The sequence below is a fragment of the Chiloscyllium plagiosum genome, unplaced genomic scaffold (genome assembly GCF_037043375.1).
Source record: "Chiloscyllium plagiosum isolate Xiang-an unplaced genomic scaffold, Cpla_swu_hap1 HiC_scaffold_11, whole genome shotgun sequence".
Taxonomy (NCBI): domain Eukaryota; kingdom Metazoa; phylum Chordata; class Chondrichthyes; order Orectolobiformes; family Hemiscylliidae; genus Chiloscyllium; species Chiloscyllium plagiosum.
Genome location: NW_028270149.1, coordinates 82,896,519 through 83,146,047, shown reverse-complemented (window position 1 = coordinate 83,146,047; position 249,529 = coordinate 82,896,519). Strand labels below are relative to the sequence as shown.

The following is a 249,529-nucleotide window of genomic DNA, read 5'->3' as shown; positions in this document are numbered from 1 at the left end:
GGGGGTGGCTAGGTAGCTAGGAATGCGATAGACAGATGAAGAGCTAGAGGGCAGAGGAGATGACCTGGGGGTGCAGTGTGAGAAGGACTCACTGCAATCCTTGTCGAGGGAGGAGGAGAAGAACATCTTCAAGGTAAGCATCCTTGGGAGGGGCTGAGGGATAAATGGGAAAGGGGTGAGGCCCTTAGGCCACAAACCTCATTCCTGATGAAGGGCTTACGCCTGAAACGTCGATCCTCCTGCTCCTCGGATGCTGCCTGATCGGTTGTGCTTTTCCAACACCACACTCTTCGACTCCGATCTCCAACATCTGCACTCCTCACTTCTTCCTAGTCTTTAGAAAGGCGAGCATTGGGACATTGTGTTACGGCTGTGCAAGACACTGGTGAGACCCCATTTGGAGTATTGCGTAGATTTCTGATTACCCTGTTATAGGAAGGATTTTATTAAACTGGAAAGGATACAAAAATGATTTGCAAGGACACTACCGAGGCTGGAGGGCTTTAGTTGTAAGGAGAGGCTGGAAAGGCTGGGACTTTGTTCGTTGCAGCTTAGAAGGCTGAGGGGTGATCTTTTAGAGATTTATAAAATTGAGAAGGTGACTAGCCAAGGTTTTTTCTGGGGTATAGGGGAGTCCAAAACTAGAGGGCATGGGGTTACGTTGAGAGGGGAAAGATTTAAAAGAGACATGAGGGGTAACTATTTTACACAGAGACTGTGTGCATGGAACAAGCTGCCAGAGGAAGTGATAGAAGCAAGTACAATTACAACATTTAAAAGATATTTAGATGGATGTAGCGATTGTAACGAGGTCAGCCAGGTGGACCTCATAGAATATGAGTTCCCTAATTGGGGCTGTTAGTCTGGTCCAATCAGGGGGCCCTGACTGGGAAATAAAAACAGGAATGTCAGACGTCCTGTTCATTCTGAGACCGGGCTCTGAGGGAGCTGGATCAGTGTCAAGGACTCTCCACCTGTAAATAAAGGGGGATTTGGTGACGGGATATTGGAGTTATTTCAGAAAGTGTTAGAGGGAGATGGGCCAAACTCAGGCAAATGGGACCAGTTCAGTTTAGGAAAGCTGGTGGACATGGATGAGTTGAGCCAAAGAGCCTCATTCTGTGCAGTATAATTCTATGATATTATCTATCTCCAAATAACAGATTAATATCATATCAGTTGAAATATAACTGCTGGCTTTATATTTGTATGCCTCATGAACTTTGATAAATATTTTTGTGAAAAGCTGAGTGGAAGGCAAACGTTCAAGTTCTGATTAGTATGAGGATTGGCCTAAGTTTCATGAATACTTCTACTGCGTTGCTTATCACTGACAATATTAATGAAGTACTGAAAAATGCAGACTGTAGCTGGCAGAATATCATAAATAAGAAATAAAACCAAGACTTAAAATGACTTTTTTTTTGCCCCTCATGGGCACTTAAGATTTTCTAGAGAGGTAATGTTGACCTTTGGTTTCCAGCCTCCTGTGCTCATTATACCATATTGTTTACCAATAATATCAATAATAATAGCATAAATATCAGGACTTTGTACCAAGTAACTAAGATAAAATGAGTCTTGCACTTTCAGCCTCTTTTAAAGTATGATTACAAGCAATTTGCACACTCCATGTTTCTTAGATTTGGAGATGCCGGTGTTGGACTGGGGTGTACGAAGTTAAAAATCACACAACACCAGGTTATAGTCCAACAGGTTTAATTGGAAGCGCTGCTCCTTCATCAGGTGGTTGTGGAGTACACAATTGTAAGACTCAGAATTTATAACAAAAGTTAACAATGTGATATAAAAAGTGGGACAAGCAGACTAGTAACCTCAGGATTACTATCGGTGCCACATGTTGGTGAGGTGAGGAACAGGGAGCAAGTGCATCTGAACACATGGCTACAGGGCTGGTGCAGGAAGGAGGGCTTCAGACATGTAAGTCATTGGGGTACCTTCTGGGGAGGGTGGGACTTGAACATGAAGGACGGGTTGCACTTAAACTAGATCGGCACCAATGTCTTGGGTGGGAGATTTGCGAGAGCACTTCAGGACAATTGAAACCCGTTTGGCAAGGGGATGTGAACCAGAGCTACAGAGCTACAGGAGAGGGTAGTTTTTGAAAGGGCAGAAAGAGAATGCAGAGAGTCTGTCAGGAAGGATACACAGTTGATAGGGCAAAGGGATAGATTAAAGTGTGTAGGTTTCAATGCAAGGAGTGTCAGAAATAAGAGTGATGAACCTAGAGCATGGATCAGTACTTGGAACTATGATGTTGTGGCCAAAGTGGAGGCATGGATTTCACAGGAATTTTACAGGAATTTTTACAGGATATTCTAGGATTTAGATCTTTTAAAAAGAACAGGGAGGGGTGTAAAAGAGGAGGTGGAGTAGCATTGTTAATTAGAGAGTGGATCACAGCTACAGAAAAGGAGGTTGATGAGGAGGGTTTGTCTACTGAGTCAGTCTGGGTGGAAGTCAGTAACAGGAAAGGAGCAGTCACTTTATTGGGTGTTTTTTATAGAGCCCCCAATAGCAGCAGAGCAATGGAAGAACAGATTAGACAGCAGAGCTTAGAAAGGTGCGGATGTAACAGAGTTGTTGTTATGGGTGACTTCAACATCCCCAATATTAATTGGAACCTCCCTCGTACAGATAGTCTGGATGAAGCCGATTTTGTCAGGTATGTCCAGCAGGGATTCCTGACTCAATATGTAGATAAGCCGACTAGGTGGGTGGCCATGTTGGATTTCGTGCTAGGCAATGAGCCAGGCCAGATGTCAGATTTCTCAGTGGGTGAGCATTTCAGTGACAGTGACCACAACTGCCTCACCTTTACCATAGCCATGGAGATGGATAGGAACAGACAGTATGGGAAGGTATTTAATTGGAGAAGGGGAAATTATACTGCTATTAGACAGGAGCTGTGGAGTATAACTTGGAAACAGTTATTCTACGGAAAAGGCACAATAAAAATGTGGAGGTTGTTTAAGGGGGACTTGTTGCGAGTGCTGAATAACTTTGTTCCACAGAGACAGGCAAGGAATGGTAAGGTGAAGGAGCCTTGGTGACAAGAGCAGAGGAGCTTCTCATCAAGAGGAAGAAGGAAGCTTACTTGAGGTTGAGAAAGCAAGGATCTGGCACAGTTTCAGAGGATTACTGGGTAGCTAAGAAATAACTCAAAAATGGACTGAGGAGAGCTAGCAGGAGGCGGGAAGGATTAAGGAAAACCCAAAAACCTTCTACATGTACGTGAGGAATAAGAGACTGATCAGAGAGAGGGTAGAACCAATCAGAGATAGTGGAGGGAACTTGTGCCTGGAGTCTGAAGAGGTAAGGGAGCCCCTCAATGAGTTTTTTGCTTCAGTATTCACTGGAGAGAGGGACCTTGCTGATAGTGAGAACACCGTGGACCAGGTTAATAGGCTTGAACAAATCAACATTAAGAACATGGATATGCTGGACTTTCTGGGAAGCATCAAGATAGAAAAGTCCCCCACGGCCGGACCAGATATATCCAAGGTTATTCCGGGAAGGGAGGAATGAGATTGCTGCACCTCTGGCAATGATCTTTGCATCCTCACTCTCCATGGGAGTAGTACTGGATGATTGTTCCTCCGTTCAAGAAAGGGAATAGGAAAATCCATGTGAATTACAGACTAGTCAGTTTTACGTCTGTGGGAAGCAAGGTGCTGGAAAGGATTCTGAGAGATAGGATTTATGACTATTTGGAAAAACATAGCTTGGTTAAAGTTAGTCAGCATGGTCATGCCTCACAAGCCTTATTGAGTTATTTGAGGATGTGACGAGACAAGTTGACGAAGGGCGAGCAGTGGATGTGGTGTATATGGATTTCAGTAAGGTATTTGATAAGGTTCCCCATGGTAGGCTGATTCTGAAGGTTAGGAGAGATGGAATACAGGGAAATTTGGCTGTCTGGATATGGAATTGGCTGGCCAAAAGAAGACAGCGAGTGGTCGTGGGTGGAAAGTATTCCGCCTGGAGGTCAGTGACCAGTGGTGTCTCGCAGGAATCTGTTCTTGGGCCTCTGCTCTTTGTAGTTTTTATAAATGACTTGGATGAAGAAGTGGAGAGGTGGGTTAGTAAGTTTGCTGATGACACAAAGGTGGGTGGTGTTGTAGATATTGTCGAGGGCTGTTTCAGGCTACAACAAGACATTGACAGGATGCAGAGCTGGGCTGAGAAGTGGCAAATGGAGTTCAACCTGGATAACTCCAAAGTGATTTATTTTGGAAGGTCAAATTTGAATGGTGAATACAGAATTAAAGATAGGATTCTTGGCAGTCAGGAAGAACATCGGGACTTGGGTTCCATGTACACAGATCCCTTAAAATGACCAACCAATTTGATAGGGTTGTTAAGAAGGGGTTCTGGCTTTCATTAACAGGGGAATTGAGTTTAACAGCTGGGAGGTTTTGCTACAGCTCTATCAAACCCTGTTTAGACCACACTTGGAATATTGTGTCCAGTTCTGGTCACCTCATTATAGGAAGGATGTAGATACTTTAGAGACTGTGCAAAGGAGATTTACCAGGATGCTGCCTGGATTGGAGGGCTTGTCTTACGAAGAAAGGTTGAGTGAGCTAGGGCTTTTCACACTGGAGAGAAGAAGGAAGAGAGGTGATTTGATAGTGGTGTACAAGGGAATGAGAGGCACAGTTGGAGTAGATAGACAGAGACCTTTCCCCAGGACTGAAATGGCTGTCATGAGAGGTCATAATGTTAAGGTGATTGGAGGAAGGTATAGCAAGATGACAGAGCTAGATTCTTTACACAGAGACTGGTGGGTGTGTGAAATGCACTGCCAGCAGTTGTAGTAGAGTCAGAGTCATTAGGGACATTTAAGCAATTGCTGGACAAGCACATGGACATCAGTAAACTGAGGGATGTGTAGGTTAGGTTGATCTTAGATTAAGATAAATGCTTGGCACAACATCGTGGGGTGAAGGGCCTGTACAGTGCTGTACTGTTCTCTGTCCTATGTTGTGTTCCAGATGCAATTCAACTGGCCACACTACACAACATTAAGCAAAACACATTCATTTTGAACATGATAGAAAAATACAATGACAGAAAGAGGAACTTGGAGTAACTAAACTCTGTTGGAAAACTTAACAGAATAATAGATACAGTTACTATTTCTAAATAACTGTTTCAACATAGCAATATCCCATGAACACACGCTTGGCTGAATGGTAAATTCAGAAACCAGATTGTGTCACATGCAATTCTATCAGTAAGAAAGAGATACTTGCAGCAACTCCCCAGAGAGACAGAGTGTAGCAGATAGGAGAGATTCACTGCCTTCCGACCCTGTAGAGACCCCAACAACAACCACCGAAAGCTAACTAAAATCCCTGGTTCTGTGGGTGAGAGTTTGACCACACCCACTCAGACTGCTTCTGTTCTAACTTTTAAATAAAAGGCAAAACTTGACAAGTTGTTTATCTTTGCATAGACTGCTCGTTGCCTGCCCCCTAATCTCTCTCGAAAAGAAACCAGGATAGAGTACAACTCTTAAAGCCACAGCATCATCACACCAACAGAAAGAGACCATGTCCAATGCTTTATCAACGTCCACATAAACAACATCCATTGCCTGATCCTCATCAATCATCTTCGTCACTTCCTCAAGAAATTCAAATTTGTGAGTCAAGACTTCTCCTCCATGAAGTACTGCTGACTATGCCGAATATGGCCGTTCTTCTCGAAAGGCAAGTAAATCATGCCTGTAAGAATCTCCTCCAATAATTTCCCTCCTACTGATATCAGGCTCACCAGCCAAAAATTCCTAGATGATGACTCTTTTAAACAATATAACAATATTATTGTTCCAGTCTTCTGGAACTTCACCTGAGGCTAAGGAGGATGCAAAGATCTCTGTCAAGGCCCCAGAGATCTCCTCCCATGTCTCCTTCAGGATCCTGGGATAGATCCCATCAGACCCTGGCGACTTACCTACCTTGATGTTTTTCAAGACACTTAACACTTCTTCCTTCTTAGTATCATCTTTTCTTAGAATATCAACATACTTTCCCTAATTTTGCCATCATCCATATCCTTCTTGGTGATTTGCAATGCCGAATACTCATTAAAGACCTCACGCACTTGCTGCAGCTCCTTGCAGAACTTGCTTCCTTTGTCCTTGAGTGGATCTGCTCTTTCCCTTGTTATCCTTTTGCTTCTAAATATGTATAAAATGCCTTGGGTTTGTTCTTAATACTTTGTGCCAAGCATATTTCATGGCTCCCGCACGATTATTTGGTAATATGAAGTTGAAGGAAATGTATCACTTCAAGAAGAGAGCATGAGAATTAAGGAATTAATGGGAACTGTGAGATTCATTACATCTATTCTCTGGCTGAGTTGCCAATTTTGATGTAATTTGGGGATGTCACAGTCAATTATCCTATTAAGCCCCAGTGACTCAAGATGATATTCTTACTGACGACTGTGGTTATATTCAGCTGCTACAAGCAATGTTTGACAAATGCAGATGAATGAGCAGTATTAAAAGGTAATGCCTTTTAAATGTTGCAATTGTACCAGCCTGCACCACTTCATCTGGCAGCTCATTCCATACACCTACTACCCTCTGCACGGAAACGTTGCCCCTAAGGTCCCTTTTATATCTTTCCCCTCTCATCCTAAACCTATGCCCTCTAGTTCTGGATACCCCCACCTCTGGAAAAGACTTTGTCTATTTATCCTATCCATGCCCCTCATGATTTTGTAAACCTCTATAAGGTCACCCCTCAGCCTCCGACGCTCCAGGGAAAACAACCTCAGCCTGTTCAGCCTCTCCCTGTAGCTCAAATCCTCCAACCCTGGCAACATCCTTGTAAATCTTTTCTGAACCCTTTCAAGTTTCACGATATCTTTCTGATAGGAAGGAGACCAGAATTGCATGCAATATTCCAACAGTGGCCTAACCAATGTCCTATACAGCCACAACATGACCTCCCAACACCTGTACTCAATACTCTGACCAATAAAAGAAAGCATATCAAACACCTTCTTCACTATTCTATCTACCTGCGACTCCACTTTCAAGGAGCTATGAATCTGCACTCCAAGGTCTCTTTGTTCAGCAACATTCCCTAGGACCTTACCATTAAGTGTATAAGTCCTGCTAAGATTTGCTTTCCCAAAATGCAGCACCTCGCATTTATCTGAATTAAACTCCGTCTGCCACTTCTCAGCCCATTGGCCCATCTGATCAAGATCCTGTTGTAATCTGAGGTAACCTTCTTCACTGTCCACTACACCTCCAATTTTGGTGTCATCTGTAAACTTACTAACTGCCCCTCTTATGCTCGCATCCAAATTATTTATGTAAATGACAAAAAGTAGAGGACCCAGCACCAATCCTTGTGGCACTCCACTGGTCACAGGCCTCCAGTCTGAAAAACAGCCCTCCACCACCACCCTCGGTCTTCTACCTTTGAGCCAGTTCTATAACCGAATTCTCCCTGTATTCTGTGATTATCTAACCTTGCTAACCAGTCTCCCATGAGGAACCTGGTCGAATACCTTACTTAAGGTCCATATAGATCACATCTACTATTCTGCCCTCATCAATCCTCTTTGTTACTTCTTCAAAAAACTCAATCAAGTTTGTTAGACATGATTTCCCATGCACAAAGCCATGTTGACTATCTGTAACACATAAAACTCTGGTGTGTTGACAAACCCTTCCTTCTGTGAGGATTTCTCTACAATATGGCCCTCAAACCTCTGAATCAATGTCTCTGCATGCTAAGAGCTTAGAAACCTCTTTCTTAAACTTTAGCTACAGAAAAAAGCATTTGGAGACCAATTTAACATTGTCACTGCCTTTCCAGGATTTCAGCTGTGCAATTACAAGAGATATCAAACGCTGAAAAGCTTCCGTGGGCCATATAGAGTCTCACGATCACTGTTAACATTTGTTCTCCCATACGGAGTTCTTTCGATTCACGAACATTCCGATATGAAGTCTGATGAAACATGGAAATTAGGATGATCCTATTATCCAGCAATTTTATCCAGGAATGATGGCACGACTCTGCCCACTATCTAGATTTCTGACATTTTCGCACCCAATTTTACATTCTGCTTGAATTTTCCCTCCAGTCTCTCCCCCAAGGCTATTTGCGGTCAATAAGGGCCCAAACTATAGGTTCCCATCATTGTCAACTCTTGGATATTTCTAACCAGCCATTATCAATTGTGTGAGTGTGTGTGCGTGTGTGCGCGCGCGTGTGCGTGTGTTTCTGTGTCTGTATGTGTTTGTGTGCAATTCTGTGTGACTGTGTGTGTGTGTGTGTGTGTCTATATATGTGTCTGGGTGTATGCCTCTGTGTCTTTGTCTCTGTGTGTGCCTGCGTTTATTTATGTGTGGGTGTATGCCTGTGTCTGTGTATCTGAGTATGTATGTGTCTATGTGCGAGTGTATGTCTGCTTCTATGTGGATGGGTGTCTCTGTGTGTTTCTGTGTGTCTGTGAGTGTGCTTGTGTTGGATTTATTTAGATGGAAATTTATATTTCATACTCCAAACTAAATGTGGTAAGCAGTTTGCAAGGTCATTGAAGCATTTAGTTTCTAATAAATCAATAGTTTGTATTTATTAAAGCAAACTGGTTGACGGATATTTTCACTCAAAATCAAATATAGAGTAAGAAAATGTACGGCCTTCTTGGGAATTGTGTAAAACAGTTGGGTGAGGGAACAGCAGCACACACTTCCTGCATCAGTCATGACAAGTTTACTTCATTCACCTGTGGGATGATGGCAATGTTGGCTGGGCCAACATTTATTGCCCATCCCTAGTTACCCATGACTAGGTGGTGGTGAGCTGCCTTCTTGAACTGCTGCAGTCCATGACCTGTACATTGACCCACAATGCCTTTAGGGAAAAAAAAAGTTCCAGGATTTTGACCCAGCGACACTCAAGGAAACTGTGATATATTTGCAAGTCAGGATGGCGAGTGGATTGGAGGGCAACTTGCAGGAGGTGGTGTTCCCATGTATCTGCTGCTCTTGTCCTTCCTGATGGAAGTGGTTGTGGATCTGAAAGGTGCTATCTAAGAAGCCTTGGTGAATTTCTGCAGTGAATCTTCTAGATCGTACACACTGCGCATCAGTTGTGGAGTGAATGAATGTTGTGCCAATCAATTGGGCTGCTTTGTCATGAATAGCATCAAGTTTCATGAGTGTTATTGGAGCTGCACTCATGCAGGTAAATGGGGAGTATTCCATCACATCTGACTTGTGCCTTGTAAATGGTTGACAGGTTCTGGGGAAATCAGGAGGTGAGCTACTAATTGCAACGATTGCTAGCCTCTAACTTGGTTTTACACAAACTATATTTATATGGCAAGTCCAGTTGAGTTTCTGCTCAATGGTAACCCCCAGGATGTTGATAATGGGAAAATTCAGTGATGGTAGTGGCATAGAATGACAAAGTATGATGGTTAGATTGTCTCTTATTGGAGATAGTCATTGCCTAACATTTGTGCAGGGCGAATATTACTTTTTAATGGAAGAATTTTGAAAATAGCACCCTGAAAGGTGACATGATAAGTCAGTGGTTAGCACTACTGCCTAACAGTGCTGTTTGATTCCACTCTTGGACAACTGTCTGTGTGGAGTTTGCAGATTCTCCCTGAGTCTGTGTGGGCAACCTCCCACAGACCAAAGATGCCCAGGCTAGGTGGATTAGCCATGGGAAATGCAGGGTTACACTGATAGGTTAGGGCTGTGGGTCTGGGTCGATGCTCTTTGGAGGGTCACATTGTATTGAGACTGCCATATCATAAATAGCTGACTTTGCTCAACTGGAGCAGGCAATGGTGGATAGAATAGACCCGGAGAAGCTGGGAGAACAGAAGTAGTTTACCGAGGATAAAAATGAGGACGAGCAGGAGGAACATCACCTTCTGGATCCAGCACAACAAGCCAGATGGGACCTAACTGACGTCTAACACAAGCACAGAGAATGATAATGTGCAGCACTGATAGCATCTCTGAAGAGAGAGGAAAACAGAGTCAATGTTTCAACTCCAGAAAGGGAAGAAGACTCATACTGGACTCTTTCTGTCGTTCACCACTCAATGTTTCTCTCATGGGTTTGACTCTCTGCCTCTGTTCCTGGAGATAATTGCAAGTGGAGTATGGTTGGACAAGTGAAATGGTTGGCAAAAAGTCATTGGAGGATTCAACCTGGTGTTATGGAATTATCCTGGATGGCTGGGAACAACTTTGGGACTGCTCTTAATCTTATTTGTGCTTTTGTAATATTTGTAATTTCAGTTTAATGTGAAACTGGCACAGTGGCTCGGTGGTTAACAATGCAGCCTCACAGCACCAGGGACATGAGTTTAATTCCAGTCTCACACGGTTTTGTGTGTGGAGTTTGCACATTCTCCCAGGGTTTGCTCTGGTTTCCACCCACAGTCTAAAGATGTGCAGCTTTAGCGGAATGGCCATGCTAAATTGCCTCATAGGGCTAGGTGGATTAGCCATGAGAAATGCAGGGTTAGGGTAGGGAAGTGGAACTGGGTGGGGTGCTCTTTGGTGTGGACTCAGTGGGCCAAATGGTATGTTTCCACACTGTGGGGATTCTATGAAATTTGTTGAATTTAATCGAAGAATTGTTTGCCAGTGGATTTGTGAGGTATGCTGACATTTTTGTACTATATTTTCAACAAAGTTACATTAAATGAAATCTTGCCCATCAGATCCTTTCTATAGGATTCATTTGAAAATTATTTTCTTCAAAAGGATTACCTGCGTGACCAAACAGAGTGATGATGATGTCCCCAGCAACTCTTTGAATCAGTTTTTAATGCATTTTGTAAAAATATTCATGTGTGATGTGCATACCCTCATCACTTATCAATCAACGTGTGGTCAATGCCTTAAAGCTGATAAAAGTGTCATACCTTTAAAAAGATTTGCCAATGTACAGTAAACCTTTGTGATTTATTTATATGTTATTTCACATAACATGTGCACAGAAAATTGGGTTCTCTTTGACAAAAAATGTCTTGAAATTTATTTCCCACATTAAATACTTACAGAGCTACCATATCATAGACTTACACGTATAGACTGAGTTGTGTGGCTGCAGATGTACTGCACATTACATTGACAAAATTGATTGCCAGCAATGACCTCAGCACCCTAGAGGAACGTCTGACGGTGAGGTCAGTAACTTTTTATTGAGAACCTCACACGTTGTGATGTCAGGTGATTATCTAAACGTACAAGCCTTTACTGCTGATATCTTTATCATAATGCAACAAAACACTTGAGACTGATCTATGATGTTTCAAACGCCAATGAAGATCTAGCAACCCAAAACATTTTAACAACATTCGAGCAGACTCTCATTATTGTGAAAAATACTGTAAATCTGTATTAATGTATCAGAAATGTGACTTTGCACAGGATAATCTTGACTTTAAAAATGATTATTCAGATTGAAAAATATTTAAAGTCAATTTGCCTTCAAAAGTTTCACCCCAAAAAGAATGTTTATTTACAAATCAATCACAAACTAAGGAGTAATATCTTCCCTAGAGCTTTGATATTATATCACGAATATTTGGAAGTTTCACATTGCGAAATTGTTGTTCAGGGTTAATCTGATTTTTGTATCTTTCCCCTCGGTGCTCCTCCAAGCTTGGACCCCAGTCTGGTGTCGATGTGCAAGCTGTAGTAATTCTCTGTGAAAAGAAAGACAAGAGATTAAAAAGCTAATGTTTGTCATTTTTGGACTATAAACAGAATGTATGCTGGCAGTTTTACATTCTATGCTTCTTAAGGCTTGAATACAATATTGCTTGTTACATTGAACAGAAATTTTTTGGTATTGTTCCAGTGATCCAATTTACTGGATTTCTAATAGAATAAGTTCTGGTCATTCTGGATTCCCCACTGCTCGCAAAATACTAGCCCTCAAAATGTAGGAATTAATGGTAGATACCTCAGTGGTTAAAAAATTGGTCTAGAAATTGAATTCCCTTGTGTTCATTTTACAGGCATAATTGAGGTGTCAAAGCTTTCAATAATATAGATGACTTACATTGTATGCTTTACATCCTGTAGGGTATCTTTACCTGTTAAGGCAATGCTATGTTATTGCCTTTAGCATAAGAACTAGGTGTGGGGAACATACTAATAAGCAAAAAGAAAATTAGAAGGAACACTGACACTATGATATTGAAAGATCCAACAGCTGTTTATTTCAGCTCATTTACATATCACATTCATAGGCACATTAGGGCTTAGGCTAATATTAAACCATTTGGCTACAAAGAGTAGAATCTTTTCATCAGTGCGTAATGCTTCAGGTAACTCAATTTAACACAAAGTTAAAATCTTTATACTTTCAGGTCACAGATTATAGTGCTGAGATGATTTCATGATAAATGTATCTGGGAATTAGACTGGCATACTGATGGCGAGACATAATGTAACTTGTCTTTTCTTATTGTTTGTTGTACATTTAGAAGCCCAAAATGCATGTGCCTTCTCAGGAGGCATTGAAGATGAACACTTGAAACTTCTGCATTATTCATTGCAAATACAATCCCCCAAGTTCAAACGTGTCAAAAGTCTGTTTGTAAAAGTAGTTAGCCATTAACTGCAGCACGCACCTTATAACCTCACAAAGCTGAGAACTAATTTCCCGTGGTCATATCATTAACTTCATTAAAGGTGCGCAGATTACACTGCTTTATAGTGATATGTGATTGGGTAGGAAAGTAGAGTTGAGGTCAGAACAGCTACCATCACATTTAATATAAGAGCAATAGGCCTTATTCCTGCTCCTATTTCTTATGTTCTTCTTTTGTTCAATGCAAGAGATCAAAATCAATTTCAAGGTCATCATTCTTTAACCTCAGGAATCTGAATCAAATCCCAATAAGACATGTGGAATAATAACATTATTTGTTTCCCAAATGAGCACCCACATGTCCTGAATAAACATCATAGTGGTTTCAATGGATACAAAATTGGCAGCTTCAGGCAGCAATAAAACAAGAATGAGTGGTATAAAACAAATAAAACAATTTATTGTTGGATGCTCTTCAAACATGAGATCAAAATTGTTAGATTGAAAACACAGCTCAGGACAAATGCTCTCCAGCTCTCTTTTATATATCTGCGTTCCACATGTCTCCATCACTTTTGCTTTAAAAAAATAGGAAAGTACTCTGTACTTCTGTCCTGACATCCCAAACCTTATGTGAAACAAAACTAAACAATGGCAAATTGTGACCTTACCTTCCATAAGGTGGTGCCCTCAGCTTGGACAACTTTCACCACGGCCACAACGGGGATCCACATAATACAGAAGATGATCATACACCAGCCCAGTGCTATTGCCCAGACAGGGTATTCAACAGATCCGTATGTTGGTGGGGTGAATGTTGTTAAGGACCAGATTATGATAACCTGAATGAAATGAGAGATCACAAAAAAGAAATCAGATTTAGAGCGTCTATCTGTGATTCGATTGTTTTAAGTCGAAATCAGTAAAAAGATATCTCCTTACTGCCAGCAAACATGGAGAAATGAAAAACCAGCACACTCTCCACCACAGCCAGAAGAGCCAAGTCCTTTGCCCAATCATCATCTCAATGTCCTTAATGAATCTGTTTGCCCCTGTGAACAAAAAGGAAGCAAAGAGTCACATTTTCCTCTGTTTTCAGAAGGTGATAAGGAAGGCAAGTGGAATGTTGGCCTTTATTTAAAGGAAATGTTGTATAAAAGTGTGAAATCTTGCCAAACTTCCGCAAAGCACTAGTTGGAACACAGATAAAATACTGCAACCGGTTTGAAGGACAGATATACCGGCCTTGGAGGCAACAATTAGAAGTTTCACATGGCTGATTCCTAGCATGCAGAGATTTTCTTTTGAGGAGAATCACAGAGCCATACAACTTGGAAACAGACCTTTCAGTCCAACCAGTCCACACCTATCATAATCCCAAATTAAACTAGTCCTACTTGCCTGCACTTGGCCCATGTTCCTCCAAACATTTCCTATTCATGTACTTATCTAAATTTCTTTCAAACATTATAACTGTACCCGCATCCACCACTTTGCCTGCAAAGTCATTCCACACTCTCTGTGTGAAAAAAGAATTGCCACGCATGTCGATTTTTAAATCTTTCTCCTCTCATCTTAAAACAGTCCCCCTAGTCTTGAAATCCCCCACGCTTGGGAAAAGACACTTGCCATTCACCTTATCAGTGCCCCTCATGATTTTACAAACCTCTATAAGGTCTCCCCTAAACCCCCTTCGCTCCAGTGAAAAGTGTTCCAGTCTAACCAGACTCTCCTTTTAATTAAACCCTTCATTCCTGGCAACATCCTGGTAACTCTCTTCTGAAGTCTCTCCAGCTTAATAATATCTTTTTTACAACATGGTGACCAGAGCTGGACACAGTAGATTGAGCAGGAATTCTTCAATGGGCAGTGGGCAGTCAAGGCTGGATTATTAAATACATTCAAGAGTGAAATGGGCAACATTTCATCACTAAGGGAATCAAGGGCTGTGGGGGAAAAGGCTGGAAGGTGGAGTTGAGGATTATCGGATCAGCCATTACCTCATTGAATGGCAAAGCAGACTCAATGGGCTGAATGGCCTATAACTGCTCCTATGTTTAATGATTTGAAAGTCTTATAGGATTTTCCAACAGGATGATCATTTTTCTTTTGTACGCGTCTATGACTTAACCTATTGGACAAGTAAAGGAAGCTTCTTTTTAACAGCCATCTTTTAAGTGGAGGGCACCAGAAATTTCTCACTAGGTTGATTGCTCCTGTTGAAGATACACTGAGACCAATGCTTCTTTCATTTATGGATGTCTTTATGTTTGTGTTGTGCTTACCATAGATCCAGCTAATCCCAATAAACTCCAGACCACCGATTATCAGGAGAGCCCAGCCAGCACAGAAATGATCAATTAAATTCACCCAGTAAATCCCAGCCTGAGGAGACAATGGAATTCTTTAAAATACTGTACATTACCATAAAACCAAAACTAAACAGTTTTTTTCCTTCAATACAAATTATCCAATATGAATTATGTTTCAGTAAAGTTTGGCTTGATGGTTAGGACCTCAGCAATCGAACTTCTTTAGACTGAACACTGAGATCAACAATTACTGACCTCATTTTGTTCCATTTCTCTTTGCAGGTTTTGACTGAGAACTTCTTTTTTTGCTTTCAGTTGGTAACCATTCAGGATCTGACCATTCACACCTTCTCCAGCCACATCTTGTATTACTTAGATACTATTTGCATTAGTCTTGCATTATCAACTCTTTGATCATTTAATCTTTCCTGTCTTCCACCCTACCTTAGATCTTCCTATTCATTCTAATTCCACATTCCCACTCATCATTTGTTGAAAACTGTTTCTGACTTCTCTGATGAAACATCATCAACCTGAAACATAAACACTGCTTCTCTGCTTTCAGATCTGCTGAGCACTTCCAACAGCTTTTGCTGAGAGTTTTGATTTCCAACATCCCTAGCCTTTAGTTTTTGCAATAATGACTGCTCTTTCATAACCTCTGGCCTTCTCTCACAACCTCTAGTGTCATCACAGGATGGAATTCCCAAAGGCAGTTGGTTGGGATCTGGTGGTGGGAGTTGGTTGGGGAGATATAAGATGATGAGTCCATCACCGTGCCCCGATTAAATCTGGGATGGCAGTAGGTTATGTGCAGCCTTCCTAACCCAGGCCTTTTGGGACACTTCAATAGCCTCTTCAGGGCCACATCACATCGCTATTAGGATTCTACAACCAGCAGCAGAGTTTGTCAAATGGGCAGACTTGAGCAAGCTGCCTAAAGATTTGGAGGAATCCCCCTTTGTTTGGTCATCAATGACTGCTCCCATGCAGGTAGATGCTTGCCACATTTAGATGGGAAGCTTTGATGTGTAATTTAGTGTGGCATGGTGCAAATGGCTGTGGCGGTGCTAACTACAAGATGTGCAGCAGCAGTTTATTAAGGCTGTGCCGACTGTATGCATAATCTCTACCAGCCAGAAGGATAACAGGAAGTGCACGGGTACAATGCTACATCCAAGTTCCCCTCCCAATCACACACCGTCATTGGGTTAAATTCTGGAACTCGCTATGATCCCAGCTAATGGTATTACCCCACGAGTCAGATCACAGGCAAGAACCCAACTTGATCGATCATAACTTTATTTGTTTTGGCTTTAGCAAAGTGGTGTCTCACTGAACCTCAAGTAAGCAATGCTGTAGCATTCCTTTAACAATAAAACAGAAGTTTAGTACAAACACAATGATTCAAAGTATCGACTTACAATTCAAATCCAAAGATTTTACACAGATGATAAAAATTATAGTTTCATTAATCCCAAACTACTGCTTGTTAAATTGAAAAGAAATAAACTAGTTTTGAATAGCATCCAAAACCTCACTCCTAGTTTAGTATCCAAAGCACCATTCATATATGCTCATAACAGTATTCCTGTACGGCGCACTTTAGTCAGTTTAAGTTATTTTGGCACTACAATTTTTAACCTGGTACTGCAATAGTATTTTCCTGAAGCTATCAAAATCTTGAGTTTCACTGCACTCCACTTCAATAACCACTTCTGTTTTTCTTTTAATCAGGTCAGGAACCAACACTAACTGTTCACTTTCAGTACCTGACTCACGATATCATTTGGAACGGTTGGGATTTATCTCCTGGCTGGGTGGGATTTATCCCAGGATTCTCTGGGAAGCCAGGGAGGATTTGGTACTGGGTAATGAACCCGGCCAGATGTTAGATTTGGAGGTAGGTGAGTACTTTGGTGATAGTGACCACAATTCAGTTATGTTTACTTTAGGGATGGAAAGGGATAGGTATATACCACAGGGCAAGAGTTATAGCTGGGGGGTAAGGAAATTATGATGTGATTAGTAAGATTTAGGATGCATAGGATGGGGAAGGAAACTGCAAGGGATGGGCACAACTATAATGTGGAGCTTAGTCAAGGAACAGCTACTGTGTGTCTTTGATAAGTGTGTACCTGTCAGACAGGGAGGAAGTGGTTGAGTGGGGGAGCCGTGATTTACTAAAGAAGTTGAATCTCTTGTCAAGAGGAAGAAGAAGGTTTATGTTAGAATCAGACGTGAAGGTGCAGTTAGGGTGCTTGAGAGTTGAAAGTTAGCCAGGAAAGACCGAAAGAGAGAGTTAAGAGCCAGGAGGGGACATGAGAAATTATTGGCAGTTAGGATCAAGGAAAATCCTAAAGCTTTCTATAGGTATATCAGGAACAAAAGAATGACTAGGGAAAGATTAGGACAAATCAAGGACAGTAATGGGAGGTTGTGCATAGAATCCAAGGAGATCGAGGAAACGCTAAATGAATATTTTCATCAGTATTCACACTGGAAAAAGACAATGCTGTCGAGGACAATACTGAGATGCAGGCCACTAGACTAGACGGGATTGAGGTTCATAAGGAGAAGGTATTAGCAATTCTGGAAAGTGTGAATATAGATAAATCGCCTGGGCTGGATGGGATTTATCCTGGGATTCTCTGGGATGCCAGGGAGGAGATTGTAGAGCCTTTGGCTTTGATCTTAATGTCGTCACTGTTGACAGGAATGCTGCTAGAAGACTGGAGGAGAGCAAATGTTGTCCCCTTGTTCAAGAAGGGGAGTAGAGACAACCCTGGTAATTATAGAGCTGTGAGACTTACTTCGATTCTAGGTAAAGTGATGGAAAAGGTTATAAGAGATAGGATTTATAGTCATCGAGAGAAGAATACGTTGATTAGGGATAGTCAACATGGTTTTGTGAAGGGTAGGCCATGCCTCACAAACCTTATTAAATTATTTGAGAGGGTGACCAAACAGGTGGATGAGGGTAAAGCGGTTTATGGTGTATATGGATTTCAGTAAGGCATTTGATGAGGTGCCCCACGGCAGGCTATTGCAGAAAACACGGAGGCATTGAATTTAGGGTGATTCAGCACTTTGGATTAGAAATTGGCTAGCTGAAAGAAGACAGAGGGTGGTGGTTGATGGGAAATGTTCATCCTGGAGTTCAGTTATTAGTGGTGTACCACAAGGATCTGTTTTTGGGGCCACTGCTGTTTGTCATCTTTGTAAATGACCTGGATGAGTGCGTAGAAGGATGGGTTAGTAAATTTGCGGATGACACTAAGGTCGGCGGAGTTATGGATAGCGCCGAAGGATGTTGCAGGTTACACAGGGACATAGATAAGCTGCAGAGCTGGGCTGAGAGGTGGCAAATGGAGTTTAATGCAGAAAAGTGTGAGGTGATTCACTTTGGAAGGAGCAACAGGAATAAAGAGTACTGGGCTAATGGTAAGATTCTTGGTAGTGTAGATGAGCAGAGAGATCTCGGTGCCCATGTGAACAATCCCTGAAAGTTGCCACCCAGGTTGATAGGGTTGTTGAGAAGGTATACGATGTGTTAAGTTTTATTGGTAGAGGGATTAAGTTTCTGTGCCATGAGATCATGTTTCAGCTGTGCAAAACTCTTGTCTGGTCGCTCTTGGAGTAGTGCATACAGTTCTGGTCACTGAATTATAGGAAGGATGTGAAAGATTTGGAAAGGGTTCAGAGGAGATTTACTAGGTTGTTCCCTGGTATGGAGAGAAGTCTTATGAGGAAAGGCTGAGGGACTTGATGCTGTTTTCATTAGTGAGAAGAAAGTTGACAGACTTAATTGAGACATACAAGATAATCAGAGGGTTAGGTATGGTGGACAGTGAGAGCCTTTTTCCTTGGATGGTGATGGCGAATATGAGGGGACATAGCTTTAAATTGAGGGGTGATAGATATAGGACAAACGACTGCCTGCAATGGTAGTAGACTCGCCAACTTTAAGGGCACTTAAATGGTCATTGGATAATCATATGGATGAAAATGGAATAGTGTAGGTTAGATTGGCTTCTGATTGGTTCCAGAGGTCAGCGCAACATCGAGGGCCAAAGGGCCTATACTGCGCTGCAGTGTTCTATGTTCTCTTCTTAGGAGCACTTCTCTGTACAGTCATCCTGTTCCAAGGTCTTCCCAGGACTAAAACACTACTCAAGTTAGAAGTGAAAATGAAAGTTTCTCTGACTCAGCCAAGGCTGCCTCCCCCAAGTTTAAACAAAACAGATTCCAGAACTCGCTCAGAAATCTTAGGTGTACATAGAGTCATACAGCATGGAAACAGCCCCAACTCATCCATGCTGACCAGATTTCCTCAAATGAACTAGTCCCATCTGCCTGCATTTGGCCCATATCCCTCTAAACCCTTCCTTTTCATGGACACTCTCAGATGCATTTTAAGTGTTGTAATTGTACCAACCTCCATGATTTCCTCTGGCAGCTTGTTATATATTCGCAACACCCTCTGTGTGGAAAAGTTGATCCTCAGGTCCCTTTTAAATCTCTCCCCTCTCACCTTAAACCTATGCCCTCTAGTTTTGGATTTCCCTACCCTGGGAAAAGAAGACCTTTGCTATTCCTCTTATTTATGCCCCTCATGTTTTAATTAACCTCTATAAGGTCACCCCTTCGCCAATCACATTCAGGGAATTAATTTTAAAAATTAACTGCCCCGTGCTTTATAAATACCCATACTCTATGAAAATGTAATATCTCACATAATTAGATATTGGACTACTAATTAACAATTTATGTTTTAACTTCTCTTCTGAATCAAATCACATATCATAACAACTAGTTCATACATGCATAAGTCTAGCCGTCTGTTAAGGGACTTTCCTACCTGTGTTACACAAACGAGGCCGCAAAGAAACAATAGTAAACAAGTCACAATTGACAGATAATGTCGTTTTGATTGCAGAAGTGCAGGGAACTGGTCATGCAAGCTTGTCATAATTATTTCTGGCATAAACATAAAATATATTGAAACTTGAACAGTCTCTACTAAATCAATGTCTTAATTAAGGCTGAGTTGCTATAACTGGAAGCATGCACACCACAGAATGTATGAAAGTAGATCTTTTTTAAAAATTGTCTTGCATTTTGCCTGAACTCAAGATGGTCCAAAGAGTTTCAGTGACGTGTAGGGATTGTTGTAAGTTCACTATTGGATATGTGCGCAATAAGTTGCCCACAAATAGCAATGATATGGTGACCTGATAATTTGTGATACTGGTTGAGTGATAACTATTGACCAGGAAACTGGGAAGAGCCCACCCTTTATGCTATGGTATGCATTGTTTCCACACAAGATGAATCCTCATTTTAGGGTTACTTTGATTATCTAAAAGACAGCAGTTCCAACAATACTGGACAGCTCAGCTAGGTCTGGGATCCTATCCTCCGCAGCAGTCTCTGGAGTGAGACTGAAGACCATCGGCTGCTGACGTAGAAATAACCATGGCAGACAGTCATGGTGAAATGTGACCAGCTTATTAGCAGTCCTTCATAACCAGAACATCAATTAAACAGCAATGTGTATTTAAATTAGATTCTAATGTATGTTCAGTAGCATTTCAACATCATGCTTCAGGCAAAGGTTAGGCCGTGTTGAAACTTTCTTTACTAGTTGTGGAGCTTTTTTCCTATTTTCTCCTGAAATAGTTCACTTCATTCTGCCTTAAAATACAGGAATCCTGTGAGAAAATATGACCTTCAAATATTGGGGCAGAAATTAGGCCATTTGGCCTTACAAGTTGGCTCAGCCATTCAATCATGACGGTCAAATCCCTCGAACTCAGCACCGCCTTCCTAACCTGCAATCTTCTTCCTGGCCTCTCCGCCCCCACCCCACTCCGGCCTGTCACCCTCACCTTGACCTCCCTCCACCTATCGCATTTCCAACGCCCCTCCCCGAAGTCGCTCCTCCCTACCTTTTATTTAGCCTACTGGACACACTTTCCTCATTCCTGAAGAAGGGTTTATGCCCGAAACGTCGATTCTCCTGCTCCTTGGATGCTGCCTGACCTGCTGCGCTTTTCCAGCAACACATTTTCAGCTCTGATCTCCAGCATCTGCAGTACTCACTTTCTCCTCCAATATGTTTCTCAACCCCATTTTCCTGCCTTCTTCCCATAACCCTTGATCCCCTTACTAATCAAGGACCTGTCTATCCCTGTCTTAAATACACTCAATGACTTAGCCTCCACAACCTTCTTCGCCACTGAGTTCCATGGGTTCACCGCCTTTTGGCCAAAGACATCTTTCCCTCTCTCAGTTCTGAAGGGTCGTCCCTTCATTCTAAGGCTGTGCCCTTTCATCCTAGACTCCCCTAGTAGTGGAAACATTTTCTCCATGTCCAATCTATCCCAGGCCTGTCAGTATTCTGTAAGTTTCAATCAGATGCCCACCTCATCCTTCTGAACTACATCAAGTACGCAGAGTCCCCAACCTCTCCTCATAAAACAAAACTTTAATTCCAGGGATCATTCTTGCAAACATCCTCTGCACTGCCGGAGAAGCCAGCAGTTCCTATCTTATTGTTATTAGTTTGAATTTGTATCATAGAATCCCTACAGTGTGGAAACAAGCCGTTCGGCCCAACAAATCCACACCGACCATCCGAAGAGTAACCCACCCAGGACCATTCCCCAATGCTACATTTACCCCAGACTAATGCACCTAACCTGCACCTCCCTGGACACTATGGGCAATTTAGCATGGCCAATCCACCTAATCTGCCCATCTTTGGATTGTGGGAGGAAAACGGAGCAAACCCACGCAGACAAGGGGAGAATGTTGTTTTCCTGCAGTTTAATTTAAAGAAACAAATGAAAATTAAAATTGGATGGATCCTATAAATGGTGGTTATTCTTGGTCATATTTCTTCTAATCCCTTGGCTTTCCCCAGAAGCTGGACTGGAGCAATGTGCCTGAAATCCATTAACCTCTCCACATCGTCAGATCCTGTTCTGAGCTGTTAGCGTCTTCACTTCTGAATCTGGTAGTTTCTTAAGGATAGGGAATTGAGCGTGATCTGACTGAGTCAGTTAAAATGTTAAAAAAATTTGAGAGGTGACAAACAGTTTGTCTGGTGAGGGAATCAAGGACATGGAGTCGCAATTTTAAAATAGGAGTTGGATTACTCAGGAAGGAAATCTGGAATTGTGTTTTATCACAAAAGTACTATAAATCTGGAACTCCATGCACGCAAACTTGTGATTGCTGAAATAATTGAAGTTGTCTCGGATGAAATAGTCATGCCTTAGCATGGAAGGATAGCATCCAGGCATGTGAATTGAGGGGCGTGATTTATTTAGAGTCATAGAGTCATGGAGATGTACAGCATGGAAACAGACCCTTTGGTCCATCCCGTCCATGCTGACCAGATATCCCAACCCAATCTAGTCTTATTTGCCAGAACTTGGCCCATATCCTCCTAAACCATTCCAATTCATATACCCATCCATATACCTTTTAATGCTGTAATTGTACCAGCCTCCACCACTTCCTCTGGCAGCTCATTCCATACACATTCCATACAAGACATTTTATATCTTTCTTCTCACACTCTAAACCTATGCCCTCTACTTCTGGACTTCCCTACCCCAGGGAAAAGGCTTTGTCTATTTATCCTAACCATGCCCCTCATGATTTCATAAACCTCGATAAGGTCAGCCCTCAGCCTCCGACGCTCCACGGAAACCAGCCCCAGCCTATTCAACCTCTCCCTATAGCTCAAATCCTCCAACCCTGGCAACATCCTTGTAAATCTTTTCTGGACTCTTTTAAGTCTCACAACATCCTTCCAATAGGAAGGAGACCAAAAAAAGTCATTAGTAAACAGGATTAAGGAGAATCCTAAGGCTTTTAATACATATATAAAAAGCAAGAGGGTAGCCAGGGAAAAGGTTGGCCCTCTCAAGGACAAAGGAGGGAATCAATGTGCGGAGCCAGAAGAGACACATGCTATATGTCGTTATCTGCCTAGGAGAAGGAATTGGTGGAGGATGATCTCAGGGAAAACAGCTCCAGCCTATTCAACCTCTCTCTATAGCTCAAATCCTCCAACCCTGGCAACATCCTTGTCCCTGAGATCATGCTCCACCAATTCCTTTCTTTTTCTGAACCCTTTTCTGAACCCTTTCAAGTTTCACAACATCTTTCTCATTGGAAGGAGACCAGAATTGCATGCAATATTCCAAATGTGGCCTGACCAAAGTCCTGTACAGCCAATTTGATTTGCTCTGGGAGCTAAGTTCTTGCTATTAGATTAGATTACATTAGATTACATTACATTACAGTGTGGAAACAGGCCCTTCGGCCCAACAAGTCCACACTGACCCGCCGAAGCGCAACCCACCCATGCCCCTACATTTACCCCTTACCTAACACTACGGGCAATTTAGCATGGCTAATTCACCTGACCTGCTCATCTTTGGACTGTGGGAGGAAACCGGAGCACCCGGAGAGGGCTCACGCAGACACGGGGAGAACGTGCAAACTCCACACAGTCAGTCGCCTGAGGTGGGAATTGAACCCGGGTCTCTGGCGCTGTGAGGCAGCAGTGCTAACCACTGTGCCACCGTGCCGCCCACTAATTCATGTGTTCATAATCAAACAATAGCACAAAACACAAGTGACATAATCCTCTTTACATAGAAGTGGTGAAGTGAATGATGAAATTTGTCACTCTTACCTACAGTTGCAAATTGACTGTCGAGTCCCAGAGTGAACAGCATGATGAAAAATAAAATGGACCATAAAGGTGAAAATGGCAACTGTGTAAGGCCCTCTGGGTAGACAATGAAAGCCAAACCGAAACCTGAACAGTGGATAGAATTGAAATGGAGAAATGAATGCAAATTAAAAGTGATAAACTGTATACTGAGGGGCATTTATTTAATTGGAAAATAAAAATCTTGTATTATGGCATTGATCATTCCATAAGACTTTTTCAAAATGTGAAACTAAATGCAAAATTTAAAATCCAATAATAGTAATCAAAAAAAAGTAGGCCTGTATCTTTCCAAATTCACAGTGAGTTCGAGCATATGTGTGCAGAGACCTGGAGCTGGTTTTCCATTGTATTTTCTTATCTGGAATTGGAATGTGGCATAAAAGCCAAGGTGAACTGTAGGCCACTTAATGGGGTTTTTCTGTATTGACACATTAACAAAAGTGTGGGCAGATCCATCCTCACCGCGCTCTGCCCTTCCTTTGCTTTGAGGTTAACACCAGTAATTGGAGAAAATGAGCTGACATACCCCAAGTTTCGAAGATGCCCCGTTGGCTGGGCCCCCAGCATAAGTTGTCAAGACTTTCACTTATTCAGAGCTTAACAGTGGACACAATGTGACCAATGTGGCTGACTGCTTTACCAGGTGTTCAGCCTGGCTTCAGTCAGCAGGAAAATGCTGGAAACTATTATTAAGGAAATCTTAATGCATTTGGGAAAGTATAGTCTGATGAGAACAAAGTCACCGTGTTTTTGCAAGTGATGTGACTAATCAGGGAGATAAAGAGTCCTGTGTATGTTAGCCACCTCCATAGATAGCCCAGTAATTACTGCAGCTATGTACGAAATACTTCATTTGTTAAACCTCTATAGCACAGGAAGGATGGTGGATTGATGAGCCCTGTATTAATTAATTCCTAGAGTCTTGTCAAAGCATTTTGAAGAGAAAGTGAGGTCTGCAGATGCTGGAGATCAGAGCTGAAAATGTGTTGCTAGAATAGCGCAGCAGGTCAGGCAGCATTCAGGGAACAGGAGAATTGAAGTTTCGGGCATAAGCCCTTCTTCAGGAAGGGCTTATGCCCGAAACGTCGATTCTCCTGTTCCCTGGATGCTGCCTGACCTGCTGCGCTGTTCCAGCAACACATTTTCAGCTCAAAGCATTTTGAGGTTTGTGTAAAGTTCTACCATACTATAATGCTTTTTATTATGTCTTGTGTTTCTGTTTGTAATCAGTTGTGATGTGGATCAGCATCTGAAGGTCAGTGAAGCACTAGGTAGAGAGTTCAGAAGGGAGGTGAATTCTGACCAAAAGCATTATGACTGGGGCTCATGTTAAACTTCTTTCTAAAAGGACTGAGGCAGTTTTAATGAATCGGGGACACACATATACACATTGGGACAGATCAGAGCATATCAATCGAATGGTCACCACCACCACCACCAGATTCCCTCTTAACTCAACTTTGTGGACAATGATCTGCAGACATGTGTCAGTGGCTTTTTTCCTGCCTTACTAAGTTACAAGTGTCACATCCATTGCTGGCGCTCAGTGACCTACCACTAAGATCAGAAAATGGCCATGTGCATGTGGGCTTGCTTCGCTAGGGTGGTGTTGCTAATCCCACAATTCGATCTGATCGAAGGCATTACCTTATATTGCTAAGGCACCAGGGTCGGAAAGGAAAATATCACAGTTGTCAAGGACACAGCCAGGAAAGCATGACTTGACATGGGAAGTCATATAGTGAATTAACCATCTCATTAATCGACTGGTGTTGTGAATATGGGTTATTGCTTAAAGTTTTAATAACAGATTACCACATGAAGTGAAGACTGTATCCAAAGTTAGGTCCTTGTCACTAATATCTAAAGTATGGAGTCATGGTATAAAAAGGGCTGCATGGAAATGCCTGGGAATGAGAGACCAGTGAGCCTAATATCTGTAGTGGGTAAGTTGTTGAAGTGATTCTGAGAGATAGGATCTACATGCATTTTGAGAGACAAGGACTAATTAGGGATGGTTTTGAGTGTGGGATGTTGTGTCTCACAAATTTGATTGAGTCTTTTGAAGGGGTGACCAATTGATGAGGGAAGAGTGGTAGATGTTATCTACAGGGACTTTAGCAAGGCCTTTGACAAGGTAACACATGGTGTTTGTTGGGTAAGGTTAAATTTCACGGGATACATGGAGAGCTGGCCAACTGGATACAAAATTAGCTTGAAGGTAGCAGTCAGAGGGTGGTGGTGGAGGGTTGCCTTTCAAACTGGAGGCTTGTGACCAGCAGTGTGCCTCAAGGATCAGTGTTTGGTACACTGTTATTTGTCATTTATATAAATGATTTGGATAAGACTTCAGGAGGTATGGTTAGTAAGTTTGTGGATGACATCAAGATGAGTGGTACAGTGGAGAGTGCAGAGGTTATCTGAAAATGCAGTGAGATCTTTATCATCTGGGCCAGTGGGCTGAGGAACGGCAGATTGAATTTAATTCAGATAAATGTGAGGTGTTGCATTTTGATAGATCAAACCAGAGCAGGACTTACACAGTCAATAGTAGGGCCCTACGGAGTGTTTTGGACAAAAAGATCTAGCAAAAAAGGTTCATAGCTTCTTGAAAGTGAAGTCACAGGTACACAGAGTGGTGAAGAACAATTTCAGCATACTTGCTTTCATCCGTCAGAGCACTGAGTATACAAGATGGAATGTCTTGTTACAGCTATACAATGTGAGGCCACATTTGGAGTACTGCATACAGTTCTGGTCGCCCTACTATAAAAAAGGATATAATTAAACTAGCAAGAATGTAGAAAAGATTTACTAGGATGCTACCTGGACTGGAAGGTTTGAGTTACAAGGAGAGGTTGGATCGGTTGGAACAGTTTTCCCTTGAGTGTAGGACTCTGAAGGGTGACCTTCAGAGATCAATAAAATCATGAGAGGCATAGAAAAGGTGGACAGCAGACAGCCTATCCCCATGGTAGATGTGTCTAAAACCAGAGGCCGTAGGTTTAAGGTGAGAGGGGAGACACAAAAGGGTCCAGAGGGGTAACTGTTTTCACACAGAGGGCAGTGAGTGTTTGGAATGGGCTACCAGAGATAGTGGTGGCGATGAGTACAATTTTATCATTTAAGAAATATTTGGACAGATACATGAATGGGAAATGGACCAAAGACAGACAAATGGGATTAGTTTGAATTGTGAAAATTGAGCGGCGTGGGCAAGTTGAGCTGAAGAGCTGTGCTGTCAACTTCTATCAGTCTATTACTTTAAAACAGCATGACTTCCTTTTTAGTAATCTTATAGTCTTGAGATAATGGTGAATGAACATCAACAACAGTTTAATTGCCTGGAATTCAGAGATCTTTACTGATGTTTCAGAGATTGCACTTCGCTTACCCTGCTCACCACACACTCGCAAACATTGAGTAGAGCAATCTCATCTCTTCATTTGAGAAATACTGGCGCACAATACAGTAATTTGGAGTGCAGATACCTGACTGTGCAATCTCTGAGACAGGCTTGTCTTGTATATGAGCCATGTGTCCAAGGACGGAGAAGATGGTGAATCCAGCATACACACTCGTAGCACAATTAACAACACAGACAATGATGGTATCTGCGTAGCAGTTGTTGTGGAATTTGTTGTAGGATGACAGTGTTGTTAAGCCTCCAAAAGCTACTGCGATTGAATAAAAGATTTGTGTTGCAGCATCTTTCCAGACCTGGGAAATAGAATGTAGAATAAGTCAACAGTGGGAGATTTGAGTTCAGTGCATTCCGTTGGTCAAACTATAGTAGCTATGAGGAACAGGGGATGATGTGAACATGGGTGAAGGCCGCAAATGCTGGAGATCAGAGTCTAGATTAGTGTAGTGCTGGAAAAGCATAGCAGTTCAGGCAGCATCAGAGGAGCAGAAAAATCGATGTTTTGCCCGAAACATTGATTTTCCTGCTCCTCGGATGCTGCCTGACCTGCTGTGCTTTTTCAGCACCACTCTAATCTAGACCAGGAACATGGGATGTGCTGACTGGTTGAAGTTCACTCTGGATCATTGATAGCTCCACTGTAATAGGATAATTTTTCTGTCTCCCCTGTCTGGTAACTGGGCAGCACAGTGACTCAGTGGTTAGCAAAGTTTCCTATAAGCACTAGGAACCTGGGTTTGATTTCAGTCTTGGGTGGCTGTCTGTGTGGAGTTTGCACATTCTCCTTATGTCTGTATGGGTTTGCTGTGGTTTCTCTCCCACAGTCCAAAGAATGTGCAGGTTAGGGAGATTTGCCATGGGGAAATGCAGGTTTACAAGGGTGGGTTGGATTTGAGTGAGATGTTCTTTGGACGGTCAGTGTGGACTTGATGGACCAAATGGCCTGCTTCCATATTGTAGGTATCCTATGATTCTCCTGTCTGTTGCTAAACTACCTCCAAAGCCTTTGGTGCTTTCCATTGTAAGAGGAGAAAGTGAGGTCTGCAGACGCTGGAGATCAAAGCTGAAACTTTATTGCTGGAACAGCACAGCAGGTCAGGCAGCATCTAGGGAACAGAAGATTCGACGTTTCGGGCACATGCCCTTCTTCATGTGCCCGAAACGTCGAATCTTCTGTTCCCTAGATGCTGCCTGATCTGCAGTGCTGTTCCAGCAATAAAGTTTCAGCTTTCCATTGTAAGACATGCTTTCCAGACACTGTGTCAGTTATTTATTTACAGAGTGCACACTGGCACCTAGTGACCATTACACTTTTATTAAAAGAAAAAGAAAATTATGCTTTGAAAGAATATTGGGAATGTAGAAACAATATGAAACGAGGAATTAAGAGGGCTAAAAGGGATCATGAAATATCTTTAGCAAACAGGTATAAGGAAAATCCTAAAGCGTTTTATTCATATATAAGGAGCAAGAGAGGAACTAGAGAAAGGGTTGGCCCACTCAAGGACAAAGGAGGAAAGTTATGCATGGAGTCAGAGAAAATGAGTGAGATTTTTAATGTGTACTTTGCATTGGTAATCACCGAGGAGAGGGACATGACGGATGGTCAAATCAGCATAAAGAGGGAGGAAGTGTTGGGTATTCTAAAAGGCATTAAGGTAGACACATCCCCAGGTCCGGATGGGATCTATTCCAGGTTACTGAGGGATGTAAGAGAGGAAAATAGGTGGGGCCTTAACAGATACCTTTGCAGCATCCTTGAACATGGGTGAGGTCCTGGAGGAATGGGGAATTGCTAATATTGTCCCCTTAAGAATGGTAGCAAGGATAATCCAGGTAATTATAGACCAGTGAGCCTGATGTCAGTGGTAGGGAAGCTGCTGGAGAAGATACTGAGAGATATGATCTATTCCCATTTGGAAGAAAATGGGCTTATCAGTGATAGGCAACATGATTTTGTGCAGGAAAGGTCATGTCTTACCAACTTAATAGAATTCCACGAGGAAGTGACAAAGTTTATTATTGAGGGAAGGGCTGTAGATGTTATATGCATGGATTTCAGTAAGGTGTTTGATAAGGTTCCCCATGGTAGGCTGATGGAGGAAGTGTTGCATGGGGTCCAGGTGTACTAGCTAGATTGATAGAGTACTGGTTGGGTTGAGAGTGGGAGTGGAAGGGAGTTTCTCAAAATGGAGAACTATGACCAGTTGTGTTCCACAGTGATCTGTGCTGGGACCACTGTTGTTTGTGATATACATAAATAATCTGGAGGAAATTATAGATGGTCTGATTAGCAAGTTCGCAGATGAGACAAAAACTGTGGAGTAGCAGATCATGAAGGTGACTGTCATAGAATGCAGCAGAACATATTAAGTTGATGTTTTAAAAATAAGTGGGTGGCACAGTGGCTCAGTAGTTAGCACTGCTGCCTCACAGCACCAGGGACCTGGGTTCGATTCCAGCCTCAGACGACTGTCTGTGTGGAGTTTGCACATTCTCTCTGTGCCTGCGTGGGTTTCCTCCGGGTGCTCCTGTTTCCTCCCACAGTCCAAATATGTGCAGGTCAGGTGAACTGGCCATGCGAAATTGCCCATAGAGTTAGGTGCATTTGTTAGGCATAAACATGGGGAATGGGTGGGTTACTCATTGGAGGGTTAGTGTGGACCAGTTGGGCCGAAAGGCCTGTTTCCACTCTGTAGGAAATCTAATCAAATCTATAGACAGATTGGAGAGTTGGGCGGAGAAATGGCAGATGGAGTTCAATCCGGGCAAATGCGAAGTGATGCATTTTGGAAGATCCAATTGAAGAGAGAACTATACAGCAAATGGAAAAGTCCTGGGGAAAATTGCTGTACAGAGAGATCTGGCTGTTCAGGTCCATTGTACCCTGAAGGTGGCAGCACGGGTCAATAGAGTGGTCAAGAAGGCATATGGCATGCATTCCTTCATTGGACAGGTTATTGAGTACAAGAGTTGGCAGGTAATGTTACAGTTGGTTCAGCCATATTTGGAATACTAGGTACAGTTCTGGTCGCCACATTACCAAAAGGATGTGGATGCTTTGGAGACAGTGCAGAGGGTGTTCACCAGGATATCCTGGTATGGAGGACACTAGCTATGAAGACAGGCTGATTAGATTAGAATTATTTTCATTAGAAAGATGGAGTTTGAGGGGGGACCTGATTGAGGTCTGCAAAATCATGAGAGGTATAGACAAGGTGCTGTTTCCCAGAGTGGGGGACTCAATTAGAGGTCAAGAGTTCAAGGTGAGAGGGAAAGGTTTAGGGGAGATCTGCGTGGAGTGTTATTTACGCAGAGGATGGTGGGTTCCTGGAACATGTTGCCAGTAAGGTGGTAGAGGCGGGCACAATAGTGTCAATGAAGATGTATCTAGACTGGTACATGAATGGGCAGGGAGCAGAGGGATACAGATCCTTAGATAATAGGTGACAAGTTTAGATAGAGGATCTGGACTGGCACAGGGTTGAAGGGCCGAAAGGCCTGTTCGTGTGCTGTAATTTTCTTTGTTCTTTGTATTCCTTTTTTAGATTATTACCTGTTCAGCACCACTGGTATGGGTTGTATAGTGGGTTTAACATTTATCAATTTAACCAACAACATCAAATAGTTCATACAAGTCATGGGCAGTTCACTCTTGCACAGTCAGAGCAGGGGATACAAAATCTCGTCAATGCCTTGATGTAAGACAACGGCCCATAACAAAAATGTGATAGAAGGCAACTAAACAGTCAGATCTCACACCCACAGTTACCTTTTCACATTCTGCTGCCATCATTTCAAAATGAGTCACATATATATCAAAGTTAAAACAGTTTGACTGTGAAAGAGAGATGAAATTGATAATTCAGTGATATTTACCTCAGCATTGGTCAGTTTGGAGATGTCTGACTGGCTTCCAATATAGTATTCGATTCCTTGATAGGCTCCCTCCAGGGTAAGCCCTCGGATCAGGAGTATGGTTAGAACCAAATAAGGGAATACAGCAGTGAAATAAACCACCTGAACATGGAGAGATACTTGTTAGATTTTCCTGCATTTCTTACTCAACATTTACATGATGGGATCCAATTGACTGGAAAACTAATAGACTTGCAATCCAAGCAACAACCACAGAGAAATGTGGAATAAACATTGAGTGTATTTGCATCATGCTGTAACTGCATCTAAATACTTATTTACAACTCATACTAAGATAAAATCAAAATGTTTAGGGCTGAAGAAGATCATGTGACCAGTGACAAGGGTCACAATTTGAGACGTAGATGAGGTAGAAATTCTTTTTCACAGATGTTTGTGAACCTTGAAACAGCTTTCCTCAAAAGGTGGTAGAAGCAAAGCCTTTGAATAGTTTTGAGGTAAAGATTGATAGCTTCTTGATAAGTAAAAGATGAAAATGATTGGGTGTAGATGATCAACCACAATCAAATTGAATGGTGCACTAGCCCTGAGAGACCACGTCAAGGTGAAAGTGAGGACTGCAGATGCTGGAGATCAGAGCTGAAAATGTGTTGCTGGAAAAGCACAGCAGGTCAGGCAGCATCCAAGGAACAGGAGAATCGATGTTTCGGGCATAAGCCCTTCTTCAGGCTTATGCCCGAAATGTCGATTCTCCTGCTCCTTGGATGCTGCCTGACCTGCTGCGCTTTTCCAGCAACACATTTTCAGCTGAGAGACCACGTCACCTACTTTTCTTCCGAATTCAAATGTGCATGGGACTGTTCCTAGTTTGGTACTGTCCCACTTCTCCTGAGATATCCTTTGGGATTGAGGAAGACTTGCTTCCACTCCAGCTCAGTGGGTTCTGAGTTAATGGACAACAGGCAGAGGAATTGAGGCTTATCCGAGATGGGTGAGAACGCAGGATCCTAAATACAAAGAGATCAGTCATGACCTTATTGAATGGTGGAACAGGCTTAAGTGCTGATGATGTTTTCCTATTTTGCATCGGGGAGGCAAAGGCCTACTGGCATAATTGCTCGGCTATTAACCCAGGAAGTGTGCTTCTGTTCACAAGACCTGGGTTTGAATAATCCCCCCCCCCCCCATAGCCAGATGATGGAATTTGAACAAAAATATTAAGACCTTCCTCCTTATAAAACCATTGATAATTGTCAGGGAACCTGTCTGGCTCAATAATATCTTTCAAAGAAGGAAATCTGCAATCTCCACATCCTCTGGCCTACATACGGCTCCAGATCCACAGCAGTATAGTTGTCAATTAGTGATGGGCAATGTGAATTTTGTTTTAAAATGGGGGTTCTTGCAAATGCTGCCACATGTGAGGAAGGTGGTGCTCAAATGGGTTGGATGATTCACCTATCTGGAGGCTTGCACACTCCCTTTGACACTTCACACCTGCGCATTCCCAATGATAATCTGAATGATTTAAAAACGATTGCAGTTTGTTCATATTTTACAGCAAAAAACTGGACATTGTTACCAAGTGATTCATCACTGATCATTTTACCTTTCCTGAAGATTTGATTCCTTTAAATAGCGCCGCCCCAACTGTGACCCAGGCTAGAAGCAGACAGAGGGCTAAATACCAGACTACCTTCCCAGTCTCATCCATTGAACTGCCACGGTCCAAAACCACTTTGCTAAATAATTAACAAGACATATTTTATGTAAGATAATATTTGCAAGTATTGATACTGATACATGAAATACGTGTCGCCAGTAGGTGCTGGAAATGTGTTATTCCAAAACTCCAGGCATCAAGGAACAAGCTTGTAGATCTGCTGGCTATTTTCTCTATTTATCTGTATTATTTTATCTTTCATGTTCAATGCACATTTAAAAGACATCACAGCATCATAGTATATAATCTTAATGTATAAAGGTATAAAGTTCTAAAGGGAGAATCTATGGTTAACAAAAGAGGTCAGGGAAAACATCAGACTTAAGGAAAAAACATATGACTGTGCAGAGAAGACTGGTAGGTCAGATACTTGGCCAGAATCTTAAAAATATCCGGAGATTTCTACAGATTTCTAATTTCTATAGATATTTTTAAAAATAGGTAAAGCAAGTGTTGGCCCTTTAGTGAGTGAGATAGGGAGTTAACGGTATTAATCAGAAAATGGCAATGCTTTGGCATATGTGTCAAAACAAATATTTTGGTTCTGGCTAAATTTCTAGAGGATATAATATTCTTTCCTATCTACCTTGGTGTCATCTGCAAATTTATACACCATTTCTTCACTCCCCTCATCTAAGGCACTGATATTACATTGTAAAAAGGAGGTTATTTCTGCATTATTACAAAAACATGAGGTCATCAGGAAGGGTTAGTATGATTTTGTTAGAGGAAAATATTATGTAACTCATTTAGTGACATTCTTTGGATGAGTAATAAGCTCTGGAGTTAAAGGAAAGCCTGTAGATGTACTATTCATGGATCTCCGGGTTCTATTGTTAAGGTGTCACATCCAAGGTATTTGCAGGAAATAAAAGCTGGGGGGTGGGGGGCACGGTGCATGGTAGCATGTTAGTATGGATAGAAATTTCTGAAGATGGATCACTGGACTCAACCAATTAACTCTGATTTCTCTCCACAGATACTGTGCGATCTGCTGTGTTTTTCCAGCAATTTCTGTTTTTGTTTCTTATTTCCAGCACCTGCAATGCTTTGTTTTGTTCAGTATGCAGGTACAGTAGGTTATTAAGGATATTGCGATGCTGTCATTTATTAAGAGAACAATTTAAAATAAAAAATAAAAATGTCATGCTTCAGTTTTACAGGGAACTTTTAAGACTGAATCTTGGTTACTGTGTCCAGTTTGGTTTCCTTATTATTTACTAGAGACATTGGAGACAGTTAGATTAGATTAGATTACTTTAGATTAGATTAGATTTTAGATTAGATTACTTTACAGTGCGGAAACAGGCCCTTCGGCCCAACAAGTCCACACCGCCCCACCGAAGTGCAAACCACCCATATCCCTACATTTACCCCTTACCTAACACTACGGGCAATTTAGCATGGCCAATTCACCTGACCTGCACATCTTTGTGATGTAGGAGGAAACCGGAGCACCCAGAGGAAACCCACGCAGACACGGGGAGAATGTGCAAACTCCACACAGTCAGTCGCCTGAGGCAGGAATTGAACCCGGGTCTCTGGCGCTGCGAGGCAGCACTGCTAACCACTAATTAGCACTAACCAGTGCTAATCAGAGGAGAGTTTCCACTTGTATGACTGGGTTTAATGTGTTGTCTTATAGGGAAAGGTTATACAGCTAGCTTTATTTCTATTGAATGTTTGAAGAGTTAACAGTGACTTGATGGGACTGTGTAAGATTCTTATTGATCTTGACAAGCTGGATGTGGAAAAGATGTTTCTGCTCCTGTGTCAGTCCAGAATTCAAGGACATTGTTTTAATATTAGAGGTTACTATTTTAGGACAGAGATGTGATTTTTTTCTCTCTCTCTGAGAAGGCTGTGCAACTTGGAACATGGTAAAGGCAGGGTTTTGAGTATTTTACGATGGAGGTCAATAGAATTTTATTATGCAGGAGAATCAAGGGACCTTGGGGGGTGGATGAGAAAGAGGCATTCAAAACACAACCAAATCAACCATTCCATCAGACTTGGAAGGTCAAATGACCCACATCTACTTAATTTGTAAGTTCATAAGCCTCATACCTCACCTTGCCTCGGTTTACTTGGAGCATAACTCTCAACTTGAAGCATGTTTTTCTGTTGTAACCTAATACATTAATGCTGGCCCAGACACTTATGTGCCTAGGAATGTAATGTTTGTATGTCACAGTTAGTTGGAATAAACATTTATGGATCATTTAATACATTATCTAAATACAGTTTATTTTCTTTTTAATGCAACATATTATAATCATTGCCAGATCAGGTAGATTCCTCTGAAGTGTTTTAGTCTAAAACACTCACACCAGTGTATTCATACATAGTAGTTACTAATTTAGCAGTCAAGACTTCAGCTCTAAAGGTTTTGACACAGGCTAGCAGAATCTTAAAAAGAAGGAAACCATTTAGTAGGCTTTGTTTCTAAAGGACTGAAAAGTAGAAACTTTTTGCTAAATCTCTGTCAACACTTGGTTCCATTCTTGAATAATACATGTAATTTTGGTCAGCATATTACAAAAGAAAAGAAACTGGGAGGGACTGGAGATGGAGCAAAGAAGATTTACAAGCATGGGATCAGAAAGATGGGAGTGCTTATATCAGTAAAGAATTGACAGGTTGTTTTTTTTCTCTCTCTTGAATTAAAGAAATGCAGAAAACCCTCAGGGTAGTATCTTAGGCTGATTTAACATTGACTTTCCCACCATTATGATGTGAGATATTTGTTAATGATTGCAAGCTCTGTGATCTATATCTTAACTCATGGCCAGTTCAGTTCATCACATCCTCAACACCTTATGTGGCTGAGAGTCAATTTCTGTTTGATAATGTTTCTGTGAAGCTTGGTACATTTATTTGCATTGAAAATACTTATAAAGTCAATTCTAGCCTATTGTTTAGCTCTATTTGCATTTCCTTAACCTATTGGTTTATTTTACTGCCACTCACAAAGGATCTGAACGTACACACTAGCTTGGATGCTAAGTAATATATAACATCTGTGTCACACACACTGATAGCAATGAGTTTTTCAAATGTGAAAGTCCCTTCTGAAAGTATGTTGTTTGGCATTGTCATAATTGAGTAACCCTCACTGACTAGAAACTAAACTTGGCCAATCAAAAATGCCAAAGCAAATACAATGCCAATTATTTTGCAGAAAATGACTCAACTCTTAACACTCTAAAGATTCTCTACCACTGAAAAGTCACAAGCCTTCAGTTATGTACTGGAAGATTCTTCAGTTGCTCGAAAGCATACAGAAGGAATCACATTTAAAAAGCTCCAAATTATCTGGGATAAATCAATTCAGTTGATGTGCATTCCATCCATCAGATTGTATTAATGAAAGGGCTCCAATTGTAATGTTCTTTTGTAATAAGTCTATGATGTAAATTATACCTTTAATGAAAACAGCTTCTCTTATTAAACAGGACATTCACGAACTACCCTTCCCAAGAGGACTTACTGGCCCAGCTGTGCAGGTTATAGATGCAGCTCTCTGCAACAATGTACTTACTCCCAGTATTGCTCACTCGGACCCTGGTGAGGAACAGGGATTTCTGATCCACTTGGACAAGTTTTATTGTTCGCCTGCAGCCACGTTGCATTAACAATTTCAAAGTATCCACCATTCTGAGTGAGATTGCAGAGTGGATCTGGAAAATGGGGAATGTATTTGAGAATTATTGATTGGAAATCTGATCACAATGCACCTCAAAGGATGACATGAATAACACTATCCCACCTTCAATTTCTCTCCAAAGTCCTTGGAAGATATTGTTCCTTCCACATCCTTGGTGATCCTTCCCAGAACTCCATGTTTGAACCCCTCTGATCAGATTCCTCCCCGTCACAGTATCGAACATTTTCTTACAAAAATATCTAATCTGATGGTGTGCAACCTTTGACTTCCTTGCATCACAAAAATCTTTTAATACTTCTACACTACTATCCAGCAACATCAAAGACACAGTGTTGTATTACACATGTATACCACTGCCACCCAACTCTATTTCACCACTATCTCTACCAAATCCTTCTTTTATTAAACTGAATGCTCAGCCTGCTCCCCTGAAATCCAGTACTGCAACGAGAGAAACATCCGCCAACTGAACCTGGGGAAAGTGTAACCACTTTTCCTTAGCTCCACTACATTAACTGGACATGGACTTGATCCCTCTCCCTGGTAACCATTTGAGGTTAAAGAACTTTAACAAAAACTGAAATTGCTGGAGAAACTCAGCAGGACTGGCAGTATCTGTGCAAAGAAAGCAGAGTTAATGTTTTGAGTTTGGTGACTCTTCATGAGACGTTTGTAACTTTGGTGTCATCTTTGACCCTGAGATAAGCTCTAGCCTCTATCTGCGCCATTTCTAATCTCACGTTTTGCTACCTTTGTAATATCCATTAACTTTCATTCTGACTCAGCATAGCTACTGCTGGAACCCGCCTTCATGCCTTTGTTATGTCTGCTTATGATAGTTTCAATGCACTTCTGGCTAATATTAGAATCTTAGAAACTTGGAAGCACTCTGCGATGGGAGGAGGTTAGCAGGAAGCAATGTTTCCAAACTGTTTCTCTCTGTGACCCCACTTTGAGACTTGAGAAGAGTGTTGGTTCCCCCAGTGAGAACTCAGACAGCAGGAGGACAGATGCACAGTTGTTATAACTTGGTCAGTGATCCACATTGGCCATTGGTGTACTCCAGCTCATGACCCAAGAATTCAGTTTGTCACCTCACTTGGGGTCATGAACCCAACTTTGAGAAGCCTTGGTGTGGAAACTCAAAAGTACAAGTTAAATATAACGTGGAATGGTAGAATGGGTGAACACATGATGTCCAATGCAGAGAAATGTGAAGTCAGTCAATATATTAGGGAAAGCATGGAAAGACAATGCAAAATAAAGAACCCAACTCTGAAGCTGGTGAAGGAGCAGAGGAAGCAAGATGTATGCATCCATAAGTCAGTAAAGGTGACATTGCAAGCATGATCAGTAAAGGGTTATATCAGGGAATGGTTCTCTTCAGGTTAATTTGGAGTCTCCAATAAACCCCACCAAATCTGATGAGGTCTCAGATTGGGAAATGCTGAACAGTTCTGGATCTCAACGTGGACTGATCTATCATCTAGGTATCCAAACTGTCTTGGTAACAATGGTGGAATAGACTCAGACAGAAAATGACACTTAGTGGTTTCTGGTGCAATTCAGCCAAACGTCTCTTACGAAAGTAATGTGTGCCTGATTACAATCAGACACTAATCTACATATTGTTTAAGACAAGGGCATTTTTTTTGGACTAACTAATGATTTTCTTTGACTACTTTAGACCAACTAGGGCCTACAGACCCGATGAGAACAAGAGGATGGTGGCAGCTCACTACCCAACTTTAGGTTGGCAAGAGGTGTCATCGCATGTTTATGTGATAAACTATACAGGTAGAGGATCCTGTAACCGAAATGCTTAGGACCAGCTGTTTTTCGGAATTCGGAATATTTCAGTTTTCAGAATAGTAACAGTTTAATGGTGAAATTTTAAAAAATCTTACTGGAGGTGCAGACTTCCAAGTAGAAACGTGTTTGGCCATGCCTCCCCCCACCCCTCCCTCCCCCCACATCGAGTGGGTATCGACTTGGGTGAACTGTTTGCTCACCAGGCAACCTTGTTCAAAAAAAAACTTCACAATAATCTTTCGGAGCTTTTCAGTTTTTGGATGTTCGGATAAAGGATTTTCTACCTATATCGTATCCTCGGTTTTATTAATAAGGGGCATGGAGGGCAAAGTACGTTGCACTTAAGCAAACCAGCTTGGCCTCACCTGGAGTATTGTGTCCACTTCAGGCTGCCATACTTCAGGCAGAAGGTGAAGGCGTTGGAATCATAGAACTTTACAGTACAAAAGGAGGCCGTTTGATCTATTATGTCAGCACTGGCTTCCGAAAGAGACTGCAGAAAAGGTTCACAAGAGTATTTCCCATGATGAGGAATTTCACTTATGGCGTCAGATTGGAGAAGGTAGGACTGCTTTCCTTGAAGAGAAAAAGTGAGGTCTGCAGATGCTGGAGATCAGAGTCGAAAAGTGTAGCATTGGAAAGCACAGCAGGTCAGGCAGCATCCGAGGAGCTGGAGAGTCAACACTTCAGTCACAAACCCTTCATCACGAATGTGGAGGGACTGAGGGGAAGGAGGCTGAGAGATAAATAGAAGGGTGGAGTTGGGGTGGGGGGGGGGGGGGGGGGAAGTGGCTGGGCAGGCAATATTTAGGTGCAGGTGATGGGTGTTGGTTATAGGTCGGAGGGGAGGGTGGAGAGATAGTGGGAAGGAAGATGGACAGGTAGGACAGTTTCTGTGGTTACAGGCTGGAGATGCAGGAAGTGGAGGGCATTGTTGATCACTTGGGAAGGGAAACTGTGGTCCCTGAAATAGGAGGCCATCTGGGATGTTCTGGAGTGGAACTGCTTCTCCTGGGAACAGATACAGCAGAGATGGAGGAATTGGGAGTAAGGGATAGGGCTTTTACAGGAGGTGGGGTTGGGAGGAGGTGTACTCCAGAGAGCTGTGGGAGTTGGTGGGTTTGAAGTAGGTGTCTGTGTTGAGTCGATCGGCAGAGATGGAGATGGAGAGGTCCAGGAAGAGGAGGGAGGTGTCTGAGATTATCCAGGTGAATTTAAGGTCAGAGTGGAAGGTGTTTCGTGAAGTTACTGAACTGTTCAATCTCGTGGGAACGCAAGATGGCGCTGATACAGTTATCAATAAAGTGGAGGAAAAGGTGTGACACGGTGCCAGTGTAGTTGTGGAAAATGGACTATTCTATTGTTTTCCTTGAAGACAAGGAATCTAAGGTGAGGTATTCAAAATTATAAGGGTTCTGGACAGAGTAGGGAGGAAGAAAAGTAGTGTACAACCTATCTACCTGGATGCAAGGATGTGTTCAATTCTGACCAGTAAATCTTGCATTTGTGTGTTACTAGTTGGAGTAATTTCTGAAAACTGCTGGAATGCAGCTCCTGACTTCTTCCAACACGACTTTTATTGGAACTCTTGGATTTATAGATTCCAATATTCACACCACCCGTATCTCACAGACAACTGAGTTTGAAGTCATTTTTCAAGCAGCCGGCGCTGCAGGGTTTATTTCGGTGTGTAATACTTGGCTCTCCTTCTGCGTGACAAAAGGGGGTGTTTGTGCATGAAACGAAATATCCCCCCTGTGTGAAGGTACAGCTGACAGCTTATTTTATTTTAGCTCGCCTGTAGGCCACAATCTCTTTTGTTGCCTCCTGTGTTAAACCTGAGCTGTACAGATCAGGCATGGTTTTGATCAGTGACAGCTTCTTCAAAGTGTTGACATAACTGAGCACGTTACCATCCAGAGGGATCACACCTCTGCATGTTTGGGGCAGGGTGCCGCAGGTGCTTTGAAACTAATAAAACGCTCTCACTGTTGTGATTAACAAAAAAATGTGTTGTGACCTGCTCCAATCCTCACTTTTATCCCGACTCTGCACTTCTTGGCTTTTATTACATAATTTTAACTCTCACTGACGTTAAGCCTTCTTTCAAAAAGCCAACATCTGTCTCGTTTGGTTAAGTAGAAACACAAAATTTATTACACAGAAGGAGGTCTGTCAGCCCATTGCATCAATCGTGTTTAATCGAGGAGCGATAGAGTCCAGACCCACGTTCCAGAGCTTGGCCTGTAGCCTTGTAGCACCTCAGTTGCATATCTAAGTAGTGTCTAACTGTTGAAGAAACTAAAAACACTCTTCATTCCCCACTGTCACCTGGAAGAGTTTCTTCTTAACTAACATCACATCCCCCTGCCAGTTATTTTATGTCGAGGAGAAAGTGAGGACTGCAGATGCTGGAGATCAGAGCTGAAAATGTGTTGCTGGAAAAGCGCAGAAGGTCAGGCAGCATCCAAGGAGCAGGAGAATCGACGTTTCGGGCACACAGCTACACTGGCACCGTGTCCCACCTTTTCCTGAAGAGGGGCTCATGCCCAAAACGTTGATTCTCCTGCTCCTTGGATGCTGCCTGACCTGCTGTGCTTTTCCAGCCACACATTTTCAGTTATTTTATGTCCCATGGTAATCGACTCAGCTGCTAAGGGAAGTAGGTGCTTTCTATTCACTCCAGTTAAACACCACTTTTATACCTCACATATACATTTACATATCCCAGCTGCCTTCTTTGTTAAATTGATTAAAACCCCAGCCTATCCAATTTTTATTCATTGCCTAAATTTTGCATTCCTGCCATTACCCCTGTCTGAGATTCCATGCAGAGACTGCACGAAACACTGTGGAGGATAAACAGGTAGACAACAAGCCATCTGCGTTCATGAACATCAACTAGCCAATAAACGCCTTGACCAGCTGTAATACAGATGACAAGGACCACAAATTCAACTGGGACACCACAACAATAATAGATAAGCCAAACAGAAGACAGCCAGAGAATCCCTAGAAGCATGGCACTTGTCCACGGACTCCATCAACAGACACATAGACCTCGACCCAATATACCGACTACTGCAATGAACAACTGGAACCGACAACTGGAAGCAGCAGGAACAAAATCAAATAAATTCCAGCCGACGCAGGACAGCGGCATTTCACAGGAGGCTCCACACCACTGAGGGTATCGCCCAGACAGTGGACGAAACATCTGCAAACCAACCTCCCAGCTCGGCGAACAAACCCACTGCAACTGCACCCAGCACCCAAGCTCCAAATCTTTACACACACCTTGAACATGTGTACATCTCCTCAATACCTTCTCTTGTGCAAGTACACCCTTCCCATAACACCAACATTGTACACCACACTCATGCTTTCTTCCATATCCTGTCCTAGATTGTCTCCTCTTGCTCTTCCTTCTGCCTACACTTTCCCCTCGCTGCAATTATATTCCCACTCTCTCTCTTTTATCATGTCGACACAAGAAGATCTGGAGAGCAATAATACAAACACATTTCTCCCCCTTAATCTTCAACTACATTTATTATTTTGCATAACTGCTAAACCCAACTGAACTACAATCACTATCAATAGGATTCCCCAACCTCTGCTGTTCCCCAGCATCCTAATGGAATCAGTTAAAATCAAATCCAGACATACCCTTTCCCCTGCTGGGCTTGTTACACCTTTGGCAAAAAGGTGTTTGCCAAATGCAACGAAAAATCTGACAAAGGGTCACTGGGCTCAAAAATTTAGCTCTGCTTTCTTGACAGACCTGCGGAGTTTCTCCAGCATTTTCTGTCAATGCTTCAGGTCTCCAGCATATGTAGTTGTTTTATTTAGTGTTTAATTCATTGCCACATCGCATCCATTTCAAAGACGTTCAGTTCCTCTTCATCAGGATTTCCATGTAAATTTTTCTTTTTGTTCACCATCGTTACTTCCATTTTCTCTCCCTGTGTTTGATCAAGTATTTGCCAAAACTCACCTCCACAGCCATATCTCACTCCCCAATGACTGCCTCTGTCTCAGACATGGACTCCAATTGAAACTTCATCCCTTGTGTTTTGAATCCACCTGGGATCACAGGTATCTCCGTGATGTACTATGCTCCTCAGACATCTGTCCTTATTGCATCATATGTACACTCTCCACCTCTCTGTCTCCTTCAGCACTACCTTACACGATCTCAGAGTTGCCCTGTCCCTCTTCAGCCTGTTCAACATTAGAACAAGAAATATTTCCTCTTCCTTTCAAGCTTTAAGGCACTCAAACCTCATCATCTCAGAGGTCCCCGAGCCACTCTGGAATGTTGCTCCCATCCCCTTCCCTTTGACTCCATCCCTTCCCCTAACCTCACCTCTTGTTGAGTATTTACTATCCCTCCTGACCTTCCACTCTGATGCTGAATGTTCTGTACTCAGCAAAGGTCACAGTTTTATCCTTTTGAATTTTGGGTTGGACTCCTCTTCCATCACCTTTGTGTCTGTGCCCATTTCTTTGGACAAGAGTCCTCTCCCTGCTCCACAGACCCCTTTACCTGCCTCCAATACAGCCCCTCCACCTATACTCCTTTTAACTGTGCTCGACCTGCTTGCTGAGATATGTCAAGATGACACAGGTCAGCTTACTGTCACTGCTCCCTTCACCCAGTCAAACAGATCTCCCTCTGAACTCCAAACTCTCAGATCCAACGCTGACCTTTGTCAGCAAGCCAATTGGGAAGGGTAGTGCTGTTGTTGTCTGGCAGACTAATCTTTAAATTGCATAGCTGACTGACAGCCCTCAGACACCCCGTCCTATCTCCCTCTGAACTACGACCCCACCGTGGCACATCAGGTCAATGACGGCCACCAACCGCATACCATCTTGGTTTCTCAGTCTCCCAGCTCTACGTTCCCCCAAGCCTGCACAGCCCGCTTCTACCATCTCCCCAAAATTCTCAAGCAGGACTCTCAGGCAGCAGACCCATTGTTTCTGCCTGTTCCTTTCCACATGGAACTCACTTCATCCTACCTTGATTTCTCTCCCCATAACCAGTCCCTTTCCACTCACATGTGTGATTCTTCTGGTGATTTACATCAGTTTCAAAATGTTCAGTTTGCTAGCACCAGCTGCCTCCTCTTCACTATGGAAGTGAAATCCTCAATTTGAACAATCTCTCAGTTCTAATAAAGGACTCTGGACATGCTTCCCTTTCCACAGATGCTGCCTGACCTGCTGAGTTTCTCCAGCACTTTTTGTCTTTAGTATGAGAAGTCTGCACCTTTGTATACCTTTTTAGACTGGCTTATATCAGTTATTATCAGTTAATGTAGTTGAAATCCCCTCCTGTTGTTGCCGTGCTAATATCTAGCACCCAATTAATTCAGAGAGGTGGCAAGAGGCTCACAGTAAACTCAGCAAATTCTACGCACAGTTTGCGAGATCCATTTCCTTTTAAAAGAGATTGCTTGCCGTCTGAGCTCAAGAAATTCAGCAAGCTCATTTTGGCACAGACTGTGTTAGATCAGGTTGTTTGGACTGGTAACAGTAGCAAGGATGTCACACAACATTACACTTCAGCGATTCAAATGAAGCTGGCTGGTAAAATTATTAGATTAGATTAGATTAGATTAGATTACTTACAGTGTGGAAACAGGCCCTTCGGCCCAACAAGTCCACACCGACCCGCCGAAGCGCAACCCACCCAGACCCATTCCCCTACATTTACCCCTACACCTAACACTACGGACAATTTAGCATGGCCAATTCACCTGACCTGCACATTTTTGGACTGTGGGAGGAAACCGGAGCACACGGAGAAAACCCACGCAGACACTGGGAGAATGTGCAAACTCCACACAGTCAGTCGCCTGAGGCGGGAATTGAACCCGGGTCTCTGGCGCTGTGAGGCTAACCACTGTGCCACCGTGCCGCCCACTAACTTGTTGCCAATCTCCCAATTGTTCAGAGGAAGATTAAGGAACCCCCAACTCACTAGTTGTAACAGAGGCATAGAATCTCCATTTTCTCAATCGTGCTCCGAATAGCTAAAGCCACCCATCCCTGGTGTGATTCAAGTGAAACCTCCTGTGCACCCTCTCTAAGGTCTTGGCATCCTTTCAAAACCATTGAGCCCAGAATTGGCTACAAAACTACAACTAGGGCCCTAAACAGTGTTTCAGAAAAGTTGAGATTAAGTTTGCCCAGAATTTAGTGCCACCCTGTAAAGGTAGGATGGCAGATGGGTGAGGTGTGAAGTTGGATGGACAGTGAGGCTACTGCCTACCCATCTCTGATGGAACTAAATTGGGAGGAGGGTAAATGTTGGCCTGCCCATACACCATCTGTCTTACGGATGCCTCAAGAGGCCAATCAACAGAACTGTGTTTCCAAACATTGTCATTTGCAGGCTCTTTCCTGGACAGTCCTGTCTTGCAAATAACCAGAATTTACAGAATGGAAGGCACATTACCTTTTCCAGTCCTGCTGCATGTTTCATCTGCTCCCCACCAACTGAAGCAGTCTGCCCACGGCAGGGGTGATTGGAAGGAAGCAAATAGGTAGTACAGACTGTAGGCGAGGATGCAATTGTAGTAAATAGCCACCAATGTTGACACAAGGACCATGGTGATGCCCACACCTATAAATAGGGAGAAAAAGAGAATCTCAGTCGATAATTTGTATTATGCATGTTCCAGTGTATTATGAACTTTCAGTCAATATTTTAAATATTGTGAGTTGTGAAAGGGGCATAAGGATTCAAGATATAGATTGATTAAGTGAGTGGGCAAAGATCTGGCATATGAAGTATAATGTGGGAGAATGGAAAATTGCCTTATTTCAGCTAAAGAAACAAGAAGTGTGCTATCTTTCTTTATTCATTTACTGGATGAGGGTGTCGTTGGCTCGGTAGCATTTATTGCCCATCCCTAATTATCCAGAGGGTAGTTAAGAGTTAACCACGTTGCTGTGGGTCTGGAGTCACATGTAGGCCAGATCAGGTAAGGATGGCAGTTTTCTTCCTTAAAGGATGTTAACGAACCAATTGGTTTTTCCATCAATGGTTTCACAGTCACCTTTAGACACTTCATTTCAGATTTTTTTAAAAAGTTGAATTAAAGTTTCACCATGGTGGAATTTGAACCTGGGTCCACAGAACATAATCTGGGTTTCTAGATTAGCAGTCCAGCGATAATATCACTAGGCCTAAGCCCCCCCGATGGTGGGAGGTTGTTGTAGAGCTCTAAAATATAGCGTGAGATATGGGTATCCTAATGCATAATGTATAGAAGGTTTGTACTTGCAGGTAAAGCAAGTACTCAGGAAAGCTAATAGAATGCTGTGGATTACTGAAAGGGGAATTGAATTCTATAGTATGGAGGTTTTGCTTCAGTTATAGTGTGTATTGCTAAGATCACATCTGGAGTACTGTGTGCAATACTGTACTTACAGAATATGTTAATGTGTTGGAAGCAGTTCAGAAAATGTTTACTAGATTACTACTTTGAATGAGTGGATTGCCTTCTGAGGAAAGGCTAGACAGGCTAGGCCTGTATCCTCTGCAGTTCAGAAAAGCCAGGGGTGACTTATTTTAAACATTTAAGATTCTGAGAGGAATTGGGCTTGGCTGTCGAAAAGATGTATCTTCTCATGCGAGAATTCAGAACTATCGGCCAAAGTTTAAAAATAAGGGGGTGTCTAGTGAAGACAGGCATGAGGAAAATATGTTTTCCTCAGAGAGTGGTGAGTCTCTGGAATATCCTTCCACAAGAGGCAGTGGGTACAGAATCTTCAAATATTTTGAAGGCAGAGGCAGACAGTTTCTTGATTACCAAGGAGATGAAAGATTATCGGGGATGTGCAAACAGGATATGAGCAGGCCACTTGATCCCTCAAGCCTGCTCCACCATTCATTTCGATCATACTAGACCATTGAGCTCAATGCCCTAACCCTGCCCTCTCCCTGTTTCTCTTAATCTCTTTAGCCATAAGAGCTACATCTAGCTCCTTGAAATCTCATAATGCTTTGGCCTCAAGCATCTGCCGTGATAATGAATTCCACGGGCTCACTGTTCTCTGGATGAGGAAATCTTTCCTTATCTCAATACTAAAAAAGGTTTAGCTCTTATATTTAAACTATAGTCCCTGATTCTGGACTCCCCCAACACTGGGAACATTTTTCCTGCTTCTAACCAGTCTAGATCCTCCCCACTCTGCCCCTACACCTCATTCTTCCAAACTCCAGGGAATAAAATGCTAACCATTTCTCGTCATACATCAATTCTGCCACACAAAGGATTGATTTGATAAATCTTCACTTTACTCCGTCTATATCAACAACATCTTCAGATGAGGAGACCCAAACTGCACACAATATTTCAAATGTGGCCTTACCAATGCCCTGCTTAATTGCAGCCAGACCACTTTGTTTCTGTACTTGAACCCTCTTGCTTTGAAGACCAACATGCAGTTTTCCTTCTTTAATGCTTGGTGTGCCCGATCCTATCATTGTATAAAGGACTCTGCTTTAAAATCCTTGATAGATTTTTCTAGCATTTTTCCCAGAATCAAACTCTCAATTTCCTACTTTCCCTCTCCCTCCCTTTTTAAATGGTGGGATTACATTAGTTACCTTCTAATCTGCAGGCACCACTCCAGAGTCTAAACAAATCTTGGGAGATGACCACCAATGCATCCATTATTTCAAGGGGCAATTCTTTAAGAATGTAGAGACAAGGTTAAAATCACAGAATGGTGGAGAAAGGCCAAGGAACCTATTCTTTGTCTCTTGTTTGCATGAATTGCTGGCAAGCGTGTGTTTGCTGAATAAACATTAACCTTGTAGGATTGGCACAGCTTTCCACACTCCAATAGGCCCAAGACTGGCAAACTGCCCGAATGAGCATTCCAGGAAAAACAGGGGTATCCCAGCAAATACCAACATGATGATGTAGGGAATAATGAAGGCACCTGGAAAACAGAGCAGAGGAAGTCAAGACAGAATGTTTGCATTTTAGACTGAAAGGGTTTGTTTGGATAAATTTGGTGTCGGAAGTCCACTCCAAAACAAATATTGTGTTTGAATCCCATGGCACAGTGGTCTTTCTATTTTCCTTCCTCAACCCAACAACATCCACCCATCAATCACTCATATATCCCTCCCTAACCCTGTCACTACGCAACACTGACAGTGCCTCAAATAATTTGTTTCTTGATTTTGAAATGGAATGCTGTAGAGGTTTGGGATCTAGTTCTGTTGTACTGTCTCACTCCCGTACTGACAGGGCTGAAGCCCACAAAGCAGTTACTGTGACCAAGTGATTTTAAAGAGATTAGTCATGGAGGTGACTGGAATGTGAACAGACTGAGTGCTTTACAGTGGGAGCTTTTTGTATGGTTTCAACACTGGGCATAGCACTAAGGTAATGCCCACAGCATTTCTTCACTTTAAAGGATATGTTTTAGCATCAAAAAGGCACCAACCAAGACTAGCTAAAAACAAAAAAATTCCAAATATAGAGAATCCTGAAAAGAAAACAAGAAAATTTAAACAAATAGCAACACAGATTCCAAAATTTGTGGGCGGCACGGTGGCACAGTGGTTAGCATGCTGCCTCACAGCGCCAGAGACCCGGGTTCAATTCCCGCCTCAGGCGACTGGCTGTGTGGAGTTTGCACGTTCTCCCCGTGTCTGCGTGGGTTTCCTCCGAATGCTCCGGTTTCCTCCCACAGTCCAAAGATGTGCAGGTCAGGTGAATTGGCCATGCTAAATTGCCCGTAGTGTTAGGTTAGGGGTATGGGTGGGTTACGCTTCGGCGGGTCGGTGTGGACTTGTTGGGCCGAAGGGACTGTTTCCACACTGTAATCTAATCTAATCAAAACATTCACAGAAATTTTAAAAACGTTCCTGGATCTTATTGACTTGAAATTAAGATTAATTTACGACAGATCTCTCTCTCATACTTATCTTCACAAAGCCTTTATTATATTTGGAATTTCTCCAGTGAGACACTAACCAGTGCCCATAGGGAACAAAATGACCAAAAGAGACTATTCATTATAATCCTAACGAAATGGCCAGGCAGCCAATGGGATCTTTTGTACCCCAATTTTCAATTACTTTTTCTTAGCCTCCCCACCGAGAGAATTAGGTTAGATTAGATTACTTACAGTGTGGAAACAGGCCCTTCGGCCCAACAAGTCCACACCGACCCGCCGAAGCGCACCCACCCAGACCCATTCCCCTACATTTACCCCTGCACCTAACACTACAGGCAATTTAGCGTGGCCAATTCACCTAACCTGCACATTTTTGGAGTGTGGGAGGAAACCGGAGCACCCGGAGGAAACCCACGCAGACACGGGGAGAATGTGCAAACTCCACACAGTCAGTCGCCTGAGGCGGGAATTGAACCCGGGTCTCTGGCGCTGTGAGGCAGCAGTGCTAACCACTGCTTCTTTACTTCGATGTCATTCGACTGCTGAATGAACCTCTCAAATATCAAATCTCATATTGACCTTGCTTTTGTACACCTGCGGTGCAGCTGTAACATGGTATACCGCACTCTGATCAATCACCCAATAATCTTTGGATATTATGATCTGCCCGTACTGCTCGCAAATGAGAACCTCTCAATGTAGTTAGGTAAATGTGACAAAAATAAATCAAATCAAATCAAATCAAATCAAATCATTATGATTCATTATAAGCTCCTCATTTTATCTTTCATTAGAGATCGAAGTTTACCATGATGATCATTTACTTAAAGATATTTTTAATAAGTAGAACATGAAGTGGAGAGAAATGATCCAGGAACCAGTTTTAGCATTGTTTCGAGAATTGCTTTGTACTGCTTCTGATTTGGTTTTGGTCCAAACAGCTCGGGTTATGTATCGCCTACTCTCTCTGTTCTGTCAACCGCCTGTTGAAATCTGCTAGTGGCCCTATAACATAGCCTGGATCAAATTTGACAACAAAGTTCAATTCTTATTCATTAAGGGCTTGAAAAGCCTGCAAAGTCTGGCCTTGTTATGCCATGTTCAGGCCTTCTAGATAATGAACTCACAAATCTCATTCCATACCTGCAGGGGTACATTGAAAGGGAATGCTCTGATTAGCACAACACTGACAGAAAGTGAGCAATGCAGAGAAGTGCACTATGGGTGTAGATATAACAGATAATACAATGGAGTAAGGGTGGCATAGATAACAGAGGAAGCACAGATCATAGTCTATGTTACTGCAAGAGTCAGACATCTCGCCATGTTGGATAGACATCAAATGAAAAATCTTAAGCCCACAAAAAGGTCTACGACTGAGACATATTCCTGAAACCCTTTCTGAAGACAACAAAATGGATTGCATTGTGGACAGCATGGAAAATCAATATTACCAATGTTAATGCCAACTACTCATTGCAAATTCAAGCTTCCCATCACTATCTTGGCAGGTTCAGTAGTGTTATATCATTCCTGTTTCTAGTATCTCTGAGACGCTGTTTAATACCTAGATTGCCTTTGAATCTTTCCCTTTTTGTAATATAAAAGAAGCCTCTTCCTTTCTACCTTACTCAATGCAAAGGCTTTTCCAGCAGATGTGTGCATTCTTACACTATCTTGAAAAAAGATGCCTTTGCTATTATTAGATTAGATTAGATTACATTACAGTGTGGAAACAGTCCCTTCGGCCCAACAAGTCCACACCGACCCGCCGAAGCGCAACCCACCCAGACCCCTACATTTACCCCTTACCTAACACTACGGGCAATTTAGCATGGCCAATTCACCTGACCTGCACATCTTTGGACAGTGGGAGGAAACCGGAGCACCCGGAGGAAACCCACGCAGACACAGGGAGAACGTGCAAACTCCACACAGTCAGTCGCCTGAGGCGGGAATTGAACCCGGGTCTCCGGCGCTGTGAGGCAGCAGTGCTAACCACTGTGCCACCGTGTAACAATCTTTAGAAAAACAACTTATTGAAAAATGCAATTCATTTATAAAACCCAGTTCTAAAGGTAAACTTATTTTCTAATTTATCTCTGCTGAAAATAATGCAAGTGAATCCTAGAATATTGTAGGATTTAATTTGATTTATTATTGTTGCATTACCTAAGTACAGTGAGAAGTTTTCTTTTGTGTGCAGTATGAGCAGATCATACTAGACAAAGACCCTGATTGAACACAGCGAGGAATACAAAGTTACGGCTGCAAGAAGGTGCACAAAAAAGCAAGATCAACATTCGATTTGAAATTTGAGAGGTTCATTCAAAAGTCTAATAACAGTGGGGAAGAGGCTATTCTTGAACCCGTTGGTATGTGTGTTGAAGCTTTTGTGTCTTTTGACCGACGGAAGAGATGGAAGATGTACAACTGGGGTGGAGGGATCTTTGATTATGTTCATTGCCTTTCTGAGGGAGCGATAAGTATAGATGGAGTTAGTGGATGGAAGGTTGGCTTGCCTGATGGACTGGCCTGTGAACACAACTCTCTGTAGTTTCCAACAGTTCTGGGCAGAGCAATCGCCGTACCAAGCCATGATGCATTCAGATAGAATTCTTTCTGTGGCGCATCTGTAAAAATTCTCGAAAGTCCTAATGGACATGGCAAATTTCCTTAGCCTCCTAGAGGCATTGTTGCACCTTCTAGACCGCTGCATCAACATTGGTGGTCCAGGGCAGATTGCTGGTGATTTTCAGTCCTCGGAACTTCACATTCTCAGCTTCATTGATGTAGGTAGGGGTTGGCTTTCCTCCTTTCTTCCTGAAGTCAATGATAAGCTCTATAATTTTGCTGATATTGAGGGAGAGATTATCTTTACTCCATGTCACCTAGCACTCTATCTCCTTCCTGTACTCTGTCTTGTCATTGATGATATCTGGCCTACAACAGTGGTGGCATCAACTAACTTGTAGATGGCATTCAGACTGAATTTGGCCACACAGGGCTGGAGTATACAGGGTGTACAGTATGGGGCTGAGTACATATCCTTGTGGGGTGTCAGTGTTGAGGATTGTCATAGAGGAGATGTTGTAGCCTAACTTCACTGATTGCAGTCTGTGGGTCAGAAAGTCTAGGAACCAGTTACACAGGGCAGAGCAGACAGCTAGGCCTCAGAGTCTGGAGATTGTTCATGTTGGGATTGTAGTGTTGAAGGTGGAGCTGTAGTCAATAAGTAGAAGCCTGAGGTAGGTATCCTTAATTTCCAGATTTTCCAGGGATGAGTGTAGGGCTTGGGAGTTGGCATCTGCTATGGATCTGTTGTGCCCATAGAGAAGTTGCAGAGGATCGAGGCAGGCTGGGAGGCTAGAGTTGATATGAGCGATGACTAATCTCATTATGGAGGAACTTTATAGGTAATCACCTACAGAGGATTCTCAGGATTTCACCAACTTGCTTGATGATCTGACAACTGATATTGTACCTTCTGCACTGTTGTAGAATATGCAAGCTGCAATCTATACTAAATGTAATTTTCTGATTGTCATTAATAAAACATGTTCCCAACAATTACACACTTCAAAGCTAAGCAATTTCACAAGTTAATTTGTCTTCAGTTGCAATGATTAATCATTTTTGATGAAGTATGCTATTGCTTCAAGTTAAAAGGGTGCAGGTACATAGTTCCTTGAATACGGCAGTGAGGAAGGCTTTTGGCACACTTTCCTTTATTGGTCAGCAGATTGAGTATGGGAGTTAGGATGTCATATTACAGCTGTAGAAGACATTGGCTATGCAACTTACATTTCTGTTTGCCCTTTTATAGGAAAGGTGCTGTTGAAGTTCAAAGGGTGCAGAACAGGTTTGCAAAGATGTTAACAGGACGAGAGAGTATGACTTATAAGGAGAAGCTGAACAGGCTGGGGCTTTTTTGCCTGGAGCACCAGAAGCTGAGGGGTGACCTTATTGAGGTTTATAAAATCATGAGGGACATGGATAGGGTGAATAGCCAAGGCTCGGGGAGTCCAAAACTCGAGGGCATAGGTTTAAGGTGAGGGAGGAAAGATTTAATAGAACCTGACAGGTAACTTTTTCACACAGAGGGTGGTATGTGTATGGAATGAGCTGCCAGAGGAAGTGGTGGAGGCTGGTACAATTCCAACATTTGAAAGGCATCTGAATGGGTATATCAATAGAAAGGTTTACGGGGATATGGGCTAACTGCTGGCAAAGGGGACTAGATCAGAATGGGATGCCTGGAGGGTCCAGATAAATTGGACCTGAAGAGTCTGTTTCTATTCTAAATATAAAATAAAATATTGACAATAATTGACAAAGATACATAATCTGCTTGGACACATCAGTGACATGCTATAGACAGGTCTACATTGCTGGGTGTGTTGTCTTTTAGATAGGATGTTAAACTGGAACCCAGTCTGGCCTCTCAGGGAGACATCAAAGACTCCATGGCATTCTTTGAAAAAAACAATATTAGATTCCTTTTGACTATTCATCTTTCAAAAGAACCATCAACAATTTGTGCCTATCTTTTCAACTGTTGCTTTGCTGAGCACAACTTGGCTTCTGTTTTTACTTCAGCTGTAAGTGTTTTGTGATGTCCAGAGGTAATGACAGGAACCACATAAATTCAATCATTTCTTCAAGTTTGGATACCTTTCAGTGAGAAAACAAAATATGACTTTTGCAACAACAACTTACAGCACAATATAGTTTCACTCGACATTGGAATTAGTTTTAATCCTTCAAAGTTATTGTCAATATGAAGCATTTCTGTAACTCTATGTTACTGTAACTCTGTCTTGTCTACAATCACAAATTTGTAAAGTTTGATCAAGACTGAATACTCCCATCTTGTGAAATACACTAATTGATCTTGAATGTGATATTCCACTTCAGTTCAATACACTGTTCCAAAGATTCAAAGAGAGGGAAAAGTGATAAATTAGTAAGTATTATCTTAATTTGAAGAGAGTGGCACTGATTTCTTTAAATGAACCAATTTCCTTTTGGTTAAATGAACTGGCTGGCCTTGCCCACAGTTATACTGCTGAAGTCAACCATGGGATCTGTCAGCATTGAGCACTTTAGTTCCACAGAGTTAATTGCCCCAGATGTTAACATGTTTCAACACTGTGCGTTTACCCATAAATTTCTTTACATTCTTGTGTTTATTATTCCAGTGTTAACTGCACTTTTCATTTCTCTCTGCAGTATTCTGGATCTCATGACAGTACCTCCTCCGTTTCTGTAAGCCAGGTAAGGGAACCTCCAGACATTGCCCAGACCCACAGCGTATCCGATCATCGAGAGCAAGTAATCAGTCTTCGAGGACCAGTTACCCCGCTCCACATTCTCATCTCTTATATGGAAACTTTGAGTGAAAGCCTTGAGGAAGGAGAGGAAATTGCAAATCAAATTTAACTTTCTCAATCTAGAATCCATGCAATGATAACAGTTTTCTCCCATAACAAAAAAAAAATACTGCTCTCCATTTAGCCGCATTCAATTGATGGTTTGATAGAGACCCACATGGGGACTCTGCAATTCACAACAAAATGGCCATATCATCATCACTGCTCAGGATATTGCTATTTTCACCATAATGACTTGACAAAATACTCACTCTGGAGGATGGATTTGCTGGTCATTCTGTGAGAACACCAAAGCTAATGTTTTTTCATTTTTAAATAATGATGAACAATTCTTCTATCTTTTGTCCTGAAGTCTTCAGACTTTGTATTGCTGCAGACTGCAGCACCACACTGTATCTGTAGTCATAATGACATCTAATCTCGACTGTTAATAGCTTGATCTTTAATATGAAAGTTGCAACTGCAGACTGTGTGAATTATTTTCACTTGCTAATTCTACTGTAATCACAATGTACAGTTACAAGTTTGACAACGGTGACAGATTATAGTGTTATATTAGCAAGGTTCTGAACCTGGCTACTTGGAAGGAACAATAAGTTTTTTCTAACAATTGCAAAGTTAAGGCAGTTAATTAATGTAACTGAGAATTTGCTTAAATTTAATCAATCTCCCAAACAACTTAATCAATGGTCCTTTGTCTGTAGTTACTGTTAGATTGAACATTTTGCTTCTCCAAGTCCTCATATTTCGTACTAAATATCAACTGGCCAGCACAGGTACACCAATATAGCACAGTTGTGCTAACTAACATTGAGTTACACCATTGGATGTACTATGGATGTTAATATCAGTACACATATTTAACACACACTATCAAATTCCTTTCTTTCTTCACAATGAGAAACAAAGCGTCAAACCAGGTAAAATAAATAGTCTTCTTTAAATAAGGTTAGAGAGGAACTTGAATGAGAATGAGCTCTTTAAATGACTGAAGGATTCATTTGGGTACATGAAGAAAAGTTATATCCTCCCATAATGGAGCATGGAATTAGAGTCTTAGAGTCATAGAGTCCTACAGCATGGAGATAGGCCCTTTGGCTCAAACTGGTCCACGGCGACCAAAATGTCCTTCCACACTAACCCCATTTCTCTGCACTTGGCCCATATCCATCTAATCCTTTCCTGTCCACGTGTTTGTCCAAATGCCTTTTAAATGTTGTTAATGTACCGTCTCAACCAATTCCACTGGCAGCTCATTCCATATGTGTACAACCCTCTGTGTAAAAAAGCTGCCCCTCTGGTTCCCTTTTATTCTTCCCCCAGTAACCTTAAACTGATGCCTCTAGTCCTCGATTTCCCCAATCCTGGGAAAAAGACTGAGTGCATTCACTCTATCTATACCTCCAATGATCTCCATGATGAGGAGGTGTCAGTGTTGGTCTGGGGTGGACAAAGTTAAAAATCACACAACGCCAGGTTATAGTCCAACAGGTTTATTTGGAAGCACTAGCTTTTAGAGCACTGCTCCTTCATCAAACTATCTGATGAAGGAGCAGCACTCCAAAAGCTTGTGCTTCCAAATAATCTCACAATCTTATACACCTCTATAAGGTCCTTCCTCAGTCTCCTATGCACTCCTAGCTTGTCCAACCTCTCCCTATAACTCAAACCATTGAATCCAGGCAACATCCTTGTAAATTTCTACTGCACTCTTTCCAGTTTAATAACATTCTTCTATAGCAAGGTGACCAAAACGGAACACAATATTCCAAGTGTGGCCTCACCAACATCCTGGACAACTGCAACATAACTTCCCAACTTCAATACTCAATGCCATGACTGATGAAGGCCAGTGTGCCAAAAGCCTTCTTCATTGCCCTGTCTCCCTGTGAATCCACTTGCAGAGAATCGTTCACCTGATGGATGTAGTTACTGTAATGAGCGACATGATTAAGTTGGATAGGCAGGCACAGTTTTCATTAGGAAAGGGACCCATAACCAGAGGCATAGCTTTAAGGTAAGACATAGATGGCTGGAGGCGGGTTGAGGAGAAGTGCTTTCACTCAGAGTCTGGAATGCACAGCCTGAACAGGTTAATGAATCAGAATCGCTCATAACATCAAGTGTCTAGCTCTTCAATCATGTTACCATAGTCTCCAGCAGTATGGCCAGAAGCTGGAAAATGGGAATATTGTCGTTAGATCTTGATTGACTAGCATGGACGTGATGGACTGAATAGTCCTCTTTTGTGATGTAATCATCCAAGAGCCTGTGCTCTACAGGATTGGTATGTAACATGTCTATTGGCATGAATTAATGATCATGATGTGGAGGTGCCAGTTTTGGACTGGGGTGGGCAAGGTCAGAAGTCCCATGACTCCAGGTTATAGTTCAACAGGTTTATTTGAAATCACAAGCTTTTGAAGCACTGCCCTTTTGTCAGGTGATGTCATCGGATGAGGGGGCAGCGCTCCGAAAGCTCGTAATCTCAGATAAAGCTGTTGGAACATAACCTGGTGTCATGTGCCTTCTGAATTAGTGGTGACGTGCACCCTCTGAGCACTTTTTTTCCATTTGACTTCTCAGTTCTAATCATGTCATTTTCTATTTGCATTTTCACCATTCAATTTTTATCTCCTGTACCCTTTTGAATGCTGATTTTCTCATTTTAAACAGGCTTTGCTTTAGACTTCAGTCTTCTTGCTTGCTAACTCCACCTTGTGCTTGAAATATTCCTGTTGGAATAATCAAAGAAAAGTATCTAACATTCTTGGGTGTTGTGACATATTTTACCGGCATTATTTACTTGGCAAATGCTCGTGAATACAGACTTTAAGTTATTGCTGACAAAGCTTTCCTTTGCAGGGCAATATTATTCCGGAATTCTTTGGAACTAAACGCGGACAACTCTCAGTTTGATTTTCAATGTTTTCTCAATTTCTTGATCAGAAGTTTTCCATGAATAGTTTGTGTAGAATGTACGAGATTGTAGTGAATGGGTTGATTAAGAAGGAAAGGTTGGACTTAGTTTCAAATGCAAGTTAGAAGACTGAGAATTGACTTAATTGAATTCTTGAACACTTTTGACAATATTGACATAGAAGAGGTGTTTTCTCATGTTAATGAATCTAGAGCTCGGGGGCATTATTTTCAAATGGAATGGCCGAGCCACTGGAGGGTCCAAATTTGCATATTTGTGTGTTCATAGATTGCACAAGACGCATTTGCAAGACATGACATTAGTTAATTGTGATGGAGCTGTTATTTTATGATTAGCTGCACAGCATACAAGTGTCACCACATTTGATTTGATTTATTATTGTCATGTATACCTGAGTACAGTGAAAAGTGTTATTTTGCAAGCAGTACAGGCAGATCATGACATACAAGGACATACAGATCACAGGGTGGTTAGACAGAGCATGACATAGAAGGACATACAGATCACAGGGTGGTTAGACAGAGCATGACATAGAAGGACATACAGATCACAGGGTGGTTAGACAGAGCATGACATACAAGGACATACAGATCACAGGGTGGTTAGACAGAGCATGACATAGAAGGCTATGGCTGCAAAGGAGGTGCACAACATCAAAGCCAACAATAGATTTGAAATTAGAAAGGTCCAATCAGCAGTTTAAAACAACAGGGAAGAAGCTGTTCTTGAGGTGTGTTTAAGCTTCTGTATCTTCTGCTTGATGGAAGAGTTTGAAAGAGCGTATAACCAGGGTAGGAAGGGTGCTTGATGATGTTATAACTTTTCCAGGGCGATGAGGAGCGTAGATGAGTTCTTAGATGGAAGGTTGGCTTACGTGATGGTCTGGGCTGTGCACACAACTTCCTGCACTTTCTTCCGGTGCTGGGCAAAGCAGTTGCCATGGAGAAAGTGAGGACTGCAGGTGCTGGAAAAGCACAGGCCGGTCAGGCAGCACCCAAGGAGCAGGAGAATCGACGTTTGAGGCACAAGCCATACCAAGCTGTTCTGCATCCAGATAGACTGCTCTCTGTGGTGCATCTGTAAAAATTGGTGAGGGTCCTTGGGCATGTCGAGTTTCCTCAGCTTTCCGAGGAAGAAGAGGCATTCCAGGGACCGCCTCAGGCGACTGACTGTGTGGAGTTTGCACATTCTCCCCGTGTCTGCGTGGGTTTCCTCCGGGTGCTCCGGTTTCCTCCCACAATCCAAAGATGCGCAGGTTAGGTGAATTGGCCATGCTAAATTGCCCGTAGTGTTAGGTAATGGGTAAATGTAGGGGTATAGGTGGGTTACGCTTCGGCGGGTCGGTGTGGACTTGTTGGGCCGAAGGGCCTGTTTCCACACTGTAATGTAATCTAATCTAAAAAAAAATCTAATCTAATCGTGTATTTTTTTGACTGTTGCATCTATGTGGGGAGGTCCACGTCGGATTTTTGCTTACTGTCACTCCTAGGAACTTGACGCTCTCGACCCTCTACACCTCAGCCTCATTAATGTAGACAGGGATGTCATCCTCCTTTCTTCCTGAAGTCAGTTGCACACATATCATCAAAAAGCACAGGTATGCTATGGTCAACTCATTGACACAACGGGCCTGGTGAACAATCTCTCTTCAAGGGGAATGTGGTTTGGAGTAATTGTTACAGAGTGTTGTGACTCTGAGATAGCTATCCGAAGTAAGAGTGACTCTGCCAGGTATAATCCTTGTTAATGAGATAGAATGCTCCCATCCTAAGATGTAATGAATATGGAAGGAATCTGGAAGTCTCTCCAATGCTTCCTCATAATCACTAAAAAACGAAAAAGTGTGAAAAATACATGGAACAAAACTCCAGCTTGTGGCCTCCAGGGACTGCTGGATAAATCAAGTTTTCTTATCTCTCCCTTTGATCCTCCCAAGTTGTCCCTCAGCCCACCTCTTGTACTGTGTTTATGGCTAAGCCTCATATCCAATGCCCCAAAATGATCAAATGAGCATTTCTTTGACGCAACTTCCAGTTGCTATGGTGCAGAATCAATTAATCATTTCAAATGTTTTGTCTTATAGAGTCATAGAGTCGTAGAGATGTACAGCATGGAAACAGACCCTTCGGTCCAACTTGTCCATGCTGACCAGATATCCCAACCCAATCTAGTCCACCTGCCAGCACCCGGCCCATATCCCTCCAAACCCTTCCTATTCAAATACCCATCCAAATGGCTCTTAAATATTGCAATTGTACCAGCCTCCACCTCTTCCTCTGGCAGCTCATTCCATACACATACCACCCTCTGAGTGAAAAGGTTGCCCCTGAGGTCTCTTTTATATCTTTCCCCTCTCACCCTAAACCTATGCCCTTTAGTTCTGGACTCCCCGACCCCAGGGAAAATACTTTGTCTATTTACCCTATCCATGCCCCTCATAATTTTGTAAACTCTATAAGGTCACCCCTCAGCCTCCGACGCTCCAGGGAAAACAGCCCCAGCCTGTTCAGCCTCTCCCTATCGCTCAGATCCTCCAACCCTGGCAACATCCTTGTAAATCTTTTCTGAACCCTTTCAAGTTTCACAACATCTTTCTGATAGGAAGGAGACCACAATTGCACGCAATATTCCAACAGTGGCCTAACCAATGTACAGCCGCTACAATGCAGTAGTTCCATTCTCGTACAACCCTGCATTATAAGAAAATTGCGTAATAGCAGCACCATAGAGGTTCTATGATTCTATGAACATAATGTCCCAACTTGTACACTCAAAGGTCTGAGCAATGATGGCAAGCATGCTTAACACCTTCTTAACCACCCTGTATATTTCAAAGAATTATGTGCCTGAATCCCAAGGTCCCTCTATACTATAACACTACCCAGGGCCCTACCATTAACTGTACCTGTCCTGGTTTTGTTTGTTTTATCAAAATACAATACCTTGCACTTATCCAAACTAAACTTACTCCTCAGCCCATTAAGCAAATTGATTAAGATTTCTTTGGAATCTTAGATAACCTTCTTCATTGTCCATTATATCATCAATTTGGGTGTCATGTGCAAATTTTCCACCCATTTAAACTAAAGGGGCTGGAAGTGTATTATAAACAATCCACGCTTTAAACATTTGCTTAGCAACAGTGTCCCCAATTTGTCAATTGTGTTACAGCAATTTGCATTAATGAAACATGTATTATAGCAGAATGAGCTGTAATTGAACCAATGACAACCTTGAGTAATGTAGAGTTGAGTGGAAATGTATCACTGAAGCAGGGTCTGAAAGAGGAACAGTCAGTAAGCAGAATGGATTGCTATTGTTCTCATCTTTTTCACATCCTGCATTAGAGGAAACCATGATGGTGAGGTCGGCAGAATTTTATTATGGTATGAGTGACATGGGCTAAAACACGCTGAGTGGCAGGACCACACGAGGGGTTAAGGGAGACCTATTTCAATGTGGAGAGCAACTGGCTTCATTTCTTGTACATGTACCAAGTGGTGAGGTGAGATTCTTGCTGAGCAGCAGAGAGTAGTCGCCATCTTGTGGTGAGTGCCTGCTCGATGTAGTGAACCGTTGGACGTGGGATCCTGAGCCAGCGGCCCAGTCACCTGGACAGAGCTGGACAGCAGTGACAAACCGCCACCTGCTCACAATGTCCCGCGTTACCACCTTTCCCATCCCAGGGCCTGAGGCCTGCCTGCTTGAAGTGGATTCAGGGGGAACTCAATGATTTGGCTTGTGGTCCTGCAGCACAGTGTTCCACAGGTCCACTTGGAGGTGACATGGTCCATTGGCAAGCCACAATCATGGACCTAATGACAGTTCATATCAGGAATGGAGTCTTTTTCTTGACAATTCACTTGCCAACAGACTAGCCTTTCAAACCACCCAAGGTTGCATTTACTACAAGAAGTTATCATATTGAGGTTATACCAGACATTAGTGAGGCCTAATCTGGAGTATTGTGTCCAGTTCTGGTCACACTGTTATAGGAAAGATATTATTAAGCTGGAGAGAGTTCAAAAGAAATTTACAAGGATGTGCATTCCATGCACCCACCACTCTCTGTGTAAAGAACCGACCTCTGACATCTCGCCTAAACCTTCGTCAAATCACCTTAAAAGTATACCCCCTTGTGATAGCCATTTCTGCCTGGGGTAAGGTCTCTGGCTATCCAGTCCATCTATGCATCTCAATACCTCATACACCTCTATCAAGTCACCTCTCAGCGTTCTTCACTCTAATGAGAAAAAAACCCTAGTTCCCTCAACCTTTCTACATAAGACATGCCCTCCAATCCAGGCAGCATCCTGGTAAATCTCCTCTGCACCCTCTCTAAAGCTTTCACATCATTCCTTTGATGAGGCGACCAGAACTGAACACAATATTCCATGTATAACCAGGGCTTTATAAAGCTGCAGCATAACCTCACAGCTCTTAAACTCAATCCCCCTGCCAATAAAGTCAAATGCCTTCTTAACAACCCTTTCAACTTGGGTGCAACTTTGAGGGATCTATGAACATGGACACCAAGATCCCTCTATTCCTCCACACTGTCAAGAATCCTGCATTTAACCCTGTAACCTGAATTCAAATTCGACCTTCCAAAATGAATTACTTCACACTTTTCCAGTTTGAACTCCATCTGCCATTTCTCAGTCCAGCCTGTCAACGTCCCAAAGCAACCTACAACAACCCTCCACATTATCCACCACTCCACCAATTTTCATATCATCAGCAAACTTACTTAAAACTTGTATTCAACAAAATAGCCACATTGGAAACTGGGCAGGGGTTCGTCTTCAGTGCTGTCTGTTGTGAAGCTGCAGAGATGTATTGTACCTTAAGAAAGTTGAAATGCTAGCGAGGACTCAGAGAATCATACAGAGTACTGGAAAGTTTAAAAGGTAACATTTGGTCGAACAGCTAGCAGTACCTGTGTTGCTATGAGACAAAAACTAATTCAAATTTAGCCAATCAGTTTAACTTATGCCTCAAGACACCAAACTCCAATCAAGTTTGAATTTGGTATTTTGACAATATTAAAACCAATGAAATGATCCAATGTTTTGGGGTATAAATATCCAACATTTTAACAGTTACCCAAAGCGGCCAAGAGCAGCTAGCACCAACAACTAGATAGAGACTGCTTAAAGAAAGATCTGCTTTCTTAAAGGTACCTTTATATATCAATGACCTGGGAAGCCAAATCCCTCAGAAGAGGAAAAGAAGACAGAAGAAAATCTACAGAGGATGCTTGGCAAAGCTGACTGGTTTTGAAAAGTGATTTTGTTTTCTTGTAAATTGTAATTGGGATTTTTTTTATCAGACCAGTATTACAGTGAGGAAGGTAAAAGATAGGTTAAGAGAAAGGAGTTATAAATAGTTGTTAGTTAATATTCTCTGTTATACTTTAAAAAGATAAAGTTGTTAATTTTTACTTTAAATAATAACTTTTGGGATAGTTCTTTGCCTCTCGAATTTTCACAGATGACAGCACAGGATGAATCTTTTCTGTGTTGCTGGTTTAAGTTAGGGGGGTTTACCCCGTGTCGTAACAAGTCAAGGTCAGGTTTGTTATTAGTCAAGGGGTCCGAGTAAACTCAGTCATGTGCACGCTCTGTAAACAGTTCTGAGGTTTGGCTACAATCAGTCATCGCCTTAGACTGGTCAAGATGGTCATTCAGTCACAGTATGGGAGAAAGAGCTTTCAGACCAGCACCTTGCAATCAGGGGAGTTACCTGTTGTCAGTGGGGTAAGCCAGCAGTCAGGAGGTTTGTCAGTCATGTCTTGGGGCTGCTAGTTAACGTCTGTCAGAGACTGGGAGCGAAAGAAATCCTGGGAGTCATAGGTCAGTAGGGAGGGAAAGCAAAGGCATTTGTAAAGGTGGGAATGCGAATGGTTGGGGAGAGTGAGTGGATTCTCAAGGTGTGGGAGTTTGTGTGGAACAGATCAGAGGGCAAATACATGGAAGCAGTGTTTGCAAACTGGTCATGCATGTAAAGTCAAAGCATCTCATCATCCATGTACACCGCATTCAGAGTGAACATTTTCAGGCTTAGAATCCTTATGAAAGATGCACTACCTCACAGTCACTGCAAATTGACCATTGCAACCTCACTGATGGTGAAGTTAGCAGCAATGATGTTAAAAGGAGGTGGATGCTGATCAAAGGTGACGCAGTATTTGTGAGATTTCCGAAGGTGCTGTGTGAGGCAGAGAACATCGCTTCCTCATCTGTGGAGTGAGTTTGACGATGCTTTGAGCAGAATACAATTGACTCAGTGACTGATTTGTGTTAGTCTGAGATGCTCGCAGTCACCCCACTTGAACCACTAGCAGACATCTCCCGTAAATGTCAGGAGCCAGCCAGCCAGCACACTGTAGCCATTGAGATAAAACTGTGTAGCTGTGTTTATTAAAGGAGCAATGATGATGAGGTGACCGACAAATATAAATAGCTCATTCCTTTATTCCTACAAACCAGGTACAACAGTGACAGAGTTCAACTTGTGCCCCAAAACCAGGCACAAAGCTGATAGAATTGTGGTTCTATCTGAACCGGTTTTGGCATTTGGGCTTCCTCTGAAGAGTTCCAATGAACTGTGAGTGCTAGATGGGTAGCCATGCTGCACTGCACAAGTTATGACGTGCCAGACTAATCAGCTGGCACTGATAGGGTGGGAGGACTGCAATCAATTTTATGGAGTAGGGAGAACACTCCTGACCCTTTCAGTCCTAAATGATCCTGCCCTTCCCAAAAAAAACTCCAGATCCTTTCCTGAAGTTTCCAGTCATAGTTAGACCATTCATTTCAAGAAAAAGAATGTCCATAGGTCAAGCTCTGCCCATTCATACATGAAAATCAGGACAGTTCTCCCCTCCTATCCTTAAAGCCTTCTTATTACATTTTGCTCACCACAGTCAAAAAAGAAATCTTGGACTTTTGAAATCTCTGAATAGATTCCTGTTGGTTTTTGTATCGCTCCCCTCTGTGTTGTTCCATGAATGGACCCCAGTCAGGAGCGGGTTTGAGGACTGCAATGGCTTTCTGTGGAAACAAAACTGAAATAGTTCACTTTCTTTTTGCAGCAAGAGTCAATCATCTGATTGCATCGCAGTACCATTTACCTGCTGTTCTGTTACCACATCCCAAAGTCTTTCATACCGTTTTCAAATCATTGCTTATTTTTCCCAAAATACAATATTGGCTTACATTAAATCAGGTGCTGTGTCTCTTTTTCTCACACGGTGGTATCCTTACTAATCTCAACACAGTCATATTCTACCACATCCAAACATTGCAGCATCCTTACCTCTCCCAGGTCTAGCATTCAAGTGCATCCAGACACTCTATTCTACGAACTGTATAAAACATGAGTTAGGCCAAAGTTAGAGTGCTGTGTACAATTCCATTGACCATGCCAGAAGAAGGATGCAATCAAGAATACCGAATTTTACTGATGAAGAGAGACTGGATGAGCTGAGAACGTTCTCTTTGAAAGGAAGAAGCTAATGGAGCATTTAATAGAGTTAGATAAATTGAAATGAGCTGGGTATAATATCCATTTCCCTTCATAACTGTGCCAATAACCAGAAAACATAAAGTAATTACATGGATTTGAGAAGAATTAGGAAGAAATTCATCATGTGGTCTGTGGTGGAACCTTTGCTTGAAACTTTCTGAAAAGGACACAAAAGGCAGAAATGCTTGTTGCAGTTAACAAAGGGTGCTGTAATTTACAAGGCTATAGGCCCAGTGCTGAGACATTCTATTGTACTGGTGAGGATTCATGAGGGGTCAAAATGGATAAAATGGGACAATTATGCTTCTGTGACCCATCATCTCCAATCCAGCACTGAAGCATCAATCTCCATCTCAACAGTGCACTCGCTCGTACAGCTGCAGCCTTCTTCCAAACACTGAAGCATTCTGTTACAACTAAGTAATGCAGCACCCTGTCACAGCTCAGCACAGCAATGCAGCACCCTCCTCCAGCTCAGCACAGCAATGCAGCATCCTCTTCCAGCTCAGCACAGCAATGCAGCACCCTGCTCCAGGTCAGCAATGCAGCACCCTCCTCCAGCTCAGCACAACAATGCAGCACCCTCCTCCAGCTCAGCACAGCAATGTAGCACCCTGGTCCAGCTCAGCAATGCAGCACCCTCTTCCAGCTCAGCACAGCAATGCAGCACCCTGCTCCAGGTCAGAAATGCAGCACCCTGCTCCAACTCAGCACAGCAACACAGCACCTTCCTCCAGCTCAGCACAGCAATGCAGCATCCTGCTCCAACTCAGCACAGCAACGCAGCACCCTCCTCCCGCTCAGCACAGCAATGCAGTAACCTGCTCCAGTTTCAATAATGCAGCACCCCCTTCCAGCTCAGCACAGCAATGCAGCACCCTGCTCCAGCTCAGCACAGCAATGTCACACCCTGCTCCAGGTCAGCAATGCAGCACCCTCCTCCAGCTCAGCACAGCAATGCAGCACCTTGCTCCAGCTCAGCACAGCAATGTCACACCCTGCTCCAGCTCAGCAATGCAGCACCCTCTTCCAGCTCAGCAGAGCAATGCAGCACCCTGCTCCAGGTCAGCAATGCAGCACCCTGCTCCAGGTCAGCAATGCAGCACCCTCCTCCAGCTCAGCACAACAATGCAGCACCCTGCTCCAGGTCAGCAATGCAGCACCCTGCTCCAGGTCAGCAATGCAGCACCCTCCTCCAGCTCAGCACAACAATGCAGCACCCTCCTCCAGCTCAGCACAGCAATGTAGCACCCTGCTCCAGCTCAGCAATGCAGCACCCTCTTCCAGCTCAGCACAGCAATGCAGCAACCTGATCCAGCTCAGCAATGCAGCACCCTGCTCCAGGTCAACAATGCAGCACCCTCTTCCAGCTCAGCACAGCAATGCAGCACCCTGCTCCAACTCAGCACAGCAACGCAGCACCCTCCTCCCGCTCAGCACAGCAATGCAGTAACCTGCTCCAGTTTCAATAATGCAGCACCCCCTTGCAGCTCAGCACAGCAATGCAGCACCCTGCTCCAGCTCAGCACAGCAATGCAGCACCCTGCTCCAGCTCAGCAATGCAGCACCCTCCTGCAGTTCAGCACAACAATGCAGCACCCTCCTCCAGCTCAGCACAGCAATGTAGCACCCTCTTCCAGCTCAGCACAGCAATGTAGCACCTTCCTCCAGCTCAGCACAGCAATGCAGCACCCTGCTCCAACTCAGCACAGCAATGCAGCACCCTCCTCCAGCTCAGCACAGCAATGCAGCACCCTGCTCCAACCCAGCACAGCAATGTAGCACCCTCTTCCAGCTCAGCACAGCAATGTCGCACCCTGCTCCAGCTCAGCAATGCAGTACCCTGCTCCAGGTCAACAATGCAGCACCCTCTTCCAGCTCAGCACAGCAATGCAGCACCCTGCTCCAGGTCAGCAATGCATCACCCTGCTCCAACTCAGCACAGCAACACAGCACCTTCCTCCAGCTCAGCACAGCAATGCAGCACCCTGCTCCAACTCAGCACAGCAATGCAGCACCCTCCTCCCGCTCAGCACAGCATTGCAGTAACCTGCTCCACTTTCAATAATGCAGCACCCCCTTGCAGCTCAGCACAGCAATGCAGCACCCTGCTCCAGCTCAGCACAGCAGTGCAGCACCCTGCTCCAGCTCAACAATGCAGCACCCTCCTCCAGCTCAGCACAGCAATGCAGCACCCTGCTCCAGCTCAGCACAGCAATGCAGCACCCTGCTCCAGGTCAGCAATGCATCACCCTGCTCCAACTCAGCACAGCAACACAGCACCCTCCTCCCACTCAACACAGCAATGCAATAACCTGCTCCAGTTCAATAATGCAGCATCCTGCTCCATCTTTGACATGCAGCCGCCATCACTAATAAAACAATGAAGCTTCCTTCACCAGTTTCTCTATCCATCCCCGACATTACTTCAGCTTTCTCCATCATAAATTTGCAACAACGTCCTCCACCCAAACACAGCAACATCATTCTCGCTTCAGAATGTATTAATGTTTATCATTCTGACTCTGGAGCATCTCCCCCCAGTTCAAGGGCAGTCCAGCAGTGCTCCAGCTCCTTCTTGCTCTGATATTGGTGTCAGTTTATCATGAAATGGAACGGAACAGCTTATTCTGACAGCAATTATCCCCATCCCAACAGAAACAAATACTCCTTTACTCATATACAATGATAGCCTTAAGGTGCCTCACCTCTTATTATGATGAAGGTACTGTTTATTTTATAGAATAGAATTTAATAGAATCCCCACAGCGTGGAAGCAAGCCATTCGACTCAACAAGTATGCACTGACCCTCTGAAACGTCCACCCAGACCCATCCCATTACCCTAACCCTGTAAGCCTGTATTTCCCATCCGTAAACCTACACACTCCTGAACACCATGGGCAATTTAGCATGGCCAATCCACCCAACTTGCATACCTCTGGACTGTGGGAGGAAACCGGACCACCTGGCGAAAGCCCATACAGATATGGATAGAATGTGCAAGTTCCACACAGACAGTTGCCCGAGGCTGGAATTGAACTTGGCGTGGGTGAAGCAGCAGTGCTAACCACGGAGTCATTGTGCTGCCCCATTTAAATGCAAGTTGTCATTGTAACATCTCACAGCATGATCATGTGACTCGGTAGTATATTCCTCACGTTCCTTAACTTATCCTTTTCCTGAATTTTCATCAGTCCTATGTGAATTACTTGGCATGCTTTTATACACTAATTTCTGAATTTCAAGTTATTACATTCTCTTTGTAATTTTCTGTAGTCTGAGCTTTAATTTCAACCGTACTATTCTTATCTTCCACTGTATAATGGTTACTATTGCTTCCATCTGAACTCTGTACAGCCTTTTTTAGTTAAAAGCATTTTCTCCAGTTCTATGCAACCTTTCCAGTTGGATATTGACCCCTCTATGTTACAGATAAACCTCAAAAGGTCTTGAGGATATTTCTATCAGGCATTAACACCTCCTTGGCCTTCAGAAAGTGCTTATTAAAATGCATAATAGGTTTGTTGGCAGCATTGAAACTGATGCGATAAAAGGGGCAAAGCCAGAAACGATAAAAGGTGGGCTAAGGGTTAGAAAACAAAGCACGTTATGGTGACTGGCTGTTTTTAAGATTTGGAGATGCTGGTGTTGGACTGGGGTGGACAAAGTTAAAAATCACACAACACCAGGTTATAGTCCAACAGGTTTAATTGGAAGCACACTAGCTTTCGGAGCGACGCTCCTTCATCAGGTACAATCACCTGATGAAGGAGCGGGCAAGACATAAACTTCAAAAGGAAGTGGATGGGTTGATGGAATACGCAGACACATGGCAGATAAAATATATGACAGGAAGAAGAACATGGAGAGCCATTATAAGCAAGGGAAAGCAGAGATGGAGATAATGGAAGAGCTCACCCTAATCTTCTCAATATGTGAACAAAGAGCCAGTGGATGTGGCACCCTGATTTTAAAAAAGGGATGTAGGGGGCTTTGATGGCACAGTAGTGGCGTCCATCCCTCTGAGCTGGGAGGTCTAGGTTCAAGTCCTAGCTGCTGCAGAGGTGTGCAATAACGTCTCTGAACAGGTTGATTAGAAGTTATCAAAATGAAGGCTATAAGGATATTTTACGAACAAGTCTACTTAACATCAGTGCTGATAAAATCCTAGAAACAATAGTCAAGGGGATAAAAAAAACTGACACTTAAGGTTGTCAGACTTAAGAACCGAAAACAACCAGTTCTGGGGAACTGGTAATTTCTCAGCCCGAGGGATTGGAGATTGTGGTGTATCCAAAGGTCAGTGCAATGCCTGTTGCTTGTTCCGATAATATAAACAACTTCAATAATGGAATTCAGAGTAAAACTTTCAAAACTTGCTGACATTACCGAACTTGGAGTTATGATAAATAGTGAGGATTTTACCAGACAACTACAACACGACATAAATAATCTAGAAGAAGTTGTGCTAAAACTATCTAAAAGACCATTTGGGTTCAGGCGAGGCATTGCGCACAACCCTGGGCATGGAAAAGCTTCAAAAGGTGAGGGATTACAGTTGCAGGGATCAACAGGGAATTGTTCTCCTTCCAGGAGAAAAGGTTGAGGGAAGGTTTATAAGAGGTGTTTAAAATTGAGGAAGGATTAAATAGAACAAATGAAGGGAACCACTTTCAGTTAGCAGCATATAATTTAAGATGAAGGGAAAAGGCAACCTGAGGAAAGAAACATTCTTTTTTGGTGACTGGTTAGAATTTTGCGCCATGCTCAGGAAGTGCTCCCAAGATTACTGCCCCTGGGTCTTGCTTTTTAATTAGGTTCAAAGTCCCTGCTCTTTCCAATGTCATTTGGCCTTTTCAGATGCCATGACAATTGCTTGCTTCTCTGTCTTTCCTATTCAGATTCCATTAAAGATTCTTCAAGACATCCAATGGCGATATAGGAACAACAAAATTAGGAACAGCAATTGACCATTCAGCCTATAGGTATGCTGCATCATTTGATGAGATCATGGCTGATCCGGTGTTCATTTCTTGAATGCACCTCCCTCACCTCAGCCCATAACCTGTGACTCCCTCATTGTCAAAATATATAATTCATTCTTCAATTAAATCAATTGTACATACCCAACTCCCTCCCTCCCTCCTTCATTCATTCTTTCTTTCAATTGATGCTTTGGGAATTTCCAGCAGAACTGGGTAAGGCAGCTCTTTATCCGCTTCCCTTTAACATCTAATGCAACTTGTCTAATTTCCTATGCCAACCCCAACTGTTATGTCATTCGGCCCAATTGAACTGCATCCAGTTCTATACAAACGTGGTTAGTTATCCTCATGCTTTCCCCCTCTCTCTACAGATGGCAACAATATTGTACCTCTTGGAAAGACCAGACTAAGTACCTCTTCCTGCCTCAACTGCATTTCTTTGTCGCACTGTCTTCCTTTTGAACCTGTAAACATCTTCTGGATGTGACTCAACTCGGAGTAAATCATCCAGAAATCCCTCCATTATCACACGAGGTAGTGTCACTATGTCAAGGTCTAGGTCAATGAAATGACTCAAAGCAATGCCAAGGTCAACATCTGGAAGAATCTCATTGTTCTCGTGGTCCCCATATATTTGCATAAAACATATTGTCATACAAACATGAATACTTTTTAATGTAACATAAATAACTGTTTTCTCTTTTTCTCTGCTGTTAACTGAATCAGTTTTAATAGCATATTAATATATTGATCATTTAGCAAATTTATTTAATAATATTTATGTAATTAAAATGATAGCACGATTGTTTGATTTTAACACTTTCCTCTATGTATAATGTTTTAGTTACGTGGAGCTTTGAGTATCTACACAGATAAATTAGAGCATGTGTAATAAATTAAAGAATTAGCTTAAATTCCTCAGGATCCATTGGTGCTCAGTCTTCTACGATTTCTTCAAATTTTTATCTCCTTTCATTTACCTCTGTTACTAATTGGGTTTCAATTATATCAGTTCTGGCTATTGCCACAGATCTGTGCTGTAGTGTTGTATAAATTCTAGTTCCCCTCCCCTCGCTATCTGTCCCCATCCAAACACCGCAACATCTTTTCCTATTCAAATGCAACTGCATCCTTCCCCATCCAGGGAGACTGTCCAGAGGAGCTGTACTATATATATTTGAGATGGCAAATGGCAACAGAGAAAAGATGACAATCAAATATATGTCCCATTGATAGGTGTAGTCTTCAATTGTAGAAGGGAGGTGGGAGAAGAGAAATGCACACAAATTATGAAATTGATTTTGAAAAAAAGAATCATCATTGTTTTGGAGGGGGTTTTATGCACCCACCACCTCCAGTAATGGACACCATAGGACCACCATCAGTGTGCCAATGCCTGGTTGGGTCAGATCGATCAGTGTGATTGAACCAGTTTGATCCATTGGAAGATACTCAAGACCCTCCTAAAAGGGCACAAAGGCTTTGGAGTATAAGAATTGCCACAAACCCACACTTAGCGCAGTAACTCGAGTGGTAACTCGAGAATAATCACCAAAAGAGAAGACACATCTGAAATCATCAGAAGAAGACCAGACAACATCACCATGTCCTAGTGTGGTGGTATTTGATCATCCAAAATTAAGTTAAAGCATCAGATAGATTTGTAGTGTTTATTGGTAGTTCACAGTTTGTTTGTGGTTCTAATACTAATTGAGTCAAATAAATGAATATTATAGTTTTACTACTATTAAGAATCAAATCACAGTTCTTTTGCAAGATATAATAATTCAAATACACTGTGTGGCAGAAGTAACACCTCCATGTGATTTCAGACCCACAGAAATGTGTTTGACTCTTAATTGTTCCTAGGCAATAAACAATGGCCTTGGAGCAATGCCTACATCACACAAATTAATCTTTTTTAAAAATGGTTAAAAAGTCTAGTGCCAGAGGTCTGAGATAGCCATTGTAATTCCTACATTGAAGAAGATGACTATCACACACACAGAATTAGAAACCACTGCTTGGTTTATACTTACACATTACTTTTCGGAGACAAGAAGTTGAAGCATTTTGTCCAGTCCTCATCCGGACTAGGAAGCAAGAAACCAGATGCCCTTTTTTCATGCTGTATAAATTATTCAGTTTTGTCCCCTTGCAACCTAGTCCTAATGAGTGTATGAAAAAAGCATAAACTTTGCGTCTCCTTTTAATCATGTTTAAATTATGAACCAATCAACTTAACATTGAGAGTGGGAAGTGTAGTGGAATCTCTCCTGACGAAGGTGGGAGAACCTCTAAAACTGTGAAACATAACAATGAATAAACTGAATGGATTTCAGACGAGAAAACATTGCTTGATCAACTATGTTAAATGTTTGAGGAGTTAACAGAGAGTTGACAGTGGTATTGCAGTAGATGTAATTTTTAAAGGATCTTTGATAATGCGCTGCATAATAGTTTAAAAAAATAGAGTCAGACAATAGACAGTCAGGAAGTGAAAAGAAAAATGGACTGCTCACCAGTTTCAAGATGGCAAGCACAAAGCATAAGGAAAAGGTAAGTGATTCAGTGCAACAAGAAAATGGAGGTGGTATTCAAGGGCCACAGAATCATAGGACAACACCACCTGCAAGTTCCCCTCCAAGCCACTCACCATCCATCCCACTTGGAAATACATCGTCATTCCTTTACTGTTGCTCGGTCAAAATCCTGGAACTCCCTCCCTAACAAGCATGTGGGTTTGTCTCGGGCACAGGGACTACAGCAGTTCAAGAAGGCGGCTCACTATCACCTTCTAAAGGGCAACTAGGGATGGGAAATAAATGCTGGTCCAGCTAACAACACCCATGTCTCATAAAGAGATGCAGAATTAAATAAAGAAAATTGGTGTGAAACAAACCCCACTATGCTACATGACTGATTCCCAAACTATCAGTTTTACAATGGGGTACCCATTATTAAGCAGCTCCAACTGCTTTGTGAATGAACGTATTCATAGGTTAGATTAGGTTACTTACACTTTTTTTTAAGATTAGATTACTTACAGTGTGGAAACAGGCCCTTCGGCCCAACTAGTCCACACCAACCCACCGAAGCGCAACCCACCCAGACCCATTCCCCTACACCTAACACTATGGGCAATTTAGCATGGCCAATTCACCTGACCTGCTCATCTTTGGATTGTGGGAGGAAACCCATGCAGACACTGGGAGAATGTGCAAACTTCACACAGAGAGTCACCTGAGGCAGCAGTGCCGTTCTTAGGTAGAAGTGATTAACTGCTTAAAAACAATGAAACATTGACAAAACTTGAGACAAATGTTTATTTACATAAGGCACTGAGCACTAAAGCAAAATGTTTGTTTTCATAAGGGATTAGTTGAAGCAATTTCAATGTTTTGAATGGGTCTTTTATAGCAATGAAAGTTTCTTCTTCCAAAGTGACCAATAATTGTATTTTCTGTCAGTTATGTTCATGGTGGTTAATTGGTGAGTTGACATGGCAAGGGGAGAGGAAAGGATGGTGAGTGGAGGGCGGATGAGTTAGCACTGAACAAGCCTAGTGACTGTGAAAGAAAGTAGGCATGACACGGTATGAAGGGCCATGGGAGATGTACATACACAGACAGTGATGAAGCATGCAGAGTGTGAGGGGAACGAGAGCAGGAGAGATTTTTACGTTATGATCTTAATTTTTCAACTTTGAACACAGTTCCCGCCTCTGTGCATGTGACCGAGCAGTGACAATACAGCCTTTGCTTTTATTCCAGCACTGCAATGTCACACTACACTACACCTTGCAGTAGAAAACCATAGCATCACCTTGGAGTTCAATGCGGTAACCTCCTTCCTGATGACCTTGAAGCACCCACCATCCCCTTTCATTTATACAGACAGTTATACTTTTATATATCAGCATCATTCGGACCGCAGCAATGCAGCAGCACTCCCTATCACACCGTTGCAATATTTTTCTGTGTTCACGCTGCAAGAATCTCCTCCATGTGGATGTGGCTGGCTAATTCTCACTGTGGGAATCTTTAGCTGGTGAATGAATGCACTGTGGCCAATTCTCATGGGTTCAGTGTATGGCAATGCTGCAATAGTGAGACAGCGACGGGCACTGCAGTATTTATAAACGACAGGCAAGATGTTCGTTAGCAGGGTGTAACCAACAGACTGTCTCCCTATTCACCTGCCCCAGACTGTCCTCCTGTCTCCCTGTCCCCCTGTCCCAGATTGTCTACCTGTCTCCCTGCCCCCGTCCCCCTGCCCCAGAATGTCTCCCTGTCCCTCTGCCCCCATGCCCCAGACTGTCCCACTGTCTCCCTGTCCCCCTACTCCAGACTGTCCCCCTGTCTCCCTGTCCCCGTGCCGCAGACTGTCTCCCTGTGCCCCCTGCCCCAGAATGACCCCCTGTCCCCCTGCCCCAGACTGTCTCCCTGTCACCCCCTGCCCCAGACTGGCCACCTGCCCCACACTGTCCCCCTGTCCTCCTGTTTCCCTGTCCCCCTGCCCCAGACTGTCTCCCTGTCTCCATGCCCCAGACTGTCCCACTGTTTTCCTGTCCCCCTACTCGAGACTGTCCCCCTGTCTCCCTGTCCCCCTGTCTCCCTGCCCCAGACTGTCCACCTGTCCCCCTGCACCAGACTGTCTGCCTTTTCCCTTGCACCAGACTGTCTTCCTGTCCCCATGTCTCCCTGTCCCCCTGCCCCAGACTGTCTCCCTGTCCCCCCGTCCCACTGCCTCCCTGTCCCCCTGCCCCTGACTGTCTCCCTGTCCCCCTGCCCCAGACTGTCTCCATGTCTCCTGTCCCCATTGCCCCAGACTGTCTCCCTGTCCCCCTGCCCCAGACTGTCTCCCTGTCACCCTGCCCCAGACTGTCTCCCCATCCCCCTGTCTCCCTGTCCCCCTGTCCCTGACTGTCTGCCTGTCCCCTGTCCCCCTGCCCCAGACTGCCCCCCTGTCCCCTTGCCACAGACTGTCCCCCTGTGCCCCTGTCTCCCTGTCCCCCTGTCTCCCTGTCCCAGACTGTCTCCCTATCTCCCTGTCCCCCTGCACTAGACTGACCCCCTGTCCGCCTGCCCCAGACTGTCTCCCTGTCCCCATGCCCCAGACTGTCTCCCTGTCCCCCCTGTCCCACTGTCTCCCTGTCCCAGACTGTCTCCCTGTCCCCCTGCCCCTGACTGTATCCCTGTCCCCCTGCCCCAGACTGTCTCCCTGTCCCCCTGTCGCCATTGCCCCAGACTGTCTCCCTGTCCCCCTGCCCCAGACTGTCCCCATGTCCTCCTGCCCCTGACTGTCCCCTTGTCCCGCTGCCCCAGACTGTCCCTGTCTCCCCGTCCCAGACTGTCCACCTTTCCCCCCGTCCCAGACTGTCCACCTTTCCCCCCGCCCCAGACTGTTTCCCTGTCTCCCGCTGCCCCAGACTGTCCCCCGTCTCCCCCTGCCCCAGACTGTCCCCCGTCTCCCCCTGCCCCAGACTGTCTCCCTGTCCTCAGTTTCCCTGTCTCCCTGTCCCTCTGCTCCAGACTGTCTCCCTGTCCCTCTGCTCCAGACTGTCTCCCTGTCCCCCTGCCCCAGACTGTCTCCCTGTCCCCCGCTGCCCCAGACTGTCTCCCTGTCCCCCGCTGCCCCAGACTGTCTCCCTGTCTCCCCCTACTCCAGACTGTCTCCCTGTCCCCCTGTTTCCCTGTGCCTCTGGCCCACACTGTCTCCATGTCCCCCCGCCCAGACCTTCCCCTGTCCCCCTACTCCAGACTGTCTCCCTGTCTCCCCCTGCCCCAGACTGTCTCACCCTGCCCCAGAATTTCCCCTGTCCCCCTGCCCCAGACTGTTTCACTGTCCCCCTGCCTCAGATTGTCCCCCTGTCCACCTGCCCCAGACTGATCCCCTGCCACTTGCCCCAGACTGACCCCTGTCTCCCTGTCACCCTGTCCCCCTGCCCCAGACTATCCCTTGTCTCCCTACCCCAGACTGTCCCCTTGCCCCAGACTGTCTCCCTGTGTCCTCCTGCCCCAGATTGTCTCCCTGTCCACCTGTCCCAGACTGTCTCCCTGTCCTCCTGTCTCCCTGCTCCAGACTGTCTCCCTGTCCCCCTGTCTCCCACTGCCCCAGACTGTCCCCTTGTCCCAAAATGTCTCCCTCCCCCTGCCCCAGACTGTCCCCCTGCCCCAGACTGTGTCCCTGTCGCCCCCTGCCCCAGGCTGTCTCCCTGTCCCCCTCCCCAGACTGTCCCCCTGTCTCCCTGTCTCTCTGTTTCCCTGTCCCCCTGCTCGAAACTGTCCCCCTGTCCACCTGCCGCAGACTGTCTCCCTGTCTCCCGCTGCCCCAGACTAGCCCTGTCCCCCTGACCCAGACTGTCTCCCTGTCCCCCCGCCCCAGACTTGCCCCTGTCCCCCTGCCCCAGACTGTCTCCCTGTCTCTCCCTGCCCCAGACTGTCTCCCTGTCTCCCCCTACTCCAGACTGTCTCCCTGTCCCACTGTTTCCCTGTCCCTCTGGCCCACACTGTCTCCCTGTCCCCCTACTCCAGACTGTCCCCCTGTCTCCCTGTCCCCCTGTCTCCCTGCCCCAGACTGTCCACCTGTCCCCCTGCCCCAGACTGTCTGCCTTTTCCCTTGCCCCAGACTGTCTTCCTGTCCCCATGTCTCCCCGTCCCCCTGCCCCAGACTGTCTCCCTGTCCCCCTGCCCCTGACTGTCTCCCTGTCCCCCTGCCCCAGACTGTCTCCCTGTCCCCCTGCCCCAGACTGTCTCCCTGTCACCCTGCCCCAGACTGTCGCCCCATCCCCCTGTCTCCCTGTCCCCCTGCCCCTGACTGTCTGCCTGTCCCAAGTCCCCCTGCCCCAGGCTGCACCCCTGTCCCCTTGCCACAGACTGTCCCCCTGTGCCCCTGTCTCCCTGTCCCCACTGTCCCAGACTGTGTCCCTATCTCCCTGTCCCCCTGCCCTAGACTGACCCCCTGTCCCCCCGCCCCAGACTTGCCCCTGTCCCCCTGCCCTAGACTGTCTCCCTGTCTCTCCCTGCCCCAGACTGTCTCCCTGTCTCCCCCTACTCCAGACTGTCTCCCTGTCCCACTGTTTCCCTGTCCCTCTGGCCCACACTGTCTCCCTGTCCCCCTACTCCAGACTGTCCCCCTGTCTCCCTGTCCCCCTGTCTCCCTGCCCCAGACTGTCCACCTGTCCCCCTGCCCCAGACTGTCTGCCTTTTCCCTTGCCCCAGACTGCCTTCCTGTCCCCATGTCTCCCCGTCCCCCTGCCCCAGACTGTCTCCCTGTCCCCCTGCCCCAGACTGTCTCCCTGTCCCCCTGCCCCAGACTGTCTCCCTGTCACCCTGCCCCAGACTGTCGCCCCATCCCCCTGTCTCCCTGTCCCCCTGCCCCTGACTGTCTGCCTGTCCCCAGTCCCCCTGCCCCAGACTGCCCCCCTGTCCCCTTGCCACAGACTGTCCCCCTGTGCTCCTGTCTCCCTGTCCCCCTGTCTCCCTGTCCCCACTGTCCCAGACTGTCTCCCTATCTCCCTGTCCCCCTGCCCTAGACTGACCCCCTGTCCCCCTGCCCCAGACTGTCCCACTGTCTCCCTGTCCCCCTACTCCAGACTGTTCCCCTGTCTCCCTGTCCCCCTGCCCCAGACTGTCCACCTGTCCCCCTGCCCCAGACTGTCTGCCTTTTCCCTTGCCCCAGACTGTCTTCCTGTCCCGATGTCTCCCTGTCCCTCTGCCCCAGACTGTCTCCCTGTCCCCCCTGTCCCACTGTCTCCCTGTCCCAGACTGTCTCCCTGTCCCCCTGCCCCTGACTGTCTCCCTGTCCCCCTGCCCCAGACTGTCTCCCTGTCCCCCTGTCGCCATTGCCCCAGAATGTCTCTCTGTCCCCCTGCCGCAGACTGTCTACCGGCCCCAGACAGGCCGCCTGTCTCCCTGCCCCAGAGTGTCTCCCTGTCCCCCTGCCCTAGACTGTCTCCCTGTCATCCTGCCCCAGACTGTCTCCCCATCCCCCTGTCTCCCTGTACCCCTACCCCTGACTGTCTGTCTGTTCCCTGTCCCCCGCCTCAGACTGTCCCCCTGTCCACCTGCCCCAGACTGTCCCCCTGTCACCCTGCCCCAGACTGTCCCCCTGTTCCCATGTCCCCCTGCCCCAGACTGTCTCCCTGTCTCCCTGCCCCAGACTGTCCCCCTGCCCCAGGCTGTCTCCCCGTTCCCCTGCCCCAGACTGTCCCCCTGCCCCAGACTGTTTCACTGTCCCCCTGCCTCAGATTGTCCCCCTGTCCACCTGCCCCAGACTGACCCCCTGTCCACTTGCCCCAGACTGACCCCTGTCTCCCTGTCACCCTGTCCCCCTGCCCAGACAATCCCTTGTCCCCCTACCCCAGACTGTCCCCTTGCTCTGCTGCCCCAGACTGTCTTCCTGTCCCCATGTCTCCCCGTCCCCCTGCCCCAGACTGTCTCCCTGTCCCCCTGCCCCTGACTGTCTCCCTGTCCCCCTGCCCCAGACTGTCTCCCTGTCCCCCTGCCCCAGACTGTCTCCCTGTCACCCTGCCCCAGACTGTCGCCCCATCCCCCTGTCTCCCTGTCCCCCTGCCCCTGACTGTCTGCCTGTCCCAAGTCCCCCTGCCCCAGGCTGCACCCCTGTCCCCTTGCCACAGACTGTCCCCCTGTGCCCCTGTCTCCCTGTCCCCACTGTCCCAGACTGTGTCCCTATCTCCCTGTCCCCCTGCCCTAGACTGACCCCCTGTCCCCCCGCCCCAGACTTGCCCCTGTCCCCCTGCCCTAGACTGTCTCCCTGTCTCTCCCTGCCCCAGACTGTCTCCCTGTCTCCCCCTACTCCAGACTGTCTCCCAGTCCCACTGTTTCCCTGTCCCTCTGGCCCACACTGTCTCCCTGTCCCCCTACTCCAGACTGTCCCCCTGTCTCCCTGTCCCCCTGTCTCCCTGCCCCAGACTGTCCACCTGTCCCCCTGCCCCAGACTGTCTGCCTTTTCCCTTGCCCCAGACTGCCTTCCTGTCCCCATGTCTCCCCGTCCCCCTGCTCCAGACTGTCTCCCTGTCCCCCTGCCCCTGACTGTCTCCCTGTCCCCCTGCCCCAGACTGTCTCCCTGTCCCCCTGCCCCAGACTGTCTCCCTGTCACCCTGCCCCAGACTGTCGCCCCATCCCCCTGTCTCCCTGTCCCCCTGCCCCTGACTGTCTGCCTGTCCCCAGTCCCCCTGCCCCAGACTGCCCCCATGTCCCCTTGCCACAGACTGTCCCCCTGTGCCCCTGTCTCCCTGTCCCCCTGTCTCCCTGTCCCCACTGTCCCAGACTGTCTCCCTATCTCCCTGTCCCCCTGCCCTAGACTGACCCCCTGTCCCCCTGCCCCAGACTGTCCCACTGTCTCCCTGTCCCCCTACTCCAGACTGTTCCCCTGTCTCCCTGTCCCCCTGCCCCAGACTGTCCACCTGTCCCCCTGCCCCAGACTGTCTGCCTTTTCCCTTGCCCCAGACTGTCTTCCTGTCCCGATGTCTCCCTGTCCCTCTGCCCCAGACTGTCTCCCTGTCCCCCCTGTCCCACTGTCTCCCTGTCCCAGACTGTCTCCCTGTCCCCCTGCCCCTGACTGTCTCCCTGTCCCCCTGCCCCAGACTGTCTCCCTGTCCCCCTGTCGCCATTGCCCCAGAATGTCTCTCTGTCCCCCTGCCGCAGACTGTCTACCGGCCCCAGACAGGCCGCCTGTCTCCCTGCCCCAGAGTGTCTCCCTGTCCCCCTGCCCTAGACTGTCTCCCTGTCATCCTGCCCCAGACTGTCTCCCCATCCCCCTGTCTCCCTGTACCCCTACCCCTGACTGTCTGCCTGTTCCCTGTCCCCCGCCTCAGACTGTCCCCCTGTCCACCTGCCCCAGACTGTCCCCCTGTCTCCCTGCCCCAGACTGTCCCCCTGTTCCCATGTCCCCCTGCCCCAGACTGTCTCCCTGTCTCCCTGCCCCAGACTGTCCCCCTGCCCCAGGCTGTCTCCCCGTTCCCCTGCCCCAGACTGTCCCCCTGCCCCAGACTGTTTCACTGTCCCCCTGCCTCAGATTGTCCCCCTGTCCACCTGCCCCAGACTGACCCCCTGTCCACTTGCCCCAGACTGACCCCTGTCTCCCTGTCACCCTGTCCCCCTGCCCAGACTATCCCTTGTCCCCCTACCCCAGACTGTCCCCTTGCCCTGCTGCCCCAGACTGTCTCCCTGTCCCCCTGCCCCAGATTGTCTCCCTGTCCACCTGTCTCAGACTGTCTCCCTGTCCCCCTGCCCCAAACTGTCGCCCTGCCCCAGACTGTCCCCATGTCCTCCTGCCCCAGACTGCGCCCTTGTCCCACTGCCCCAGACTGTCTCCCTGTCCGCCTGCCCCAGACTGCCCCCTTGTCCCCCTGCCCCAGACTGTCTTCCTGTCCCCCTGCCCCAGACTGTCTCCTGTCTCCCCCTGCCCCAGACTGTCCACCTGCCTCACACTGTCCCCCTGTTCTCCTGTTTCTCTGTCCACCTGCCCCAGACTGTTCCTCTGCCCCAGACTGTTTCACTGTCCCGCTGCCTCAGATTGTCCCCCTGTCCACCTGCCCAAGACTGACCCCCTGTCCACTTGCCCCAGACTGACCCCTGTCTCCCTATCACCCTGTCCCCCTGCCCCAGACTATCCCTTGTCCCCCTACCCCAGACTGTCCCCTTGCCCCGCTGCCCCAGACTGTCTCCCTGTCCCCCTGCCCCAGATTGTCTCCCTGTCCACCTGTCCCAGACTGTCTCCCTGTCCACCTGTCTCCCTGCTCCAGACTGTCTCCCTGTCCCCCTGTCTCCCGCTGCCCCAGACTGTCCCCTTGTCCCAAAATGTCTCCCTCCCCCTGCCCCAGACTGTCACCCTGCCCCAGACTGTGTCCCTGTCGCCCCCTGCCCCAGACTGTCTCCCTGTCCCCCTGCACCAGACTGTCCCCCTGTCCGCCTGCCCCAGACTGTCCCCATGTCCTCCTGCCCCAGACTGCCCCCTTGTCCCACTGCCCCAGACTGTCTCCCTGTCCCCCTGACCCAGACTGCCCCCTTGTCCCGCTGCCCCAGACTGTCTCCCTGTCCGCCTGCCCCAGACTGCCCCCTTGTCCCCCTGCCCCAGCCTGTCTTCCTGTCCCCCTGCCCCAGACTGCCCCCTTGTCCCCCTGCCCCAGACTGTCTCCCTGTCCCCTGCCCCAGACTGTCCCCATGTCCTCCTGCCCCTGACTGTCCCCTTGTCCCGCTGCCCCAGACTGTCCCTGTCTCCCCGTCCCAGACTGTCCACCTTTCCCCCCGTCCCAGACTGTCCACCTTTCCCCCCCCCAGACTGTTTCCCTGTCTCCCGCTGCCCCAGACTGTCCCCCGTCTCCCCCTGCCCCAGACTGTCTCCCTCTCCCCCTGCCCCTGACTGTCTCCCTGTCCCCCTGCCCCAGACTGTCTCCCTGTCCCCCTGCCCCAGACTGTCTCCCTGTCCCCCTGCCCCACTATCTCCCTGTCCCCCTGTCCCAGACTGTCTCCCTGTCCCCCTGCCCCAGACTGTCTCCCTGTCACCCTGTCCCAGACTGTCGCCCCATCCCCCTGTCTCCCTGTCCCCCTGCCCCTGACTGTCTGCCTGTCCCCAGTCCCCCTGCCACAGACTGCCCCCTGTCCCCTTGCCACAGACTGTCCCCCTGTGCCCCTGTCTCCCTGTCCCCCTGTCTCCCTGTCCCCACTGTCCCAGACTGTGTCCCTATCTCCCTGTCCCCCTGCCCTAGACTGACCTCCTGTCCCCCTGCCCCAGACTGTCCCACTGTCTCCCTGTCCCCCTACTCCAGACTGTTCCCCTGTCTCCCTGTCCCCCTGTCTCCCTGCCCCAGACTGTCCACCTGTCCCCCTGCCCCAGACTGTCTGCCTTTTCCCTTGCCCCAGACTGTCTTCCTGTCCCGATGTCTCCCTGTCCCTCTGCCCCAGACTGTCTCCCTGTCCCCCCTGTCCCACTGTCTCCCTGTCCCAGACTGTCTCCCTGTCCCCCTGCCCCTGACTGTCTCCCTGTCCCCCTGCCCCAGACTGTCTCCCTGTCCCCCTGTCGCCATTGCCCCACACTGTCTCTCTGTCCCCCTGCCGCAGACTGTCTACCGGCCCCAGACAGGCCGCCTGTCTCCCTGCCCCAGAGTGTCTCCCTGTCCCCCTGCCCTAGACTGTCTCCCTGTCATCCTGCCCCAGACTGTCTCCCCATCCCCCTGTCTCCCTGTACCCCTACCCCTGACTGTCTGCCTGTTCCCTGTCCCCCGCCTCAGACTGTCCCCCTGTCCACCTGCCCCAGACTGTCCCCCTGTCTCCCTGCCCCAGACTGTCCCCCTGTTCCCATGTCCCCCTGCCCCAGACTGTCTCCCTGTCTCCCTGCCCCAGACTGTCCCCCTGCCCCAGACTGTCTCCCCGTTCCCCTGCCCCAGACTGTCCCCCTGCCCCAGACTGTCTCCTGTCTCCCCCTGCCCCCTGTCCCCCTGTTCTCCTGTTTCTCTGTCCACCTGCCCCAGACTATCCCCCTGCCCCAGACTGTTTCACTGTCCCCCTGCCTCAGATTGTCCCCCTGTCCACCTGCCCCAGACTGACCCCCTGTCCACTTGCCCCAGACTGACCCCTGTCTCCCTGTCACCCTGTCCCCCTGCCCCAGACTATCCCTTGTCCCCCTACCCCAGACTGTCCCCTTGCCCCGCTGCCCCAGACTGTCTCCCTGTCCCCCTGCCCCAGATTGTCTCCCTGTCCACCTGTCTCAGACTGTCTCCCTGTCCCCCTGTCTCCCGCTGCCCCAGACTGTCCCCTTGTCCCAAAATGTCTCCCGCCCCCTGCCCCAGACTGTCCCCCTGCCCCAGACTGTGTCCCTGTCGCCCCCTGCCCCAGACTGTCTCCCTGTCCCCCTGCCCCAAACTGTCACCCTGCCCCAGACTGTCCCCATGTCCTCCTGCCCCAGACTGCCCCCTTGTCCCACTGCCCCAGACTGTCTCCCTGTCCGCCTGCCCCAGACTGCCCCCCTGTCCCCCTGCCCCAGACTGTCTTCCTGTCCCCCTGCCCCAGACTGCCCCCTTGTCCCCCTGCCCCAGACTGTCTCCCTGTCCCCCTGACCCAGACTGCCCCCTTGTCCCGCTGCCCCGGACTGTCTCCCTGTCCCCCTGCCCCAGACTGTCTCCATGTCCTCCTGCCCCTGACTGTCCCCTTGTCCCGCTGCCCCAGACTGTCTTCCTGTCCCCCTGCCCCAGACTGCCCCCTTGTCCCCCTGCCCCAGACTGTCTCCCTGTCCCCCTGACCCAGACTGTCTCCATGTCCTCCTGCCCCTGACTGTCCCCTTGTCCCGCTGCCCCAGACTGTCCCTGTCTCCCCGTCCCAGACTGTCCCTGTCTCCCCGTCCCAGACTGTCCACCTTTCCCCCCGCCCCAGACTGTCTCCCTGTCTCCCGCTGCCCCAGACTGTCTCCCTGTCTCCCGCTGCCCCAGACTGTCCCCCGTCTCCCCCTGCCCCAGACTGTCTCCCTGTCCTCAGTTTCCCTGTCTCCCTGTCCCTCTGCTCCAGACTGTCTCCCTGTCCCCTTGCCCCAGACTGTCTCCCTGTCCCCTGCTGCCCCAGACTGTCTCCCTGTCCCCCTGCCCCAGACTGTCTCCCTGTCTCCCGCTGCCCCAGACTGTCTCCCTGTCCACCTACCCCAGACTGTCTCCCTGTCTCCCGCTGCCCCAGACTGTCTCCCTGTCCCGCTGCCCTAGACTGAACCTGTCCCCCTGCCCCAGACTGTCTCCCTGTCTTCCTGCCCCAGACTGCCCCCCTGTCTCCCTGTCCACGTGCCCCAGACTGTCCCCCTGCCACAGACTGTGTCCCTGTCGCCCCCTGCCCCAGACTGTCCCCCTGTCCACCTGCCGCAGACTGTCTCCCTGTCCCCCTGCCCCAGACTGTCTCCCTGTCTCCCGCTGCCCCAGACTGGCCCTGTCCCCCTGCCCCAGATTGTCTCCCTGTCTCTCCCAGCCCCAGACTGTCTCCCTGTCGCCCCCTACTCCAGACTGTCTCCCTGTCCCCCTGTTTCCCTGTCCCTCTGGCCCACACTGTCTCCATGTCCCCCCGCCCAGACTTTCCTGCTCTCCCCCTACTCCAGACTGTCTCCCTGTCTCCCCCTGCCCCAGAATTTCCCCTGTCCCCCTGCTCGAAACTGATCCCCTGTCCACCTGCCGCAGACTGTCTCCCTGTCTCCCGCTGCCCCAGACTGGCCCTGTCCCCCTGCCCCAGACTGACCCCTGTCCCCCTGCCCCAGACTGTCCCCCTGACCCAGACTGTCTCCCTGTCCCCCCGCCCCAGACTTTCCCCTGTCCCCCTGCCCCATACTGTCTCCCTGTCTCTCCCTGCCCCAGACTGTCTCCCTGTCTCCCCCTACTCCAGACTGTCTCCCTGTCCCACTGTTTCCCTGTCCCTCTGGCCCACAATGACTCCCTGTCCCCCTACTCCAGACTGTCTCCCTGTCTCCCTGTCCCCCTGTCTCCCTGCCCCAGACTGTCCACCTGTCCCCCTGCCCCAGACTGTCTGCCTTTTCCCTTGCCCCAGACTGTCTTCCTGTCCCCATGTCTCCCTGTCCCCCTGCCCCAGACTGTCTCCCTGTCCCCCTGCCCCACTGTCTCCCTGTCCCCCTGCCCCTGACTGTCTCCCTGTCCCCCTGCCCCAGACTGTCTCCTGTCTCCCCCTGCCCCACTGTCTCCCTGTCCCCCTGTCCCAGACTGTCTCCCTGTCCCCCTGCCCCTGACTGTCTCCCTGTCCCCCTGCCCCAGACTGTCTCCCTGTCACCCTGCCCCAGACTGTCGCCCCATCCCCCTGTCTCCCTGTCCCCCTGCCCCTGACTGTCTGCCTGTCCCCAGTCCCCCTGCCCCAGACTGCACCCCTGTCCCCTTGCCACAGATTGTCCCCTTGTGCCCCTGTCTCCCTGTACCCCTGTCTCCCTGTCCCCACTGTCCCAGACTGTGTCCCTATCTCCCTGTCCCCCTGCCCTAGACTGACCACCTGTCCCCCTGCCCCAGACTGTCCCACTGTCTCCCTGTCCCCCTACTCCAGACTGTTCCCCTGTCTCCCTGTCCCCCTGTCTCCCTGCCCCAGACTGTCCACCTGTCCCCCTGCCCCAGACTGTCTGCATTTTCCCTTGCCCCAGACTGTCTTCCTGTCCCGATGTCTCCCTGTCCCTCTGCCCCAGACTGTCTCCCTGTCCCCCCTGTCCCACTGTCTCCCTGTCCCAGACTGCCTCCCTGTCCCCCTGCCCCTGACTGTCTCCCTGTCCCCCTGCCCCAGACTGTCTCCCTGTCCCCTGTCGCCATTGCCCCAGACTGTCTCTCTGTCCCCCTGCCCCTGACTGTCTCCCTGTCCCTCTGCTCCAGACTGTCTCCCTGTCCCTCTGCTCCAGACTGTCTCCCTGTCCCCCTGCCCCAGACTGTCTCCCTGTCCCCCGCTGCCCCAGACTGTCTCCCTGTCCCCCGCTGCCCCAGACTGTCTCCCTGTCTCCCCCTACTCCAGACTGTCTCCCTGTCCCCCTGTTTCCCTGTGCCTCTGGCCCACACTGTCTCCATGTCCCCCCGCCCAGACCTTCCCCTGTCCCCCTACTCCAGACTGTCTCCCTGTCTCCCCCTGCCCCAGACTGTCTCACCCTGCCCCAGAATTTCCCCTGTCCCCCTGCCCCAGACTGTTTCACTGTCCCCCTGCCTCAGATTGTCCCCCTGCCCCAGACTATCCCTTGTCCCCCTACCCCAGACTGTCCCCTTGCCCCAGACTGTCTCCCTGTCCTCCTGCCCCAGATTGTCTCCCTGTCCACCTGTCCCAGACTGTCTCCCTGTCCTCCTGTCTCCCTGCTCCAGACTGTCTCCCTGTCCCCCTGTCTCCCACTGCCCCAGACTGTCCCCTTGTCCCAAAATGTCTCCCTCCCCCTGCCCCAGACTGTCCCCCTGCCCCAGACTGTGTCCCTGTCGCCCCCTGCCCCAGGCTGTCTCCCTGTCCCCCTCCCCAGACTGTCCCCCTGTCTCCCTGTCTCTCTGTTTCCCTGTCCCCCTGCTCGAAACTGTCCCCCTGTCCACCTGCCGCAGACTGTCTCCCTGTCTCCCGCTGCCCCAGACTGGCCCTGTCCCCCTTCCCCAGACTGACCCCTGTCCCCCTGCCCCAGACTGTCCCCCTGACCCAGACTGTCTCCCTGTCCCCCCGCCCCAGACTTGCCCCTGTCCCCCTGCCCCAGACTGTCTCCCTGTCTCTCCCTGCCCCAGACTGTCTCCCTGTCTCCCCCTACTCCAGACTGTCTCCCTGTCCCACTGTTTCCCTGTCCCTCTGGCCCACACTGTCTCCCTGTCCCCCTGCCCCAGACTGTCCCACTGTCTCCCTGTCCCCCTACTCCAGACTGTCCCCCTGTCTCCCTGTCCCCCTGTCTCCCTGCCCCAGACTGTCCACCTGTCCCCCTGCCCCAGACTGTCTGCCTTTTCCCTTGCCCCAGACTGTCTTCCTGTCCCCATGTCTCCCCGTCCCCCTGCCCCAGACTGTCTCCCTGTCCCCCTGCCCCTGACTGTCTCCCTGTCCCCCTGCCCCAGACTGTCTCCCTGTCCCCCTGCCCCAGACTGTCTCCCTGTCACCCTGCCCCAGACTGTCGCCCCATCCCCCTGTCTCCCTGTCCCCCTGCCCCTGACTGTCTGCCTGTCCCCAGTCCCCCTGCCCCAGACTGCCCCCATGTCCCCTTGCCACAGACTGTCCCCCTGTGCCCCTGTCTCCCTGTCCCCCTGTCTCCCTGTCCCCACTGTCCCAGACTGTCTCCCTATCTCCCTGTCCCCCTGCCCTAGACTGACCCCCTGTCCCCATGCCCCAGACTGTCCCACTGTCTCCCTGTCCCCCTACTCCAGACTGTTCCCCTGTCTCCCTGTCCCCCTGCCCCAGACTGTCCACCTGTCCCCCTGCCCCAGACTGTCTGCCTTTTCCCTTGCCCCAGACTGTCTTCCTGTCCCGATGTCTCCCTGTCCCTCTGCCCCAGACTGTCTCCCTGTCCCCCCTGTCCCACTGTCTCCCTGTCCCAGACTGTCTCCTTGTCCCCCTGCCCCTGACTGTCTCCCTGTCCCCCTGCCCCAGACTGTCTCCCTGTCCCCCTGTCGCCATTGCCCCAGAATGTCTCTCTGTCCCCCTGCCGCAGACTGTCTACCGGCCCCAGACAGGCCGCCTGTCTCCCTGCCCCAGAGTGTCTCCCTGTCCCCCTGCCCTAGACTGTCTCCCTGTCATCCTGCCCCAGACTGTCTCCCCATCCCCCTGTCTCCCTGTACCCCTACCCCTGACTGTCTGCCTGTTCCCTGTCCCCCGCCTCAGACTGTCCCCCTGTCCACCTGCCCCAGACTGTCCCCCTGTCTCCCTGCCCCAGACTGTCCCCCTGTTCCCATGTCCCCCTGCCCCAGACTGTCTCCCTGTCTCCCTGCCCCAGACTGTCCCCCTGACCCAGACTGTCTCCCCGTTCCCCTGCCCCAGACTGTCCCCCTGCCCCAGACTGTCTCCTGTCTCCCCCTGCCCCAGACTATCCACCTGCCTCACACGGTCCCCCTGTTCTCCTGTTTCTCTGTCCACCTGCCCCAGACTATCCCCCTGCCCCAGACTGTTTCACTGTCCCCCTGCCTCAGATTGTCCCCCTGTCCACCTGCCCCAGACTGACCCCCTGTCCACTTGCCCCAGACTGACCCCTGTCTCCCTGTAACCCTGTCCCCCTGCCCCAGACTATCCCTTGTCCCCCTACCCCAGACTGTCCCCTTGCCCCGCTGCCCCAGACTGTCTCCCTGGGCCCCTGCCCCAGATTGTCTCCCTGTCCACCTGTCTCAGACTGTCTCCCTGTCCCCCTGTCTCCCGCTGCCCCAGACTGTCCCCTTGTCCCAAAATGTCTCCCGCCCCCTGCCCCAGACTGTCCCCCTGCCCCAGACTGTGTCCCTGTCGCCCCCTGCCCCAGACTGTCTCCCTGTACCCCTGCCCCAAACTGTCACCCTGCCCCAGACTGTCCCCATGTCCTCCTGCCCCAGACTGCCCCCTTGTCCCACTGCCCCAGACTGTCTCCCTGTCCGCCTGCCCCAGACTGCCCCCCTGTCCCCCTGCCCCAGACTGTCTTCCTGTCCCCCTGCCCCAGACTGCCCCCTTGTCCCCCTGCCCCAGACTGTCTCCCTGTCCCCCTGACCCAGACTGCCCCCTTGTCCCCCTGCACCAGACTGTCTTCCTGTCCCCCTGCCCCAGACTGTCTCCATGTCCTCCTGCCCCTGACTGTCCCCTTGTCCCGCTGCCCCAGACTGTCTTCCTGTCCCCCTGCCCCAGACTGCCCCCTTGTCCCCCTGACCCAGACTGTCTCCATGTCCTCCTGCCCCTGACTGTCCCCTTGTCCCGCTGCCCCAGACTGTCCCTGTCTCCCCGTCCCAGACTGTCCCTGTCTCCCCGTCCCAGACTGTCCACCTTTCCCCCCGTCCCAGACTGTCCACCTTTCCCCCCGCCCCAGACTGTCTCCCTGTCTCCCGCTGCCCCAGACTGTCTCCCTGTCTCCCGCTGCCCCAGACTGTCCCCCGTCTCCCCCTGCCCCAGACTGTCTCCCTGTCCTCAGTTTCCCTGTCTCCCTGTCCCTCTGCTCCAGACTGTCTCCCTGTCCCCTTGCCCCAGACTGTCTCCCTGTCCCCTGCTGCCCCAGACTGTCTCCCTGTCCCCCTGCCCCAGACTGTCTCCCTGTCTCCCGCTGCCCCAGACTGTCTCCCTGTCCACCTACCCCAGACTGTCTCCCTGTCTCCCGCTGCCCCAGACTGTCTCCCTGTCCCGCTGCCCTAGACTGAACCTGTCCCCCTGCCCCAGACTGTCTCCCTGTCTTCCTGCCCCAGACTGTCCCCCTGTCTCCCTGTCCACGTGCCCCAGACTGTCCCCCTGCCACAGACTGTGTCCCTGTCGCCCCCTGCCCCAGACTGTCCCCCTGTCCACCTGCCGCAGACTGTCTCCCTGTCCCCCTGCCCCAGACTGTCTCCCTGTCTCCCGCTGCCCCAGACTGGCCCTGTCCCCCTGCCCCAGATTGTCTCCCTGTCTCTCCCAGCCCCAGACTGTCTCCCTGTCGCCCCCTACTCCAGACTGTCTCCCTGTCCCCCTGTTTCCCTGTCCCTCTGGCCCACACTGTCTCCATGTCCCCCCGCCCAGACTTTCCTGCTCTCCCCCTACTCCAGACTGTCTCCCTGTCTCCCCCTGCCCCAGATTGTCTCACCCTGCCCCAGAATTTCCCCTGTCCCCCTGCTCGAAACTGTCCCCCTGTCCACCTGCCGCAGACTGTCTCCCTGTCTCCCGCTGCCCCAGACTGGCCCTGTCCCCCTGCCCCAGACTGTCCCCCTGACCCAGACTGTCTCCCTGTCCCCCCGCCCCAGACTTTCCCCTGTCCCCCTGCCCCAGACTGTCTCCCTGTCTCTCCCTGCCCCAGACTGTCTCCCTGTCTCCCCCTACTCCAGACTGTCTCCCTGTCCCACTGTTTCCCTGTCCCTCTGGCCCACAATGACTCCCTGTCCCCCTACTCCAGACTGTCTCCCTGTCTCCCTGTCCCCCTGTCTCCCTGCCCCAGACTGTCCACCTGTCCCCCTGCCCCAGACTGTCTGCCTTTTCCCTTGCCCCAGACTGTCTTCCTGTCCCCATGTCTCCCTGTCCCCCTGCCCCAGACTGTCTCCCTGTCCCCCTGCCCCACTGTCTCCCTGTCCCCCTGCCCCTGACTGTCTCCCTGTCCCCCTGCCCCAGACTGTCTCCCTGTCCCCCTGCCCCACTGTCTCCCTGTCCCCCTGTCCCAGACTGTCTCCCTGTCCCCCTGCCCCTGACTGTCTCCCTGTCCCCCTGCCCCAGACTGTCTCCCTGTCACCCTGCCCCAGACTGTCGCCCCATCCCCCTGTCTCCCTGTCCCCCTGCCCCTGACTGTCTGCCTGTCCCCAGTCCCCCTGCCCCAGACTGCACCCCTGTCCCCTTGCCACAGACTGTCCCCCTGTGCCCCTGTCTCCCTGTCCCCCTGTCTCCCTGTCCCCACTGTCCCAGACTGTCTCCCTATCTCCCTGTCCCCCTGCCCTAGACTGACCACCTGTCCCCCTGCCCCAGACTGTCCCACTGTCTCCCTGTCCCCCTACTCCAGACTGTTCCCCTGTCTCCCTGTCCCCCTGTCTCCCTGCCCCAGACTGTCCACCTGTCCCCCTGCCCCAGACTGTCTGCCTTTTCCCTTGCCCCAGACTGTCTTCCTGTCCCGATGTCTCCCTGTCCCTCTGCCCCAGACTGTCTCCCTGTCCCCCCTGTCCCACTGTCTCCCTGTCCCAGACTGTCTCCCTGTCCCCCTGCCCCTGACTGTGTCCCTGTCGCCCCCTGCCCCAGACTGTCTCCCTGTCCCCCTGCACCAGACTGTCCCCCTGTCCGCCTGCCCCAGACTGTCCCCATGTCCTCCTGCCCCAGACTGCCCCCTTGTCCCACTGCCCCAGACTGTCTCCCTGTCCGCCTGACGCAGACTGCCCCCTTGTCCCGCTGCCCCAGACTGTCTCCCTGTCCGCCTGCCCCAGACTGCCCCCTTGTCCCCCTGCCCCAGCCTGTCTTCCTGTCCCCCTGCCCCAGACTGCCCCCTTGTCCCCCTGCCCCAGACTGTCTCCCTGTCCCCCTGACCCAGACTGCCCCCTTGTCCCGCTGCCCCAGACTGTCTCCCTGTCCCCCTACTCCAGACTGTTCCCCTGTCTCCCTGTCCCCCTGTCTCCCTGCCCCAGACTGTCCACCTGTCCCCCTGCCCCAGACTGTCTGCCTTTTCCCTTGCCCCAGACTGTCTTCCTGTCCCGATGTCTCCCTGTCCCTCTGCCCCAGACTGTCTCCCTGTCCCCCCTGTCCCACTGTCTCCCTGTCCCAGACTGTCTCCCTGTCCCCCTGCCCCTGACTGTGTCCCTGTCGCCCCCTGCCCCAGACTGCCCCCTTGTCCCCCTGCCCCAGACTGTCTCCCTGTCCCCCTGACCCAGACTGCCCCCTTGTCCCCCTGCCCCGGACTGTCTCCCTGTCCCCCTGCCCCAGACTGTCCCCATGTCCTCCTGCCCCTGACTGTCCCCTTGTCCCGCTGCCCCAGACTGTCCCTGTCTCCCCGTCCCAGACTGTCCACCTTTCCCCCCGTCCCAGACTGTCCACCTTTCCCCCCGCCCCAGACTGTTTCCCTGTCTCCCGCTGCCCCAGACTGTTCCCCGTCTCCCCCTGCCCCAGACTGTCCCCCGAATCCCCCTGCCCCAGACTGTCTCCCTGTCCTCAGTTTCCCTGTCTCCCTGTCCCTCTGCTCCAGACTGTCTCCCTGTCCCTCTGCTCCAGACTGTCTCCCTGTCCCCCTGCCCCAGACTGTCTCCCTGTCCCCCGCTGCCCCAGACTGTCTCCCTGTCTCCCCCTACTCCAGACTGTCTCCCTGTCCCCCTGTTTCCCTGTCCCTCTGGCCCACATTGTCTCCATGTCCCCCCGCCCAGACTTTCCCCTGTCCCCCTACTCCAGACTGTCTCCCTGTCTCCCCCTGCCCCAGACTGTCTCACCCTGCCCCAGAATTTCCCCTGTCCCCCTGCCCCAGACTGTTTCACTGTCCCCCTGCCTCAGATTGTCCCCCTGTCCACCTGCCCCAGACTGACCCCCTGCCACTTGCCCCAGACTGACCCCTGTCTCCCTGTCACCCTGTCCCCCTGCCCCCGACTATCCCTTGTCCCCCTACCCCAGACTGTCCCCTTGCCCCGCTGCCCCAGACTGTCTCCCTGTCCCCCTGCCCCAGACTGTCTCCCTGTCCACCTGCCCCAGACTGTCTCCCTGTCCACCTGTCCCAGACTGTCTCCCTGTCCCCCTGTCTCCCACTGCCCCAGACTGTCCCCTTGTCCCAAAATGTCTCCCTCCCCCTGCCCCAGACTGTCCCCCTGCCCCGGACTGTGTCCCTGTCGCCCCCTGCCCCAGGCTGTCTCCCTGTCCCCCTCCCCAGACTGTCCCCCTGTCTCTCTGTTTCCCTGTCCCCCTGCTCGAAACTGTCCCCCTGTCCACCTGCTGCAGACTGTCTCCCTGTCTCCCGCTGCCCCAGACTGGCCCTGTCCCCCTGCCCCAGACTGACCCCTGTCCCCCTGCCCCAGACTGTCCCCCTGAACCAGACTGTCTCCCTGTCCCCCCGCCCCAGACTTTCCCCTGTCCCCCTGCCCCAGACTATCTCCCTGTCTCTCCCTGCCCCAGACTGTCTCCCTGTCTCCCCCTACTCCAGACTGTCTCCCTGTCCCACTGTTTCCCTGTCCCTCTGGCCCACAATGTCTCCCTGTCCCCCTACTCCAGACTGTCCCCCTGTCTCCCTGCCCCAGACTGTCCACCTGTCCCCCTGCCCCAGACTGTCTGCCTTTTCCCTTGCCCCAGACTGTCTTCCTGTCCCCATGTCTCCCTGTCCCCCTGCCCCAGACTGTCTCCCTGTCCCCCTGCCCCACTGTCTCCCTGTCCCCCTGCCCCTGACTGTCTCCCTGTCCCCCTGCCCCAGACTGTCTCCCTGTCCCCCTGCCCCAGACTGTCTCCCTGTCCCCCTGCCCCACTGTCTCCCTGTCCCCCTGTCCCAGACTGTCTCCCTGTCCCCCTGCCCCTGACTGTCTCCCTGTCCCCCTGCCCCAGACTGTCTCCCTGTCACCCTGCCCCAGACTGTCGCCCCATCCCCCTGTCTCCCTGTCCCCCTGCCCCTGACTGTCTGCCAGTCCCCAGTCCCCCTGCCCCAGACTGCACCCCTGTCCCCTTGCCACAGATTGTCCCCCTGTGCCCCTGTCTCCCTGTACCCCTGTCTCCCTGTCCCCACTGTCCCAGACTGTGTCCCTATCTCCCTGTCCCCCTGCCCCAGACTGACCCACTGTCTCTCTGTCCCCCTACTCCAGACTGTTCCCCTGTCTCCCTGTCCCCCTGTCTCCCTGCCCCAGACTGTCCACCTGTCCCCCTGCCCCAGACTGTCTGCATTTTCCCTTGCCCCAGACTGTCTTCCTGTCCCGATGTCTCCCTGTCCCTCTGCCCCAGACTGTCTCCCTGTCCCCCCTGTCCCACTGTCTCCCTGTCCCAGACTGCCTCCCTGTCCCCCTGCCCCTGACTGTCTCCCTGTCCCCCTGCCCCAGACTGTCTCCCTGTCCCCCTGTCGCCATTGCCCCAGACTGTCTCTCTGTCCCCCTGCCGCAGACTGTCTACCGGCCCCAGACAGGCCGCCTGTCTCCCTGCCCCAGAGTGTCTCCCTGTCCCCCTGTCTCCCACTGCCCCAGACTGTCCCCTTGTCCCAAAATGTCTCCCTCCCCCTGCCCCAGACTGTCCCCCTGCCCCAGACTGTGTCCCTGTCGCCCCCTGCCCCAGGCTGTCTCCCTGTCCCCCTCCCCAGACTGTCCCCCTGTCTCCCTGTCTCTCTGTTTCCCTGTCCCCCTGCTCCTGACTGTCTCCCTGTCCCCATGCCCCAGACTGTCTCCCTGTCCCCCTGCCCCAGACTGTCTCCCTGTCCCCCTGCCCCACTGTCTCCCTGTCCCCCTGTCCCAGACTGTCTCCCTGTCCCCCTGCCCCTGACTGTCTCCCTGTCCCCCTGCCCCAGACTGTCTCCCTGTCACCCTGCCCCAGACTGTCGCCCCATCCCCCTGTCTCCCTGTCCCCCTGCCCCTGACTGTCTGCCTGTCCCCAGTCCCCCTGCCCCTGACTGCACCCCTGTCCCCTTGCCACAGACTGTCCCCCTGTGCCCCTGTCTCCCTGTCCCCCTGTCTCCCTGTCCCCACTGTCCCAGACTGTCTCCCTATCTCCCTGTCCCCCTGCCCTAGACTGACCACCTGTCCCCCTGCCCCAGACTGTCCCACTGTCTCCCTGTCCCCCTACTCCAGACTGTTCCCCTGTCTCCCTGTCCCCCTGTCTCCCTGCCCCAGACTGTCCACCTGTCCCCCTGCCCCAGACTGTCTGCCTTTTCCCTTGCCCCAGACTGTCTTCCTGTCCCGATGTCTCCCTGTCCCTCTGCCCCAGACTGTCTCCCTGTCCCCCCTGTCCCACTGTCTCCCTGTCCCAGACTGTCTCCCTGTCCCCCTGCCCCTGACTGTCTCCCTGTCCCCCTGCCCCAGACTGTCTCCCTGTCCCCCTGTCGCCATTGCCCCACACTGTCTCTCTGTCCCCCTGCCGCAGACTGTCTACCGGCCCCAGACATGCCGCCTGTCTCCCTGCCCCAGAGTGTCTCCCTGTCCCCCTGCCCTAGACTGTCTCCCTGTCATCCTGCCCCAGACTGTCTCCCCATCCCCCTGTCTCCCTGTACCCCTACCCCTGACTGTCTGCCTGTTCCCTGTCCCCCGCCTCAGACTGTCTCCCTGTCCACCTGCCCCAGACTGTCCCCCTGTCTCCCTGTGCCCCAGACTGTCCCCCTGTCTCCCTGCCCCAGACTGTCCCCCTGTTCCCATGTCCCCCTGCCCCAGACTGTCTCCCTGTCTCCCTGCCCCAGACTGTCCCCCTGCCCCAGACTGTCTCCCCGTTCCCCTGCCCCAGACTGTCCCCCTGCCCCAGACTGTCTCCTGTCTCCCCCTGCCCCAGACTATCCACCTGCCTCACACGGTCCCCCTGTTCTCCTGTTTCACTGTCCCCCTGCCTCAGATTGTCCCCCTGTCCACCTGCCCCAGACTGACCCCCTGTCCACTTGCCCCAGACTGACCCCTGTCTCCCTGTCACCCAAGTCCCCCTGCCCCAGACTATCCCTTGTCCCCCTACCCCAGACTGTCCCCTTGCCCCGCTGCCCCAGACTGTCTCCCTGTCCCCCTGCCCCAGATTGTCTCCCTGTCCACCTGTCTCAGACTGTCTCCCTGTCCCTCTGTCTCCCGCTGCCCCAGACTGTCCCCTTGTCCCAAAATGTCTCCCGCCCCCTGCCCCAGACTGTCCCCCTGCCCCAGACTGTGTCCCTGTCGCCCCCTGCCACAGACTGTCTCCCTGTCCCCTTGCCCCAAACTGTCACCCTGCCCCAGACTGTCCCCATGTCCTCCTGCCCCAGACTGCCCCCTTGTCCCAATGCCCCAGACTGTCTCCCTGTCTCCCGCTGCCCCAGACTGTCTCCCGGTCCCCTTGCCCCAAACTGTCACCCTGCCCCAGACTGCCCCCTTGTCCCCCTGCCCCAGACTGTCTTCCTGTCCCCCTGCCCCAGACTGCCCCCTTGTCCCCCTGCCCCAGACTGTCTCCCTGTCCCCCTGACCCAGACTGCCCCCTTGTCCCGCTGCCCCGGACTGTCTCCATGTCCTCCTGCCCCTGACTGTCCCCTTGTCCCGCTGCCCCTGACTGTCCCTGTCTCCCCGTCCCAGACTGTCCCTGTCTCCCCGTCCCAGACTGTCCACCTTTCCCCCCGTCCCAGACTGTCCACCTTTCCCCCCGCCCCAGACTGTCTCCCTGTCTCCCGCTGCCCCAGACTGTCTCCCTGTCTCCCGCTGCCCCAGACTGTCCCCCGTCTCCCCCTGCCCCAGATTGTCTCCCTGTCCTCAGTTTCCCTGTCTCCCTGTCCCTCTGCTCCAGACTGTCTCCCTGTCCCCTTGCCCCAGACTGTCTCCCTGTCCCCTGCTGCGCCAGACTGTCTCCCTTTCCCCCTGCCCCAGACTGTCTCCCTGTCTCCCCCTGCCCCAGACTGTCTCCCTGTCCACCTACCCCAGACTGTCTCCCTGTCTCCCGCTGCCCCAGACTGTCTCCCTGTCCCGCTGCCCTAGACTGAACCTGTCCCCCTGCCCCAGACTGTCTCCCTGTCTTCCTGCCCCAGACTGCACCCCTGTCTCCCTGTCCACGTGCCCCAGACTGTCCCCCTGCCACAGACTGTGTCCCTGTCGCCCCCTGCCCCAGACTGTCCCCCTGTCCACCTGCCGTAGACTGTCTCCCTGTCCCCCTGCCCCAGACTGTCTCCCTGTCTCCCGCTGCCCCAGACTGGCCCTGTCCCCCTGCCCCAGATTGTCTCCCTGTCTCTCCCAGCCCCAGACTGTCTCCCTGTCGCCCCCTACTCCAGACTGTCTCCCTGTCCCCCTGTTTCCCTGTCCCTCTGGCCCACACTGTCTCCATGTCCCCCCGCCCAGACTTTCCTGCTCTCCCCCTACTCCAGACTGTCTCCCTGTCTCCCCCTGCCCCAGACTGTCTCACCCTGCCCCAGAATTTCCCCTGTCCCCCTGCTCGAAACTGTCCCCCTGTCCACCTGCCGCAGACTGTCTCCCTGTCTCCCGCTGCCCCAGACTGGCCCTGTCCCCCTGCCCCAGACTGACCCCTGTCCCCCTGCCCCAGACTGTCCCCCTGACCCAGACTGTCTCCCTGTCCCCCCGCCCCAGACTTTCCCCTGTCCCCCTGCCCCAGACTGTCTCCCTGTCTCTCCCTGCCCCAGACTGTCTCCCTGTCTCCCCCTACTCCAGACTGTCTCCCTGTCCCACTGTTTCCCTGTCCCTCTGGCCCACAATGTCTCCCTGTCCCCCTACTCCAGACTGTCCCCCTGTCTCCCTGTCCCCCTGTCTCCCTGCCCCAGACTGTCCACCTGTCCCCCTGCCCCAGACTGTCTGCCTTTTCCCTTGCCCCAGACTGTCTTCCTGTCCCCATGTCTCCCTGTCCCCCTGCCCCAGACTGTCTCCCTGTCCCCCTGCCCCACTGTCTCCCTGTCCCCCTGCCCCTGACTGTCTCCCTGTCCCCCTGCCCCAGACTGTCTCCCTGTCCCCCTGCCCCAGACTGTCTCCCTGTCCCCCTGCCCCACTGTCTCCCTGTCCCCCTGTCCCAGACTGTCTCCCTGTCCCCCTGCCCCTGACTGTCTCCCTGTCACCCTGCCCCAGACTGTCGCCCCATCCCCATGTCTCCCTGTCCCCCTGCCCCTGACTGTCTGCCTGTCCCCAGTCCCCCTGCCCCAGACTGCACCCCTGTCCCCTTGCCACAGACTGTCCCCCTGTGCCCCTGTCTCCCTGTCCCCCTGTCTCACTGTCCCCACTGTCCCAGACTGTCTCCCTATCTCCCTGTCCCCCTGCCCTAGACTGACCACCTGTCCCCCTGCCCCAGACTGTCCCACTGTCTCCCTGTCCCCCTACTCCAGACTGTTCCCCTGTCTCCCTGTCCCCCTGTCTCCCTGCCCCAGACTGTCCACCTGTCCCCCTGCCCCAGACTGTCTGCCTTTTCCCTTGCCCCAGACTGTCTTCCTGTCCCGATGTCTCCCTGTCCCTCTGCCCCAGACTGTCTCCCTGTCCCCCCTGTCCCACTGTCTCCCTGTCCCAGACTGTCTCCCTGTCCCCCTGCCCCTGACTGTCTCCCTGTCCCCCTGCCCCAGACTGTCTCCCTGTCCCCCTGTCGCCATTGCCCCACACTTTCTCTCTGTCCCCCTGCCGCAGACTGTCTACCGGCCCCAGACAGGCCGCCTGTCTCCCTGCCCCAGAGTGTCTCCCTGTCCCCCTGCCCTAGACTGTCTCCCTGTCATCCTGCCCCAGACTGTCTCCCCATCCCCCTGTCTCCCTGTACCCCTACCCCTGACTGTCTGCCTGTTCCCTGTCCCCCGCCTCAGACTGTCCCCCTGTCCACCTGCCCCAGACTGTCCCCCTGTCTCCCTGCCCCAGACTGTCCCCCTGTTCCCATGTCCCCCTGCCCCAGACTGTCTCCCTGTCTCCCTGCCCCAGACTGTCCCCCTGCCCCAGACTGTCTCCCCGTTCCCCTGCCCCAGACTGTCCCCCTGCCCCAGACTGTCTCCTGTCTCCCCCTGCCCCAGACTATCCACCTGCCTCACACGGTCCCCCTGTTCTCCTGTTTCTCTGTCCACCTGCCCCAGACTATCCCCCTGCCCCAGACTGTTTCACTGTCCCCCTGCCTCAGATTGTCCCCCTGTCCACCTGCCCCAGACTGACCCCCTGTCCACTTGCCCCAGACTGACCCCTGTCTCCCTGTCACCCTGTCCCCCTGCCCCAGACTATCCCTTGTCCCCCTACCCCAGACTGTCCCCTTGCCCCGCTGCCCCAGACTGTCTCCCTGTCCCCCTGCCCCAGATTGTCTCCCTGTCCACCTGTCTCAGACTGTCTCCCTGTCCCCCTGTCTCCCGCTGCCCCAGACTGTCCCCTTGTCCCAAAATGTCTCCCGCCCCCTGCCCCAGACTGTCCCCCTGCCCCAGACTGTGTCCCTGTCGCCACCTGCCCCAGACTGTCTCCCTGTCCCCCTGCCCCAAAGTGTCACCCTGCCCAAGACTGTCCCCATGTCCTCCTGCCCCAGACTGCCCCCTTGTCCCACTGCCCCAGACTGTCTCCCTGTCTGCCTGCCCCAGACTGCCCCCTTGTCCCCCTGCACCAGACTGTCTTCCTGTCCCCCTGCCCCAGACTGCCCCCTTGTCCCCCTGCCCCAGACTGTCTCCCTGTTCCGCTGACCCAGACTGCCCCCTTGTCCCGCTGCCCCGGACTGTCTCCCTGTCCCCCTACCCCAGACTGTCTCCATGTCCTCCTGCCCCTGACTGTCCCCTTGTCCTGCTGCCCCAGACTGTCCCTGTCTCCCCGTCCCAGACTGTCCCTGTCTCCCCGTCCCAGACTGTCCACCTTTCCCCCCGTCCCAGACTGTCCACCTTTCCCCCCGCCCCAGACTGTCTCCCTGTCTCCCGCTGCCCCAGACTGTCTCCCTGTCTCCCGCTGCCCCAGACTGTCCCCCGTCTCCCCCTGCCAGACTGTCTCCCTGTCCTCAGTTTCCCTGTCTCCCTGTCCCTCTGCTCCAGACTGTCTCCCTGTCCCCCTGCCCCAGACTGTCTCCCTGTCTCCCGCTGCCCCAGACTGTCTCCCTGTCCACCTACCACAGACTGTCTCCTTGTCTCCCGCTGCCCCAGACTGTCTCCCTGTCCCGCTGCCCTAGACTGAACCTGTCCCCCTGCCCCAGACTGTCTCCCTGTCTTCCTGCCCCAGACTGCCCCCATGTCTCCCTGTCCACGTGCCCCAGACTGTCCCCCTGCCACAGACTGTGTCCCTGTCGCCCCCTGCCCCAGACTGTCCCCCTGTCCACCTGCCGCAGACTGTCTCCCTGTCACCCTGCCCCAGACTGTCTCCCTGTCTCCCGCTGCCCCAGACTGGCCCTGTCCCCCTGCCCCAGATTGTCTCCCTGTCTCTCCCTGCCCCAGACTGTCTCCCTGTCGCCCCCTACTCCAGACTGTCTCCCTGTCCCCCTGTTTCCCTGTCCCTCTGGCCCACACTGTCTCCATGTCCCCCCGCCCAGACTTTCCTGCTCTCCCCCTACTCCAGACTGTCTCCCTGTCTCCCCCTGCCCCAGACTGTCTCACCCTGCCCCAGAATTTCCCCTGTCCCCCTGCCCCAGACTGTCTCCCCATCCCCCTGTCTCCCTGTACCCCTACCCCTGACTGTCTGCCTGTTCCCTGTCCCCCGCCTCAGACTGTCCCCCTGTCCACCTGCCCCAGACTGTCCCCCTGTCTCCCTGCCCCAGACTGTCCCCCTGTTCCCATGTCCCCCTGCCCCAGACTGTCTCCCTGTCTCCCTGCCCCAGACTGTCCCCCTGCCCCAGACTGTCTCCTGTCTCCCCCTGCCCCAGACTATCCACCTGCCTCACACGGTCCCCCTGTTCTCCTGTTTCTCTGTCCACCTACCCCAGACTGTCCCCCTGCCCCAGACTGTTTCACTGTCCCCCTGCCTCAGATTGTCCCCCTGTCCACCTGCCCAAGACTGACCCCCTGTCCACTTGCCCCAGACTGACCCCTGTCTCCCTGTCACCCTGTCCCCCTGCCCCAGACTATCCTTTGTCCCCCTACCCCAGACTGTCCCCTTGCCCCGCTGCCCCAGAGTGTCTCCCTGTCCCCCTGCCCCAGATGGTCTCCCTGTTCACCTGTCTCAGACTGTCTCCCTGTCCCGCTGCCCCAGATTGTCTCCCTGTCCACCTGTCTCAGACTGTCTCCCTGTCCCCCGGTCTCCCGCTGCCCCAGACTGTCCCCTTGTCCCAAAATGTCTCCCTCCGCCTGCCCCAGACTGTCCCCCTGCCCCAGACTGTGTCCCTGTCGCCCCCTGCCCCAGACTGTCTCCCTGTCCCCCTGCCCCAAACTGTTGCCCTGCCCCAGACTGTCCCCATGTCCTCCTGCCCCAGACTGCCCCCTTGTCCCACTGCCCCAGACTGTCTCCCTGTCTGCCTGCCCCAGACTGCCCCCTTGTCCCCCTGCCCCAGACTGTCTTCCTGTCCCGCTGCCCCAGACTGCCCCCTTGTCCCCCTGCCCCAGACTGTCTCCCTAACCCCCTGACCCAGACTGTCCCTGTCTCCCCATCCCAGACTGTCCCTGTCTCCCCGTCCCAGACTGTCCACCTTTCCCCCCGTCCCAGACTGTCCATCTTTCCCCCCACCCCAGACTGTCTCCCAGTCTCCCGCTGCCCCAGACTGTCTCCCTGTCTCCCGCTGCCCCAGACTGTCCTTCGTCTCCCCCTGCCCCAGACTGTCTCCCTGTCCTCAGTTTCCCTGTCTCCCTGTCCCTCTGCTCCAGACTGTCTCCCTGTCGCTCTGCTCCAGACTGTCTCCCTGTCCCCTTGCCCCAGACTGTCTCCCTGTCCCCTGCTGCCCCAGACTGTCTCCCTGTCCCCCTGCCCCAGACTGTCTCCCTGTCTCCCGCTGGCCCAGACTGTCTCCATGTCCACCTACCCCAGACTGTCTCCCTGTCTTCCGCTGCCCCAGACTGTCTCCCTGTCCCGCTGCCCAAGACTGAACCTGTCCCCCTGCCCCTGACTGTCTCCCTGTCTTCCTGCCCCAGACTGCCCCCCTGTCTCCCTGTCCCCGTGCCCCAGACTGTCCCCCTGCCACAGACTGTGTCCCTGTCGCCCCCTGCCCCAGACTGTCCCCCTGTCTACCTGCCGCAGACTGTCTCCCTGTCCCCCTGCCCCAGACTGTCTCCCTGTCTCCCGCTGCCCCAGACTGGCCCTGTCCCCCTGCCCCAGATTGTCTCCCTGTCTCTCCCTGCCCCAGACTGTCTCCCTGTCTCCCCCTACTCCAGACTGTCTCCCTGTCCCCCTGTTTCCCTGTCCCTCTGGCCCACACTGTCTCCATGTCCCCCCGCCCAGACTTTCCCTGTCCCCCTACTCCAGACTGTCTCCCTGTCTCCCCCTGCCCCAGACTGTCTCACCCTGCCCCAGAATTTCCCCTGTCATCCTGCCCCAGACTGTCTCCCCATCCCCCTGTCTCCCTGTACCCCTACCCCTGACTGTCTGCCTGTTCCCTGTCCCCCGCCTCAGACTGTCCCCCTGTCCACCTGCCCCAGACTGTCCCCCTGTCTCCCTGCCCCAGACTGCCCCCCTGTTCCCATGTCCCCCTGCCCCAGACTGTCTCCCTGTCTCCCTGCCCCAGACTATCCACCTGCCTCACACGGTCCCCCTGTTCTCCTGTTTCTCTGTCCACCTGCCCCAGACTGTCCCCCTGCCCCAGACTGTTTCACTGTCCCCCTGCCTCAGATTGTCCCCCTGTCCACCTGCCCCAGACTGACCCCCTGTCCACTTGCCCCAGACTGACCCCTGTCTCCCTGTCACCCTGTCCCCCTGCCCCAGACTATCCCTTGTCCCCCTACCCCAGACTGTCCCCTTGCCCCGCTGCCCCAGAGTGTCTCCCTGTCCCCCTGCCCCAGATGGTCTCCCTGTCCACCTGTCTCAGACTGTCTCCCTGTCCCCTGTCTCCCGCTGCCCCAGACTGTCCCCTTGTCCCAAAATGTCTCCCTCCCCCTGCCCCAGACTGTCCCCCTGCCCCAAACTGTGTCCCTGTCGCCCCCTGCCGCAGACTGTCTCCCTGTCCCCCTGCCCCAGACTGTCTCCCTGTCTCCCGCTGCCCCAGACTGGCCCTGTCCCCCTGCCCCAGATTGTCTCCCTGTCTCTCCCTGCCCCAGACTGTCTCCCTGTCTCCCCCTACTCCAGACTGTCTCCCTGTCCCCCTGTTTCCCTGTCCCTCTGGCCCTCATTGTCTCCATGTCCCCCCGCCCAGACTTTCCCCTGTCCCCCTACTCCAGACTGTCTCCCTGTCTCCCCCTGCCCCAGACTGTCTCACCCTGCCCCAGAATTTCCCCTGTCCCCCTGCCCCAGACTGTTTCGCTGTCCCCCTGCCTCAGATTGTCCCCCTGTCCACCTGCCCCAGACTGACCCCCTGCCACTTGCCCCAGACTGACCCCTGTCTCCCTCTCACCCTGTCCCCCTGCCCCAGACTATCCCTTGTCCCCCTACCCCAGTCTGTCCCCTTACCCCGCTGCCCCAGACTGTCTCCCTGTCCTCCTGCCTCAGTCTGTCCCCCTGTCCACCAGCCCCAGACTGTCCACTTGTCCCGCTGCTCCAGACTGTCTCCCTGTCCCCCTGCCCCAGATTGTCTCCCTGTCCCCCTGCCCCAGTCTGTCCCTCTGTCCCCCTGCCCCAGACAGTCTCCCTGTCCCTCTGCTCCAGACTGTCTCCCTGTCCCCCTGCCCCAGACTGTCTCCCTGTCTCCCACTGACCCAGACTGTCCCTGTCCCCCTGCCCCAGACTGTCTCCCTGTCCCCCTGCCCCAGACTGTCTCCCTGTCTCCCGCTGCCCCAGACTGTCTCCCTGTCCACCTGCCCCAGACTGTCTCCCTGTCTCCCGCTGCCCCAGACTGGCCCTGTCCCCCTGTCCCAGACTGTCTCCATGTCCCCCCGCGCAGACTTTCCCCTGTCCCCCTACTCCAGACTGTCTCCCTGTCTCCCGCTGCCCCAGACTGTCTCCCTGTCCCGCTGCCCTAGACTGAACCTGTCCCCCTGCCCCAGACTGTCTCCCTGTCTTCCTGCCCCAGATTGTCTCCCTGTGCCCCTGTCTCCCTGTCCCCGTGCCCCAGACTGTCCCCCTGCCACAGACTGTGTCCCTGTCGCCCCCTGCCCCAGACTGTCCCCCTGTCCACCTGCCGCAGACTGTCTCCCTGTCCCCCTGCCCCAGACTGTCTCCCTGTCGCCCCCTGCCCCAGACTGTCTCCCTGTCCCCCTGTCCCAGACTGTCTCCCTGTCCCCCTGGCCCAGACTTTCCCCTGTCCCCCTGCCCCAGATTGTCTCCCTGTCTCTCCCTGCCCCAGACTGTCTCCCTGTCTCCCCCTACTCCAGACTGTCTCCCTGTCCTCCTGTTTCCCTGTCCCTCTGGCCCACACTGTCTCCATGTCCCCCCGCCCAGACTTTCCCCTGTCCCCCTACTCCAGACTGTCTCCCTGTCTCCCCATGCCCCAGACTGTCTCACCCTGCCCCAGACTGTTTCCCTGTCCCTCTCGCCCACACTGTCTCCATGTCCCCCCGCCCCAGACTTTCCCCTGTCCCCCTGCTCCAGACTGTCTCCGTCTCCCCCTGCCCCAGACTGTCTCCCCCTGCCCCAGAATTTCCCCTGTCCCCCTGCCCAAGACTGTCTCCCTGTCCCCCTATTCCAGACTTTGCCCAGTCCCCCTGCCCCAGACTTTGCCCTGTCCCCCTGCCCCAGACTGTCTCCCAGTCCTCCTGCCCCTGACTGTCCCTTTGCCCCGGTGCCCCAGACTGTCCCTGTCGCCCCGTCCCAGACTGTCCACCTTTCCCCCCGTCCCAGACTGTCCACCTTTCCCCCCGTCCCAGACTGTCTCCCTGTCTCCCGCTGCCCCAGACTGTCCCCCTGTCTCCCCCTGCCCCAGACTGTCTCCCTGTCCTCAGTTTCCCTGTCCCCCTGTCCCAGTCTGTCCTTCTATCCCCCTGCCCCAGACAGTCTCCCTGGCCCTCTGCCTCAGTCTGTCCCCCTGTCCACCTGCCCCAGACTGTCCACTTGTCCCCCTGCCCCAGATTGTCTCCCTGTCCCCCTGCCCTAGTCTGTCCCTCTGTCCCCCTGCCCCAGACAGTCTCCCTGTCCCTCTGCTCCAGACTGTCTCCCTGTCCCCCTACCCCAGACTGTCTCTCTGTCTCCCGCTGCCCCAGACTGTCTCCCTGTCCCCCTGCCCCAGATTTTCCCCCTTCCCCGTGCCACAGACTGTCTCCCTGTCCCCCTGCCCCAGACTGTCTCCCTGTCCCCCTGCCCAAGACTGTCTCCCTGTCCCGCTGCCCTAGACTGTCCCTGTCCCCCTGCCCCAGACTGTCTCCCTGTCTTCCTGCCACAGACTGCCCCCCTGTGCATCTGTTTCCCTGTCCCCCTGCCCCAGATTGTCCCCCTGTCCCCCTGCCACAGACTGTCTCCCTGTCTCCCACTGCCCCAGACTGTCCACCTGCCTCACACTGTCCCCCCGTTCTCCTGTTTCTCTGTCCACCTGCCCCAGTTGTCCCCCTGCCCCAGACTGTTTCACTGTCCCCCTGCCTCAGATTGTCCCCCTGTCCACCTGCCCCAGACTGACCCCCTGTCCACCTGCCCCAGACTGACCCCTGTCTCCCTGTCTCCCTGTCCCCCTGCCCCCCTGTCCCCTTGCCCCAGACTATCCCTTGTCCCCCTATCCCAGACTGTCCCCTTGTCCCGCTGCCGCAGACTGTCTCCCTGTCCCCCTGTCTCCCGCTGCCCCAGACTGTCCCCCTGTCCCAGACTGTCTCCCTCCCCCTGCCCCAGACTGTCCCCTGCCCCAGACTGTCTCCCTGTCTCCCCCTGCCCCAGACTGTCTCCCTGTCTCCCGCTGCCCCAGACTGTCTCCCTGTCCGCCTGCCCCAGACTGTCTCCCTGTCTCCCGGTGCCCCAGACTGTCCCTGTCCCCCTGCCCCAGAATGTCTCCATGTCCCCCTGCCCCAGACTGTCTCCCTGTCCCCCTGCCCCAGACTGTCTCCCTGTCTCCCTGCCCCAGACTATCCACCTGCCTCACACGGTCCCCCTGTTCTCCTGTTTCTCTGTCCACCTGCCCCAGAATGTCCCCCTGCCCCAGACTGTTTCACTGTCCCCCTGCCTCAGATTGTCCCCCTGTCCACCTGCCCCAGACTGACCCCCTGTCCACTTGCCCCAGACTGACCCCTGTCTCCCTGTCACCCTGTCCCCCTGCCCCAGACTATCCCTTGTCCCCCTACCCCAGACTGTCCCCTTGCCCCGCTGCCCCAGAGTGTCTCCCTGTCCCCCTGTCCCAGATGGTCTCCCTGTCCACCTGTCTCAGACTGTCTCCCTGTCCCCCTGCCCCAGATTGTCTCCCTGTCCACCTGTCTCAGACTGTCTCCCTGTCCCCCTGTCTCCCGCTGCCCCAGACTGTCCCCTTGTCCCAAAATGTCTCCCTCCCCCTGCCCCAGACTGTCCCCCTGCCCCAGACTGTGTCCCTGTCGCCCCCTGCCGCAGACTGTCTCCCTGTCCCCCTGCCCCAGACAGTCTCCCTGTCTCCCGCTGCCCCAGACTGGCCCTGTCCCCCTGCCCCAGATTGTCTCCCTGTCTCTCCCTGCCCCAGACTGTCTCCCTGTCTCCCCCTACTCCAGACTGTCTCCCTGTCCCCCTGTTTCCCTGTCCCTCTGGCCCACATTGTCTCCATGTCCCCCCGCCCAGACTTTCCCCTGTCCTCCTACTCCAGACTGTCTCCCTGTCTCCCCCTGCCCCAGACTGTCTCACCCTGCCCCAGAATTTCCCCTGTCCCCCTGCCCCAGACTGTTTCGCTGTCCCCCTGCCTCAGATTGTCCCCCTGTCCACCTGCCCCAGACTGACCCCCTGCCACTTGCCCCAGACTGACCCCTGTCTCCCTCTCACCCTGTCCCCCTACCCCAGACTGTCCCCTTACCCCGCTGCCCCAGACTGTCTCCCTGTCCTCCTGCCTCAGTCTGTCCCCCTGTCCACCAGCCCCAGACTGTCCACTTGTCCCGCTGCTCCAGACTATCTCCCTGTCCCCCTGCCCCAGATTGTCTCCCTGTCCCCCTGCCCCAGTCTGTCCCTCTGTCCCCCTGCCCCAGACAGTCTCCCTGTCCCTCTGCTCCAGACTGTCTCCCTGTCCCCCTGCCCCAGACTGTCTCCCTGTCTCCCACTGACCCAGACTGTCCCTGTCCCCCTGCCCCAGACTGTCTCCCTGTCCCCCTGCCCCAGACTGTCTCTCTGTCTCCCGCTGCCCCAGACTGTCTCCCTGTCCACCTGCCCCAGACTGTCTCCCTGTCTCCCGCTGCCCCAGACTGGCCCTGTCCCCCTGTCCCAGACTGTCTCCATGTCCCCCCGCCCAGACTTTCCCCTGTCCCCCTACTCCAGACTGTCTCCCTGTCTCCCGCTGCCCCAGACTGTCTCCCTGTCCCGCTGCCCTAGACTGAACCTGTCCCCCTGCCCCAGACTGTCTCCCTGTCTTCCTGCCCCAGATGTCTCCCTGTGCCCCTGTCTCCCTGTCCCCGTGCCCCAGACTGTCCCCCTGCCACAGACTGTGTCCCTGTCGCCCCCTGCCCCAGACTGTCCCCCTGTCCCCCTGTCCCAGACTGTCTCCCTGTCGCCCCCTGCCCCAGACTGTCTCCCTGTCCCCCTGTCCCAGACTGTCTCCCTGTCCCCCTGGCCCATACTTTCCCCTGTCCCCCTGCCCCAGATTGTCTCCCTGTCTCTCCCTGCCCCAGACTGTCTCCCTGTCTCCCCCTACTCCAGACTGTCTCCCTGTCCTCCTGTTTCCCTGTCCCTCTGGCCCACACTGTCTCCATGTCCCCCCGCCCAGACTTTCCCCTGTCCCCCTACTCCAGACTGTCTCCCTGTCTCCCCATGCCCCAGACTGTCTCACCCTGCCCCAGAATGTCTCCCTGCCCCAGACTGTTTCCCTGTCCCCCTGCTCCAGACTGTCTCCGTCTCCCCCTGCCCCAGACTGTCTCCCCCTGCCCCAGAATTTCCCCTGTCCCCCTGCCCAAGACTGTCTCCCTGTCCCCCTATTCCAGACTTTGCCCAGTCCCCCTGCCCCAGACTTTGCCCTGTCCCCCTGCCCCAGACTGTCTCCCTGTCCCCTTGCCCCAGACTGTCTCCCAGTCCTCCTGCCCCTGACTGTCCCCTTGCCCCGCTGCCCCAGACTGTCCCTGTCGCCCCGTCCCAGACTGTCCACCTTTCCCACCGTCCCAGACTGTCCACCTTTCCCCCCGTCCCAGACTGTCTCCCTGTCTCCCGCTGCCCCAGACTGTCCCCCTGTCTCCCCCTGCCCCAGACTGTCTCCCTGTCCTCAGTTTCCCTGTCCCCCTGTCCCAGTCTGTCCTTCTATCCCCCTGCCCCAGACTGTCTCCCTGTCCCTCTGCCTCAGTCTGGCCCCCTGTCCACCTGCCCCAGACTGTCCACTTGTCCCCCTGCCCCAGATTGTCTCCCTGTCCCCCTGCCCTAGTCTGTCCCTCTGTCCCCCTGCCCCAGACAGTCTCCCTGTCCCTCTGCTCCAGACTGTCTCCCTGTCCCCCTGCCCCAGACTGTCTCCCTGTCTCCCGCTGCCCCAGACTGTCTCCCTGTCCCCCTGCCCCAGATTTTCCCCCTTCCCCGTGCCCCAGACTGTCTCCCTGTCCCCCTGCCCCAGACTGTCTCCGTGTCCCCCTGCCCAAGACTGTCTCCCTGTCCCGCTGCCCTAGACTGTCCCTGTCCCCCTGCCCCAGACTGTCTCCCTGTCTTCCTGCCCCAGACTGCCCCCCTGTGCATCTGTTTCCCTGTCCCCTTGCCCCAGATTGTCCCCCTGTCCCCCTGCCACAGACTGTCTCCCTGTCTCCCACTGCCCCAGACTGTCCACCTGCCTCACACTGTCCCCCCGTTCTCCTGTTTCTCTGTCCACCTGCCCCAGTTGTCCCCCTGCCCCAGACTGTTTCACTGTTCCCCTGCCTCAGATTGTCCCCCTGTCCACCTGCCCCAGACTGACCCCCTGTCCACCTGCCCCAGACTGACCCCTGTCTCCCTGTCTCCCTGCCCCCCTTTCCCCCTGCCCCAGACTATCCCTTGTCCCCCTATCCCAGACTGTCCCCTTGTCCCGCTGCCGCAGACTGTCTCCCTGTCCCCCTGTCTCCCGCTGCCCCAGACTGTCCCCCTGTCCCAGACTGTCTCCCTCCCCCTGCCCCAGACTGTCCCCCTGCCCCAGACTGTCTCCCTGTCTCCCCCTGCCCCAGACTGTCTCCCTGTCTCCCGCTGCCCCAGACTGTCTCCCTGTCCGCCTGCCCCAGACTGTCTCCCTGTCTCCCGGTGCCCCAGACAGTCTCCCTGTCCACCTGCCCCAGACTGACCCCTGTCTCCCTGTCTCCCTGTCCCCCTGCCCCAGACAATCCCTTGTCCCCGCTACCCCAGACTGTCCCCTTGTCCCGCTGCCCCAGACTGTCTCCCTTTCCCCCTGCCCCAGATTGTCTCCCTGTCCACCTGTCCCAGACTGTCTCCCTGTCCCCCTGCCCCAGACAGTCTCCCTGTCCCCCTGTCTCCCGCTGCCCCAGACTGTCCCCCTGTCCCAGACTGTCTCCCTCCCCCTGCCCCAGACAGTCCCCCTGCCCCAGACTGTCTCCCTGTCTCCCCCTGCCCCAGACTATCTCCCTGTCTCCCCCTGCCCCAGACTGTCTCCCTGTCTCCCTCCCCAGACTGTCCCCCTGTCTCCCTGTCTCTCTGTTTCCCTGTCCCACTGCCCCAAACTGTCCCCCTGTCCCCCTGCCCCAAACTGTCCACCTGTCCCCCTGCCCCAGACTGTCCCCCTGTCCCCCTGCCCCAGACTGTCCCCCTGTCTCCCGCTGCCCCAGACTGGCCCTGTCCCCCTGTCCCAGACTGTCTCCCTGTCTCTCCCTGCCCCAGACTGTCTCCCTGTTTCCCCCTACTCCAGACTGTCTCCCTGTCTCCCCCTACTCCAGACTGTCTCCCTGTCCCCCGTTTCCCTGTCCCTCTGGCCCACACTGTCTCCATGTCCCCCCGCCCCAGACTTTCCCCTGTCCCCCTACTCCAGACTGTCTCCCTGTCTCCCCCTGTCCCAGACTGTCTCCCCCTGCCCCAGAATTTCCCCTGTCCCCCTGCCCCAGACAGTCCCCCTGTCTCCCTGCCCCAGACTGTCCCCTGTCCCCCTGCCCCAGACAGTCTCCCTTTCCCCCTGCCCCAGACTGTCCCCTATTTCCCTGTCCCCCTGCCCTTGACTGTCTACCTGTCCTCCTGCCTCAGACTGTCCCCCTGTCCCCCTGCCCCAGACTGTCCCCCGTTCCCCCTGCCCCAGACAGTCCCCCTGTCTCCCTGCCCCAGACTGTCCCCGTCCCCCTGCCCCAGACTGTCCCCCTGTCCCCCTGCCCCAGACTCCCCAGTCCCCCTGCCCCAGACAGTTCCCCTGTCTCCCTGCCCCAAACTGTCCACCGTCCCCCTGCCCCAGACTGTCCCCCGTCCCCCTGCCCCACACTGTCTCCCTGTCCCTCTGCCCCAGACTGTTTCCCTGTCCCACTGTTTCCCTGTCCCCCTGACCCAGATTGTCTCCCAGTTTCCCTGTCTCCCTGTCTCCCTGACCAGATTGTCTCCCTGTCTCCCTGCCCCAGACTGTCTCCCTGTCCCCCTGCCCCAGACAGTCTTCCTGACCCTCTGCCCCAGACTGTCTCCCTGTCCCCCTGCCAGACTGTCCCCTGTCTCCCTCTCCTCCTGCCCCAGACTGTCTCCCTGTCTCCCACTGCCCCAGACTGTATCCCTGTCTCCCCCTGCCCCAGACAGTCTCCCTGTCCTCCTGCCTCAGACTGTCCCCCTGTCCCCCTGCCCCAGACTGACCCCGTTCCCACTGCCCCAGACAGTTCCCCTGTCCTCTGCCCCAGACTGACCCCGTTCCCACTGCCCCAGACAGTCCCCCGTCTCCCTGCCCCAGACTGTCCCCCGTCCCCCTGCCCCAGACTGTCCCCCTGCCCCAGACTGTCCCCCTGTCCCCCTGCCCCAGACAGTCCCCAGTCCCCCTGCCCCAGACAGTTCCCCTGTCTGCCTGCCCCAAAATGTCCCCCGTCCCCCTGCCCCAGACTGTCCCCCATCCCCCTGTACCAGACTGTCCCCCGTCGCCCTGCCCCAGACTGTCCCCCGTCCCCCTGCCCCAGACTGTCCCCCGTCCCCCTGCCCCAGACTGTCCCCCGACCCCTGCCCCAGACTCTCCCCCGTCCCCTGCCCCAGACTGTCTCCCTGTCCCCCTGCCCCAGACTGTTTCCCTATCCCACTGTTTCCCTGTCCCCCTGGCCCAGATTGTCTCCCAGTTTCCCTGTCCCCCTGTCTCCCTGTCTCCCTGCCCCAGACTGTATCCCTGTCCCCCTGCCCCAGACTGTCTCCCTGTCTCCCTGCCCCAGACTGTCTCCCTGCCCCAGACTATCTCCCTGTCTCCCTGCCCCAGACTGTCTCCATGTCTCCCTGCCCCAGACTGTCTCCCTGTCTCCCTGCCCCAGACTGTCTCCCTGTCCCCCTGCCCCAGACTGTCTCCCTGTCCACCTGCCCCAGACTGTCTCCCTGTCCACCTGCCCCAGACTGTCTCCCTGTCTCCCTGCCCCAGACTGTCTCCCTGTCCCCCTCCCCAGACTGTCCCCCTGTCTCCCTGTCTCTCTGTTTCTGTGTCCCCCTGCCCCAAACTGTCCCCCTGTCCCCCTGCCCCAGACTGTCCCCCTGCCCCCCTGCCGCAGACTGTCTCCCTGTCTCCCACTGCCCCAGACTGTCCCCCTGTCCCAGACTCTCTCCCTGTCCCCCCGCCCCAGACTTTCCCCTGTCCCCCTGCCCCAGACTGTCTCCCTGTCTCTCCCTGCCCCAGACTGTCTCCCTGTCTCCCCCTACTCCAGACTGTCTCCCTGTCCCCCTGTTTCCCTGTCCCTCTGGCCCACACTGTCTCCATGTCCCCCTGCCCCAGACTGTCTCCCTGTCCCCCTGATCCAGACTTTGCCCTGTCCCCCTGCCCCAGACGTTGCTCTGTCCCCCTGCCCCAGACTGTCTCCCTGTCCCTTTGCCCCAGACTGTCGCCCTGTCCCCCTGAATCCCTGCCCCAGACTGCCCCCTTGTCCCCCTGCCCCAGACTGTCTCCCTGTCCCTCTGCCCCAGACTGTCTCCCTGTCCCCCTGCCCCAGACTGTCTCCCTGTCTCCCGCTGCCCTAGACTGTCCCTGTCCCCCTGCCCCAGACTGTCTCCCTGTCCCCCTGCCCCAGACTGTCCCCCTGTCCCAGACTCTCTCCCTGTCCCCCCGCCCCAGACTTTCCCCTGTCCACCTGCCCCAGACTGTCCACTTGTCCCGCTGCTCCAGACTGTCTCCCTGTCCCCCTGCCCCAGATTGTCTCCCTGTCCCCCTGTTTCCCTGTCCCTCTGGCCCACACTGTCTCCATGTCCCCCTGCCCCAGACTGTCTCCCTGTCCCCCTGATCCAGACTTTGCCCTGTCCCCCTGCCCCAGACGTTGCTCTGTCCCCCTGCCCCAGACTGTCTCCCTGTCCCTTTGCCCCAGACTGTCGCCCTGTCCCCCTGAATCCCTGCCCCAGACTGCCCCCTTGTCCCCATGCCCCAGACTGTCTCCCTGTCCCTCTGCCCCAGACTGTCTCCCTGTCCCCCTGCCCCAGACTGTCTCCCTGTCCCCCTGCCACAGACTGTCGCCCGTCCCCCGTCCCCCTGTCTCCTTGTCCCCCTGCCCCAGACTGTCCCCCGTCCCCCTGTCCCCTTGTCCCCCTGCCACAGACTGTCGCCCGTCCCCCGTCCCCCTGTCTCCTTGTCCCCCTGCCCCAGACTGTCCCCCGTCCCCCTGTCCCCTTGTCCCCCTGCCCCAGACTGTCTCCCTGTCTCCCCCGCCCCAGACTGTCTCCCTGTCTCCCCCGCCCCAGACTGTCTCCCTGTCTCCCCCGCCCCAGACTGTCTCCCTGCATCCCACCTTGCGCCAGACTGTCCCCCTGTCCCCCTGCCCCAGAAATTCCCCTGTCCCCCTGCCCCAGACTGTCTCCCTGTCCCCCGCTGCCCCAGACTGTTTCCCTGTCCCCCGCTGCCCCAGACTGTCTCCCTGTCCCCCTGCCCCAGACTGTCTCCCTGTCCCCCTGCCCCAGACTGTCTCCCTGTCCCCCTGCCACAGACTGTGTCCCTGTCGCCCCCTGCCCCAGACTGTCTCCCTGTCCCCCTCCCCAGACTGTCCCCCTGTCTCCCTGTCTCTCTGTTTCCCTGTCCCCCTGCATTAAACTGTACCCCTGTCCACCTGCCGCAGACTGTCTCCCTGTCTCCCGCTGCCCCAGACTGGCCCTGTCCCCCTGCCCGAGACTGACCCCTGTCCCCTGCCCCAGACTGTCTCCCTGTCCCCCCGCCCCAGACTTTCCCCTGTCCCCCTGCCCCAGACTGTCTCCCTGTCCCCCTGCCCCAGACAGTCTTCCTGACCCTCTGCCCCAGACTGTCTCCCTGTCCCCCTGCCAGACTGTCCCCTGTCTCCCTCTCCTCCTGCCCCAGACTGTCTCCCTGTCTCCCACTGCCCCAGACTGTATCCCTGTCTCCCCCTGCCCCAGACAGTCTCCCTGTCCTCCTGCCTCAGACTGTCCCCCTGTCCCCCTGCCCCAGACTGACCCCGTTCCCACTGCCCCAGACAGTTCCCCTGTCCTCTGCCCCAGACTGACCCCGTTCCCACTGCCCCAGACAGTCCCCCGTCTCCCTGCCCCAGACTGTCCCCCGTCCCCCTGCCCCAGACTGTCCCCCTGCCCCAGACTGTCCCCCTGTCCCCCTGCCCCAGACAGTCCCCAGTCCCCCTGCCCCAGACAGTTCCCCTGTCTGCCTGCCCCAAAATGTCCCCCGTCCCCCTGCCCCAGACTGTCCCCCATCCCCCTGTACCAGACTGTCCCCCGTCGCCCTGCCCCAGACTGTCCCCCGTCCCCCTGCCCCAGACTGTCCCCCGTCCCCCTGCCCCAGACTGTCCCCCGACCCCTGCCCCAGACTCTCCCCCGTCCCCTGCCCCAGACTGTCTCCCTGTCCCCCTGCCCCAGACTGTTTCCCTATCCCACTGTTTCCCTGTCCCCCTGGCCCAGATTGTCTCCCAGTTTCCCTGTCCCCCTGTCTCCCTGTCTCCCTGCCCCAGACTGTATCCCTGTCCCCCTGCCCCAGACTGTCTCCCTGTCTCCCTGCCCCAGACTGTCTCCCTGCCCCAGACTATCTCCCTGTCTCCCTGCCCCAGACTGTCTCCATGTCTCCCTGCCCCAGACTGTCTCCCTGTCTCCCTGCCCCAGACTGTCTCCCTGTCCCCCTGCCCCAGACTGTCTCCCTGTCCACCTGCCCCAGACTGTCTCCCTGTCCACCTGCCCCAGACTGTCTCCCTGTCTCCCTGCCCCAGACTGTCTCCCTGTCCCCCTCCCCAGACTGTCCCCCTGTCTCCCTGTCTCTCTGTTTCTGTGTCCCCCTGCCCCAAACTGTCCCCCTGTCCCCCTGCCCCAGACTGTCCCCCTGCCCCCCTGCCGCAGACTGTCTCCCTGTCTCCCACTGCCCCAGACTGTCCCCCTGTCCCAGACTCTCTCCCTGTCCCCCCGCCCCAGACTTTCCCCTGTCCCCCTGCCCCAGACTGTCTCCCTGTCTCTCCCTGCCCCAGACTGTCTCCCTGTCTCCCCCTACTCCAGACTGTCTCCCTGTCCCCCTGTTTCCCTGTCCCTCTGGCCCACACTGTCTCCATGTCCCCCTGCCCCAGACTGTCTCCCTGTCCCCCTGATCCAGACTTTGCCCTGTCCCCCTGCCCCAGACGTTGCTCTGTCCCCCTGCCCCAGACTGTCTCCCTGTCCCTTTGCCCCAGACTGTCGCCCTGTCCCCCTGAATCCCTGCCCCAGACTGCCCCCTTGTCCCCCTGCCCCAGACTGTCTCCCTGTCCCTCTGCCCCAGACTGTCTCCCTGTCCCCCTGCCCCAGACTGTCTCCCTGTCTCCCGCTGCCCTAGACTGTCCCTGTCCCCCTGCCCCAGACTGTCTCCCTGTCCCCCTGCCCCAGACTGTCCCCCTGTCCCAGACTCTCTCCCTGTCCCCCCGCCCCAGACTTTCCCCTGTCCACCTGCCCCAGACTGTCCACTTGTCCCGCTGCTCCAGACTGTCTCCCTGTCCCCCTGCCCCAGATTGTCTCCCTGTCCCCCTGTTTCCCTGTCCCTCTGGCCCACACTGTCTCCATGTCCCCCTGCCCCAGACTGTCTCCCTGTCCCCCTGATCCAGACTTTGCCCTGTCCCCCTGCCCCAGACGTTGCTCTGTCCCCCTGCCCCAGACTGTCTCCCTGTCCCTTTGCCCCAGACTGTCGCCCTGTCCCCCTGAATCCCTGCCCCAGACTGCCCCCTTGTCCCCATGCCCCAGACTGTCTCCCTGTCCCTCTGCCCCAGACTGTCTCCCTGTCCCCCTGCCCCAGACTGTCTCCCTGTCCCCCTGCCACAGACTGTCGCCCGTCCCCCGTCCCCCTGTCTCCTTGTCCCCCTGCCCCAGACTGTCCCCCGTCCCCCTGTCCCCTTGTCCCCCTGCCACAGACTGTCGCCCGTCCCCCGTCCCCCTGTCTCCTTGTCCCCCTGCCCCAGACTGTCCCCCGTCCCCCTGTCCCCTTGTCCCCCTGCCCCAGACTGTCTCCCTGTCTCCCCCGCCCCAGACTGTCTCCCTGTCTCCCCCGCCCCAGACTGTCTCCCTGTCTCCCCCGCCCCAGACTGTCTCCCTGCATCCCACCTTGCGCCAGACTGTCCCCCTGTCCCCCTGCCCCAGAAATTCCCCTGTCCCCCTGCCCCAGACTGTCTCCCTGTCCCCCGCTGCCCCAGACTGTTTCCCTGTCCCCCGCTGCCCCAGACTGTCTCCCTGTCCCCCTGCCCCAGACTGTCTCCCTGTCCCCCTGCCCCAGACTGTCTCCCTGTCCCCCTGCCACAGACTGTGTCCCTGTCGCCCCCTGCCCCAGACTGTCTCCCTGTCCCCCTCCCCAGACTGTCCCCCTGTCTCCCTGTCTCTCTGTTTCCCTGTCCCCCTGCATTAAACTGTACCCCTGTCCACCTGCCGCAGACTGTCTCCCTGTCTCCCGCTGCCCCAGACTGGCCCTGTCCCCCTGCCCGAGACTGACCCCTGTCCCCTGCCCCAGACTGTCTCCCTGTCCCCCCGCCCCAGACTTTCCCCTGTCCCCCTGCCCCAGACTGTCTCCCTGTCTCCCGCTGCCCCAGACTGTCCCCCTGTCTCCCCCTGCCCCAGACTGTCCCCCTGTCTCCCCTGCCCCAGACAGTCACCCGTCTCCCCCTGCCCCAGACTGTCTCCCTGTCCTCAGTTTCCCTGTCCCCCTGTCCCAGTCTGTCCCTCTGTCCCCCTGCCCCAGAGTGTCTCCCTGTCCCTCTGCCTCAGTCTGTCCCCCTGTCCACCTGCCCCAGACTGTCCACTTGTCCCGCTGCTCCAGACTGTCTCCCTGTCCCCCTGCCCCAGATTGTCTCCCTGTCCCCCTGCCCCAGTCTGTCCCTCTGTCCCCCTGCCCCAGACAGTCTCCCTGTCCCTCTGCTCCAGACTGTCTCCCTGTCCCCCTGCCCCAGACTGTCTCCCTGTCTCCCGCTGCCCCAGACTGTCCCTGTCCCCATGCCCCAGACAGTCTCCCTGTCCCCGTGCCCCAGACTGTCTCCCTGTCCCCCTGCCCCAGAATGTTTCCCTGTCCCCCTGCCCCATACTGTCCCTGTCCCCCTGCCCCAGACTGTCCCTGTCCCCCTGCCCCAGACTGTCTCCTTGTCCCCCTGCCCCAGACTGTCTCCCTGTCCCGCTGCCCTAGACTGTCCCTGTCCCCCTGCCCCAGACTGTCTCCCTGTCTTCCTGCCCCAGACTGCCCCCCTGTGCCCCTGTCTCCCTGTCCCCCTGCCCCAGATTGTCCCCCTGTCCCCCCGCCACAGACTGTCTCCCTGTCTCCCCCTGCCCCAGACTGTCCACCTGCCTCACACTGTCCCCCTGTTCTCCTGTTTCTCTGTCCACCTGCCCCAGTTGTCCCCCTGCCCTAGACTGTTTCACTGTCCCCCTGCCTCAGATTGTCCCCCTGTCCACCTGCCCCAGACTGACCCCCTGTCCACCTGCCCCAGACTGACCCCTGTCTCCCTGTCTCCCTGTCCCCCTGCCCCAGAATATCCCTTGTCCCCCTATCCCAGACTGTCCCCTTGTCCCGCTGCCCCAGACTGTCTCCCTGTCCCCCTGCCCCAGACTGTTCCCCTGCCCCAGACTGTCTCCCTGTCTCCCCCTGCCCCAGACTGTCTCCCTGCCGCCCCCTGCCCCAGACTGTCTCCCTGTTCCCCTCCCCAGACTGTCCCCCTGTCTCCCTGTCTCTCTGTTTCCCTGTCCCCCTGCTCCAAACTGTCCCCCTGTCCCCCCGCCCCAGACTGTCCCCCTGTCCCCTGTCCACCTGCCGCAGACTGTCTCCATGTCCCGCTGCCCCAGACTGTCTCCCTGTCCCACTGCCCCAGACTGTCTCCCTGTCTCCCGCTGCCCCAGACTGGCCCTGTCCCCCTGTCCCAGACTGTCTCCCTGTCTCTCCCTGCCCCAGACTGACCCCTGTCCCCCTGCCCCAGACTGTCCCCCTGTCCCAGACTGTCTCCCTGTCCCCCCGCCCCAGACTTTCCCCTGTCCCCCGGCTCAAACTTTCTCCCTGTCTCTCCCTGCCCCAGACTGTCTCCTTGTCTCCCCCTACTCCAGACTGTCTCCCTGTCCCCCTGTTTCCCTGTCCCTCTGGCCCACACTGTCTCCATGTCCCCCCGCCCCAGACTTTCCCCTGTCCCCCTGCTCCAGACTGTCTCCCTGTCTCCCCCTGCCCCAGACTGTCTCCCCCTGCCCCAGAATTTCCCCTGTCCCCCTGCCCCAGACTGTCTCCCTGTCCCCCTGCCCCAGACTGTCCCCATGTCCTCCTGCCCCAGACTGTCCCTGTTCCCCCCGTCCCAGACTGTCCACCTTTCCCCCCGTCCCAGACTGTCCACCTTTCCCCCTGTCCCAGACTGTCTCCCTGTCACCCTGTCTCCCGCTGCCCCAGACTGTCCCCCTGTCTCCCCCTGCCCCAAACTGTCCCCCGTCTCCCCCTGCCCCAAACTGTCCCCTGTCTCCCCCTGCCCCAGACTGTCTCCCTGTCCTCAGTTTCCCTGTCCCCCTGTCCCAGTCTGTCCCTCTGTCCCCCTGCCCCAGACTGTCTCCCTGTCCACCTGCCCCAGACTGTCTCCCTGTCCGCCTGCCCCAGACTGTCTCCCTGCCTCCTGCTGCCCCAGACTGTCCCTGTCTCCCTGCCCCAGACTGTCTCCCTGTCCCCCTGTCCCAGATTGTCTCCCTGTCTCCCTGCCCCAGATTAACTCCCTGTCCCCCTGCCCCAGACTGTCTCCCTGTCCCCCTGCCCCAGATTGTCTCCCTGTCTCCTGCTGCCCTAGACTGTCCCTGTCCCCCTGCCCCAGACTAACTCCCTGTCCCCCTGCCCCAGACTGTCTCCCAGTCCCCCTGCCCCAGACTGTCCCTGTCCCCCTGCCCCTGACTGTCCCTGTCCCCCTGCCCCAGACTGTCTCCCTGCCCCAGACTGTCTCCCTGCCCCAGACTGTCTCCCTGTCACCCTGCCCCAGACTGTCTCCCTGTCCCGCTGCCCAAGACTATCCCTGTCCCCCTGCCCCATATTTTCTCCCTGTCTTCCTGCCGCAGACTGCCCCCCTGTGCCCCTGTCTCCCTGCCCCAGATTGTCCCCCTGTCACACTGCCACAGACTGTCTCCCTGTCCCCCTGCCACAGACTGTCCCCTGTCTCCCTGTCCCCCTGCCTCAGATTGTCCCTCTGTCACCCCGCCACAGACATTCCCCTATCCCTCTTCCCCAGACTGTCCTCCTCTCCCCCCTTACCCCAGACTGTCCCCCTGCCCAGACGGTCTCCCAATCCCCCTGTCTGCCTGCCCCAGACAGACTCCCTTTCCCCCTGCCCCAGACAGTCCCCCTGTCCCCCTGCCCCAGACAGTCTGCCTGTCCCCCTGCCCCAGACAGTCCCCCTGTCCCCCTGCCCCAGACAGTCTCCTTGTTCCCCTGCCCCAGACTGTCCCCTATTTCCCTGTCCCCCTGCCCCAGACTGTCTCCCTGTCCCCCTGCCCCAGACAGTCTCCCTGTCCCCCTGCCCCAGACTGTCCCCTATTTCCCTGTCCCCCTGCCCCAGACTGTCTACCTGTCCTCCTGCCTCAGACTGTCCCCCTGTCCCCCTGCCCCAGACTGTCCCACGGTCCCCCTGCCCCAGACAGTGCCCCTGTCTCCCTGCCCCAGACTGTCTCCCTGTCCCCCTGCCCCAGACTGTCTCCCTGTCCGCCTGCCCCAGACTGTCCCACGTTCCCCCTGCCCCAGACAGTGCCCCTGTCCCCCTGCCCCAGACTGTCTCCCTGTCCGCCTGCCCCAGACTGTCTCCCTGCCCCAGACTGTCTCCCTGCCCCCCTGCCACAGACCGTGCCCTGTCTCCCTGTCCCCGTGCCCCAGACTGTCTCCCTGTCTCCCCCTGCCCCAGACTGTGTCCCTGTCTCCCCCTGCCCCAGACTGTCTCCCTGTCTCTCTGTTACCCTGTCCCCCTGCTCCAAACTGTCCCCCTCCCCAGACTGTCCCCCTGTCCCCCTGTCCACCTGCCGCAGACTGTCTCCCTGTCCCCCTGCCCCAGACAGTCTCCCTGTCCCCCTGCTCCAGACTGTCCCCATGTCCCCCTGCCCCAGACTGTCCCGCGTTCTCCCTGCCCCAGACAGTCCCCCTGTCTCCCTGCCCCAGACTGTCCCCTGTCCCCCTGCCCCAGACAGTCTCCCTGTCCCCCTGCCCCAGACTGTCCCCTATTTCCCTGTCCCCCTGCCCCAGACTGTCTACCTGTCCTCCTGCCTCAGACTGTCCCCCTGTCCCCCTGCCCCAGACTGTCCCCCGTTCCCCCTGCCCCAGACAGTCCCCCGGTCTCCCTGCCCCAGACTGTCCCCCGTCCCCCTGCCCCAGACTGTCCCCCTGTCCCCCTACCCCAGACTGTCCCCAGTCCCCCTGCCCCCAGACAGTTCCCCTGTCTCACTGCCCCAAACTGTCCCACGTCACCCTGCCCCAGACTGGCCCCCGTCCCCCTGCCCCAGACTGTCCCCCATCCCCGTGCCCCAGACTGTCCCCCGTCCCCTGCCCCAGACTGTCTCCCTGTTCCCCCTGCCCCAGACTGTCTCCCTGTCCCCCTGCCACAGACTGTCCCCTGTCTCCCAGTCCCCCTGCCCCAGACTGTCTCCCTGTCTCCCCCTGCCCCAGACTGTATCCCTGTCTCCCCCTACCCCAGACTGTCCCCCTGTCCCCCTCCCCAGACTGTCCCCCTGTCTCCCTGTCTCTCTGTTTCCCTGTCCCCCTGCCCCAAACTGTCCCCCTGTCGCCCTGCCCCAGACTGTCCCCCTGTCACCCTGCCCCAGACTGTCCCCTATTTCCCTGTCCCCCTGCCCCAGACAGTCTCCCTGTCCCCCTGCCCCAGACTGTCCCCCTGTCCCCCTGCCCCAGACTGTCCTTAATTTCCATGTCCCCCTGCCCCAGACAGTCTCCCTGTCCCCCTGCCCCAGACTGTCCCCCTGTCCCCCTGTCCCAGACTGTCCCCTATTTCCCTGTCTCCCTGCCCCAGACTGTCTCCCTGTCCCCCTGCCCCAGACTGTCCCCCTGCCCCAGACTGTCTCCCTGTCTCCCCCTGCCACAGACTGTCTCCCTGTCCCCCTCCCCACACTGTCCCCCTGTCTCCCTGTCTCTCTGTTTCCCTGTCCCCCTGCCCCAAACTGTCCCCCTGTCCCCCTGCCCCAGACTGTCCCCCTGTCCCCCTGTCCCCCTGCCCCAGACAGTCTCCCTGTCCCCCTGCCCCAGACTGTCCCCTATTTCCCTGTCCCCCTGCCCCAGACTGTCTACCTGTCCTCCTGCCTCAGACTGTCCCCCTGTCCCCCTGCCCCAGACTGTCCCACGTTCCCCCTGCCCCAGACAGTGCCCCTGTCTCCCTGCCCCAGACTGTCTCCCTGTCCCCCTGCCCCAGACTGTCTCCCTGTCCGCCTGCCCCAGACTGTCCCACGTTCCCCCTGCCCCAGACAGTGCCCCTGTCCCCCTGCCCCAGACTGTCTCCCTGTCCGCCTGCCCCAGACTGTCTCCCTGCCCCAGACTGTCTCCCTGCCCCCCTGCCACAGACCGTCCCCTGTCTCCCTGTCCCCGTGCCCCAGACTGTCTCCCTGTCTCCCCCTGCCCCAGACTGTGTCCCTGTCTCCCCCTGCCCCAGACTGTCTCCCTGTCTCTCTGTTACCCTGTCCCCCTGCTCCAAACTGTCCCCCTCCCCAGACTGTCCCCCTGTCCCCCTGTCCACCTGCCGCAGACTGTCTCCCTGTCCCCCTGCCCCAGACAGTCTCCCTGTCCCCCTGCTCCAGACTGTCCCCATGTCCCCCTGCCCCAGACTGTCCCCCGTTCTCCCTGCCCCAGACAGTCCCCCTGTCTCCCTGCCCCAGACTGTCCCCTGTCCCCCTGCCCCAGACAGTCTCCCTGTCCCCCTGCCCCAGACTGTCCCCTATTTCCCTGTCCCCCTGCCCCAGACTGTCTACCTGTCCTCCTGCCTCAGACTGTCCCCCTGTCCCCCTGCCCCAGACTGTCCCCCGTTCCCCCTGCCCCAGACAGTCCCCCTGTCTCCCTGCCCCAGACTGTCCCCCGTCCCCCTGCCCCAGACTGTCCCCCTGTCCCCCTACCCCAGACTGTCCCCAGTCCCCCTGCCCCCAGACAGTTCCCCTGTCTCACTGCCCCAAACTGTCCCACGTCACCCTGCCCCAGACTGGCCCCCGTCCCCCTGCCCCAGACTGTCCCCCATCCCCGTGCCCCAGACTGTCCCCCGTCCCCTGCCCCAGACTGTCTCCCTGTTCCCCCTGCCCCAGACTGTCTCCCTGTCCCCCTGCCACAGACTGTCCCCTGTCTCCCAGTCCCCCTGCCCCAGACTGTCTCCCTGTCTCCCCCTGCCCCAGACTGTATCCCTGTCTCCCCCTACCCCAGACTGTCCCCCTGTCCCCCTCCCCAGACTGTCCCCCTGTCTCCCTGTCTCTCTGTTTCCCTGTCCCCCTGCCCCAAACTGTCCCCCTGTCGCCCTGCCCCAGACTGTCCCCCTGTCACCCTGCCCCAGACTGTCCCCTATTTCCCTGTCCCCCTGCCCCAGACAGTCTCCCTGTCCCCCTGCCCCAGACTGTCCCCCTGTCCCCCTGCCCCAGACTGTCCTTAATTTCCATGTCCCCCTGCCCCAGACAGTCTCCCTGTCCCCCTGCCCCAGACTGTCCCCCTGTCCCCCTGTCCCAGACTGTCCCCTATTTCCCTGTCTCCCTGCCCCAGACTGTCTCCCTGTCCCCCTGCCCCAGACTGTCCCCCTGCCCCAGACTGTCTCCCTGTCTCCCCCTGCCACAGACTGTCTCCCTGTCCCCCTCCCCACACTGTCCCCCTGTCTCCCTGTCTCTCTGTTTCCCTGTCCCCCTGCCCCAAACTGTCCCCCTGTCCCCCTGCCCCAGACTGTCCCCCTGTCCCCCTGTCCACCTGCCGCAGACTGTCTCCATGTCCCCCTGCCCCAGACTGTCTCCCTGTCTCCCGCTACCCCAGACTGGCCTGTCCCCCTGCCCCAGACTGTCCCCCTGTCCCAGACTGTCTCCCTGTCCCCCCGCCCCAGACTTTCCCCGTCCCCCTGCACCAGACTGTCTCCCTGTCTCTCCCTGCCCCAGACTGTCTCCCTGACTCCCCCTACTCCAGACTGTCTCCCTGTCCCCCTGTTTCCCTGTCCCTCTGGCCCACACTGTCTCCATGTCCACCCGCCCCAGACTTTCCCCTGTCCCCCTGCCACAGACTGTCTCCCTGTCCCCCTGCTCCAGACTTTGCCCTGTCCCCCTGCCCCAGACTTTGCTCTGTCCCCCTGCCCCAGACTGTCTCCCGTTCCCCCTGCCCCAGACAGTCCCCCTGTCCCACTGCCCCAGACTGTCTCCCTGTCCCCCTGCCCCAGACTGTCTCCCTGTCTCCCACTGCCCCAGACTGTATCCCTGTCTCCCCCTGCCCCAGACTGTCTCCCTTTCCCCCTCCCCAGACTGTCCCCCTGTCTCCCTGTCTCTCGGTTTCCCTGTCCCCCTGCCCCAAACTGTCCCCCTGTTGCCCTGCCCCAGACTGTCCCCCTGTCACCCTGCCCCAGACTGTCCCCTATTTCCCTGTCCCCCTGCCCCAGACAGTCTCCCTGTCCCCCTGCCCCAGACTGTCCCCCTGTCCCCCTGCCCCAGACTGTCCCCTATTTCCCTGTCCCCCTGCCCCACACAGTCTCCCTGTCCCCCTGCCCCAGACTGCCCCCCGTCTCCCTGCCCCAGACTGGCCCCTATTTCCCTGTCTCCCTGCCCCAGACAGTCTCCCTGTCCCCCTGCCCCAGACTGTCCCCCTGTCCCAGACTGTCCCCTATTTCCCTGTCTCCCTGCCCCAGACTGTCTCCCTGTCCCCCTGCCCCAGACTGTCCCCCCGCCCCAGACTGTCTCCCTGTCTCCCCCTGCCACAGACTGTCTCCCTGTCCCCCTCCCCAGACTGTCCCCCTGTCTCCCTGTCTCTCTGTTTCCCTGTCCCCCTGCCCCAAACTGTCCCCCTGTCCCCCTGCCCCAGACTGTCCCCCTGTCCCCCTGCCGCAGACTGTCTCCATGTCCCCCTGCCCCAGACTGGCCCTGTCCCCCTGCCCCAGACTGACCCCTCTCCCCCTGCCCCAGACTGTCCCCCTGTCCCAGACTGTCTCCCTGTCCCCCCGCCCCAGACTTTCCCCGTCCCCCTGCCCCAGACTGTCTCCCTGTCTCTCCCTGCCCCAGACTGTCTCCCTGTCTCCCCCTACTCCAGACTGTCTCCCTGTCCCCCTGTTTCCCTGTCCCTCAGGCCCACACGGTCTCCATGTCACCCCGCCCCAGACTTTACCCTGTCCCCCTGCCCCAGACTGTCTCCCTGTCCCCCTGCTCCAGACTTTGCCCTGTCCCCCTGCCCCAGACTTTGCTCTGTCCCCCTGCCCCAGACTGTCACCCCGTCCCCCTGTCCCCCTGCCCCAGACTGCCCCCTTGTCCCGCTGCCCCAGACTGTCCCCCTGTCCCCCTGCCCCAGACTGTCCCCCGTTCCCCCTGCACCAGACAGTCCCCCTGTCTCCCTGCCCCAGACTGTCCCCCGTCCCCCTGCCACAGACTGTCCCCCGTCCCCCTGCCCCAGACTGTCCCCAGTCCCCCTGCCCCAGACAGTTCCACTGTCTCCCTGCCCCAAACTGTCCCCGTCCCCCTGCCCCAGACTGTCCCCCATCTCCCTGCCCCAGACTGTCCCCCTTGTCCCCCTGCCCCAGATTGTCTCCCTGTCCCCCTGCCCCAGACTGTCTCCCTGTCCCCCTGCCACAGACTGTCCCCTGTCTCCCTGTCCCCCTGCCCCAGACTGTCTCCCTGTCTCCCCCTGCCCCAGACTGTATCCCTGTCTCCCCCTGCCCCAGACTGTCTCCCTGTCTCCCCCTGCCCCAGACTGTATCCCTGTCTACCCCTGCCCCAGACTGTCTCCCTGTCCCCCTGCTCCAGACTTTGCCCTGTCCCCCTGCCCCAGACTTTGCTCTGTCCCCCTGCCCCAGACTGCCCCCTTGTCCCGCTGCCCCAGACTCTCTTCCTGTCTCCCTGCCGCAGACTGCCCCCTTGTCCCCCTGCCCCAGACTGTCTCCCTATCCCCCTGCCCCAGATTGTCTTCCTGTCCCCCTGCCCCAGACTGTCTCCCTGTCGCCCTGCTCCAGACTGTCTCCCTGTCTCCCGCTGCCCTAGACTGTCCCTGTCCCCCTGCCCCAGACTGTCTCCCTATCCCCCTGCCCCAGATTGTCTCCCTATCCCCCTGCCCCAGACTGTCTCCCTGTCCCCCTGCCCCAGATTGTCTCCCTATCCCCCTGCCCCAGACTGTCTCCCTGTCCCCCTGCCCCAGATTGTCTCCCTATCCCCCTGCCCCAGACTGTCTCCCTATCCCCCTGCCCCAGATTGTCTCCCTATCCCCCTGCCCCAGATTGTCTCCCTATCCCCCTGCCCCAGACTGTCTCCCTGTCCCCCTGCCCCAGATTGTCTCCCTATCCCCCTGCCCCAGACTGTCTCCCTGTCCCCCTGCCCCAGATTGTCTCCCTATCCCCCTGCCCCAGATTGTCTCCCTATCCCCCTGTCCCAGACTGTCTCCCTGTCCCCCTGCCCCAGACTGTCCCCCGTCCCCCGTCCCCCTGTCTCCCTGTCTCCCCCGCCCCAGACTGTCTCCCTGTATCCCACCTTGCGCCAGACTGTCCCCCTGTCCCCCTGCCCCAGAAATTCCCTGTCTCCCTGCCCCAGAATTTCCCCTGTCCCCCTGACCCAGACTGTCTCCCTGTCCCTCCGCCCCAGACATTCCCCTGTCCCCCTGCCCCAGGCTGTCTCCCTGTCCCCCCGCCCCAGATTTCCCCTGTCCCCCTGCCCCAGACTGTCTCCCTGTCCCCCTGCCCCAGACTGTCCCCCGTCCCCCGTCCCCCTGTCTCCCTGTCTCCCCCGCCCCAGACTGTCTCCCTGTATCCCACCTTGCGCCAGACTGTCCCCTTGTCCCCCTGCCCCAGAAATTCCCCTGTCTCCCTGCCCCAGAATTTCCCCTGTCCCCCTGACCTAGACTGTCTCCCTGTCCCTCCGCCCCAGACATTCCCCTGTCCCCCTGCCCCAGGCTGACTCCCTGTCCCCCCGCCCCAGACTGTCCCCCTGTCCCCCTGTCCACCTGCCGCAGACTGTCTCCATGTCCCCCTGCCCCAGACTGTCTCCCTGTCTCCCGCTACCCCAGACTGGCCTGTCCCCCTGCCCCAGACTGACCCCTGTCCCTCTGCCCCAGACTGTCCCCCTGTCCCAGACTGTCTCCCTGTCCCCCCGCCCCAGACTTTCCCCGTCCCCCTGCACCAGACTGTCTCCCTGTCTCTCCCTGCCCCAGACTGTCTCCCTGACTCCCCCTACTCCAGACTGTCTCCCTGTCCCCCTGTTTCCCTGTCCCTCTGGCCCACACTGTCTCCATGTCCACCCGCCCCAGACTTTCCCCTGTCCCCCTGCCACAGACTGTCTCCCTGTCCCCCTGCTCCAGACTTTGCCCTGTCCCCCTGCCCCAGACTTTGCTCTGTCCCCCTGCCCCAGACTGTCTCCCGTTCCCCCTGCCCCAGACAGTCCCCCTGTCCCACTGCCCCAGACTGTCTCCCTGTCCCCCTGCCCCAGACTGTCTCCCTGTCTCCCACTGCCCCAGACTGTATCCCTGTCTCCCCCTGCCCCAGACTGTCTCCCTTTCCCCCTCCCCAGACTGTCCCCCTGTCTCCCTGTCTCTCGGTTTCCCTGTCCCCCTGCCCCAAACTGTCCCCCTGTTGCCCTGCCCCAGACTGTCCCCCTGTCACCCTGCCCCAGACTGTCCCCTATTTCCCTGTCCCCCTGCCCCAGACAGTCTCCCTGTCCCCCTGCCCCAGACTGTCCCCCTGTCCCAGACTGTCCCCTATTTCCCTGTCCCCCTGCCCCACACAGTCTCCCTGTCCCCCTGCCCCAGACTGCCCCCCGTCTCCCTGCCCCAGACTGGCCCCTATTTCCCTGTCTCCCTGCCCCAGACAGTCTCCCTGTCCCCCTGCCCCAGACTGTCCCCCTGTCCCCCTGTCCCAGACTGTCCCCTATTTCCCTGTCTCCCTGCCCCAGACTGTCTCCCTGTCCCCCTGCCCCAGACTGTCTCCCTGTCTCCCTGCCCCAGACTGTCTCCCTGTCCCCCTGCCCCAGACTGTCCCCCCGCCCCAGACTGTCTCCCTGTCTCCCCCTGCCACAGACTGTCTCCCTGACCCCTCCCCAGACTGTCCCCCTGTCTCCCTGTCTCTCTGTTTCCCTGTCCCCCTTCCCCAAACTGTCCCCCTGTCCCCCTGCCCCAGACTGTCCCCCTGTCCCCCTGCCGCAGACTGTCTCCCTGTCTCCCGCTGCCCCAGACTGGCCCTGTCCCCCTGCCCCAGACTGACCCCTGTCCCCCTGCCCCAGACTGTCCCCCTGTCCCAGACTGTCTCCCTGTCCCCCCGCCCCAGACTTTCCCCGTCTCCCTGCCCCAGACTGTCTCCCTGTCTCTCCCTGCCCCAGACTGTCTCCCTGTCTCCCCCTACTCCAGACTGTCTCCCTGTCCCCCTGTTTCCCTGTCCCTCTGGCCCACACGGTCTCCATGTCACCCCGCCCCAGACTTTACCCTGTCCCCCTGCCCCAGACTGCCCCCTTGTCCCGCTGCCCCAGACTGTCCCCCTGTCCCCCTGCCCCAGACTGTCCCACGTTCCCCCTGCCCCAGACAGTCCCCCTGTCTCCCTGCCCCAGACTGTCCCCCGTCCCCCTGCCACAGACTGTCCCCCTGTCCCCCTGCCCCAGACTGTCCCCAGTCCCCCTGCCCCAGACAGTTCCACTGTCTCCCTGCCCCAAACTGTCCCACGTCACCCTGCCCCAGACTGTCCCCGTCCCCCTGCCCCAGACTGTCCCCCATCCCCCTGCCCCAGACTGTCCCCCTTGTCCCCCTGCCCCAGATTGTCTCCCTGTCCCCCTGCCCCAGACTGTCTCCCTGTCCCCCTGCCACAGACTGTCCCCTGTCTCCCTGTCCCCCTGCCCCAGACTGTCTCCCTGTCTCCCCCTGCCCCAGACTGTATCCCTGTCTCCCCCTGCCCCAGACTGTCTCCCTGTCTCCCCCTGCCCCAGACTGTATCCCTGTCTCCCCCTGCCCCAGACTGTCTCCCTGTCCCCCTGCTCCAGACTTTGCCCTGTCCCCCTGCCCCAGACTTTGCTCTGTCCCCCTGCCCCAGACTGCCCCCTTGTCCCGCTGCCCCAGACTCTCTTCCTGTCTCCCTGCCACAGACTGCCCCCTTGTCCCCCTGCCCCAGACTGTCTCCCTATCCCCCTGCCCCAGATTGTCTCCCTGTCCCCCTGCCCCAGACTGTCTCCCTGTCGCCCTGCTCCAGACTGTCTCCCTGTCTCCCGCTGCCCTAGACTGTCCCTGTCCCCCTGCCCCAGACTGTCTCCCTGTCCCCCTGCCCCAGACTGTCCCCCTGTATCCCACCTTGCGCCAGACTGTCCCCCTGTCCCCCTGCCCCAGAAATTCCCCTGTCTCCCTGCCCCAGACATTCCCCTGTCCCCCTGCCCCAGGCTGTCTCCCTGTCCCCCCGCCCCAGATTTCCCCTGTCCCCCTGCCCCAGACTGTCTCCCTGTCCCCCTGCCCCAGACTGTCCCCATGTCCTCCTGCCCCAGACTGTCCCTGTTCCCCCCGTCCCAGACTGTCCACCTTTCCCCCGGACCCAGACTGTCCACCTTTCCCCCTGTCCCAGACTGTCTCCCTGTCTCCCGCTGCCCCAGACTGTCCCCGTGTCTCCCCCTGCCCCAAACTGACCCCCGTCTCCCCCTGCCCCAAACTGTCCCCCGTCTCCCCCTGCCCCAGACTGTCTCCCTGTCCTCAGTCTCCCTGTCTCCCTGTCCCAGTCTGTCCCTCTGTCCCCCTGCCCCAGACTGTCTCCCTGTCCGCCTGCCCCAGATTGTCTCCCTGCCTCCTGCTGCCCCAGACTGTCCCTGTCTCCCTGCCCCAGACTGTCTCCCTGTCTCCCAGCCCCAGACTGTCTCCCTGTCACCCTGCCCCAAACTGTCCCCCGTCTCCCCCTGCCCCAGACTGTCTCCCTGTCCTCAGTCTCCCTGTCTCCCTGTCCCAGTCTGTCCCTCTGTCCACCTGCCCCAGACTGTCTCCCTGTCCGCCTGCCCCAGATTGTCTCCCTGCCTCCTGCTGCCCCAGACTGTCCCTGTCTCCCTGCCCCAGACTAACGCCCTGTCCGCCTGCCCCAGACTGTCTCCCTGTCCCTCTGCCTCAGTCTGTCCCCCTGTCCCCCTGCCCCAGACTGTCTCCCTGTCCCTCTGCCTCAGTCTGTTCCCCTGTCCACCTGCCCCAGACTGTCTCCCTGTCCCCCTGCCCCAGACTGTCTCCCTGTCCCCCTGCCCCAGATTGTCTCCCTGTCCCCCTGCCCCAGACTGTCTCCCAGTCCCCCTGCCCCAGACTGTCCCTGTCCCGCTGCCCTAGACTATCCTTGTCCCCCTGCCCCATATTTTCTCCCTGTCTTCCTGCCCCAGACTGCCCCCCTGTGCCCCTGTCTCCCTGCCCCAGACTGTCCCTGTCCCCCTGCCCCAGACTGTCCCTGTCCCCCTGCCCCAGACTGTCTCCCTGCCCCAGACTGTCTCCCTGTCACCCTGCCCCAGACTGTCTCCCTGTCCCGCTGCCCTAGACTATCCTTGTCCCCCTGCCCCATATTTTCTCCCTGTCTTCCTGCCCCAGACTGCCCCCCTGTGCCCCTGTCTCCCTGCCCCAGATTGTCCCCCTGTCACACTGCCACAGACTGTCTCCCTGTCTCCCCCTGCCCCAGACTGTCCACCTGCCCCAGACTGTTTCACTGTCCCCCTGCCTAAGATTGTCCCCCTGTCCACCTGCCCCAGACTGTCTCCCTGTCCCCCTGCCACAGACTGTCTCCCTGTCTCCCTGTCCCCCTGCCCCAGATTGTCCCTCTGTCACCCCGCCCCAGACATTCCCCTATCCCTCTGCCCCAGACTGTCCTCCTCTCCCCCCCTACCCCAGACTGTCCCCATGCACCAGATGGTCTCCCAATCCCCCTGTCTCCCTGCCCCAGACAGTCTCCCTGTCCCCCTGCCCCAGACAGTCCCCCTGTCCCCCTGCCCCAGACAGTCCCCCTGTCCCCCTGCCCCAGACAGTCTCCTTGTCCCCCTGCCCCAGACTGTCCCCTATTTCCCTGTCCCCCTGCCCCAGACTGTCTACCTGTCTTCCTGCCTCAGACTGTCCCCCTGCCCCAGACTGTCCCCCATTCCCACTGCCCCAGACAGTCCCCCTGTCTCCCTGCCCCAGACTGTACCCCGTCCCCCTGCCCCAGACTGTACCCCGTCCCCCTGCCACAGACCGTCCCCTGTCTCCCTGTCCCCGTACCCCAGACTGTCTCCCTGTCTGCCCCTGCCCCAGACTGTGTCCCTGTCTCCCCCTGCCCCAGACTGTCTCCCTGTCTCTCTGTTACCCTGTCCCCCTGCTCTAAACTGTCCCCCTCCCCAGACTGTCCCCCTGTCCCCCTGTCCCCTTGTCCCCCTGCCCCAGACTTTCCCCTGTCCCACTGCCCCAGACTGTCTCCCGGTCTCCCTGCCCCAGAAATTCCCCTGTCTCCCTGCCCCAGAATTTCCACTGACCCTTGCCCCAGACTGTCTCCCTGTCCCCCGCCCCAGACATCCCCCTGTCCCCCTGCCCCAGGCTGTCTCCCTGTCCCCCTGCCCCAGACTGTCTCCCTGTCTCCCCCTGCCCCAGACTGTCCCCCTGTCTCCCCCTGCCCCAGACTGTCCCCCTGTCTCCCCCTGCCCCAGACTGCCTCCCTGTCCTCAGTTTCCCTGTCCCCTCTCTCCCATGTCCCCCGTCCCAGTCTGTCCCTCTGTCCCCCTGCCCCAGACTGTCTCCCTGGCCCTCTGACTCAGTCTATCCCCCTGTCCACCTGCCCCAGACTGTCCCCTTGTCCACCTGCCCCAGACTGTCTCCCTGTCGCCCGCTGCCCCAGACTGTCTCCCTGTCCCCCTGCCCCAGATTGTCTCCCTGTCCCCCTGCCCCAGATTGTCCCCCTGTCTCCCCCTGCCCCAGACTGTCCACCTGCCTCACACTGTCCCCCTGTTCTCCTGTTTCTCTGTCCACCTGCCCCAGACTGTCCCCCTGCCCCAGACTGTTTCACTGTCCCCCTGCCTCAGATTGTCCCCCTGTCCACCTGCCCCAGACTGACCCCCTGTCCACCTGCCCCAGACTGACCCCTGTCTCCCTGTCCCCCTGCCCCAGACTATCCCTTGTCCCCCTACCCCAGACTGTCCCCTTGACCCGCTGCCCCAGACTGTCTCCCTGTCCCCCTGTCTCCCGCTGCCCCAGACTGTCCCCCTGTCCCAGACTGTCTCCCTCCCCCTGCCCCAGACTGTCTCACTGTCTCCCCCTGCCCCAGACTGTGTCCTTGTCTCCCCCTGCCCCAGATTGTCTCCCTGTCCCCCTCCCCAGACTGTCCCCCTGTCTCTCTGTTTCCCTGTCACCCTGCACCAAACTGTCCCCCTGTCCCCCTGCCCCAGACTGTCCCCCTGCCCCCCTGTCCACCTGCCGCAGACTGTCTCCCTGGCCCCCTGCCCCAGGCTGCCTCCCTGTTCCCCTGCCCCAGACTGTCTCCCTGTCTCCCGCTGCCCCAGACTGGCCCTGTCCCCCTGTCCCAGACTGTCTCCCTGTCCCCCCGCCCCAGACTTTCCCCTGTCCCCCTGCCCCAGACTGTCTCCCTGTCTCTCCCTGCCCCAGACTGTCTCCCTGTCTCCCCCTACTCCAGACTGTCTCCCTGTCCCCCTGTTTCCCTGACCCTCTGGCCCACACTGTCTCCATGTCCCCCGCCCCAGAATTTCCCCTGTCCCCCTGCCCCAGACTGTCTCCGTGTCCCCCTGCTCCAGACTTTGCCCTGTCCCCCTGCCCCAGACTTTGCCCTGTCCCCCTGCCCCAGACTGTCTCCCTGTCCCCCTGCCCCAGACTGTCTCCCTGTCTCCCGCTGCCCCAGACTGGCCCTGTCCCCCTGTCCCAGACTGTCTCCCTGTCCCCCCGCCCCAGACTTTCCCCTGTCCCCCTGCCCCAGACTGTCTCCCTGTCTCTCCCTGCCCCAGACTGTCTCCCTGTCTCCCCCTACTCCAGACTGTCTCCCTGTCCCCCTGTTTCACTGTCCCTCTGGCCCACACTGTCTCCATGTCCCCCTGCCCCAGAATTTCCCCTGTCCCACTGCCCCAGACTGTCTCCGTGTCCCCCTGCTCCAGACTTTGCCCTGTCCCCCTGCCCCAGACTTTGCCCTGTCCCCCTGCCCCAGACTGTCTCCTTGTCCCCTTGCCCCAGACTGTCGCCCTGTCCCCCCTGTCTCCCTGCCCCAGACTGTCCCCCTGTCTCCCGCCTCAGACTGACCCCTTGTCCCCCTGCCTCAGACTGTCTCCCTGTCCTCCTGCCCCAGGATGTTTCCCTGTCTCCCTGCCCCAAACTGTCCCCCTGTGTCCCTGTTTTCTTGTACCCCCTGCCCAGACTGTCTCCCTGTCCCCCTGCCCCAGACTGTCCCCCGTCCCCCTGTCTCCTTACCCCCTGCCCCAGACTGTCCTCCGTCCCCCTGTCCCCTTGTCCCCCTGCCCCAGACTTTGCCCTGTCCCCCTGCCCCAGACTGTCTCCCTGTCCCCCTGCCCCAGAATGTTTCCCTGTCTCCCTGCCCCAAACTGTCCCCCTGTGTCCCTGTCCCTCTGCCCAGACTGTCCCCCGTCCCCTTGTCTCCTTGTCCCCCTGCCCCAGACTGTCCCCCGTCTCCCTGTCCCCTTGTCCCCCTGCCCCAGACTGTCTCCCTGTCCCCCTGTTTCCCTGTCACCCAGGCCCAGAATGTCTCCCTGTCTCCCTGCCCCAGACTGTCTCCCTGTGCCCCCCGCCCCAGACTGTCTCCCTGTCCCCTCCGCCCCAGACTGTCTCCATGTCTCCCCCTGCCCCAGACTGTCTCCCTGTCTCCCCCGCCCCAGACTGTCTCCCTGTATGCCCCATGCGCCAGACTGTCCCCCTGTCCCCCTGCCCCAGAAATTCCACTGTCTCCCTGCCCCAGAAGTTCCCCTGTCCCCCTGCCCCAGGCTGTCTCCCTGTCCCCCCGCCCCAGACTTTCCCCTGTCCCCCTGCCCCAGACATTCTCCCTGTCTCCCCCTGCCCCAGACTGTCCCCCTGTCTCCCCCTGCCCCAGATTGCCTCCCTGTCTTCAGTTTCTCTGTCTCCCTGTCCCAGTCTGTCCCTCTGTCCCCCTGCCCCAGACTGTCTCCCTGTCCCTCTGACTTAGTCTGTCCCCCTGTCCACCTGCCCCAGACTGTCTCCCTGTCTCCTGCTGCCCCAGACTGTCTCCCTGTCCCCCTGCCGCAGACTGTCTCCCTGTCCCCCTGGCCCAGACTGTCTCCCTGTCTCCTGCTGCCCTAGACTGTCCCTGTCCCCCTGCCCCAGACTGTCTCCCTGTCCCCCTCCCCAGACTGTCCCCCTGTCTCCCTGTCTCTCTGTTTCCCTGTCACCCTGCCCCAAACTGTCCCCCTGTCCCCCTGCCCCAGACTGTCCCCCTGCCCCCCTGTCCACCTGCCGCAGACTGTCTCCCTGTCTCCCTGCCCCAGGCTGTCTCCCTGTCCCCCTGCCCCAGACTGTCTCCCTGTCCCCCTGCCCCAGACTGTCTCCCTGTCTCCCGCTGCCCCAGACTGGCCCTGTCCCCCTGTCCCAGACTATCTCCCCGTCCCCCCGCCCCAGACTTTCCCCTGTCCCCCTGGCCCAGACTGTCTCCCTTTCTCTCCCTGCCCCAGACTGTCTCCCTGTCTCTCCCTGCCCCAGACTGTCTCCCTGTCTCCCCCTACTCCAGACTGTCTCCCTGTCCCCCTGTTTCCCTGTCCCTCTGGCCCACACTGTCTCCATGTCCCCCGCCCCAGAATTTCCCCTGTCCCCCTGCCCCAGACTGTCTCCATGTCCCCCTGCTCCAGACTTTGCCCTGTCCCCCTGCCCCAGACTTTGCCCTGTCCCCCTGCCCCAGACTGTCTCCTTGTCCCCTTGCCCCAGACTGTCGCCCTGTCCCCCCTGTCTCCCTGCCCCAGACTGTCCCCCTGTCTCCCGCCTCAGACTGTCCCCTTGTCCCCCTGCCTCAGACTGTCTCCCTGTCCCCCTGCCCCAGAATGTTTCCCTGTCTCCCTGCCCCAAACTGTCCCCCTGTGTCCCTGTTTCCCTGTACCCCCTGCCCAGACTGTCTCCCTGTCCCCCTGCCCCAGACTGTCCCCCGTCCCCCTGTCTCCTTACCCCCCTGCCCCAGACTGTCCCCCGTCCCCCTGTCCCCTTGTCCCCCTGCCCCAGACTTTGCCCTGTCCCCCTGCCCCAGACTGTCTCCCTGTCCCCCTGCCCCAGAATGTTTCCCTGTCTCCCTGCCCCAAACTGTCCCCCTGTGTCCCTGTCCCTCTGCCTCAGTCTCTCCCCCTGTCCACCTGCCCCAGACTGTCTCCCTGTCCGCCTGCCCCAGACTAACTCCCTGTCCCCCTGCCCCAGACTGTCTCCCTGTCCCCCTGCCCCAGATTGTCTCCCTGTCCCCCTGCCCCAGACTGTCTCCCAGTCCCCCTGCCCCAGACTGTCCCTGTCCCCCTGCCCCAGACTGTCCCTCTGTCCCCCTGCCCCAGACTGTCTCCCTGCCCCAGACTGTCTCCCTGTCTCTCCCTGCCCCAGACTGTCTCCCTGTCTCTCCCTGCCCCAGACTGTCTCCCTGTCTCCCCCTACTCCAGACTGTCTCCCTGTCCCCCTGTTTCCCTGTCCCTCTGGCCCACACTGTCTCCATGTCCCCCGCCCCAGAATTTCCCCTGTCCCCCTGCCCCAGACTGTCTCCGTGTCCCCCTGCTCCAGACTTTGCCCTGTCCCCCTGCCCCAGACTTTGCCCTGTCCCCCTGCCCCAGACTGTCTCCTTGTCCCCTTGCCCCAGACTGTCGCCCTGTCCCCCCTGTCTCCCTGCCCCAGACTGTCCCCCTGTCTCCCGCCTCAGACTGTCCCCTTGTCCCCCTGCCTCAGACTGTCTCCCTGTCCCCCTGCCCCAGAATGTTTCCCTGTCTCCCTGCCCCAAACTGTCCCCCTGTGTCCCTGTTTCCCTGTACCCCCTGCCCAGACTGTCTCCCTGTCCCCCTGCCCCAGACTGTCCCCCGTCCCCCTGTCTCCTTACCCCCCTGCCCCAGACTGTCCCCCGTCCCCCTGTCCCCTTGTCCCCCTGCCCCAGACTTTGCCCTGTCCCCCTGCCCCAGACTGTCTCCCTGTCCCCCTGCCCCAGAATGTTTCCCTGTCTCCCTGCCCCAAACTGTCCCCCTGTGTCCCTGTCCCTCTGCCTCAGTCTCTCCCCCTGTCCACCTGCCCCAGACTGTCTCCCTGTCCGCCTGCCCCAGACTAACTCCCTGTCCCCCTGCCCCAGACTGTCTCCCTGTCCCCCTGCCCCAGATTGTCTCCCTGTCCCCCTGCCCCAGACTGTCTCCCAGTCCCCCTGCCCCAGACTGTCCCTGTCCCCCTGCCCCAGACTGTCCCTCTGTCCCCCTGCCCCAGACTGTCTCCCTGCCCCAGACTGTCTCCCTGTCTCTCCCTGCCCCAGACTGTCTCCCTGTCACCCTGCCCCAGACTGTCTCCCTGTCACCCTGCCCCAGACTGTCTCCCTGTCCCGCTGCCCTAGACTCTCCCCCTGTCTTCATGCCCCAGACTGCCCCCCTGTGCCCCTGTCTCCTTGCCCCAGATTGTCCCCCTGTCACACTGCCACAGACTGTCTCCCTGTCTCCCCCTGTCACAGACTGTCCACCTGCCCCAGACTGTTTCACTGTCCCCCTGCCACAGACTGTCCTCTGTCTCCCTGTCCCCCTGCCCCAGATTGTCCCTCTGTCACCCCGCCCCAGACATACCCCTATCCCTCTTCCCCAGACTGTCCTCCTCTCCTCCCCTACCCCAGACTGTCCCCATGCCCCAGATGGTATCCCAATCCCCCTGTCTCCCTGCCCCAGACAGTCTCCCTGTCCCCCTGCCCCAGACAGTCCCCTGTCCCCCTGCCCCAGACAGTCCCCCTGTCCCCCTGCCCCAGACAGTCTCCTTGTTCCCCCTGCCCCAGACTGTCCCCTATTTCCCTGTCCCCCTGCCCCAGACTGTCTACCTGTCTTCCTGCCTCAGACTGTCCCCCTGCCCCAGACTGTCCCCCATTCCCCCTGCCCCAGACAGTCCCCCTGTCTCCCTGCCCCAGACTGTATCCATCCCCCTGCCCCAGACTGTCTCCCTGTCCCCCTGCCCCAGACTGTCTCCCTGTCCGCCTGCCCTAGACTGTCTCCCTGTCCCCCTGCCCCGACTGTCTCCCTGCCCCCCTGCCACAGACCGTCCCCTGTCTCCCTGTCCCCGTGCCCCAGACTGTCTCCCTGTCTGCCCCTGCCCCAGACTGTGTCCCTGTCTCCCCCTGCCCCAGACTGTCTCCCTGTCTCTCTGTTACCCTGTCCCCCTGCTCCAAACTGTCCCCCTCCCCAGACTGTCCCCCTGTCCCCCTGTCCCCTTGTCCCCCTGCCCCAGACTTTCCCCTGTCCCCTGCCCCAGACTGTCTCCCTGTCCCCCTGCCCCAGAAATTCCCCTGTCTCCCTGCCCCAGAATTTCCACTGTCCCCCTGACCCAGACTGTCTCCCTGTCCCCCGCCCCAGACATCCCCCTGTCCCCCTGCCCCAGGCTGTCTCCCTGTCCCCCTGCCCCAGACTTTCCCCTGTCCCCCTGCCCCAGACTGTCTCCCTGTCTCCCCCTGCCCCAGACTGTCCCTCTGTCTCCCCCTGCCCCAGACTGTCCCTCTGTCCCCCTGCCCCAGACTGTCTCCCTGGCCCTCTGACTCAGTCTATTCCCCTGTCCACCTGCCCCAGACTGTCCCCTTGTCCACCTGCCCCAGACTGTCCCCTTGTCCACCTGCCCCAGACTGTCTCCCTGTCGCCCGCTGCCCCACACAGTCTCCCTGTCCCCCTGCCCCAGATTGTCTCCCTGTCCCCCTGCCCCAGATTGTCCCCCTGTCTCCCCCTGCCCCAGACTGTCCACCTGCCTCACACTGTCCCCCTGTTCTCCTGTTTCTCTGTCCACCTGCCCCAGACTGTGCCCCTGCCCCAGACTGTTTCACTGTCCCCCTGCCTCAGATTGTCCCCCTGTCCACCTGCCCCAGACTGACCCCCTGTCCACCTGCCCCAGACTGTCTCCCTGTCCCCCTGTCTCCCGCTGCCCCAGACTGTCCCCCTGTCCCAGACTGTCTCACTGTCTCCCCCTGCCCCAGACTGTCCCCTGCCCCAGACTGTCTCCCTGTCTCCCCCTGCCCCAGACTGTGTCCTTGTCTCCCCCTGCCCCAGATTGTCTCCCTGTCCCCCTCCCCAGACTGTCCCCCTGTCTCCCTGTCTCTCTGTTTCCCTGTCACCCTGCACCAAACTGTCCCCCTGTCCCCCTGCCCCAGACTGTCCCCCTGCCCCCCTGTCCACCTGCCGCAGACTGTCTCCCTGTCCCCCTGCCCCAGGCTGTCTCCCTGTCCCCCTGCCCCAGACTGTCTCCCTGTCTCCCGCTGCCCCAGACTGGACCTGTCCCCCTGTCCCAGACTGTCTCCCTGTCCCCCCGCCCCAGACTTTCCCCTGTCCCCCTGCCCCAGACTGTCTCCCTGTCTCTCCCTGCCCCAGACTGTCTCCCTGTCTCTCCCTGCCCCAGACTGTTTCCCTGTCTCCCCCTACTCCAGACTGTCTCCCTGTCCCCCTGTTTCCCTGTCCCTCTGGCCCACACTGTCTCCATGTCCCCCGCCCCAGAATTTCCCCTGTCCCCCTGCCACAGACTGTCTCCGTGTCCCCCTGCTCCAGACTTTGCCCTGTCCCCCTGCTCCAGACTTTGCCCTGTCCACCTGCCCCAGACTGTCTCCCTGTCGCCCGCTGCCCCAGACTGTCTCCCTGTCCCCCTGCCCCAGATTGTCTCCCTGTCCCCCTGCCCCAGATTGTCCCCCTGTCTCCCCCTGCCCCAGACTGTCCACCTGCCTCACACTGTCCCCCTGTTCTCCTGTTTCTCTGTCCACCTGCCCCAGACTGTCCCCCTGCCCCAGACTGTTTCACTGTCCCCCTGCCTCAGATTGTCCCCCTGTCCACCTGCCCCAGACTGACCCCCTGTCCACCTGCCCCAGACTGTCTCCCTGTCCCCCTGTCTCCCGCTGCCCCAGACTGTCCCCCTGTCCCAGACTGTCTCACTGTCTCCCCCTGCCCCAGACTGTCCCCTGCCCCAGACTGTCTCCCTGTCTCCCCCTGCCCCAGACTGTGTCCTTGTCTCCCCCTGCCCCAGATTGTCTCCCTGTCCCCCTCCCCAGACTGTCCCCCTGTCTCCCTGTCTCTCTGTTTCCCTGTCACCCTGCACCAAACTGTCCCCCTGTCCCCCTGCCCCAGACTGTCCCCCTGCCCCCCTGTCCACCTGCCGCAGACTGTCTCCCTGTCCCCCTGCCCCAGGCTGTCTCCCTGTCCCCCTGCCCCAGACTGTCTCCCTGTCTCCCGCTGCCCCAGACTGGACCTGTCCCCCTGTCCCAGACTGTCTCCCTGTCCCCCCGCCCCAGACTTTCCCCTGTCCCCCTGCCCCAGACTGTCTCCCTGTCTCTCCCTGCCCCAGACTGTCTCCCTGTCTCCCCCTACTCCAGACTGTCTCCCTGTCCCCCTGTTTCCCTGTCCCTCTGGCCCACACTGTCTCCATGTCCCCCGCCCCAGAATTTCCCCTGTCCCCCTGCCACAGACTGTCTCCGTGTCCCCCTGCTCCAGACTTTGCCCTGTCCCCCTGCTCCAGACTTTGCCCTGTCCCCCTGCCCCAGACTTTGCCCTGTCCCCCTGCCCCAGACTGTCTCCCTGTCTCCCGCTGCCCCAGGCTGGCCCTGTCCCCCTGTCCCAGACTGTCTCCCTGTCCCCCTGCCCCAGACTTTCCCCTGTCCCCCTGCCCCAGACTGTCTCCCTGTCTCTCCCTGCCCCAGACTGTCTCCCTGTCTCCCCCTACTCCAGACTGTCTCCCTGTCCCCCTGTTTCCCTGTCCCTCTGGCCCACACTGTCTCCATGTCCCCCGCCTCAGAATTTCCCCTGTCCCCCTGCCCCAGACTGTCTCCGTGTCCCCCTGCTCCAGACTTTGCCCTGTCCCCCTGCCCCAGACTTTGCCCTGTCCCCCTGCCCCAGACTGTCTCCTTGTCCCCTTGCCCCAGACTGTCGCCCTGTCCCCCCTGTCTCCCTGCCCCAGACTGTCCCCCTGTCTCCCGCCTCAGACTGTCCCCTTGTCCCCCTGCCTCAGACTGTCTCCCTGTCCCCCTGCCCCAGAATGTTTCCCTGTCTCCCTGCCCCAAACTGTCCCCCTGTGTCCCTGTTTCCCTGTACCCCCTGCCCAGACTGTCTCCCTGTCCCCCTGCCCCAGACTGTCCCCCGTCCCCCGTCCCCCTGTCTCCTTACCCCCCTGCCCCAGACTTTGCCCTGTCCCCCTGCCCCAGACTGTCTCCCTGTCCCCCTGCCCCAGAATGTTTCCCTGTCTCCCTGCCCCAAACTGTCCCCCTGTGTCCCTGTCTCTCTGCCCAGACTGTCCCCCGTCCCCCTGTCTCCTTGTCCCCCTGCCCCAGACTGTCCCCCGTCTCCCTGTCCCCTTGTCCCCCTGCCCCAGACTGTCTCCCTGTCTCCCTGTTTCCCTGTCACCCTGGCCCAGAATGTCTCCCTGTCTCCCTGCCCCAGACTGTCTCCCTGTGCCCCCCGCCCCAGACTGTCTCCCTGTCCCCTCCGCCCCAGACTGTCTCCATGTCTCCCCCTGCCCCAGACTGTCGCCCTGTCTCCCCCGCCCCAGACTGTCTCCCTGTATCCCCCATGCGCCAGACTGTCCCCCTGTCCCCCTGCCCCAGAAATTCCCCTGTCTCCCTGCCCCATAATTTCCCCTGTCCTCCTGCCCCAGGCTGTCTCCCTGTCCCCCCGCCCCAGACTTTCCCCTGTCCCCCTGCCCCAGACATTCTCCCTGTCTCCCCCTGCCCCAGACTGTCCCCCTGTCTCCCCCTGCCCCAGACTGTCCCCCTGTCTCCCCCTGCCCCAGATTGCCTCCCTGTCTTCAGTTTCCCTGTCTCCCTGTCCCAGTCTGTCCCTCTGTCCCCCTGCCCCAGACTGTCTCCCTGTCCCTCTGACTCAGTCTGTCCCCCTGTCCACCTGCCCCAGACTGTCCCCCGTCCACCTGCCCCAGACTGTCCCTCTGTCCACCTGCCCCAGACTGTCTCCCTGTCTCCTGCTGCCCCAGACAGTCTCCCTGTCCCCCTGCCCCAGACTGTCCCCTATTCCCCTGTCCCCCTGCCCCAGATTGTCTACCTGTCCTCCTGCCTCAGACTGTCCCCCTGCCCCAGACTGTCCCCCGTTCCCCCTGCCCCAGACTGTCCCCCTGTCCCTCTGACTCAGTCTGTCCCCCTGTCCACCTGCCCCAGACTGTCCCCCGTCCACCTGCCCCAGACTGTCCCTCTGTCCCCCTGCCCCAGACTGTCTCCCTGTCCCTCTGACTCAGTCTGTCCCCCTGTCCACCTGCCCCAGACTGTCCCCCGTCCACCTGCCCCAGACTGTCCCTCTGTCCACCTGCCCCAGACTGTCTCCCTGTCCCCCTGCCCCAGACAGTCTCCCTGTCCCCCTGCCCCAGACTGTCCCCTATTCCCCTGTCCCCCTGCCCCAGATTGTCTACCTGTCCTCCTGCCTCAGACTGTCCCCCTGCCCCAGACTGTCCCCCGTTCCCCCTGCCCCAGACTGTCCCCCTGTCTCCCTGCCCCAGACTGTCCCCAGTCCCCCTGCCCCAGACTGTCCCCCTGTCTCCCTGCCCCAAACTGTCCCCCGCCCCCCTGCCCCAGACTGTCCCCCGTACCCTGCCTCAGACTCTCCCCCGTCCCCCTGCCCCAGACTCACCCCCGTCCCCCTGCCCCAGACTCTCCCCCCTCCCCCTGCCCCAGACTGTCTCCCTGTCCCCCTGCCCCAGACTGTTTCCCTATCCCACTGTTTCCCTGTCCCCCTGGCCGAGATTGTCTCCCAGTTTCCCTGTCTCCCTGTCTCCCTGACCAGACTGTCTCCTTGCCCCAGACTGTCTCCCTGTCCCCCTGCCCCAGACTGTCTCCCTGTCCCCCTGCCCCAGACTGTCTCCCTGTCTCCCCCTGCCCCAGACTGTCTCCCTGTCCCCCTCTCTCCCATGTCCCCCTGCCCCAGACTGTCTCCCTGTCCCCCTGCCCAGACTGTCTCCTGTCCCCCTGCCCCAGAATTTCCCCCTGTCCCCCTGCCCAGACTGTCTCCCTGTCCCCCTGCCCCAGAATTTCCCCTGTCCCCCTGTCCCAGACTGCCTCCCTGTCACCCCGCCCCAGACATTCCCCTATCCCTCTGCCCCAGACTGTCCTCCTCTCCCCCCCTACTGCAGACTGTCCCCCTGCCCCAGACGGTCTCCCTATCCCCCTGTCTCCCTGCCCCAGACAGTCTCCCTGTCTCCCTGCCCCAAACAGTCTCCCTGTCCCCCTGCCCCAGACAGTCTTCCTGTCCCCCTGTCCCCCTGCCCCAGACAGTCCCCCTGTCCCCCTGCCCCAGACAGTCTCCTTGTTCCCCTGCCCCAGACTGTCCCCTATTTCCCTGTCCCCCTGCCCCAGACTGTCCCCCGTCCCCCTGCCCCAGACTGTCTCCCTGTCCCCCTGCCCCAGACTGTCTCCCTGTCCCCTGCCCCAGACAGTCTCCCTGTCCCCCTGCCCCAGACAGTCTCCCTGTCCCCCTGTCCCCTGCCCCAGACTGTCTACCTGTCATCCTGCCTCAGACTGTCCCCCTGTCCCCCTGCCCCAGACTGTCCCCCGTTCCCCCTGCCCCAGACAGTCCCCCTGTCTCCCTGCCCCAGACTGTCCCCCGTCCCCTGCCCCAGACTTTCCCCCTGTCCCCCTGCCCCAGACTGTCCCCAGTCCCCCTGCCCCAGACAGTTCCCCTGTCTCCCTGCCCCAAACTGTCCCCCGTCCCCCTGCCCCAGACTGTCCCCCGTACCCTGCCCCATACTGTCCCCCGTCCCCCTGCCCCAGACTCTCCCCCGTCCCCTGCCCCAGACTGTCTCCCTGTCCCCCTGCCCCAGACTGTTTCCCTATCCCACTGTTTCCCTGTCCCCCGGCCCTGATTGTCTCCCAGTTTCCCTGTCTCCCTGTCTCCCTGACCAGACTGTCTCCTTGCCCCAGACTGTCTCCCTGTCCCCCTGCCCCAGACTGTCTCCCTGTCCCCCTGCCCCAGACTGTCTCCCTGTCCCCCTGCCCTAGACTGTCTCCCTGCCCAAGACTGTCTCCCTGCCCCAGACTGTCTCCCTGTCCCCCTGCCCCAGACTGAGCCCCTGTCCCCCTGTCACCCTGCCCCAGACTGTCCCCCTGTCCACCTGCCCCAGACAGTCTCCCTGTCGCCCTGCCCCATACTGTCCCCTGTCTCCCTGTCCCCCTGCCCCAGACTGTCCCCCTGTCCCCCTGCCCCAGACTGTCTCCCTGTTTCCCTGTCCCCCTGTTTCCCTGACCCCTGCCCCAGACTGTCCCCCTGTTCTCCACCCCAGACTGTCTCCCTGTTTCCCCTGTTTCCCTGTCCATCTGGCCCAGACTGTCCCCCTGCCCCCCTGCCTCAGTCTGTCTCCCTGTCCCCCTGCCCCAGACTGTCCCCCTGTCCCTCGTTTCCCTGTCTCCCTGTCTACCTGTCCCCCTGTTATCCTGTCCCCCTGTTATCCTGTTCCCCTCTCTCCCTGTCCCCCTGCCCCGGACTGTTTCCCTGTCCCCCTGTCTCCCTGTCCCTCTGCCCCAGACTATCTCCTTGTCTCCCCGTCTCCCTGCCCCAGACTGTCTCCTTGTCTCTCCCTGCTCCAGACTGTCACCCCATCTCCCCCTGCCCCAGACTGTCCCCCTGTCTCCCCCTGCCCCAGACTGTCTCCCTGTCCCCCTCTCTCCCATGTCCCCCTGCCCCAGACTGTCTCCCTGTCCCCCTGCCCCAGACTATCTCCCTGTCCCCCTGCCCCAGACTGTCTCCCTGTCTCCCATGTCCCAGACTGTCTCCCTGTCCCCCTGCCCCAGAATTTCCCCTGTCCCCCTGCCCCAGACTGCCTCCCTGTCACCCCGCCCCAGACATTCCCCTATCCCTCTGCCCCAGACTGTCCTCCTCTCCCCCCCTACCGCAGACTGTCCCCCTGCCCCAGACGGTCTCCCTATCCCCCTGTCTCCCTGCCCCAGACAGTCTCCCTGTCTCCCTGCCCCAGACAGTCTCCCTGTCCCCCTGCCCCAGACAGTCTTCCTGTCCCCCTGTCCCCCTGCCCCAGACAGTCCCCCTGTCCCCCTGCCCCAGACAGTCTCCTTGTTCCCCTGCCCCAGACTGTCCCCTATTTCCCTGTCCCCCTGCCCCAGACTGTCCCCCGTCCCCCTGCCCCAGACTGTCTACCTGTCATCCTGCCTCAGACTGTCCCCCTGTCCCCCTGCCCCAGACTGTCCCCCGTTCCCCCTGCCCCAGACAGTCCCCCTGTCTCCCTGCCCCAGACTGTCCCCTGTCCCCTGCCCCAGACTTTCCCCCTGTACCCCTGCCCCAGACTGTCCCCAGTCCCCCTGCCCCAGACAGTTCCCCTGTCTCCCTGCCCCAAACTGTCCCCCGTCCCCCTGCCCCAGACTGTCCCCCGTACCCTGCCCCATACTGTCCCCCGTCCCCCTGCCCCAGACTCTCCCCCGTCCCCCTGCCCCAGACTGTCTCCCTGTCCCCCTGCCCCAGACTGTTTCCCTATCCCACTGTTTCCCTGTCCCCCGGCCCAGATTGTCTCCCAGTTTCCCTGTCTCCCTGTCTCCCTGACCAGACTGTCTCCTTGCCCCAGACTGTCTCCCTGTCCCCCTGCCCCAGACTGTCTCCCTGTCCCCCTGCCCCAGACTGTCTCCCTGTCCCCCTGCCCTAGACTGTCTCCCTGCCCAAGACTGTCTCCCTGCCCCAGACTGTCTCCCTGTCCCCCTGCCCCAGACTGAGCCCCTGTCTCCCTGTCACCCTGCCCCAGACTGTCCCCCTGTCCACCTGCCCCAGACAGTCTCCCTGTCGCCCTGCCCCATACTGTCCCCTGTCTCCCTGTCCCCCTGCCCCAGACTGTCCCCCTGTCCCCCTGCCCCAGACTGTCTCCCTGTTTCCCTGTCCCCCTGTTTCCCTGACCCCTGCCCCAGACTGTCCCCCTGTTCTCCACCCCAGACTGTCTCCCTGTTTCCCCTGTTTCCCTGTCCATCTGGCCCAGACTGTCCCCCTGCCCCCTGCCTCAGTCTGTCTCCCTGTCCCCCTGCCCCAGACTGTCCCCCTGTCCCTCGTTTCCCTGTCCCCCTGTCTACCTGTCCCCCTGTTATCCTGTCCCCTGTTATCCTGTCCCCCTGTCTCCCTGTCCCCCTGCCCCGGACTGTTTCCCTGTCCCCCTGTCTCCCTGTCCCTCTGCCCCAGACTATCTCCTTGTCTCCCCGTCTCCCTGCCCCAGACTGTCTCCTTGTCTCTCCCTGCTCCAGACTGTCGCCCCATCTCCCCCTGCCCCAGACTGTCTCCCTGTCCCCCTGTCTCCCTGTCCCCCTGCCCCAGACTGTCTGCCTGTCCCCCTGTCCCCCTGCCCCAGACTGTCCCCCTGTCCCAGACTGTCCCCCTTGCCCCTGTCTCCCTGTCCCAGACTGTCTCCCTCCCCCAGACTGTCTCCCTGTCACCCTGTCCCAGACTGTCCCCCTCTCCCCCGTCTCCCTATCCCCCTGCTCCAGACAGTCTCCCTGTAGCCTTGCCCCACACTGTCCCCTGTCTCCCTGTCCATCTGCCCCAGACAGTCTCTCTGTTCACCTGCCCCTGACTGTCCCCCTCTCTCCCTATCCCCCTGTCCCAGACTGTCTCCCTGTTTCCCTATCCCAGTTTCCCTGCCCCCTGCCCCAGACTGTCCCCCTGTCCCCCGCCCCAGACTGTCCCCCTGTTTCCCTGTCCACCTGGCCCAGACTGTCCCCCTGTTTCCTTGTCCCCCTGTTTCCCTGACCCCTGCCGCAGACTGTCCCCCTGTCCCCCGCCCCAGACTGTCCCCCTGTTTCCCTGTCCACCTGGCCCAGACTGTCCCCCTGCCCCAGACTGTCCCCCTGTCTCCCTGTGTCCCTGTCCCAAAGTGTCCCCCTGTCTCCCTGCCCCAGACTGTTTCCCTGTCCCCCTGTATCCCTATCCCCCTGCCCCAGACTGTTTCCCTGTCCCCCTGTCTCCCTGTCCCCCTGCCCCAGACTATCTCCCTGTCCCCCCGTCTCCCTGCCCCTGATTGTCTCCTTGTCTCTCTCTGCCCCAGACTGTCGCCCGTCTCCCCCTGCCCCTGACTGTCTCCCTGTCCCCCTGCCCAGACATCTTCCTTGTTCCTCTACTCCAGAGTTTCTCTGAATCTCTCTACTCCAAAGCCTCTTCTTCTGTGCACTCTCCCTTTCCTGTAATCAGGAGGGAAGTCGCTTCTCTTGAAAATTAAATGGAAAGTGATGACACAGAGAGTAGCACAGTGACAGTCCGACTACCAATCAGCTGTTCTGACTGAATTGCCTCCTTTCACCTGATGGAATTTCTTCTGTGTCTCTGAATCATATCCAGTGTTACTATCCTGCAATAGCTCACATTACGTTTATTTTAAGTGCAGATATTACTGTCACACAAGAGGAGCTGTATGGTGTTTTGTTTCTCTCACCTGCCGCAGGCTGTCACCTTCAGCCCCACCAATTACGATCACAGCAATAACAGGGACCCATATGAAACAAAATGTCAACATAAGCCAGCCGAGTGTAACTGCCCAAGAAGGATACTCCAAAACTCCATATTCTGGTGGTCTAAATATTATTATCGACCAGATTAGGATTATCTGTTGAGAAAAGGAATGAGATGTTAATTGTGTGAAAAAGGTGCAGCCTGATGAATGGTAGTTTATGGCACTAAAAGATGCGACATCCAATTACCATCAGCACTGTAGGTGTGACCACAATCCAGCACGCTCTCCACCACAGCCAGAAGCGCCAATTCCTTTCCCCAATCATCATCTCAATGTCCTTGATGAATCTGTTTATCCCTATACACAACAAGGAAACAGAGATACACCATCACTCACTCCCTGCCCCAGACTGTCTCCCTGTCTCCCTGCCCCAGACTGTCTCCCTGTCTCCCTGCCCCAGACTGTCTCCCTATCTCCCTGCCCCAGACTGTCTACCTGTCTCCCTGCCCCAGACGGTCTCTCTGTACCCCTGCCCCAGACTGGGTACAGGGGTACGGAGATACACCATCACTCACTCTGCACTGTCTTCAGGGTCCCTTGTTTCCGAATTTGAAATTCATTCTGTGTCGGTTACCATTGTTGAATAGTCCATATTACAACTTCAAATTCTCAGTATTTTGGATGTAACTTCACACATTTAATACTCAATGCCAATTTACTTGCTTCTGCTAGTCTTAAATGCTTCAAGATTCCAAATCCTCGGACTCACACTTACCATAGACCCAGCTTAAGCCGATGAGTTCCAGTAATGCAATCAGAAGTAGACCCCATCCAGAACAGAAGTGATCAATTAAATGTATCCAGTAAATCCCAGCCTAAAAAGATATTGAGATAATGGATGGTGAAAATGGTCCTTTGCAGAATGCTTTACAATGGATGAACTCTGTTATACTGAATGCTAAGATAACCACACCTTCCATTCTCACCAATTTCCATTTCCTTTGAGTCAGTTGCTAGCATTCAATGCAATATATCATTTAAGTACACTTACAATGGAATTGATGGCTACTCAACAATGCTGAAGGGCTATATATTTGTCTCACATAATATTTCCCATAGCCTCATTGTAAACATCTCTTCAACCAATGTTCCCATTGCTAATCCAGTTGGCTTTAAATAATTTCACAAACTAGCTTATTATTTCCCATATGCTTGCACATCCAATCACAGAAACAATTTCTAGGTATCAACAAACATTTCAGGAAGGCTCATCAACTCTTCCTTAATTCAAAGGTATTTGGTAGCAATGGGGTAAATCTATTTTGCTTTTAAGAGCCACTCAGACTGATTTTCACTGCACTAAAATTACAAGTAGGTAAGATCACAGGAAGTCCTCACTTAATTGGTTAGAGGAACCTGCAATTTGAAGAGGGAGAACATGTTGCAAAACAGTCTGTCTGAGGCTCATAATCCCCTCCCAAGATTGCCTTCTCACCTTACCCAAGAACTGAGATCCAGCTCTGGCAGGATCAAAATGGGAACGAGGCCGGAACATGTGACAATATTGATGCAAAACAGCAGCAACACTTTGCAAATGTAGCTCTCTAATTGAACAGTGATGTGAATGCAAAACAGTGTTGCAAGACACGATATTAAGGGCATCCTGTATTATAAAAGTGTTAAAAGTTGCTTGTAATTTTTATATCACCTCACCACAACCGCTGAAAGCAAACCAAACTCACGGCTATAATTTACTCCGAGATGCAGTGTACTCAAAGAACAGCCTGACACCAAAAAACACATTGGTTTTTATGCTTCACACATTTAATAATGTGCTCATTATTCCCAACCCCTCCCCCCCCACCTCTGCTCCAGTTTCATGCTGTTGAGAATTGATTGTGTTTTTCTGACATAGAACATGCTATGGTGACATTAAACTTTGTTTTCAATCCTTTATGGGATGTATGCATCACTGGCAACGGCAGCCTTGATTGCCCATCTCAAATGCCCTTTGAGTGTGTGGTGGTGAGTTGCCTTCTTGCGTCCTACAGCCCATACAATGCAGGTACACCCACAGTGCTGTTAGGGAGGGAGCTTTGATAATTATTTTGTGTCAGTGTGGTATGTGGCATGGGTGAGAACCAGAGGTGCTGGCACATCTTGAGTCCTTGTCCTTCTCATTGGTAGAAGGTTGTGAGTTTGGAAAGTTCTGTTGAAACAAGCTTTGGTAAGTTGTTCAACGGATCTTGAATACTGGACACACTTTGGGCTAGTGATGGAGGGACCGACTCTTTAAGTTAGGGGATTGGGTGCTGATCAAGCGCCCTTAAAGGAGAGGCAATGGCTCAACAATATTATTGTTGAACTGTTAAACCAGAGATCCAAGCAATGTTCTGGGGACCCAGGTTCAAATCCTACCACAGCAGATGATGGAATTTGAATTTAATAAATATTAGAAATTAAGAGTCTAATGACAACATTGCCGAGTGTCAGAAAAACCCATCTGGTTCACTCATGTCCTTCCTGAAGAAGGGCCTGTGCCCGAAACGTCGAATCTCCTGTTCCCTGGATGCTGCCTGACCTGCTGTGCTGTTCCAGCAATAAAGTTTCAACTTTCGGGAAGGAAACTACCGTCCTTATCCGAGCAATGTGGTTGATTCTTAATTGCCCTCTGTGTGATCCGGGAGGTCAATAAATGCTAGCCTAGCCAGTGACACCCTCATCTATAAAGGCAGTGGAATAGAGAGCGTCACTTTGAGACCAGCAGAGGCTAGCTAAGGGAATAATCAATCAGCGCTTCTCTTTAGTTTATTATTTGAAACATAGATATTTGTTCCAAACTGGGAATTGGAAAATTAAGAATTGAATCAAGTTATTGTGGTACTAAATTAATTAATAGGTTATAAGCTCAAATCAGTTATAACTGAGGCATTAATTGAGATCAATAGTTCAATCAGAGTGATACCTAGATTGTTAAAATAGCAATAATGGTTTCCTTTTACATTTTTGATGGGACTTGCTAACACGTGGGAGCTTCAGGATACATGGTCATCGTAGGGATATGTTGGAACTGCCTTTGACTACACCAGCTCAAGGTCAGGATTTGCAGGGTCCAGAGACAGCAGGGGTCACTGTGGAGCATCAAGAAGGATGAGAATTCCCTGAATAGCAGATTCCAGCAAGTGGTCATTCCCTGGCAGTGGAAGTTTAGGATAGCAGGTTGGTGGACACCCAAAAGTGAAGGAAGTGGCAGCAAGTGCAGAAGTCTGCAGGGTGCCTGCTACTCCTGAACCAGTATTCAACATTGGAGCCTGCTGGGAGTGATGATATCCTGAAGTAATTCAGTCAAGAGCATTTACTAATCACCAAAAGGCAGCCAGGATATAAATGCAGTTGTCAAGGGACATTCCACAGTCAAGGGATAGATAGGCATTTCTGTACCTAACACTAAGATTCCCATGTGGTGCTTTGCTTCCATAGTGCCAGGACAAACGTCAGCAACAAAGAGAATGCAAAGTATTCTACAGGAGGACAGAATTGATCCAGATGTTGGTGGTACTCATTGACATTAACAACATAGAGAGGGAAAGCATCTATGGTCAGATTTTGAGGAGCTAGGAAGGAAGCTAAAAAGTGAGACTTTAATGATAACATTGTTAAGGGCCACACACTTAGTGAAAGTACAACTAGAAAGACAGCTAGGGTCAATGCTTATTTGGGAGTACATTGCTGGAAGGAAGACTTGAGATTCTTGGGCACTGTGACCATATATTGGGGTAGAAAGCATCTATTCAAAATGAACAGGTTGCACTTGAACAGGCCTGGGACCATTACCCTCACAGGGAGTTACACAAGTCTGGCTGGTGAAGATTTAAACAATATTGGCTGGGGTGGGCAGCGACATTATGAAGAAGAGAAAAGTAAACATAAAAATCAGCAAGAAGCTAGAGTGGCAGGGATTGAGAGGCAAGTAGTTTCATATTGAATGGGAGCAAAAAAAAAGTAGTCTTAAGCTTTTAGTTAGGTTCTCTCAAGGGGTCATGAGAGACTCTGAACATATTGAAGGATGCTGAATATATTGAAGGAGATCGATTTTTAATCATAAGGGGATAAAGGGTGATGGGGAGCGGGCAGAAAAGTGGAGTTGAGTCTGAAATGAGATCAGCCATGATCATATAGAATACTGGAGCAGGCCTGAGGGGCTGAATGGCCTAATCTTGCTCCTAGTTCTTATGTTGTCCATTTTGGCTCTCTCTCTTCTAAAGATTAAGCATCTTGAAATGTTTAGTTCCCAGCCTTGATCACCTTGCAACAAAGAAAGGTTTTGCCTTCTCAAATCCGACTTAGGAGAAAGTGTCGCAGATACTTAAATTTCAGTTGCAGAGTGGGGTTGGGGCAGTTGTCAGTGTGACTCAGGCCCAACATCCTAGGATCGAGTATGGAGACAATGAGGCATGCGGGCTGCTAAATGCAGAGGTGGTCTGTGTGAAAGATTGCCCTTGGTGCTATAAGACCTTTGAGAAAAGTGAATAAAACATAAAAAAACTGTCACCCCTCATGACTTCACATAATCCTCATAGACCATCCATGCTAACGTATGCCTCAACACAAATGTCATGACTCTTATGTACTTCATACCAATCTATGCCCCTCTATCTATCATTTGACCCTATGCCCCAGGCCAACTTAACACTAATCCAAGGCCCACGCACTATCGTTTGACTTAACCTCCCATTCTGATTCTCCCATATCCCACATGGACAAACCTTATTTGCCAAAGTAAAATTAAGTAAAATAATATTTTAACTGTGTGATACTTAAAAATCTCACTGCATTCATTTTGTTTAAATTCATTCAAGTGGCTAAAGCCCTAAAAAAAAAAGTGCTTTTGAAGTCGGAGGTCCACATCAAAGACTTTATTACCACTTGGATACGTCAAACAAGCTGTGTACTGATAGGCGCTGAAAATGTGTTGCTGGAAAAGCACAGCAGGTCAGGCAGCATCCAGGGAACAGGAGAATCGACGTTTCGGGCATAAGCCCTTCTTCAGGAACTGATAGGCACCTAGCTATGATAATGATAGGTAGTGGAATCAACAGTACAGATACCTTGAGCTTAGGTCAGCAAATTGTTTTTGTTTAAAACAAAACAGTCTGTTTTAATGCGAAGGGCAGGACACACATATCCCTCTCTGACTCTACCCAAAGAATACCCTCTCTCTCCAAACAGTCCTGCTGCTTTATCTATACTTTTTGACCGAAGGGCCTAAAATCCATGGATGCAATTTTGGACATCTTCAATGAAATTTGGATTTGCTTGCAAAGCAATGGAAAAAATATAACTGCCTGTATAAACTGTGGATATGCAAACTGCAATCCATCCCTCCATGTTCGGGTGTGGGAATTCCAGAAACTGGGATCCAGTGCCATTTTTCCTATGGCAGGGAAGCCTTCAATAATCACATGAATTAATGAATCAAATTTCCATAGATTTCATCCTGTGATGGGAGTGGGAATTTTACCACGAGCCGCATCAACCCTTTGCATAAAGTTAAATACATTCAAAAGCAACACTTGCACACAAATAAAACTCAAAATGCAGCAGAAGTTGGAAATCTGAAATGAAAAACAGGAAACTTGGAACTACTCAGCAGGTCAGGCATCTTCTGTAGAGAGAGGGATAGAGTTAATTTTTCAGGTTAATGATTTTTCAACAGAACACCATTAATACATTATACTGACAAGTCAGAACATAGTGCAATCTGTTCTTCAGAATACAACAACCAGAATATCCATTAAAGGGTTTCGTACCTGCGTTACGAGCAACATTCCAAGTAAATATAAGATCAAACAAACAATAACCGTCACATATAACCGTTTGTCTCGCAGAAAGTTGGGAAACTCATCAAGAAGGCTTGTTATAATTGTCTCTAGTGAAAGAAAATGGAGTGAAATCAATCAATAATTAACACATAGAAAACATAAGAAATCATCTTCCCCCATACATCCCCTCCCTTCTGGTGCTTAAGACAATGCAGCTTTGTGCTGACTTGGCTTGGCCTGAGGTATTTCCTTCACTCTGCCAACACTGTGCAGTATCAGCGGTCTGGCAGAAGGAAACCTGAATGCTGTGGCTTCCCGGCAAGATAGCTGTCTGCCCATGGCAGCCCATCTTCATCAGGAGTGAAGCATTTAACAGACAGTGGAAAATGTGTACAATACTGGCAGACATTACTCCAGTTAACAAAGAGAAAGCTGGGGAAAATGTACATTACAGGAAATTCTCCCGACCTCACCTTCCAGAATCATAGAATCCCTGCAGAGTGGAAGCAAGCCATTCAGCCCATTGAGTCCACACTGACCCTTCGAAGTGCACCCCACTATCCTATTACTCTACATTTCCCATGGCTAACCCAACTAGCCTGCACATCCTGGGATACTATGGAAAATTCAGCATGGGCAATCCATCTAACCTGCACATTTTTGGACTGTGGGAGGAAAGTGCATCACTCAGAGGAAATCCAGGGAGAATGTGCAAACTCCACAGAGATAGTTGCCCAAAGGTCCCTAATACTGAGAATCAGCTGTACTAACCACACAGCCACCATGCTGCCCACTAGGACTATTGTATTCACTTCTTTACTCAGTTTAGGCTTGCTCAGTTCATATGGTTCAGGTTGGAAACATGTTGTTTGTTTTGAGTTGTGTGGGAGGTGGGGATGCCTTGTTAGCAAGTGAACAGGACTTGGTCTTCCTGCCTGCCTTCAAATACATGGGCTTAAAATGATGGTTTAGAGAACAAGATAAGGTTGAGGAGCTTGAAAATTGTGCACCAATTGTGGAATGGTGACAAAGAGCAGGAGTTGGCAGGGTGGACTTATTTAGAATTGAATATAAAGCTAAAGGAAATGATAGAAAGTGATCAGGACAAGGCAAAAAGGAATGTTACGGGAAGTATAACTATTTAAAATTAATGTACGCCAAGAACTCATGTAGGTCGGCGTCAATGGGACTGATTGGCAATTGCCTGTGCAATAACCAGCCTTGGCAATTTTTAAAATAACCTGTGACTTACAAATAAGGGAGGATGGAGGCTAAAGACTGAACTGAAACAAACCTGAAGTAACAACTCACAGCCTCACCCACCTTTAACGATGTAACACATCTGACGTTTTCAGCCAAATATTGACAAGGAGCTGAATGGAGGCATTTGGACAAGTAGGTGTGGGTTTTAAAAAGCGTTAAAGTAGGGTGGTTTTCTGGAATATAATTTGAGAATGGTTAAAGGACTGAAGAAGCCATCATTTTCTCGTTGGCTTGCAACAAGACCAGTTAATCCCTCTTAACCTCCACTCTCACCGCTCCCACTTTGCCTTGTAGTCTTGCGTTGTTATTTTTCTTGACGTAATTTTCTAATTCCTTTATGAATGCCATGATTGACTCTGCTTCCACCACCCTGTCAGGTTTCATCACACCTCTTTACATCCCAACCACTGTCTAAAAAAGAAGATCCTATGTCATTTTTGGTGCTTTTGAGGTTCATGTTAAATCATTGGCTTGTTCTGCCAATGGGAATAATTTCTCTCCATCAACTCCGTCGAGTCACCTGACGATTTTGAACACTTCTGTCAAAACTCTTCTCAACCTTCTCTTCTCCAAGGTCAACAGTCCTAGTTTCTCCTATCTCTCCGATCAAACAAGGAAGATCCTTAGGTTGATGTCTAGATGACTGAAAGCATCACTGGCAATGGACAAAAGGGGGCATGGTGTCTTCAACCTGGGTGGGCAGTACATCCTGGTGACCAGATGGAGCCCATTGTCTACCATGTGCTGTGATCCTTGCCATCACTCTCCAATTTGTATTGCTACCTCCAACAGGACAATGCTGGGACATTGCCTGGAGTGAACAGAATCAGAGTCAGTATGGTGAGCAAACACATGGTATCCATGTCTGCTGGATGTTAGCACATAGGAGGGGAAAATACATGAAGCATGCATTTGTAAACCACATCTGAGATAACTTTCTCACCCAGTTATCCTGCAAGAAGTGGAAACATGCTTCGCTGTTAAGTGCTATCTTGATGAACAGTATCAGTTTGTGATGTGATATTCAACAGATAGCTACATTACATAGGGTGGCACACTGGCTCAGTGAGTAGCACTGCTGCCTCACAGCACCAGGGTCCCAGGTTCGATTCCAGCCTCGGGCATTGCCCAGATCTTGATGCATAACATGGGTGTTGGAGTCATATGTAGGCTAGACCAAGTAAAAATGGCAGTTTTATTCTCTAAAGAACATTAGTGATCCAGATGGTGTCTGTGTGGAGTTTGCACATTCTCCCTGTGTCTGCGTGGGTTTCCTCCGGGTGCTCCGGTTTCTTCTCACAGTCCAACGATGTGCAATTCAGGTGAATTGGCCACACTAAATTACACCGTAGTATTAGTGTAAGGCGGGAAATGGTTCTGGGTGGGTTACTCTTTGGAGGGTCGGTGTGGACTGGTTGGGCCGAAGGGCCTGTTTCCACACTGTAAGGAATCTAATTGCATCTGAGGCAAAAATAGAAATTACTGGAAAAGCTCCATAGGTCTGGCAGAAATCATAGTTAACATTCCAGGTTGAGTGGCCCTTCCAGTTCTGAGAAAGCTTTGAGCTCCCTGAGTGCTTTTTTAAAAAAATTAGTTAGAAGAAGCATGAGTGGGTGGAGAATCACACAGACCCAGGCTTTTAGTGTTTCTTTCAGTTGAAGTTGGAATTTGAAGCTGATGGATACAGCTGTCTCTCTGCTGCAGCAAAATAAAACTCGAGTTCTCTCTCTGCTGCGAGATTATCTCTTTGTCTTGCACTTGAGGAGGTTTATATAATGTTTAGCTACACTGAACTAAACGCTTGAAAAACTAATAACAATCTGGCTAGCTCCTCCCAGGAATGAGGAAAATCTGCTGAATCTAGCACTGCCAAGCGTGTGTGTATAAAATGCTGCTATATTCAAACAGTTGATGATTAGTAGTTAATTTCTACATAGGTTTTGGTTTGGTATTTCAATAGTTAAAGTTCTTTTCTTGTTTGTGTTTTTGCTATGTGTAAAGAATAAAGGGAGTCTTGCTTAAAGCTGAGTAGTTTGACCAGTCGAATCACATCTGATATAAAGAGCCTTACATTTGCTTTCAAATAAGAGTAAAGTTGGGGGTCTAGGTTATCTCCTTGAATATTTTGAGCTGGTTTAGTCTGGTCCATAACGCATTAAGGGAGGTGACAGCATAGTGGCATTATTACTGGACTGACAATCCAAAAACTCAGGTAATGTTCTGGGTTTGAACCCTGCTACGGCAGAGGGTGGAATTTCAATTCAATAAAAACCTGGAATTAGGAATCTAATGATAACCATGAATCCACTGCCAGTTGTCGGAAAAATCCATCTGGTTCACTAATGTTCTTTAGAGAATAAAACTGCCATTTTTACTTGGTCTAGCCTACATATGACTCCAACACCTATGTTATGCATCAAGATCTGGGCAATGTCCAGGATTGGGTTGATAAATAGCAAGTAACATTGGCACCACGTAAGTGCCAGATAATAATCATGTCCAATAAGTAAGATTGTCGCCCCTTGACATTAACATTGCTGAAGCCCTCACTATCAACATCTTGGTGCTTACCATTGACCAGAAACTGTATGGAAGTAGACATACAAATATAGTGGCTACAAGAGCAAGTCAGATATTAGGGGTCCTGTAACGAGTAATTCAACTCCTGACTCCCAAAGCCTGTCTACCATCTATGAGGCACAAGTCAGGTGCGTGATGGAACATTCCTCATTTTCCTGGAGGAGTGTAGCTCCAACAGCACTTAAAAAGTGCAACATTATAATGCCCTCTGGGCAATTAGGGATGGGTAGTAAATGCTGACCTAGCCAGTGACGCACACATCCCATGGATGAATAAAAATATAACATGGTTGCTTCTTATGAGACATCAAGCTGGACTTGAGAGTAGGTTTATATAATGTTTAGCTACACTGAACTAAACGCTAGAAGAACTAATAACAATCTGGTTAGCTCCTCCCAGGAACAGGTCTGTATATCCTGATGGGAGGAGCTTTACTTGTGATGTCACTTAACCTTGTACTAAATGTCTTATACATTATTCACCACTGAATGATTAGGGATATATTTCAAAATCAAAATAGTGTGTGGCTCACTATCTGTAGGATATGGTGTTCCCAAGCATTGGCTTCCCTTTGTCCTTCTAAGTGGTAGGGGTCACAAGTTTGAAAGGTCCTACCAAAAGAGCCTTGGTAAATTATTGCAGTGAATCCTGGAGATGGTGCACATTGCTGTCACTGTGCACATGAGCATTGAAGGTGATGGATACGGTATGACGCAAGCAGCTACACTATCCAGTATAATGTTGCACTTTTTAAGTGCTGTTGGACTACATTCATCCAGGAAAATGAGGAATATTCCATCACGCACCTGACTTGTCCCTCATAGATGGTAGACACGCTTTCGGAGGAGAAAGTGAGGTCTGCAGATGCTGGAGATCAGAGCTGGAAATGTGTTGCTGGAAAAGCGCAGCAGGTCAGGCAGCATCCAGGGAACAGGAGAATCGACGTTTCGGGCATAAGCCCTTCTTCAGGAATGACACGCTTTCGGAGTCAGGAGTTGAATTATTCACTACAGGACCCCTAACATCTGACTTGCTCTTGTAGCCACTATATTTGTATGCCTAGTTTGGTTCAGTTTCTGGACAATGGTAAACCCCAAGGTGTTGATAGTGAGGGCTTCATCAATGTTAATCTCAAGGGGTGACAATCTTTCTTACTGGACATGATTATTACCTGGCACTTACATGGTGCAAATGTTATTTGCTATTTGTCAACCCAATCGTGGACATTGTCCAGATCTTGATGCATTTGTACATGGACTGCTTCAGTATCTGAGGATTTACAAATGCTGTTGAATGGCGTGGAATCATTAGCAAACATCTCCAACAAACACAAACATCTTCCTTTGAGCCAGGTCTAACTCCAACCAGCAGAGAATATGCCCCTTAATTCACATTAAGTCCAGTTTTGCTTCCGATGCCACGTTTGGTTAAATGTGGCCTTTATGCTCTGGTCAATTGTTCTCACCTCAGCTCTGTGATATTCAGCTCTTTTGTCCATATTTGACCTAAAACTGTGATGAGGTCAGGAGCTGAACGGGCTTAGCAAGTCCCATGCTGAACATCAATGAGCAGGGTGTTGCTGAGCAAGAACTGCTTGATGTCAAGATCATCAACCCTTTCCATCACTGTGCTAATGACTGACAGTGACTGATAAAGTGGTAAATGGATTCAGTTTGATTTGGGTTCAATGGACAGGATATACCTGGGCGATATTTGATATTGTCAGCTATTGTTAGAAGGAAGAAAATCTAAATCAGAGCGCTAGGGCAACATCTCAGCAGAGTAAAGCAATCCTTCTAACCAGCCTGTTTTGACATCCAAACTCATCTGAAGCTGGTTTTGTACTTATACTCGAACAGTTTGACTCGGGGCACAGCTACTTCTGTAGGATAAGTCTTCAGTACACGACATAATGCATTGAAGTATTTACCCATTAGAAAAAGAGCAATTATACTTCCAAAGCTGAAGAAAACTCTGGATTCAATTTCGAGTATTGGGACTTACAGTGATTACCATGTCCAGTGTACTTTCTAATTAGAACTGAAAAATTCAATAGTTCTCCCTTAGTGAACAAAAAATCAACTGTATTGTTTAATTCAATATCTGGCATAGCTTAAGAAAAACATTTTTGCAGTTGCTATAGTCTCCATTATTTGTATTTCTAATGGTTGGCTTTGCTAACTGAGACATTATCAATGTGTGGCTCAGTTTCAAAGGCACCAAAGAAGGTTATTTTAGCAGGGGAGTTGTTCATAAATTGATTGACAGTTTTTGGAGGTTGGATCAGAGTGGTGCTGGAAAAGCACAGCAGGTCAGGCAGCATCCAAGGAGCAGGAAAATCGACATTTCGGGCAAACTGATGAAGGGCTTTTGCCCGAAATGTCGATTTTCCTGCTCCTCGGATGCTGCCTGACCTGCTGTGCTTTTCCAGCATCACTCTGATCTAAACTCTGGTTTCCAGCATCTGCAGTCCTCACTTTTGCCCAGTTTTAGGAGGTTAGCAAAGGCTATTCTCTCTTCAAAATGTTTTCTGTATATAGTTTTGATTGACCACGTAAGGGAATTAATTTTAAATGTTTTTTTTTTCAGTATGAAGTGTATTTATATAAAACAGGTTTATCAGATTGTTAGAAATCTTTGCTTGTGTCCATTTGCAAAGGCATTTCTTCTGAAGTCAACCAGTAATGAAGAGTATGTGAGTAGCTATGGAGGGTACATTGTGGGCAGAGAGGTGAGTATGTAGGGGCATGGTGATGGGTTGGGTATTAAGAGGATTGGGAATGGGTTCAGGTGGGGCAAGGGATAGGAGGAAGAAAACCTAAATCAGAGAGCTAGGGCAACATCTCAGCAGAATAAGTCAATCCTACCAACCAGCCTGCTTTGACATCTGAACTCATCTGAAGCTGATTCAGGAAGAAAATAACATAAGATCTCTTGGCCTGTATCTCCAGAAGTTCACCATACACGGCTAGTCTGAGTAGGAGTGACAAGGTTGGGCTTCCATAGATGGGAAATGTCACTATTCACATCTCCTATGGCCAAGACAAAAATCCAGCCCCAGGGGTCAGTAATAAGACACATGAGGGCAATAGTTGCTGGGTGCACCAAATTGAGGGAATGAAACCAATTATCTTCTTTTTTTCCCCACCCAGAAATGTTATCACACACAACTGAGTGCCCTCCCACCATCAAAATTGACTTTGTTTTTCTTTTATTTAAACCAGTAAAAGCAGTGTTTTGAGTATTTATGAGCAAAGGCCATTTTGGGTGATTCAAACCATCAAAAGTGAGTGGGTGGTAGGGACAGTGGGAAGGGACTGAATCATAATGGAGTTGGAGGGGGAAATAAATCATTCCAATCCCCTGCAGTGCCTACCTCTCCCTAAAGACATTGAGAACTTTGGTGGGCACCACATGCTCCCTCTCCAAGGACACTCAGGCTCGAACACAACCGCAAAAGGGAGGAAGACAGCCAGCAGACATAACCCCCTCCACGGCCCACTGCCCGGACCTGTTTAGAGCCAGGCCCAGGAACAGACCCACAAGGAGGTCCTCCAATCTGCCCACACCCCTCCGCACTGGGTGCTCAAAGATCAGGAGTGTGGGGCTGAAGAGCAACCAAAAACATAACAGAAGGTTTTTCAAATAACTAAAAATGGGGTGCAAATGCCCACAACCAACATAATCTATGGACTCCACAGCACCACAACATAAATAGTTGAACAATTGTTTTCTTGGTGGCTAAGTTTCTTGACCAATATAACACAAGCTAGTTCTTAATAAACAGACAACCAAATCATCCGGAATTTCAATTGATGCGATCTGTCTGCTGGGTAACTCTGCAGAAGGTCCAACATGTCAGTCTTTTTGTTACTATTTAGAATGGTTCATGCAATTTGCATATAACTTAGGAAGAAATCTTGCAAAAATATGCTTTAAACAAGTTAACTCACTATTTGATTCGATAGATTTACTTCTTGGAAAATTAGAGGCAGATTAAATTAACAAACATAGCACTCACCTACAACTGCAAACTGACTGGTTAATCCTATTGTGACAATCATACTGAAAAATATAGCAGACCAAAGAGGGGCAATTGGAAGGTGGAGAAGGGCTTCTGGATATGCTAGAAAGACCAATCCCAAACCTAGATGGTGAATAAAAGTGACGCAATGTTATTAATGAGTTTCAAAGTCAGCAGAAAAATGTTTCATTTTATCTAATAGAACATAGAACATAGAACATAGAAGAATACAGCGCAGTACAGGCCCTTCGGCCCTCAATGTTGCGCCGATCCAAGCCCACCTAACCTACACTAGCCCACTATCCTCCATATGCCTATCCAATGCCCGCTTAAATGCCCATAATGAGGGAGAGTCCACCACTGCTACTGGCAGGGCATTCCATGAACTCACGACTCGCTGAGTAAAGAACCTACCCCTAACATCTGTCCTATACCTACCCCCCCTTAATTTAAAGCTATGCCCCCTTGTAATAGCTGACTCCATACGTGGAAAAAGATTCTCACTGTCGACCCTATCTAAACCCCTAATCATCTTGTACACCTCTATCAAGTCACCCCTAAACCTTCTTTTCTCCAATGAAAACAACCCCAAGTGCCTCAGCCTTTCCTCATACGATCTTTCTACCATACCAGGCAGCATCCTGGTAAACCTCCTCTGCACCCGTTCCAGTGCCTCCACATCCTTCCTATAGTATGGCGACCAAAACTGCAAACAATACTCCAGATGCGGCCGCACCAGAGTCTTATAGAGCTGTAGAGAGATGTAGTTCTGTTTTTCTGCATGCCACTCAACCCCTTATGCCCTCTCTACCATCATGTTGGCTGGAACCTTCTGCCAGGCAGCTAAGGTTGGCATTTGAAATGCGCAGTCCCCTCCACAGTGCACACTTATTGCAGTGTGCCAGAGGTCAGGATAGGGAGCTCCGAACTGACAAGGCGGTTCCAGCCATCGGTAGGACCAGTCATGTCCCACCGGGGGCAATAAGGAAAAGTACCACGTGTTGTTCCACACCAATGCTATGCCAGCCCTTAAACACAACCCAATGTCAACTGACGTCATTCACTGCAGAAGAGAAAGGAAAACGGCTTCTCCAAACTGCCCCAAATCTTGCTTGTGACGTTGAATTGCCATTAGGTCCAACATTAAAAATGACATTAAGTCTGGGATCTAAATCAAAGTGAATCAAAAGGGACATGCAAAAAATATAAACATTACTATATTTTTACATTTCATTCTCAAATATCTTACAAGAAGGGGTCAGTGTTTTCCCTCCCACACCTGCCCAGAATTCAGGCTGGAATAGAGAAAAAAAATAGATTCTTGGGGTCAGAATTCCAAACTTTTCCCTGTATTCCCTACATCCTTCACAAACTACAGGAAGTGTTGAGTCACAATTTGGCAGACATGTCGTATGTTATTAGCGTTTTCATATGAAGGCTTTTGGAGACTCAAATATCAGCCCCAAGCTCCCTGTAACAAAGGGATTTGGGAGCCTGTGGGATCACTATCTGGTAAATTAGTTCATGAATCTCAGAGGGAATACGGTTAGGAGTCAGAAACCTTTTGGCACTTAGGTTTCCATGATCCATTCATATCCTGTCTGTCCCTCAATGACTATCATACCTCTTTGCAACTTCTGTGGCCCCTCATTCCCCAATCCCGATTTACTTTATGCTCATCCATACCCCTCATATACCTTCCACATGCCATAAATTACTCCCCATGTTCTTTTCATGTCCCCAGACATCATTCAAATCCATCCTTCCATTGCTGACGATATAAGAATCAATGTGCCATTTCTTTAAAATGATTCAAAAACTGATTAAATAGGCAAACAAGTTAAAACATTTCCTCCGTTAAGTATTAATCAAACAAAATAGAGGGCTTTTCTCCTCTGAATCTTTCTTGATTCTGTCCAAATAAACAAACAGGTGCCTAAAGGAAAAAAAAACCTCAGAGTATTTGCACTCCCTTTCAAAGTATGTAAGCAGACCTCTGTTGATCTAAGTCCATTAGCCATTCAGGAAAATGCTCATAATGGAGATCAAATAGAGAATCAAATATCTCTAAAGTTATCATTAAGAATGGTTGGCTGAGACCCAAAACTGATTGTAAGACTCAAACCTGCAGGCCAAATCAATGGTTTAGGTTGTTCTGGTGGAGGCGAAGGGAGAGGGGTATTTGGCCCAGAGCCAACATTGGATAAACCAAGATATGATCAAGACATGGAAAGTTTGGCTAAGCTTTGTAATTAAACACTATGGAGTCGATTTTAAACTTTACCTACTGAGTGATAACATGTTGGAAAGGATTGCTCATCTGTTGTAGAAATCTATTGTGAGCGCCCATGTTGGACTCGAAGAGCTTTATTAAAAAAAAAACAAGAGCTAACCTAAATCGTTGGGAAAAATCTAAAAGACCAGATGGAGTGGTCTCCAAACTTTCAATTCATCCAGAGTTGAGGACATAGCAAATAACTCTGATGACCAAAGGAAATCAGAGTGCTAAGATGGCAAAGTGAGCAGGTGGAATAGGAGGTGTTAAGACTACCCCTTTTTGATAGATTCCCTGTGAGAGTCTCAGATGGTTAGATAAGATCATATATTTTAAATACTACAGATACCTGAATGTGAAACCTCTGAAACTGGTAAATTAATTTCATTAGCCACGTGCCCGAGGGTGGAGAAGATGGCAAATCCAGCTAGCCAACTCGTCAGACAATTAATAACACCGACAATGATGGTATCTGTGAAACAGTCATTCTGGAACTTGTTGTAGGAAGACAGAGCTGTTATACCACCCAGTGACACTGACAGGGAAAAGAAAATTTGTGTTGCTGCATCTTTCCAAACCTGATAAAATGTAAGATAGGATGTATTAGCAGCAGGGCTTTTGGAGTTCCGTTTGGAGATAGCTTCACATTTGTGGATATTTCACCCCATTCTTCACCTTCCAATCCCCACCCCATGCCAATCCCACCACTATGGTCTCATGACAGCTGGTTTCAACACCATAGCTGCTTTTTCCCATCATGCATGTTGGCCATCTTTCCACTAGCCATATAGACAATTTGAACTCTTGCTCACTAACCATTCTGCGTTTTGTATGAGTGAACCAATATACTGGTGCTTCTGACAAACCTCATTGCTTCCATCACTGGGCTCTGGACTGGGGAGGCATCTGTTTTTCTTGCCTTCTCAATGAATGAAAGAAAAAGCTGTGGGCTAACTGTACAAGGAGCTTCCCCAAGCCTGGATCAAGTTACAAAGGCCAGGGTTCAGCTCTGTCGGCTACACAGCTGGCTTGCAATGCAGGGTGATGCCAATAATGTGGATTCAGTTCCCACACTGGCTAAAGGTATCATGAAGGAGTCTCCCCTCGCCTGAGGTGCAGTGATCCTCAGGTTAAACCATCACAAGTCTAATGAGACAGCAACCCTATGGTTTAGTAAGGCAGTGGTGTCTTTCCATTTTACCTGGGGGCAGCATCGTGGTTCAGTGGGACTGGGGTTCAATTCCAGCCTCGGACCACTGGCTCTGTGGAGTTTTCACTTTCTCCCTGTGTCTGCATGAGTTTCCTCTGGACTCTCTGGTTTTCTCCCACAGCGCAAAGAAGTGCTGGTTAGGCCATGCTAAATTGCCCATAGTATCCAGGGGTGTACAGGTTAGGTGAATTAGCCATGAGAAATGCAGGGTTATGGGGATAGGGTAGAGCGTAGTCTCTGGGTGGGATGCTCTTCAGCGGGTTTGTGTGGAGTTGATGGGCCAAATGGCCCGCTTACAAATTGTAGGGATTCTATGATTCTCTAGCAACCCAAACTTCTACCTGGCTTCTACTGAATGCACAGTGTTAAAACTACCCTTTTTGATAGATTCCCTGTGGGAGTCTCAACGCTCAGCCATGTTGGTCAAAGTGTAAACCAATTTCCGAATTGACATGCTAACGTGAATATCTGGCTCCATCCTGTTTTGTTGCACTTGGTGGAGTTCCAAAGGTGGGGCTCAGGTATATTCTTGGGACACAGTTGAGAAAGTATTCATCCACACCCAGTTTTGTGACAGTTGATCAAGTAACACTTGATCCTTGGGGCAATGCTTCATTCTGCACTGCTGACATCAGTTGTTTTGGCAAGTACAGAATTCATCAACTCTCATTAATGTTCATATAAACACGTCCCATTGTGACACTTTCCTTTGGTCATTTATTTATATATTACTTTGAAAAGGGATGTGAGCTTTTTTCGAGAATGCAAATTAACACTGCCATGGGAAATAACAGGCAGCAGACATTTCTCACCACTTTTTCTCAAGCAGTCTCGACAAAAAGCTCGTTATGTCTATGCTAGACACCTCTTCAATCAGTTTTATGATGTTTCTCAGGAATTGTTTCTCCTTTTTACAAATTCAGGCTACTTTTCTGACCAGCTGGAAATGTTCAAGGTGTTCATTTCCCGAGACACCAGAATAATTTCACAACATTAGACTAACTCAGTCACCTTTCTTAAACTAGGGAAGAGCAGACGGAATTTGAAGGATTATTTTCCAAATCAAGAGAACTCTGGAAGATTATTTTAGGGTAGTGTCAGTTTTTTTCTTCACATCTTATGATGGAAACTATCTGGGACCTGGCGTTTTCCATTCTGCTACCATTCTTTTCTTCCTGATAGTTGATTTTGCATTTAAGTTTAATGATTCTCGATCTCAGATTCAGCATCAGTGACTTTCGGATAACCAGCATGCTACTTTTTCCTTTATGATAAATACTGACGTAAAGCATTACTTCCATTGATAAGATCACAATTAACAATTTATTAATCGCTCACATTACCCTTAACCAGACTTTTGTTTTCCTCATGTTACAATTAGTTTTCTTTTGCACAGTTTTCGTAACACTTGCAGAGTTTTTTTTATCATGTTCCCTTTTTCTGGCTCTTATTATCTGTAATGTGTGTTTCTTTCCTATTCACCAGGAACTGTTTTTTTGTTGTGTTTTTGCATGTTTTTTCCTCTTGTTGTTACTTTTTATTTAAGCATCTTTCTTGGAGTTCCTTTGCCTGAGAGGTATAAGCACATTCTGTATCATCTTCAATTGTTTTGAACACCTCTCATTGACTGTCTATTGTTTTACTCATTTACAGTTGACCCAGTTTACAGTGTCAGTCTCTGTCACATTGCATTGAAGTCAGTCTTACCCAAATCTGCGGCAGTTTTGCATTTCTCCTTTGCAAACATAGCAATGCAACAATGAACCAAGTATGAGAGAAACCTTCACACACAACATTAACCTGTTAACCATATCAGACTTATTGCTCGAGGATGACGTGGCCCTTTGATTCTGGGATTTTTTTACCCTGACCGTCCTCTTAGTATCAGGAACATGAAAACATACAGAATAGGACTGGGTATGACCATTCAGTCCCTTAAACATGTCCTGACAATTTCTAAGACGATGGCACATCTGATCCAGGCCTCAACTCTGCATAAACCTCAACCGCTCAACACTTACAAGCAATATCTGCCTCCCCTTTAAATATTTTTGGATCTAGCCTCCACAACTCGGGTGTAGAGAATTTCAGATATTCACTGTTGCCTGCGAAAACAACTTCCCTTGTATTTTAGTTATACATGACTACGCCCTTCAACTGTAATTATGCTCTCCAATTTGAGAATCCCCCAGTTATGCAAATATCTTAAAACCTGTCTGTCAATCCGCCTCAAAATCTTGCAAATTTCAATAAGGTCACCCCACATTCTTCTAAACTCCAATTTAAAAAAAAAGGCCCAACCCATTTAGAAATTTTTGATAAGTCAATTCCTTCATTCTAGGAATCAATTGAGCAAATCTCTTTTCGTAGAATCATTGAATCCCTACAGAGCGAAAGGGGCCATTTAGCTTATTGAATCCACACTGATCCTCTGAAGAGCATCCCATTCAGACCCAGCCCCTCCACCCTTTTCCCATAGACCCCGGATTTCCCATGGCGGACCCACCTAGCCTGCACATCTCTGGACACTATGGACAATTTAACATGGCCAATCCAACTAGCCTTTGGGACGAAACTGAAGCACCCAAAGGAAACCCACACAGTCACAGAGAGAATGTGCAAACTCCACACAGACAGTCACCTAAAGCTGTTTTGAACCACTTCCAGCACCAATATGTTATTTCACAAGTATGGAGAGCAAAAGCTGTATACAATATTAGAGAGGAGAAAGTGAGGTCTGCAGATGCTGGAGATCAGAGCTGAAAATGTGTTGCTGGAAAAGCGCAGCAGGTCAGGCAGCATCCAGGGAACAGGAGAATCGACGTTTCGGGAATAAGCCCTTCTTCAGGAATGAGGAAAAGAAGGGCTTATGCCCGAAACGTCGATTCTCCTGTTCCCTGGATGCTGCCTGACCTGCTGCGCTTTTCCAGCAACACATTTTCAGCTACAATATTAGAGATGCAGCCTCACCAAGACTCATTATTTGTAAGTCCAACTCCCTCACGATAAATGCGAGAATACTACTTGTCTTCTTAATTACTTGCTGTACCTGCATGCTAACATTTTGTGCTTTACTAACTGGAACAGCTGGAACCCTCTCTGTTATATTTAAATTACCGCCATTCTTTTGACTCTCCCAACCAAAGTGCACACTGATACTTTTCTACATTAAACTTCATCTGCCAAGATGGGGTGGCACAGTACCTCAGTGGTTAGCACTGCTGCCTCAAAGGGCCAGGGACTTGGGTTCAATTCCAGCCTTGAGCTTCTGTGTGGAGTTTGCACATTCTCCCTGCAAGTGTGAAGTTTCCACTGGGTGCTCCAGTTTCCTCCCACAATCCAAAGATGCACAGGTTAGGTGGATTGGCCATGCTAAATTGACCATAGTGTGCAGGGATGTGCACGCTTGGTGGGTTAGCCATGGGAATTGCATGGTTACAGGTAGGCTTGAATGGGATGCTCTTCAGAGGGTCGGTGTGGACTCAACAGGCCTGCTTCCAAACTGTAGGTGTTTGGTGATTTTGCCTACTCACTTAACATCTCTCTATCCTCTCACAAATTCCTTATGTCCTCATCACAACATACCCTTCTGCTTATCTTTGTAACATCCGCAAATTTTTAGACATTCGACTTTGTCACCTCCTCCAAGTCATTATTAGAGATGTGGATGTAGGTTTGCTCGCTGAGCTGGAAGGTTCATTTTCAGACGTTTCGTCACCATACTAGGTAACATCTGCAGTGAGCCTCCGGATGAAGCACTGCTGATGATTCCTGCATTCTATTTATATGTTTGGGTTTCTTTGGGCCGGTGATGTCATTTCCTGTGGTGATGTAATTTCATATGGTGATGTCATTTCCTGTTCTTTTTCTCAGGGGCTGGTAAATCGGGTCCAAGTCAATGTGTTTGTTGACAGAGTTCCGGTTGGCTCAGTGAACAAACCTACATCCAGGACCTCCACCTGACCTACAAATCTTCTCAAAACTTGCTAATTATTAGAGATGGTAAATAATTGAGGCCCAAGGATTGATCCTTATGATACAGCATAAGTTGATCTTTCGATGCTGTCAAGAACACAATTTCCTTTAAATAGCTATAAAGCCATAAAAATAAACAAAATGAAAACACTTAAAAACCTCAAGGATAGTATATTTTCAATTGTATTCTCATAAAATTATCAAACGTCAAAAACCCTCAATGCCTTATAAAGCTGTGTGAACAGCTATTACAGCTGAACACTACAGATCTTTACCCATAGTATTCTTCCAGGGGAGGGAGTGCCCTCTTCTGGTGCAGAGGTAGTATCTCTTGCTGTGGACCAAGACATTTGAGTTCAAGTTCCACCTGCACTACAGGAGTATAATAACATCTCTGACTAGGCTGTCTGGAAAAGTAGGTTAAACTAAAAATAAAATCAGGTTCTTGTTGTGCAGTGGTAATGTCCCTACCTCTGAACTACGATATCTGGGTTCCAGTCCCACCTGCTGCAAAGCTGTGCATTAACATCTCTGAATAGGTTGGTTAGTCGCTACCTCTCCCTCACCTTTGAGGGTCTGCATTATCCATAATGAGCTTTACAGATAAATTAATCAGTAGTAGAACAGAGCTGGTAGTGATGGGGGTTTAAAAAAAGACATTCAGTTGTGTGCAAGAGGATTTCTGGATATATAACAAAAAAAAGTTGAAGGGGCAGTATAGAGGGCCCTTGTGGTGCAGTGGTATTATCTCAAACACTAAGTCAGGAGGCTTAGGTTCAAGTCCAATCTGGTCCAGAGGCGTGTAGTAACATTTCTGAACAGGTTGATTCGAAAATATCTTAACAGGTATACATAGCCAATTTTTGTCTTTTTTTTCTAAACTAAAGCCTGTCAATCAAATGAGTCAACAAACATGAAGGTATTTTTGTATCAAAACGTCTTCTGTCTGGACTTCCACATCTCTATGATCATCACATCAGGATCCTTAAGCATCCTAGGATTTTGATTTTGAACGCATAGGAATATTTTCACCAATTGACGGTATTCCAATGCATTTCAAAATGGAGAGAATACCAGTTAAGGAAATGGCCAACTTACCTTGTAAGGATGGAGGCATATGGTCAACTACAACATTAAACACACAGTCAATGTATCAAAAATATGCAATAACACATGATAGATACAGTATAACATGATTAAATGTCAAATTATATACATTGATATGAAAGGCCGAGTATTGTTTGAGTAGTGATATATTTTGAAGTGTGGATGTGCATCCTTGTACACTCATCAATAAAAGTAGACAGTAAGGTGCAGCAAGTAACTAGGAAGGCACGTGCTGTGCTGGCCTGCATTGCCAGAGGACTTGAGTTCAGAAATAGACATGTTTTATTGCAGTTATTCGGGGCCTTGTTAAGACCATACCTGGAGTATTATGACTTGGAGGTGCCAGTGTTGGACCGGGGTTTACAAAGTTAAAAATCACACAACACCAGGTCATAGTCCAACAGGTTTACTTGGAAGCACTAGCTTTCGGAGCACTGCTCCTTCATCAGTTGGTTGTGTAACCACCTGATGAAGGAGCAGCACTCTGAAAGCTAGTGCTTCCAAGTAAACCTGTTGGACTATGACCTGGAGTATTATATGCAGTTTTGATTATGAAAGATACACTTGCCATAGAGGGGTACATCAGATGTTCACTAGGCTATTCCAGGGATGGCGAGACTATCACATGAGGAGAGATTAGTTCGACTGGGCTTGTATTCAATTGAGTTTAGAAGAATGAGAGGGGGATCTGGTTGAAATGTATAACATTCTAACAGGGATAGACAGACTAAGAGTGTGGAAGATATTTTTCTATGGTTGGTGAGTCTAGATCCAGAGGACACAGTCTTGGGCTAATGGGTTGTCCATTTAGGGCTGAGATGAAGAAAGATTTCTTCACTCAAAGTGTGTGAATCTGTGGATTACTCTACCGCAGAAGACTGTGGACGATAAAGAGATCAAGGGGTATAGGGAGAAAGTGGAAATATGGCATTGAGACAGAAAACAAGCCATGGCCGTATTGACTGGTAGAACAGATTCAAAAGGCTGAAGAACATGTTCCTGCCGAAGCATTTATGTCACTTGTTTAATAATGACATTTGAAGTTGTCAATAGGTTTCCCACCGCACAGCAGCTTCCTGAAGAGCAATGGTGGCATTCCCACAGGTTCCGAATTTATTCCCACCACAATGAAAATAGCATGTGAAATGAAATTCAAATTTTTCCACTGCCTTTACAATGGCAGGATGAGTGCGGAGTGCCACAACATGTCACACGTTTTGCCACGTGCTTATCTAATTTCTGTAGATTAATGTGTTCTGCCTCTTTACCGCTCCAACGTGGGTTGGGTATGGATGGTGGGTGGTGATTTCTAAACAACTTTCCGTGTACAATATCCACTATTTTCTATTTTATCATGCTTTTCCTGAACTCTCCACTGTCTGCCTCCTTCTCATGTGTTATATCATCTCTTATCATTGATTTAATTTCATCTTTCACCAGTGTTGCAGCACCTTCTTTCTATCAAATTCCCGTGTCTTACCACAGTTTAGTTCCTAGCGCTGACCATCCTTTGCACCCATGTTTCAGTAACTACCAGCATGCTGCACCCTCTGAGTTGTATTTGTGTCTACAATTGACAATAATGTATTTGAAAGTCTCTTTTTTTGTTTGCCATACATTCCAGATTATGTATATATGGGTCACATGCATCCTAATCTGTCCTTTTGCTGTAACATTTAGCTCACTTTTCTTATTTATAGAACATAGAACAATACAGCACAGGAATGGGCCCATGTTGCTGTGCTGACCATGATGCCAAATTAAACTAAGCCCTTCTGCTTGCCCTTGGTCCACGTCCCTCCATTTCTTGCATATTCACGCGCTTATCTAAAAATCCCTTAAACGTCCCAATCATATCTGCCTCTACCATTACCCCTGGCATGCGTTCCAGAATCCTACCACACTCTGTGTAAAAAAAACTTGCCCCTCACATCTCCTTTGAATTTTCTCCCTCTCACCTTAAATATCTGTCCCTAGTATTAGACATTGCAACTCTGGGAAAAAGCTTCTGACTGTCAACCCTATCTATGCATCTCATAATTTTATAGACTTCTATCAAATCTCCTCTCAGACTCCGCCACTCCAAAGAAAACAACCCAAGCCTCTCCTTGTAGCCTATTCCCTCTAATCCAGGCAGCATCCTGGTGAACCTCTTCTGCACCCTCTCCAAAGCCTCCATATCCTTCCCACAATGTAATGACCAGAAGTGAACACAATACTCTAAGTGTACTCTATTTCTTTCTCTTTACAGTTTAATCACTTTGCCCCTTCAAGTTTTCCCTTTTCCTGTAGTCACTATCGCACAATTTCTGATTGAGACTCTATTCTCTATGACTACTGTTATTCTACCTCCTCCAACTTATTAGCTTAAAGCCCTTGTGACTATTTTATTTCTCCTATCCTTCGGAATGCCTGCTCTTGCTTGGTTCAGGTGAAACCCATCCCAATAGATCCTTTTGAAGTAAAAGATGGTCCCAGTGTCTCGTGAAATGGAATGTCTTGTTCATGTGCCATGCCTCCAACTTTACGTTCACCTCCCTAACCAATTTATCCCTCTGCCAATTTGTGTGTAGCTTTTAGAGATTCTAACCCTTGAAATTCTGTTCTTTAATGTACCACCTAGCTTCTTATATGATCCAAACTGTGCCTCATTCTCTCTATATCGTTTGGCTTATGGACCACAATGATTGAATCCTTCCCTTTCTCACCAAAATTCTTTCAGTCTCTTGCAACACACAACTTTAGAAGCTGGACCATAGGGTTAAATCCACCAAGAAAGAGAATTAAGTACATTAATCACTAAGAAATGTGCTTGAAATACATTATCCTGGTGTGTTTACCTGAATATCAGCCAGTTTGGAGAAATCTGAATGCCCTCCAAAGTAGTATTTGATCCCGTGATAGGCTCCCTCCAGAGTAACACCTCGGATCAGTAGTAAGATCAAACCAATGTATGGGATTGCCACAGTAAAATACGACACCTGGACATGAAGTGCAGTATGTTAAGACTTCTCTGTACTTCTGGTACAACACTGAAAATTTAATGTAAAACTAATATGATGTAAATCAATGCAGAGAATGAAGCAGACACCAGGACTAATAATGCCATGAACTGCATAGTTCATATGCAGCTGCAGATTGATTCCAAACAGAATATTAGTCTAATATTGATCAGTGAATTAGTGACACATTGTAACTGGTATAGCTCATCGAATATAGTGAAGCTGATTCAAGAATGTCAATGCTTCTTCGGTTGTCCATTTAAAAGTTAGTGCGCTTGAATAAAATGTCAACAAGCGCATCTATTGAAGAATAACAAACTACGATAGCAAATATGCTTCAGATTACAACTAATCAAGAGTTTGGCAACACAGTCACAGCTGTCACAGAAGCTATTTAGCTCAGAAACAGCCCAGTCATGGCGAAGAGGTAGGGGCAGCCTGAGCAAGAACATTTGTAAGCAAGCATCTTTAAAAGATTCACAATTGATCAAGGGAGCACATTTCTCAGCTGGTTTGAAATTAATTTTGCCTTATTTTTGGTCAGCTGCTAATGCAATAATTTGCCTCTCCCTCCCTATGCTTTCATGTATGGATTGTTGATTGGAATGATAGGAAATGGCATGTTCGCCAAAATTGCAGAGAATTAATCCAAAGATGTGCAGGTTAGGTGAATTGAGGAGAAAGTGAGGTCTGCAGATGCTGGAGATCAAAGTTGAAACTTTATTGCTGGAACAGCACAGCAGGTCAGGCAGCATCCAGGGAACAGGAGATTCGACGTTTCGGGCACAGGCCCTTCTTCAGGAATGAAGAAGGGCCTGTGCCCGAAACGTCGAATCTCCTGTTCCCTGGATGCTGCCTGACCTGCTGTGCTGTTCCAGCAATAAAGTTTCAGGTTAGGTGAATTGGCCATGCTAAATTGCCCAAAGTGTTCAGGGGTGTGTGGGTTAGGTGCATTAGTCAGGGGTAAATGTAGAGTAATAGGGTGGGGGATTGGTCTGGGTGGGTTGTTGTTTGGAGGGTTGCTGTGGACTTGATGGGCCAAATGGCCTGTTTCCACACTGTTTGGGATTCTATGGTGCTCTATGGTATGGCTAATGATGTACATTTACCCCCAAAAATGGGAATTTGAAGCTGCATTGAGAGGTTAAAAGAAAAGGCCTTGTTTTGACTGACAGACTGTCTCCATTAGAGGGGGTGTTTCTGAAGCATTTGAATGAGTTGGCTAACTCATGCACTGATTTTCCAGTAGAACTCTGATGTTTCAGGTGGTGCTACGTGAGAACGGAGATTGCAGAGTGATCAATAGCTAGTTCTGCAGCAGACAATCCCATCGTCAGTCACACTTAATTTGACAATGGCTAGATTGGTAGTGGGTGGGGGGTGTTAAATATCAAGGACAGGATCAGAGAGACACAGATATTGCATTGTGAGGGGACCTTGAGCTGCTACGTGATAGAAGGCTGGCATATTCAAGAGGCGGTAACAATCAACTGTGCCCTAAAACCTGACTGGATTGCTTTGCAGAGAAATGCAGTGAGCTGACCATGAAGCGACACAAAAGATAACACTCACTCGAGTCAGTGCCTTGTCGACAGACATTGGAAACTCAGCTCACATTCCCTAACAGCGGGAACAAGGTTGCTTTCAGGGCTCACCATGTGCTTGCTTCTGAGCTCTAAACCTTAAAACATGACCCCTTAAAACTTTGACCACCATGGCCAAAGTAAAAATGCAGTTTAAGGTTCTCCAAAATTAATTTTACCTTTCCAGAAATTTTGATTCCTTTGCACAGCACCAGCAGAATAATCAGCCAGGTCACGAGTAGACAGACAGCTAGATGCCAGACGACATTCCCAGTCTCATTAATTGAACTTGAACGATGTAAAACCACAACACTGAATGAATGATGACAGAACCTGTTAGGGTTGCATTTATTGCACTGAAGAGTGAATTTCCTCCTTATATGACGCTAAATTCTCAAGGACAAGCAGCTACATAGAGAGGTTAAAAGAAAAGGCCTTGTTTTGACTGGCAGACTGTGCATAGTGACGTCTCCATTAGAGGGGGTGTTTCTCGGCAGTCTACAGCCTGGAAGACTCAATGCTGAGTTCTCCAGTTTCAAACAACCTCCCTCCCCATCCCATCCACTGCTCCCTGCCACCAACCGGATTCCTTCCTCCCATTGACCAGCCAGGTCATACTCTGTACCTGTCTCACCTGTCCCCACTTCATCACCCTGCCCCCATAATCCCCTTTATCTTCAGCTCCCCCTACACCCACCCCCAGTGCTAAGGAAAGGTTACACCTGAAACGTTGACTTTTCCACCTCCAAATGCTGCCTGGCTTGCTGGGTTCTTCCAGCCTCCTGCCTGTTTACTTTGGATTCCAGCATCTGCTGCTTTATTTTGTCTCTATCAAAGGGAAACACCACTGTTGAAGTGAAGACTGATTGATTGCCCCTGAGGATGGAAGCCTTCAGGAAAGCATTTTGCCAGGGAGACGGTTCACAAATTTACCAAGACTACCAATGTGGAGCATGATAGAGACAATGGACTTGAATATATGCACCTGCATCACAGAGTGGGGTTAAGAGGCACAGTCATGAGTGAGCTGAGAGGCCACTTATCAGGATATAGACGCGGGGGGTTGGTGGCTACATTATACCAGCAACAGGAAGTCTGCAAAGTGGCTTTGATACATCATGCAGCAGGAGGCTCTCTACGATGCACAAGCTGCCATTTATTGGGTAGATTGCTACCACCATCTTTTTTAAGTGTACGAAACTACGTGGTCTAGTGTGGTAGAGGAAAACCACTTCCTAATTTAACCAGAAGAGTGGATAATAAGGTACAGTTTATTGAATGTTCACAACTAATTATATGCTATATTTATAGGAAATATTGTTTGACAGAGACTTTAGGAGGACCAGATGCTAGGCTCACTTCTTTGAGATCTCAAGGGGTTCAGCCCACATGAGATTATCACAAATGCTTCGGACAATCACCAGTATTAATCCATTCGAACACTTATACACAATATGAAAGCAGTGGGAAGTTGGTGGTTCTCATTGTAAAGGTCAACACCTCAAAATCACATCCTCTCACTGGAACTGACAGGTGTCTTCCAAATGTAATGTGCGAGGCCATTAGGAATCAAACCAAAAGGTGAGGCCTCAGTAGCTGTAGGAGGATCAGTCTCTCTGTAGCCAGAGTGGAGAACAGGATGCTTCATGTGCTAACTGCATCCAGTGTAGCTGGATGTGGAACATGGAGTTCCACGTATCCAATGAAGAGACAGGCATAGCTCAGAGACCCATGCAGGTACCCATAGCCACCCCTCTGGTTGGTAAGAAGTGGGATAATTGAAAGGAAAAGTTGTTGAGGCTGAGAACCTTCCTGAAGAAGGGATTATGCCCAAAACGTCGATTCTTCTGCTCCTCAGATGCTGCTTGGCCTGCTGTGTTTTTCCAGCACCACATTTTTCAACTGAGAACCAGTTCTGCCAATCAAATGAGAGTATCAGTGGAGGGGGACTAGGTGGGTTGGCAGAGGAGGAAGCAACAGAGGGCTTTGAGGCCTTCCTCATGTGGGATATAGGTATAGAGGGACTAGATGTCTATGGTGAAGATGAGGTGTTGGGGGGGGGGGCGGGGAATCCGAACATTTGGAAGAGGTGGAGGGCGTTATCTTGAATGTATGTCGGGAGGTCATGGAACAAAGGGGACAGGATGGAGTAGAAATAAGGGGAGATGAGTTCAATAGAGCAGGAGCAGGCAGAGACAATTGGTCAACTGGTGCAGTCGAGGTTTCGCTTAGTCCTGCCATACTGAACTCATCTCCACCGATCTCCCTACTGAACCACAGCCTTGTTTTGTATAATAATGCTTCCTACAGAAATCAGCTCCAGCCCTCAAATCTCTGCATAGTTTCAGTAAACCAACAAGCCGTTGGTTCAGAACCCTGGCTTCACTAACTTTGATAGTTCCAGCTGTCAGCAGAAGGTGTACTCACTCCCAGAAATGCTCGCTTCGGCTCTTCTGGTAAGACGAATTCTGGCAGTTTTTGTTTCCGTTACTTTCTGAAGACGATGTCACATTGTACATGGGATCTGCAAGTTAATAAATAATGCATGAAGAATCAGGCACAGCAGAACATCATTTGACACGTTGGTCCTGAATTGCGTGTCAGACTTTCTGGCCTGAGCCAACCTTTCACCTTGTTCTCAGTTTAATTATATGTGAAATGTAGTTCAAAAAGTGAATCAATCAGCCTCAACAATTGGTAGTATAATTGATATCATCGCCCTGTTAAATAAAAATCAATTCCCTTTTAACTCCGCTAATATCAAGAGAATATTCCTTTTACTTTGGTCGAAACATTATAAAAAAGTGTTTTAACACTTTTTAAAATGTGTCCATCCTAACAATATCTGCTGCATTGAACACAGTCTTGACTTCTTGGGAATTTTTCTCTCAAGGTCACTTATATTCTTGCTCGAGTTCAAATATTATTTTTCTTTATAGCTGAATGGATTGTGAGGACACTATTATCAGTTGCAGGGTGACCAAGGCTTGGAATGCGTGTTCAAGGATATTTTATATTTCAAATGTGTAGAAAGAAATACAAAAGAAGATGGAGGGGATTTCTGACAAAGGGTTACATTCGTGCAGCTATGAGAATGATCTTTGCTTCAAAGATCAAGGTCTGGAATCAGTTTGATTGGAAATATGAACATCAAGTGAAAAAACAAAATGACTGGTCGATGTATTGAAAAGCCCCATAACACAACTGCAATGTAGGACAGATTTAAAACTGTAAAATATTGAGAGCTATTAAGGCAAGTATTTTAATTACCATGACTAATTTAAATCTTCTTGCAAATTTGAAATATCAGATTAGCAAGTGTAGTCTTGGGGACATTTAGAGTCATACATTGGATTCATATTGCAGTGAAATTAAAGCATTTGATAACCCTCGAAATTGCTCAATTATTCTTAACTAGATTTTACAAATAATTGATTTCAGATACAAAGTTTATAACTTAAACACAAATTGTCAATGTATTATTATTATTAATGTAATTTTAGCAGAACACAGACACAAGGCAATCTGATTAATTATCTATGATCCAACTTCAACCCTCTTTGTCACCAACCCCCACTCACATACTGACAGATGGACAGTTACAGGAAAAGAAATGAAAGAATCATAACTTGCCAGTACGATAACGGTTTCAACAATGAATGCTAAGGCTTCATGAAATCTGATGGGTTGTATTACAGGCATATTAGGTTGTATTGTGCTTGAATTTTGAAATCAACAGTTAATGCAAACACCTACCAAACACTTTTCCGGATTTTTTTTATAGACTGGAGTTTTTTGCTCAGGATTTTCAATAAGTCAGTAACTGAAAAATAAGAGAAGCAGGACCAAATAATAAGGTCCTGTCAAAGCAGCACTTGCTTTTGCCCCAAAACAGTCAGAGTGCAGTTTAGCTTTCGTTTCCATAGAATTCACAGAATCCCTACAATGTGGAAACAGGCCATTTGGCCCAACCAGTCCACACCAACCCTCCAAAGAGTATCCCACCCAGACCCATTTCCCCCTACCCTATTATTCTACGTTTCCCCTGACTAATGCACCTAACCTACACATCCCTGAACACTATAGGCAATTTAGCATGGCCAATTCACCTAACTTGCACATCTTTCGATTGTGGGCGGAAACTGGAGCACCCGGAGGAAGCCCACGCAGACACAGGGAGAATGTGCAAACTCCACACAGACAGTCGCCCGAGGCTGGAATCGAACCCAGGTCACTGAGGCAGCAATGCTAACCATTGAGCCACCATGCTGCCCAACATTCTTTGTGGTTGACTGACTGGCACCTTGTCATTATTTAATTGACCAATTCTATATCCAACCAGCTGCCAATCGCTAAGCATAACATTTCAATGCATGTTCATCTATAGCGGTCATAGAACAGTATTTAAATTGCTTTATCTTTCCAGGTCAGTTCCAAATATCAAACATCAATCCTTTCTTAAAAAAAAATATGCTGTTGGTCAAAGCTCAAAGTCCAATTCTCAAGTGCAACTCAGTTCCAAACTAGACATGAAAAAAAGAAATATAATGATTGTGTCAATTTTCAGTAACATGCCTAATGACAAGGTTAATAATACTTAAATAATAAACTATTAAGCAAATCAAAACTATTCAATTCTTCCTTCTACTAGATTCTTAATTGTTATACTAATTTCCTGGTTATATTCTTCAGTTTATATTCAGGATAAAGGATTAGCTATTACAGTTTCTTCCCTGAAGTAGTATAATGTTTACATTATAAGGTTGCAATAACAAACTCCAGTGGAACAACCTCAGTGTTTTAACATGCAACTTCTCAACAAGTCCCCTAGTTGCATTTGAGAATGTGGTGATGAGCTGCCTTCTTGAACCGCTATGGTCTACATGTTACAGGTTGACCTACAATGCACTGAAGGATGGAGTTCCCAGGAATTTGATCCAGCAACACTGAAGGACTGGCGATATATTTTCACATCCAGGTGGTGAATAGCTTGTAGGGGCAATTGGAGATGGTGGTGTTCCCAGGCATCTGCTGCCCTTATCATTCTAGATGGAAGTGGTCGTGGGTTTGGAATGTGCTGTCCATGGATCTCTGATGAATTTCCGCAGTGTATCTTTTAGATGGTATGCACTGATGTGACTGACTGTTGGTGGTGGAAAAAGTGGAAGCTTATGGATATGGTACCAACCAAGCAGGCTGCTTTGTCTCAGATGGTGTCAAGCTTCCTGAATGTTGTTTGAGCTGCATTCATCCAGGCAAGTGGGGAGTATTCCATCACACTCCTGACTTGTGCCTTGTCGATGGTGGACAGGCTTTGGGAAGTCAGGAGGTGAGTTACATGCTGCAGTATTTCTAGCCTCTGAACCTGCTCTTGTAAACATTGTGTTTATGTGGTGAGTCCAGTTGAGTTTCTAGTCAAGGGTAACCCCAAGGATGTTGATAGTGGGGGAGTCACTGATGGTAACATCTAAAATTGTGAACCAAGGCGAGGCTTAGATAGTCTCTTAACGGAGATGGTCATTGCGTGGCATTTGTGTGGCACGAATGTTAATTGCCACTTGTCACCTCAAGCCTGGATATTGTTCAGATCTTGTTACATTTAAAAGTGATTGTGTCGCCCCTATGTCTTTTTCCTCTCATCTACATAATTATTTATTTATTAATAACAGACCTCGTTTCTGGCCTTTCTATTATAGGTAGAACCACAATCTATGGATCAAAGCTCAAAGTTCAACTCTTAACTACAACTCTCAGTTCCAAACCAAAAAGGAGAAAACAAAGGAAATATAATAATGGTCTCAACAACAGGTTCATAAAATGTATTTGATATAGCCAATTAGAATGATATATTAAAAGAAAAACCAATGGGCTAGTTCTGACCTAATAAAGGGCAATTAAGCATGATTAATGAATATTCTCACCATCAAGGATTCTCTCGTGATCATAACTGCATGGAATTTCACATTCAATTTGAATATGAGAATTATGGGTCTTAGAGTTGAATAAAGGCAAATAGAGTTTTGAGAATAACCTCAGCTGAAGTAGTCTGGAAAAGTAAGCTAAAAGCTCCTGTTGATTTACAGTGGCAGACATTTAAACAAGTATTTCATAACTCTCAAAAAACATAAATTTCATTGACAACAAGTACTCTATGAGAAGGATGTACCATCAGCAGCTCAGAAGTTAAGGATAGTATAATGAAAAACAAAAGACTTTTAATGCTGCAAACATTGGTGACATCCCAAAGGTTCTGGAGAACTTTAGAAACCAGCAAAACGTGACTTGAATGAAAAGTGAGGAAATAGAATCTGAGATCAAACTAGCAAAGTACTGACTATATGTGCATAAAAGGGGAGACAGCGACTAGTATAAATGTCACACTTTAAGATGAGACTGAAGACAAGAATTGATAATGGAAAAGAAGGGAAAGTCAGTGAGTTTTGTGATGTAAGTCTGTAGTTTATGTATATTGTATATATGTTCATATGAATTTTCATTTTGATTTTTTAGTTTTGAAGCAATAACATATGTGTTTTCTGTGTGTCTGAAAGGATTTAAAGATCGCTTTGTCAATATTTCTGTACTCATGCAAAATTATTTTAATACATAGTATCAGAGAAAAAAACTTCCTGGATAGTAAAAGGGATGCGTTTACATTGAGGAAGCGAACAAGTGAGTGTATGCATTTATTGGATAACAAAAGTGTCTCACATCTTCTATGTGTGCAAGTCTAATCTGAATTGCAGTTTGTAGCTGGATTTATTGTCACCTCAAGCCTGGATATTGTTCAGATCTTGTTACATTTAAAAGTGATTGTGTCGCCCCTATGTCTTTTTCCTCTCATCTATTTATTTATTAATAACAGACCTCGTTTCTGGCCTTCCTGTTATAGGTAGAACCGCAATCTGTGGATCAAAGCTCAAAGTTCAACTCTTAACTACAACTCTCAGTTCCAAACCAAAAAGGAGAAAACAAAGGAAATATAATAATAAATATAATAATACAGTTTGAAATGCTGTAGCTGCATGCTTTGAGCAGATTTATCTTCAAATGATGCATTGAAGGAGCAGGCTAATGAAGGAGTGGCTGAAACAGGGTCCTCACTGACTGACTTAGATAGGTGCTTTGTTTTGGGAATATATATTTGTAACCAACTTAAAACAGCTGAGTACTATGGTGTGACTTAGAATAGAGTGCTCGAATTGAGCATCTCAAGATGTTCAGCAGTGGAAGGAGAAAGGTGTTTGGTTGATATTTGCATGAACAGCAACTGACTGGAGTGCAGAATTGAAGGGTGGCACAGTGACCCAGTGGTTAGCACTGCTGCCTCACAGCACCAGGTACAATTCCACCCTTGGGCACCTGTCTGTGTGGAGTTTGCACATTCTCCCCATGTCTGTGTGGGTTTCCTCCGGGTGATGGGTTTCCTCCCACAGTCCAAAGGTGGGCAGCTTAGGTGCGTTATTTGTAGGAAATGTGGGGTTATCGGGTAGAGGGGTGGGTTTGGGAGGAATGCTCTACAGAGGTTTGGTTTGGACACAGTGGGCCGAATGGCCTGCTTCCACACTGTAGGGATTTTAGTCTCGGTTAGAAAATAGCCAATATTGGTGCTTTATTCTATGTCTGAATTCGTGAGCATTTATAATCTTTACAATGATATTAAAGTTTTCATTTTGGATTCGGGTCTCCAGCTTTTTTTTTGTTAATTTGTTTTTCTGTTGCTTTCAAATATAGCTATAACAATGATATTAGTATATTAGAAAAAGAAAAAGAAACAACAGTGTTAAGAGTGAGGACCTTGGAGGCCCACAAAGCCAATAAGAGACTGCGAGGTAATGTTGCCAGCTGAATGCTGCCAATTGGTTTCTTTCCCCCCCACAGTTAGGCTGGACCACGGGTCAGACCAAACAATTGGATTGTGTTAGAAAATAAACATTTGTAGACTGTGCTGCTAAGATGCAGGTTGTTTTATTTACTATGCTGCTGGTTATTTTTAAAATGTTATAGTTGGGTTAGAGTTCAGTTTGGGGTCAGCTGTTGTGGTGGAATTTGTAACAGCTGTCAGAACATGAGCAGAGTCTTCAGAGCAGGTTGTTGGATGTGAATTGGATGCAAAGCCTCCTCTTGGGCTAAGAGGAACTGGAATCAACTTTGACTGGAATTCTAGCACTAATCGGTGTGTATAAGTAAGAGGACCTGTTGCACCCGCCAGCTACTATAAACAGCTAGCAACAGGCAAGTACTAATAGTAAAACAGCTGGAAAATGGTTGGAGAAATTTAACAGGTTTGGCAGCATCTGGGGTAGAGAAAGTGTTAATATGACTCTTCTTTGAACCTCTTTGAAAGCCAGATTGGGAAGATCAAAAGGAGTTCTTGCATTAATCATTGGGAGTAGCATAAGGGAGGATAATGCAAACACCTACGTGATCAAAGGAATAAATTATGTGGGAAACTCTAGTAGCTCATGATGGGTGGATAACATTAAGCAAGATTTTACTCCATGGTTTAGACAAAGACATCAACATTTCATTTGGCACCTTGTATTAATGGGAATCTTTATAAGACAATAAGGTTCCTGCTGACACCCTGAAAGAGGTAGAGAAGATAATGTAAAGGATACTTCCAGCAGTATTTGAAAGGATAACTTGGTCAGTTGTAAATCAAAAGTTAAGTCAAGCCTCAATCAAATTAACTACTAGCTTGTGCTTGTATGTATGAGGATCCTGCTTGTGGTTGCATAAACTTAAAGTAAAGGTGCAAGATCTACATAAACTGATGTGTAACCCAGAATTATTGTTTGCTTTCTTCTAATCACTTGTTGATTGTGAGGGTATTCCAGAAACCTCTGCCTCTGTGTCATTTATTTGACCTGCCTGAAGGGCAAAAATTGACAACGGCAGGTCTTTGCTTAAACATTGAAAATGAACACCAGTGCCAACATGTGAGCACAAATAAAAGACCATTGGAGGTGACTCTGTCCACTGGTCCTCCTAACAAGGCACACTTCTATTTGGAAATTAGTTAACACAGGTAAGTTCACATGAAGTATCTGTTCCCAGTTATGCTGAGAACTAGAACTGTTGCCATCTTTGCAATGTTGGCTCGACACCTCTCAAGGGTGTTCGGCAATGAATATCAATTCAGCAATGCAGAAGACTGGCAATGTATGTCCAGATCAGGAAGATGTATGGTTTGGAGAAAACTTAATGATTTTCTAGGGCATTGCCACTCTTAATGTTCTTGACAGAGGTGGTCAGTAGAGATAGAGTCAAAAGTGTGGAGCTGGAAAAGCAGGTCAGGCAGCATCCAAGGAGCAGGAGAATCAACGTTTCGGGCATAAGCTCTTCATCTGGAATAATGGTCAGTAGAGATAGGTGATTTAGGAGGGGTGCAGTCGCAGTAACTTTGCTGAGTTGCTTCCCTGTTAAACATGCATACTGCATCAATGGTACACTGGTGTTGGATCAGCAACGTTAGCATTGTTTGGTAAGAAGTAAATCCCAAGATGTGACTTCTATGAGAACCTGGAGTACAGGATTATAGCTATTGTCCATTCCCTTGTTGGTGTCACTAATAGCTTCAATATACTTCCATACGATAACTCTTTGTGAAATAGATCACAAATATACCAATATTATTTCGCTCTCTGACATCTTTATCTTACCTCCTTGCATTTATGGAAGCATTATTTATACCCTTGCTGCCGGCAATCAATACCATTGCTTTCTCAACCAAACAGAGGCATAAATCATCAGAGGCAAAGGCTTTACACTTTCTTGAAGTTATCACAGTACCTGCGGGAGTCTTGTGGCAGATTTTATCGTTTTCACACCAACTGTAGCAGTCTTTCCATGGCAGAGGCGATTGGAAGGAAATAATGAAGTAGAACAGGCAGTAGGTGATGATGCAGTTGTAGTAAAGGCCTTGAAATGCTGACACAGAAAAGGTTAGGAGACCCATACCTTCAATTATGAGCAAAAAGAAGAGTTCAGAATGGAACAGTACAGGTAAACCCTTTAATATTCACAAGCATGCAAGCCAGTCAGACTAAACAATTTTATTCCGTTGCAAATAGATCATTCCAAGAAAGATAGGGAGAACCCAATTAGTAGTTGCCAGTTTACAGCCAATTAGGTAACTTCTGATGTGCTGTCACTGTTTTAACATGGGGAAACTTCGTAGCCAATATGCAGATTCCAATTGTATAGGAACAAAACCGAACAAGAGTATTCGAACCTGTTCAGCCATTCAACGTGATCCTGGCTGATCCTCCTGTTCAGTCCCCTGTTCCCACTTTTTCTCCATATCCTTTGATTCCCTTTGCCCTCAGAACTCTATCTAACTCCTTCCTGAAAACAATATGATGGTCTGTTGATGAACATTGTGGGATAAACATTGATGACGAATTGTGGGAAATTCTGCCACTCTCCTCCAAAATGTTATTGTAAGATATTTTAAACAAGAGGGTGGACAGGACTTCACCTTGATGTGTCATTTGAAAGCTATTTCCTCTGACAAAGCAGCATTCCCTCCAACTGCTAGATCACAGGTTTGACACAAGTTAAAAACTTGATTATAATTTATAAACCAGCATCCTTTGCAGGGCCAAACAAAAAATTCCAAGTGATGTGAAACTGCTTTTGTTCATATATGTGAAGCTGTTATAAGCTTCTTTCTACCTGAAAAACAAGATAATTGGAAGTGATTGAACACAGGGTCTCCCATACCATTATTGTGTTTGAGAATGAGGCCCTACAGATGGTTTATAGGACCTATAGATGGCACGGTGGCTCAGTGGTCAGCACTGCTGCCTCACAGCACCTGGGCTCTATTCCACCCTCAGATGACTGTATGGAGATGGCACATTTTCCCCGTGTCTGTGTGTGTTTCCTCCAGGTGCTCCGGTTTTCTCCCACAGTCCAAAGACATGTAGGTTAGGTGGATTGGCCATGCCACATTGCCCATAGTGTTCAGGGACATGCAGGCTAGGTTGGTTAGCCATGGGAAATATGGGGAAGGGGCTTGAAACCTTCCTTTGGAGTGCCAGTGTGGGCCTGTTGGGCTGAAGGGCCTGTTTCCACGCTGTTGGGATTCTACGATTTTATGACCTAAAAGCAACAAATAACTTCAACTAGACACTGTGTTGAATCTTTCAGTTCACCATTTGCTGAAAGAAGACGGAGGGTGGTGATTGATGGGAAATGTTCATCCTGGAGTCCAGTTACGAGTGGTGTACCGCAAGGGTTGGTGTTGGGTCCACTGCTGTTCGTCATTTTTATAAACGACCTGGATGAGGGCGTAGAAGGGTGGGTTAGGAACTTTGCAGACGACACTAAGGTCGGTGGAGTTGTGGATAGCGACGAAGGATGTTGTAGGTTACAGAGAGACATAGTTAAGCTGCAGAGCTGGGCTGAGAGGTGGCAAATGGAGTTTAATGCGGACAAGTCTGAGTTGATTCACTTTGGTTGGAGTAACCGGAATGCAAAGTACTGGGCTAATGGTAAGATTCTTGGTAGTGTAGATGAGCAGAGAGATCTCGGTGTCCACATACACAGATCCTTGAAAGTTGCCACCCAGGTTGACAGGGTTGTTAAGAAGGCATATAGTGTTTTAGCTTTTATTAATAGAGGGATCGAGTTTCGGAACCATGAGGTTATGCCACAGCTGTACAAAACTATGGTGCGGCCGCACTTGGAGTATTGTGTACAGTTCTGGTCACCGCATTATAAGAAGGATGTGGAAGCTTTGGAAAGGGTGCAGAGGAGACTTACTAAGATGTTGCCTGGTATGGAGGGAAGGTCTTACGAGGAAAGGCTGAGGGACTTGAGGCTGTTTTCGTTAGAGAGAAGAAGTTTGAGAGGTGACTTAATAGAGACATATAAGATAATCAGAGGGTTAGATAGGGTGAACAGGGAGAGCCTTTTTCCAAGTATGGTGACTGTGAGCACGAGGGGGCATACCTTTAAATTGAGGGGTGATAGATATAGGACAGATGTCAGAGGTAGTTTCTTTACTCAGAGAGTAGTAAGGGTATGGAATGCTTTGCCTGCAATGTTACTAGATTCACCAACTTTAAATACATTTAAGTCGTCACTGGACAAGCATATGGACGTACATGGAATAGTGTAGGTTAGATGGGCTTCAGATTGGTATGACAGGTCAGCACAACATCGAGAGGCGAAGGGCCTGTACTGCGCTGTAATGTTCTATGTTCTGTCTAATTAGGGGCTCTTTGGGATGTGTCAGTAAGTGTGTAAGACCACAGTAAAATACTTTGTGTTTCAATAGAATGATAAGGAGTTAGAATGGATGAATGACAGAACCATTTTGAGCAGCTCCGAACATAAATAATTGATCGCAGAGCAGAATGAAGAACGAAACCTCAGAAAGCTGATTTGAAGGATGCTACAAGGACATTATAAAGCTACCCAGGGGAATGCTGTAGGATGAGATACAAGGGGATGGGTGCAAAACTTGATGAAAAAGCTCATGGAAAGTGAATAATATCAGGACAGACTTCACTCCATCATTTACACAACAATTTGATACACCTCGAGGTAACTATTATCAGGAGCATTTCTTTAGGGCAGTATGATCCCATCAATATAATAACCCAGGTCCTCTCAGGAAAAGTATTTAAAGGTGTCATAAGAAGGAAATTTACATTCCAGCTAGCACCCACTCAGGCCTATAATTAACTTGGGGCTGATCCTTTGCATGTGATGTTTAGTATACACATTTGTGAATCCAATGTATTTTTGAATCTGATTTTCAGGAAGTAACTAAACATAGGTTGAATGTTCCTGCAATTTTCTCAAGTTAAATCATTTTAAATGCGCAAAACATTCTTTTGAAACCTGACACAGTTTAGATTCTCTGTAATGGGGCTTGAACTCACAATCTTCCAACTCAGACCTAGGACTGTAGTTAACAAAACATTCGCTGACACCATCAATGTACACTTGGGTGCAAAGGCAGGGCTGTAGCAGGACAGAAGTGAGCCAACTATACATCTAGCCAGTTCTCAGACTTAAAACATTAAAGATTCTGCATTGACAACTTCAAATTGAATATGTGGATGTTTCATTTGCCTCATTTCAAAGGTTTTGGGAATTGTATATAAATGATTTACAAAGACTATTAGCATGTGCTGGCAAATGGCTGCTACTGCAAGAGGTAGTCGTTAAATTGAATGACAAAATGGCATTTAATGATTAGACGAAGAGGTGGAATTTTCCAAGAATCTGAATGGAGAACATGAAAGAGTATAAATTCAGATTGTGTCGTGTGAAAGCATAGCATATGCCTCCTGATTGGAGACTCTTCACCAGAGAGGGAATCTCAAGCTTGCAAGGCCTGTTCAAAAGACCGCCAGCCTCAAAATGGAGTCCCTTGTTACTCCCTATCCTATATCACCAATCAGTTCCATCCTGCACCTCCATTCAGTTCCACTTTGCACCCCTATACTATTTCAAACTACACCCCATTCAGTTCCACCCTACATCCCCATTCAGTTCCATCTTATACCCACATTCAGTTCTACCCCTCACCTCCATTCAGTTCCACCCTACACCCCTATACTATTCCACCCTACACTCCTATTCAATTCCACCCGACACCCCCATTCAGTTCCACCCTGTATCCCTATTCAATTCCACCCTACACTCCCACTCAATCCATCTTATACATTCCTGATGAAAAGCTCATGACCGAAACATCAATGGCCCTGCTCCTCAGATACTGCCTGACCTGCTGTGCTTTTCCAGTGCCACACTTTTCGAATCCACCCTATACCCCAATTCATTTCTATCGATCAGCCATGATTTTATTAAATGGCAGAGCAGGCTGGAAGGTTTGAGAGGTCCAAATTGTTTGAATGTTTAGTGGCCACTGTTTACATTGGCACTGCTACAGTCCAGTAGCTGGCAGCCCTTTGATCAGCCAGCAATTGTTGGAGGTGGGTCATCCTGCCTCATGGACAGCAATAGCCAAGATCACCCTTACCACAGGTAATCTCACCATGTGGCATCTGCCAAACGATTGATAGTGAGAGTTTGACAGACATCCCATTCCACCTCGCCCCCCAGCTACCAGATAGCACCTGGGGTGGGAGGCAGGTAAGGACATAACATTTCATTGACCCCAAATGAACTTGATGTAATTGTAATGGAAAATTGTGGCAAGTTTTGAGCTGTCATATTTTCAACCTAGTAATGACATGGAGCTGGGGACCAAACCCCTCACGCGCCCAACAACATAATATCGGTGTTTGGGGCCGCCGTAAGGCAATGGGAATATCCCAACATGCCTGGCACATTCCCTGTGCATGTGGCAGATTCAAGCTTTACTTGTTTGGAGTTTCACTGCAGAAGTAGGTACCCCCAGGGGTCTCACGCCAAAACAATTTGAAAACTGTCTTTTCGGATAGCCCCTGAAATTGTGTTGCTATGTGGCGACACTGACCTTGTAAGATGGGAACAGCCTTCCACACTTGAACAGGTCCGAGGCTGGCAAACTGCCCTAAGGCCGATTCCATGAAAAATACTGGCAACCCAGCAAGTGCCATCATGAGTATGTAGGGAATTAGAAAAGCACCTGCAAGGCAACAGTTAGCGCAGAAAAAGATTACTGTGGCAGGGGAACGGTCACGGCTGTACACACATTGATGGAGTGGGAAATCCCTCCAAACCTATAGCCTTGGAACAGAGGCTGTGTTAGATTTTGGATTTCATCAGATTTTGTGTCAGGGGTCATGGGCAACGGGTGGGTGCCAGGCCAACCCTGGTTAGTTGGGGAGCATCAATAGTCCAGTGCCCCAAGCAGCAGGTAAGAGGTAGCAGGATCAATATGATTGGCCACCGAGCCAAATTGTCCAGGTAAGTAAATTATTTTTTTTAAATTAATGCATGACACACTGAATGCAGGAAGAGACTGGGAAGTAACTCAGAGCTGTGTGCTTGTATCACTTAGGCCTTTGAATTCCAATGAATTTACACAGTCCTTCTATAATGCAGCATGGGGAGCTCAATGACAGTGCCTTTATATGCTGGGAAATAGGTAGCAGTTAGAGCCACATGCCCTTCCCTGTCACCCAGTGACAAAGGTCCATCCTTTCTGATGCCCTCCCCCTACCACGGGTCCGGCCTCATTGCCAGAGAACTGGTCAGTGACCTGATCAAGCCACTCGATCTTATCATCATTATGGCCTAAGCAGCAAGTTGCAGTACCTGACAAGTCTGCCCGTGGTATCTTCCGGCTGGAGCTGTTTGACTGCATGGGTTGCCACTTCCCCCCACAAACTGAACTGCCCTTGGTGGTCACAGAATGCCCAGCCCTCCCCCCCCCACAAGTCTATTATTTCACAACATGGAAAAGTAACCAGGACACTCACATTTATAACTTAAAATATTTTGTCCAACACCTCAGCGCCATGCAAAAAGGCTTACATTTACACAGTACCTTTTATAAACTCAGAATTTAAGCGCTTTTATTCCTAGTTCTAATGCAAGAAAAATGGCACCCAATTGGTCCAAGTGGAATGTTAATGGTAGAAGTGTAAATAACTCTGCCAGCAAAAATAAGGGATGGATTTCTGCATTATTCCATCAGTGAGGTTGTAGGTGGAGGCAGCGGAAACATTGAAAACTTCTCACTGGCCTTCCCACAAGCCTCTTCACAATTGGGAGGCGGGACCGGTGAGGGCCAAGGCCGGCTGGCCTATCCTTTCTCCAGTTGAGGCCATCGTGCTGGTGGGACGAGTTCAGGGACAATGTGGAAGCACAGAAATAGGAGCAAGAGTAGGTCACTCGGCCTGTCGAGCCATTCAATAAGGTTATGGCTAATCTGACATTCCCCATGTCCACATTCCCCATGTCCACATTCCCCATTGCCTTTGGTTCCCCGACTGATCAATAATCTATCTCAATCTTAAAAATGCACAAAGATTCTGTCCCCACGTTCTTCTGCTAATGTTTTTTTTTCATTCTTCTGCTTTCTGTTCAATTCAGGAACTTATTTTTTGTCTGTTAATCGGATGTGAGTGCAGGTAAAATTCACAGATCTTTAGCCACACACAGGCCAGAGTAGAGATTTTAAATTTGTTTAAATTTTAGGCAGGTTCATGGTCACCATTACAGAGCCAAGTATTCGAACTCCGATTTCTTTATTAATTGGTTGAACTTAATCTGCGTGGCCAGAGTTTCAACAGCCTGAATCTTGAGGTTACTTGCGAAAGATATTAATATAATGTCACCGTCTCCCCAGTGTGGGGGTATGGCCATCTGTCGCCTGCATAAATCAATAAATTATTCACATTTTATTGTAAAATCGTTACAGTACCTCCTCCATTTTTGTAAACCAGGTAAGGGAATCGCCAGACATTACCCAGTCCCACAGTGTAGCCAATCACTGAGAACAAGTAGTCAGTTTTCAAGGCCCAGTTACCTCGCTGTATGTTTTCGTCATTTGTCCCTAAGTCCTTAGGTGTTTTAGTCTATAGGTGAGGAACAAAACAACATATTTGGAAAGTTAGAATTTCGCAGAAGTGGTGCTGAAAAATTTACCTTTGCCAACCTAGAAAGCTGATGCCAATGATCCTTGCCCTACCAACACCACCCCAGGAATGTCACCTTCTCACCATTTGGCGGAGATGGGACATCACACCTCACCCCTCCCCACCTCCCAACCCATCTCGGGGCACAGAGAGCTATTAATCTTAGCAGCGCCACAAGGTATAGTGGACAGGACTAGTACTGCAAGCAGTCCCCAGAGACTCACAAGGAGTGACAAACTAAGGGAGAAAAAAGGGAAATGTCAATGAAATGTTATGGGTTCATGGAACACGGGTTAATGATTTACCTAAAATTCTGAATGAGCATGCAATTTGGATCCTGGGGCATTTTAAATACCACAAAGGGGTGGGATAAATCAAAAAACATCCGAGCAAAGACGACAAATGTTCTGAAATGAAAACAGAAAGTTCTGTGAGCACATGACAGATTCTGTGCACGGAGATACACAGTTATCGTTTCAAGCCAAATTTAATTCTCATTCCAAAGTGACAGAGGATAAAAATGTAATGAATGGAGGGGAGAGAACAATGAAGGAAAGGGAGGTCTGGATTTAGGTTGGGTGGGATTCAATAACAACGATGTCAAAGAACAAAAGGCAAAGAGGGAGGTCACCATTGCAGTGAAGTCACAAAACCTTTGCCCAAGTGGAATGTTAATGTTGGAAGAGCAAATAACTCTGACAGCAAAAATAAGAGTTGGAATTCTGCATTCTCCCATTAGTGACATTGAGATGGAGGCAGAGGAAGCACTGACAATTTCTTGCTGGCCTTCCCACAAGCCTCTTCACAGTTGGGAGGTGGGACTGGTGAAAGCCGAGACTGGCTGGCCTATCCTTTCTCCAGTTGAGGCCATTTTGCTCATGGGAGGAATTCAGGGACAATGTTCAGGTTTCAGGTGAGACATTGTTTTGTGAAAAGGTCTCCATTGACAGCCTTCAATCAACACCAGAACCCCCACCTCGCCCAATCACCAAGCCTTATGGATGCTCCATTCCCCACCCATTGGTCTTTCACCAACACTCAACTCTGTCCAGCACAGCCCTCCCAATTCCAAACATGGTGTGCCTCACTCCTCCTCCTTGAGCTGAGCACATCCCCCCTCCCCCACGCCTCCAACCCTTACCTATTTACCCTGGGATTGGGACTCTCTGGAGACTGCTTGCAGCACTGATCATGCCCACTGTACCTTGTGGCTCTCTATGTAGGACTACTTCTCCCCACAAGATGGTGAGATGTTCCATCTCCACCAAATGTATACTCATTGGAGTAAGGAATAACTGTGAGACAACCAGTATTGGAAGTGATGCATTCCCCATTTTCCTCTTCAGATAACAGGCAGGAAAACCCCATCATCCTGAAAATCCAGGAGATTAAACAAAATTCACTTGATACATGGCAACCAATAAATGTCAGACTATAACCAATCATAGTCAACATTAAACGTGACCTCTGTTTCTCTTTGCCCAGAAGCTGACAGACCTACTGAGTATTTCCAGCTCTTTCTGCTATTAGTTTCAGGTTTCTGCCATCCACATTATTTTACTTTGAATCTTGTCCAGAGCCTTTTCCCAGCATTTGGGAGCTTATAGCCACAGGAATTGGTTGCACAGCAACCACAATGTCATGCTACGGGTTTCAGTTTCAATTTCATTCAGTTTCAAAATGGCGACCGTATCACATGATTAGACTTTGATGTGAGCTGCACATTGTGGGATGCTGATGGTTAACACTTATGTGTCACCATCGAGACCATGTCTGATCTCACAGAGCTGAACACACATCCAACAGTCAGATGGACTCTCCCACTAGTGCTATTTAGAGGGTTATCAATAACACCACTTATTTGCAACAGTAAGATATTGGAGATTTGAGGGGATTTTCCATGTGAATGGGAGGGAGATGAAGGCCCCAGAACAGGCATTAGTCATGTGTGAACAGCTTTGATCAGCCTGGCTACAATAATGGCAACTCACAGATGACAAGTACATTAGTTGCTAACCTACACTCATCTTGACACCCTGCAAATGCAGGGCCTAGATGATAGGTTACTGTGTTGCAGCCTTTGCCTTCAATAGGAGGGTTTTGGATCTGAACATTTCTGCACAAGGGTGGGCCCAGCAAAAGTTTATGACCTGGAGCTTTCAATAACGTAACACATTATTTTCTTCTCTATAGTAAGGGCAGCATGGTGACTCAGTGGGTAGCACTGTTGCTTCATAGCACCTGGGACCCAAGTTAGATTCTACCCTCATCAACAGTCTACGTGGAGTTGCCCATTCTCCTCCCGCACAGTCCAAAGATGTGCAGCTTCAGTGGATTGGCCTTGGGAAATTGCCCACCATGCCCAGAGATGAGCAGGCTAGGTTGGTTCACAGTGGGAAATGCAGGGTTACAGGGATTGGGTGGGATGCATTTTAGAGGGTAGGTGTAGACTTGATGAGCCAAATGGCCTGCTTCCTCTCTGTAGGGATTTGATGATTAAATAAGTCTATACTTAAAGTCTTGATTTTCAGAACTGGAACTGTAACTTGCAATGAAATAACTTTAAATAAATCATGGATTTCTACAGGAATCAATGTTCAGGCCAGAGTTAGATTGGAAAAGCAATGTAAATTTGAAACACTATAAAACAGGACAGAACATAGAACAGTACAGCACAGTACAGGCCCCTTCGGCACATGATGTTGTGTTGAACATTTATCTTAATTTAAGATAAACCTAACCTACACACCCCTCAATTTCCTACTCCACAACTACCTGATGAAGGAGCAGCACTTGCAAATAAACCTGTTGGACGAGAACCTGGTGTTGTGTGATTTTTCACTTTGTCCACCCCAGACCAACACTGGCATCTCCACATCATTTCTAAATGCATCACTAATGCATTTAGATCAAATTACATTGTGCTCACAGAAACTGTGCTGTTGGATTCACCAGGCTCTATCTAATTGCAGAGGTTGGGTAATGTAAGTATCAGATAAAGCAAATTCAGAAGCACATCCAGGAGTGACAGACTTAGGGTAAAGGTGGCATTTTCAGATTGGCAACTTACAACTAACGGAATGCCATAGGGATCACTGCTGGGGCCACAGTTATTTACAAAATATAATGACTTGGATGAGGAAACTGAATGTACTATCCCTGAGTTTCCAGATGACATGAAAATAGATGACGGAGCAATTAGTGTGGATGACACAAAAAATCTACAAATGGAGAGAGAGACAAATTAGATGAGTTGAGCGAAAGTTGGCAGATGGAACATAGAACACGGAGCACAGAACACAGCACAGAGCACACAGAACACAGCACAGAGCACACAGCACACAGAACACAGAACACAGCACACAGCACACAACACACAGAACACAGAACACAGAACACAGCACAGAGCACACAGAACACAGCACAGAGCACACAGCACACAGAACACAGAACACAGAACACAGCACAGAGCACACATCACACAGAACACAGCACACAGCACACAGCACAGCACACAGCACACAGAACACAGCACACAGAACACAGCACAGAGCACACAGAACACAGAACACAACACAGAGCACACAGCACACAGAACACAGCACAGCACACAGCACACAGCACACAGCACACAGAACACAGAACACAGCACACAGAACATAGCACACAGCACACAGAACACAGCACACAGAACACAGCACAGAGCACACAGCACACAGAACACAGCACACAGAACACAGCACACAGAACACAGCACACAGCACACAGCACACAGAACACAGCACACAGCACACAGAACACAGCACAGAGCACACAGAACACAGCACAGAGCTGTGTTCTGTGTGCTCTGTGCTGTGTTCTGTGTGTTCTGTGCTGTGTGCTCTCTGCTGTGTGCTGTGTTCTGTGTTCTGTGTACTGTGTGTTGTGATGTGTGTGCTCTGTGCTGTGTTCTGTGTGCTCTGTGCTGTGTTCTGTGTTCTGTGTGCTGTGTGTGCTCTGTGCTGTGTGCTGTGTACTGTGTTCTGTGTGCTGTGTACTGTGTTCTGTGTGCTGTGTGCGGTGTGTTGTGATGTGTGTGCTCTGTGCTGTGTGCTGTGTTCTGTATTCTGTGTTCTGTGTGCTGTGTTCTGTGTGCTGTGTTCTGTGTACTGTGTTCTGTGTGCTGTGTGTTGTGATGTGTGTGCTCTGTGCTGTGTTCTGTGTGCTGTGTGCTGTGTGTTGTGTTCTGTGCACACAGAACAGAGCACACAGAACACAGCACACAGCACACAGCACACAGAACACCACAGAGCACACAAAACTCAGCACAGAGCACACAGCACACAGAACACAGCATAGAGCACACAGAACAGAGCACACAGCACACAGAACACAGCACAGACCACACATCACAACACACAGTACACAGTACACAGCACACAGCACACAGAACACAGAATACAGAACACAACACACAGAACACAGAACACAGCACAGAGCACACAGAACACAGCACACAGAACACAGAACAGAGCACACACATCACAACACACAGCACACAGAACACAGCACAGAGCACACACATCACAACACATAGCACACAGTACACAGCACACAGTACACAGCACACAGAACACAGAATACAGAACACAGCACACAGAACACAGCACACAGAACACAGCACACAGAACACAGCACAGAGCACACACATCACAAAGCACACAGAACACAGAACACAGCATAGAGCACACAGCACACATCACAGAGCACACACATCACAACACACAGCACACAGAACAGAGCACACAGAACACAGCACAAAGCACACACATCACAACACACAGCACACAGAACACAGCACACAGCACAGAGCACACACATCACAACACACAGCACACAGAACACAGAGCACAAAGCACACACATCACACAGAACACAGAACACAGTACACAGCACACAGAACACAGCACAGTGCACACAGAACACAGCACAGAGCACACACATCACACAGAACACAGTGCACAGCACACAGCATACAGAATACAGAACACACAGCACAGAACACAGAATACAGAACACAGAACACAGCACACAGAACACAGCACACAGAACACAGCACACAGCACACAGCAGAGAGCACACAGAACACAGCACAGAGCACACACATCACAACACACAGTACACAGAACACAGAACACAGCACACAGCAGAGAGCACACAGCACAGAACACACAGAACACAGCACAGAGCACACATACATCACACAGAACACAGAACACAGAACACAGCACACAGCACACAGAACACAGAACACAGCACACGGAACACGGAACACGGAACAGAGCACACAGAACACAACACAGAGCACACAGAACTCAGCACACAGAGAACACAGAACACAGCACACAGAACACAGCACACAGAACACAGCACACAGCATACAGCACACAGCATACAGCACACAGAACACAGCACAGAGCACACAGAACATAGCACAGAGCGCACAGCACAGAGCACACAGAACAGAGCACAGAACACAGCACAGAGCATACAGAACATAGCACAGAGCGCACAGCACAGAGCACACAGAACAGAGCACAGAACACAGCACAGAGCATACAGAACACAACACACAGAACACAGAACACAGAACACAGATCACACAGAACACAGCACAGAGCACACAGCCACAGAACACAGCACAGAGCACACAGAGCACAACATAGCACACAGCACACAGCACAGAGCACACAGCACAGAGCACACACATCACAACACATAGCACACAGCACAAAGAACACAGTACACAGCACACAGAACACAGCACACAGTACACAGAACACAGCACAGAGCACTCAGAACACAGCACACAGAACACACATCACAACACAAAGCACACAGCACACAGCACACAACACACAGCACACAGAACACAGCACAGAGCACACACATCACAACACACAGCACACAGAACGCAGTATACAGTACACAGCACAGAGCACACAGAACACAGCACAGAGCACACAGCACACAGCACACAGCACGCAGAACACAATACACAGCACACAGAACACAGCACAGAGCACACAGAACACAGCACACAGAACACAGCACAGAGCACACAGCACACAGAACACAATACACAGCACACAGAACACAGTACACATCACAGAGCACACACATCACAACACACAGCACACAACACACATCACAGAGCACACAGCACACAGAACACAGCACAGAGCACACAGCACACAGAACACAATACACAGCACACAGAACACAGTACACAACACAGAGCACACACATCACAACACACAGCACACAACACACAGCACACAGCACACAGAACACAGCACAGAGCACACACATCACAACACACAGCACACAGCACACAGAACACAGCACAGAGCACACAGCACACAGAACACAGCACAGAGCACACAGCACACAGAACACAACACACAGCACACAGCACACAGAACACAGCACAGAGCACACACATCACAACACACAGCACACAGAACACAGCACACAGAACACAGAATACAGAACATAGCACACAGCACAGAGCACACAGAACACAGCACACAGCACACAGAACACAGCACACAGAACACAGCACAGAGCACATAACACACAGAACACAACACACAGCACACAGCACACAGCACAGAGCACACAGAACACAGCTCTGTGCTCTGTGCTGTGTTCTGTGTGCTCTGTGCTGTGTTCTGTGTGCTGTGTGCTGTGTTCTGTGTGCTGTGTGCTGTGTGCTGTGTTCTGTGTGCTGTGTTCTGTGTGCTGTGTTCTGTGTGCTGTGTGCTCTGTGCTGTGTTCTGTGTGCTGTGTTCTGTGTGCTGTGTGCTATGTTCTGTGTGCTGTGTGCTGTGTTCTGTGTTCTGTGTGCTGTGTGCTGTGTGCTGTGCTGTGTTCTGTGTGCTGTGTGCTCTGTGTTGTGTTCTGTGTTCTGTGTGCTCTGTGCTGTGTGCTGTGTGCTGTGTGTTGTGTTCTGTGTGTTATGTGCTCTGTGCTGTGTTCTGTGTGCTGTGTTCTGTGTGCTGTGTGCTGTGTTCTGTGTGCTCTGTGCTGTGTGCTATGTTCTGTATTCTGTGTTCTGTGTGCTGTGTTCTGTGTGCTGTGTGTTGTGATGTGTGTGCTCTGTGCTGTGTTCTGTGTGCTGTGTGCTGTGTGTTGTGTTCTGTGTGCTGTGTGCTCTGTGCTGTGTTCTGTGTGCTGTGTGCTCTGTGCTGTGTTCTGTGTGCTGTGTGCTGTGTGTTGTGATGTGTGTGCTCTGTGCTGTGTTCTGTGTGCTGTGTGCTGTGTGTTGTGTGCTGTGTGTTGTGATGTGTGTGCTCTGTGTTGTGTACTGTGTTCTGTGTGCTGTGTATTGTGTTCTGTGTGCTGTGTGCTCTGTGCTGTGTTCTGTGTGCTGTGTGCTCTGTGATGTGTGTTGTGTGCTGTGTGTTGTGATGTGTGTGCTCTGTGATGTGTACTGTGTTCTGTGTGCTGTGTATTGTGTTCTGTGTGCTGTGTGCTCTGTGCTGTGTTCTGTGTGCTGTGTTCTGTGTGCTCTGTGCTGTGTTCTGTGTGCTGTGTATTGTGTTCTGCGTGCTGTGTGCTGTGTGCTCTGTTCTGTGTTCTGTGTGCTGTGTGCTCTGTGCTGTGTTCTGTGTGCTCTGTGCTGTGTACTGTATACTGCGTTCTGTGTGCTGTGTGTTGTGATGTGTGTGCTCTGTGCTGTGTTCTGTGTGCTGTGTGTTGTGTGCTGTGTGCTGTGTGCTTTGTGTTGTGATGTGTGTTCTGTGTGCTGTGTTCTGAGTGCTCTGTGCTGTGTTCTGTGTACTGTGTACTGTGTTCTGTGTGCTGTGTACTGTGTTCTTTGTGCTGTGTGCTATGTGTTGTGATGTGTGTGCTCTGTGCTGTGTGCTCTGTGCTGTGTGCTGTGTGCTATGTTGTGCTCTGTGTGCTCTGTGCTGTGTTCTGTGGCTGTGTGCTCTGTGCTGTGTTCTGTGTGATCTGTGTTCTGTGTTCTGTGTGTTGTGTTCTGTATGCTCTGTGCTGTGTTCTGTGCTCTGTTCTGTGTGCTCTGTGCTGTGCGCTCTGTGCTATGTTCTGTATGCTCTGTGCTGTGTTCTGTGCTCTGTTCTGTGTGCTCTGTGCTGTGCGCTCTGTGCTATGTTCTGTGTGCTCTGTGCTGTGTTCTGTGTGCTGTATGCTGTGTGCTGTATGCTGTGTGCTGTGTTCTGTGTGCTGTGTTCTGTGTGCTGTGTTCTGTGTTCTCTGTGTGCTGAGTTCTGTGTGCTCTGTGTTGTGTTCTGTGTGCTCTGTTCCGTGTTCCGTGTTCCGTGTGCTGTGTTCTGTGTTCTGTGTGCTGTGTGCTGTGTTCTGTGTTCTGTGTTCTGTGTGATGTATGTGTGCTCTGTGCTGTGTTCTGTGTGTTCTGTGCTGTGTGCTCTCTGCTGTGTGCTGTGTTCTGTGTTCTGTGTACTGTGTGTTGTGATGTGTGTGCTCTGTGCTGTGTTCTGTGTGCTCTCTGCTGTGTGCTGTGTGCTGTGTTCTGTGTGCTGTGTTCTGTGTGCTGTGTTCTGTGTTCTGTATTCTGTGTTCTGTGCTGTGTGTTCTGTATTCTGTATGCTGTGTGCTGTGCACTGTGTTCTGTGTGATGTGTGTGCTCTGTGCTGTGTTCTGTGTGCACTGTGCTGTGTTCTGTGTGCTGTGTACTGTGTTCTGTGTTCTGTGTGATGTGTGTGCTTTGTGCTCTGTGTTCTGTGTGCTGTGTGTTGTGATGTGTGTGCTCTGTGCTGTGTGCTGTGTTCTGTGTGCTGTGTGTTGTGATGTGTGTGCTTTGTGCTGTGTTCTGTGTGCTCTGTTCTGTGTGCTGTGTGTTGTGATGTGTGTGCTCTGTGATGTGTGCTGTGTGCTCTATGCTGTGTTCTGTGTTCTGTGTGCTTTGTGATGTGTGTGCTCTGTGCTGTGTTCTGTGTGCTGTGTTCTGTGTGCTGTGTTCTGTGTGCTGTGTTCTGTATTCTGTGTTCTGTGTGCTGTGTACTGTGTGCTGTGTACTGTGTGCTATGTGTTGTGATGTGTGTGCTCTGTGCTGTGTTCTGTGTGCTGTGTGTTGTGATGTGTGTGCTCTGTTCTGTGTTCTGTGTGCTGTGTTCTGTGTGCTCTGTGCTGTGTTCTGTGTTCTGTGTGTTGTGTTCTGTATTCTGTGTTCTGTGTGCTGTGTGCTGTGTACTGTGTACTGTGTGTTGTGATGTGTGGTCTGTGCTGTGTTCTGTGTGCTGTGTGCTCTGTTCTGTGTGCTCTATGCTGTGTTCTGTGTGCTGTGTGCTCTGTGCTGAGTTTTGTGTGCTCTGTGGTGTTCTGTGTGCTGTGTGCTGTGTGCTGTGTTCTGTGTGCTCTGTTCTGTGTGCACAGAACACAACACACAGCACACAGCACACAGAACACAGCACAGAGCACACACATCACAACACACAGCACACAGAACACAGTACACAGAACACAGCACACAGAACACAGCACACAGAACACAGAATACAGAACACAGCACACAGCACAGAGCACACACATCACAACACACCGCACACAGCACACAGAACACAGTACACAGCACACAGAACACAGTACACAGCACACAGCACAGAGCACACACAGCACACAGAACACAGAACACAGCACAGAGCACACAGAACACAGCACAGAGCACACACATCACAACACATGGAACACAGCACACAGCACAGAGCCCACAGAACACAGCACATAGCACATAGAACACAGCACACAGCACACGGAACACAGAACACAGCACAGAGCACACACATCACAACACATGGAACACAGCACACAGCACAGAGCCCACAGAACACATCACATAGCACATAGAACACAGCACACAGCACACAGCACACAGAACACAGCACAGAGCACATAGAACACCGAACACAGCACAGAGTACACAGAGCACAGCAGACAGAACACAGCACACAGTACAGAGCACACAGAACACAGCACACAACACACAACACACAGAACACAGCACACAGAACACAGCACACAGAACACAGCACACAGAACACGGAACACAGCACAGAGCACACAGAACACAGCACACAGAAGACAGAACACAGCACACAGCACACAGAACACAGCATACAGCACACAGCACATAGAACACAGAACACAGCACAGAGCACACAGAGCACAGCACACAGAACACAGAACACAGAACACAGCACAGAGCACACAGCACACAGCACACAGCACACAGAACACAGCACACAGAACACAGCACACAGAACACAGCACACAGTACACAGCACACAGAACACAGCACACAGAACACAGCACACAGAACACAGAACACAGCACAGAGCACACAGAACACAGCACAGAGCACACAGAGCACAGCACACAGAACACAGCACACAGAACACACCACACAGCACACAGCACACAGCACACAGAAGACAGAACACAGCACACAGCACACAGAACACAGATCACAGCACAGAGCACACAGAACACAGCACACAGAGTACAGCACACAGCACACAGAGCACAGCACACAGCACACAGCACAGAGCACAGCACACAGCACACAGAACACAGCACACAGAACACAGCACACAGAACACAGCACACAGCACACAGAGCACAGCACACAGAGTACAGCACACAGAGTACAGCACACAGATCACAGCACACAGCACACAGCACAGAACACAGCACAGAGCACACAGAACACAGCACACAGAACACAGCACAGAGCACACAGAACACAGCACACAGAACACAGAACACAGCACAGAGCACACAGAACACAGCACACAGAGCACAGCACACAGAGCACAGCACACAGCACACAGATCACAGCACACAGCACACAGCACAGAACACAGCACAGAGCACACAGAACACAGCACACAGAACACAGCACAGAGCACACAGAACACAGCACACAGAACACAGCACACAGAACACAGCACACAGCACACAGAGCACAGCACACAGAGTACAGCACACAGAGTACAGCACACAGATCACAGCACACAGCACACAGCACAGAACACAGCACAGAGCACACAGAACACAGCACACAGAACACAGCACAGAGCACACAGAACACAGCACACAGAACACAGCACAGAGCACACAGAACACAGCACACAGAGCACAGCACACAGCACACAGAACACAGCACACAGCACACAGATCACAGCACACAGCACACAGCACAGAACACAGCACAGAGCACACAGAACACAGCACACAGAACACAGCACAGAGCACACAGAACACAGCACACAGAACACAGCACAGAGCACACAGAACACAGCACACAGAACACAGCACAGAGCACACAGAACACAACACACAGCACACAGACAACAGCACAGAACACAACACACAGAACACAGAACACAGCACACAGAACACAGCACAGAGCATACAGAACACAACACACAGCACACAGCAGACAGAACACAGCACAGAGAACACAGCACATGGAACACGGAACACGGAACACAACACACAGAACACAGCACAGAGCACACAGCACAGAGCACAGAGCACACAGAACACAGCACACAGAACAAGGCACAGAGCACACAGAACACAGCACAGAGCACACAGAACACAGCACACAGAACACAGCACAGAGCACACAGAACACAGAGCACAGAGCACACAGAACACAGCACACAGAACAAGGCACAGAGCACACAGAACACAGCACAGAGCACACAGAACACAGCACACAGAACACAGCACAGAGCACACAGTACACAGTACACAGTACACAGTACACAGCACACAGAACACAGAACACAGCATACAGCACACAGAACACAGCACACAGAACACAGCACACAGAACACAGAACACAGCACACAGAACACAGAACACAGAACACAGCACACAGCACACAGCACACAGCACACTACAACTCCAACTTTGGTGTCACCTGCAAACTTACTAAATGTACCTCTTATGCTTGCATCCAAATCATTTTTGTAAATTACAAGAAGTAGAGGGCCCAGCACCGATCCTTGTTGCACCCCACTGGTCACAGGCCTCCAATCTGAAAAACAACCCTCCACCATCACCCTCTGTATTCTATCTTTGAGCCAGTTCTGTGTCCAAATGGCTAGTTCTCCCTGTATTCCATGAGATCTAACCTTGCTCACCAGTGTCCCATGGGGAACCTCATCGAACGCCTTACTGAAGTCCATGTAGATCACATCTACTGCTCTGCCCTCATCAATCTTCTTTGTTACTTCTTCAAAAAACTCAATCAAGTTTTTGAGACATGATTTCCCACGCACAAAGCCATGTTGACTATCCCGAATCAGTCCTTGCCTTCCCAAATTCATGTACATCCTGACCCTCAGGATTCCCTCCAACAACTTGCCCACCACCGAGGTCAGGCTCACCAGTCTATTGTTCCCTGGCGTTTCTTAAACAGTGGCACCATGTTTGCCAACCTCCAGTCTTCCGGCACCTCACCTGTGACTATCGATGATACAAATATCTCAGCAAGAGACCCAGCAATCACTTCTCTAGCTTTCCACAGAGTTCAGTCATGATCTCTGTCACTTCCCCATGGTATGGACTTTCATATTTACATCTTCTAATTAACCCTTACACCACACTGGAGAGGATGCAGGAGCCATGGAGATTGGCAGAACATCTCCAATGGAGATGGAGAAATGGGCACCTCCTTCAGGAGACACAATTCACTATCATCCTACAACAAGGTATGTAAGAAATACTGTGCTCGCACTATCACTGAAAAGTGAATATTTCCACAATGGCATTACTTTTCATCCTTTCCCCTCATCATTTCAATGGGTTTTGTGTCTTGCAGATCCATAACAAGGCACCTCAGAGTGGAACATGCTGTATATAGAAAAGGATATTTCTATTGCACTTCCTGCAATTTCTAGTTTGAGATGTTTTGCCCTTGAGCTGTATGCCTGACATGGCAAGTATATTGTATGTATTAACACTACTGCAATTGTACTATGTGGAACATGATGTATGGTGTGACAATGTTCTTATTTTAAGAGGTTATTTTGTCCCTCAGAGGGAGTCACATGACTTCAGTGCACTCCTGACCAATGTAGATATGCACACTCTAGTGGGTGCTGTTCTAGAGAGCCTGAGGTGAGATTATTTTGAAGATCACACACTAACATATGCCGGATATAGGGACAGAAGTCTGTCTGAAGTTGCAGACACCTCAATTTCTGAACAGCTGAATGCTGACAAAAAACACATAAGTGTTATAGTTGGCACCTGAGAGGACGTGGATTGATTTTGTTGTGAACTGGGTAAATCAAAGTATTACCCACACCAGATCACAAGCTATTCTCAGTCAGGTGGATCCTTTCTGTGGTCAATATAGATGCCAGGCCTTGAGGGTCCATCCACAAACACGGCTATTCTGGAGCAGCAATAGTAAGGTTCTCAAAGTATTTCTTGGGCTCGTGCACACCCTGGAGGAGAGGTCGAAGGAGCCCACCATGATCATGAGTGCCGTGAACTCTCAGCTCTCGACCTCTTTGGGAAAAGCAGTCACCAATCTGGGTCCGTGAAACACAGAAGTGTGTGTGGGGGGGGGGGGGGGGGGGTCATGTCGGATTTCTCACAGGTCAGTATTTTGGGACTATTTAAATCACCTCCCTTCCAGAACCACCTCACCCCAAACTTGTTGACCATTAATCCCTCTGCCACTGATAGAGACTGTAGATGCTAGACAATCTTAGACAAAAAAAACTGTAGATGCTGGAATCTAAGGTAGACAAGCAGGAGGCTGTAAGAACACAGCAAGCCAGGCCCACATCAGGTGGTGGAGAAATGGTGTAAGCTTCTTCAGAATCAGGGGTGGGTATAAGGGAGGCTGCAGATAAAGGGCCTGGTGGGGGCAGGGTGGTGAAGTGAGGATAGGTGAAGACAGGTGGAGGGAATGACCTGGTTGGTCAATGGGAGAAATGAATCCAGTTGGTGGCTGGAAGGAAGGGTTGATGAAAGGAATGGGAGTGGAAGGGGTTGGGAAGTGGAGTCAGGGGAAGGGGAGGGAGGTTATTTGAAATTGGAGAACTCAATGTTGAGTCCTCCGGGCTGCAGGTTGTCCAGGTGGAAGATGAGGTGTTGTTGTCCCAGCCTCCTGCTTGTTCGAGTCAGACCGCAAATTGGAGGCACAACACCTCATCTTCTGCCTGGGCAGCCTACAGCCCGGAAGACTCAACATTGTGCTCCACCCAGCCCCTTCCCCTCCCTTCCTCTCATTGACCCTTCCTTCCAGGCACCAATTGGATTCATTCCTCCCATTGACCAACCAGGTTGTACCCTCTACCTGTCTTCACTTACTTCCACCTCACCATCCTGCTCCCCTTTACCTGCAGCTCCATCTACACCCACTGATAGATAGTGTGTACCAACCACAAGATGTATTACAGTAAGTCCCCAGATACCTTTGACAGCAGCTTCCAAACCTAGGATCTCTCTCATGTAGAAGGACAAGAGCAGCAGATATGCTGGAAAAGCATCACCTGCAAGCACCCTCTGAGCTCATGCACCATCCTGACTTGGAATACATTGCCATTTCTTAAGTTGCACTGGATCATATTCTTGGAATTCTTTCCCTAACACCACTGTGGCTGTACCTGTATCCCAAAGACTGCAGCGGTTCCAGAAGGCAATCCACCACCTCTTAAGGGACAATTAGGGAACACTTCACAAAGGCCAGCTCAGCCAGCAACACTCAGATTTCATGAACTGGTACATTTTTTTTAAAAACCCACCCGTTAAAATTCTGCTATGACTCACGTTGGCATCAGAGATACAAAAATAATCAGGAATATTACACTTTGTTAAGTCTATCGCTAATCTTAAACTCATGTTACAGACATATCTTTGATATGTGGTTGACTAATCTTGATCAGGCGTGACTCTTTAGGTACAAGAACTGGAAAACTCCTCATGAAGATTCAACGTATACCTCACAATCAACACTCTGCTCAGCTATAAGTCATTCCAGCACAAAGGAAATCAAACATACCGCACTTGTATGGTGGTCCTGTTTTCTTCAAAACTTTAGCACAGGGGATTGTTGCTGGATAGAGTTAAACCTTGCATATTCTTTGCAGTTAAACATCACTAGAGAGTTAATTCATCAGAGCTTTGAAAGGTTATCCATTTATCATGATAGTTATCAGCTTTTGAGAGCTTTCCCTAAATGCAATCTCCTTGCCCTTTGTAAAGTTACCAGGTACTTCGAGATATGGGCGGCACGGTGGCACAGTGGTTAGCACTGCTGCCTCACAGCGCTAGAGACCTGGGCTCAAGTCCTGCCTCAGGCAACTGTCTGTGTGGAGTTTGCACATTCTTTCTGTGTGGGTTTCCTCCGGGTGATCCAGTTTCCTCCCGCAATCCGGAAAAAAATGTGCAGGTTAGGTGAATTGGCCATGCTAAGTTACCTGTAGTGTTAGGTGAGGGGGTAAATGTAGAGGAATGGGACTGTGTGGGTTGCTTTTCGGAGGGTCGGTGTGGACTTGTTGGGCCGAAGGGCCTGTTTCCACACTGTAAGTAATCTAATCTAATCATATTTTGCTTTGATGAATTTTCACACGAGTGGTTTCTGGTCATTTTGTAACCAAAGCATATTTGCAACACATAATCTAAGTTATTAACTAACTTAAATTAATGCATGTAAGTTCCCTGTCCTTCGGTATTGTTCACTTGGCTTTTAATTCTGCTGCGATCAACAACATCCTCAAAAAGCTCTCCTTTGGCCCTCTGTTCTTACAAATGACCAACCTCATTTTCAACCTTCAACCTTCCACTCCACCATAAGATCCTTAAAGCTATTGTCACCCTCAAAATTCATGTCCACTTTTCCTGCAACCCATACTTCAAGCCCCCAAGCAGATTTCCAAACCTACCACTGAAAATAAAAATATTAAAGGTGCATAGTACTTTCTTGTCTTTCTTAACCTCTGCTGCCTTTGACAGAATTGACCAAACCATTCACCTTGAACACTTTTTTTAGATTTTTTAGATTAGATTACAGTGTGGAAACAGGCCCTTCGGCCCAACAAGTCCACACCGACCCGCCGAAGCGAAACCCACCCATACCCCTACATTTACCCCTTACCTAACACTACGGGCAATTTAGTATGGCCAATTCACCTGACCTGCACATCTTTGGACTGTGGGAGGAAACCGGAGCACCCGGAGGAAACCCACGCAGACACAGGGAGAACGTGCAAACTCCACACAGTCAGTCGCCTGAGTCGGGAATTGAACCCGGGTCTCTGGCGCTGCGAGGCAGCAGTGCTAACCACTGTGCCACCGTGCCGCCCACTGCCACCGTGCCGCCCACTGCCACCGTGCCGCCCACCAGTTCAGTGAGACAGCCCTTTCTCATTTCCCGCTCTGCCTTTTCATTCTACCTGATTGTATTTGTAAGCCCCCAAAATTTTGTCTTTCGCTCCGTCCTATTTTCCATCTGTACAGGTAAAATCATCCAAAACTATTTCAGGGTCCGTATATACCAGTAACTCCTAATTCCAGCTTACCACATTGGCCCTCCGTATCTGAGTATTAAGAAAAAGGGCTTGGCCAAAATCAGTTCTGGATGAACAGGAGTTTCCTGCAATTGAACATTGGAACCATTACCTGGCAAGCCAACCGCCCATCGCTGCCACTCACCATTGTCTTCACTCATTCGCTGTGCTGAACTTTACATAAACTCAGCTGTCTATCTGATTCCAAGCTAGCTTCCTCTACTCAATCACAAAGACCATCTACTTACAAACCCAAATTTTGCCTATAGCCACCCTTGCCTCAAATTACCTGGGACTGAACCTTCCCCCCCCCCCCCCCCCACCCCCATCCATACCTTAATGAAACCACTGAGGCAAAAAGTCTTCTGGATTCCACCTCATCTCTCACTTTACATAAAATTGATCTCAATCAACCCACCAACCAACCCTGTTTCCCTGCACACTGACATTGCGAATTTATGTTTTGTTCATAGCCTAGCTAGCTCAAATTCTTGATGAAGGGCTTATGCTCGAAACATTGATTCTCCTGCTCCTTGGATGCTGCCTGACCAGCTGTGCTTTTCCAGCACCACACTTTTTGACCCTGCCCAGCTGGCATAGCCTAGCCTAATTTTGATTTAGGCCTCTGTAAACTCTAATGGACCCAGGAAATAAAAATAATCTTCCACCTCTTGCCACATTGACCCTTCGTTTCCTGAGGAATAAGAGATAGCTTGGCCACCATCAGTGCTAGATAAATAGGAATTTCCTGAAATTCCAGACTGGAACCATTATCTTGACAAGCAATACTCCCAATCTATTCTCCCTCTTCCCTAAGTCCTTCACCCCATTGTTTTTATTTTTTCCCCCCTATGTGCTGCATTAATAAACATCTCTTATTAATTTTTAGCCAGGTCCCCCACTGAAAACGTCTCCCTCCTTAGTTTGGTGTCGTTGTGACCTTGTTGCTCTGGAAGGATGGTGACGTAGTCACGAGATTCATAATTCCGACTTCTGGGCTAAAGCACTGTGCAAGCAACTTCAAAGCCCACCACTGCAACTGATGTAGTCTTAATTCAATCCACAATTCTGAAACTAGAACCTAATCTCAGTGTCGGCAATCTCGAAATTATTACTGTTTGTCCTAGAAACAAATCTTGGTTCACTAAGATCCTTTAAGGAATGAAATCTGCTGTCCTAACCTAGCCTGGCCTATGTATGACTCGAAACCCACTGCAGTGTGGTTGAGTCTTAACTATCCTCTGAAATGACCCAGAAAGCCACTCCCAATTAGGGAAATCCTGACTTTGCCAACGACAGCAACATTCCATGAAAGAATAAAAATCAAACAGCACTCCTGTAAAAGACCATTGGAAAGTTTCCTTACATTAGAGCCATTAAATAAATGCATATTTTTACTATTTTAATACTATACTTCATTACTTCCCTGGTACATTCTAATGTGTTTTTCCAGTGAATGGAATAATGCACAAATACAGTTTGACAGAAAAGGAAATTAGCTGACAAGCAAGCAAACAAAAGAAGTACTTGTAAGCCCCTCATAAGCTGACAACAATCCTACAATGCCCGTCATGTCTAATTGAGATCCAGAGAACTGACACGTTCATGTTTCACAGAGAACAATGGCAAACTTCCAGAAAGCACAATGAAGGGGATTGGATGGGAGGTTTGAACTGGCTGCCTTGATTTGGGGGGAGAGGGGAGGGATGAAGGTGAGGAATGGCATTAATCAGAGGCCTAACTACAGACTGGCTGCAGAAAATTACAACATGGAAAATCCAAACTGGAAATGACACATTCATGTTGAGTTCCTCTGACTAGTAATTGGAACATAAGGAGTTGGAACTGGAGTGGGCCCTACAGTTCTCTGAGCCTGTTCTGTCATTCTGTAAGGTTACAATTGACATCAACTCTTCTTTCCCATCCAATTCCCATATATCCAATTGATTCCAATTGCCTCAGAAACCTAATGATCATTCTTATCAACACTTGCTCCTCAGGATAGAAAATTCCAGAGATTCATAACTCCCGGATTGAAGAGATTTCTTTTCATTTCAGTCCTAAGTGATCAATTCTTTCAACCTTGAGAATGTCAAACCCTAATCTTCAGTCTTGAGGAAAATAGCCCCTCAAACCCCGTCAAGTCTTTTCAGAATATTATAGATTTTAGTGAAGCTTATCTTTAAAATGCCAAAAACTGTAGGGCCAATATCTGACCATAGAATAGACAGCTCATCCCAGGAGTTAATCTAAGAAAACTTTAAATTTGTGTAGCATTCACACAATAATATCACAGAGAACAATCTCAAATCCATCAAGTACTCAACTGTGAAAATGCCTTATTAGTCCAATTTTGACCTGTCAGTCCTCATTAATCATTGGTATTTTGGAAAAATTGAACTTCAAGATAGCTTCCATAATGAATTGACAACCAAGCAAAATAAAGAGGACAAATGCCCCAATACATTGGCAAATTTTGAAACAGTTTTTATTCTAATTTCTTGCAGTTTGTTAAAATTACTCACCTCAACTTTTTCTGGAGATACCCGATTGAAGTGTCTGAAATCAAGAGTCTTTAGCATTTCTGTTTAGATGTGGAAAAGGTGTCACTCAGAAAGGAAAATGGATTGGTGCCTTCAACAATTGCCTGCCTTCTTACTGGGTCCTTTCCTCAGATGAATGACGCAGAAGCAGGTAGGAAAAAAAATCCAAACCGGAAAAATTAAAACTTCCCTTACTTGGTGTTTGCTGTCTAGGCCGTGACTGCTCTGAGGCAGGAATACACGAGAACGGGGAAATGGAAGCAAAAGGCAGAACGATTGACAACCACCTCATAGAGGATAAAGAAAGTCAGCTTTTGAAGGAGAAATGAATCTAGGGTATAATAGGTTAAAAAACAACAATTCCTCCAATGAACATCAGTGAAACGGGAAGAGTACAGTCGACACAGTTCCTGGGACCTTATGTTGAGGGCCCTGTTTACAATCAGTTGATGGCTGAAAGGGCATCACGGTTGGAGATTAGAATGTTAGTGTTTGAAAATGAGTGTGTTCCAGGGGTTGTTCTACTGTTCTGAGGAGAACTGTATGAAAGAATGAGCTCAGGGCATCCAGCTGCCACTGACCTGACTGATCAAAGAAAAGGAGGTAAAGACTAAATGAACAATCCAGGCAAGAAAAATATTCAGTCAAGGAGAAAATGGGAAACGTACAAATTATCATTGATATCAGGGAGACCTTGCCAGACCTCAAAATACAATGACAAGGTAAGAATGTTATCACCCTCGGGATGCTGCACGATTGTTCTGAAAATGCCATCTCGTTCACTAACATCCTTTTCGGAGTGGAAATCTGCCATCCTTTCCTGGTCTGGCCTACATGTGACTTCCAGCACACTGAAATATAGCCATTCTCAACTGCCCTCTGAAATGGCCCAGACAGTCAAACAGCAACTAGATTTGGGGAACAAATCACCAGTATGTGGTATGCACATCCCACGCAGGATTTTTTTAAAATTAGAAAGATGTGTAGGCCCACTTATAGGCTAGAGGTAGTGTCCCAAACTCTGTATCAGGTGGCCCAGTTCAAGTCCTACCTGCTTCAGAGGTGTGTAATAACATCTCTGAACAGGTTGATTAGAAAAATAGGTTAAATAAAATAATTAAACTGAAGCTCCATTTTAGAACGAATCAGTTCAGAATTCTTCAGATAAGAATAATTAGGGTGTCTGAGTAATTCATTCAGAAGAAATTAGTCAATATTAACAGATTTTAAATCAGGATGCTATCTCCCTGTTTTGAAGCTAATTTGGAACAATTTGTTGCCATATAGTTCATCAAGAGTTCAGAAAACACGACTATACAGACCAGCACTTCATCTGGTGATAAAGGCAAGAGAGTTCTGATGTAAATTAACATTCGGTGTTCAAAATTGCTTCCTCAGTGTCCTGATACAGTTTGCTTGGGTTCTTGCTGTGAGAGATTGAGAGCCATAGAGTCATAAAGCATGGAAACTGGCCCCCACAGTCCAGCCAGTCCATGCCGACCATAATCCCAGACTACAAGAGTCCTCCTTGCCTGCTCCTGGCCCACATCTTTCCTTTTCACCTACTTATCCAAATGTCTTTTAAATGTTGTAACTGTATTCACAACCTCCACTTCCTCGTTCCACACACAAACCATTCTCTTTGTAAAAAGGCTGCCCCTTGTGTCTTTTTTAAACCTTTCTCCTTTCACTTTATAAATGTACCAGGAGAAAGTGAGGACCGCAGATGCTGAGATCAGAGTCGAGAGTGTGGTGCTGGAAAAGCACAGCAGGTCAGGCAGCATCCGAGGAGCAGGAGAGTCGCGTTTCAGGCATAAGCCCTTCATCAAATTCCTGCTGTGCTTTTCCAGCACCACACTTTTAAAAATATGCCACCTAGTTTTGAAATCCCTCAGTCTAGGGAAAAGACACCTACCATGCAACTTATCTATATCAGTCATGACTTTATAAACCTTGATAAGGTCACCTCTCAACCTCCAATGCTCCAGTGAAAAAAGTCCCAGCCTATCCTTATAACTCAAACCCTCCATTCCAGGCAACATCCAGGTAAATCTTTTCTGAACTCTCTGTAGCTTAATAATAGCCTTCCTATAACAAGGGGACTAGAACTGGACAAGTACACCAGAAGAGGCTTTACTAATGTTCTGTACAACCTCAATATGAACTCCTATACTCAAAGGCCTGAGCAATGCAGGCAAACGTGCTAAACACTCAGTACCTTACCTTATTGGGACAGCTCGTTGGTATTGAATAGGAATCAAGAGGTGGGGAGGGGGCAGTGTGGCCTTGGTGAGATGGTTATCGCTGTTTCTCATTTTACTTTGGATGAGGAAGTGTGTGAGGATCACCAACAGTGGGCGCTCTGCTTCGGAAGGAGCTGTCGATGGACAGCACGGAAGAGAGAAACAGAGGGGCTAAGACTGGATGATAGGTGCCACCACAAACCGTTCTAACAGGCACAGCTCAATTTGCTCGATTGCTCAGCAGTAACCAGGACTTTGCACACCTGATTGCTTTCTAGGTGAATGAAGGTTAACTATGAATTTCGAGAGAATTTTTGGAGAGAAAACATTCAGAAGGATTGTTAAGAACTGAAAGACAACCAGTGTAGCGTAATGCAAATATTTGAAGAGATACATTAAAAATGTGCTCCTCCGGTGTGAATGGGGAGAGCAGCTCCTCTGTGAGATACTCAGCCACAGTTGTAGCAGGTAGATGATTGGCTATAGAGTGCTGACACTGATACACCAACTGTCAATGTGCTGTGCTGGATTTTATATGGTAGAGGGAAGTAAATGATGTTGGTTGGCCAAACCACCACCTTCCTTCCCAATCCTGAACCTGTCCTAATATCACAAGGAGAAAGTGAGGTCTGCAGATGCTGGAGATCAGAGCTGGAAATGTGTTGCTGGAAAAGCGCAGCAGGTCAGGCAGCATCCAGGGAACAGGAGAATCGACGTTTCGGGCATAAGCCCTTATGCCCGAAACGTCGATTCTCCTGTTCCCTGGATGCTGCCTGACCTGCTGCGCTTTTCCAGCAACACATTTCCAGCTAATATCACAAGAGTGAGTAAGGTGCCCACTAGCTTGCCCACCCTTTGATTTATTTAGGCCTTTAAGTGACCAGTTATTGCCCACTTACTGGCACCATGTCACCTCTACTTCTATAATATACTGGTGAGAGTGAGAATGGGAAGGGCTTATCTGAAACAGATTTTTTAATGTGATGAGATGTGCCTTTAAGACAGAGTTGCACAGTCCCGTTTCTGCTGGAGAGAGGTATTGCCAACCTGCTGCCAAGGAGTCTGCTCCACAGAGTCAATACCTCTGCTTTTTTTTCAAATTAGACAAAAGAAGCATGAATGGGTAGACTGCAGCTCACACAGACCCAGGGTTTTAGCATTGCTTTCAGTTGTTGAAGCTGAAGCTGCGATAGATACTGATAGATAGCTGATAGGAAGCAGAGGGTAATAGTGGAAGGATGCTTGTCGGATGTGGAGGCCTGACACTAGTGAGTTGCCTGAGGAGTCGGTGCTGGGCCCATTATCGATGTCAACAATCTGGATGAGAATGTACAAGGCATGATTAGTGAGTTTGCTGATGACAGTAAATTAGGCAGTAGCGTGAAAAATGAGGAAGGTTATCAGAAATTGCACCAGGACATTGAACGGAAGTGGATCGAGAAACAGCAAATGGAGTTCAATGTAGATAAGTGTGAGGTTTTTCATTTTGGAAAGTCAAATCAAGGGAGGAGTTTCATGGTGAATGGTAGGGCCTTATGGAGTGCAGTGGAACAGAGGGACCTTGGAGTTCAGGTGCACGGTTCTCTGAAAGTTCCAGACAAATGCACCAACACTACCACTCTCTTACACACACATACACCAACATTTTGCCTCCCAACCAGACTTCAAAATTTGACTTTCAAACCTCTCATCCTTTTCCCTAGGTTTAGCAATATCCCCTCCAAGAGTCAGGGATTTCCCCAGGTTCCGGTGACCGTGTGTGATCTCAGCTCAGCTTCTTGCACTCCTGGATGCTCCCACGATTGGCACTCAGACTGTTAGACAACTCTCGCTGGCAGGAGAGAGAACCAATAAGCAGTGGAGATTTGTCACCCAAAATGCTTAGGCTGCCCACAGTATACCGTCGCTGCTGGCTAGTCTTTTAATTTGGTCAGTTGTTGTCTGACTGATGTTGCTTCGGGGCTGATGGTGAGCTGTATATCCCCATCCAAAATCCAATCCATACCCTCAGTATCCTCTGCAACACGACTGTCAGCATCATAGGGTTAACTTCTACGGGGACTTTCTCACTCAAAATCATACCTTTGACAAGAAAGCAGAATAATTATTATAAGGGTTAACCTTATCCTGGCTTCAGCCATGTAGACCACAGTCCTGTTCAGTCTCACTCTATGGAGATTGACTCACATTGTTCCTGCATCGAGAGTGTGGTGCTGGAAAAGTAAGCAGGTCAGGCAGCATCTGAGTCACTGTTTGAATGAAGGGCTCATGCGAAAAACGTCGATTCTCCTGCTCCTCGGATGCTGCCTGACCTGCTGTGCTTTTCCAGCACCACACTCTCGACTCTGATCTCAAGCATCTGCAGTCCTCACTTTCTTCCACATTGTTCCAGTGTCTTGCTGCTATGCCAGATTGAGCCAGCTGGTGGCAGCGTATACTCACTCATTCAGGAGAGTTACTTAAAAGCTGAAACCCTTGGAGAAATGGTGTAGGTGTGCCTGCATTTTTGAGAAAGAAACAGAGTTAACGTTTTTGAACTACAATTGTTAGCTTCTTTTGTTATTATTCTATTTCGTCTGCCAAGTTTATTTTTGCACTCTGTAGACATTTGTAGGAACTGTCAGGAGCCATTCAGGTTCAAGCAGGCAGGGACAGAGGGAATGGGGCAAAACAGCACTGCAAAGATTGGAACATGCTTGAATATATATTTTCCACTTGTTTATGTTCCAATTGCTTCCCTTTCTCAGGTGTGCCAAGGTTATTTGCCTGTATTTATATTATTTCATTGAGTCATGGAAATGTTAGAGCAATAAAAGGGTCCCTTTGGCCCATCAAACATCCATTCATTCTGATGCCATTTTCCAGCACTTGGTCCCATAGCCTTGTATGCAACAACAACAATTTTGATAGGCCTAAGTGATTAAAATGAACATATAAAGTCAGGAGCCTGTTTAAACTGTTCAGACTGTCCACGAATGAGGATGCCTTGGGTCAATGTCAAAATGTGGCATGTTGAATTTGTCTTGCTTGGTTACTGTTTTAAACCAGAGAATCCCTCCAGTGCGGAAAGAGGCCATTCAGCCCATTGACTCTGCCCTGACCCTCTGAAGAGCATCCCACCCAGTGCTAGCCCCCTGACCTATTTTCCATATTTCCTATGGCTAGCCTGCACACGACAGGATGGCCAACCCACCCTAAGCTGCACATCTTCTGTCCTGTAGGAGAAAACTGGAGCACCCAATGGAAACCCACAGAGACACAGGGAGAACGTGCAAACTCCACACAGACTGTCGCCCGAGGCTGGAATCAAACCTGTGTCCCTGGCCCTGTGAGGGAGCAGTGCTAACCACTGAGCCACCGTGCTGCCCATCAACATGAGGATTGTCTGCGATCTTTGGTGTCACAGTGAAGATTTTTGTTACTTCACAGATCGGTATGGTGTGAAGATCTGTGCACACCAGCGAAACTATCATTCCTAGGCCACTCAGTTTGACAAAGTGGAAAGTTCCTACTGTCCATCCAGAAGAACAACACTGACATTTGGTAGGAACAATGCCAGGCCACGGAATCTTTAATCCATTATCTATGAGCCTGTCCTGCCACCACATTGTGTCATTTGTTTGCTTACATCTCATCTAACATGTCATACTCATACGTGTGTTAATGTTGGCCCACAGTTTGCACTGTGCAATGTTATCTTGGTTGCAGTGAATGCTTCAGCTCTTCAGTCTGGTGCGTCCACTGACTGCAGGATTAGAATCTGAAAGCTGTTTTTCGGCTAGCTCCCGAATTGCATTCACATGCTTGCATGTGTAAGGGTGTAATTTTGGGAACATTCTTTAGACTGAATATTGACTGAACTCTTTTCATGTGTCGATGCAATTTGTGCAGCATCTTGGGCTTCTCCTGATGATTAAACTTTCGGCACATTTTTGTTCAGTGCCTCTTTGTAGCACAGAGCTTGTATGCAATGGAGAATGCTGTACAGTCTTTCTGTCAATGGGTAAGCTGCAGCCCATGCATGACTTGGATGCTTTATTAACAATATTTACTGTTACTATCATTGTTGTGCAGCAAGAGCTTGAACACAGTCCTATCCTGCAACTGTAGCTTTGAATCGTCATCTCTCTTCCAAAAGTGTGTCAATAATGTATCGGTAAGTGTTGTCTTAGAGGGATTTTTTGTAATCCCTTAAGAGATGTTGAAGCTGTTATCAATTCAATGAGTCTTCCATGCAGTGCTTCTTCACTGAAGTCAATGTTAAACTCAATGTTTTTTTGTCGCCATTTGCCAACAAACTGGTCACTTGGTTGCTGCCAGTCAGTGGTTGGCACTGCTGCCTCACAGCGCCAGAGTCCCAGGTCTGATTCCACTTTTGGGTGACTAACTGTGTAGAATTTGCACATTCTCCCCATGTCTGTGTGGGTTTCCTCTGGGTGCTCCGGTTTCCTCCCACAGTCCAAAGATGTGCAGGTTAGATGGATTGTCCATAGTGTCCAGGGATGTGCAGGCTAGGTGGGTTAGCCATGAGAAATGTGAAGTTATTGGGATAGGGTAGATCTGGGTGGGATGCACTTGGAAAGCACAGCGTGGACTCGATGGGTCAAATGGCCTGCTTCCACGCTGTAGGGATTCTGTGAAGATAAATATGAGCCTGTGAGCTCCCAGTTTATCCTAACCTTGAGCTGATCCTCTATGAGCCTAACCATCTTTACCAGATCCCTCCAGTCATCCGCAGGGATCTGTGCTGGGACTGCAGCTTTTTACAATATATGTTAATGATATAGAAGATGGTATCAGCAATAACATTAGCAAATTTGCTGATGATACAAAGCTGGGTGGCAGGGTGAAATGTGATGAGGATATTAAGAGAGTACAGGGTGACCTGGACAAGTTAGGTGAGTGGACAGATGCATGGCAGATGCAGTTTAATGTGGATAAATGTATGGTTATCCACTTTGGTGGCAAGAACAGGAAGGCAGACTACTACCTCAATGGAATCAATTTATGTAAAGGGGCAGTACAGAGAGATCTGGGTGTTCTTGTACACCAGTCAATGAAGGCAAGCATGCAGGTACAGCAGGTAGTGAAGAAGGCTAACAGCATGCTGGCCTTCATAACAAGAGGAATTGAGTATAGAAGCAAAGAGGTGCTTCTGCAGCTGTACAGGGCCCTGGTGAGACCACACCTGGAGTACTGTGTGCAGTTCTGGTCTCCAAATTTGAGGAAAGACATTCTGGCTATTGAGGGAGTGCAACGTAGGTTCACGAGGTCAATTCCTGGAATGGCGGGATTACCTTACACTGAAAGACTGAAGTGACTGGGCTTGTATACCCTTGAGTTTAGAAGACTGAGAGGGGATCTGATTGAGACGTATAAGATTATGAAAGGATTGGACACTCTGGCAGCAGGAAACATGTTTCCGCTGATGGGTGAGTGCCGAACCAGAGGACACAGTTTAAAAATACGGGGTAGACCATTTAGGACAGAGATGAGGAGAAACTTCTTCACCCAGAGAGTGGTGGCTGTGTGGAATACCTTGCCCCAGAGGGCAGGGGAGGCCCAGTCTCTGGATTCATTTAAGAAAGAGTTGGATAGAGCTCTCAAAGATAGTAGAATCAAGGGTTATGGAGATAAGGCAGGAAGAAGATACTGATTAGGAATGATCAGCCATGATCATATTGAATGGCGGTGCAGGCTCGAAGGGCTGAATGGCCTACTCCTGCACCTATTGTCTATTGTCTATTGTCATTGTTGGAGAAACTTGAGGAATAAGTCAATGAAATGAAGCATCATCCTTTTTGTGAATAATTGAACTATACTAAAAGGTCAATAGCAACTAATGTTTAGAGTTTTTCCTCTACTGTGGCTTGGAGGCTGGATACTTGCTGTATCATCAGGTCTGCTGTAGGATTTCAGAATGGTTTCCAAGCTGAAAAGCATTGTGTTGCTTTATTGGACGGCTGTGGTTACTGCTTTTTTCTTCTCACTTTATGAGGTGAGTGCTTGGGCGTTGCTGGTTCAGTTGCCTGGACAGCAGGTTTGTAATGCAGATGGATACAAACTGCGTGGGTTCAATTCCTGCCCATTATCCTTCCTATAATGTGGTCACCGGAACTGCACAAAATACTCCAGCGGTGGAGTATTTTTCAGCAGTGAAAATTCATGTGTAGTATTCAAATTCATCATTATATTCCTACTTTTGTATTCTATACCTCGGTCAACATATTCCATATGACTTATTTACAACATTATCTTCCTAGTACTGTTACCTTTAGGGACCTGTGCACTTGCACATCAAGATCTCTCACTTCATCTACCCCTGTCAGTATATTCCTATTTATTGTGTATTCCTTTTGACTGCTTGACCTCTCCAAATGCATTATTTAAATGATCAGAGTTGAACTCCATCTGCCAGTTTCCAGCCCACACCACCAACCCATCCATAGCATTTTGGAGTTTTCAGCTATCCTCCACATATCCACTACACAGCCACACACCATCCACTACACATACGTTGAGCTATTTTTTCAAAAATATATCCACATCGCTTTCCTCTAAGCCTACCATAAATTTAAACAACTCCCTACTGATTTGGAGTTAGATAGATATTTCCTCACAAAAATTTCCATTACAGTCATGATCAAGTCTTTATTTGTTCCAGCCTGTTAAACCGGGATTAACTTTCTTGATCCATTTCTCCCTCTCATATTTTTCTCTTTGCACATCTAGTTGCAGCTTCCTCAATGCTCTTCCTTCCTCCTTCTCTGTTATTTTGTTTGCCTGAAATCCTGGCTCTATACTTTCCAAATTAATCTGTGCCAGTGGATTCTTGTCTTCTTCAAATTCTATTCATCTTTCTATCCTTGCACAGCAACCTTCAAACTGCTACCCAGTCACTTCAGAATTTCAAGTCTCCTAGCTTGTGGTCTAGTGTTGAACTTCATATGGTCCCCCACACTCTGCTGTTACGGATTGGAAAATCTCTTTAAAACTCGCAATCCATTGGGCTCTTGTGTTTCAGTGGCAGTGTCCCTACCCCTGAACCAAGAGATCTAGGTTCAAGTCCCACCTGCTCCAGAACATTTCTGAACAGGTTGATGAGGAAAGAAAAAAGGTTAAATGTTTTAAAACTCATAATCCATCCCGGCTTCCATATAAACTCACTTGCAGATTTGACCTTTATAGCGAGTTTTGAGAAGATTTGTAGCTCAGGTTAAGGTTTTGGATGTAGGTTTGCTCGCTGAGCTGCAAGATTCATTTCCAGACGTTTCCAGACCTAGAAGCATGGCATTCCAACCAGAACTCTATCAACAAACACATCGAGTTAGACCCCATCTACCACCCCCTGAGAAAAGGAACAGGAAGTGACTTCACCACAGGAAATAACATCACCAACCCAAAGAAACCCAAACATATAAATAGAAAGCAGAAATTTTCAGCATTGCTTTTATGAGGCCCACTGAAGATGTTACCTAGTAAGGTAACGAAATTTCTGGAATGGATCTTTATAATTAACATGTTCAAAAATACAAAATTCCTGACAGTGATAAACCCTAACATGTGACATCTCATTAAGCAAATCATTGTCTTTACGGGTATAATTGTTAACTGTGCTTAATTATCTCTTCTAATAAGTAGTTTTTTTAAAAGAATTTGAAGTGCCCTTCCTATAAACTTTAACTAAAAGGAGTCCAGGCTTTCAAAATGAATCTACTTATATATATATATATATATATATATATAAAAAGAACGTGGATGCTGTAAATCAGAAACAGAAACAGAAATTGCTGGAAAAGCTCAGCAGGTCTGGCAGTCTCTGTGGAGAGAAATCATAATTAACGCTTCAGGTCCAGTGATCCTTCCTCAGAACACGTCTGAGGATCACTAGACCGGAAACGTTAACCTTCATTTCTCTTCACAGATGCTGCTTGTCCTGCTGAGCTTTTCCAGCAATTTCTGTTTTTGAATGAGATTAGATAATCTTTTCAACACAAGTCCACAGAAAATAAAAGAATGGAAGCACCATAATAGTAGGTGCAGTAGATAAAGGAGAATTGTCAAAAAAAGATCATCAATCTTTTACTAATAATGGAGAAGGCCTAAGCTAATGTTTTTCTTTCCTTTATTATCTCGTGGACTATGGGCAGCTTTGGAGATGCCAACATTTATTCCCCATTGTTAATTTCCCTTCAGTGAGTAGGTTGCTAGACTAATGCAAAGGCAATCAACAGTCAATCACATTCAGAGTCACATATTAGCCAGACAAAGTAAGGAGGACAGGTTTCTTCTCAAAAGGTCATGAGTAAACCAGGTGGCTCCTTAAAGCAATTGGTGGTTGTTTCATGGTCACCTTTACTTTCAATCCCAAATCATTTTTAATATCTGAACCTAAATTCTATCCGTGTCCCCAATGCCCCTGGATTCCTAGTCCAGTGACATTACCACAACACCACGCTCTCCTCATCCTCTTGTGCTGAAGTGCCGGTTCCTGCTCCTACCTTTATGGCTTTTATCAGTAGCAAGTGAAATCAGGGTTATTAGGAGTAAACTTAAGGATTGCTTGTACAGTAACTCAACAGTCAGCACTCGTTTCAAGCTGGTGAGAATCCAGAAAAAACACTCCAAGTGGCCTGCTAATCAAAGTGCTAGATTTCTAAACACAATGATGAGAAATTCTTCATAAACAGCCACTAAAGCAATTGGGAGTTGCTCTACAGAGTACTTCCAGTTGTATCCCCACTGTTTATAATTCACACTAGCCTTTCGACGTACTTGCAGGAGCTGAGATTCTATCCTCTATGAACAAGTCTTCGGTGAGTGTCTCACGTAAAAACAAGAAGCTTGCATCATGAATGTCTACTAACATTGTACTCAAACATGGATACCGAGACTTTCTCGGGGCTTGGAGACAGAAACTACAAAATCTTTTCGCAGGGCGTAGTCCAGTAGGTCCAGGGCAAATGGATACTGGATGCAAGTCAGGCTTCCAATTGGAATGACCCGTGGGAGGGCTTTGTGACCGATGTGGTCAGGCCCCGTTCATGCTGGCTGGGCCTGTCGTCATTGTTTTCTCATTGTGCTGCTTCGTGGCAGCACCTCGTTTGGGAATTAGTGAGATCTAGCTGGGCGCTGTCAGGCCTTGAAAAGGACGGATGGAAGCATTGGGAGTCAAAGTGGATCAGCAGAACAAACAAGCATTGCTGTGTACATAGCAGCTGGGAGATGAAACAGTGAAAGCCTTTGATGCTCAAGACCTGTGTCTTATTAGATGACTAGTATGTAGGCCAGAGCTATGTATGTCCTGATTTAGGAACATAGTAAAGGAGGAGACCCTTCAGCCCCTCAAACCCATTCCATACCTAATTTGATTGAGGCTGATTTGTACATCAAAATCCATTGACGAGCCTTTAGTCCATAAACTCTTTACACATACCCAGCAATGATTATTTGAGATCAACCTTGGGAGTTTCAATTGTCCCCCAGTCTTACTAACTATCTGGGGATAGCAAGGGATGGCAGGGAGAGAATTTCAGATTTCCACCATCTCCTCCACAAAAAAGTAATTCCTAGATTTTACTGACCTTTGAGGTTTGTGTTCACTTGTTCTTGATTCACCTACATTTCCCTGCATCGATACGATCAAATCCCTGACTTTGCTGAGGATCTGCTAAATATCAATGGGATTGATCATCCTCCACCCTGAACCAAGAACCGTTTGTGGTAAAGTTGAGGAACAAGCATTGGCAGCATGGAGAGAGAATTGTGTAGTGTACAAAATACCATGCAAGCACTGCACAAAACACTATATAGGACAAACAGGAAGACAGCTAACGATCCGCATCCATGAACACCAACTAGCCACGAAACGACACGACCAGCTATCCCTAGTAGCCACACACGCAGACGACAAGTAACATGAATTCGACTGGGACAACACTACCATTATAGGGCAAGCCAAACAAAGAACAGCCAGGGAATTCCTAGAAGCAGGGCACTCATCCACAAACTCCATCAACAAACACATCGACCTGGACCCAATATACCGGCCACTACAGCGGACAGCTGAAACTGACAACCGGAAGCGGCAGGGACAGGCCACTATAAATGCCGGAGGAAACACCACAGAAGCGCTTCACAGGAGGCTCCCAAGCACTGATGATGTCACCTAGACAGGGGACGAAACGTTTGCAACAAAAACTTCCAGCTCGGCGAACAGAACCACAGCAGAGAGAATTGGAACCTAAACTGCATCATTAGGCCCCCATCACCTCAATCCATCTCCTCTCGACATCCGCCCCAGCCACTATCTGAATAGGGATGGGTCATTCTTTGAGGGGCTGGTCAGAGAGAATTGCTCTTATTGCCGATTTTTCTCCCGGTACTGGCTGATCCTTCAGGCTCAGACAAGGAATGGCAATGTGTTCATGGCCCAAGGTATATTTTTAAAATGCAAAGCAGTAGGCCTTGCTCCAGATCGGTCTCTCAATGATTTATGCTCTTCAGAATGTGACAATTCCTGATGGGGGCTATTCTGCTTGTCTGTTCCCATGTCAATCACTGATAGAATGAAATGAAATGAAAATCAAATGTTCCTCCTCTTTCCCTTGATCTCTAAACCAACTGTATTCTCTTCAATTCAGCTGAACAGCATTAGAATTATACTCTCCAGTGTCTCAATTTATTCCCCCAATGGAGATTTGGAGACATTTTTAATGTTTCTATCTGGTAGGAAACAAGTCCATTGTGACTTTTCCACTTCCCTCTCTTTTGCTGTATATGTTCAAAAATCTTAATTGTGAAAAGTGTTTCCCTGGTGTACAACACCGCTCAACATATGACTGCACTGTCCAGATTTTTAATGTAAAACGCCTAAATGGTATGCATTAAAAAAAAAACAACCTGCATTTACATAGCACCTCATCACATGTCTCCAGGATATCTCAAACCTTGCTTGCAATAACTGATACACAGATATACATGGCAGCCATTTTAAACACACATTACCACTCCAGAAACGTCACATTGGTCCATTTAGTTTTGAAGTGGTTTGTGGGAAGAATATGAACTCTGTGATTGAGAGAATTCCTCACTGTTCTTCCAATCATGGAATTGATTTCTTTTGTGCCCCAAATAAAACTGAAATTGCTGGAAAATCTCAGCAGGTCTGACAGCATCTGTGAAGAGAAAGCAGACTTAGCGTTTTGGGACCAGACACCCTTCTTTAGAAGTCACCAGTGAGGATCTCCCCCACCATAGTCTCTCACCTCATAGTGACATCAGACAGCTCAATTCTACCTTCTTCCCAAAATCTACAAACAGGACTGACTGGGCAGACCCATTGTTTCTGCCCATTCCTGCCCCATGAAACTTATTTCTTAGGAACCTAGGAATAGGGGTAGGCCATTCAGCCCCTCAAACCTGCACTCATGGCTGGTCATTGGCCTATTGTCTATCTCAGATTTCAAGTTAACAATTGAATGAGCATTGACCACCATTTGAAAAGGTGAGCTCCAAATCGCCACTATTCCTGCATGGAGGAACGCTTTCTGACATCTCTCCTGAATCGCCTGGCCCTAAATTTTAGACTACGTCACCCCCCCCCGCCACCCGGGTCCTAGACCAGGAAATTGTTTATCTACCCTGTCTTTCCCTGTTAATATCCTGAAAATCTTGATTGGATCGCCCCTTAACCTTCCAAATTCTAGTGAATAAGGGTCTAATTGTCTAATTGCTCCTCATAACTTAAATCCCTGAAGACCTGGTATTATCTTTGAATTCCTGCAATGAACTCCCTCCAGGGCCAAACATCCTTCCCAATATGTGGTGCCGAGATCTGCTCACAGTACTCCAACTGGGGTCGAGCTAGAGTTTTGTGTAACTGTAACAATGTCTGGATCCTTATTATTCCAGCCCTTCAGATATGGAAGCCTACATTCGATCAGCCTGCTAGTCTATTTGACATCAACTGTATTCAACTTTGTGCCTTCTAAAAAATATCCTGATCCAATCTTTTACAATCCAAAGTGGATAATCTCACACTCGGTTATATTAAAATCCACCTGTCACTGGTTTGTCCATTCTCCTAATCTATCAGTATCTGGTTTTAATTTTATCTTGTCTACAATGCTGCCCAATTTTGTCTCATCAGCAAATTTGGATATTTTACTTTTATGGCATTATCCAGGCATTGTGAATAATTGAGGCCCAGCACAGATCCCTCCAAGATATCACCAGTCATATCATAGAATCATACAATCCCTACAGTGTGAAACAGGCCATTTGGCCCAACAAGTCCACACCAACCCTCCGAAGAGTAACCCACCTAGATGAATTCCCCTAACCTATTCCTCTATATTTACCCCTGACTAACCCACCTAGCCTGCACATCCCTGAATTCTATGGGCAATCTAGCATGGCTAATTCACCTAACTTGCACATCTTTGGACAGTGAGAGGAAACTGGAGCACCCGGAGGAAACTCACAGGGAGAAGGTGCAAACTCCACACAGAGAGTTGCCTGAAGCTGGAATTAAACTCGGGTCAATGGTGCTGTGAGGCAGTAGCGCTAACCATTAGGCCACTGTGCTGTCCTACCAATTTGAGTAATTACCCATTTTCCAAGTCTCTGTTTCCTGTCACTCAACCAACTTCCAGTCCATGTCTGGACTTTTCCTTCAATTCCATGGGTTTCCACTTGGCTAACAGTTTCTTGTGGGGGACATTATGTAAAGCCCTTTGGAAGTTAATATAAACAACATCCATTGACTCATCTCTTTCCACCAACTTGGTCATTTCTTCAAAAGAAACTCTTTGAAGTTTGCCAGGTATGATGTACCTTTCATGAATCTATGCTGACTCTCCTTCATTAACTGAAACTTTTCACACTGATCAGTTAGCCTATCCTTGATTGTAGACACCAACAATTGCCCCAAAACAGATGTCAGGCTAACTGGACAGTAAATATCAGGTTTCTCTCTGTCCCCCTTCTTCAAGAGCAGAGTGACATAAGCAACTTTCCAATTCAAAATCCACTGGAGGGAGCTCTGAAAGATTATGGTTAAGGCATCAGCAATGTGCCCTCCAACCTTCTTTATTACCTGTGGATGGAAACTATCAGATCCTGAGGATTTGCCCCATTAATTATCCCATTATTGAAAATTTACTTCAGCTAATTTACTTACAGTCCACACTGTAAGTAATCTAATCTAATCTAATCTAATTTTGTTTTGACCGTGTCCCTGATCCTTTGTTAATTTCTTTGGGACTGCTGGCAAGCTATCCTTCCTACCCAGAAATGGTTTTTTTCTCTCGCTCGTCCAGTTCGTCCCCACTTATATTCACAATTCTTCTGACGTTTTCCATCAGTTTCGGAATTTCCAGTTTGCTGCCTCCAGCTGTCTCCTCTTTACCACGGATGGGCCATCATTTTACACATCTCTCTCCCGTCGGAAATGTCTATGGGCTCTCCACTTCATCCTGGAAAAAAAAACAGAACTGTCCCTATTCAGCACCAGCCTCCTCCACCTGGTCAAGCCCATCCTCATTCTGAACAGCATCTCCTTTAACTCCTCTCACCATTTCTTTGTGGGGTACATGGCACATTACTTGTTCCAGTCCTACTCTGGCCCGCACTCACACCTCTTTCTCCGGTACATCGATGACATCATTGGTCTGCCTCCCTCTCTCATCGTGAATTAAAAACGTTTACCAACTTTGCTCCCACTTCCCACCCCTCTCTCACCTTCATCTGGTGCATCTGAGACTCCTCCCTTCCCTCCCTCGACATCTGTTTCCATTTCTGGGAATAGGCCGGCCACCAACATCCGGTACAAACCCACTGACTCCCACAGTTATCTTGATTATACATCCTCACACCTTGCTTCCTGTAAAGATTCCATTCCATTCTCCCAGTTCCTCTATCTCGGTCGCATCTGTTCTGATTATGCTAACTTCAACAATGGGGCCTCAGTAATGTCAATCTTCTTCCTCAACCAAGGATTTCCTGCCACTGCGGTTAACAGGGCCCTCAACTGTGTCTGAACCATTTCCTGCACTTCGGCCCTCATCCCTTCTCTTCCCTCCCACAACAGCAATAGGGTCTCCCTTGTCCTTATCTACTATCCTATCAGCATCCACATCCAGAGGATTATTAGTCACCATTTTCACCACTTCCAGCAAGATGCCACCACCAGAAACATATTCCACTCTCTGCCCTTGTCAGATCTCCACAGGGACCATTCCCTCTGGGATACCCTCATCCCTTCTTTCTTCACTCCCAACACCACCCACGGCCACCGCCAGCCGCTACCCCCCACCCCCCCCCCCCCCCACCCCATGGCATCTTCCCCTGCATCCACTGAAGGTATAACACCTGCCCATTTACCTCCTCCCTCCTCAGTATCCAAGGTCCCAAACATATCTTCCAGGTGAAGCAGCGCTTTACCTGCACTTCACACAATCTAGTCTACTGCGGTCGCAGTAGTGGTCTCCTTTTCACTGGGGAAGTGAAACATAGATAATGTCACTGCTTCGCAGAACACCTATTTTTTTTTGGTAAAAATGGTTCAAACTTCCAGTTGCCTGCCACTTCAACATGCCACTGTGTTCCCTGGGCAACATCTCTGTCTGAGGCTGACTGTGGTGCTCCAGGGAGGCTCAGTGCAAGCTGGAAGAACAGCACCTCATTTTCTGCTTGGGAACCCTGCAGCCACGTACAGTCAATATCAAATTCAATAACTTCACAGCCTGATTCTATCCATGATTTTTTTTGTTCCCTCATCCTGGTACTGTCATGACATGGGTTGCTTTCAGCACAGACAATCCATTCTCACTTACACTCAGCTCTGACCCTGGCTTACTATTAATAATTCCCTTGTTTGTCTATCCCTTTCCATCTCTCTCTCTCTCTGGCCTCCTCTATTCGTTCACTTCTCCCTCCAACCCATCCTCCCATCTAGACTTCAGCATAAATACCACCTTTTCCTAGCTTCTGATGAAGAGTCCCCACACTAGAAACATTACCTCTGCTTCCTTCCCACAGATGCTGCCAGATCTGTTGAGTTTCTTCAGCAATTTCTGTCCTTGTGTCAGATCGCCAGCATCCACAGGTTTAGTCTGTGCTCAGGGATGTTAGTTTGACTTGTCCAATTTCAATCCTTGAGAAGCACCTTCACATCAATATTTGCCATTCTTCTCTTAGATCAGAAAGGATTTAATGTAGTTCCTATCTTCATTTGCAAATAATTCCAGCCATGGAAGTTTGTAGAATTGATTTCCAAACAATTTCTTTCTTTCTGTTGCAGGGTTCTGGTTAATTTTCGCATGCTGGTCAGTTTATTTGTAAGTTTGATACACTTTATTGCTTCTTTTAATGGATCAAGTATAAGATATGAGTTCCCAATTCTGCCATGGGCAAAGGGGGAATGGGCTTAATTTAAACAGTAACTTATTCTCCCTCTTAGGCTTGAGAATAAAGAGGCACTGTTTGATTTACTTCTTTCACCTTTCATTCCACTCCATGCCAATAAAGTGGTAGACCAACAGTGCTCCCTAAACCCTGGTTTCAATTCAATTTTTGAAATGGAACCACAGGAAAATAATCTCAGATGAAATTGAAGATGGGGTTTATTAACAAAACAATTGAAATGCAGGGAAATCTCTGCATTCACTCCATACATACACACACACACACACACGTGGCAGGAAAGGAGTTAAGTTGTAAATTTCTAAATTATTTTTAAAAACGAGTTCATAAGAGTTACAACTTCCCTGGAGCTCAATATCAAATAATAGATCTCCAAATTCACCAAAGATCTACAGACAGCAATTTCCAAACCCACGACCACTTCCATCTAGAAGGATGAGGGTAGCAGATACATGGGACCACCACCTTCAAGTTCCGTTCCAAGCCGCTTATCATCCTGACTCGGAAATATACTTCCGTTCCTTCACTGTCACTGGGTCACTATCCTGGAATCCCCTCCCTAACAGCATTGTGCATCAACCCACAGCAGGTGGACAGCCGCGGTCCAAGAAGGCGGCACGGTGGCACGGTGGTTAGCACTGCTGCCTCACAGCGCCTGAGACCCGGGTTCAATTCCCGCCTCAGGCGACTGACTGTGTGGAGTTTGCACGTTCTCCCCGTGTCTGCGTGGGTTTCCTCCGGGTGCTCCGGTTTCCTCCCACAGTCACAAAGATGTGCAGGGCCAGGTGAATTGGCCATGCTAAATTGCCTGTAGTGTTAGGTAAGGGGTCAATGTAGGGGTATGGGTGGGTTGCGTTTCGGCGGGTCGGCGTGGACTTGTTGGGCCGAAGGGCCTGTTTCCACACTGTAATCTAATCTAATCTAATCTAATCTAAAAAAAGGCAGCTCACCATCACCTTCTCAAGGGCAACTAGGGATGGGCTATAAATGTTGGCCCAGCCAGCGACTCCCACATCCCACAAATGAATACATTTTTAAAAAATAGTTTCCTCAATGAATTTGGAACTCGTAGTTTTCCTTCTTGCAAACAAAAGGTAGGCTTCTTTCTGCCCAACAGCTGGGAGACTGAGAGAGAGGGTTTGAGGCAGACTGACAACTCAGCCGGGAGTCCTGTCCTCCCTCTGGCTCTCACAGAGCCACTGACTTTGATCCTTGGATTAAATTTTTAAACAATTCAACAAACTCCAACTTCAGTCATGCGATAAGAACAGGTCAAGTGTTACAACTTGATAGGTTAATGCAGCTACCAGTATAAATCTTTACATTCCCCATTCATGCTTCCATTTTGAAAGGACATGTTATCTCAGTAGTTAGCATTGCTGCCTCACAGTGCCAGGGTCCTGGGTTTGATTCCACCCTCGGGTGACTGTCTGTGTGGAGTTTGCACATTCTCCCTGTGTCTGCGTGGGTTTCCTCCGCAGGTTAGGTGAATTGACCATGCTAAATTGCCCAGTGTTCAGGGATGTGTAGGCTCGGTGCAATAGTCAGGGGTAAATGTAGGGTAGGAGGAATAGTTCTGGGTGGGTTACTCTTTGGAGGGTTGGTGTGGACTTGTTGGGCCAAAGGGCCTGTTTCCACACTGTAGGGGTTCTTAAAAAAAAAGCTAGTGCCCACTTTAAAATTATGAGTTTGATGTTTTCCATTTTCCAGAAATGGTGGTGAATGCCACATCTCCAAGGCTTTTGCGTCAGCTTCACCTTGAGCATTTACTAGATACGGGGGGTGTTCAGAAACTTTTGGAAATACAGTTATTTGATTGTTCTTGGCCAGTTTATGAGTCCAGCAAGGTTGCCCTTTTTAAAAGAAACCAAATTTAAACGCAAAAATAGAGAAGCGAATACAAATTTCTTTGGGATTTCTCTCCACGCTCTCTGGCCATGACACCATCAACAGGGTCAATGAACTAGTACTGTACAACAATATTGACACGATTACTGAAGTGTCTACGAGGACACTTCAAATATGAGTAAGGGAAACTGATACTAAGCCAAAGCAGTTTGAAGAGACTGGAAGTTCAATTGATATTAATGAATCACAAAATCATAATGTATAGGCGGCCATTCAGCCTATACATTATGTTGTGCCTGTTGCAGCTGCTTGAAAAGATTATTTCATTAGTCCCACATTCCTACTCTTTCCCAGAGTCTGCATTATTATTTTTTTCTCTACACCCATACCTTTTCAAAGTCAAAATGAATCTGCTTATTTTTGGTAATGTCGACCATAACCACTCACTGGATTGAAACAAAATCTCTATCCACCCTGCTCTTTCAAGAATTATCTTAAATTTGTGCCTATTGACAATCCTCCAGAAAATGCAAACAGTTTCTCTTGATTAAATCCATTCATTATTTTGAGCTCAGCTCATAAATGTCACAAATTACATTGCTGGCAAAGAATCACAGTACAATATCGCGTGTTCTTCAGCAGCTGGTCAGGAGTCTGAATCTCATCAGTACTACACATAGTAGCAGCCTGGCACTTTCTCTCTCTCTCTCTCTCTCTCTCTTTCCTCATGTCAGACAAAGCAAAGGGAATGGACCTGTAAGGATGTCATAAGGTGGATAGAGGTGGCTGCACAGCTGGATAGAGTGGTCAAGAAGGCATATAGTAGGCTTGCCTTCATTGGATGGGGTATTGAGTATAGGAACTGGCAGGTCATGTTGAAATTGTACAGGACGTTGGCTCGGCCGCATTTGGAATACTGTGTACAGTTCTGGTCACCACATTACCAAAAGGAGGTGGACGCTCTGGAGAGGGTGCAGAGAAGGGTTACGAGGATGTTGCCTGGTGTGGAAGGTGCTAGCTATGAAGAGAGGTTGAGTAGGTTAGGATTGTTATCGTTAGAAAAAAGGAGATTGAGGGGGGGTCCTGATTGAGGTTTACAAAATCATAAAGGGTATAGACAGGGTGGATAGAGACAAGCTTTTTCCCAGGGTGAAGGATTCAATAACGAGAGGTCATGCTTTCAAGGTGAGAGTGGAAAGTTTAAGGGGGATACACGCAGCAAGTACTTCACACAGAGGGTGGTGGGCGTTTGGAACACGTTGCCAGCAGAGGTGGTAGTGGCAGGCACGGTAGATTCATTTAAGATGCGTCTGGACAGATGCATGAGTAGGTGGGGAGCAGAGGGATACAAATACTTAGGAATTGACCGACAGATTTAGACAGTACATCGGCTCAGGCTTGGAGGGCCGAAGGGCCTGTTCCTGGGCTGTAAATTTTCTTTGTCCTTTGAATGGTCAGCCACCTTGGACACTCTGGACAGTTGAAGGAGGGGTTGTGTAGACAAAGAGGATTAGAGTGGTGCTGGAAATGCACAGCAGGTCAGGCAGCAGCCGAGGAGCAAGAAAATCTTCTCCTATCAATTTTCCTGCTCCATTGAATGCTGCCTGACCTGCTGTGCATTTCCAGCACCACTCTAATCTTGACTCTGGTTTCCAGCATCTGCAGTCCTCACCTTTGCCTAGACAAAGACGATGCCAATGGTTTTGACCACGACATATTGGTGCAAGTTGGGTGGAAATAGGATTCCATGGAAATGGGAATTCTCTACACAAATGGGAAATGGGATTCTATGTATTCTAGGACAAGCAAAAGCTACAAAGGCACAATGTGTTATTTCGGGAAAAACCATCATGAGAACAGTGTTGCGTGAGAAACATAGGGAATGGATGGCAGGCCACAGGGAAGGAAAGTACATTCTGCTAGATCAGCCTGATCATGTACATTATTACCACTTGCCTGCCCTATCCCCTTTATTTCTTAATAACCTTAAATCTTGGAAGCCATTGATAACTGCTTTGAATAAACTCAGTGATCGAGTTGTCGCAGGCTTCTGGGGTACACAAAGCCAAAGTTTCGGCATGCTGTAAGTGAAGAAATTCCTCCTCACCTGTTAGCCTACTTCTTAGGTTGAGACTATGTCCCTTGTTTGTAGACACCCCCACCCCAGGGAAACATCCTTCCTTTATTTACCCTCTCAAAACCTGTAAGGATGGGCGTACTTCAATGAGATCACCTCTCATTCTTCAAAATGATTTGCAACACAGGCCCCTAGTCTCCTCAATCTCACCTCAAAGATAGTCACACCAGTCCAGCAATCAGGTTAACAATAAAAACTTCAGCAGAAGCATTTTTGGGCAGGATGTCAGTAAAGTCACCTTCACTTCCTGTTATTTGACACTTCAGTGCTCTCGCTGAAATATTAACAGGAAAGCAAAACAAGACTGATACATGATATTTCTTTCTCCCTTCTTGTGGTAGTGCTGACTCATGCTGGGCTAAGGTTGCCTTAGAATTGGAAGATTTACAAGACCCAATCCCAGCTCAGGATGAATCACATGCTGCAGTAAACACTGAGTGTTGGCCTGGATTGATTCCTACTATTGCCTCCTCTCTCTCTCACACACACAACCCCTTTGACAACATGAAGATCAAGAATATATATTGTTTCCCCTCCACTCTTTTGCCAAGGAATATTGAAGTCATTTTTAACATCACTCCAACCAACAGGCTAAGCTCAAATAGATCAATTCAGAGTGAGATTCAAACTGATGTATTGGTACAAGAGGCTGGATTCTTTTTAGTTTATTTTTGGTGGGGTAGGATGGGGTTCATTGAGAGGTGAGAGGGGGGTCGACATATTAAACAGAATTGAGTGAGAGCTCAATTATATGCCATATGCTCTCCATGGAGCAGGCCTCTGTTGGGTAAATCTTACCTGCCATCAAGTCTTTAGAGACCTTTAAGTGTCTATATATTGCCCAATTAAGTCCCTCAATCCACTGTCATAATGCAGCGAGCTGTGAAAGGAAGAAGAGAGGGGAAATAAACAATTATTTAACAAGTTTGGTGAAAATGTGGGCTGAAAGGTTTGTGTTTGTGTGTGCATTGAGCTACAATCCATTGCCCAAGATGTTACTCATCAGTACCTTCATGCCTCCTCACTTGGACTCTACAAACCTGAAGCCTTTCCACCCTACCTCCCTAAAGGGTTGAGATCGCTCCCTACCCAAACAGTGGAGCTTACATGGGTCTGGTCGCCATGATCTGCCTCCCAGCCAACCACGCAATGCCAGCAGTGCCCACGACTCAGATCGGACGCAGGTGGGACTGCAAGAGCCGCTATTCCCTCAGAACGGCAGGCAGCTCTTGACGCGGGACTCCCGATCCAACTTCAGGAGTTGAGAGCAAACAGTATGTCTTACTCTCTTTGTAAAATTCAACCCACCATTAGGTTTTGATTCCTTCGTAGATTAGGGAAGATAGGAGTAGGCCATTCAGCCTCTTGAACCTGTTCTGCTTTCATAGCTGATCTGTGACCTAATTCCAGATACCTGCCTTTGATCCATTTTCTATAATACTTTTGCTTAACAAACAAATGATCTCATATTTAAAACTAGCAATTGATCTGGCCTCACCTGTTGTTTGTGGAAGAGAGTTCCAAAAATCTACAAATGTTTGGGTTTAGAAGTGCTTCCTAACATCTCGCCTGAGTGGTCTGTCCCTAATTATCAGACAATATCCCCAGTTCTAGATTCACCATGTCTAATGACCCTCAATGACCTGGCCTCCTTAGGACTTTCTTCCCATATTTTGGAGGCTCTCTTTTGGAACTTTACAAGGTACAGTTTTTACAAGGAGAATCTGGGCAGTGCTGGTGATAAACAGGGATATGGACTTTGAAACTGGCATTTCAGCAGCAGCTATTGGTGTAAAGTTACACCACAGTGACAGTACATAAGCAGACTAGTTAGCTTTGGGATTATGGAGGGTATGGACTGGTTGATCCAAAGGGTCTGTTTCCGTGCTGCATGAGTCTATGACTCTACTTAGTCTAAATGCTTAATTTTACCATTTGTTCTCTACACAGGCTATCTCCTACCCTAAATTAACAAACCCTATCCTTTTATTCATTTCTCCCGTGTGTGTTCTTACCTGCCTTGTATAATAATGTGTCACGCTGCTTACGTTAATTATTCCCGATTCTGACCACTCCCTGAATTAAAAGATTTCTCCTGAATACTTTGAGATTTACTAGCTGGATGGCACAGAAAAATGCCCTTCAGCCCACTGAGTCCGTGCCAGTCAAATATGACCACCTAGTTATTCTAATCCCTTTTGATTTATAGCCCTGTATGCCTTGACATCATAAAGGTAGACAAGCAGGAGGTTGGAAGAACACAGCAAGGCAGGTAGCATCAGGAGGTGGAGAAGTCGACACTTCAGGTGTAACCCTTCTTCAGGAGTGGAGATGAGTGTAGGTCTACACTCTGGGTGCTGGCTGGCTTGCTGTGTTCTTCCAGCCTCCTGCCTCTCTATTTTGGAATCTGCAGAGGTTTTTTTGTCTCTCGACATCACAAGTGAACATCTAAACACTTCTGAAATGTTCTGAGGGTTTCTACCTCTCCCACCCTGTGGCAGTGTTTTCAAGATTCCCACAGACCTCTGGGTGAATCTATTTCCCTCACATCCCCTCTAAACCTTCTGCTCCTTTCCTTTAATCTATGCGCCATTCACTGATCCTTTCCTCAGTGGGAAAGTTTCTTCTGACCATGTTCCCCCATAATTTTACACATCTCAATCAGTCTCCTATGCAGTAAGGAAAAAGGCCTCAGTCTGTCCCATCTCTCTACATAACTAAAACTCACCAGTCCAGGCAAGACTCTGGTAAATCTCCACTAGCCCACTCCAGTTCTATCACATCTCTCATACAATGTGGATTCCAGAACTGCAAACATTATTTTAGCTGTGGCCTCATCAATGTTGTATACAATTCCAGCATCACCTCCCGCTTTTATGTTTTGGCTAATAAAGACAAGAATCCCAAATGCTTAATAGTACTCACCTTCACGGGCAGCACGATGGCTCAGTGGTTAACACTGCTGCCTCACAGCACCAGGGACCTGAGTTTGATTCCCGCCTGTCTGTGCGGAGTTTGCACGTTCTCCCCAGGTCAGGTGAATTGGCCATGCTAAATTGCCCGTAGTGTTGGGTGCATTAGTCAGGGGTAAATATAGGGTAGGGGAATGGGTCTGGGTGGGTTTCTCTTCAGAGGGGCGGTGTGGACTTGTTGGGCCGAAGCGCCTGTTTCCACACTGTAGAGAGTCTAATCTATATTGATGTCCCCTAACTTTAAGTCTCTAGTAGTCAAAAACACAAATCTAAGTGGCAATGAAAGTTGCAAGGAAGATGGAAAGAAACTCCAAGCAGACCTGGATTGGCTACGTGAATGGGCAAGGACCATGGTGAATGCAATATAAGGAGTAAATATGAAGTTATCCACTTCAGTCAAAACAAATAAGAAAACAGATCATTCCTCAAGTGCTGAGAGGTTGGGCTCTGGAGGTGTGGGATAGCAACTCTAAACAGGACGATGAAACATATTTCAAAGGGACGTGGGTTTCCTTTGTTCGTGAGTCACTAAGAGTTGTCAGTGTAACAATCAATAAGGAAGTTATGTTAGCATTCATCACAAGGGAGCTTGAAATCCCACCTGGAATATTGTGTTCCCTTATTTAATGAAGGACTTACTTGCCACAAAGTGCAATAGAAATATACCAGATTGATTGCTGGCATGGTGAGAATTCCTTGGGGACAAATGAGGAAACTAGGTCTATATTCTCTAGACCATTCGAAGGATAAGAAATGTCTGATTGAAACTTATAAAATTCTTCCATGGCATTTAACAGAGTAGATCTAGATACGCTGTTTCCTCTGACTGGTAACTGTCGAACTAGCAGGTGTAATCTCAGGATAAGAAGCAGAAAACTAAGTCTGAGATGAAGAGGAATTTCTTCTGTTATTGGTGAATCTTGCGAATCTGGAGCCCAGAGGGCTGAGGGAGCTCAGGCATTGAGCATGTTGAAGACAGAAGTCAATAAACAACACCAACAGGTATGAAATAGGGTGTGGAAGTGATGTGATGGGAGATGTTCAGCCATGATCTAGAATTGAGAGCATGCTAAAGAGGAAGAGCAGCCTACTCTCTCTTCTAATATTTTCAGATAGGTCAAATTTTCAATTTAGTCCCTGGAATTGTCATTGAGGTTTGTTGCCTTGTACAGAATTTGCAGTAAGTTGTAAATTGAGAAAATCCTGCACCTCTCTTGGTGAGAGAGGTCATAAATGGAGAAAGCTCATTCTATCAGCCCACACTCATTGCCAAGCCAATGCCATCTGGGCTGGCTGGGCCACATCCAATGGATGAATGTTGACCGCTTACCCATACTCCCTCAGTATAGTGAATGGGCCATTGGCTCACATCCTCCAATCCCAACTCGGTCTCCATACAAGAACGCCTGGAATCCCGGTATGCAGTGGCACTGACAATTGGAGGCCATGCCCTTTGTAGGCTCTCTGGAAGAAGTGTTGCAAGAAGTGAGTGGAGGCTGGATCGTCAGCTGACCAATGGAGAGGAGAAAATCGGGACTGGTAAATGATACACCTTCTTAATCCTGCCTTCCCATGTAGCAAATGCAGACAGAGTCGATCTTGACTGGCACAGGGAAGCCATCATTTCCGAGGGGATCAGGGGGAGTATCCATGGGACCATCAGGCTAACAATCCACAGCTGACTGTGAGAAACAAAAGCTCACTCACTTTAATAATTTCAGTCCGAGACCAAATATCTGAATCAGCCGTTTATTTGTACACTTGCAAGTGGGTGCCCTGGCCTATTGCCAGGTACGGCAATTAGAAATGCACAGTATATCCCAATAAACTCTTGCAATTTATACAGTTTCTTTTCCCATATGTTTTCCTTATTCCATTGTTTGTTCCCTGCTTCGCTTACGTCACTCATTTCCTTAAGACTGATCCCACAACTTCTGTTTATCCTGTCTTGTCCGTGACAAACTCTTATCTCTGACTCCAATAAGGATGTTTGACGTCAGTCTACTGTAGGTTATTGATTAGGCATATCTTTTTTTCTATCAGCATCTATTTCTATCCAGAAGCCACTTTGACCTCTTTGATTAGGGTTTGTTCCTGTGTCTCCGTGTAAGCGGGGAAACAGATGTTTTCCTGTTTGTCCACACATCCACCATTGTTCTGTAATCACATCTCATGCTAACATACCATTTTCTTTTTGCTGAATATATATTTTCTCATTCCTGTTCTGTATCAGAATTTATAGTTGCAGAAATAACATTAATTCACTTATATCCCACATGACTAATAACTTCCAGCCCACCTCAGCAAGGATAGGGGCAGCATGGGTGTATCTGAACTATCCCCTTCCCCACTCTGTGACTGACAGTGGGTGTACAATGTGCCCACTCTAAAGACACTTGGGCAGCGAGAGAGGGTTCACTGCAGTCTGCCCTTGGGATAAGGAACATTGTGGAGGATAAGCATAAATTAGGATGATAAATGAAATACTTTTTAAATCACTCAGGAGGCATGGGTGTCAGCTGGCCTGGCATTTATCGCCTGCCCCTAGTTGCCCTCAACAAGATGGTGAGCTGCAGTCCACATGACCCTAAAGGGAGGGAATTCCAGGATTTGGACCCAGTGACAGTGATGGCTATCCAAGTCAGGCTGGTGAATGGCTTGGAGGGGAACTTGCAGATGGGACAATCCTGTTAAAACCCCGGCACTCTGGGAGACAAAGGAAAAGACAAAGGGGTAAAGAAAGAACAGAGAGAATGGGAAAAAAAAGAGACAGAGGGAGAGAAGGGAGCTGAGAAAAATAAAGAGACAAGAAAAAGTGAGAGAGGGAGAGAGCAAGGAAATGACTGGTAGTTCTGCAACTCTCTCTAGCCTTTGGCAGCTGCCACTTTAAACAGGTCTTTGCTGAGCTGGTGGTTGGAAATTCCCCAATAGGCTGGGGCTGGGGCTGGGGGTTCGTCAGAAGCTTCTCTTTCGGGGAAATCAGCTGATTTCCCAACGAGGTGAGTCAGACAGTGACGGGGCAGGGAGGAAACGACTTCAACCCTTCCCACTTCCTCCAGCGGTGTCTTGCATCAGAGCGGAGCGTCCTTGCTTGAGAACTCTCTCACCTCGCCTTGTCGTTCCCCTTCAGCACTTCGCTGACTCCCGTAGCCCGCCGCTGCCCGGTCCCGGAGCGAGTCCGAGAGATGTGGAGAACTGTGCTGAGAGCCAGGAGCCTGCTGCCAAATGCGGTCCCTCCCAGAGCCAGGCCCGGGACAGCGCTGCTGTGTAGCCGAGTAAACCAGGGCGGAGCTGTGCAAGCCACCGAGCCCAGTATCCAGCCTGCAGTACCTGAACCAGGTAAGGAACACTCCCCACCCCCCCCCCATAAAAAACCCTGCCCCTGCCCCTGCCCCTGCCCCTGCCATCCCGGAACTAAAAACACTTGGAGTATCTGTGGAGAAAGAAATGGTAAAATACTGTGGAGCTATGTATAAAAAATGAAGTATTGGAGAAACTCAGCAGGTCTGGCAGCATTCATTTTAAAACCTCTTATGAATTCCTGCTTAGGACATACAACGAGTCTGACTCAAGATTGGGATACGGTCAGACCTTGAATGAATTGTCTGAGCTAAGGTGTCCCCTTTTAAAAATAAAACCTTAAGTTGCCTTGAGAATGTGGCTTGAAAGAAGTTTACATATTAATGAGCTGAATGGCTCAAAGTGGAAAGAGAGACAGTATTTCATACCCATTGTGATTGTTATAAATGTTAATGATGACATATAGACAGGGTGGTTAAAAGGGCATTTAACACCGTTGTCTTCATTGCTCAGTTTCTTTGAGTGTAGGAGTTGGGTCATTATATGTACAGGACTTTGGTGAGGCCTCATCTGGAATACTGTGTCCGGTTATGGGAAGGATATTATTAAGCTGGAGAGGGCTCAGAGGAGATTTACCAGGATGCTGCTGGGTATGGAAGGTTTGAATTACAAACAAAGGCTGGATAGGCTGGGACAATTTTCACTGGAGCATAGGAGGTTTATAAAACAATGAGGGGTATAGATAGAGTTAATGGTAATTGTCTTTTCCCCAAGATGGGGGATTTCAATACGAGGGGACACATTTTTTAAGGTGAGAGAATTGCAAAGTCATGAGGGTGGTTCATTTATGATGTGAATTTCCTGAGGAAGTGGAAGATGCTGGTACATTTGGATAAGTTTAAAAGACATTTGGATAACTACATGAATAAGAAAGATTTGGAGGGATGTGGGCCAGAGGCAGGCAGGTGGGACTGGTTCAGTTTGAGATTATTATTGACATGGACTGGTTGGACTGGAGTGCCTGTTTCCATGCTGTGTGACTCAATGAAAGACTTTTTCCTTTAGAGGTATTTGTGCACTTACGGATTCTATGATTCTAGTTCAGAGAAGGTTCACTAGGATGTCTCTGATGTGGAGCGATTGTCTTATGAGCAAAGACTCTGCAGGCAAAGACTGTACTCACCAGAGTTCAGATGAATGAAAGGTGTTCTCATTGAAATCTACAGGATTCTTAAGGAAGGATCTGAGGAAGCGTCACTGGACCTGAAACATTAACTCTGATTTCTCTCCACAGATGCTGGCAGACCTGCTGAGCTTTTCCAGCAATTTCTGTTTTTGCTTCTGATTTACATCCTCCACAGTCCTTTCGGTTTTTATTTAGGATTCTTAGAGGGCTCGGCCCGGTCAATGCTGAGTGAGTGTTTCCCCTCACGGGAGAGTCTGGGACCGGAGGGGATAGTCTCGGAATAAAGGGGTGCCAACAGAAGGCTGAGATGAGGAGGAATCTCTTCTCTCAGAGGTCTCCGAATCTTTGGAACTCCTTACTAGAGAGAGCTGTGGGGGCTGAAAGAGTCTTGATCAGTTGGGGAATGAAGGCTTATGGGGAAAGATCAGCTATGGCCCTATTGAATGGAGGAATAGGCTTGAAGGGCCGAATGGCCTACTGTTCTTCCTATTTCTTATTGTTCTCGTCACTTTCCATATCACTTGCTGTACCTGCAGGTTAACCCTTTGCTATTCTTGCACTAGGACACACAGATCCCTCTGCATCTCAGAGCTCTTCAATCTCTCACTGTTTCGGTAATATGCATTTTTCATCTTGCAAATGGACCATTTCCCACTTTTCCCTTGTGATACACCATTTTCCAAACCTTTCTCCACTGGCCTAGCATTTTATCTCTTTGTAGCCTCCTTACATCTCATTCACAGGTTACTTTCTGACCTATCTTGGTGTTTGAATTTCTTCAGCACTTTCTGCTTTTACTTCAGTTGATGTGGTCAATCCTCAGACCTTGGAAAAGTTGAAAGTTTTCTTGGTTTTGATTGTGTGACTGCAGGAAGGGAATTAGAATGCAAAGGGAGGCCTGCAGGAGACAAGGGAGTGTGTGGTGGCTGGAATTTTCCCAACCCCCGTGGGGGATGAAGATTGGCAGAGTCATGCAGGAATGCCTTAGAAGGACATGTTGTCTCCCTGTCCTCATGATGTTTTGCCAGGGGCTGGGAAACTATCATCCATCCTACACCAACCTCAGGGGCAGCTCCTATCTCTGTGGACATGTCAGCGTCAGGGGTGAGCACATATAGAGATTACCTGGGGGAACATGGCAGCCTCCCAGAGGATTCTGGGGTTACCCTCCTCTTTTTGGGCAAATCCAGGGCGCACAGAAGAGTTTTGTTGCTGTGTGAGATGAGTCTCCTTTGTCTGAGGTGCTCTGAAGGACAATGAGGAATGGCTGCTGTTCAGAAGGCAAGACAGGAATAAGTCCACCTCTCACAAAGGTAAAAACAATGACTGCAGATGCTGGAAACCAGAGTCTAGATTAGAATGGTGCTGGAAAAGCACAGCAGTTCAGGCAGCATCCGAGGAGCAGTAAAATCGAAGTTTCGGGCAAAAGCCCTTCATCCACCTCTCACAAAGCATACGGAAACTCAATTAGGCCAGAGGTGGTGGTTTGAAATCGTCAAACCCGGTGTCAAGTCCAGAAAACTGTAAAGTGCCAAGTTGAAAGAGGAGACATTGTTCCTCAAGGTTTGTTCTGAGTTTCATTGGAACAGTGCAGGAGGAGGCTGAGAACAGAGATGTCAGTGTGTGAGAGCAAGATGGGGAATTAAAGTGACAAGCAAAAGGAAGCTCAGAGTTATGCTTGCATGTGGATTTGTAAAGCAATCAGCCACTCTGTCTTTGTTGAAACTTTATTGCTGGAACAGCACAGCAGGTCAGGCAGCATCCAGGGAACAGGAGATTCGACGTTTCGGGCACAGGCCCTTCTTCAGGAATGTCATTCCTGAAGAAGGGCCTGTGCCCGAAACGTCGAATCTCCTGTTCCCTGGATGCTGCCTGACCTGCTGTGCTGTTCCAGCAATAAAGTTTCAACTTTGATCTCCAGCATCTGCAGACCTCACTTTCTCACTCTGTCTTTGTGTACAGTATAGGGAGGAGGCCACATCATGAGTGGTGAACACAGTAGAGCTGAAAATGTGTTGCTGGAAAAGCGCAGCAGGTCAGGCAGCATCTAAGGAACAGGAGAATCGACGTTTCGGGCATAAGCCCTTCTTCAGGAATGGTGAACACAGTAGACTGCTTCACCTGGAAAGGGACCATAAACAGCAAGGAGATAGGAGAGAAAAGGCTCCTTGCTTAACTTACTGTGGTTCATGGGAAGTTCCCAAAGAGAAGGGGAAGGGTTTTACAATTGAGGAGTGGACCCGAGTGTCACAGGATGTTGATACAAAGAGTTTTTTTTTAATGTCTGTATGATTTTCCTTGTTTCTGGAAAGATTGGCAATACACATGCGCACAAACATACATCTGGGGTACAGATAGAAACAGCCACCACCCACAGGCTTAGTGATACTGAACAAATGAACCCAGCCAGATAGCTCTATTCCATTTGTCCAGTTTAGCTGGGAAACCCAATTGCCAAAACTGGGGGTTTGGCTGGCAGCTCCAGGCCTCAGCAGTGCCACATGTGCATTAAAGAGAATCCAAGCCAATCTTTTCAAACCCTGGTCACTAACTGCATTGGCTTCTTGTGAGGCTAGAATGAAATTCTGTGTTACCAATATCTGATCAGTGGTAGACGGAAAACGATCCGTTGTTTTGTCTAACGCCATTCATCCTGTGCTCTCTCTATATGGTTACTTGAAAGTGGAGTTGCAGGTCGACACGGTAGTGAAAAAGGCATTTGGTTTGCTTGCCTTGATTGGGTATAGGTGTTAGGAGGTCACGTTGCAGCTCTACAAGACATTGGTGAGGCCACTTTTGGAATATTGTGATCAGTTCCGGTCTACATGCTTTAGGAATGATGTTGTGAAACTTGGAAGTGTTCAGACAAGATTTGTAAGGATGTTACCAGGGTTGGAGGGTTTGCCACAGGAAGAAGCTGAATAGGCTGGGATTGTTTTAGATTAGATTACATTACATTACAGTGTGGAAACAGGCCCTTCGGCCCAACAAGTCCACACCGACCCGCCGAAGCGCAACCCACCCATACCCCTACATTTACCCCTTACCTAACACTACGGGCAATTTAGCATGGCCAATTCGCCTGACCTGCACATCTTTGCACTGTGGGAGGAAACCGGAGCACCCGGAGGAAACCCACGCAGACACGGGGAGAATGTGCAAACTCCACACAGTCAGTCGCCTGAGGCGGGAATTGAACCTGGCGCTGTGAGGCAGCAGTGCTAACCACTGTGCTTCCGTGCCACCCCGTTTTCTCTGGAGCATCGCAGGCTGAGGGGTGACCTAATAGAAGCTAGTATAATCATGAGGGACATGGATAGGGTAAATAGACAAGGTCTTTTCCACAGGATCAGGGAGTCCAAAACTAGAGGGCATAGGTTTAAGATGAGAGGAGAATGATTTAAAAGGGACTAAGGGGCAATGTTTTCATGCAGAGGGTGGTGCAGGTCTGGATTGAGCTGCTAGAGGAAGTATTATAGCTTGGTACAATTAAAACATTTAAAAAAAACATCTTGATGACCATATGAACAGGAAGGGTTTAGAGGAATATGAGCCAAATGCTGACAAATGGGACTAGATTAGGTTACGATATCCAGGGGGACATCCACAAGTTGGACTGAAGGGTCTGTTTCCATGCTATACAGCTCTATGACTTTGTCATCCCCAGTCCACTCAATAAAAAAAACTTACTGAGTCACTTCCTGTACCAGGAACGTCTTACACAATATTTTCGCGTTTTAGTGCTGCAAATATAAAACTTAGTACACCTCTGGTGACCGGTTAAAGCCAAATTTTCAACCTGCCGCGAATGGGACCTGGAACAGGAGAAAACGTAGTGAAAAATAACTTAACCCACAGCTTCCTCAATTTGAACCCTTTTGCCTTCCATTTTCCCATTTCCTCACTCTCTCTGTCCATCTGTCCCATTCCTTGCCAACCTATTTTTTTTCTTTTTTTAAAAAAATCATGGCTTGTAGTCAGAATTTGTTGCCATCCCTAATTGCCCTTGAACTGACTGCTTTGTTGGGCCATTTCAGAGTTAATGGAGTCACAGCAGACTTCCTTCCTTAACAGGGCATTGATGAGTCAAATGTGTGTTTTTTTTTTACAACAATGATCGCTTTATGGTTCCCATTACGGAGACTAGACTTCAGTTCCAGATTTTGTTGGCTGAATATAAATTCCACCAGCTCTCATTCTGCGATTTTTAAACCCACACCCACAGGGCATTAGTCTGGATTGCCTCAAAAATATGTAAATATAGTCTTGCACAAGTAACAAATGCCTTGGGTTTGTTTGCTGAATAGAATCAAACTCCAATATTTGTTTCTTCATTTGTTTTAGTGACAACGTATGTTTATAAAGATATTTTTATCAATATGTTGAAATAAAATTAATTAGTCTGGATTGGTAGCCAATGACAATAGGAGGATAGCATAATCTCTCATGTATACATTCACGTTTCTCCACCCTCCTTTCCTTTCTCCTTCTGGTCTCTACCCTTTTTGTTGTGACTGTGACATTTTATTTTGCCTGTTCAAAACAACTTCACTGTAAGCAGGAAAAATACTGAACAGTTTTGTATACAGTAAACCACTCTGATCCGTGGTAATTAGGTGAGGCTGGGAAGGCTACAGTATCAGAGACTATCCTATCATGACCTGCCCCTCCTATCCCTCTTGCTTTGCTGCAATAACTTCCTCCTGTAGCTGTTATAAACAAAAGTGATGACTTTATTACAAATCACCAAGTAGTTATTGCACAAAGACAGTCGATGACTTGCCTGGATATTAAATTTTAAGTGGTAGGTAAACTTTCACTGAACTTCAATTAAATGTTGCTGAGTGAGGCAGGATGACATTGCAAAAGCAGAATTAAGTTGAAGGACAGGCAGCAACGATAATATTCTGTAAAGTGGAATGATTGCCTCATTCTTTTCTGAAAGCAAATTAGCCAGATTGTTATATGACGCACAGCATTATGATTAAATGAACAGTATTATTGGCTGTTTTTGTTGCTGCCAGTAATTTGGAGGCTTGAGGTTTATGCCCAGTGTACCGTTGACAGGAAAGTGAATATCCAGATGTGGGGAGTAGATTTAAAATAATTGGCAAAGTGCCAGAGAGAGAGAGAGAGAGCATGATGAAGATAATATTTCTTCGAGTGAGTTATGATTTAAGTTGCATTTCCTGAAAGGCTGAAGGTGACATTCAATCGTAACTTTAGTGAAGGAATTAGATCTTCATTTAGAAAGATGCAATTGCAGGGCTATGTTGGAAGAGCAGGGGAATGGGCTGAATGGGTAGCTCTCTGAGAATTGGCACAGGCAGGAGAGTCAGAATAATTTCTTGCTGTGCTGTTCAATTCTAGGATTTGATTGAGAAGATTATTATACTTTCATAAGACAAATATCTTGATTATTTGATATCCTAAAGTATATTTGCATTTCCTGGCTCCATGATACTAGTGTTCTTTTAGCCATCTTTTGTCAAGTGGGAAAGATTGCTTCTTCCATCTCTCATCTCAGCATTTTTTTGAGCTTTGTGACCTGATAGACAGTCCACCCATATAGGTGAACCTTTCTCTGGACTGCCTCCAATGTCAGTATATCTTTCGTTAGATAACGGGCCTAAAACTGTTCACACTATTCCAACTATGGTTGATCTAATGCTTTGTATAGTTTTCACAAGGCCACCCTACTTTAATAGCAGGTCAGGCAGCATCCAGGGAACAGGAGATTCGACGTTTCGGGCACAGGCCCTTCTTCAGGAATCCTAAAGTATACTTGCATTCCTGAAGAAGGGCCTGTGCCCGAAACGTCGAATCTCCTGTTCCCTGGATGCTGCCTGACCTGCTGTGCTGTTCCAGCAATAAAGTTTCAACTTTGATCTCCAGCATCTGCAGACCTCACTTTCTCCACCCTACTTTAATACCCTATTGTCTTTGAAATAAAGGACAGCATTTCACTTGCCTTCCTTGTTAACTATTGAACTTGAATGTTAGCTCTTTGGAATCCATGCACAAGGGCTCTTGAATCCCTCTGTTTCATACCTTTCTGAAGTCTTTTCTATTTAAACAATATTCAGCCCCTCTACACTTCCTGCCAAATTACATAACCTCACATTTGCCCACATTATATTCCATTTCCCAAGATTTTGCCCACTGAAACTTCCATAGACTATTTGTGTCATCCTCACCACTTGTCCTTCCCACCTGTTTTTCTGACATTTACCAACTTGGCTAGGGGTACACTCGCTTCCTCCATTCAAATTATGAACATTTGTAAATTATTATTGCCCCTGCATTTATTTCTTCTCCCCTTTTTGTCCCCTGATTATTTAAAACTTTTAGAATCTCGTTATTAGTGTATTCTAATGTGAAGATTTCCCCCCCCATGGCTTTCTTTGATATTTAGTCAATATAGCTTTGAGTTCAGAAATCCAGCTTGACGTTGATACATGGTGCCTGATGGGAACCCAGAACAATGGTCGCTGGTATCTGAATCTGCCTGCATTGCTATCATGCTGAGTGATAAGATTCAGCTGGGAAGTGTAGGGCTGTCTGTGGCTGCCAGCCTTTAGCCTGGGAAGTCTCAGAGGGAACATGCAGCGGGTATCAACCTGTGGGCACTGCCATTTAAATATTAGAAATTACATTCCCGTTGTGCATTGCTTTCAGTGTGTTAAGTTTATTCAGATCACTTATTCATTTATTGTATTTGTGGAACAGTAAAATTAGGATTGGTGATGCTGTATTTTGTTTGTTAACTCTAGAGAAATTCGCTGATTGGTTCAATCAATAAAGGATCAACCTTACTGACTGTACCTAGGGGTCAGGTTTTGTGACTGAGACAGGGGGAATCAAATCAGCTGTACAATATCCTGCTGCCCCTTCTTCTAACTTACAAGTGGTTATTCCAGATTGCACAAACTCTCTCTCCTCGTACAATGTGTTGTCGTTCGGTCTAACTTGTGGTCTAACAGCAGTTATTTTCTTACAGCCTGTTCTGCCTACAAGCTCCAGGGCCGTATCCCTACAGCATTAGACAGGAAGCTCCTGCTGTGGTCTGGTCGCTTCAAAAGAGAGCAGGATATACCAGAAATGGTTTCGTAAGTGAACATTTGGAGCCTTTTGATGAACCACAAGTTCTGTATGTCACATTGGTTTTAGTTATCATTATTGGATATCTTCTTGTTTGCAGTGTAACAGTTGAACTGTTATGAATCCTGAATGGAATAGCTAACAATGCTGGAAAATACACAGGATTATAAAATACACAGGATTATAAAATAAATTTTATTGAAGTGTTTCAAAGTCACAAGGTTGTGAATAACATAGAGAGCCAATGAACAGGTACATATCATGCAAGGTGTATCAATAAAATACCAAACTTATGAACTCATTTTGTTTCGATTCCATTGTGCCCTTATGTCAGAAATATCCCACAGCAGCTGAATGTTCCCAGCACACTTTGTCTTTTTACCTTTTTAAACTACAGGACAACTAGCTAATTTCATCCAGCTTCCTGTGCTAATGATGAGTTCAAAGGTTTACACATTCAATTTTCTGAATACTCCACAAAAGTGAATTGTACACATTGTGCTTCAGTGTTTGCCTTCAATGTACAGAAAAAAAACCTACTAGCCTTTTTCATCCAGACCTTCAACTGTTAACTCTTTAAAAACTAACTTTTCTCAGCCCTCTGCTTTAACCAAGCCAGAGTTCAAAAGGGTTATAATCCCCCAAGTAATATTCATAATAACCAGCCCAGCTGATCCTTTTGAGTTCTATGTGCATTCTTGGAGTCTTAGAATGTCCAGTTGTGAGATGTGTTATCCAGCTGGGAACAAAACACCATGCCTGTTTTATACATGTCCTCAGACCTGTAGCGATCAGAGGTTCAGTTACTCCCTGCATTTAACTCTGAATAGCTGAAAATGAGGTTATACACAGTGTCGTGCCTCACTGGGTTACACACTGCAAATCAAGCCCCAAAAAACCAGAGTCATCACTAAAGATTTTATCAAAGTACAGAAAGTTTCCCCAATTTACCAGTTCATGTAGACCCTGGTGCACAGAAAGTATGGACCAGATTTCTGTACTTAACAAGAATTTTATTACATATAGTTAAAGCTAGGATCTATCAACTCTCAACATATAACTCCCCTGGTTAAAGTATAATCCTATGTAAAATTCCACTCTTGTCCAACACTCGCACTCTCACACTCGCTCTCTCTCACACCAGAGAGGCGAATGTGAGGACTGCAGATGCTGGAGATTAGAGTCAAGAGTGTGGTGCTGGAAAAGCACAGCAGGTCAGGCAGCATCTGAAGAGCAGGAGAATTGACGTTTCGAGCAAAGGTCCGGCAGTTCAATGGTCCTTGTCCAAAGGGTTCACGGAGATGGTCCTTTTGCTTGCCAGGACTCGAATATCCCTTCTCTGGGTACTTTTTAGTTCCTTGCAAGAGTCACAGGGTGAGCGATTCACAAATTACAAAGACTCTGACTCAATTGGAAGCAACATCTTACAAGTGAGGGAAAATAAGCTAGCTTTCTTCAGGCCTCGGGTATTTTCTATTGCAGAGACAAACCAGTTCTCCTCCCAGAGGTCCGAAGGCATCTGGCAATATCTTTCACAGCCACAAGCTGTTCAGATAACCAAGATCCTATCATATACTTGTTGACGGACTGTTGGATTTTGTCATGAAAACTGGTTACCACTTCTCAAACCAGTCAACTGCTTGTTGCCAGTTGAATTTTAATTTGTAAACATCTCCAGGTGACAGCTCATTTTGACCAATGTCCCCCCATTAGAGGATCAAAGCAGCAGAGTAAGCATCACTTACTATGAGGTTCAATAACTTACTTCTAAAAAGTGCAGCAATCCCACCTCTAATCCTTAATTTAAAACAGTCCTTTTCCTATTTTCAGTTCACAACCAAAAATGCAGAAAAGTAGATATAGCCTTACATCAGAGAGCCCTTGAAACAGTCTCAAAATGCTTTTTTTTGACTATTACTGGATTGTCAAACATTTTACATATATAAATAAGCATCACACAATGATCCAAAACACTGTTTTAAGGCCCCTGCTGTCCTAGCTCCAAGAAAAGATTTCCTTAATGGAGGTTCTTCCGGTGTGTATTGTTCTAAAAGTAATGGTTCTGAAAGAATTAAAGTTCATTTAGGACCATTCAATATGTGACTGTCACTGGATCAAATGCCCTCTTCACCATCCTGTCTATGTGTGACTCCACTTTCAAGAAACTATGCACCTGTACCCCTCAATCTCTTTGTTTGGCAACACTCCCCAGGGCCCCACCATTAACTGTATAAATCCTGCCTTGGATGCAGCACCTCACATTTATCTGAATTAAGCTCCATTTTCCGCTCCTCAGCCCATTGACCCATTTGATCAAGATCCTGTTGTACTCTGAGGTAATCTTCTTCACTGTCCACTACACCTCCAATTTTGACGTCATCTGCAAACTCACTAACCAGACCTCCTATGTTCACATTGTAGTCATTTATATGAATGATTACAAAGCAGTGGACCGTTCCATGCAGCACACCACTGGTCACAGGTCTCCACTCCAAAAAGCAACCCTCCACCACCACCACCACCACCCTCTGTCTCTTAATTAAACACAATTTCCCTTAAACAAAACCATGCTGACACTTTGATTTTCTAAATTTGTTGCTATGACCTCTTTGATGATCAATTCTAAAATCTTCTCCATAACAGACATCAAGCTAACTTATCTTGTTTGCTATCTCCCTCCCTTCGCAAATAGAGGAATCATATTTGCAATCTCCAGTCCAGGACATTTTGGAAAATTAACACCAAGACAACTTCTATCTGGTTGGTTACCTCCTTTAACACCTAGGGTGAAAGTCTATCTGTACAGGAGACTTGTCAGTTTGCAGTTCCATCAGTTATCTTCATACACTTCCCTAATTTTAATTTTCACTAAGTTCCTCACTTCCTTCCGCTTTCTGATTTGCATTTATTATTGAAATGTTTCTAATATCGTCTGTAGTGAAGACGGAAGAAAAATGTCTGTGCTTTGGTTTTGATATTCTGTCCATTCTCCCGACCTATCACATGAACATTTGCACAATTATATCACATTGAAGCTTGAATATATCTCTAGCTTTTTTAGTTAACCACAGATGGTGGATCTTTCTTTTAGAATTTTTTGAGATTTGTATTGTGTATTCTAAGTTATCCCCTTAAAATCTTGGCTACTGGATTTCTATTGACCTGTCCCAATTTGTGAGATCACCATAGCCAGTTCTGCTTTCATTCCCTCGCAGTTGCCCTGATTTCAGTTTAATATTCTGGTTTTACACCTGCACATCTCTTCCTCAAATTACAAGAATGCAAAATCATTTCTGAGTTATACATCAAACCCAATTCTCCACGATGGAAATGCAGTAGACTGTCTGTATCATGGATAACTGATTTACTTAAAAAAACAAACTTAGAACCTTTCTTATTTGATGTCAATGACCACATCCCAAAAATGAACAACATCAGCATTTAATGCCCATTAGTCTTTTCCTGCTGTTTAATTAGAACTCGTTATTGACAACTTCTGAAGAGCTGCCATTACATTTGAGCCAATGATGAATACAGGTTCCTATGGTGGGGCCAGACATTTTGGTGAGCTTAGACAAGGGGAGGCTGAGAGCAGTGTGCTTTTTGTTTACGGTATATTTAATTAAGACAGGCCTGCAAAAAGCATCAAAACCAGCAGCACTCTTTTTTAAAACTAGAAACAATGCAGAGAGTTAGATATTTGATGTCACAGTCCTCTTCCTCTTTTCAAATATAAAAAAAAATGTTTTTTTTTCCACAGGAATGAAATGCTTTATGCAGCTGGAAACAAAATAAGGGTGAAGATCTGCTACATGATGATAGGTTTGACAGTTGTAGCCTGCCTGATTATGGTGGTCTCTGGAAAGAAGGTATGTTCATCGCTGACCTGTTGTCAAGAGAGACTATTTAATGTATCTGCAATGGAATCCTATTTATTTTCCATGGCACAATCCCTCCTCTTGAGTGCAGTCAATATTAAGGAGAGTTCATCTCAACTGTCTTAGCTGATCTCCAGACAGTGATTTCCTGGTCTCCTCACATATTAGTTTCCACAATGGGTTTCTAATTCATTTTGTACAGCTAGTGGTAATGGGGGAAGCAAAGGAATGTTCTCTGCTCAGACTATATTAGATTAAATTCCCTACAATATGGAAACAGGCCCTTCGGCCCAACAAGTCCACATTGACCCTCCGACCCATTTCCCTCTGACTAATGCACCTAACACTACGAGCAATTTAGCATGGCCAATTCACCTGACCTGCACATCTTTGGACTGTGGGAGGAAATCGGAGCACCTGGAGGAAACCCACACAGACACTGGGAGAATATGCAAACTCCACACAGACAGTTGCTGTATCAGTATACTTTCAAAGAATCAGTCGTTAGGGAGACAAATGCAATAATGGCTTTTATTTTGAGAGGACTTGAATATAAAAGCAGAGATGGACTTCTGAGGCTCTATACTGTTCTGGTCAGACCACATTGGGAGCATTGTGTGCAATTTTGGGCCCCATATCTCAGGAAGGATGTACTGGCCCTGAAACATGTTCAGAGGAGGTTCACGAGAATGGTCCCAGGAATTAAAACCTTAACATATGAGGAATGTTTGAGGACTCTGGTCTATACTCGATAGAGTTTAGAAGGATGAGGGGGATCGAAGTGAAACTTACAGCATACTGAATAGCCTGGACAGAATGGGTGTTGGGAAGATGCCTCCATTAGTAGGAGAGATCTGGACCCAAGGGCACAGCCTTAGAATAAAGGGAAGATCTTTTCGATTGGAGATAATGAGATACTTTTTCAGCCAGAGTGTGGGGAATCGATGGAATTCACTGCCACAGAAGGCTGTGGAGACCAAGTCATTGAGTATATTTAAGACTGACTGACTGACTGATTGTCAAGGGGATCAAGGGTTACTGGGAGAAAATGGAAGAATGGGATTGAGAAACTTTACTGGCCACGATTGAAGAGCAGAGCAGACTCGATGGACTGAATGGCCTAATTTCTGCTGTTATAGTCTTATAATTCTTGGGGCTAAATAGATCAATGAGCACAGGGTAAAGGGGGAACAGGATACAGAGTTGGATGATGCACCGTGATCATATTGAATGGAGGAGAAGGGTTGAAGGGCCAAATGGCCTACTCTGTTCCTAGTTTCTGTTTCTGTGATTGTTTTCACTGTTCCAAGTACTTTAACCCACAATGTGGCAGTCATCAATTTGTGGGGAAAAAGTGTTAAAAGCTCTTGAAGGGCAGATAAAGTCTGTTTAAGTGACATGTTCTTATTTAAATCCCCAGTTCTTGAAACATAGAAGAAAAACAGGCTGCAGCTGTCAGTTATAGTTGAAAGAAAGGCTTGGTTGACAGGCCATCTGGTGCAGATTAGAAAATGAACCCCACTGTTGCTTAAGTGCCAATAGAAATCATTGATGATATATCTCGAGAATTACAAGATTATAGCTGAGCTTAATCCTGAACACTTTCCAGAGATTCTAAAGCTATAAAAGCACTTCTCAGTGGAGTCCATTTTGATTAACAGCTTTGAGCTTACAACAGGATTAAACCCGTCTGGTTCACTAATGGTGTTTTAGGGAAGGAAATCTGGTCTGTGTGACTCCAGAACCACAGCAGCGTGGTTGATTCTCAACTGCCCTCTGGCTAAATAGAGATGGATAATAAATATTGGCCTGGCTAGTGATATCCACATCCTCTGAATGAATATTTTTTTAAAACAAGTATCACTTTGTGGTTGCTAAAATGAATTTTATTCTCGTACATTGTCCACTTCTGGGGATTTAAGGTGTTTTAATGGGTTTCTTGAATGACAGTTGCTTTTCTTTATCAAGCGTGCATGAGAGCCGCAGCTTTATTAGATTGTTAATAATATTTTCATGTCCCTATGGCTGCTGAGGTCTGTCTGTAGTGGATATTGGGTGAGTGATGACGGAAATGGGCATGGGTTTATGAGTGGGAATGGCTGATCAGAATAGGGAGCAGTTACTGGTGAGAATCCAGGAGTGGCAGGATCCCCATATTAATAATTCACTCTATGAAATCATTATGTCTCACATTCCATCTTTACTTTGTGACCAATGGTGGGATACTTTGAAGGCAAGTAAACCCGCAGGCAGAGGCATTGGCAGATTGCCAGCTATTTTCCACTCACTGCTTGAAAAATACAGGACAAACAACTGAGAAATGCATGGGGACACAAAATGGGATTGAGGGTGAAATTATGGGTTAAGCTTCAAAATACTGGATGCTTGTTAACACTGCACGTTGCACTGAACCATAATAAGCACAGACGTTCTGCATTGTACTTGTATCATAGCGTTGTAAATATGGAAACAGATCCTTTGGAGCAATCCATCCACACCTAACAGATTTCCTAAATTAATCTAGTCCCATTTGCCAGCATTTGGCCCATATTCCCTCTAAACCTTTCTTATTCATATACTCATTCCAGATGCTTTTTAAATGTTGTAATTGTACTAACCTCCACCATGGGCGGAATGGCCTATTTCCACTCCTATGTCTTATGGTCCACCACTTCCTCTGGCAGCTCATTCTATACATGCGCCACCCTCTGTGGAAAAAGTTTCCCTTTTTAAATCTGATTCAGAGTGTAATTCATTCATAGACTGTGATTTGTGAATGGGCTGTAATTCCCAGTGTGACTGTCTAATGTGTTTGACATTACCACATCAAGGAAATACAATCTTCCTGAATTGTAATTTTACAGCTGTAGTTTGTAAGTGCTTACTGTCCCTGAGAAATTGTCCCTTTTAAACAACCCATGCCTTCTAATTTTGGACTCTCCTACACTTGGCTATTCACCCTATCCATGTCCTTCATGATTTTATAAACCTGCAAAACCTCAGTCTCCAACGCTCTTGGGGAAAATAGCCCCAGCCTATTCAGCCTCTCCCTATAGCTCAAACCCTCCAACTCTGGCAACATCCTTGGAAATCTTTTCTAAACCCTCAAGTTTCACAACATCTTTCCAATAGCAGGGAGACCAGAACATCATGACGGAGCAGAAAGCCAGATAGATGCGAGCAGCTGAATGGCACTTTTAATTTCCCTATAATGTTTCTGCTGTTTCCACATGTAACTATCTAATGGGTTTTAATTTGATGCAGTGAAGCAAAATAGAGTGCGATCTGTGTGGGAGCTTTAAAGTGGTCAATGTCTAAGGAAATGTATTACAGCCAATTTTAGCAAATTGAATTTCTATTGTAGAATATGTTGTGTCAAACAAAGGAAGAACAACAGTCTGGGTGGTAAGGTCCTGATCAGTGCGCATCTCTCATTAGCAAGCTATTATTTAAATCCCTTCTCTTTTGGTTGGGGAAGAAATGAATTAAAAACCCAGGAATAAATTGTGGCGCCAATGGTGGGAACACAGAATGTGGGGCTGTCACCTTTCAGTTCTACTATGACTTGAAAATTCAGAGCACCACCCGGATAACTGGGAAGGAGCAACGGTGCAGAGATTTGCGAGCTGCCAAGGGAGCTGGGGCACAGGGGCTGATGCAAAACACCAGGCCAATAAATTCTAGTAACGAGACTAATATGGGAAGAAGGTAAGCCTCTAAAGAATTGGATGAGGATGAAGAGAGTAAACATGCTAAATCACTGTTATTTGCAGCTTTTTGCTAGCGAGGACACTAAAACTTAAACATAGACTGCATCCAAACACCCATCATTGATGCCACGGGACCGGTCATTGCTAAACTAGATGGTTTTAAACGAGGCAGAAGGAGCTGACCCCTCCATTTTTGCTTGAATCGTGGAGAAAGAAGGAGATTTCAGGTGTACCATTGTTCATTCTCAGAGACAGTGAGCACCTACAA

The 249,529-nt window shown here is 49.6% G+C and overlaps 2 protein-coding genes across 2 annotated transcripts in view; one reads left to right on the top strand and one right to left on the bottom strand.

Moving 5' to 3' along the window:
• Positions 1 to 11,067: 11,067 nt before the first annotated feature.
• On the bottom strand, positions 11,068 to 221,528 carry LOC122557468 (uncharacterized). Its single transcript, XM_087991810.1, has 29 exons — positions 221,447 to 221,528; positions 205,443 to 205,501; positions 186,142 to 186,295; positions 184,267 to 184,398; positions 179,598 to 179,765; positions 172,230 to 172,326; positions 169,982 to 170,114; positions 168,058 to 168,198; positions 159,275 to 159,503; positions 156,648 to 156,773; positions 148,772 to 148,890; positions 143,737 to 143,836; positions 143,209 to 143,318; positions 142,944 to 143,114; positions 142,785 to 142,801; positions 141,425 to 141,436; positions 53,393 to 53,517; positions 47,037 to 47,168; positions 44,671 to 44,838; positions 36,267 to 36,405; positions 32,612 to 32,744; positions 31,003 to 31,143; positions 27,191 to 27,419; positions 23,658 to 23,783; positions 19,803 to 19,921; positions 14,915 to 15,014; positions 13,572 to 13,681; positions 13,301 to 13,471; positions 11,068 to 11,736 (listed from the first exon to the last, which is right to left on the bottom strand). Exons 1-29 carry the CDS (start codon positions 221,526 to 221,528, stop codon positions 11,587 to 11,589), a joined length of 3,693 nt encoding a protein of 1,230 aa, XP_087847936.1. The 3' UTR covers positions 11,068 to 11,586.
• An 11,608-nt stretch (positions 221,529 to 233,136) lies between these two features.
• The window catches only part of LOC122557075 (protein FAM162A-like), a 22,127-nt gene continuing 5,734 nt past the window's right edge, over positions 233,137 to 249,529 (top strand). Inside the window, exons 1-3 of the mRNA XM_043704358.2 lie at positions 233,137 to 233,425; positions 241,573 to 241,681; positions 245,434 to 245,542. Of these exons, the coding sequence (XP_043560293.2) occupies positions 233,272 to 233,425; positions 241,573 to 241,681; positions 245,434 to 245,542 (372 nt within the window). The 5' untranslated portion in view covers positions 233,137 to 233,271. The remainder of the gene's footprint in view (positions 233,426 to 241,572; positions 241,682 to 245,433; positions 245,543 to 249,529) is intronic.

Excerpts from the sequence above, each read along its gene's own strand:
- LOC122557468 (XM_087991810.1), bottom strand. The coding sequence starts at position 221,528 with ATGTTGGTGGCCGGCCTATTCCCAGAAATGGAAACAGATGTCGAGGGA. Across the intron at positions 186,296-205,442 it reads TATCTCCAGAAAAAGTTGAG|ACTAAAACACCTAAGGACTT; the intron begins GTGAGTAATTTT and ends CCTCACCTATAG. Across the intron at positions 31,144-32,611 it reads GAATCAAATCTTCAGGAAAG|GTGGTTTATTTCACTGCTGT; the intron begins GTAAAATGATCA and ends CTCCATGTTCAG.